Source organism: Odocoileus virginianus, chromosome 28 (assembly GCF_023699985.2).
Source record: "Odocoileus virginianus isolate 20LAN1187 ecotype Illinois chromosome 28, Ovbor_1.2, whole genome shotgun sequence".
In the NCBI taxonomy this organism is placed as follows: domain Eukaryota; kingdom Metazoa; phylum Chordata; class Mammalia; order Artiodactyla; family Cervidae; genus Odocoileus; species Odocoileus virginianus.
Window position 1 is genome coordinate 28,196,401 of NC_069701.1, and position 288,358 is coordinate 28,484,758.

General features: G+C 40.8%; 1 protein-coding gene, 1 long non-coding RNA gene and 1 other non-coding gene across 6 annotated transcripts; 2 read left to right on the forward strand and 1 right to left on the reverse strand.

Annotated features, from left to right (window-relative positions):
- Positions 1 to 24,671: 24,671 nt before the first annotated feature.
- ARHGAP32 (Rho GTPase activating protein 32) lies at positions 24,672 to 216,638 on the reverse strand. Of its 4 annotated transcripts, XM_070457388.1 has the most exons (23): positions 216,129 to 216,638; positions 139,345 to 139,453; positions 127,877 to 127,968; positions 127,305 to 127,346; positions 126,815 to 126,899; positions 107,166 to 107,252; positions 95,924 to 96,061; positions 93,684 to 93,776; positions 92,704 to 92,826; positions 91,049 to 91,126; positions 79,831 to 79,912; positions 52,101 to 52,250; positions 47,061 to 47,163; positions 45,570 to 45,714; positions 45,034 to 45,116; positions 42,220 to 42,327; positions 41,596 to 41,741; positions 40,780 to 40,975; positions 39,386 to 39,531; positions 36,609 to 36,680; positions 33,489 to 34,361; positions 31,842 to 32,815; positions 24,672 to 30,637 (listed from the first exon to the last, which is right to left on the reverse strand). In XM_070457388.1, the coding sequence occupies exons 2-23, from the start codon at positions 139,447 to 139,449 to the stop codon at positions 28,379 to 28,381; spliced, it is 6,180 nt and encodes a 2,059-aa protein (XP_070313489.1). In that variant the 5' UTR covers positions 139,450 to 139,453; positions 216,129 to 216,638; the 3' UTR covers positions 24,672 to 28,378. The 4 variants fall into 4 exon arrangements, with proteins under 4 accessions (XP_070313489.1, XP_070313490.1, XP_070313491.1 ...); XM_070457389.1 differs by lacking the exon at positions 127,305 to 127,346; XM_070457390.1 differs by lacking the exons at positions 139,345 to 139,453; positions 216,129 to 216,638 and adding an exon at positions 129,875 to 130,009.
- Positions 108,366 to 108,472, forward strand: LOC139031945 (U6 spliceosomal RNA). Its single transcript, XR_011484494.1, has one exon. It is a non-coding gene; the product is annotated as a U6 spliceosomal RNA (small nuclear RNA).
- A 37,278-nt stretch (positions 216,639 to 253,916) lies between the features above and the next one.
- LOC139031836 (uncharacterized) lies at positions 253,917 to 255,683 on the forward strand. The gene is made up of 2 exons (XR_011484356.1): positions 253,917 to 254,669; positions 255,626 to 255,683. It is a non-coding gene; the product is annotated as an uncharacterized lncRNA (long non-coding RNA).
- Positions 255,684 to 288,358: the final 32,675 nt, after the last annotated feature.

The window sequence follows — 288,358 nt, forward strand, 5'->3', positions numbered from 1 at the left end:
GGACCCTGGGGAGAGGTAGGTTAGGGAGGAGCCCCAGGCCTTTGGCTTTCAGAGTTAACTAACCTGGGTAGCGATGGAAGGGGACAGATGAGTAGGTGTTTAGTTTCAGACCAAACCACTACATTTGTGCCTTTGCCTTTTTTGAGGCATGTCTGTGTGTTATTCGCTCAGCTGCATCCAGCTCTTTGCAACCCCATGAACTATAGCCCCCCAGGCTTCTCTGTCATTGAATTCTCCAGGAAAGAATACTGGAGTGGGTTGCCATTCCCTTCTCTAGAGGATCTTCCCAACCCAGGGATCGAACCCTGGTCTCCTGCATCGTAGGCACATTTTTTACCATTTGAGGTCCAGGGAAGTTCAAGGCATGTTAGAGGACACTCAGAATTAGCCATTTGAACATATATGTTTGGAGCCCAGAGGATAGAACAGTAGATTCTGTCAGCATAAAAGTGGGAGTTGGAGCTGGGTTCACAGATGAGATTGCCCTTGAAGCAAGAAGAGGTAGAAAGAAAAGCAGGTGGAAGCCTGCTCCTTGAGGCCCCTTGCAGGACTTTGCATCCTGTCGAAAACCCCCATGAGCCATTTGGTTCATACCAGAAAGTCCTTGAAGTTCAGTCTTATCTACATGTTCATGAGCACATTGGGTCCACGCCAAATGGTTTTAGATGGGACTGAGAAATGAAATATTTCCTGCCACAGCAGTAAACAAGGATACTACAGTCATCTGTGTGAGCTGGCGAACCCTGAGGAAACTCAGAATATTGGCCCCAGATAGCTGAGGTGCGTATCAAAGGAATTATTTCAGTGAGCCCAGACTCTTATCTTGGTCCAACCCCAGGTGGCACTCAGTTCAGTCAGTTCAGTTCAGTCGCTCAGTCGTGTCCGACTCTTTGCAACCCCATGAATCGCAGCACGCCAGGCCTCCCTGTCCATCCCCAACTCCTGGAGTTTACTCAAACTCATGTCCATCGAGTCGGTGATGCCATCCAGCCATCTCATCCTCTGTCGTCCCCTTCTCCTCTTGCCCCCAATTCCTCCCAGCATCAGGGTCTTTTCCAATGAGTCAACTCTTTGCATGAGGTGGCCAAAGTACTGGAGTTTCAGCTTCAGCATCAGTCCTTCCAATGAACACCCAGGACTGATCTCCTTTAGAATGGACTGGCTGGATCTCCTTGCAGTCCAAGGGACTCTCTAGTGGTAAAGAATCTGTCTGCCAATGCAGGAGACTCAAGTGATGTGGGTTCAATCCTGGGTAGGGAAGAACCCCTGGAGGAGGAAATGGCAACCCATTCCAGTATTCTTGCCTGGAAACTCCCATGGACAGAGGAGCCTGGAGGGCTACAGTTCATGGGGTCACAAAGAGTCGGACACAACTGAGCATGCGTGCACACACACACACACACACACACTCTTACATCTTCCCATACATAGAAAAATGCTTAATTTCCTAACTTGACATATCTGGTTTCTTTGATTAACGGTAATCTTTTGATGTTCTTGACTACCTACCCTTTGTTCCAAAACTCCTATATTTTCCCTCTTTTTTTCAGAGGCGTGGATATAGATGTGACACATATATACAGTGGAATATTACTCAGCTATTAAAAAGGAACAAAATTATGCCATTTGCAGAGACATGGCTGGATCTATAGACTGTCACACAGGTGAAGTAAGTCAGAAAGAGAAAAACAAATATTGTATATTAGCACATATATGTGGAATCTAGGAAAATGGTATAGATGATGTATTTGCAAAGCTGATAACCTCTTCTTTTCCCTCTAAATCTGGCCTGTTATTCTTTCTTTCTTGTGTGTCACATGACCTAGATTACTCTGAATTTCTCTCCTAATTACTTCTTTTTCACACTATAGCTTTGCAACTTCTTTTGATTTCTACTGCCCATTTAAATGCCCTATTTTCATTTTTGAAGCATCCTTTTAAACTCCATGTCACCTCTCTGCTTTATATTGTGATGTCTGACATGTAGCGAGCTTAAAAGAGTGAATTTCCATATTCTCCTTACAAATTTGCATTTTTCACATCAACTGGAGAAAAGATTGTTGAATTCTTTGAAATAGCTGGTGGGCAGAAAGGTACATTGAATATCACCAGCCCAGGTTGGGTACATGATACAAGTGCTCAGGCCTGGTGCACTGGGAAGACCCAGAGGGATCGGGTGGAGAGGGAGGTGGGAGGGGTACTGGGATGGGGAATACATGTAAATCCATGGCTAATTCATTTCAATGTAGGACAAAAACTACTGTAATGATGTAAAGTAATTAGCCTCCAACTAATAAAAATAAATGGAAAAAAAAAAAAAGAAACAATGGGCTTCTCTTGCTGTCTGAGACCTCAGGGAAGAGAAGCTAAGAAATTAACTAGGGGTGGAGAACTTGATCAATACATCATCTAAAATTAGATTCCTATATTACTTCCCCTCATCTTAATTTATAATCACTATACATAGAATAGCCTGCTCTGGAAGGTAAACCCAAAGCACCCTTGGTTACACCTCAATGAACTGTCCCAAGGAGTTTCATTTTATTTGTTTTATTCAGTTAAAGATGGTCTTCTTGTATCACGAGTCATGCTTTTGTTTCCAGGGTGACCACCCATCATTACCCTTCCATTTCCATGGCATTTGTGCTTCAAATTTCTGTAGCAAAATCCTTCAGACATATTTTAGAAAAAATCCCAATAGATAGTGAGAAATGGAATATTTCCTGCCATATCCTGAACAAGGATGTCACAGTCACAGTGATTGTAGCCACCAGGAAGGTGAGCTGGTGAGCCCCGAGGGAACTTAGGAAGGAAAAAATACCTGCCATCTAGTGGCCATCAGACTTCAGCCACTCCCTACGGTGAGTGCTGAGGAACTCAGGATGTGAAAAGACAGGATACTGGCCCCAGATAGATCAGGTGCATATCAAGGGAACAATTTCAGTGAGCCCAGACTCTTGCATCTTCCCATACATAGAAAAGCGCTAAATTTCTTACCTTGGGTTATCCGGTTTTCTTTAATGAACAATAATCTTTTGTTGTTCATATTACCTGCCTTTTGTTGCAAAACTTCTATATAAACCGGCTCCTCTCCTCCTCTCCTCGAGCGGGTCACTTGAGATGTTCTCTCCCAGGCTTAAAGTCCTAAAAATTCCCCACCAAGTAAAACATAACTCTCAACTCTTAGGTAGTGGATATTTTTTCAAGTCCACAATGGTGACTTTTTTCACTCACCATTTACACACAGATACACAAAACATACACCCCTCCAAGATCTGCAGCCACTGTTAATTCTTAATTCTTTGACTCACTTTTTCCTTCCTGACCTCTGAGTTGATTATAATAAGCATCGTCTTATTCAGAGATTCCAGTGAGAGCTATAAATAGAAAAAAAGCCATGCACGAACATTAATATCCTGTGGTTGCATTAATACCTCACCATTATCTTTAAATGCCACACAGCCGAGGAGCAGAAGGTGCGAATGCAGGAAGCATCTCTGCCTGAACTTGGAGTGTGCACACCGTCCTGGGAAAAGAAAAGCCTTTTCAGCCAGATTAAGCCTCCACATCTCTCTCCCTGCTGGAGGACAGAGCTAACCACCTCCTGGAATGTCACAGAATTCTGTGAGATTTCCTGGGAAGGGCCTCATTCAAAGTGGCATCTCTTTAAAGACTGGCTCCCCTCCCTGGAAATCGCAGGACAGCTGCAGAGAAGGGAACCTTCTTTGTCCACCCTCCTGTCCCCTCTGGTTTGCCCTCCCTTGAGCTAGCCTCTAAAGGAGGCATCCTGGCCTCCCCCACCTTTCACTCACTCCCTTCTCTTTCCTCTTCCTTTACACTTCCCCATCCCAGTGTTTTCCACCGGATCACTGGCCTTCCAAGCACCTCCTGGCCGAGGTACCTTTGGCTTCTGCACCTGAGGGCCTTGTTTCATGGCTGGACCTCTGAGCAGGGCTGCCCCTGACTGCGAGGGCCTTCCACCTCCCCTGCCTGCTTCCTCCTCCTTGGCAACTGATCTCAGCCTTTTCTTCACTCACTCCCTAATTCTCCTTGGATGTACGGAGCACAGGCCCGGCACCGAGCAAAGTCTTTGCTCAGGGTTTGGGGTGGGGTTATGAGACACAACCCAGCCATGCTTCATACCCACGCTCTGGCGTAGGGCAGCCAGGCAGGGGCCCCTCCTGGCCGACAGGGCTCAGGTCCCCTTTGCTCCTGCACATGGGGGGACGGGTCCGAGGGAGGGCTCAGCTTCCACAGTTCAGAGTAATTCAGAGGCCCCACTGGGTCCCTCCAACCTCCTTGCTTGTTCAGCCACCACCATCAGTTGATCTTGGAGGGGAGGGGTCCCCTACCCTACCACTTGGACAGGGCAGCCAGAGGGCGACTGCACAAGACGTGTTCACACACACACACACACACACACACACACACACACACACACGGGCTTCACAGGTGGCATGAGTGGTAAAGAATCTGCCTGTTAATGCAGGAGATGCAAGAGAGCAAGAGACACAGTTTCCATCTCTGGGTCGGGAAGATCCCCTGGAGTAGGAAGTAGCATCCCATTCCAGTACTCTTGCCTGGAAAATCCCACGCGCAGAGGAGCCTGGTGTTACGGTCCATGGGGCTGCAAAGAGTCAGGACTCAGCTACTGAGCACTTGCACAGATATACACCTATATACAATATATTGTAAATATATTAATGCAACATACTTTGGGTGTTGTGTGCATATGAGGCGGGGCTGGGTTGCAGGAAGAGGATCATATTGTCTTGCAAGACAAATGCCTCAGGGGAGCCATCATGCGTCCTTCAAGCAATGCAGGGTGACTCCCCTCAGAAGGAGGTGGAAAGACTGACATCCTCAGGATGAGGATGCCACTGCCGCTGGGGGTGGGGAGTCCTCTTTCACTGGTAAAGATGACCTTGAGTCCTGGCTTCATCATGACCTCCTCCACTCCAACTCCGGATCCTATTCTTCCCCGACCAAGGCCCTCACCTTAACAACAGACACTCCCAGGAGGCTGGGAGTTCAGCTTAGGAAGTAAGTCAGCAGAATGAGATCCGAATTGGACTTCCAGCTGTCTCTGCCCTGCAGCGCCAGGAGCTGAGGGTCTCATCAGGGCACACCCACACACTCTCAGGTTTACCTGTGGCACTGGAGCTGGGAATTCAAACCCCAGAGCTCATCTTTTCTTTTTCCTCTTTGTCCAGTGATGTTAGGAGCAGCCAGATGAGGTTATTATATTCATCTCCAGAAATGTCTTCCAAAAATGTTCAAAGGTGTCACAGACACACTCACCCAGGATCTTGTATCTTACTCGACTGTGCTTATTCGCTCAGTCATGTGTGACTCTTTGCGACCCCATGGACTGTAGTCCGCCAGGCTGCCCTCTCCATGGGGATTCTCCAGGCAAGAATACTGGGGTGGGTTGTCATGCCCTCCTCCAGGGAATCTTCCCAACCCAGGTCTCCCGCACTGCAAGTGGATCCATTACAGTCTGAGCCACTGACTAGGAGTCTCCAATGCAGATGCTTTGCACATCTTTGTAAACAGTTCATGTCATGAACTATCAGTGCTCTCTCTACTTCTGGAAATAGAGTGATTAGCATTTTAAATTCCAATCAAATTAGAGAACCAATTCCAGAAACCCACAACCAATTCAGAAAATTCATCCTTCAAACTCTGTTTCTTTACCACCACTGTCAGTACCCACATCTGCATTAGTCAGGGTTCTCCAGAGGAATAGAATCAGCAGGGGACGTGTGTGTGTGTGTGTGTGTGTGTGTGTGTGTAAGTAATTGGCTCATGTGATTATGAAGGCTGAGCAGCCCCATGAGCTGCCATCTGCTGGTGATATTAGTATGATTCAGTCTGAGTCCACCGTTTGGGAAGCCAAGGGAGCCAGTAGCATCAACCCCAGTCCCAGAGCAGGAGAGGATGGTGTGGGAGGTCCCAGGTCATCAATGAGGCAGGAAAAATGGGTAGATTCCTCCTGCCTCTGCTTTTGCTCTATTCAAGCCCTTGCTGGACTGGAGGATGTCCGTTCACACTGGGGAGGGCAGTCTACTTTATGGAGTCTGGTAGTTCACATGCCAACTTCATACCCAGAAACAATGCTTAATCTAGACTTTCTGTAGCTAGTCAAGTGGACGCACAAAATTAACCATCACTATAAAAAGTGGACAGCTTCAGGTGATATTTAAGAGTTAAACTGGCAGGACCTGGTAAGGAATGAGACAAGTGGACAGACTAGTGAGGGATGTAAAGACTGAGTCCCTCTTTCGGGGCTTGAGCTACTGGATGAAAGTGGTAACTAGCAGTGGCTGTCTGGAGAAAAAAGGAGTTGGGGGAGACAGTTTAAGAGTTGTGATTTGTGTGCAGCTGTTTTAAAGATAATAGAGACTCAGCATGCTTAAATGCTCATGAGAAACATCAACCAAGGAAGAGAAAGCAGAGGACGCCCACCACTGAAGGGATCCTCAGAGGACCCCAGAAAAAAAGGGGAGGGTAGGATGCTTGGTACAGTGGAGAAACCCTCTTCACGGGACATTTCACTCTTCCCAGATTTTTCCCACTGCCTTCTTCTCCCTTCCCTTCACCCCTGTAAAATCTTGTTCATCCTTCATTGCCCAGATGAAAGGCAATTGCCTTCTTTTTCCCCAAACCAGACCTCCATCCTCCTCTTCCCACTTAATGGCTAGGGGCTTTGTGGCACTCATCACTCACACCAAATGATGACTTTGTTCTCTGGATGTGCTGAATATCTACCAGCTGGCCTGTCCATCAAGGCAGCATTTTCCTCTCCTTCACTGTGATTCCCTCAACACAGAACTCTGGTCTGATGTGAAAGATAAAGAGGTTTTATGGCAGAAATGAACCTATACTGGAGTCAAGGTAAGGAGAACACCTCACAGCTCCCCTATGCACAACAGACTCCAGCCCTTAAGTGATGCTCAGAGATGTAGGTCCTGCAAACAAGGTCCTCATTTCTTAGGAGGATGGTAGGGCTGAGCTACTGGCAATTAAGAAGTGCAGAAATTCCCTGGTGGTCTAGTGGTTAGGACTCCATGCTTTCACTGCCAAGGGCATGGGTTCAATCCCTGGTTGGGGAACTTAGATCCCACAAGCCACACAACACAGCCAAAAAAAAAAAAAGTGCAAAACTAGAGAGCAGGATGGTGGACCTTGGAGAGCCAGGGCTGTTGACAGCATCCCTGGTTCCTGTCAATGTCCCCACTCCTCATTAAAGGTGGCAAACTAAGATAGGAGTTAATCTCAGAAGCCATTAGAGGGTGCAAAGAAGTGACGAGGTGAGAACACCATGGAGTGGGCATGTCTGCCCTGCACAGGCATTAATCAGTTGCTCAGTGAAAATAGCAGGAAAGCAGCTTGGCAGGAGGGAGAGAGATAACTAGCCCCAGGAAGCAAAGAGCCCTCCCCTGGCCATGCCCAGGCAATGCTGACCGCAGGCATTTCTCACCTCCAGATGACTTGTTTGTCACATCCATCTTCGGAATTCTAGGAGCAGATTAGGAAATTGAGTTAATTTAGAAAGTTAATATATGTAAAGTGCTTAGAACAGCGCCTGAAACAAAGTAAGCACTGGTGTTTAATATCATAATGTAATAGCAGCAGTAAACACTACTAGTACCCTTGACAAGCAAGAGCTAGAGTCAGAGAAACCTGGCTTGAATGAGGCAATCTCATTCTTCTTGAATGAGATCCCAGAGGTATCTACTAATAAGACACTTAGCCTCAGATTCTTTTTCTTCATTTGAAAAATGAAGTTATTCCTGCCTACTGTGCAGGATTGTTGTGGAGATTACAGAAGAGACTATTGTGAAATCTCACTGAGCCCATCAGGAACTCACAAGGGAGGAGGCGTGATCTCTCCATGGAAAGGATGGTCCTTAACAAATGCAGGCCCTTCACTCAAGAAATCTCCCCTCTAAGTCTCTGCAATGGTGAAGTCATATATCAACTTGGTTGGGCTAAGGCATCCAGATATTGGGTCAAACATTATTCTGGATGTTTCTGTGAGGCTGTTTTTGATGAAATTAACATTTAAATCAGCAGACTTTGGTGTTTGGTTGTTGCTGTGTTTTTGCAGCTGAACTGTGCTGTATGTGGGATCTTAGTTTCCTAACCAGGGATCGAACTCATGCCCCTTGCAGTGGCAGTGCAGAGTCTTAACCACTGGACCACCGGGGAAGTTCCACAAATTAGTGGCTTTTGAGCAAAGCAGACTGACCTTTGTAACATGGATGGGCCTCTCCAGTCAGCTGAAGCACTGCACTGACCTTTCCCAAGCAAGGAATTCTGCAGCAAACTTGATCTGGAATATTGTCTTCTTCCTGGGGCTCCAGCCTGCTAACCTACTCTGCAGATTTTGGATTTGTCAGCCAGGTAATCCCATGAGCAATTCTTTAAAATAAACCTAAGCACACATCCTATTGGTTCTGTTTATCCGAAGAGCTCTAACACAGACACAGAACTCCCTCTGGTTGTCAGATGGTACAGACACTGAGATTCCTTATCTCCCCAGTGTTGCAGAACCAGCTGGAATGTCTGTCCTGAGGGCCAAGGAGAAGGAAAGGGGATGACTGCACCTCTACTATCAGCGCTATCTGTCTGCCTGACAGTTGGGCCCACACTGATGGTCACAATGGCAAACCTTTCATTACTAGGACTCCAGGAAGAAAAGACCTAGAGAGAATTTATTTAGTCTTTGCAAAAGTATATGGTGTCCTCATTATTGACCAGACACTGTGCTAGAGATGAGATCTTAAAAATGATTATAATAAATTTAATTGAATCTGAAACACAATCCATTATAGGTACATAATATTTTATGTTCACAGGAAACAGAAAAAAAAAACCACACACACACCTTCAGATTTCAGAGATATCAAAATGGGAAAAAATGCATCTCAGAATGAATAAAGTAGGATAATTATGATAATAATAAGATGGCTAAGACTTGCCATGTACAAGTACTGTTCTGAGCATTTTGTGTGTATTAATTCTTTTAATACAGTCACTTATTAGATAGAAACCATCATCATCCTATTTTATGGATGAAGACACTGAGAATCAGACAGGCTAGGTGCCCTGCCCAGGTTCACCCAGCTCCTAAATGGCAGAGCCAAGATTTGAACTCAGGCAGACAGGCTCCAGAGTCCGCGCTCTCAACTACTCTGCAAGAACCATGATTAGGAGATGGCTTATTCTGAATCTGTCCCATTGTCTAGGGACCTGCTGAGCAGCCCATGGCTCATTCCAGAAAGTCCAGTGCCTGTCAATCAATTTGATTGTAAGTGACCACTCTTAAACATATCACTAGGTTTTTTTGAGAAGTTCAAATAAAATATATCTACAGCCATTCATGACTGTCTCAAAGTCACTTGGTCAGGGGACAAATTTGGGGAGAGGACAGGCCTCAAGGCACCACACTTAGTTGTCTGAATTTTTTGTGGTTCTCAGTCGCTCAGTTGTGTCCCACTCTTTGTGACCCCGTGGGCTATAGCCCACTAGGCTCCTCTGTCCATGGGGGTTTTGCAGGCAAGGATACTGGAGTGGGTTGCCATGTCCTTCTCCGGGAGATCTTCCTGACCCAGGGGTCAAACCCACACCTCCTGCATTGGCAGGCAGATTCTTTAACACTGTGCCACCTGGGATTTATTGAGAGGATATCAAATGACTTCATCTTCTCGTGATCCTCACCCAGGAATTCACAGAGTAAGTGATTATCACACCCACCAGGAGCAGAACAGATACTCAGGACCAAAGATCCAGATCAAATGCCCATTCCCAGGGGGCTCCCTTAGCTTGAGGACAACAAACGGAAGACCTAACCCAGGAGATGTCGGAAGCAGAATATGAGGAAGCGCCCTGCAGGGTAATTTCTGAGATGGTATATTCTTCTCTGATCATTTTCTCCTGGGTATTCACAGCATCCTGGGGGCATCTCACCTCAGCAGAATGATGATGCTGCCACTCAGGTTCCCATGGAAACCGAACTGGGACAGAAGGAACAGAAGGCTCTTCAAGGTCATCAGAGCAAGGAGAGTGGAGACAAGGACAGCAAAGAACGGGGGTTCTTCCTCCCTCTCATCCCTGAAACAGGAGGCTCTGTCTGCAACATGACCTTGGGGCCCCAGGCGGCAGTGTGCAGTGGCCTGGGATAGGGCTACGGGTGGGGGCTGGTCCTCCTGCCTCCTGGTCCAGCCCTGCATCTGGTTTCCGGGAGACAGAAGATGTGTGCTGCAAGTTTTGAAGATGAATGATTGTCTTCATGTGCCCCCGCCCCCTCTAACCTGACTCAGAGCCACTCAGCTTCCAGCTCCATATTCATTATCAGCTTCAGGAAGAGGTCCTGGAGTCCGGGACTGCCACTCTGAGGATCCCCTGATCAGGAAACTCAGGGACCACAAGGATGCTGAACCGTCTTCCTCCTGCCTGCCTTCTCCCCAAGCTTCCCCACGTGTCTGTCTGCTCAGAACGCCCTCAGCCCTTCCTTGCTTAACACCCCAGCCCCAAACTTCTCCTTCCTTCTAAAAGCCTTAACAAAAGACCTTTCTGTCTCCCAGTTGTCCAGGCTTCAGAGCAAGGCTGGCCATTCCCCTGGAGCTGTTTATCAGGTCTGGACACCCCCAGATCTGTCCAGGCCCAGAGTTGGGGAATGGGGGAACAGGTCACCAAATGTGAGTACCCTGTCCTCGAGTCACATGAGGCTGGGCGTCCAGGTACAGAACTCAGAGACCCAATGACTTAATGGTTCTGAGTTTTCTGGCAGTGACTGGCAAAGACAAGTCCATGCAGTCACTGCTCGTTTACATCGGGCTCCAAATTGTGTCAGGTGCCTGCGGCATCACCATGGGGCTCTGGGTCTCCCATCAGCCCAGGCCCTACCTCCAGACCCCATTATCTGAAGCCTGAGCATCTCTGAGTTTCCCTGGGAGATCCTTTCTGCTGAAATTGGCTTCTCCTCATTTGCCAGTTCTTAAGAGGTTAGAAAAAGTGCAGGATACAAAAGAAGCAGTGGTGGAAGCACTAGGGCAATAATGATTATTACTGTTAGGGTTGGTTTTCCTTAGCTCACCGAGGGAGAGGTCTATCCACCCAGGGTAAAATTGCAGGGCTGGGCTATTCTCACCTGTCTAGGAGATGCATTCACAAACTCAAAAGCTTAAAAAGGGTTTAGGAGAAGGGCTTGGGATGGTGGGACTAGCACAGTCAGCAACTGGCCGACCAGCCCTGACTTTAGGCATGGCAAGAGCCCGCTGTTTCCACAATTGTAACTTGTGCGTTATCACGATTCTCTAAGGCTACTTCCAGCTGTAAAATCTTATGCTTCTCTGGAAAGAAATTATATTAATGATTAACATTCACTTCTTCATCAGGGCCCAGGCTTAGAGCTGAAAGCTGCCAGCCTGAACCTAAACTCCCTGCACATCTACCCAGAGACCACTCGTCAGCTGCCCAGATGGAGAGCTGTGAAGGGAGACTCCTGGGGGCGAAAGCCGGGGAAATTCAGGAGGAGGAGGGGAAGGTGGGGAAGGATATGTGGAAGGACGGGGAGAGGGAGGGAGAGGAGGGGGAGGAGGTAAAGAAGGAGGAAGAAGAGCAGGGGGAGGGGAGAGGAGATGGGGGGGTGGTAACAGTTTTGTGCCCATTTCACAGATGAGGAAAGTGAGGCCTAGAGAAGTGATGGGGGACCTAGAATCATAGCTAGGAGGATGGAGACATGATTTTGATGTCAACAGTTTGGATTCTGAGTCCACCCTAAGAGGGCCTGCCTGGCCCTGTGGAGTCCCAGCAGGAAACAGACCGCACCTTCCAACAGGGTGATTAGGGGATTTGAGTGACAGGGGAGCCCCCAGAATAGCACAGTCTCTGGAGCTGGGTGCGAGTTGGGGGGTCAGGGTGAGGGCAGGATTGCCTGACCTGGGTGTGGGATGCAGCCGCCTGACCCGTGTGCAGGGAGGGTGCCCTCTTCCCACCACCAGGCACCCAAATAAATAAAGAAATAAAAATGTTTTTAAAAATTAAAAATAAACAAAAATAAAAACTGGAGGCAAGACAAGTGATTGCTGTAATACTCCAGGTGAGGAATGATGAGACTCTCAACTGAGCCACCAGCAGTGGATCTACAGTTGTATAAGCAGGTGAACTCTGGAGTTTCCCACTTGAGTGATTCAGTCAGTAAAGGATAATCAGGGTATTTCAAGGGAAATGCAATTTGGAGAGGAAGAGTCTTAGTCACTTTAGACATGCTGAATTTGAGGAGCTTGTGTGATACGCCGTGGGGAATAGTCCAGCAGGAGGCTGGATGGAAGTTTGGACTCGGGAGGAAATTCTAGACAAAAGATGCAGAGAAGTGGGGAAGGAAACCCTTGGCATGGATGTGATTTCTTAGGAAGAAAGTGAGGGCAAATAAAACACCTGAGGACAAAATGTTTAGAAATATCAACATCAAAGTTGAGGCAGAAGAAAAGCTGCCTGATGAATGGTAGTTAAAATTAGGGAAAGTTAAAAAAAAATTTTTTAATGAAAGAATAAAATTAGGAAAAGTAATTTTTTAATGTCCATTTTAGATCAATTTAAGGAGACCCTGGCTTGATTCCTGCGTTGGGAAGTTCCCCTAGAGAAGGGATGGGCTACCCACTCCAGTATTCTTGGGCTCCCCTGGTGGCTCAGATAGTAAAGAATCTGCCTACAGTGTGCGAGACCTGGGTTCGATCCCTGGGCTGGGGAGATTCCCTGGAGGAGGGCATGGCAACCCACTCCAGTATTCTTGCCTGGAGAATCCCATGGACAGAGGAGCCTGGCGGGCTACAGTCCATGGGGGCACAGAGTCGGACATGACTGAGCGACTAAGCACGACACACAGATTTTAACGAGATGGAATGCTGGGGCACACAGTACTCAGTCGCTCAGCAGTGTCAGCCTCTTTGCGACCCCACAGACTGCAGTCCGCCAGGCTCCTCCATTCATGGGATTTTCTGGGAGAGAAACCCGGAGTGGGTTGCTAGTTCCTTCTCCAGTGATTGATAAATATCAATACAATTCCATTCAAGTACTATCCTAGGCTATTTAATAAATGTAGTGAGATGAATGCAATAAGCAGAGTTAAATGTTGCAGTTAGGTGCAGGAGGAGAGGCCTGAGGACTGAGCTGGTGGGGGGACAGCGTATGACCAAGAAGAGTTCAGGTGATGCGGACACAACTGAACCCTCTCTACTAAAGGCTGGACACAAAGTAAAAAGGCTTTCAGTAAAACTGCCTTCAGTAAGAAATGCCACCAGCCAATTCTTTCAGCCTGGAGTGTAAGAAAAATCAAGAAGATATTTTGTAAGGAGAAAATGGAAACTGCTTTTCTATACCTCACATGTGAGTGAGGGCTGGAAGGATATTGGTTCAAGTGTCTCTTGGCTGGGAGCAAAATGAATTTTCCCCTTTCCTTTTTTATGTGTATGTGTTAGTCACTCAGTCGTGTCCGACTCTTTGTGACCCCCACGGACTATAGACCACCAGGCTCCTCTGTCCATGAAATTCTCCAGGCAAGCATAGTGGAGTGGGTTGTCATTTCCTTCCCCATTTATGTGTATGTTGTTGCTAATAATTCACAAAGTATTTTCCTGTTTATACCTCAGTTCCCCCAAGTAAATGATTAACCATGATTACACATTAAGAAAAATAAGAACTTAAGCTTGAGAGCTTTACCTTGTCCCAGAACTGGTTCTTAGTGCATTAAAAAAAAATGTTTTTGTGTTTATTGATTTGGCTGCCTTGGGTCTTAGTTGCAGCTGCTGGATGTTTGTTGTGGTGCACGGACTCCCAGTTGCGATATGAAGGTTTAGTTGCTCCGAGGCATGTGGGATCTTTGTTTTCTGACCAGGAATTAAACCCACGATTCCTGCATTGCAAGGTGGATTCTTACCCACTGGACCACCAGGGAAGTCCCCTCAGTGCTTTATTGACCTCAACTCATTTGTTCTGCACAAGCATGTTATAAACTAGGTACATTCATCCTTATTTTATAGAAGGATGAACAGAGGGCTAGGGAGGTCCAGTGACTTAACAAGAGTCATCCAATGAAGACACCCACATAAGAATTCATGCCCAGGCAGTCTATGTCCCGTGTCTGTCCCCTTGTCTAGGATTTCATACCACTTTTAGTTCATAGGCCTAGTGACTGTTAATAAATAGAAGCCACTTAGATTACACAGTTACTTTTGATTTTCTCAGAGTGAATCCAAGGTAATCAACAACTAGGAATTGCCATGAGGGTTTCTGATAAATAATCAGTGAAACGGAATAACTCATAAATGTTCTCTCTTGCTGTTAGGCTCTATAATATATGTACATTTCATTACATGACCCTATGCATATTTATCACTTTAGATGGTTTTCACCTCTCTGGTTTTAGCTAGATTATAAATTCTCTGAGGCTAAGAAGTACAAACTCCTCATATTCAGAGCCTATCCCAGGAAAGCAATGAAAATCTATTGATGCATTTTTAATGAATGATTCAGGTAATGAAGGGGAGCTTGAAAGAGCTTCTTGCAGTCACATAAATATTTTTCAGTTATTTTCCAAATAGCCCGAGTTGGGAAGTCAAAATTTAAAATATGTTTTAGGGCTTGGTATTTTTTAGAAGATATTTTAAATACATTTTTATGACTTCAAGAGAAATGTATCCATAAAGACATAATTCATTTTGAAAGGATTCCATGGAATCCAGAGTATTAAGAGCTTTTTTTTTAAAAAAAGAAAAGAATAAACTTTCTTACTTGAGCCAGTCTGTAAACCAAAGGGCTACAAGTGAAGGTTGCCTGTGGTCCAAAGTTACCCCAAACTCTTGAACCAGCATACTGAATGCTCTTCTCTCTTTCCATCAAGGATACACTCAAGTACAACCTCTACCTACTGGAAATATCTGATGTAAAATGTTAAAGAATAAACACTGGTGACTGGAGCCACTCTGCTGAAAGTGCTAAGAGGGCTTCTGCTCTTGGTGAAGGAGATTCAGTAATTTAGAAGGACAATCCAGCTGAGAACAAATATGAAAGATAGACAAAAATCTTAAAATAGCAAACTTCTCTCATATCAAAAACCTGATGCACTGCTGGCAAGAATGTAACGTGGTACAGCTACTTTGGAAAAGCACGACAGTTCCTCAAAAAGTTAAACATCAGGTCATCATGTGACCCAGTGATTTGCACTCCCCAAAGAAGTGAAAAGGTATGTCCACACAAAATCTCCAACATGAAGTGAAAGTGAAGTCGCTCAGTCGTGTCCGACTCTTTACGACCCCGTGGACTGTAGCCTACCAGGCTCCTCCCTCAATGGGATTCTCCAGGCATGAATACTGGAGTGGGTTGCCATTTCCTTCTCCAGCAACATGAATGTTCTTAGTAACATTATTCATAAGAGCCATAAGGTGAATATGACCCAAATGTCCATCAAGAACATATATAAACAAGATGTAGTATTTCCACACAATGCAATCTCATTTGGCCACAACAAGGAATCAAAAACTGATAGATGCTCCAACATGGATGAACTTTATAAGCATGCTATGAAGTTAGAGACAAAAGATCCTGTATTAAGTGATTCCACTTATACGAAATGTCATGAATAAGCATTTCATAGAGACAGAAAGTAGATTAATGGATGCTTAGCACAGATCAAGGGAATTGGTAGGTGATAAAGGGTACAGGGTTTCTTTCTGAGGTGGTGAAAATGTTCTAAAATTGATTGTGGTAATTGTTGCATAATTCTATGAATATACTAAAAACCACTGAATTGTATACTTTAAATGGGTGAATTGTATTACATGTGAGTTGTATCAATAAAGGTATTAACAGAAAAAAACAAACAAAAAAAGTGCTCTCAAAGGCACTGTTAGCTGTTAGCAGTAAGTTAACAAGATCACGATGAGCTATGGGGCGAAGACCCAGGACAGAGAGCAGAAGCCCAGAGACGTAAGGGTGGCATTTGGGGCCACTTCCCCTTTCAGAGTATTTGTTGGTTCTACAGGAACTGGCTGAAGGGCACATCGCATATTGCAGGTGGCACATTGCTGGGCTTATTGCCCCTGAATGGGAGTGTGAGCTTATCAGGGTAGGGATGAACTGGATATAGGAGAGTGACCTGATGAAGCCAGTTCTCCTTGGGTTGGGAAAGTCTGCCCTAGGAGCAAACTGAACATACCAGATTGTTCTCAGGGGGACTGCAGTTCAGCTTCAAGCTCTCTCCATGTCTGGAGCTGGATTTGGAAACTTCAATTGTTGGCATCCCTAGATAGATAGCAGAAATGAGCATAAATCCCTTCTGGAGGAAGGTGATATCATTCTAGTCCTCAAGTTATTTTAGCAAACAGTTTTTCAAAAAGAATCAGTTCAGTTCAGTTGCTCAGTTGTGTCTGACTCTTTGCAACCCCATGGACTGCAGCTCACCAGGCTTCCCTGTTCATCACCAACTCCTGGAGCTTACTCAAACTCGTATCTATCAAGTCTGTGATAACAAGAAATAACTAGTACACAAGAAGAAAACAAGCTAAGAGAAAAAAAATAGGTTATAGAAACAGACCTAGAGGGACTACAGAAATAGGAGTTATTGAACACAGACTTTAAAATATCTATGCCTGTGACCCAGCAATCCCATGACGGGGCACATACACAGAGAAAACCATGATTCAAAAAGACACATGCATTGCAATGTTCATTGCAGCACTATTTACAATAGTGAGGATATAGAAGCAACCTAAATGTCCATTGACAGATGAATGGATAAAGAAGATGTGGTACATATATACAATGGAATATTACGCAGCCATAAAAATGAACAAAACTGGGTCATTTGTAGAGACAGGGATAGACCTAGAGACCATCATACAGAGTGAAGTAAGTCAGAAAGAGAAAAACAAGTTTCATATATTAACACATATATGTGAAATCTAGAAAAATGGTACAGACCATCTTGTTCGCAAAGCAAAAGTAGAGACACAGACATAGAGAACAAATGTGTGGATACTAGGGGGAAAGGGGGTAGGTAGTGGTGAAAGGAATCGAGAGATTGGAACTGATACATATTCACTATTGATACCATCTGTAAAATATTTAAGGGCTTCTCTGGTGTATCAGATAGTAAAGAATATGCCTGCAATGCAGGAGCCCCAGGTTGGATCCCTGGGTCAGGAAGGTCCCCTGGAGAAGGGAATAGAGGGCTGTCTACTCCAGTATTCTTGCCTGGAGAATTCCACAGATGAAGGACCTACAGTCCATGGGGTCACAGAGTTGGACACAACTGAGCATGCACACAGGGTACATAGCTGATTGCTTACAGTAGAAATTAACACAACATTGTAAAGCAACTATGAAAGTGAAAGTCGCTCAGTCTTGTCAGACTCTTTGTACCTCATGGACTATACAGTCCATGGAATTCTCCAGGCCAGGATACTGGAGTGGACAGCTGTTCCCTTCTCTAGGGGATCTTCCCAACCCAGGAATTGAACCCAGGTCTCCCAAACTGCAGGTGGATTCTTTACCAGCTAAGCCTCTAGAGAAGACCAAGAAAACTGGAGTGGGTAGCCTATCCCTTCTCCAGCTGATCTTCCTGACCCAGGAATTGAACTGGGCTCTCCTGCATTGCAGGAAAATTCTTTAACAGCTGACTTACCAGGGAAGCAGAAAAAGTAACTATACTCCAATAAACATTAAGAAAATAAATTTTTAAAAGATCCCACATAGAAGTTCAAAGATATAGTAATGAATGAGCAATGGAAATGATAAATGAGTGAATCTAAATGACTATCCAAACATTTGATTTATAATAAATACAGAATTGATTAACTTTGGGGACAGGAAATTTTTCTCAATAATTGGTGTTAGACAATTATATCCATATTGAAAAAAAGCTAAACTGACCCCATATCGTATTATATGGAAAAATCAATTCAGCTATATTGTGAGTTACAGTATAAAAGGTAAAACAATAAAATTTCTAAATATGTGGCCTCATGGTATGGAAGGACTTTTTAAATAGGACATAAAATTCACCAACCATAAATGAAAAATTGATAAACCTGACTACATAAAATTAAGCCTTTATTCCTCAAAACACATCATTAAGAGAGTGAAACAAGCTGCAGACATGGCTCTTGGCCCCATGGAACTGTTGGGCTTGGGAAAGCCAGAACCAGCTGTTCTAGATTATGTTCCCAGCCCTTTGTAAATCTAAAAGCTCAATTCAGGATAGGAAAGTCTGCAAACTTTGTTCCCTAATCCAAAACCTAAGAAGCCTGGGACTATATGGTGGGTTAAGTTGGGGGCTGTTCAGTATCTCAGTTTGGAGGCTGGCTTTCCACTTAGGCTAAGGGAAACAGTGAAGGATGCTGCACACACGTGGATTATAAAGTACCCTTGCTTTTTCCTTCCGTGTGAGGCTGGTGAGCCCCCGACAGGCCAGGGAGTGTTGGGCAGAGAGGGCTGGTTCTAGAATGAGCCTGGAGGATGACCAAGATGATTTCCAAGAACGATGGCATCTAAATCATGGATGAAATTGATTCTTCTGGGGAGTTCCTTTTATTTATTTATTTATTTTGGGGGGTGGGGAGTTCCTTTAAAAAATACAGGTTCTTACGGTTGCCGGCAGAGGTGACGGGAAGGATGAGGGAAGGGATAGGTAGGGATTTGGGGATGGACATGTACACACTGCTATATTTAAAACGGATAACAAACAAGATCCTACTATATAGCGCTGGGAACTCTGCTCAATGTTTTGTGGTAACCCGGATGGAAGAGGGGTTTGGAAAGAGTGGATCCATGTCTACATATGGCTGAGTCCCTTCACTGTTCACCTGAAACCATAACAACATTGTTAATCAGCTACTGTTGTTGTTCAGTCACTAAGTCGTGTCCAACTCTGTGACCCCATGGACCGCAACACACCAGGCTCCTCTGTCCTCCACTATCTCCTGGAGTTTAATAAAACTCATGTCCATTAAGTCGGTGATGCCACCCAACCATCTCATCCTCTGTCACCCTTCTCCTCCTGCCCTCTATCTTTCCCAGCCTCAGGGGCTTTCCCACTATACCCCAATAAAAAGTAAAAAGTTTTTTAAAAAAGTTCTCTGGCCATCAAAAAGAAAATTCATTTAGTGGTGCATAGAAATCTATATTTTTTTAAAAAACTCAGCAGGGAATTCTGATGTTGTGTCCAGGTTTGGAAATTCTGCTGAAGCTCAGAAACCCTTCCAGGACTCAGCCTATGAAAATGGAGATGTCTGTCTCCATACGTTTATGCCATTTCCTAAAAATAGCAATAAACAATATCTGAGGATTGAAAACCACGAAATCATCCTTAGAAGTTATCAAGTCTCCTAATGAAAGCAACCTCTCCCTAGCGTTCTTGGGACAGAGGGCATTTTCATCCAGGTGCTGTGTGTCACAGCTCCAGTCTTACCCTCCTGTTCTAATGGCTGGCTCTTCACATCAGCTCCCCAGTCTCTGAGGCCGGGCCCATGCCCTTGAAGTGCCCTTGTGGAAGTGGGTGAGAAGAGAAGAGCGAGAAAGCAGCCCAGGGAGCATCCAGAGGTCCCTGGTCCACACACAGGACACTTTCGAGGAATCAGCGCGTCACCAGCGCCATCTGGTGGCTTCTTTGAAATCCTGCTCTCCAGGCCACGGGAAGATCAGGTCTCCGCGTCTAGAGATGTCTACTGGTTACCAAGGCAGCTCTTCCCTGCAGGACTGTGCGTGGGCAAAACAGGAGTTTTCTAGAGTTATTGTTTCTATGACCCCTTTCTTTCTTTCTTTTTTAAAATTTTATTTTAATTGTAGGATAATTTCTTTAGAAGGTTGTGTAGGTTTCTGCTGTACAATAATGTGAATTAGTTTTAAGTATGCATATGTCCCCTCCCTCTTGAATCTCCCTCCCTGCCCCCACCCCATCCCTCTAAGTCATCACAGAGCATTGAGCTTAGCTCCCTGTGTTATATAGCAGTGTCTCATGAGCTATTTTACACATGGTAGTGTGTATGTTTCAATGCTACTCTCGCAATTCATCCCACCCTCTCCTTCCCCTGCTGTGTCCATAAGTCTGTTCTCTATGTCTGTGTCTCTATTCCTGCCCTGTAAATAAGTTGATCAGTATTCTTTTTCTAGATCCTATATATATATATATATATATATGCGTTCATATACAATATTTATTTTTCTCTGACTTACTTCACTCTGTATAGCAGACTCTAGTTTCATCCACATCAGTTCAACTGACTCAAATTCATTCCTTTTAAAGGCTGAATAATATTCCACCATGGCTTCCCTGATAGCTCAGTTGGTAAAGAATCCGCCTGCAATGCAGGAGACCCCAATTTGATTCCTGGGTCGGAAAATCCCCAGGAGAAGGAATAGGCTACCCACTCCAGTATTCTTGGGCTTCCCTTGTGGCTCAGCTGGTAAAGAATCCACTCGCAATGCGGAAGACCTGGGTTCAATCCCTGGGTTGGGATGATCCCCTGGAGAACGGAAAGGCTATCCACTCCAGTATTTTGGCCTGGAGAATTCCACGGACTGTATAGTCCGTGGTGTCGCAAAGAGTTGGACATGACTGAGTGACTTTCACCTTTCCACCATATATATGTACCACAACCTCTTTATCCATTCATCTGTGGATGGACATGTAGGTTGCTGCCATGTCCTGGCTATTGTACATAGTGCTGCAATGAACACTGGGGGTACATGTGCCTTTTTGAATTGTGGTTTTCTTAGGATATATGCCCAATAGTGGGATTGCTGGGTCATATGGTAGTCTGTTTCTTTAACATTTTTCATTCATTCATTAAGCCTATTTGCATACATATTGTGTGTCAAGGAATCGTAGGGCTTAGAAACCAGTGAAAGGATGCAGACAATTAGTAGGCAAAAAATACAGACCATTTCTGAATAAGTGCTATTTAGAGAATTAAGAGGGTGAGAGGATCAAGTGATCTTGAACTGGGTCTCAAGGAAGGCTCTCTGATGGAGTGAGAACCCAGTGAAGAGAAATGGCCTCCCGTGAGAAGGGCATCCTCGGCTGAGTGTACGGCTTGGGCAGGGAACCTGGGCTCGGGACAGAAAGCAAGGACTTTCTGCACTACCAGTCTCCCTCTGAAGTTTCCTTTTAACCACCAAATTATGTCTTGCATTTATTCTACCAGTCAAGATTTTCTTCCTGCAAGATACATGTCAACTATGTGAAACCCTCCAGTTTTACAGAAAGGTTGACCCAACTGATTGAATTCTTAATGATATAATTATATAAATATATCCTTAATTCTGCACAATCTTGCACCAGCCCATAATACAAAGCCTGGACAACTTTTACTGGGGACTTGCTCTCCTGCTCTGCCCTTTAGGGACACTATCTACTTTAGTGCTCACAGCGACCCCAAGTGGTAGGTACTATTATTATTATTCCCATTTTAGAGATGAGAAAGGCGTGGCTTAGTATGAATTTTAGAAAGGCTTAGTAGTTAAGGGTTTTAGAGTTTGTAGCAGTTAGGATTCAATTACTCAACTCTAAAGTCTGCTTTTATTAGAGCATAAGCTTGTCAGGAGCACCTGGGTCTGACTCAGCTCCCTCAGTCTTCACTAGCTGTATACGACAGTGGTGATGGGGTTTAACCTCTGTGCGCCTCGGCTTCATGTGTAAACTAATGGGGAACAGATGAGTTCATGATGTACAAGGCTTACAGCAGCGGCTGGTACTGTAGTGTGTAGTAAGCACAGTGTCACCATGGGCGTTCAGAACACTTCTATACTATTGCCCACAGTTGCTAAAATACACAAAACTGAAGAGTCAAGTATGTGAATTATGTGCTGGTAGTTCTTGTAAATGTTTTGATGAGAAAGGCAGGCAGATCACTTGGTTCTAAGGGTTATTTCTGTTATCCCTTAATACAGTATTTGAGTTGACTGTGTGAATAGCAATATGCATGAACTACACTTCCTAACAGCTTGAATATTTCACGAATGAGACTTGACTATGTAACTCTATGACAGGAGACAATGGTATAGACCTTGCCTGTGTAAGTGTATAATGGGAGACAATGGTACAGACCTTGACTATGTAAGTGTATTTGTCAGGGCAAGTGTTTAATAGGAGACAATGATACAGACCTTGACTATGTAGGTGTATAATAGGAGACAATGTTACAAATGGTCATGAGCATCTTACCAGTTTTAGAGAATGTCTTTTTTCTGTATTGCTTGTCAGGTCAATTAGACCTAATTTTTCTATCTTTCATTGCTATAAGTAATTGAATCTGGGCTTAATATTTATTCACAGGGATAGAGAAATTAACGATTAACTTCTGGAATCACTAAAGAGATGGGGAACCATGGTGTGAATGAGAAAAAGTGGCAAAGCTCTGGAAACCAGAATCGGTTTCCCTCCGACAGGGGCCCATTCCATCTGCTGTCGAGTACTTCTCAACCACCTATACTAGAATCACCCAATGGTGGCTGAAACTCTAGATTCCTGGGTCCAACACCAGACTGTCTAGTGGTTGCCCAAGGAGTCTTATGTTTAACTGCCCTCCAGCTGCTTTATATGGAGTCTAAAGTTTGAGAAGTATCTGCCCAGTTTAAAGCATGAACATGTGGCTGAGAAATCTCAGAATGTTCTGCAAAATGTTTTTAGGAAATGGAAAAAAGGGCACTAACTGAATGGCTGTGTGACAGCTTAAACTATGTGTCTGGCACTCCTTTCTCTCTTCCCCCTGGAGTTCATGGAGGAGCTGGATGTCTTCTGTGGGTCAGCATTCCTCTCTGCAGAGCTGTTAGCATGGAAAATGCCATTGTGTCTAATCATATTGCTTTCTTACAAAAGGTCAAATGTAGGGAGAACTATAAGAGTCTATTTTATTCTCCCTTCTAAGCATTTTACACAATAATCTCACCTTCTGAAACTTGGCTACCCAAGTATCTTATTAAGAGAAAAGAATCAGAGGCTCTAAGTAATGAAATATAGATGATGCAAAGCCCCAATCTTTCAGAATTTTGCTCACCATTTTGACAAGCTTATTTATTTTGAAAGGTTATTTAGAGGAAGTCTGACAGGTAGCATGTAGACAGTGGCAGGAAGTGACTTCAAAAGGAGGATTTAGGAAATTAAAAAAAAAACCACAAGACCATGATAGGATTCTTTTATGTATAGACTGACATGATAGAGCATTTGGTATGTGTAGAAGCAAACACTTTTTATCTCAATGTGTCCTGACCACATCACTATCTTATGGGACAGTGATCCATAGGTGTAAATGATGAGTCCTTAGGTATACTAACAGCAAAAGAAGTTTTTGGCTTGAAATATATTCTGGAAATACTATAATTAACTAAAATAATTAAAATAACAATTAAATCTCAATTTTCTTTTTAAGACATACATTCTCAATTATGCAATTATGTGAGAAACATGGCGAATAAAACGTCTTTTTTCAGGTGGTTGCAGGTATTCGAAGCTTTAATGTAACAGGGAGTCAATATTACTATAGTGTGCCCTTTTCCCGTAGAACCACAAAAGAAAATTTCAACCACCACCAAGGTATTTACCACTGATTCCTCAGTGATAAGTAAATACACATTTTAAGAGGAAGGGACTCTATATTCACGAGCATGAAGGAAATTTGGTAGTAGCTGGTATGGAAATGACAACTTCAGGAAATTAAGGACAGTAGAAGACCCAGTGGAGCTATCATGTATGTCTGTTGTCCCCTCTGAGCAGCAGTCTCCATGGGAACGTGTGTTCAGGCTGGGAGTGTTTACTGGAAGCAGATGTCACACCTTGCTTCCACTCTGCAGTGTGGTAGCAAGTACACAGAATGTGGTGGGCACGCCAGGGTCACCTGTACTGAACAGGGGACTTTCCTTCCATATGACTGGCAAAAAAGTGAGAGGCCCTAATATTTTAGGACGAAGAATGATTTGTAATTTATCCTTCCTAGTAGGAAAACTAGAATTTCAATAACTTGATACTGGGTTTGTTTTTTCCTTCAAAAATTTCTGGTTGATATAGAAGCACTGGAGAAGAACTTTGGCACAGGAATGCGTCTGGACCCCCATCTGGCAGCTGGGTGACTGACAGCATTTGACCCATTAGAATGCTCCATCTTTATCCACACACCAGCTGAAAACAGGTGACCAAGTGTAGGAGATTCTTTTCTGGTCATTTCACTCCACAAAGTACACAGGCTGCCTAAGATGCTTTGTGGGAATCTTGAGAAGTGGCTGTATACAGAGCCCCGATCTGGAGAACCCTAAGGAGGCAGGTCAGTCTCCTGGGCACTGTAAGCTTGGGAGCCAGGAGGCGGCCCAATGCACAGATGCCTGCAGGCAGCCCGACCAGCAGCAGGTCTGCACAGACCCTGCAGAGCGGGCCAAGGTCTGCTCTGACCTCATACTGTCTGACCTGGGAAAAAATTCAGCCGGGCAGCCTACTGTGAAAGATGAAAACAGGAGATATTAAACCCCTTCCCTCAAATAAAGTAGCTTTTTGGTATAACAATTTATGTCATGCAAACACTCATCTTTTGGCCAGAATAGCCCCGATTAACCCTGATTACCCATCTACTTTGTTATAACTCACATTAGGTTTAGAAAGCAAACACGTACACAGGAAGTGTGTTTTAACCTGAAATAATTTTCTTGATATTTGAATTGCTTTCAGTGGGACATTTGCTTTAAACCACAAGATATCTCCGTCTGGATTATCAGAATACAAAATCCCTTCTCTCCCCGCCCCCCACCCCAACCAAAACAAACAAAGGAACAAACGAACAAAACCCCAAACCCACAACTCAGCTTCAAATAAGCTTTGAAGAAATGAGACTCTAAATATTTACATATGGGTCAAGAAATAAATCACAAACTATTTACAAAAATACACAAGCTTATATGCATTAACAATTTACACCAGTTCACAAAAATATTAAAACATAAAAAAAAACACTATATAAATTAAAGTTAAGAACTCAGAAGTATGAGCTAAGACTTCCTAGGATGCTTCTCTCATGCAGGTCATGGTTGAAAAATCAGATTTTGCTATCTTGGAATCTAAACTGTAAAACAACCATTTTTATTCTTTGAACACTAACAGCACTAATCAAAAAAGGAAAAAAAGACCCTCTGTGCACACTGACATTATCTTGCACACAGTTAAAATATACCATTCCTGACATTCCATTAACACACAGTACTAAAAGTCACATGCCTCTAACCATTTGGAAGTAACTTTCTGACATACTTTTGCTTTCATTATTACTCCTCACACACACTGCTCAGACGATACTCTGCCAACACATTGGATGGGTGACTGATGGGGCTGGGAACAGATAAATGGACTTCGCAGGCTCCTTTTTTTTTTAAACTAAAGGGTGGATTTCAAATTTACACTGTATACGTCTATTGCTACTTCAGGTGTGGTAATGACCTAGTCTGTCTCTGCTCACTTTAATGGTCCCTCTTCTTTACAGGATTATTCCTAGATATTTCAACCTGACCTTTTTAAAAAGATGCCTTGCCATTATAAAAATGTGCAGGCCCTGTCTTTGGGACCATCCCAGGGACTTTCATGTTTTTAGAAGGAAACTGAAGACAGTGAGCTGTCGATAAGGCTCAGATGAAATCTACTGGAAGGAGGTGGCATTTCTGGGGCTGTCAGCAGAGTCCCTGACGAGACATCCAGGGAATATTTATTTCAATCAAACCAAGCTGTGGCATCAGAATTTTGCCAAACAAAAGGATAAAATCTGGAGACATGGCTGTGAAAATACCAACAGAATTAAAATTCTGGGTTTCACGAGTAAGGCAGCTCCGTTTCCTTGATCGTAGGCTCCATGTCAACGTGTGAAAGTGCTGACACTTGGTTACTCAATCTGCGACGTCATACACCAACAAGGTGAACTGTGCTGAGGTAAGCTGGCTCACAGTGACCTGCCATCTACCTGCGATAACTAGGAAGGGAAGGATGCAGGCAAAGTCCTTCAGTAACTGCACCCAAAGTTAAGGCTGGATCTAGACTCGGTGAAATAATGCTAAATTGTGTTTCACACTTTTACCAGGAATTTGAGCCATTTTTCTGTATTCAAAATATGTGCCTGATATTTCCAAACCCATAGGACATTAATAAAGTAACTGCTTTAAAGAATTAACCTTAGTGTTTATAAAACAGACTTTAGTTTCAGGAATAAACAGTGTGTGTGACCAATCCACAGATATGAACACTGGACAGACTTCAGCCACATCTTTCTAGGCTCTCAGCTCCTAAAGCCATCTGTGTCTCGGGGCCACACCAGCTCCTTTCTCTAATCTCCGGGCTGCCTGTGAGAGCTCAGATGGCTTGTCTTCCCTAAAAGCGGCCATCGGTCGCCTACTGACAAAAAGATGGTAACGGTTGGAAAAAAAATTAGTGCTGCATGTTCACCAAAGAGCAAATTCCTGCACGGAGCTCCTGATGTGTGTGCTAAACGGAAGTATCCTATCAGGTTCCCTAGCACTGGGACTACAGACCAGGAGGGTCTGTACTGAGGCCTGAATTTCACAGACCTTTTCTATAATTTCAGGATTTCCTCCATGATCTTTATTGAATCTCTCTGATCAGTTCTGGGGGAACAAAAGAACACCTAACAGAGTATTTCCACATATATTAATAAGTAGATGTGTTGCTCTTAAAACTTTATTTTCTTTTTCTAAATATAAACCCTTAAAATGCAATCACATGGTTTTTTAGATTTAAAAAAACTGGCATGAATCCTAATCTTTATACAATTTCACAGCAATAATAGCAGCATCAATTTAGCCTCTTAAAAGATTTTTCTTTGCTCTAAATAAACGTTAGTTCCAAGTTTTAAAAAGCCAGAGCAGCAACCATCCAGTAAATGGAATGGAATTCTCCTAGTGTCTTCTACAAACTTGAGCATTTAAAATATGTGAATGTATAAAAATCAAGTATTATTAAGAGCTATGGAATGACATGATTATCTCAACTCGTTTTATAAATACAGGACTGCCTTCTGGTCTGGCGTTCGTGGTGGGGTGGGTTGAGAAAATGGAATGCAAACTTTCAAAAGAAAGTCCTGGGTATGGAACATGTTTGACATGTCTGCAGCGTTGCGAGGACTAAACCTGAAATGCTGGTGTGGATGGCAAATACAGTTAAGACTGCAATCGCCCAGGGACAGAGGGAAGACACAACACGGTAATTCCTCGGGACCTAAAGGGTCACTGCCCAGAATTCCAGCAGGTCTAATGGGCTGTGCTAAGTGTTATTGCAGGAATGCTCAGTTTACTAACAGATAATAATAACCTGTACCTACTGTAAGAATTCCCAGGACACCTGGTTTAGAAACAAATTAACATGTGAATTTACAATCATGTGACAGTATGTGTGTTTATCCAGGCAAACCATGCTGGTTTTTCATTGTTTTTTAAATGAGGGGGGAAAAAATAAACTGCTTTAGGAAAACAAATGGTGTGAAATACTTCACTAGGATCACAATTTATCAAATACTATTGAGGAAAAAAAAAACTGAAGACAGGCAGCAGCTTAGAAACACTGATGTCATTTTCTGGTGCTAACGAAGGTCACCGACTTCCACCTAAGAAGTTTCTTTAGTGGGATGAGCCTGTTCATTGAAGTGTGTGGAGCAACCAGGAGAAGAGCATGGTTCAGCCTGAATCAAATGGGTCTGATATTTTGTAATGACTATTAAATGCATAAAGTCCTAATTCCTTTTTTCTTTTTTGGCTATAATTTGTTAAATGTCCAATAATAGTCTTATGTGAAGGCTCAGGGAGTTTCTCTCCACTCTAATTTAACACACAGCCCCTTCTAAGACAGGGGGTATGACTTGACAAGGAAAATAGGTGACCCTCTGGGCAAGGCCGTGGCTACTGGGAAAGCAGTGGGAACAGGACAGGACAGGGCACACAAAACCTTCAGGAAGTGGGCGCCAGCTGCTCTGAAGGATGCAGCAAATGCTAGAAAGGACAAGGTCAAACTCAAATTCCATTAAAGGCAGTCCTCAGGCTCTTACAAACCAGCCCTATGTGGCAAGTACGGTGTGTAACAAATTTCTTTACTAGGTTTTCAACACAGTGCTTCACAATCGTTCAGATCTTTAAATGACAAAAATGACACAGTCTGTAGGTGGAAGAGGTGGTGATGAAGCTGGGAAGGCGGGAAAAAGATGGTGATTTGTTTTTCTTCCTATTTTTTTAATGTGGTGGGGAGGCGGTTTGTAGCTTTTTTTTTTTTGGTTACTGAAAAAAAAAAATAGAACAGTCCACTGTCCAGCAGAGGCTGCGTCAACTCTATTGCTCCCGGGGCTCATTCTGCATGGACCTGCGTTTCAGGAGGCTGCAAGGCCAGCTCTGTGGGCAGGAAGGCGCCCTGCCCCAGAGCTGTGGCGTATGTCCTGCTCTGGGGGTGGGGGAAGCCGGCGGGCATGTATGGGCCCATTGCTGCTGCTCCGAAGGCCCCTCGCTGGTGCTGGGGCGGGGAGTGGTAGCCCTCCAGGTTATCGTACTGGGGCCCGGCAGTCCCCCGGCCCGGGCGCTTGCCGTGGGTGTGGTAGTGGTGCACCACGCCGGGGTCCCTGTCCGTGCTCTGAGGGTGGTGCAGTTTGAGGCTGTGGCTCCTCTCTGGCTTAGGCGGCGGGAGCACGGACTGCGACACGTGCTCCTCCTCCTTGTAGCAGTCTCTGGGGTGCTTCTCTGCGGCCGGGGGCTGCCGGGCCCGGGGCCGCTCCAGCTCCTTGGGGAGCCGCACCTCTTTGTGGCTCGGTCTTAAAGACTCCGGCCCTGACGGCACGTATTTCCCTCCAGAGTTAAGGTAGCTGACCGGCTCGACAGGGTCTGGAAGCCCTTTGGGCCCGTAGTCTAGCGGGCCGGCTCCCTGGGGGAAAGGGGGTCCATTCTTCGGGTCGCACAGCTGCCTATGGCTTGCTTCCTGATGCGGCCTGTGCTCGGGGAAGCTGCAGCCCGCGTCGTGCAGCTTTCGGTTCCTGACGCTGCTCTGCTTCTGGGGAAGGCACGGCTTCTCCGGCTGCCCGTTGCCGTACCCGCCCTGGTGGTGGGGCGCTCGCTCCAGCTCCGGCTCCACGTGCTTCCGGTAGAAGCGGTCCTCCCCCTCGGGGCTCAGGGCCTTGGCCGGGTGCCGCCCCTCCTTGCTCTCGGCCACCGTGAGGAGTCCAGTTTTCCCAGGATCCGACTTGCTGCGCAGGTGGATGACGTAGATGCCGCCCAGGTCGTCCGGCGCGCCGGCCGGGCTCATGTTGTCGTACTGGGACACCACGGGCCCCTTGGCCTTCTGCCGCGCGCGGCTCTCCCTGCGGATGGACTGCAGGCGGTACTTCTCCAGGTCCTCCAGGTCCCACGAGGTGTACGCGTGCTTCGCATCGGCCACCGGGGGCATATGGACCACGCTGTGGTCATTGGCCGGGAAGTAGCTGGCCACGCTGGGCCGGGGGCGCACGGCCGCGCCCCCGGCTAACGCGTACACACTCTTGCCCTGCAGCCGCGGGGCGAGGAAGGCCAGGTCGCGGCCGGGCAGGCGGTGCAGGGGCCGCAGCTGCACCGTGCCGTAGGCATCCACATCGCACAGGGCGCCGTCGGGGCTGTAGTAGGAACCGGCCGAGCTGGCGTAGGGGCTGTACCGGTAATGCACCCGGCCATTCTCGAAGTAAGGCTGCAGCTGAGTGACGTGGTAGTCCGAGCGGGCCTGGGACGACTGATATGGCTTATACTGGTACAGGGGTCGTGGGCAGTAGGCGGGCTCCTCATCTGGGGGCACCTCTGTCCTGGAGATGGGGACAGAGCGGATCATGGAGGACGGAGGCGCGTGCAGAGACTGCACCCGGCGGATGGTGGGGTACGGCGGCATGTCTTCGGGGTAGCAGCCGCCCCTGGCGGACGAGTTCAGCGAGGACACATACTCGGCCCGGCTGCACGGCTTCGGGTGGTGTCCAGACACGCTTCTCCCAGGGGCCACGTACGTGTTGTACCGGGGACCCGTGGAGGCTGGTGGCTCCGACCTGGACGCGTACACCGGGTGCGGTTCTGCTTTCCCGTGATGGGGTGGCACGCTCTGGGGGCGGAACTGGCAGTTTGGGGTCATACTGAAATGCAGACAGTTTTCCGGACCGAAGGGCTCCGTGGTGAGGTCGGGCCTGGCGAACGTGGGGTAAGCAGTTTTCAGAGAGGTGTGCTTGGCTTGTGGGATGGGGAGGGGCAAAGGCAAGGCCTCTTCCGCGGAGGCAGCGGCAACGAAGGAGTGGTACCCGGCGCTGCCCGCCCCGTCCGTGCTGCCCGAGTGGAGGGCCGCAGCCAGCCTGCTCTCCACGGTCCTGGCGGGGGGTGCCGGGGTGGGGAAGCCACAGGAGGCGTGCGCGGGCACAGACTCGGCGCGCAGGTGCAGCGCGGGCGCCCTGGTGCCTTCCCGCACCTTTTCAGGAAGGACGGGCTGGGGAGCTGGAGCGGAGGCTGGACACTGCGCAGCGGCCCCACCATCCCCAACCAGGACAGGTGCAGGGTCACCCAGGCCCCTGAGTTCAGGTGGCCTCTCTGGAGCCGGAACTGCTCCTTGAACCTGTTGAAAGATGATAGTACTGTGAGTGTTTTTTTTATGCTTCCGTCTACGGAATCAAACATTACTGAATTCATAACTCACAAGCTGAGGCCATGTGGGCAGCAGCTGGAAATTTCCCAAGCTGTGCAGAGGTGCTGGACAGGGCAGAGGCTTACCTGTCCCTACAGTCAGGAAAAGAAGGCAGGCCTGTGTGGCCACCTGGTGAGGCAGCCAGCCCATCTTTGGAGAGCTGTTCTCATTTAGGATGGTTTTCAAGAGATGGGGTGGACCATGACAGATCTGATTTGCTTAAAAGACCACTAGGCTTGAAAACACATACCTGGTCTATCTGTGCAGCTCAGTCTCAACACCAAGAACATTCTGTGAAACAAGCAGTGCTGGTTCTACCTGAAAAGTGTTCTGAAGTGACACCCACTACCCAGTAGGCAGTTTTCAGGCCCCGGTCCAGGGAGGGACAGGAAGGGACATGTCCGGGTGGCAGTCAACACAGCCCCCGCCTCTCCCTCCCGCTCCAGTGGGCCTGTGGCAGCAAAGGACAAACATGGTTCTCACTGCAAGGCTGCGGACACGCTGCCCTCGAGAAACAAGTGGCTGGAAACAGCGTTTTCCATAGAGGACTAGATGGTGAAGTCCTTTTAGTCCAAGGCAACGACAAAAAACCTTCACAGTCTGCATATAACAGTCTCGCATCAAAACAGGTGCTTGACTATTCAACAATGTGCTGGCTAATGCTGAAAAAACAAAAAATTCTAAGACACTGTCATCTCTGATATTTCTAGAAAGTTGGTAAGGCATATAGTCTTCCAAATGTCCTGAGACTACCGCACTTTGGTCGTTCAGACATGAAAAACTGGCCGAGATGGTTGGACAACTTGCCCAGAGTCGCACTGAGTCAGTGAGGGAGCCAGGAAAACCCCACAACTCTGACAGCCAAGGGCCAGCTGGACTCGTGCGCTCACAATCTCTCTGTAAAAGGAGAGGGTATAGTTAAACCACAGCCACGGAGAAGCTGCTCCTTTTTCAGAGAAAAGCCATCATCAAGGTAAAGGCGGATCCCAATCTCAACCAGGAAGTGTTTCATGGAAATCTGCCATACGACTTAAAAAGAGATGTCAGATCTCACTCGAGGTAACGGCACACCCTGATGGAGAGTGGCACACCTTTGGAAAAACACTGCATGCCACTGACCCGCCCCACTTCTTACCTTGTGGGGATTGGTTAGTCCTATACTGGCTGTGGTCTGCACCTGCCCCAGGACCGGGGGTTGCTCTGCGGGTCTCTGGGAAGGAGGTAGGGGTAGGGGACGGCTGGCTCGTTGGGCACGCTGAAGGGTGGCGGTTACATACTCCACGGCGCTGGGCTGCTCCGCCACCTCCCAGCTGGCTTCGCCGGCGCTCGCTATGGCCGCTGCTGGAGCATGTGCCACGTACGCCAGGGGGGCTGCGCTGGTGTTCTCTTCAGGGGGCCCGGAAGGAGGGCAGATTTTGTCCCGAGGCAAATAAGAAGGGGCGGGACTTCTGTCTGCAAGTTCTGAAGGGTGATAGGGCTTATCCACGCTTGCACCAAGGTAAGAAGGAGGCTCATCCCCACTGTAGAAATGGAGCTGATCGTGTTCCACAAAGGAGACGGTTGGCCCACTGGTCTTCACAGACTGGTCTTCAGGGAAAGTGATGAGGTCATCAGACTTTGAGTCTGTCAAGGGAACGGAAGTGACTCTGGCCTTCTCTGCGTCCCCAGATAGATAGATCCGATGTGGCTGATCGCCTGGTAGGTCTGCTGGGGGGGACTGCCCCATGGAGTCCGTGGCACTGGAATGGGTATAGTCCCTGGCAGCTGCTGTGTCTGGCACTGGCTGGTCACCATGCCCAGGGCCCTTGTTCTGGAGGTAGGGCTGCTCTGCTGGCCTGTCGGTTTGGAAATAGGCTTTCTCGAGAGTAACGCTAGAGTAGGGAGCGGGCGGTCTGTCCTCGGCTGTGGCCACCGCTACATCCCCGCAGTGTGCACAGGCAGCCGGGCCCGTGCCTGGCCTCTTCAGTGACTGGGTGGAGGCCTGCTGTGCAGACTCTGCTAATGCCAGTGCCAGCAGGCGTGCCACATTTTTCGGAGGCGGTGGTGGTGGGATAAGAGAGACTGAGCTTACAGGAACGGAATCCTGAGGGGGGTCATGTGTGTCTGCTCCTGGGGGGAAATTGGGAAAAAAGAAAGTGAAAAGGTAGCTTGTGTTATCCTACATGGAAAGCCAAACATTCCCCCATTTGATCACTAAAAAAAAAAAAGTGCCTTCCGTATTTCAAAATGGCCATTGGCAATCTTCTATCCCACATGCAAACACTGCAGAAAACACATCTGGTTCAGAAGGAAAACTAAACCAGAGAGTGTTTAAGACTGCAATCTCCTCTTGGGTTGCTACAGAGATGGGCGAGGTGGGGAGCCGGTCCCTCATCCAGCTCAGAAAAGATTGCTTAGAAAACAAGCTTCAAGTGCTTGCAGAATGTTATTAAGAATACTTTTTACATTTGATGGTGTAGGCTGGCTAGTTAACGTGTAAGGCTATAATATTGATAATTTTATCAGAAGAGAACTCAGAATCAAGAGCTATGAAGCTGTGCAAAAATCATCCAGGAATTCTGATTGGACAAGAGGACTTTATCAAGATCTGAAGTAGGACTGCTGGCCCTTTGGGGGATGTTTTGCTGACTTTAATTTAGGGCTTTGAGCCATCAGCACCACCTAGAAAAAAACATTCTCTTTGATAAAAGGCTAGCTGTGGAGTAAATTTCTCTCCTAAAAGGCACAGTTGGTGGAAGATCCCGCTTAGCTTAAAGCAAGAATGGAGGAAAACAAATGGTACCTGTCTGAGTCTGTCCAGAAGGTACAGCCTTACTCTGACTGCTTGAGGCAGGCTCCTCCTTCCCTGGTGAGTCTACGTCTGCGGCAGCCCCCTGGTCCGGGGGTTGGGCTTCACACTCACACCCTTCCTGGGCCTCTCTCTCGTTTGCTTTTTTCTTTACTACCTGGGTTGGGGATCTATTTATGACATCACTTTCTTCACCACTTTTGTTCCAGGCTACAGAAGGTGCATTTTGAGCTGCCGTGTTTGCGACGGGGCCGATGACTTCTGACACCCGGGCGGGAAGGGTCACTGAAATGGGCTCGGATATGTTCAGAGAGGGTGATTTGCTTATCTTCCGTCCAATCTTCGGAGAAAAAGCATAGACGACCTTTTCGGTGAACGAGGATGGCTTCGATGCTTTCTCTTCAGTTGGGCTCAAGTCCAGGGTGAAGAATGGACTCAGCTTCTCCTGAAGAGGAGACACAGGTTCAGAACTTGCAGTGCTTCCTGGAGTCTGTGACTGGCTACCGCCTGTTTCTGTATCCTTCTTACTGGTACTCTGTTTATCCTTGGAGTAGCCCAAGGAGTCTAAGAAGGAAGCCCCGCTCTCCAGACATTCTGATTCAGCCTTAGGAGGACTGCACTGAAATGACATTGGATCAAAATCCAGGCTGGCCACTCCGATGTCTGGTGGGCTCAAGTCAACATCCTCAGCTGAGTGCGGAGACACAAGAGCCGGAATGTGCAGCAGCCCAACTTCCTCCTCGCTTCCGTTGTGGGGCAAGTTGTCGTAGGAGTTGCAGCGGTTCCCCAGCATCTCGCCGTTAAAAGAGGCGCTCAGGGCATCACTGCTAGATCTGGGTCTTCTGGGTCGGAACAGCTTGGAGTCACCTGGCAAAAATGGGTAGCAGTGTCAGAATATGAATGTCCCAGGACACACGGTGCCCTATGAGTCAACTACTTAGTACAGCAGAGATGCACTACATACAGTAAGGAAACGCAACCGTCTCTTGGGGTGCACAGATGGAACCCCCAAAGCAAACACTCAATAACAGACTCACTCGATACCACTGGAGGCAGGATGCATTGGATGGTTTCAATAGGAAAAAGGACTCAGAACTCTTAGATTCTATTACTATTGCAACATGGACTCTTGTGACTTTGGGCAAGTTTTTATTTCTTTTTGTCTTGTTTTATCACTGACTTCACACATGACTTGTGAGGTACAACTACTCACTTTAAATGGTACTTCGGATAGGCAACAGAAAGAGGGCTTTTTTTTTTTTGCTTTATTCTTTTGTTTTTGTGGGGAAATATCCTCATACCCACATTTCTACAAAATTGAACTTCTCAAAAAAAGTATTTATATTTAGTAAAGTATAATTTTATATTTAGTAATGTATCCCTTTCAGATATTTTAAAATAATTTTATTTTTTTCTTCAACAAGAACAGGCTTTAAGCTTGTCAGGCAGAGGCCTTAAGAGTGGTAATAATATTACCTTTTTTTATGATATTGCTAAACATCCAACTGGTAAGAGAAGTCCTCTATCTCAATCTCATTATTCTGTTACAGTGATGACCCATAGTGACCAAGTACCATAAAGAGACATTGTCTTAACACAAATACATCCACTAATGTGTTGACCACTTATAAAATTAATCCCTACTCAAATTTTATTTTCACCTCACTACAAGCACTTAGCCAGTCCACTGCACTATTTTTCAGAACCACTCTCAACTGCAGTGAAATGGAAAATCCCAGAAAATCAGGACGATGGCAGACACCCCACTGACATGAAAGGCAGGGATTTGTTGAATCCCAAGTAGAGCCATGGGTCAATAGGACCTGGCAGTTAGAAGTTATAAATGAGCATGAGAAAGTTGACCGGGATGAGGACACCTCCGGGAAACTTCAGAAGAGCACAATTTGAAAACCAACGGATTAAGAAAAGTCTGCAGGAAATCAATGCAGCTCTCGATCACTTCTGCAACAAAGCCTTCTTCCCATCCTCCCACACAGTCCAGTCTTGATGTGGGGGAAGTCCTATCTGCTGCTACCTGGTTTTGTCAAAGAAATTCTGCCTCCTTCCAGGTCAGCACTGATGTAACCTTTGTTCATTCTGGAAGTTAGTACAGAACTGCAACTGTAACCCGACTTATGCTAAATGGAAGCTTAAAAAGTTATTTTCAACATTTTTAGTTTTGTCCAAGTTGCAGTCAAATCCTTTTGTACTATTAACCGTAACATGTTGGTCCCCATTTTAAGCAGATTCACTTTCAGTAGCCTTCTCCTGGTAGAAAATCCTCCTCAGATAATGAGGGCTATCTCTAACCAGTGATATATGAGGTTTAAGGTCACATTAAATTTGCAAGACAAAAGGTCACTGGTCTGAACATCAATACTGCTTAATTTTATACTCTGTGACAAGCACTGTGCTCTCATTTTGAAATTTAAAGAAATACTCTTAACACCATCTTTTACTGGGCGTTAATAAACATAAATGGTTAACTTAAACACTTTAGCTACTTTTATGTAAACTGAATCACAATCATGTCAAAAGTGAAGAAATTAAAAACTAGTACCCAGTCGTGTCCGACTCTTTGCAACCCCGTGGACTGTCGCCTACCAGGCTCCTCCGTCCATGGGATTCTCCAGGCAAGAGTACTGGAGTGGGATGCCATTTCCTTCTCTAGGGGATCTTCCCAACCCAGGGATCGAACCCAGGTCTCCCGCATTGGAGGCAGATGCTTTAACCTCTGAGTCACCACGGAAGCCCACCATATTAAAGCATCAATGGACAATACTAAGTAGATACTAGTATTTTGAGGCTTCTCTGGTGACTCAGTGGTTAAGAACCTGTCTGCTAATACAGGACACATGAGTTCGATCCTTGGGTCAGGAAGATCCCCTGGAGAAGGAAATGAAAACCCACTCCAGTATTCTTGCCTGGGAAAGCCCATGAACAGAGGAGCCTGATGGGCTACAGTCCATGGGGTTGCAAAGAGTTGGACGTGACTTAGTGACTAAACAACAAGTAGTATTTTTAGGAAATTATAATCTACAGCCTATTTATTAAGCAGTGTATCTTTTTATGAAATACATTTCTAGAATAAAACAACTGATGCTTTAGTCTTACCATCGACTGCATGGAGAGAAGTAAGAGACTCTTCACTTTTAGCTGAGCGGAGGGTCCCTTCTGCCCTGCCACCTGAAGAATCAAAACCAAACAGTGTGATGTTTTATTCACTCTTACATATGTAGTCAAAGGGGACAGTGTTTTTCTGTACATGTATTTAAACTTTCAAGAATGATTAATTTTTACAACTGTATTCAATTTTTCATTTTATATAATGTGTTGTACTCTTCTCAAGTGGTTTCCTATGTGAAAAATCTCTTTTCTAAAAGAATAACAAACTTCAGAATAGAGATGAATTTTTAAACTTGCTTTTATATTTCCTAAAGACTGGTATATCTTGAGATGATCTCATACTGAATTTAGAGTGAGCCCTAAATCCAATGACTGGTGTCCTTTTAACAAGAAAAGCTGCAGAGAGACAGAGGGGAAGCCACGTGAAGACACAGGCAGAGACTGGAGTGGTACCACCACAGCCAGGGACACAGGTGTCCCCAAAGCTGCGAGAGGCCAGGGAGGATTCTCTGGATCCTTCAGAGGGATCATGGCCCTGCTGACACCTGGATTTCAGTTTTTAGCCTCCAGAACTGTGAGGAAATAAATTCCTGTTGTTTTTAGCCAATCTGTCTCAGATGGTGATAATTTGCTATGGTAGCCCTAGGAAACTAACAGAGGTTGTTTAATTGATTACAAGTGTTGGATTTATTTGTGAAATATCCTCATCCTCTTTCAATCTCTGAGCAGAGCTCAACGCTGCTGACATTTCCCTATAAAGCCCTTCCTGTGTGATACTCACTGGAAGGACTGATGATAAAGCTGAAGCTCCAGTACTTTGGCCACCTGACATGAAGAGCCGACTCACTGGAAAAGACCCTGATGCTGGGAAAGACTGAGAGCAGGAGGAGAAGGGGATCACAGAGGATGGGATGGTCGGATGGTATTACCGACTCAACGGACATGAGTTTGAGCCAGCTCTGGGAGATGAGGAAGGACAGGGAAGCCTGGCGTGCTGCAGTCCCCGCCAGCATGCAGTCCATGGGTTCGCCAAGAGTCAAATATGACTTAGCAACTGCGCAACCACCACCGTGTCTTCTGTCCCTGCCAAGGGGCCATTTCTTCTCACTCTCCTTCGTGACAGCTCTGCCTCCGCCACCCTCTAAACACTGTTCTCCAGGATTCAGCCTCCAACCTGCTCCTCTCACTCAGCAGGCTTTCCCTTGGCCATAAAAAAAATACCCCTAGGGTTCTCACGCTTGGTTTGCTGATGAGTTTCAAATCTGTATTTCTAGTCAGATTAAACCCCTTTATTGAATTCCCGTTCCCCACTACTAATCACCTTTTGGGCAGCTCCAATTCACTGCATCCAAAATTAACATATCATTTTTCTTCCTAAACCTACTCCCTTCGGGAATTATAGCAACTCCCTGACTATTTAATCAACACCTGACAATTACCTTTCTCATTCTTCACAACCATTTTTCTGCCCACCCGTCGATTCTGCCTCATAAATACCTCTCAAATCTATCTCCCACTCCGACAGCCACTGCTTATTGCAGATGCTCTTCGTTTCCTGTCTGCACAGCTGTAACTGTCTCCTGACTTACCGTCCAGACTCCAGGCTTATCCTCTTCCTGCACATTCCCCACACTGCTGCCAAAGTCATCTTTCTTAAACCCAAACTTGATCATGTTACATACTGCAGCCACTGAGTGACACCTAAGGAATGCAGAACAAAACCACACCCCCAACAAGCACCCTGGGCCCGAGACCTGGACCTCTGTGTGTACCATCCCACCCGTGTGTTCTTCACGCTCCCTGCTCCACACACCAACACACACTCTGCTTACCACTTCCCGAAACACCTTTCTCAGTCCCTTGCTGGTCAGGTGAATCCCTACTTATCCTTCAAAACCCAAGTCTCAGGTTCTATTTCCTGACCACCCACCTCTCTCCCCATAGGAATTGACCACTCCTGCCATAAATGCCTCACATAAGCCTCAATTTCAATAGCTATGATTCTGCACAAATTTTCTTACACATATGTCCCAAGTAAGACATGAAGGTTGGGAGCACTGTCTTAATTTTCTTTCTTTCTGCAGAGGCTGCTATCAAAATATCTAGCACATGCTTAGTACATGATTGCAAATTGAAAGAATGATGAATTAAATGAATCGAACACTGTATTTCTAGCGTTGCCTGAGAATTAAACACTAACAGATTCAGAACCTGTTAACAACAGTAAATTTAAATGATTTTTAAAAGAGCAGTACTTTGAACAACATAGAAATAGATTTATCTATCCCATAAGATACTCTCATTTCAACGTATCATCTAGGAAAAAGACACCTTCTTTGGTTATAAGATTTAAAACTCTTACACGCATGTTGAAACCTGATTTCGTCATTTCTTAAAAATCTATAAATATATAAGATTAACAAGTTTAAATACCATAGCAGTTACTTTTTATTACCAACCATATACAAACTATATTACAAATAGCTGTGAATATTTAAACACACTGACACTATATATAATCTGTATAGTTTCCAAAGAAACGGAACTTCTACGCACTTATATATACTATGTATTTGGGGATAAAGCATTGGTAGGGGACGGTTCGCCCGCAACAGCACAATGAGGACACATCCTGTTGGCACCTGTGACAACAACGTGCTGAGCGTGTGTCCTGGTGAGAGAAGAGCCGTGTGACAGGACGGGAGCTGCAGCCCCACGCAGGCCGCTCCTGGGGGCCAGAGGGAAGGGAAGGCGTGAACACTCACCTTTCAGAGCCATGGCTTTCATCTCGGAGGGCTCACTCTCATTACGCTGCAACTTCCGTTTAGAAACAGACGAGGATTTCCCCAAGTTGAAAAAGGAACGCCAGCTGCCCACAGGAGACTTTTTCATTTTATTTTGAGGCCTCCTCCTAGGAGAGGGAAAACGGTCTACATTAAGACATCCAAGAGGCTATCTTTCCTCACTGAAGGTGAATACAGGATGGAAAGAGCAAGCAGCCTGCAGAGGCACGGCGGACAGAGTCGACATCCGCCTTCCACAGAGCGCGCGCCGCCCGGCACAGCTGAGCTGTGCCGCTGAAGCAGGACATGAGGATTAAACGCGTGGACGTGAACGGTTGTCACTAGTTCCACAAAGATAACTTCACCAGATTTTCATACTGAGAGCTAACCTCACAGTCTGTGAAATAAGTGAGAATAACATATTTAGGAAGAGGAAATATTAAATCTCCAAAAATAAAACAGAGTTGAAGAAAATGATTCTAGGTGTGGGTAAAGAGAATTAAGCCAAAAAAGAAGCAAAGCACTAAGAAAAGTAACTAATATAAACTGAATGCCAGGCACTATGCTAACTGGTTTACATGGTATCTCGTTTAAGTTATATAAAACCATTTGAGGTAGGTACTATTATTGTCATTTTAAGTACTATTCTCATTGTACAGCTGAGGGAGTAAGAAGCAGAAGTTTAATGTTGTAAAACTAGTAAATGATGGAGTCAAGATTGGAACCCAGGTCCACCCAGCGTCGACACTCTTGATTACTATTCTATAAAAAGGTTTTTGAGGAAATTATAGAGTAAAAAATTCAAGAAGCTGAAGACAAACTCAGAATGATAAAGTAAAAGAGTATGTTCTAACTTTCTGTTGTCAGGACATTTCGGTCGAGGGAAGTGAAAAGAATTTAGAAAGGTATACTAACATATGGAAATGAACTTCTATGAGTGCGACCCAACCCAGGGAGCTGAAATCCTGACATTCTTATGGAGCAGCCAGAGCAGCGACCTGAGATCAAAATTAACTCATGGACACTAGTCTGCTCACAACCAGAAAAGAAGTGACAGAAACCACGTGCTCATCGTTTCTTTAGAGAGAAACAGAATCAGAGCTGAAGAGGACGCTGAGAAAGTGAACAGCAGTGGTTCTCAGATTCCGTCTGTGTCCTCCCCAGTTCTGATTCTCTGTTTCTCTTAAGATCTGATGTGATGCTTTTTGATAACCCTTCGCTTCAGTTCCCATGAAGTAACATCCACAGTCGAATGAACAGGTTTTTCTGGGACTGACAGAATCAGTATAGTAATACTAAAATACCAAAGTAAAAGAAAAAAAAACAACAAATAGTCATGAAACGCACAGTTCTGAGGTGGACTAAATGAATTTTACCTTTCGAGTGGGAACTCGATGATGGTATGAAATTTCCCCTGGAGTGCAGCAGGTCCTTCTCCTACTTCAATGTATTTATTTTCGGTCACAATTGGAGAATTGACCTGAGCCTGTGTTCGCGCCTGGGCTTCCTCCAGGGTCAGCAGCTTGGTAGATGGAGACGAGACCAGCAGGGACTTGGGTCTTGATAGAGAAGCTTTGAAAAGGGAAAAAAAGAAAAAAGCAATGACGAGACTCAAACTTTCTGACATGAGGGAAAAATATAAATATCCGTGAGTGTGTGCATAACAATCTGGTTACCTGTCTATCTATCTACCTTTCTGTGTTGTTTTAAATTTTCTTTATTAAATTTTTTAAATGGCAAAAGTAACCAAGCCTTATACTGAGGAATAGAAAATGACATACTATGTTATTAACAGTGATAGATACAAGTATAAAATTCCTTAAGTATTTAACTAATAATTTAACTATCCTTTCTTAAAGGTTTGCAGACAAGGCCTAGAGTCAGTCATGCATTTTTAATTTTGGGAGGAGTTTTTCTTCTGCTGCTCTATATTACACTTTTACACACATCAGTAATAGGTGACTTGATACACTTTTTATATTCCCTGAACTTAGATCATGGTAGGTCTAATATTTAGTATTCACTAAAAACACATAACGCAACTGCTAAATTGTGAGTGTTGGGAAGCAGAATAAATTAGCTGCTCTCTCTGGAGACAGAGTTATTAAACTGCGATAAGAGACGCTGTTCCCTGAAGCGGTGGAGGTTTAAAGACGTGTTCCCAGCGGGGAAGAGCGTCCATGTGGGCCTACCTGCCCCTTCCTGAACGACTGCGTTGATCTTCCCGCTGAAGAGCACGTCGACGTGGTTGAGGATGAACTCTACAACCACAGACTGAATCCTCACTTCCATGAAAGCTGCGGTCCCGCTGAAGCAGGCAGATTCTATCTGCTTTGATCTGTGGCGTAAACGACACTACTATCAGAGGGTCCCCAGAACAGTAATCCTGAAGAGCATTATCTTTCAGTTTGTGTGTAAATTACAAGTGAACCACAGGAAGAAAGCACACTTTGACAGTGCCTTGGCTAAACCTCGACCGCCTGTTTTAAAGAAGACGCTCATGAAAACAACAGATCAGCTTTACTTTTAAAAATTATCCTGGGGACTTCCCTGGTGGTCCAGTGGCTCAGACTCTGCACTTCCAAGGCAGAGGGCCTGGGTTCAATCCCTGGTCAAGAAACTAGATCCCACTTGCTGCAACTAAGAGTCTGCATGCCACAGCTAAAGATCCCGCGTGCTGTAGGTAAGACCCAGCACAATCAAATAAATAAATACTTTTAAAATAAATAAATGAAAATTCTCCTTAAGAGAACACTGAAGAATTAGACTGTTACTTGATTGTTTCTACTTTAGGTCATGAGTCAAATGCAACTTACCTTAGCAGGTTTGGAGCCCAAACGATTGCTAGGTTTTTTGCATGCATATTTGTGATGGAGCAATAGTCAGCTAAAAGAGACAAGTGTCTCATTAGGAACTCCAGTGTTCTGGAAAATGAAATGCAACATATTAACACAAAGAAACATCATCAGGTAGTAGTATAGAGCAGAAAAGCTCCACTAATTAATCTGTAAGTTTTCAATGGAAAAATGGAAAAAGAAACCCTATAGATCCCATCTAAGTTTTCTGTTGCCTATAAGGTTTAAATATTATTATTTCTACAGAACTGTCAGAGTAACATGGATTTTATATATAGCAATTACATTCACAGAATATCAAGAAAAAATTGTCTAAGGCAGATGCAGTAAGAAATGAAAGTTTTTGATAGGATTTGCTCAGAAAATGAAACAGCCTTAGTTTTAAAGAAATCTTTAGGAATATTTGTTCCTGCCTGTTACACATCTGGTTTCAGAGACATCAGTGAAGTGAATCCTCCAAAACTCAGTTTCCAGACAAACGCTATCATGAAGTCATGGTATTCTATTTGCAGCAGATATGCTAATGAGGGAATTTAAATTTTTCTTCTATAAAAGAAAATGACAAGATTTCACAAGCCTAAAAAGAGTTAAAAGAAAAATTCCAGCAGGTACCAATGAGGAGACTATTTGAGCAAATAACAAGCTCTTGGAACAGAAAGCTTACTCTAAATCCTAATTCCTGGTTTATCTTATATATTCTCAAGTGTGATTCATGTAAACAATTTTTTTATAGAGAGATTTAACAATAGGGCAGAGTATCTTGGAAAATAAACAGTTATCAGCTTAAATGTAAGTTAAGTTAGATAAACACAAGGTATTACCGATACATCTCTCAAAATGTCCTTACCTTATAGGGATTAAAACTATTAAAGACAATAAATGGAAGATAGAAGTTTAAGAGTATTATTTGAAACAGCAATGAAAGTTAAATTGTGGTCAATGTATGAGTCTTCAGGATTCAGATGAGCCTGACAGTGACTCAAGAAGGAAAGGAAGATAAGCTGCCACATGAGGAAGAAACAAATACTGTGACAAGGAGAGAACAATTTAAAACAAAACCAAATCTATGATTACCGGTAATATTTTCACAGAGAGAAGAGATTATACACATAAAGTAGAAACATTCAGAGAAATGAGAAAGAGAGGGAGGGGAGGCAGTTAGTTCTTAGAATTCAGTGTTCTTAATCATGAGATGGTTTGGAGAAAATCCATACGTGGAAACTGACAAAGAAAAGGTAAGAAACTCAAAAGAGTTTAGTTCAGCAGATAAAAACAATTCTAGAAAGAGAATAAAGAAAAGGGATGAGGCGTAAGCTGCCGTGAGAACCAGCGAGGAAATAACACAAGAAAATTTCTCAGAAGTTTCCAGAGGACGAAAGCCCAATGAGTGCCCAGAGCAAAGAGTGAAAAAGAGCCTGCTCCAAGATGAGTCACCGTAGAAACGAGCCACTAGGTAGGTTCCAAATTTAAAAGCATCCGAAAGGATTTAAACAACGCAAAATAGGTCATAGTAAAAAAGTGGCACTCTAACTGGTATCAGACTTTGCTGCAGCGTTTTTGCTTAGATGCCAGTGGTGCAATACCATCAAAATTATGGGAAAATACTATTTACAGACTAAAATTCTATAGCCAACTGTCAGTCAAAAGTATGAGGAGAATAAGAGCATTTTCATAACAAAGTCTCCTCATATACACCTCCCACACACCTTTTCTCAGGCAGTTGCCAAAGATGGACACTAGGAAAGCAGGGAGTGGACCCTAGTGACGGGCAAGTGACGGGCAGGTGGTCCAGAGGAGAAGGGGTCTAAGTCAGGAAGGAAGTGATGAAGGGAGGTTCCAGGAGGAGGGAAAGAGCCGGCGCTCCGTGGAGGAGACCTAGCGAGAGGCACTCTGGATGAGTGGCGGGACTGAAGCCACCACAAGGGGTGTTTTCACAGGGAAACATTTCTTTTAAAAGGTAACTTGATATGTTTAAACACAACTGAGAGAATACCCATCATTCTGTGACAGAGTCAGGAGACAAGCTAGCGATAACAAGAAACTCAGCAAACCCCAAACAGGCCATCACTCCATGAAAAAAACAAGGTTACCCCAGAAGGGGGAAAAACATTCTGGTATACTATTAGATTGGGCTTCCCTGGTGGTGCAACAGTAAAGAATCTACATGCCAGTGCAGGAGACATGAGTTCAATCCCTCAGTCGGGAAGATCCTCTGGAGGAGGAAATGACAACTCACTCCAATATTCTTGCCTGGGGAACCCCATGGACAGAGGATAAAGGAGCCTGGCAGGCTACAGCCCATGGGGTCTCAAAAAAGTTGGACCTGATTGAGCATGCATGCACACATGCATACTATTAGATGTAGTTTTAAATAACAGTTACACAGATACAGCAATGTAGAAAATCAACACCAAGCACTCATAAAACCATTCTAGGAAGATGAGAAAAGGGGCTGTGTGTGGTTGTGTGCCAGTAGGGGAGAGGAAAGTTACAACTAAATCCTCCAAACTACTTCCAAGAGTCCAAGTTAACATACAAATTAAACTGGGCTGTGAGAGTAGAAACAGAAGAGAGGGCTCCAGAGTGCCTGCTGGATGCCAAGCATGGTGCCCAGACCCTGGGAACATAATGACAAATATAAATACAAATGTATGGAAAAATGGAAGTTTAGACAGTCAGAACTCCAAGGAAATTTAAACAGTTAGAAACCCCAGGAGCCCATGTTCACACAACTGACTTCTACTTTTGGCTGGCATTTCACAGCATGTGGTTTACCTGTAGTGTGGTGGAGGGAGTTGCTGGATAACATCATGAATTTTTATCAGCCTTTCTTCATCTGTTGCTGCTGAAACAGCGTCCTGGAACAACCATAATGCAAAATAAACTAGTAGGCTGTGTTGGTAACCATGAAAGTTCTTCACTTACAATTCAGTTTCACTTTGAAATTCATTGACCTTGCTCTTTGGCACCGAACGATGAGGAAAAACAATGTAGTACCAAGGAAGTAAACTTTGTTCACATGCTATGTGGATGCTGAAATCTAATACAAGACAATATTTTTAAAACTTTATGATAACCAACATATAACCAAGGGTTATAGTAAGATTAGTGGCTCAAAGTCAGAGACTGAATGGATGAAAAGGTGCAAACAGTGAAGACTGTGGACCAACTAGCAGTTAAGTGTTCTTTATCAATATTTTCTCTTTAAAGGAGCTCTTTTATTCATATAACTATTTCTTTCATGGAGAAATCAACTTAAAACCACAGCAAAATTGCAAACAGAACTTGATTTAAATGTGACTGGTACTCACAGAAAATTTTTCATACAGCTGGTAGGTGAGCAGAGGGTTGGGGAGCTCTCGGAAGTACAGCTTACATAGGGAGCCCACGGAATGGATGTCTTGGACGTAGGGTTCTTTTGTCAGGTCGGGAACATGTTCAGAGTCAAATTCATGGCTAAAAAGATAGAAGAGAGACAACAAAACTAATTTTTTTTCAAAGAAAAGCAAATATGACTTTAAAACAGAAAGAAAAGGTCCAAAGTATTAACCTCCAGCTCAGTGAGCAAATATTTACTTCAAATGACTGTATTTTGCAGAAGTTATTCAGCAGTAATTGAATGTCTGACTATGAGACAAGTGTTTTTCTAAGTAGAAATTCAGGGCATAGTTTTAATATTAAAATGGACAGATATCTCTGAAACCTGTGTGAAAGAGCAGCTCTTACCACACAGATCAAAACATAGGACTTCTAATTCCTAACTGTTTAGATGCCCAATATTTTGGCAGTTCTGAAAATTAGAGTTGAATGGCAGCTGGTCTATGAAAAACTATGTGCAGAAATTCCTCAGCTGCAAGAAGCACAGTTCAGGAATGTGATATGATAGAGGGGTAAGGAAGACAGAAACAATATAAAACAATTCTCTGCCAACACGGAAAGTAAAACCCACAGCATGAAAGTGAATGAAATAAAAACTGTGCTCAGAACACTGAGGCAGATTAAGCTTATTCTCCAGGAGGTTGACTAATATTAATCTACAGACAAGAGGCCACTTGTCAACTTAGAGGATTAATCTGAATACAAGATTTGATGTGTTTGAAGTCAAAGACTATACTGTCTTCAGTACCAGAATCAATTTAAGTATTTTCCAAACATGTATTCTGAAAGTAGAAATCAACTCTGTGGTCAATTTAGAATATTAAAATCCTTACAGAATAATGGCAATGACCATGTACCACAGCGAAAAATAAAAGATAATAACATGTTAAGAACAGACAAGAATCTAAGAGATTGAGAAAAAGTTAAAATTTCTATTGGTATAAAAGATACCACTAATTTTGTCTCTGGGGGTCTTAATGGGAAAGGATGTGGAATATGTGACACATAAACACACTTGAGCACATGCTACAGAACTTGGGTGAAGGAAGATTAGAAAAAGCTTCATTCTTATTAAAAATAATAATAAATAAGCAGGTTCACTCTTGTCAATTTAATTAAAGAATAATTCTATTACAATGTAAATTTTCAACTATCATAGTTGTCACAGGTTCAAATTCAATTTTTAAAAATCTTCAAATATTGCAGAGAAAATACAAGTATTGAGATTGGCCATGGTTTCTGACACTACAAATGAAGAAATGTCGAAAACATACACAGAGAACAATATAGATACTGTTTTTTACTTTATCTAAACTATCTTACAGAAAATAATGATTATCGATGTAAGTGACTTAATTTTGAAACTGTTTCATTTTAATGAATTACAGTAGGAATAAAAAAGAAAAAGCCATGTTGGGTTTTACCGTAGTCTCTGGATATTGGAGGCAACGCCAGAGAGACGATATATTCCATCCACGATGCCATATCTCTCAATGAACGCTGTGCAGCTTTGAAGAACCTGGGGCACTAGAGAGAATTTTGGAAGACATGGATTAAATTGAGAGTATTCAATGGAAACAAAGTCACAAAAAGTAAGAATGTCTTAGCAAAATGAAAGTTGCAAACTAAAACTATATGGCATGGAGATTAATCTACCACAAAAAATGATAAGGGCATATTTATGTTAATTTCACATCTAAACTAGATAACTGGTTCCTGAATAATCAAGATTGGCTCTATGCTGTTACACTGAGGTAAGTGGAAGAGTTCATTAATTTTTGGGATACATTCTCTAAGATCTTCTGCAATAGACTCATTTAAATTATATTAAAATAGCAAGGTGAACTGTTTAGTTCTAACATCATTCTAGATTCAGCTACTCAGCTGAATTTCATACTCAGCAAATGGATACGCAAACTTAAATGTTTATCCCAACATGATAATTACCTACTTTAAGTGCTTCAATTTTTCACCTTTAAAAGTTTCTTTTATCTTTTTCATAGTTAATGGTAATTCTAATTATATCCAATAAACATCAAGGTAATGCAAAGGTCAAAGCAATTTCAAGTAAATGGAATCTTTTAATTTCCTGCCTATCTTTATATTAAAATTACTGACTTCTGACTCAATAGTATCAGCAGGTCATGAAACACACTTCAACAAAAAGCAGGAAGAAAAGAAAGGCTCCCTGGTTACCTCTGAACAACTGACACAAACAGCCAGCTACTCCGGGCCTACGCTCTAGAACAGAACACTCAAAGCTTATGAGAAAATGTTTTTTTAAACCAAAAATCTACAGTAATTGAAATTTGAACTTCATTTATATTGCATTGCAGATTGATGAATTCACAGGCTTCAGTAACTATGTTCGTTTCATCATTTTTATTTACAATCCATGAAAAGAATAGCTTGAAAGAACATTATTTGGTCTGCAAGAAACTACTCTATTAAGGATGAAAGAGAGGTGAATGAAACAACTAAGATACTTTAATAAGATAGTCTTATCTACTCTAAATGTGTATATCATTCCTTTATTATTATAAAAGGTTTTTCCTCGGTTTTCCTGCCTTGTGTTGTACTTCCTGCATCCTGTCTTTTAAATTCTGTCAGATCCTGTAACTTCTATTTAAAACATAAACTCCTTAGCTTTGAATAGTTTTATTAGAAAGCAGGTATATTACTGAGCAAGCAAAAGGTGCCAGACTAAGTATTTTACAGTGGATACTCTCATTTACTTTTCAGAGAAATTATATCATTACCTCCCTTTTCAGAGAGGAAACTGAATCTTAGAGCGGTGAAATTTTACACCTAAGGAAAAGCAGTAAACAAATGGCACAAATAAGGATCAAACTCAAGCTGTCCAAGCACAGAGTCACACTTTAACTATGGTAATACACTGCCTGGATTTTAAGGTCCTTCACCATTTGCACTTATTTTAGTATTACAACTCTAGGCCAAGTTAAGTCTCATCTTTTACCAAACAAACCAGCCATGCTCTAAGTCCATCAATTTCCAGAAGTCAGCTTCCTCTGCCTGGATTCTCCTTCTGCTACCATCTTCTTATAGAAAACTCTTGGTTGCTGTTCAAAACCCAACTGAACTCTCACTCCTAGGCAAGCTTTCTTTGAATATACCCCTAAGCAAAGGTAGCGGGTTCTAGATGCCAACAGAACTATGTCATTTTGAATTAATATTTATTTGTTTACACCATGATTATTCCTTCTTGAGTGCATGCCTGCTCGGTCACCTCTGACTCTTTGTGACCTCATGGACCATAGCCCACCAGGCTCCTCTCCCATAGGATTTCCCAGGCAAGAATACTGGAGTGGGCTGCCATTTCCCTCTCCAGGGCATCTTCATGACCCAAGGAGACATGGGTTCAATGCCTGGGAAATCCCATGGACAAAGGAGCCTGGCAGGCTACAGTCCAAGGGGTTGCCAAGTGTCAGCTATGACTTAGTGACTAAATAGCAACAGCAAACCACAAGAAAGCATACCTACTCTTTATACACAGACAGACCTCAGAAATACTACAGTTTCAGTTCCAGACCACCAGAATACAGCAAACATCACAATAAAGGAAATCACACAAAGTTTTGGTTTCCCAATGCATATAAATTATGTTCATACTATACTATAGTCTATTAAGCGTGCCACAGCATCATGTCTGAAAACAATGTACATACATTTAATTAGAAAAATACTTTATTGCTAAAAAAAAAATGCTAACTATGATCTGAGCCTGCAGTGAGTTGTAATCTTTCTGCTGGTGGAGAGTTTGAAATACTATGTGAACTACCGTGTGTCACAGGGACCTGAAGTGAGCAAACACTTGGAAAAATGGTACCAATAGACTTGCTAAATACAGGGCGGCCACATACCTTCAGTTCATTAAAAAAGCACAGTATCTGCAAAGAGCAATAAAGCAAGAAAAATACAGCATCTTTGAAATTTCTATACTGTATTCAAATTTACAGTTTGAATAGCTTCTTAATTTATATAGCAATTTCCCTAAAAAGTTGAATATTCATTTTTTTGGCTTTCATACATAATACTATAACGAACATTTTTATTTTTGTTGGATTATAGCCTTAGGATAATCCTGAGGGAGAATTGCTACAAGAAAGGAATACTGTAAGGTCTCTTGCTCTCGAGTGCCAAAATGTTTTTCAAAAAGGCAGTAATTCCCAGAGCTACCTGAAACCAACATTTTTCACCTGCTGGTAAAAATCTCTGCTGTTTTTAATGGCACTGGATATCATAATTTAGAAAAATAGCTTTGTTATATCAGCAGTATTTACTTATATAAAATGGTGTCTCAAAATTGCTTAGATACATTTCCATGATTGCAAATAAGCAGAGACACTTTTTTTTTCCACTTGTTTACAGTGGAAAATTTGCATTTTTTTGCATTTGCTTACTATTTAGTTCCCTGTCAAAATTATACATTTATATCTTTTTTTCTATTCTTCTACCCAGGGGCTTAATTTTCTCACAAGCCTGAATGATATTTTCGTTTACTATATTAGGAGCATTTCACCATACCCAAGAAAAGAGGACTTTCCCAGTTTGTGGCACCTGTCCTTTCTATTTGGAGTAAGTGCCCTACATTTGAACCTTCAAGTTGTGAACTTTCAAAGATGTGAACATGCACTCACATGTCCAAACACACATTAGTTCGTGTGTCTGGCATATTGTCAGGCGCCTGCATCCTCCACAAGTGGCTGTGCTTCCACATACTGTACTGTACAGTACTATATAGAGTATAGTAGAACAGTAATATAGTAGCATCTTTATTTCAAGCCCAGGCTATCTGGAAGCAGCGTCAAAGCAGCGATGATGCAGCTGGTACCACTAGGAAGCTCCAGCTGTTGTACTGCAGTATTGTACTGTTCAAGGTACTGTAAGATTAAAAATGTTTTATTTTTTGTTTTTTAAATGTATTACTTGTGTGAAAAGTACTATAAGCCTATTACAGGACAGTACTACATAGCCGACTGTGTTAGTTGGATACCTACATAACTTTGTTGGGACTAACAAACTCGATTTAGGAATGTGCTCTCAGAATAGAACTTCTTCGTATGTAGGGGACTTATTCTATATGGAAACTGCTTGTTTGGATCACCTCTTCATTTATGGTTTTTTTCCTCTTTGATCTCAAAACAAAATCATTTCGTATTAACACTTATGAGTTAAAAATAGTTAACCCTTTCATACATTTGAAACTGTTAGGGTCATAAAGCGAGAATTAAGTTTTTCAAAATTGCTCTTTCATGTTTCTGTATGTATTTATAATGAACTCCTCCCCATGAGCTGGTTTTTAAAAAACACTTTATCAGCATGGATTCATATCTAGAACGGCTACTTCTGAACATTCCAGGCTATTTCATTCATCAGTCATATCTCATCCTCTACATCAGTAACATTCTAGTTTTGAATATTGTTTTAATAGTGGCAAAGTTAGACGTCTCCTATCCCTGATTTCCCTCTCCATAATGTTCTGTGATCTTCTCATTGGCTTATTATTCCATGTGCATTTTGACTAGTTGCAAAAATAATCCTCAGGCTTTTGGTTTGTCTGTCTGTTTTCTGTTTAATTTTCAGTAATTGCCGTAAGTTGATATTAGTTTGGGACTAACACTTATTTAAAGTAATATTGTGTCTTCTCCCGCAAGAAACATGGTATAGTTTGTATTAAATCCATATTATAAGTATATTGGTATTCTTTAGGCAATGAGTAAGGCCTTAATTTTAACTTGATATTTATTGATATTTACACTAACTTTCACTAGTGGTCTTCATTAAAAGTATATAATGGGTGTTGCCCATCAAGATTCAGAATTTCACAAATCACCTATTTCTGGTACTTATCAAAATTATAGTTAAGTACTTCCTTAATATTCTAGCATCTAAAAGAGATGGCAAAGTGCTATTTTTTAAAAAAATCAAAGAAAAACTCAATTTTTCCTTTCTTTCTATCCATTCAGCCCCTCCATCCATTCTTCCTAGCACTGAATTCTTGAATAAGAATTTAATTTATAGAGAAAGGAATTTAAATTTTTAGCTATAAAAGTTGGGAAGCTGGTCTTGGTAATACACGATCTCAAAACGATGACTTTTTTCCAAAAGAGAAATTAACATTTCAGAACAAACTGTGAGAAGGAAAAGTGAGGAAGTTATCTGGAAAGACATGAAAATAATGCAAACCAGCAGAGCTACTGTACCCTTGGTGAGAATGTCTTCACCTTTCTGAACAGATGACAAGCATCTCTAATGCCAAAGTGCATCCCTAGACCCCTCGTGATTCTCAGTTACCCCGAAGTCAGGCGAGTACCTGAGAACATTCAGTACGTGCTGCTGAACTCAAATGGAACAGGTGCTGCTTGCCGTATCTAACTGATTATAGGAGATCAACAGGGAGAGGTCAGAAACTGAAATTATGAGATTTTAAATTTCATGTTTACCTTCAAAACCAGAATTCAGAAGGTGCTCCCCCAGGTCACAGCCAAACACTCTTTCTTTCAAGATTCCACGCTGCTTCAATTTCTGTTTTGTTGGACGAGACTTCATGAATGTGCGTAAAAAAGTAATGAGCTTGCCGTGCTTTTTAGATACTAAAAAATAATAAGAGAAAATATCTTAGTTGTAGCACGAGGAAATGAAGTGCAGATCTCAACACAATAACTACAAAATAATCTATTACAAGCAGACCATATATTCTGTAGGAAATTTTCAGCAGAAGTTGAAGAAACAATTGCTTTATAAATAAAAGCATGGTTTTGCAGGTTCTTCTCACCAGCTTGTGGTCTTATTTGATGGAACGGTGTGCAAACTGAAGTATTATAATTTATGACTTTTAAGTTAAGCATGGTAAACCAGCCAACTTCCCAATGCTACCTAAGCATGCTACAGGATTATAACTAGGACTTGAGTTTTACTTTAATATATTGCTTTTTTTTAAGAGATCTTCATGATAAGTAAGACTTAACATGGTAGAAATTTAAGAAACTGCATTTCTTGTTAATTTCTAAAGTATTTTATTTAGTGTTAGAAATTTTCATGGCATTTATAATCTGGAAAATAAAACTTAAAAAAGAAACAATTCCCTCTTCCTCATTTTATAAAGAGGACAATCCCATTATGAAATAGCACACAATTATCAAACTAACAGCTATGTTAAGTACAAGACACACACACCCATAAAAAAGCATTAGATCTTTATTGACATTCATCTATCACATAATACATCACCTTAAAGACCTTTGTTGATAAAAGTTAAGAGATAAGCAAATTATATACAGGAAGATATTTCCACTGATTTACATAAGTTAGAAAGACAACAGTGAAAGATCTGAAAGCAAACAAATCCTTAGAAAAATGATTTTTGCTGAGAAGTGCATCCTGCAGGGGAAATTACTCTGGAAGTCAACATAAAACAAATTACCGTAAGCTCAGAGATTAACTGCAGGATAGAAGACTAAGCCACATGGCCCCAATCCTCCTGCTCAGTCCGCAGATGATTACAGGTCTTACTGAACCCCCTCTAGTTTCTTGAGTGAACCCAAATCCTAAAGCCCATGAACTGATGAATCCTTCTGTGGGAATTCTGTGCACTGAGATTAACTTGTGGCCCAAATGGACCACTAGATGGGTTACTTGGACCAGATTAAACATTTTCTTTACATTTTATGGGAAACACTACTTCCAGACTTAAGCATCTTTTGTATAAACTGTACAAAGGTCATCAACTGTAACCGGCCTGCCTATAACTGAGAGGTTCCCTGGGACATGAGATTTTCAGTGCTAAAATCAGGAAAGTCCTGAGTGAACTGGGACAAGGTTGTCATCCTTGTACACAGATTAAAGAGGAAATTTATTTTTTCTATACCAACCACTTACAGTTTACCTAGAATCATCAGTATAATTTTGATGCCATCACTAACATGCTGTGTGACACTCTGGGCAAATTACAGCCTCACTTATATCTGAGATTTTTGCTATAAAATTAAATGATATGATCTCTTATCTGCTAATGAGACATTTGTACCCACTGGGGTAACTGAGACGATGTCACACATATCATATTAGTATACTAAAAGTTTCTGAACTTGTATGAGTTTTATTCTCCCCAGTTTCTAGTAGATTGTTATGAATCTTTGTTCTTAAAGTGTGGCCATCAAACCATCTCTGAACATTTTGTAACAAATTTTAGGATAATTTTTATAAGATGAACACATAAAAACAAGCAAATTTGCATTAATGTAACATTATATATTTGGAAGAATTTTAATTTCTATTATATTCAGTATTTCTACCTGGAAATAGGGCATGTCATAATGTTTCTAAAGTTTTAAATCTTGCAACAAAGTTTTCTAATTTTCTTTATGAAAAGACACATTCCACATATTTGTTAGGGATATTGTCAGTTATTTTACTTTTTTTGCTGCTTCTGTAGAAAGCAGTCTTCTTCATTTATGGTAGGTACATTAGAAAATGATCTCTTTATGTATGGCTCAAATCTGATCATTTTGTAAAATCTCAACAATTTAAGAAGGATTTTAGTTGATCCTTTCAGATTTCATGGATATATAATTGTATCAGAGCAAATACAGTTAATTCCATTCTGTTTCTGAAGGAATAATTTCTGATTTCTTTTCTAGATTTTAATAATTGGCCAGAACATCCAAGATACATGTTAAAAAGCAGGCATTTGTATTTTGACGGTGAATTTGGTGAAAATATCTGTTGACTCTAACAACTGCCTATGACGTATATGAGAAGAATTCTTTTAGTCTCAGATTTCCAGGAATGTTTCAAAGGGATGGGAACTGAATTTTAACTTGTATTCATTTAGCAACAAGCACGTGAGTGCCTACCACATTTCAGGAACTGTTCTCAGCCCTGAGAGTATGGCAGGGAGCAGGTGAGGCCAGCTCCTTGCTGTCGGAGCTCACAGAGCAGAGGAGCACAAATAAATAATAATACCAGTATTATTATTTGATTATATTATCATCAATATACTGAACAAATAATAACACAGATACAGCTGGCATTTATTTTATGCTTAGTTACATGCCAGCAACTGTGTAAGCATTTATATTTATTAACCATTCATTTCTCACAGGACCCTATAAGGAAAAGACTACTATTACCCCCTTTTCAGAGGAAGAAACTCAGGCACAGAGTGCTTAGTAACACGTCTAAGTCATGGAACCAGGATTCAAAATCAGACGGTCTGTGTAAAATCTAACAAACACTTCCAAATATACATGTCTCTTCACACTAATTTTTTCTTCACTTTATATTTCCTCCCCATTTCTTAGACAATAAAATGGCTAAAAGAAGTTTTCTTTTGGACACTGCACTGCCTCCAACCATTCTCTTAAACTAGTAAGTGAAAGTGAAAGTGTTAGTCACTCAGTTGTGTCCAATCTTGGCAACCCCATGGACTGTAGCCCACCAGACTCCTCTGTCCATGGGATTCTCCAGGCAAGAATACTGGAGTGGGTAGCTGCTCCCTTCTCCAGGGGATCTTCCTGACCCAAGGCTGCTCAGTAAAACTCCCTTTATAGGAATAAGAGTTTGGACTACTGTCAGAGAAACCAGGAGACTTCTGAGGAAGGAGCAGTCGGGACTGGCTTTAGACAGGTAAGTGCTTATAAACCCACTTCAGCAGAGGAACCTGAAATGCAGTGGGGAGTGTGTTAGGGTTAAAGTCCACCAAATATGCTGGGTTCGAGAAATGAAAATGATAACAGTGACATTTTCACAGAAAAAAAATGCATAAAAAATAAAACACAACACAAAAGCAAATCACACCACCGTCTGTTCAAATTCCCTATAAATGGCAAAGTGTGAGTTGCTCAGTCATGTCTGACTCTTTGTGACCCCACAGACTATAGCCTGCCAGGCTCCCTGTCCATAGTATTCTCCAGGCAAGAATACTGGAGTGGGTTGCCATCCCCTTCTCCAAGGATGGAACCTGGGTCTCCTGCACTGCAGGCGGATTCTTTACCAATCTGAGCCACCATTCCCTAGCCAAGAGTTAAAATGCAGCATGTGCCACAAGGCTATCTTCTTCCATATCATTTAGACATGATTTCACACTTGCAGTCTTCTTTCAAGGCTTGACACAAACCCAACCCAACCAGTCCTTCCAGTAGTTAAAAGTTTTAGCAGTATTTACTTTAGTATCTCCAAGGTAAAGCTTTATGATACCGACAATCAGCTCATAGGGGCTCAGGAAACCTTGACACAGAGAGGCGGGCACCAGGTGTTTCTAACCACATAAGTACAGTATTTCTCCAGCAAATCCTAAGAAATCTTCTTTTCTTATAATATTTCACTTAAATCAGAGTTCTCTGAATTGGGTCTTAGGAATCTTCTAGAGTGATGTGAGAGAAGTCTGAGCTTGAAGGAATTTCTCAGGAAATTAAAAGAAGATGATTTGTGCCAGATAAGGGGCTCTGCATTAGGTTTCTTTGCTTATATGCCTCGAGTTCTGAGATTTCTAATGAGTTCAGATGGCCAAGCAGACAAAGTTAGAGGTGGGATGCATAATTCTGAGAGAATGTCTCTGGCACTCACGCTGAGGAGGATAACTGGACCGTACAGCATGTTACTTATCAACCATATTTCAGCTTTGCTAAAATAGTCTCTAGAACAATTTGCCAACATAATATTCCCATAGGACATACTTACATTTTTCACTCTTCATTTCTTTGTTCTATCTAGTTCTATCAGACATTTTCGTTTTTGTTAATCTCATCAGTATGACATATTATATTCCACTTTAAAGTGCATTTCTATGCTTACTAATGCTTAGGCACTGTTCCATGTTCACTGGTCATTCTGTCTTCCTCATCAGTGAAATAACGGTTTACATTCTTGGCCCATTTTACTATCTGGCTGTCTTTTTCTTACTGATGGGCAAGAGACCTTTATATAATCTGGAAATGAGTCCCCTGTCAGTTACTTTTGTCACAAACATGTTTCCCAGTCTTTGGCTTGTCCTGTATACAGTTTTAATCATGTCTTTGTATATGGTTCTATGTTTTAAGATATCTTTCCTTATCCGAGGTCATAAACATACTGTCCTATTTCTTTTAAAGTTTTTATTTCCTAAACTTTTTCACTTTTTAAAGGTTTTTAAGCTGATTTTAAGCTTTTTTGTATGTTTAGGACAATGTATAAGCACACTACCTTTTTCTTTACACAATCATTTCATCACTTTTATTGGACAGTCCTTTCTTCACTGATTTGTAAGGTTAATTCTTACATGACAAATGTGTATAGTGTGAGGGGTCTGTTCTGAGTTTTCTCAATTCTATCAGTCTCTCATTTCATCAATTCCCCACTTGCTTGATTTTTAGCATTTTACAGGTCTTGATACCTGGAAAAATGAGCCCCTCCACTTTTCTTATTCTTCAAAATTGGCTTTATATTTTTAGCCCTTTACTCTTTCATATAAATTGTAGCATCTGCTTCTCTAATTATAGGTGGAAAAAAACACTTTGGGGAATTTGATTGAAGCTGCATTGCGTTACAGATTATTTTTGAGGAAAATGACTTATTTTCAATATTGAGTCTTCTTGTCCATGAACTCAGTATATCTCTACATTTAAGATATTTTTATGCCCTTCAGTAAATTATTCTAATCTTTCTCCATAAAGGTCTTACTTATTTTTGTTATAGCCATTCTTCAGAGATTTTCATTGTTATTGTAAATGATTTGTACACTACTTGTAAATGATGTGTATGTGTGTGCATGCTAAGTCGCTTCAGTCATGTCAAACTCTTTGCAACCCCATGGACTGGAGCCTGCCAGGCTCCTTCTGTCCATGGGATTCTCCAGGCAAGAATACTGGAGTGGGTTGCCATGCCCTTCTCCAAGTGATCTTTCTGACATGTCCTTCTCCAGGGAATGAACAGGCATCTCTTAAGTCTCCTGCATTGGTAGGTGGGTTCTTTACCACTGGGAAATGCAAAAAAGAAAAAAAAAAATCTAATAACTGACTACTGGATGAGATAGTTGGATGGCATCACCGACTCAATAGACATGAGTTTGAGCACACTCCGGGAGATGGTGAAGGACAGGGAAGCCTGGTATACTGCAGTCCATGGAGTCACAAAGAGGCAGACACAACTGAGTGACTGAACAACAACAATGACAATACAGAAACACAGGTATCATGGTATGTCAGATTACTAGGATCCCAATCACACCTCTGCAGCTTCCAGCTGTGTGATCGTGGACAAGGTACCCAATTCTCAGACCTTCATTTTCTTCTTCTACCTAACAGGATTGTTGTGACAATTAAATATAAAGTTTTTTTTTTCTCCTGCTGAACAGAAAAAAACTTAATAAATTTAGGTGCTGCTGTTGTCATTGTATTAATTTATATTTCATTCAGCAACCGTGCTCAACTCTGTTATTACTTCTAATGATCTGATAGGAGATCCTTCTGGATTTATAGACAATTATCTGCAAGTAACACAGATTTATTTCTTCCTTTCCATTTCTTTTTGTCTAATTTTACTGAACCTTGAATAAATGATGATCTTGTTCTTGATCTAAATAGACTGCTTATATCTCACTATTAAGAATACAATTTTCTTGGGTTTTTGGATAGAAACCGTAAACAGATTTTTTAAAAACTCCCTATTCTTAATTGTCAAAATACATAAAACGAACAAATGTTGACTTTGATCAAATGATTTCTCTGTATCTATGAAGATAATCATTTAGTTTGCCTTGTTTAATTTTTAAGTTTTGAATGTGACAACCATCCTGCTTGTGTTAAGTCACTTCAGTCACATCAGACTCTTTGTGACCCCTATGGGCTATAGCCCACCAGGTTCCTCTGTCCATAGGATTCTTTGGGCAAGAATACTGGAGTAGGTTGCCATGCCCTTCTCCAGTGGATCTTTCCGACCCAGGGATTGAACCTGAGGCTCCTGCCACATCTCCTGCATTTAAGGCAGACTCTTTATCAATGAGCCACTGGGGACAACCATAGGTACGTTTAAAGTTTTGCTTTTATACTCAGGTGATAAACCTCCTGTGTTCCCGCTTGCCCCGTATCTGCTGCAGGGATGTAAATGAGTACACCAGACTGGAGAGGCAAGTGGCAACATAAAACACTAAAGCCTTAAGCCAAGGCAAAATTCTCCCTTAGAAATGGTAATAAACACAAGAATCCTGTAAACATATCAGCAGTGCCTTTCAATAAAAAACTCAAACATAAAAGAATTCTACACGGTACAAGTGTACATAAAGAATTTTAAACATAGAAAAATTATAATAGGTTCATGATCTTAAATAGAAGCAAAGAAACATGCCATATCTTTCCAGTGACAGTCTTAAATAGCTGAGGTGAACTATGCTGCTTAATATTTTCAAATTTATTAAAAGGAATATTGGGAAGAGTTGTCAAAATCAACTTATTTTTTAGCATGCACTGTCCTATGTCCTGAAAGGATCTGTGGGCAACTCAGAAACATAACTTTTGAATCAGTTAAGTTAGCACTCATGCTGGAAAAAATATGACATAATTCTTACTTAGTTTATAGCTTTGAGTTTATCAATTAATTTTACACTAAACCAAAAAAGTTTTTATTTGAAAATAAATGGACTTGGAAATTAAACTGATTCACTAGAGTAATAATTTGACAAACTTTTAGAGAAAAAATTCTGGATGAGCTAGATTATATGTGACTCAAATATTAAATAAACAGAACTAAAAAAAAAAACCCACTTTTTCCAGTAACTGAGGCATAGAACCTCTTCTAACTTTTCTTTTCTCATAATATAGAAGAGCTTTAATATAAATAAAGAGATATAATGATATAAAAGAACTTCTTTAATCCAATGACTGAAAATACGCATGAATAATTCTGTTGTTGTATCTTTTTTAGTCTTACAAAAAACACCCTCTGATAGTTTCTTGCAAACCAAACTCAAAGTAGGTTTTCATTTGATGGAATAAGGACGCATCTAAGAAATTCTGTCACTGACTCTATTTTTATTTCTATACATCTTCTGGTCTTGTTAGACCTGCCGTCTCACTGGCCTGTTCCCAGTCCTACAAAGCCAAGAAAAAGACAAACTGAACCCTAAACCTAATCTCCAATGAAACCTGAAGGAAAACTTAGAAATTAGAGTAATATCATAACATTATAGAATAGTTAACATGTATTGAGGGTCTACTATGCTTCAGTGCTTTATATGAGCTAATTTAAATTCAGTTAGCCTCACACTCTAAATGATTTAAATTCAAATACAAACCAGTATCTGATCATTCAAATTTTCTGTCAGATGAGGTATACTAAATAAAATCTAATTCATCTCCCATTACATTCAAAATAATAACAAATATAATAAGGTTATCAGAATAATGATACTTCATACCTTTTCTTTCTATACCTTTCCTGTATCCAGCTCGACCTAATCTCATAATTCAATTCCTTTTCTTTAGTTTATTTGGTGCTATTCTATAATATCTACATATATAGCTTTTGTACGTGGTAAAAATATTCAGCAAGGATAAAATGTTAGCAATCCTATTTGAAGATTGAGAAACCATACTAAACCAGCAGCTCAGAAACTGAAAGCTCTCAGGTCTTTCTAATAATAAAACAAGGACTTCCCCAGTGGCTCAGACAGTAAAGCGTCTGCCTACAATGTGGGAGACCCAGGTTCGATCCCTGGATCGGGAAGATCCTCTGGAGAAGGAAATGGCAACCCACTCCAGTACTCTTGCCTGGAAAATCCCATGGATAGAGGAGCCTGGTAGGCTACAGTCCATGGGGTTGCAAAGAGTCGGACATGACTAAGCAACTAAACTTTCAACTGTCAATAATAAAACGGTCCAATGAAGGCTGCCCATCCAAACATGCCTATTATTGGGCAGGCAAGAGCAAGTGGAAGCATACTGGACCAGGAACGCAGAGATGTAGTTTAAGTCCTGATTTGCCAAAAAGTTGCTGCAAACTTTCAGACAAGGTAATTAGCTAGTTTAGATCTCAGTTTAATAATATCAAGCATGAGAAGGTCAACTAGGCAGTATATAAATTCTAGATTTCAATGGGAATACTTGAGGAATCAAGAAACACTCTGAGAAAGTATACAGTTAAAAAAGCAGAGAAAGCGCTAGAGTCTGTGGGAAATGTCTTTGCTTTAGAAAAATTTATCAGGAGGGGAAAAAGGACATAATTTAAAATTCCACTGGACAGCTAAATAACAAAATACATTCAGCTTTCTAAATTATCCTGGAAAAGGCTGCTATAAAAACTTAAAATAGACCATTGTTAAATGTTACTATTTCAAGCACAGTATATCAAGTTTAGTTTTTTTAAGTTAAATTGCTTTATTTTTCTCCATGAAAATTTAGAAATAAGGAGTCCTTACGTACATCATTTATACAGCATGCTTGTAACTATATCCAGAACCTGAAGCACAGGCATACTATCTTTAATTGTTAAAAACTAACAGTTGTTGCTCATGTCATACGATGCACTGTTTCTCTGATCTGTTAGCAAGTCCCTGGTGAGCACTACAGTGGCCATTTATAATACTGTTTTTACTAGAAAAAGTGCCATGTATTTTATAAAGATTAATTTTTTAACTAGGTTTCAGGAGTTCACTATACTAAGAGAAAAAAATGTGAATATTTTCTATACATCCTGCATTTCTGAAAACTTATATTCTATCAGCTTGATATATTCAAAATGTAAAATATTTACTGTCTCTCTAGGAACTACTGAGTTTCCTGCTAGTTTTTAAAGCAAGAATAAAGCAATTTCAGCCTTGGGATTCACTGGCCCCTACCCATCCCAAAGTAGATGTCCAAGAAAATATGTAGATAAATTTGAGTATTAAATCATAACATACTGTTGAAGTTATTATGGAATAAGAAAGTACAGAATCATTTTTGCTCAATCTATCATAAACAATTTTGGAAGTAACAGAAAAAACACAGTTCTCAGTCTGATGTGTGTGACAGCTGCTGGAGTAACACCGGGGACCAGCCCAGGGCAAGGATGAGGTTCTGGGATGTGGCCGCTGGAAGAGTTCTGGCATCTGTACATTCCAACCTCAAAGGAGGAAACCAGGTATTTGAGAAATGTCCTGTACATGCAATGCTGAATATAAAATAGCTCTGACAGTAATGGCTCTTGTTTGAAAACCTGGAAAGCTATTGATGGGGCTTCCCAGGTGGCGCCATGGTAAAGAACCTGTCTGCCAATGCAGGAGATACAAGAGATCCCTAGGTCAGGAAGATCCCCTGGAGGAGGAAATGGCAGCCCACTCCAGTATCCTGGCCCGGAGAATTCCATGGACAGAGGAGACTTGCAGGCTACAGTCCCCAAGGTCGCAAAGAGTCGGACACAGCTGGGCAACTGAGCTTGCGTGCACACAGAGTGAGTGGAAGCTACTAACAGTTACGTAAGTCAGACAGGTCTCCATTTACTCAGAGCAAAGAGAAGGAGGCATTTCAAAAGGCATAACAGACAGGAATGCAAGTGGATGAAACTAATAGATCTAGAAAATAAATCTGTAGTAAATTTTAGAGAAGAGCTGTTCAGACACAGAGGAGATAAGAACAGTTCATTAGGAAAAAGAGAAGCAGAAAATTGGCAACAAACTGCTTCTTCAGAATATCCAACACAATTCTTAGGTGGAACAGCATGTCTGTGTTCCACTAAAATCCTTAGAGGTGTTTGAATAAAAATATCTCTTTCTCAGGGTTAACAGTGAAACTAAAGCAACTTCATACTGCTGCTCTTCCCAGGGCAGGACATAAACAGTGACAGATAAACCATGAAGGGTACGCTATGATAAGACCTTCAAAAATCACTGTTTCCTTGGGAAAATGGGCATCAGGGTATGATTAGGACAGTCTTATTATTTACATCATACATTTACTTTTAGAAATTTTAGTAACAAACATGATAGAAGGCTCAAATTTAGCTTATGTGATTTTTAGGGTAATATAAATAAATTTTACATTTTTCTTGCTAAAACTGGTACTAACTTTTATTTTTAAATTTTAAATTACAAATTAAAACAATAAATGTGATTGGTTTTGTTCCTCAACTCTGTACAAAAACAAAGTAAAAAATTTTTTTATTTCAGTAGCTTTACCACCTTAGTTATTATATAAAAGACTCTTGACTAATTTCATTTCTAAATACAGAACAAAAAGATTTGCATTTTAGCAGAGGAGAGTGGGAGGAAACATGAGGTGGATATAAATTCCTGACACTAAAGAATTCTAATACTAGAATGGGTTATAATAAAAGACTGTAGAAGCATCTCTGCTGAGGATTTTTAAATAATCTGGGCTCTCATTTTTCCAAGGTGAACTAGTACTATTTGACATGTAGCTTAAAAACTAGTACTATTTTAAGAGAACACTGATTTATATATCTGTCTTATAAATTAGATTGGAATAAGCACAGATTCTTAGGAATTCAGTAACATCAAAAGTAAGAGAACTATAAAAAAAATTAAATGGGAAGGAAATCCAAGAAAGGGGGGACATACGTATAGCTGATTTACTTTGCTATACAGTAGAAACTAACATAACACTGTAAAGCAACTATACTCCAATAAAAATTAAATTATGTTGCTGAAGTTCTAGGAATATGCACATGTTGAACCTTAATCTTAACAGTGTGAAAATTCTTTTCTTGAAATTTTTATTTTTTATTAGATTACCATGTAATCTAATTCACTTTGATGTCAAAAAACCCTGTGCACTTTATTAAGTTATGAAGTTTGATGTGAAGGCAGATGCCTTAGAAGCCTGCCCAGGAAGATCTGACCTTTGAAATAAGAACTTGGACCTTGGAGTCAGAGAGACCTGAGGGCTGGAATCCACTCTCTAATCACTTCCCACATGCAAGGTCTTGAGCAAATGACCTATTTAAGTCCAGTTCCCTCAAACACACAGTGAGAATGGCAATAACAATATCTATCACCCAGGGTTACTACAATGCTGATATGCAATTACAGATGCCAACCATTTAACTCTGCATGTGTCAATAAACAGGAGTTGTTTCACCACTGCAATCTCTCTGAACACTTGCAGAATCCTCCGAGGTACAGGGCCAACCAGAACCTGAGTCGGCTTTACAAACCAGGTTTGATCATATCTGGTTTTACCTCCTAAATTCAGGGCTGAGGTCACTAAGGAAAGGTGCAAATAAACACAGGACCACTTTCTAGTTTCTGTGTTAACTGTCTTATGTGCAAACTTAACCTAAGAAACTTTAGATTTCTGCTCTCTCATCTTGAATATCATATACTACTACATAATATGCTAAAAAAGAAGTTACAGTCGCAAACCATTTTCATATGAGCAACTGGTGCTTCTTTAAAAGTTGACCATGAAAAGGAGCTCTGAATTCTGAGCTTTCTCCATTTGTGGTTTTGAAAATCAAAACATCAATATTATTTAAACAGTAGTAGAAAAGAAAAATGGTCAACTTCTTAACAGGGCTAGTCTGTGATTCAGAGAAAACTGTGGTCTCCATGTTAGCTTAATGAAAAGTATTTATAACCAAGATCTGAAGAAATGCCATATAAATATGGAGTACTACCCTGATGGTAAGAAAGTCTGTGCGAAGAGGGAAAAAAAAATTAATGCAAATATATCATGGATACAGAGACCTATCTTTACTAATGCCAACGAGGAAAAAAAAAAAATGCCTGAAGATAAAAGGGCAAAAGGATTACTTCCTTGTGCTAATTTGAACAGTCTATACAGACTACCACATTCTTTACAGTAAATCAGTGTTACCTATTTTCTATTTGTCAATAACTGAGATGTTATTTACCCAGCAGGGAAAAAAAATTTAAATATAATATATATTTGCTGCTTATGAAACAGATATGTTCTTTTAACATGCAAACTTTTGTACATTAACCTGAGGTCTGGAAAGCATTAAGAAATAAGCTGATCTGAAATTTTAAAATAAGTATTTCCTGAACCTAGGAAAGTAAGAGATAATTACCTACATAGTTAAATCTACTTCAGAAAATGATCACCTCTCTACAACCATGCCAAAGGTTAAAGCTCAGTTATTCCATTTGTGGAGAGTTAAATAATTAGCCAGTCACCTAAGAGCAGTCAAGGAAATATGTGCCCAAATGCAATATAAAAAATAGTCTCTGAAATATTTGTCAAACACTTGAATAATTGACTGAGATGTCCTTACCTCTTGCTGTGGTACAGGTTTTAGGGTCAATAATTAAAATTATTCCAAATGGCTGCACTTGGCAGGAGGCTCATCAGGACACCGTGGCTCTGCATTCCGTGCAGAGTGAATGACAATCACACCGGCTCAGACTTATCCACCACCACGGGGTGACTCCCACTCAGACCTTCCCAGCACGCTGAGGTTCCAGCTCTGCTCCCAGCAGTTTCCTCAGCGCCGGTTTCTGGTCTTCAGTCAAGCAGAGTGGTTTGTGTGCACGGGAGAGCTCTGCCTGCAGGAGCTTAATCCTCTCTTTGCATGTCCTGCTTTCTAACACAGCAGAGACGCCCAGCCCAACTACACTTGCAGAACAGGCTTCGCCAGGATAACTCCACCCACCCACTTCACACAGGTGCATATCTTCTGCTCAGAAAACACTAGGACTAAACTGATACTTGATTAAGACTTTAACCTTTTAAAAAGTCACTGACTATTCAGTTGTTTATATTTGCTATCCATATGGGAGACAGTGTATCCTATAAAAATGATGGTATTTACACCCAATTAAAATAAAAAAAAAAACTGATCTAGCAGGAAGTACTGTCTACAAAAGGCTGAATCATTAAACTGGCAGCGACAGGCTGGGAGAACATAACTCTGAATATCTTTGCTGATAATGAGTGGTGAATGTTTTCTACTCAAGACAAAAAAATCATCAATGTATACTGCCTTTGCATGAAAAATTCTGAGACTGGAATGCACAATTTTTTAATATGCATATGAAAAGTTTTAAAACCTGAAAAGTTTTTTTCAGAATTAAAAAATAAGAATTGCATATGATCAACCATACTTCAATACAAAAAAAATCCAGAATTAAATGTTTCTGATTATGACCTCCTCCTTTATGCACTGCCAGAAAAGATTCAATATTTATACTAAATAGCAGTACTGCACTGTTAACCCGACTAGATTTGAAAAATTAAATGAATTGGGAGATATTAAAATATTAATATTAAATTAATATCTTCCAATCATATTAAATTAATATAACAATTTAATATTAATTTATTAATATTAAATATCTTCCATATTAAATTAATATTTTCTGTTCTAAATGACTTTTCATCAATACCAATATAAATCCATGTTCAGACACTTGTTTCTAGTAAAGGAAATGATGTTTCATTTGTCAGAAAGATTCTAAATAATGTATAGACAGTCTTCATTACAACACTATGAAGTTGATTAGAACACTATTCCCATCTTAGAGATGAGGAAGCCAAGGTCACACAAGTAGGAATTGTTGAATTTAAGATGCCTGGGGAGTATTTATCATTCCTCTCTGGTTGCAGTTCTGAACAAAGGAGTGTTGATAAATGGTAGGCCACAATAAGAAAAACAATGAATTGATGTGATCTCACAATATGAGAGACTACAGAGAAATCCAGAGCATGGCAGGAACAAAACATGTGGATTTTTTTTACCATTGGAACAGCTGTGGACTTATGGATTTTGATGAGTAGGAAATGAGGCTCCCAAGAGTTTATTCATGGTGGAAAAGGCACAGCCACCCCTCCTCCCCGCTCCCTTCCTCAGCACTGAAGACACAAGGGCAGGGGCCCAACAGAAAGAGGCAGGGGAGAGGGAAGAAAGGGGAAGGGGAGTCCCTGCTGTGGAAAAGCCAGCTGGGGGACACTCCATGCAACTCAAGAGCCCCTCATGCTCCCCAACATACGAGCACAGATGGGATGAGTAAATACGACGGTAGCTCGCCTGAGTGCAGCAGAATGACAAAATAAGCCTCACCTGAAACTCAGAGGCTGCACTTTCTGCCATGTAAAAATACAGGTAAGAACATGAGTGTGTGCAAAACTTGGTGAAAGTGGACTCAAGTCTAAGCTGGTTCACTGCATGGTGACAGTGTCATTTCCTGGTTTTGAGGATGTGCAGTGTAGTTTTGTGAGATGTGACAACTGGGAGAAGTTGGGCTTTGAAGATATGGGGCCTCTCTGAACTATTTTGGTTAACTTCGTCTGAGACTATAGTTGTTCCAAAATACAAAGTTTAAAATGGGCTCACAAACAAGCGTCATGCTCTGTCTTTCAATGACTGCTGATGGCACAGGAGAGGTCACCTGTTATGTTCCTCTTGCATTTTACAAAATGGAGGTTCTCCTGTGAAGAACTATGGTGGGTCTGTGTGGCTAGTGGGGAAAGCAAGAGAATTCTGGGAAGGCAAAGGCTACTTTCTAGTCATTCTACCAGGAGGGTTACTGTTGAAGGAGCAAGATGTGATCTGATTCTGGATGTTTCTGACCATGAAACTGGTAGAATTTACAGACAAACTGTCAAGGGTTTTAATAATTTGGGTAATTTTTATGATTGAATTTTCTCTGCTCAAAACTTTCTCACGTTTTCCCATCTAGCTTTAAACGAAAGTCCAAATCCACACAGTGGCACCCAAGCCCCGAGGAGAATCTGATGCCCTTCCGCCCTCCAGACGTCACCCACATCTTCACTCACTGCTCCTGTCAAACCGGCCTTCCTGCTGAGTCTTTAACAAGCCCGGACACATGCTGCTCAGTGTCCTTACACTTGCAGTTTCCTCTCCAGGAAGCTCTTCCCATCTCTACTCCTCATCTCCTTTAGGTCTTTGCTCCCAAAGTTACCTTCTAATGGGGCTTCCCTGGTAGCTCAATTGGTAAAGAATCCACCTGCAATGCAGGAGACCCCAGTTCAATTCCTTGGTCAAGAAGATCCCCTGGAGAAGGGATAGGCTACCCACTCCACTATTCTTGGGCTTCCCCTTGTGGCTCAGCTGGTAAAGAATCCGCCTGCAATGTGGGAGACCTGGGTTTGATCCCTGGGTTGGGAAGATCCCCTGGAGAAGGGAAAGGCTCCAGTATTCTGGCCTGGAGAATTCCAGGGACTATCCATGGGGTCACAGAGAACAACTGAGCGACTTTCACATTACTTTCTAATGAACCCCTCCCTGACCACTCCACCCTCCTCCTCTGAAATTACAGCCCCACAGGAACCACATCCCAGTACTTTCTAACCTCACTTCTAGGCTTCGTTTTTCTCCACAGCACTTACCTACCTTAGTGTATGTTTAATGTGTTTGCCTTTTTTCCTTCCCTCTCATCAACTTGAATACAAACAGCAAAATGACACTATTTTTGTTTGTTGTGTCCACTATTTTAGCCCTAATACTCGGCATGCACTCAGTAAATGTTTGATCACTGAATGAATGAACAGTGGAAATAACCAGAAATGGAAAAGTTGCTTTATATATGGCAAGGATTAGATTGCACCTACCCCAAACACTGGCTAAGGCCTAAATGGGAGTTTAGGAAACATCTTCGATACTAGTAGTAGAAATTATTCTTATTCATAATTATTGATCAACTGTTTTAAAACAAATGCTGTGTATAAAAGGTGAAAATTAACATACAATAGAATATCTATCCAGAAGCAAATCTAAGTGAAGAAAAAAGACACACAAAAAGTGACGTATAAAATTCAAAATAAGCTAACTTATTACTATACTCTGTTTCCAAATAAGTGACACAAGGAACAGCTACTGTAGGCTGTAGTCCTTTGTTATTCAAAACATAGTCTTAGGACCAGTATTAAGGAGTTACCTGGGAGCTTCTTAGACATACAGAAATCAGGCCCCACCCTAGTGAATCAAGAGCTACAGTTTTTAACTCTCTCTCTCAGGTGGACTGAATGTACATTCAAGTTTGTGAAGCAGAGGCCCAAGGAGCCTCTGTGAAGAACAGAGAAAGTCATCTCATGCAGAAGACAGACCACAGGCAGAGAAGCAGGGGAAATCAAAGTACAACCAAGCAGAGAATAAGGAAACATATTATTGATGCCGAGTAGAGATGAGAAAGGGGAAAAACAGGTTACAAACATAAATGTTCCAGTATTTTATGGAGCATCTTAAAATTCCATACTAAAGGTTTAGTATATAATTCTGGCACAAAGGGTAATCACTGAGGTTTTCTGAAGTCAGGGATTACACGTTATAAAGGTTGTATTCTAAAGTTTTATTTTAGTAGTAAATATTAAGAAAGACTAAATCCACAGACATTAATTGTGCATCCACTGTGCACATACCCTGTGGGGGAAATAAGGATGAATGAGTCACATTTGTCACCAGTGAGGAGATGGCAACTTAGTGAGCAAGGAAAACAGCTGCTATTAGATCTGACATGGGGGCAAACAGGACGCAGGCCTGGGGATAATGGTCAGGGAGAGATGGGCCAGGGAGAGCCGGTCAGTGGAGCTTTCATGCACAAGAAGATTGTGGCCTGAGTCTAAATACAAGGAAAATGTCAACTCGGGGGGAGTGGGAAGGAGGGCATTTCGACTGTAGGGGCAGCAGGAGCAGAGGGAAAGCTGCATGACCACATGGTCTGTTCTGAGGACACCAGGGCAGAGCCCTGCAAGCACAAGGAGAAAGAGCAGAACCAGAGGACAGAGGAGGAGCAGGGCTGGAAATGACGCAGCAGAGTCGAGTCTGGAGGTCCGTTTTATGTGCAGTGAGGAGATATTTATACGCAGTGAAAGATTTTTTTTTAATTAATTAGAGGCTTAGAATGATGGCTGAAACAAAACTAGCAAATGAACTAGGTTCTGATAAGCACTCATCTTTATTTCCCCTTTAACACCTCTTTTGCCCTACTTACTGTTCTGTTCATTTACAGAATTACATTTTTATTTTCTCTTGTTGTAATAAAACCAGAAGATATTAAATAAATGTTTGGGGAGACAAAACAATAAACTTTACCTCTATTCAGTGTTCTGCGGTGGGAAAATTCTGGTTTTTGAGTTTAACAATCACAAATGAGTTTAATCCACCTGGTACAAGGCCAGTGTGGGCAGTGATTACCAGGAGAGGTCAGAAGACTTCCCAAGGCCAGCTGTGAAACCTCAGGCACATCGTGGAAGTCTTCTGAGTTGCTCTACTAGTTAAAAAGGGGTGTGTGGGGAACAGAAATACACTCTGCATACTTAGTATCCTGCAAGGCTGTATCGAGATTCAAGGTCCAATTTAATAAAAATTCAGTATTTGAAAAGTCTAAGGCAACTACAAACATGTGGTGTTTTGAATTCTCTGTTTTTCCCTGAGAGTGAGAAAAGTATTATCTTGATGTATCGATGTATTTGGAGAGAAAAACACCTGGGCATTCTAGCATTTTGGAACTCCTTTAAATCTTACAGCAATGCCTCCTAGGGCACTGATTTTAATATCTGATTTCTAAGACATTTGCCTCCAGAGCAATAAAGCAAGCATGTGTTCAATGGGAAGAATATTCAATACAATGTTCCACGTGGGGTGAAGTAAAAACCCGGAACCTTTTCACTTGCTATAGAGTGGTTGCCTCATGCTAAAGTGACATGCGAGGAAGCAGGGTTACAGAAGAGCAAAGTGCTGCACACTCAAAAGAAGAAAACAAACAATCCAGAAACAAACAAGTGAACATAAAGGAAAAAAACTATAATTAGGCAAAATTGCAAATAAAATAACAGCAACAACAAAAACAAGATTCTGAAGCGCCAGTTTTCTAAAAGAATAGAAGGGCTTTTTAATTTCAAAATTACTCTAAAAAATCCAGGCTGTTGCTTTAGAAACTACTTCTTAAATGAATGTAAGGATTTCATTAGCATTACATTTGATCACTGTCTTATCCCAAAATGAAAACCTCAGCTCCTTCTATGTCTGCTAACAAAAAAATTTATGATGCAAACTCTATTCAAGTGACCATCCAAAGAAGCTGCCTTCCATACCATGGGCCCATGAAAGCAACTGCAATTTGTTTGTTACAGGTATATTGTGAAATATTTACATGTAAATTTATACCAATGAATAACACATTAAATAAGTTATCTACATAAACTATGTAGACCTAATTTTAGACACTCCTGAATTTAAATGATATAACATAGTAGATAACCATAAATTGATAAAATAATAATAGCTGATAGTAATTAAGTATCCGGGGAGCTTTAAATGCTTTATATCTAATTTTCAAATGAATCTTGGCTCACTTCCTAGATGAGGAAATTAAAAATCAGAGAAGTCAAATGACGTGCATAGGGACAGTAAAACATGGCGCAAGGATTAAAACCCAAGGCTGAAGCCTGTGCTCTCGCCTGTCTGTCCTGCTTTTACATAGGTATATAAACTAAATAAAATCTCTGCGTTAAATCTGCTTTCACAAAATATCTATTTATGGGGTGGCTGCATTAAGACCTTAAAAATTACCTATTTGGACATGGTGGAGCGAAGGGGAGATTATAGTCTATAAAGAGTAACATATGATCAGTGTAAAGGAGTTAAATAGTACAGAAGCAAATGAAAAAAAAAAAAAAGAAATGTCTGTTGCTATATTTGCAATCTCACACGCCTTTCCAGTGAGGGATGCATCCTCCTGACCCTCTATGAGTTTACAACAGGACTGTACTGCTCTGTGATTTGCTCTTTCATTTAATAACACATCACAGGAAAAAAAAAACCCTGGGTGAGCACATATGCTTCTACTTCATTCTTTTGAGGGCTGCAGAGTACTTCACAGTCCGGAAGTAAAACATCTATTTTGAGAATGTGATTTTCAACCTTTGTGTATTAAAGCAATACCGTAAGGACGATTTACCTGGATGGGAGGTATATTTAAAAAACATGAAGTGACCAATTAAAAATCGACAAAGGACTTGAATAGACATTTCTCCAATAAGCACAGGAAAAGATGCTCCATGTCATCACGCCTCTGTATAATCACCACCTGGACCGACAGAGCATTACCAGCACTTCCAGATCCTCCCTCCTACCCACCTGCTCACTCCCCTCTTCAGAAGTACCACTGCCTAAACTTTATCACCACACAGCATTGCCGAACTCCATGACTTTGAACTCTCTCCTTACATATACGGGATTATACAGTGTAAGTACGTAGGTAAATCAGGCTTCTTTCCCTCAATATTTTTGTGTGGGACTCATCCATGTTGTTGCACATAGCCATGACTCATTTTCACTGGAGGAATCCACTGAATGAACACACCGTTATTTATCTATCCCACTGTGGATATACCTTTGAAACTCTTTAGTTTTTTGACAATTAGGAATAAGGTTGCTATGAACATACTACATATACACCCAAGACTGGAGCTGCTAGGTCACAAGGTATATACGTGTACAACCTAGCAGGCAGTGCCAAACACTGCTTGTCCCATCACACTACCCTGCAGTGTATGGGAATTCCCATTGATTTACACCCTTGCCAACTTTGGGTATTGCTACTCTTAAATTTTAAGCATTCTGGTGAGTGTGTTTTCATGAGTTAATAAAGTTCTGATTTGCATTTCCCTAAAGACTAATGATGTGGAACAACTTGTGGTGTGTTTATTCAGCATCATGATATCTGTTGTTCAAGTTTTCATGCAACTAAAAAAAAAAAATCAGTTTATCTCTCCTTTTCTGATTCTTTACATACTTTGGTTATGTGACCTTGGTCAGATAAGTGTGCTGCAAATATCTTTATCACTTAGTGATTTGCCCTTTTCACTATCTTAATAGTATATTACAATTTACTTTCTGAACTTTAAGTTTAATAATTAAGCTTTTCAGTTAGGATTACTGCTTTATGTATAACCCAAGATCACAATGGAGAAGGAAATGGCAAGCCACTCCAGTATTCTTGCCTGGAAAATCCCATGGATGGAGGAGCATGGCAGGCTACAGTCCATGGGGTCGAAAAGCGTTGGACACGACTGAGCGACTTCACTCCACTTCACTTCTTCACTTCAAGATCATGAAAATATGAAGATATTCGACTGTATTCTCTTCTAGAAGTTTTGCTGTTTCACCTTTCACATACAGATCTATAATTTTCAAGATCTAGCACCATTTCGGAGAAGGCAATGGCAACCCACTCCAGTACTCTTGCCTGGGAAATCCCATGGACGGAGGAGCCTGGTAGGCTACAGTCCATGGGGTCGAGAAGAGTCGGGTACGACTGAACGACTTCACTTTCACTTTTCACTTTCATGCACTGGAGAAGGAAATGGCAACCTACTCCAGTATTCTTGCCTGGAGAGTCCCAGGGATGGGAGCCTAGTGGGCTACCATCTATGGGGTCACACAGAGTTGGACACGACTGACGTGACTTAGCAGCAGCAGCAGCAGCACCATTTACTGAAATGACTGTCATTTTCACAATGCTCTGCAGTGCATAAATCAAGTATCTATTAACACATGTACACAGGTTTGTTCCTGGACTTTCTTCTTTATCACTATTCGTCTATCCTTGTATCAACCTCAGTATCTTAATGAGTGAAGCTTTAATAATATGTCTTGATATCTATAATATTAAGTTTCCACTATTTTGTTCTTCAACATTGTCTTAGGTATTTTGGGCTCTGCATTTCCATACAAATTTTAGAATCGATTTAGAATCAGTTGTCAATTTCAACATAACTCCTAACTTAGAGCTTGGGGCATCATCAACAACTCGGCCCTATTGGGCTCTTAACTTCATGTGTTGTTCTGAGAGCACCAGGACGTTCTCTGCTCCATCAACTGACACCCTGAGGGCTCAGGCCCCCACACACTGGGGTCACTTCTCTGGATCTCCTTCTTCTGCTTCATCTTAGCTCAGTAACTGTTCAGTACCTTATTAACTCTCCAATGCTTCAAAGAGACTATATTATATTTTTATATTTCTGTCCAGATTTTCTATTTTCAGAGGGGAGGTTTGTTTAAATTCTCTAGTCCTCCATTTTTAGAAGCTCATGCCCATAAAGTAAGCTTTGCTTTTCTTTTCTCTTCACTCTTTCTTCACCTTCTGCCCACTCCTTCCCTCCCCAAACTCCCTCTTTCTTTTTTTCCTAGAAGAAAAAAGGTGGATAAGGTGGGAAGATGGGGGATTCAACCATGGAAATTAATGAAGACCACATGTTGACCCTAGAAAGAAAACACCTGCTACGAGAACTGGAGAATTCATGGGCTTAAGAGAGGCTGCACAGAGAAAAGAGGTCAGCAGAAAGCACAGGAGCTGGAGAGGGGATGGTAAGCCAACATCAGAGAGGTGAGTGACGTGGAAGGGGTGGAGGAGGAGAGACGTATGCAAAAGAAACATCTGCGGAGGCAACAGCTGAGAAGGCTGAAAACTTGAAGAAAGACATCAGTAAATAACGGCTCAGTAAATGCCAAGCAGGGGACACACACAGAAGTCCTCATGCGCTTCCTTCCTCTTCCTCCCACTCACCTCAGCCTCATCAGCTGTCAAAGCAGGACCTGCGGGGACGGAACAAACGCCAGTTTCTCTGGAACAAGCGTTTACCTTGCTTCCTCTCAACTCTCCTCCCCACCTCCCAACCCCACACACGCCCTTTTCCTTAAGGTACCATGGATACGTGCTATCTTGGTCAGGACATGGTGATTCATTAACTTTATTTTTACAGACACAAATAATTGGTCATGCTGAGAACATTAAGAAGAGTTCCAAAGGGAAAATGTTCCTTATTGCCCTTGTTGTGCAATAATATAGGGAGCTTTAAGTTGCAGTCTCAAACTACAGCTCCATCTTTCAGACCTGGTATCTCACAGTGACAGATGGCAATGTTAAAAATAAACAGAACATTCAAGTTATTTGTACTGAAGGCAAAGACAGTTTTAAAGTGTGAAACAAGCCTGAGGCTGATAGAACTCACATTATCCTTTTCAAAATGTATTAAGAATGCACATTTCCCTATGCCGGCCCTGCAATGTTGCTCACCAAAGATAAAATATTAGCTTTTGAAGGTGTGCTATCATTACACATCACTAGTAATTTAGAATTAACAACGCCATACAGGTCTATTCACAGAAACCCATTTTCCAGGACTGTCAATAACTGATTAACTTTCTCAAGTTTTAAAAGTGCTGGAGGTTATCACTACTAGAAATTCACTTTCATATTCAGAACATGGAGAAAGCATTTGATACAATACCAATATTAAGCTAATTTTTAAAAATTCATTTATTTTAATTGGAGGTTAATTACTTTACAGTATTGTAGTGGGTTCTGCCATACATTGACATGAATCAGCCATGGGTGTACGTGTGTTCCCCATCCTGAACCACCCTCCCACCTCCCTCCCCAATATTAAGCTAATTTTTAAAAACAGTTTACAGTATATCTGAGGTAACATAATCAAAGCTAAGACTTTATAATTAATAAAAGTTAAGTTTATTATAGCAGAAATACATGAAAATAATATACAAGAAATAACAGTAAATTTTTGATATAGAATTTTGGTAACTTTAAAGCAGCGACCACAAAAACTCATGATCATCTCAGATGGATAAAAAGTATCAGACAGGGCTTCTCTGATGGCTCAGTGGTGAAGAGTCCACCGGCCAATGCCAGAGACATGGGTTCGATCCCTAGTCTGGGAAGATCCCACAGGCCATGGAGCAACTAAGCCCATGCGCCACAGCTATTGAGCCTGTGCACTAGAGCCTGAGATAGGCAACTACTGAAGCCCGCACGCCCCAGAGCCCATGCTGCTAAAACTAGAGAAGCCACAGCAACAAGAAGCCCACACACCACAATAGAGTCGTCCCGCTCTCCACAGCTAGAGGAGAGTGCACGCTGCAACCAAGACCCAGCACAGCCAAAAACAAAATAACACTGAAAAAGGTAGCTGACAAAATCCAACATCCTTTTGTAATAAAATCATTGAACAGACTAGGAACTGAAGGGTACTTTGTCAACTTGACTAAGAGCGTCTAGGAAAAACACACAGTTAAAAATTTTTGCATAACAATAAACAATTAGATGACTTCTCCTAAAAGGTCAAAAGTAAGACAAGGATGCCTGTTCTCAAAACTTCAACACTGTAACACATCCAGGGCAACTGGGCAAGAGTAAGACATAAAAAACATCCATATTGGAAAGGAAGAAGTAAACATGTCTATTCACAAATGACATGATCTTACATATAGAATACACCAAGAAATCTACTAACAACCTATCAGAACTCATAAACATTTCAACAAAGTTTCAGGATATTCGACAAAGGAGGCAAGGATATAGGAAAAAAGACAACCTCTTTAACAAGTGATGCTGGGAAAACTGTAAAAGAATGAAACTAGAACACTTTCTAACACCATACACAAAAATAAACTCAAAATGGATTAAAGATCTAAATGTAAGACCAGAAACTATAAAACTCCTAGAGGAGAACATAGGCAAAACACTCTCCGACATAAATCACAGCAGGATCCTCTATGACCCACATCCCAGAATTTTAGAAATAAAAGCAAAAAATAAACAAATGGGACCTAATGAAACTTAAAAGCGTTTGCACAACAAAGGAAACTATAAGCAAGGTGAAAAGACAGCCCTCAGATTGGGAGAAAATAATAGCAAATGAAGCAACAAAGGATTAATCTCAAAAATATACAAGCAACTCCTCCAGCTCAACTCCAGAAAAATAAATGACCCAATCAAAAAATGGGCCAAAGAACTAAACAGACATTTCTCCAAGGAAGACATACAGATGGCAAAAAAACACATGAAAAGATGCTCAACATCACTCATTATCAGAGAAATGCAAATCAAAACCACAATGAGGTACCATTACACGCCACTCAGGATGGCTGCTATCCAAAAGTCTATAAGCAGTAAATGCTGGAGAGGGTGTGGAGAAAAGGGAACCCTCTTACACTGTTGGTGGGAATGCAAATTAGTACAGCCACTATGGAAAACAGTGTGGAGATTTCTTAAAAAGCTGGAAATAGAACTGCCATATGACCCAGCAATTCCACTTCTGGGCATACACACCGACGAAACCAGATCTGAAAGAGACACGTGCACCCCAATGTTCATAACAGCACTGTTTATAATAGCCAGGACATGGAAGTAACCTAGATGCCCATCAGCAGACGAATGGATGAGGAAGCTGTGGTACATATACACCACGGAATATTACTCAGTCATTAAAAAGAATTCATTTGAATCAGTTCTAATGAGATGGATGAAACTGGAGCCCATTATACAGAGCGAAGTAAGCCAGAAAGATAAAGACCATTACAGTATACTAACACATATATATGGACTTTAGAAAGATGGTAACGATAACCCTATATGCAAAACAGAAAAAGAGACTCAGATGTATAGAACAGACTTATGGACTCTGTGGGAGAAGGCGAGGGTGGGATGTTTCAAGAGAACAGCATTGAAACATGTATATTATCTAGGGTGGAACAGATCACCAGCCCAGGTTGGATGCTCAGGTCTGGTGCACTGGGAAGACCCAGAGGGATCGGGTGGAGAGGGAGGTGGGAGGGGGGACCGGGATGGGGAATACATGTAAATCCATGGCTAATTCATTTCAATGTATGACAAAAACCACTGCAATGTTGTAAAGTAATTAGCCTCCAACTAATAAAAATAAATGGAAAAAAAAAAGTTTCAGGATACAAGATTAAGATACAAAATTAATTGTATTTCTATGCACTTACAATGAATGATAAGAAAATGAAGCTAAGAAAACAACTCCATTTACAAAAGCATCAAAAGAATAAAAATAAATTTAACAACAGATATGCAGAACTTTAAAAAAAAAAAAACTACAAGAAGTTGAATGACGTGAAGGATCTAATCAAATGGAAAAAAAAATCCCACGTTCAAGGACTGAAAGACTTAAATACTGGCCGGAAGGTAATACTTTCCAAATTGATATGTGGATTCAATAAATACCTATCAGAATCCCAACCATCTCCTTTAGAACTAACAAGATGATTCTAAAATTCATGTGGAATTGCAAGGCACCTGGAAAAACCAAATCAATCCTGAAAAAATATAAAGTAGGAGGACCTCCCAACTGCAAAATTTACTACTAAGCAATGGTAATCAAAACAGGATGGTATTGGAATAAGAACAGACATATAGATCAATGGAACAGAACTGAAAATCTAGAAATAACTTCATGTGTCTAAGGTCAACTGAGTTTCTACAAGGGAGTCAAGTCAATTAAATAGGGAAGAAATAACCTTTTCAACAAATCATGCTCGGATAACTGGATATCCAATGGACGTGAACCTTAAAACCATACACAAAAATTAACTCAAAATGGGTAGTAGGCTAAAAAGGAAGATCTAAAACTATAAACTTCTTAAAAGAAAATACAGAAGTAAATATTGACCTTGGGCTAAACAACACCTTCTTAGATAAGACATCAAAAGCATAAGTGAGAAAAGAAAAAAATAAATTGAACTTCATCAAAATAAAAAATATTTATGCTTCAACAGATATCATCAAGAAAATGAAAGACAAAACACAGAATTTGAGGAAATGTATGTCTGCAAATCACATTATCTGATAAAGGACTTGTATGTGGAATGTATAACATGACCCAATGGTAAAAAGACAACCAAATTAAAAAACAGACAAAAGTCTGAACATTTCTCCAAAGACACACAAATGGGTAATAAGTAAACACATAAAAAGATGTTCAACATTATTAGCCATCAGGGAAATGCATTTCAAAACCATAAAGATGCATCACTTAATACCCACTAAGACAACAATAACCAAAAATATAGTAACAAGGAAATGGAACAATTTGAATTCTCATATATACTGCTGGTGGAAGTGTAAAACAGTGCAGCTGGTTTACAAAGGTAAACTAGTTTGGGGGTTCCACCAAAGGTTGAACACAGAGTTATCATATGACCCTGCAATGCTACTGCTACACACATAGTCAAGAAATGAAAACATATATATATGTACCAAAACTTGTATACTAATTATTGCATTATTCAAAATAACCCAAAATGGAAATCCAAAGTGAATGGATAAAATAAATACTGTATAACCATACAATGCACTACTATTTAGCCAGAAGAGAGAATAAAGCACTGATATATGGATGAACCTTGAAAACATTATGCTAAGTGAAGGAAGCCAGTTACAACAAGACTACATTTTGTATGATTCATTTCATTTGTGTGAAAGGTCTAGCTCAGAGAACTCTAGAGACAGAAAGTAGATCAGCAGTTGCTTAGAGCTGGGGTGAGGGAGAGGAGAAGCATTGTCTGCTGGTGGGCACAGGAGTTTTTTTTTTCAAGTTACTGATGCGACGTGTCAGAAAGAAAAGAAAACTACAGCCATCACAACCACTAATGAATAAGTAAGTTCTCTCTGACAGTGTTGTTTGATGCTTAACAAGCTTGGTCAAAGAAGGGGGATTTAATAGAGGATAAAAATGCCTTGAAAAGAGACTGAGAATCTCAGGGTGAGGGGAGAGTAAGGCGGAAGGAGAAATTCATTTGATCATTTTCTCCTCCTTCTAAATTCTTTATTCTTTGTTTTTATTTTCTTTCCAAAAATTTACATCAGATTAAAAAGTTCCTGATGAAGTATTCTGTAAAATTCGTCCAGATTAAGTCACCCCAATAAAAACAAAAGTTTCCACTGTTTTTTATTTTTACTCCCTGCAACACACTGCTTTACATATCTGTACAATATTCCACACACTTATGCAGCACTGTAAATACATTATATAAGTAATAAGAAATGCTGTTTAAAATAGTTTGGATGTTCATAGGCACTGATGATATATTTTCCCTTCATTTATTAATTTTCAGCTAATCATATTATCTCCATGTCAGGTCCTTACACCTGGCATTTTCTTTTATCATTTTGCTCATTAATTAGCCACATTCCTACTATATAATTGCAAAAGCAAATAATGACAAAGCTTAATGGAGCAAACAGTTCTTAAAATCGCCTAAAATTCTCAATGCATGTAAACCTTTGTGAAATGATCAACAGAGAAAAAAGAATACACTAAAAATCAAAACCACATTAAAATTAAGAATGCATATTATGACAATGAACACAACAGCTAAACAAGCTGCGTGCCTGACTGGAAGAGAAAATCTGGATCTTTAAGCAGTGGGTAAATAACCACACTAATGAGAAAGAGTACTCACCTGGTTTTGGCACTGAGTTGGTCACTGACTGGGGAACTTTCTGATTAATTAACTCAACACAGTGTCCAGGGAAGAGTCCCACCTAAAGAAGAAAGGCAGCAGAGAGAGGATTCTAAACCAGGGAACAGACCAGTGTGTGAGCATTGCCAATTCAATTCCAGTAATGTGCTCCATAGCCCCTCCCAGCGATTCTGCTATCCCAAGACTCTAAATCACTGATGATGCCAATTATACAAACAAATAAAACAAGCTGTTGCTATGAGTATATAGAGTCATGTGTTTTATTTGCCTAAAAAAGTCTTCTTTTCTAGTTTTAGCTTTTAATTTCCCAAACTTCTTTTACTCTAATTAAAATATTTAGTCTGATATTAAGCTATGCATGGCAAGAGGTATAATTTATACCTGTTAATAATTTACTTTGCTGAAATTTCAATCCAGTTGTGTGAACACTTCTACTGCCCACTTTCATATTTACTGACTTCTCTATGATTTTTTTTCAAAGCAACACTAAACCACATTCAACTTTTTTGTGTATTTTTCCTTCATTCTCTCATAGGTTCAGTGAAAAATGACAAGACTAAATTAAAGTAACCTGACGAAACGATTGCTCACTTAAAATCCTGGTATTCATTCTTGGTAAAGGGTCAGAAGTGTGTGGATAAGTGGGGAAGCAAGAGAAGAAAACAACCAATCTCGGCTTTGAAAAAGCACACCAAACTGACCTGGTAGCAAATTGCTTGTGGTGTTAGGAAGACCCCCCAAGGAGCTGTGATAGGAAAATACTGAGCTCCAGATCACCCAGAGATACTACATAGCCAGCAGAATGAATACAGATATGAAGATCCGGGAAACAAAAGTAAAAAGGAAATTTTTACCAATATTTATAGATGTTTTCTTAGATAGGAATATGATTGGGCTGCCAAGCAGCAGATGTTAAAGCTGAAACAAGAAAACTACATCACTTTGTACATCCCTCTGTTGACAGACTCTGGGGAAGAAAGGAACAGCTTTCCAAGAGTCTGACTCATCGTGAAGGTCTGCGCTGTATAATTTTCATCTGCGTGGGAGTATTTCACATACTAATTTGTTGCATTCTTACTTCAATTTCTTGATCGATATTCTACGTTAGCTCTTGAAATTATGAAGATGAAACCAGTTATCATGAGTTGAAAAGGCTTATTAATAAACTATCAGCTTGTTTAAAAGATTTGATTAAGGATCTTAAAGTTCCTATATGCACTGCCTTCTAAAATGATGTTGTAAGTATCTGCTTTATTGGTGAAATTCTATACCATATTTTACTCAACTTCCTATTTAACTAACCAACAAGTAGAAATTCTTCCAAGATTGGTTAGAACCAGATGAGAATCAATTTGAAAAATCCTTCTCATTCTCTCTTACACAAACCACTTCTAAGGGAATTACTTATGGTTAAGTGTAACCCGGGGATTGGGGCTTCCCAGGTGGGTCAGTGGGTAAAGAATCCACCTGCAATGCAGGAGATATGGGTTCAATCCCTGGGTCAGGAAGATCCCCTGGAGGAGGGCATGGCAACCCACTCCAGTATTCTTGCCTGGAGAATTTCATGGACAGAGAAGCCTGGTGGGTTACAGTCCATGGGGTCACAAGGAGTTGGACACGACTTAAGCAACTGAGCATGCACCTAGCCCCAGGATTAAGAGGGCCTCAGTTCTATTCTAGGCCTGCCACTTACTAGGCTGGGTTTATAACTTAGGCTCCATTTGAGTTTCTTCCGCTAAACATAATGATCTTGTGCCTAACTCATAAGGTTTGTTATGAGGATTAAACAGATGACTATAAGCAAAACGAATGTAGTAAGCACTTGTGCAACATTATCTGTTCTTTATTATTCCAGTATGTTGGCCACTAGAAGACCTAGAGGGTTTTGGCTCCTCCAATGTATAGATGTGACATGTAATACCTACTACCTTTTGCCTGCATGTACTTAAGTTTCCTCACTATCAAATATCACTCTTTCCATAAAATTCTAATTCATTTCCATTTATAAACATCTTCTGCAATTCGCTATAGAGAAAAGACCACTCATTTCCTAGGCTCTGTGATCTGCAGTAAACTGCTTAATATCTGTTTCTTAATTCATAAAAATGGGACATCATTAGCTACCTGAATAATCTGTGTAAAAGCACCTAGTCTAGTTTCTAAACTCAAATATCTGTCAGCAAATAAAAATAGCTTGCTATTATTTCTTCACAAGATTCAACAAAGCTTAATGATCTTCTTTAAAGAACTATATCAAATTGGTACATACTTGTTGCACTTTCACCTTTTAAATGTCTCAAGGTCCAGGTATACGGGGGGAAAGCTGCTGTGTATTATGCAGAGGTAGGTCCATGGGAGGTTCACCCAACGTCTAATTCCCATCCCTGCTCGCCTATCTCCCTTTAGTATAAAGTGCAATATTACTAAAGGCTGCTGCTGCTGCTAAGTCACATCAGTCGTGTCCAACTCTGTGTGACCCCATAGACGGCAGCCCACCAGGCTCCCCCGCCCCTGGGATTCTCTAGGCAAGAGTCTGGAGAAGGTTGCCATTTCCTTCTCCAATGCATGAAAGTGAAAAGTGAAAGTGAAGTCGCTCAGTCCTGTCCGACTCTTCGCGACCCTGTGGACTGTATGTAGCCTACCAGGCTCCCCCATCCATGGGATTCTCCAGGCAAGAGTACTGGAGAGGGTTGCCATTGCCTTCTCTGATTACTAAACGCTAGCTGAACTAAACACTCAGTTTTCCAGACTCCTTGCGTTCAGGCTGTAGCCAGGGCACATGTGAAAAGCTCTGCTACTACTATCCTGTCTCTTCTTTCTGCTGTGTACCCAGGTGCTGGGAGTGGATCAGCAGCAGCAATCATCTAATCTTAAAGAGAGGCCAAGAGAATCTTGGGTAATTCTGCCTAGCTTCATTCAGCTGCTGACTCAACTGCAGCAATGGTACCTTTTTGTTTGCTTTTGTTTCTTGAAGCCAAAAGCACTTCTAACTGTAACTCTTTTAAGTAGACAGTTAAGATAACTCTTACTTAAAAGAGCTAATTCTGTGTACTTGTGAAAAGCAATAGATTGTATTTTCTTACTATAAAATTTCAACCATAAAAAAATGAAACTGTGTTCCATTGAAAATATACACATAACTAACCCTAAAATTACAGTTAATGAACATTTAAAATTTTCTGCCACTTCATGGATCACAGCCTTATGGCGAAGGGGCTTATGTAACTCAATGAAGCTATTAACCATGCCGTACAGGGCCATCCAAGAAGGATGGGTCACAGTGAAGAGGTCTGACAAAACATAGTGCATACTTAAGCCAATATTTTACCAAATATAAATTAATTCTAATAAACTCAAAATGCTCAATGTTAAAAGTGACTGGAATTCCAACAGTGTGAGCTATGAATTACATTTTCCTGTTTCCTGCATTGTGTTCTCTGCAGAATTGGCATTTTGTAAAGCTCTAATTTAAATGACTGAGAAAGGTGAGAGGAATTCAGTATATTTGGCAGGAGTCAAAATGAATTTCTACTCTAGGAAGAGGAGGGAAAGAAAAGAAAAGATGAGCATCCAGCGTCCACAAGGGTAGAGGAGTAGCTAATAAAAATAACAGAAAAAAAAAAAAAAAGACAAGGCTGAGAGATGGGCTTAAAGGAGGGAGAGAGAACCTTCAATCTTGATAGTTTTCCCCTGAGTCAGTTTGGCATGAAGAAGAAAGAAGAGTATATGGATGTAAGAGACACAGAGGCAGAAGACATGGAAACTGTCATAGGGTTAGACACATGAAAAGTTAAGTCAGATGCTTCTGCAGTTCTTTCCCACTTTTACTGAGGTATTGCTGACAAACAAGCTGTGCACATTTAAAATGTACATTCTGATAAGTTGACACCCATAAAACTGTATCCACATTCAAAATTATGAATATACTTATCAACCCCCAGAGTTTCCTTGTAACTCTCTGTAATTTCTCCCTCTCCCTAGCAGCCCTCGCCCCTGCTCAACAGGGAACCAGGTTTCTACCACTACACATCATTGTGCAGTTCCTACACTTTGATATGAATAGAGCCATGCAGAATGTACTTTGCTGTTTTTTTCTTTCATTCAGCGTAATTATTTTGAGGATCGTCATGTTGCTGTATTTATCACTAATTCTTCCTTTCATTCCTTAGTAATATTCTATTGTGTAAATGCCACCGTTCGTTTATTCATTGATCTCTTGCTGATGAGATAACTGGGTTGCTTCCAGCTTAGGGCCATTACGCATATGGTTGCTATGAACTGTCCACATGTGAGTTTCTGTATGAAGGCACATCTTCTTTTCTCTTGGATAAACACCTAGGAGCAGAATGGCTTGATCCTGCCATCGGTATATGTTTAAAACACTGACAAACTGTTTTCCAATTGGTTGGAGCATCTTACATTGCCCCAACTATGGCAGTGTTCCAATTCCTCCACATCCTTGCTGTTCTAGTAAGTATATAGCAAGGTCTCACTGTTACTTTAATTGCATTTCTCTAATCACTGCTGAAGCTGAAACTCTAATACTCTGGCCACCTCATGCAAAGAGTTGACTCATTGGAAAAGACCCTGATGCTGGGAGGGGTTGGGGGCATGAGGAGAAGGGGACGACAGAAGATGGGATGGCTGGAAGGCACCATCAACTCGATGAACATGAGTTTGAGTAAACTCCAGGAGTTGGTGATGGACAGGGAGGTCTGGCGTGCTACAATTCATGGGGTCGCAGAGTCGGACACACCTGAGCGACTGAACTGAACTGAATCACTGTAGTTAAGAGTCTCTTGACAGGTTTGTCATGTATCTTTTTGGTTAACTGTTCCCATATTTGCTTTTTTTTTTAAATTGAGTTCTGTCTTCATGTTGAATTTTGAGAGTTCTTTATATGTTGGAGATACAAGTACTTGATCAGATATAATCACTGCAAATATTTTTTCCCAGTCTGTAGTGCATCTTTTTATTGTCTTATAAATAACGCCTTTCAAAAAGCAGCAGTGTTAAATTTTGATGAAATTTATTATTTTATGAATTGTTCTGATAACATATCTAAGAAATCTTTGCCTAATCCAAAGTCACAAAAGTTTCTCCTATGTTTTCTTTTAGAAGCTTTTTAGTTTAAGATAAACATTTTGGGTACATGACCTATTTTGTATTAATACATGCAGATGGCACAAGAAAGAAAGAAAAGGATTTATGAAGGCATATGGATATCCAACTGTCCCAACATCATTTGTGAAACAGATCATGTTTTCACTGAACGGATATTGAACCTCTGTTGAAAACAAGCGTCCACGTATGGATGGGTCTACTTCTAACTGCTCTGTCCTGTTGAGTTACTTGTCCATCTCTCCCCTAATGCCATACTCTATTGTTACTGCAGTTTTACAGTTAAGTCTTCAAATCAATTAGTGCTAGTTCTCCAACTCTGCTCTTCTTTTTCAAATTTGTTTTGGCTGCTTTTTTCTAGGTCCTTTGTATTTCCATATGAATTGTTAAATCTGTGTGTTGATTTCTACAAAAAAACCTGCTGGGATTTTGACTGGGATTAATTTGAGAAGAGATGATATTTTAACAACATAAAGACTTCCAACCCATACAAAGGGTATATATCTCTCATTTTTAAAATATTCTTTATCTCAGAAATGCTTTGTAGTTTTCAGTACAGAGATCTTTTGTATCTTTCTTCTGATATATCCCTAAGTCGTTCATAGTTTTGATACTATTACAAGTAAGTTTTATTCTGTTTTGTGATTGAGGTTAATGCTACTGGTCAGCGCACTACATTTGAAGTAACAAGACTTCCACGAAGTTGTCCCTAATATACACAACTATGTATTTCAAGTATGCAGCTCACTTTTATTTCTCTTTTATATTATATGTGAAAAATTATATTGACTTTTTTGAAATTGTGTTTGTATCTTATTATGTCATTTGTAAATTTCATTTCTGAATTCTAAGGAAGGATTTTAGAAATTATTTATCATAACAAATGGGTGTAGGGTTTGATGATGCTAAGAACTACTTCTGTAAGCCATTTTTTTCAATAATTTCCAAGAAACTGAATGTTTAAGAATCATTTGGTAGGACTTATTTTGAAGTTATAAATTAACAAAAGGCTATCTAGAAACTAGTTTCTCTCTAAATGTCAATGGCAGCTACTAATGGCACTAGAAAGAAAAATAAAGACAGCAATAAGAAGAAAATAATTTCAGAAAATTTATATATGTTATGTGATCCAAGGGGGAGAAATACAAAACCAGAACTCACCGAGTTCATGTCTGGCTGTATCACTGACTTACTGTCTTTATGAATCAAAACCATCTTTCCAAATTCCTTTGATTTCTTCAATTGTAAGGTGACAGTTTAGGACCAGGTGATCCTCTGCCATTTTTTTTACCTTAGAAATCGATGATTCACACATGTAGACAAGTAGAAGCCACTACTGGTTCACTGCACTACTACTAATGATCTGTTCTTTGCCCAGAATACCTAAGTTTCTACCTAAGCCCTGACGCTAAGCAGCGAAATAATAACAGGCCAGTAGCTTAGTCTTCTTTTGCTTTAGTTTCTTTGTCAGTAAGAGAGGTAATAAAAGTATCTTTGACTAGTGTGAGAATTAAACATTAACAGGAAGCACACAGAAGAGAACCAAGAAGTGTTACACATGCCTTGTATTTGTAGCACCACACTCTGACTCCCCCTTCCCCTGAAATCCTTAAACACTACAGATGAAAAATTATGTAATTTTCCTATGACTCAACTGGAGAGGAAATATTCTGCTCTACTTATTTGAGTAATGAAAAGGTGCAGCTTTGAATTCCGCACATAAAATGATGGTCTTCATATAAACAAGTGGGTGAACTGTCTTCCTCTATTAAACTACTTACTGCAAGAGCCAAGGTTTCCAAACAGCTTCCCCGTGGGATAAAGAAGGCTTTTCTGAAAGGAAGCTTTCTGGAACCACGTTAAACTCCTGAGGTAAGGGAATGCTTATTGCTGAAGAGCTGCTTGTCTGCCGTTCGTGCATGGAAACCCTCACAGGACAGGCTGGGGTAACTATGAAAATAAATCCAGTGACCCTTGACCATCTTGCGGAGAACCGAGAGAATATGACTGAATAGGATTCTGTCACCCTCTAAGTGGTATTTTATCCATTAGGCTGACTGCATCCCAAATATGTCTTGGGAGCTTTTCTGGGGGAAAAGGAGAACACTCACTAAGCAGAGCTTTAATTCTTTCTCTACCTGCACAGGATAAACACAGGGAGGCTGAGTCAGTGGTTCTCACGTTTTGTACTTAATAATCATCTGAGGAACCTGATAAAATTCAGATTTCTGTCCCCCATCTCCAGAGATCAGTTGTATCTGGTTTTAATATGTTTCTCAGGTCATTCTGATACTTACGGCTCCCAGATAAAATTCTGAGAAACACGGCATAAACAAATAATCCTCAGACATTAACACTTTACATTTGTAATATGCCTGTTATATAAGGAAAAAAAAGACCTTCCAGACACCTCACCTCACATTTCCAACCACAGTCCACCAGCAGAGACAAAAAGGCCATGTATTTTTAACAAGAAAAAAGGTTTTTTTTTTCTTTCTGAAATATACATTATATGATGAAACTCCTCAGAAAACAAAGGTAGAAGGCTCAATATACTCTTTAGAAGACAAGTAAAAAAAAGATTTCAGCATTTCAAATTACTATAGTTAATATAATTTCACACTTCCTACTGCTAGAAGTTTAAGAAAAGAAACACAGTCACAGTATAATTTAGAAACATGGATGAACTAATCCTTCTGTCCCCACAGCTAAATTATGGTCTAGGCTAAAACAACATACAGATGAGAACTTGGCAGAATGTTGACCTTTATCAACCACCAGCTGATTGACTGATTTACCTACAGATCAGAGTAAGCACTGCTTCCAGCAGAGTGGTCTAAGGAACACCGGGGCTAGAATCACATGGATAAGAATGTATCTTAACCCTATTCCACAACCACTGAGACAGAACCTGAGGGTTTATGTCACAGGATTTTATGTTTTGACATGTTCCCTATGCAACACATCATAAGCTCACTAAGCAAAGTTTGAGAATCAGAAGTGAAGAGAGAAGGAGTTATTAGTAATAGAGAAATGAAGACAGCAGTACAACACCCTTATCTGTATTAGTAAATGCCATTCCTTGGACTGACTTTATTTGCAAATTCTGACAACAATGTAATAAATGCCATCACACGCCTATTAGAATGATTGAAAACAAACAAACCAACTGAGAACCATCAAATGTAGATGGGAATGCAGAGCAGCATCACCACAGTTGCTGGTGGGAAGGCAAAATGGCACAACCACTTTAAAAGACAGTTTGGTGGTTTCTTACAAACCTAAGCATGATCTTACCATACAACAGAGCAAGTGTACTCTGTGGTATTTACCTGAAGGAGCTGAAAACATATCCACACAAAAATCTGCATGTGGATATATAGAACAATATTATTCATAAATGCCTCAAACTAGAAGCAACCAAGATGCATTTTAATAAGTGGATGGAAAAACAAAATTATGGCACATTCGTAACCATGAATGATAAATGAATGATAACAAAGGAACTATCAAATCATGGAAAGATCTGGAGGAACCTTAAGTGCAGCTTGAAAGCCAGTTTGAAAAGGCTCCATATTATACCATAAGATTCCAATTATACAATGCTTTGGAAAAGGCAAATCTATGGAGATAGTAATCAGTGCTTGTCAGAGATCAGGAGGAGAGAAGATGGACAGGTGAGAGCACAAGACATTTCAAGGACTGGGAAATCACTTTGTATGAATGATCCATGTCATTATGCATTTTGTGAAAACCCACAGAACTACAAACATCACAAAGAGTGAGTCTTAATGAAAATATGGATTATAGTTAATAATCATGTGCAAATGTTGGTTCATTAACTGTAACAAAAAGCAAACCCCAACACTGTTTCCATCACTGTGGTGGAGGATGTGACACTAACACTTTGTACTCTTATCCATGTGATTCTGGCCCTGGTGTTCCTCGGACCACTCCCAGAAACAGTGGTTACAACTGCGCTGTAGGTAAACTCTGTTCATCAGCTTGTGGTTAATAAAGATCAGCATTTTGCCAATTCCATTCAGTGAATTATAAAACATAAAGCAATATGTTAATAGAAGAAACTATGTGTGTGGGATAGATAGCATATGAAAGTTGGTGTATTATCTGGTCAATTATTCTGTAAGTTTGTACTAAACGATAAGAATCTATTAATTATTTTGAAAATAATAATAAAAAATAAAACAAAGTCACAAGCTAGCAACTGCACAGCATCAGCTCGCTGGACTTAAGGGAAAGGTTCCGCATGCCACCTGCACTCTGTCGTGTCCCGACAGCTGGCCAGAGACAATCCCTGTGACTGAGGGGCAAACAGGGGAGCCCACAAAACACACCAGAAACACATCGAGCAGAGCAGACCTGCGGTGGAGACGCGGGGCCCACATGCTGACAACGCATCTCCAGAACACTCTCCTCCAGGGCCAGAGCAGCACACTGCAAGGCCGGCCCACAGCCTGGGAAGCAACAGCCCACATCTCTGATCCCCTCCACCCTCTCTCCTGAGAGAGGGCAGTTCAAAACGGCCTTGATCCCCAGGCAGACCACTGTTCAAGCTACCCCAGGGCCAAGCCCAGCCCCTCGTCTCCTGCTACTGTAGTCCAAAGAAAGCAAGTGACCGGTCTAAGACTGTTAAGAGAGGAAGTAATAGCAAGACTGAAACACAACTGTCATTTAAAAGCCAAATTTACTTTTTTATCCTGTTGGGCCCCTACCATTTATAGCTCATTTCCATGAATGTGAAGAATTGATCCCTTGATAAGATAAGGGATCCCTTATCCCTTAATAAGATCCCTAAATAAAGAGCTGGTTAAGACCAGCTTTCCATTTAGCTTTATATTTAATCAGAAGCACCAATTATTAATAGCAATTAAGAAATCAGCACAGCTAAAGTAGAACTACAATTAATACATGTGAGAAAATTTGTGGGTAACAAAGATACAAGGTTAATCAATTTGGTGTTAACAAATTAAATTGTTATGAATGCTTTATAACAAATTGAGGTGTAAATCAAATCAAGTTTTATTTGAATTATGTACATTTAAAAATCAACATTTATTGAGTGAGAAATATGCATCAAGTCTGCTCTAGGTACTTTACATATTTTATCCTCACACATTTAATCTTCTCGATAATCTTAAGAGATTAACAACAATCCTACAATTCCCATTTTACAAATGGAGAAACTGAAGTACAGAAAAGTAAAGCAACTTGCTGAAAATAACACAAGATTAAAACCCAAGAGATATAGCACCAGAACCCATGTTCTTAGCCACCATGCTGTCCTGTTTTAAACTGTATGATTTTTTTTCATAAAATATATTTTATAGAAACTTAATAGTTTTTATATTCATATAAAGCTGTATTTATATAACAGCCATTAACATTTCCAACTGTACAGCATGAGCATTTAATCTACCCAGCATTTTAGGAACATTGTTATAAATAGGCAACTAAAACCCACGAGTTATATACTAAGGATACAATTTTAAGGCATTTTTAGATGTTCTTCTAGTGATAGTTTTAAAAGATAAAAGGAAACTTTTCTATTCTGTGGAAATTAGTGACAGTCAATCTAAGAGATGCTGTTGTCAGGTCCCAAATTACTTAGGCATATAAGGAAAAAGAAAGAGACAGCCTTAGATGCTGCTGTTATTCAGCTATTAACACACTGTTTACATTAACAGTTATAATGCATTAAAAGACACTGATCAAACTGACTTAACTAGAGGGAAAACATATGTGATTCATGATTTTAAACCACTATGAAAAGTGAGCCAGAGTTACAGGCCCGATAATCTAAAAGAGGTCAGCAGGCAGGTGGCTCTGCTCACACTTCAGCTATTCCACCATGTGGGACAGAAGAGGAGACCTTCTTCCACAGCAGTAACTAGAAAAGGAAACCCAAGTCTAACGTCATCTACATTTTTTTTTTTTTACCACTGCAGACAAAATTTCTGATAACAAAGTCCACTGCCAGCACACCGCTGTAAACAGAACTATTACCAAAAGAGAACATGTTCTTTGAATTTTTCACACCGAATTCTTTGTTGCCTACCTGAAATCCATGCTTGCCTCTCCACCATGTACTTAACACTTTGGGGGGCATGTCAATAACAGAAACAATGTCTCCCACCTAGGAGAAAACATTTTAAGTGAAATGTTTTTAATCAAATTGTAAAGCAATCATCTGCCTAGAATTTAAATCTAAACTGTTAAACTTTAAATCTGAACTGTATCTTATTCTCTGGCTCATTATTTCTGGAAAAACATTATATTTCTTTCTGTAAAGAATTTAATAATCTTAACCATTTGTTAAGAAGAGGTTTATAAAAAGTTAAGCAGCACAAAGACTGTGGTCCAAGTAACGAGCAGTAACTTCAGAAAGCCTGATTGACAGTGTGAGATTTTTTAACACTAGGCATCATCACAGAGTTAAAAAACTATTACTGCTGCTACTAAAGGTAATCAGATTCACTTATAAAAGGAAATTTTAAATTACCATATTTAGAACAACAACAGCTTCTATTAATACACTCAGTGAGCTGCTTGCCATGTGCCAGGCATTGGGCTGAGCAATTCATGTATCTTATTTCATTATATAGGAACGCTCTAAGATGTCTACAATTACTGGGTTATTCTTAGTACATGTAAAATTGAATGACAGCTACATTTCTTTCAAAAGGCAGTTCAATATAACATTCCCACTGAACAGCTGACTTTGTTCACCCTAAAAGACAAACTAATGAGTTTATACAAACTTTTACTAAATCCTAAGTATAAAAATAGCAAGAATAGTTTTTAATAATATACTTAAAGGAAGTTGTATTCTTCAATCAAAATAAGTGATGATCTCTGTGATAAACCAGTTAGGCACTGCAGAACAATGTTGCTAGTGTACACAATATTGCTTCACGAATTTTTGTGGTATATTCATGACTAATTTTTCCAGTCATGAACATCCTCTTCACAAAACCATATTTGCTAACAGACACGGTATCTTTCAAGATCAAGGATTCTTTGTGTATAGAGCTAAAAATTTAGTTGAGAACTATTTGAATTCTGTACAGTAAAAATGTACACTTTTTTCTCTTAAATTGAATAACTGCCAGCATTTTCTTTTGATCTCTCATCAGCCAGTATTAACAGAAGAAACTTAAATCCCCATTTTTTGTATCTGATAGCAAGAAATGTTCATTTCACTTTTCATCTGGTCTTTACCTCAATCTATGAACAAAGAGAAAAAGTATCACTGGGTATTGTTTTTAGGTGCCAAAAAAAAAAAAGACAAAAGACAAGAAGATCTGGCTTTCAAGAAGCTCATAGAGACAAACAGGAGAACAACTTTGATTGAATGTAATAAGTGACTCTCAGAGATAAGCCTTGAGAACAGCTCAGAATGACATTCAGTGCAGGCTCTGGGCGGGAGTTAGGGGGGCAGAGGGGGTGGGGGTGGGGGGAGAAGTGGGGTATGTATTTCTTGGAGTAGAAGGAAGAAAATCAGGGAGACTTCCTAGAAGAAATGGGGGACATTTAAGCTGAATTTTTAAGAATAAGTATAGTCATTAGAATAAAAATAGATGGCATGCCAGGCTGAAAGACAATAATGGGCAGAAACACCTGGTGCTTTTTGTTAAGTAAATGATTGACACAAAGATGAGACTAGAAAGGCAGCACGGAATGAGCTAACACAGAGTATCTTTGGTCACTTACCTCTAAGGTCAATTCATCTGGGGCCCGAGCAGTGTACCTCTTGATAACATGGGCAGCACCAACAGCAGGAGTGTTAATAGAGGATTCTTCATGAACTAGAAGGTGATTTCCCTTATTATCAATCTAGAACAAAGAAAATATACTATGAGATGGTTAAAGACAGGGGACTTGCAAGTTTCTTGGTGTATCTATATAACTCAACTCGATTTAGAAAAACTATAACCCAAAGAATCGTAAAAGGAAAAAAAGACCCCACTTACTGACTACTTACTATATACCAGTCATTGTATTGTACATATATTATATATATATAATTGAATCTTCACAACTTTAAAAGATACTTATCATCATTATCAGTACCTAACAATGAAGATGCTAAAGCCAAAGAGATTATGTAAATTACAGAAGATTAAATAATTTGTCCCAGATCACACAGTCAATAATGAAGAAACAAGATCTCAATGCAAGTTGTACTGGCTCTAAGTTCTATATTCTTTCTACTTTTCATCATCTTCCCAATTTTCACTTAGAAAATAAAGTAACTTTACCTATGCAAATTAAAGAAAAAAATCTAACATACTGACTGGATACTCTATCACTCAAGAGATTCTTAAATCAGATCCTTTAAAAGGATTTAATTGTCTCTTGTTTCTAAATGACTAAAAACTATTTTCATTACTAAGTCAATTAAATACACACACACACACACACACACATACCCCTTGCTAAATGTATAAACATTAATATATTGAACACCAAAACAACAGGTGTCATTCTGATACATAAAATAATATTAAAAATAGCTTCCTGGATTATCAAAAAAGATTTGAGATAAAAATATTTAATGTACCATCTCTATCTTCCAGAAGACATGAATAAGCCCCACTTATTCGATTCCTGAAACTCAATAGCTATCAAAATTCACATGGGATTTCTTTCGTAGGTAATTAACTCTAATAAAGAGTGAACTAGATTAATACCTCCATCCAAGTAAGGGCAGGTCCACAGTTGATCTTGTTCCCAGCAATAGCTGAAAGGCGGGACAGGTAAGCCATAAGCATCTGAGTGACCGACTAAAGAAAAAGAGAAGATTCAGTGGTAACAGCTTCTCACTGCTAAAGAAACTGGTGTAAACTGGTTGTTTCTGGGAGAAAAAAATCTGCAGATTTTCGGGCATTTTCATAGTCACAGAGGATCTTCACAGAGGCTTCACAGCTCCATGAACTGACCTACGGGCACTTAACATAATTTCCTATCTGTTGCATAATTCCCTTTCACTCTGGCCCCTCATCATCAGGGGTCATATAGCTTCTAATTTGGTTGCCTTCTCTTTCTATTTTTATACTGAAAATGTAAAATGATAGCACAGACATAATTACTTTCCTTCCCAGCTTCTCCCCACTACTCTGAAACTTTCTCCAAGGCCCGCTGCAGTCTTCGCCCACCCAGCCATGGCAGGACAGTTCATGCGTGGTCCTCCACCTCAAGTCAGCTGATGGTCCAGGCACGGGACCCAGCCGTAGCCTACCTAACAGGAGCTGCTGCAGGAAGCAGGAAGTCCTAATTTCAGCTCCGTTTGGCTGCTATTTTACAAAGAGACAAGAACCCGGTACCTGTTGGGAGCGGTCATGTTCTGAGACAGTCTGAGAAAGAAAAACCAACAGAGAAGGGAAATGGAGGCAGAGAGACATCCAGGTTTTCTATCATACGACAGAAACTGTGGTTTCAGGACATTCCGGAGGCTTTGCCACAGTGGCAGTTCTCGCATGACTGGAGCCTCTACTTTGCCTCCACTATGTAATTGCCCAGGAATTAATTACAGATTTGGAAGGGTTTTCCCCTCAGGACTTGCACTATTCTCAAGCATCCATTGTGGCTGCTAAGCAGTCTAATGCCAATACATTCCTTGTTCCTTTGAGAAAAATCTCCTTTTTGCTCTCTGGAGGCTTTTTGGGTTTCCTCTCTGCTTCTGGCATTTTGAAATTTTACAATGTTTCTAGCTGTTATTATATTTAACACTTAATGGACTGATTTAATCTGAAAACAGGCTCTTTTTTAATTTAGGGAAACATTATGTTTTTGGAGAATGAAATGGCAACCCACTCCACTATTATTGCCTGGAAAATCCCATGGACAGAGGAGCCTGGCAGGCTACAGTCCATGGGGTCGCAAGAGTCGAACATGACTTAGTGACTAAATCACCACCACCATTATGTTTTTAGCCACTTCCATCCACTCTCTCCTCCTATAACAACTTCTATAAAGCAGCAGGAACTTGCAGGAGCTTCTAGATCTGCTCTCTGGGACTCTTGACTGTTCTCTCACAACTTTTTATCCCCTTGGGGCTGAGTTCTTACAGAGTTTGCCCTTCCTGCTCACTAATTCTCTCTTCATCTAAGTCCATTTTGCATGTCGTCCGGCTATTAATGCTTGTTATTATTAAAATTAACTTAAATGACCATATGTTCATTTCTAAGAGCTCTGATTATTTTATTTTTATAAACTCTATCCTTATTCCATGAATGTGACTGACTTGCTTTCTCTCAGGATGGTAATCACGCTTCGGAAAGCCCTCTGTCGGCTCTTCCGTTACTTCATTTATTCCAGTTTTTACACTGAAGATTTCTAGTTTACCTGTCCCTCTGCAGTCCTCCTGCAGAAGTTGCTCCAACTGTATTATCTTACCCCCATAAATCTTATCCTGCCCACTCTCCAAGATTCCTCACAATTTTGGACTCCCTGATGGTTATATTCATTTTCTAATGTTATAAAACAATCTCCTTCCTCCTAAATTAAAAAAAAAAAAAAAACTCTCTTATACTTTAACTAGAAAATTTTGACAGGCGAGCAAATAAGTGCATGGACACAGCCTGCCATCATAAACTGAATAAACAGCATTGTTTGAATATGCATGTCTTTGATTACTAGTGAGGTCAACATTTTTCCATATTTTTGCTTCTATAGTTTATATTCTCTCTGAAAAATGATCTGCTCACATATATCACCTACTTGTATATTAAGACATGAGTTTTTCTAAAATTATACAACAAACCTATTTTAAATATCCTAAAATATTACTAATTTTTCTACTATTTTAAGAAATAAATAATCCCACAAATCTTCCTGAGTCCTCAAAATAAGCTTTTACTTAGTATACTAGCAAAACTTTTCTGCTGATTTACATAATAGTGATTACTTCTGCAAAGTACTAAATGCTCACCTCTGGACTGTCCTTCAGAGCATCAGAACGGGGAAGCTCTGAGAGCTGGGAGAATCGTCGGTCATAAATACAAAGATGAAGATGTTTATCAAGTACCCGAAAATCTTCGTAACTTCTTTTAACAATCCAACTTTTGCCCTACGAGTAAGAAAAAAAAGACCACTATAATTTGTCTCTATTGGGAGTGGTCATGTACCAGGCTTTATTCCATAATGATAGGTTATTCATAAGATTTTATATTTACTAATTAATTTGACAGTAAACAGTTAAACTCTGAAACCCTCTAGTGAGTTGTACAACATGAAAGCATTAATAATGGAAAATAAGCTAGAACTGTCCACTAAGCCTCTTCTTAATGACTGGTCAAGCCCACTGGTTCTCCCTGGGAATAATAACTGGTAGAAGGAAGATAGCATGTGATCTTAAACCCACAGAAAGAACCATTAAATGATTTTGTGTGGAAGACTACCACCAAAAATTAAAGAAAAATAAAATTGGGTTACTGATCAGTTACCATGAACATTTTCTGTGACCGACACTAGCAATGCACTGACAATCAACACTGCTAAAATCTCATCTGCAAGCCTTCAGGGTGCTTATCGTATCTAGAACCCCCTGTATCTCCCCAGTTTTCAGTCTTTCTTCCTTTCCTTGCCTAAGCTCTAAAGCTCATTAGATATGAAAATTTAGTCACAGAACATATTTATCACATACTGTCTTCTCATTTTCTCTCAAATCCATCACTTCATAGCCTGAGCTTTAGTGAGGACCCACAACACTTCTGACCTCCTTGCCTCTGGTCTCCTCCTCCACTCCCCTCCCCTAATAAGAACTACAAAGCTTGTCAGGTCACACTGACAGAAGGCCTTCAAAAGCTCCTGTGGGCGGTAGTGATGAATCGGTCTCCACTACACACCATTTGGCTTGACAATTTAATTTTTATGTGGGGGCTTTAGTCTCATAAGAATTTGGAGGAACTGGGAGAAAAAGCAACCATCTCAGAAATGAAGAAAAATCTCTAGTGTAGTTCTTTTCCATTTGCCTCCGTCAGATGGGGCAGAAGCAGAAGGTACCACTTCACAGGCGAGAGGCTGAATTCTAAACACAGGTATTGCCCATAACTAACAGGATAAATATGCCTAATCCTACTTTGGACTGCAATCCTCCATTACACAGAGAGCAATACCACCTCCCTCTTTCAGAGGGGGTTGTTAGAATGAAATAAGAGAACAGATGTGGCAGAAAATTTAAAAACAGTCCCTGGGTCCCAATTCTAAGAAATGCTAGTTCAGTAACTCTGGAATGGGATCATTAATCTGATGATCAGCCTGATTTGGGAACCACTGATCAATCAAATCCAAACATACTTGCACATATGAGGACTTGCATCATCTGGGCCTGTCTAAATCTACAGTGTGATCCCACTCACTACTCCTCCATGTGCATCTTTCTTTGCTTTCAGTTATGCTCAAGTACTTGCATTTATTCCATTTGTAAAATGTTCCTTTTCTTGCCTACACGATTTTTAAGTGCTGTTCTTCTACTATGCAAAGTCCTTCTTTTACTCTTTGCTCAAGTAAGCTCCTTTGTTTTCTCACTTCTATAGCTGCCATCTACTCAAAGCACTTCTGAGTCACAACAGTGGGTTAAATACTTGTTCCTTTGGGATGGCAAAAATAAGAAATAAATAAAAATGAACAATAAGGCACAGAAAAAGAAAAACAACTTATTGCATAGTTACAAATATTTTTTCTTTCACACATACATTTCAAGAATTATGCAACCCTTCAAATATCAGAAAATTATCAAAATTATTTTAACATATGTATATTTCTATCAAAGAGATTAAACAGATGGTGAGTTTTTATTTCAAAGCTCTGGATTTTTAAAAATTGAAATATAGTTGATTTACAGTATTGTGTGAGTTTCAGTTGTACAGCAAAGTGATTCAGTTATACTATATATATTATTTTTTCAGACTATTTTTCACTATAGGTTATTACAAAACAATAGATCTTTTACCTCCTAGGTTAAATTTATTCCTAGGTATTTTATTATTTTTGATGCAATTGTGGAATTGCTTTCTTAATTTCTCTTTCTAGTAATCTGTTATTATAGTTCATAGACATGGAACTGATTTTTGGTGAGAAGTTTGAAGCTTTCCAACTAAGATTAGGAACAAGGCAAGGAGATCCTCTCTCATCACTGTTTTTAAAAACTGTATGGAATTCCTAGCGAGTGCAATAAGACAAGGAAAGGAAATAAAAGATATACAGATTGGGAAGCAAGAAATAAAACTGCCTTTATACACACATAACATGATCGTCTAGGTAGAAAACACAAAACAACAACAAAAAAACTTCTAGAACTAGTAATTGATTATAGCAAAATAGCACGACACAAGGTTAATAAACAAAAATCAACTGCTTTCCTATATATCAGGCAATAAACGGGTGGAATCTGAAATTAAAAACACAGTACCATTTACGTAACTGCCCCCAAAATGAAATAGTTAGGTATAAATCTAACAAAATATATAGAAGATCTACATGAGGAAACCTACAAAACTCTGGTGAAAGAAGTCAAAGGGCTAAACGTGGAGAGATGTACCATGTTCATGGACAGGAAGACTCAGTATTGCCACGATGTTAATTCTCCCCAGCTTGATCTATAGATTCATAATGCTTCCCCAGACAAAATCCCCACAAGTTATTTTTCTGTATATTGACCAATTGATCCTAAAGTGTTTGCGGAGTGGCAAAAGACCCAGAATAGCTAACACAATACTGAAGAAAGTTGGAGGACTTATGTATGTAACTTCAAGACTAACCATAAAGTTACAATAATCAAAACAATATGGTACTGGCAAAGGAATAGAAATATACATAAATGAAATAGAATAGAAAGCCCAGACACAGACTCACTTAAATACAGTCAACTAATGTTTGATTAAAAAAAAAAAAAAGCAAAGGTAAAACAATGGAGAAAAGATAGTTTTGTTTTGTTTTAAATTTTCAACAAGTGACACTGAAACAACTGAACACCCACAGACAAAAAAATAAATCTAGACACAGACCTTACACCTTTCACAAAAACTAATTCAAAAAGACCTCAATAAGACACAAAACCATAAAACTCTTAGAATAGAGCATAGGAGAAAATATAGACGACCTTGGGTTTGGTGATGCCTTTCTTTAGCTATAAGAGCAAATGTAAAATCCATGAAAAAAAGAATTGATAAGCTTGACTTCACTGAAATTAAAATTTTCTGCCCTGTCAAGAGAATGAAAAGAAAAGCCACAGATGTGGGAGAAAATATTGGCAAAAAACATACTATTGATAAGGGATTATTAAGCAAAATACACAAAGAACTCTTAAAAATCAACAATAAGAAAACAAAAAAACTGATTTAAAAATGGACACCTTACCAGAAAGATATATAGATGGCAAATAAGCATATGAAAAGACACTCCACATCATATGTCATCAGGGCAAGGCAAATATAAAGAAGAAGATAACACTACACACCTAATGCTGCTGCTGCTGCTAAGTCGCTTCAGTCGTGTCCGACTCTGTGCGACCCCATAGATGGCAGCCCACCAGGCTCCCCCATCCCTGGGATTCTCCAGGCAAGAACACTGGACACACCTAATAGAGTAGCAAAAATCCAGAATACTGATAACACCAAATGATGTTATATAAATTCCTGTTATATAACAGGAATTTCCTTTCTTGCTGGTAGGAATGCAAAATGGTATGGCTTCTTTCATAGACTTTACACTTTCTTACAAAATTACTCATACTCTGTTTTACCATAGGATCCAGCAATTGCACTCCGTGGTGTTTACCCAAATGAGTTGAAAAGTTATGTCCACACACAAACCTGCACACAAAGGTTTACAGCAGCTTTACTAAAAATTGCCAAAGCCTGGATGCAACTGACACGTCCATTAGCTGGTGAATTGATATATAAACTTTGGTACATCCAGACAATGGACTATGACTCAGCACTAAGATGAGGTAAGTATCAAGCCACGAACAGACATCGAACTCTGTGAAAGTCACCATCCTGAAAAGGCTATATATTATACGATTCCAACCATAGGACACCATAGAGAATACAAAACTATAGAGACAATTTAAAAAAAAATTGGCGGTTGCCAGGGGCTAGGGAGCAATGAGAGATGAATAGGTAGAGCACAGAGAACTCAAAGGCTAGTGAAACTATTCTGCATACTATAATGGTGGACACACATTTCAAATTTATCCAAACCCAGAGAATGAACACCACCATGCCATGAGTGAACCCCTATGACAATGGTATGTCAGTGGAGGCTCATCTGTTGTAATAATGTACCACATTAGTGGGAGGATGTCCATAGTGGAGAAGGAGGTGCATGTATGAGGACAAGGGATACATGGGTACCTTGTATTTTCCACTCAATTTTGCTGTGAACCTAAAATTAGTCTTTAAAAAAATCAAGTTTATTAAATTTATAAAAAGTAATCATGTTCTCTTCTCTCTAGAGACTCTTGCTCAAAGAAATAAATACCAAGCAACCACATAAAGGCAATAGCTCAGAGACTCAGAGACTCAAAAGGTAAAGACTGAGGACTGGATTTAAAAATTGCTTTCCTCATACATCAATAAACTGATTTCTTTCAACTTTTAAGAACTGTTCCGTGCAATTAAAATGTCTGCTCTTTAATACAGATTTACACACAGGAAATTAAAAGCTTAAACATAATTTTCAAATCCTCTAAAGTTGCTTTAAAGTCACTGAGTAAAATTCTAAAAACAGCAAAATACCTATCTTTTTAGTGAATATGGGAGAAGAACTTTAAATTTTATATGTACAAACAACCTTAATCATGCAATTTCCAAATAAGCTGAATAAAGTAAATGATCAGAATAGTCCAGAAATTCAATTATTTATTATAAAGAACAAAACAAAAAATTCATTATACATGTCTAAATTTTAATTTGCAGCTAATTTCTAACCTGAATAATGTATCAGTAAGTATTGTTCTCCAAGGATAACAAAAATCAATAATTCTTAACAAAGATAATAAAGAATAATAATTCTTAACAAGGATGAGAAAAAAGAAAAATCCCAGTGTGTACAAGATCAAATTCCTAAGACAAAATTTTTCTTTCTCTCATTCATTCACCAGATATTTACTGAACATCTACATAGTATCAAGCCCTGGAGTAAGTATTAAATGCAACAGAGAAAGGACCATCAAACCTCTGACTTCTTAGAATGTATTTCAAATGAGAAGGAAAAAAAAAAATCCTAGTTTTAAGTTAATAAACTGTTATGTTGTTTAGTTGCTAAGTTATGTCCAACTCTTTGCTATCTCATGAACTATAGTCCTCCAGGCTACTCTGTCCACAGGATTTTCCAGGCAAGAATACTGGAGTGGGTAGCCATTTCCTTTACCAGGAGATCTTCCCAACGCAGGGATCCAACCTGCATCTCCTGCTTGGCAGACAGATTCTTTACCAAAGAGCCACCTGGGAAGCCCTTAAGTTAATAAATACAAAAATAAAATAATGATAATTCTGTGCTATGAAGAAATAAGCAAGACCCTACTCGGGTCAAGGTGGTGAGGGAAAGCCCTTCTGTGAAGGGGACGTCTAAACGGCCTCCTGAGAACTGCGCAGGCACCAGACACAGCACGTGCATGTGTGAATGGACTTGCGGGCTGACCAAAGGTAATGCCTTGTTGAGGAAAAATCTCAGGGTCTTAAACTGACTGAAAACTAGTGAGACCGAAGCCCAGGAGTGAGAAGACTGTCCCACGATGTAGAAAGCAGGCGAGGTCCAGATCCTGCAGGGCCCTCGCAGGCCTTGGTGAGTAGTTTGGGTTTAGTTTTAAACTCAGTGGAAATCTATGGCAGAGTTTTAACCAAGAGAGTGACATGTTTAAATCTGCATTTGACCTCATTCTGGCAGTTGCTATCACAATGGCCCAACAAGGGACAGCAGCTTGACTACAGCTTGGTAATAACAGAGGTGCATGAGCTGTTGCTGCGGTATGGTCCCCATGTCACGTCCGACCCTCTGTGACCCCGTGAACTGCAGCTCACCAGGCTTCCCTGTCCTCCATGATGTCCGGGAGTTTGCTAAACTCATGTCCATTGGGTCAGTGATGTCATCCAACCATCTCATCCTCTGTTGTTCCCTTCTCTTGCCCTCAGTCTTTCCCAGCATCAGGATTTTTCCCAATGAGTTGGCTCTTCACATCAGGTAGCCAAAGTATTAGAGCTTCAGCTTCAGCATCAGTCATTTCAATGAATACTCAGGGTTAATTTCCTTTAGGATTGATTGGTTTGATCTCCTTGCTACCCAAGAGACTCTCAGGAGTCTTCTCCAGCACCACAGTTCAAAAGCATCAATTCTTCAGCGCTCAGCCTTCTTTAAGGTCCAACTCTCACATTTGTACATGGCTAATGGAAAAGTCATAGCTTTAATTATATGGACCTTTAAACAAATCTATAATATATATTTGCAGTTCTTTCTGAGAAGAACAGTATTCACCCATGTCCTTTGAAGATCCTTAATCATGAGAACGTTTATCATGCAACAGAATTAATACTATGAATTAATTGTATGCATGATGAAGTTCAGTAAAAAGAAAGACCTGATTTAAATCTCAGGTTGACCTTATCCTGAACAGGGGACTTTACACAAGTTACTTGACACCTACGAGTGACAGTTTATTCTTCTATACAATGGGAATGGGCTTCCCTGGTGGCTCAGATGGTAAAGAATCCACCTGCAATGCAGGAAACCTGGGTTTGATCCCTGGGTTGGGAAGATTCCCTGGAGGAGGACATGGCAACCCACTCCAGTATTCTTGCCTAGAGAATCCCTGTGGACAGAGGAGCCTGGCAGGCTACAGTACATGGGGTTGCAAAGAGTTGGAAATGACTGAGTGATCAAGCACATAATGGGAATAGTTAACACCTAAATTTAATAAAAAAGTTTTCACACTTAAATAAGAAGTTTGCCATCTGCTTATACACTGTGCCCATATACAGGTGCTCTTCAAACATTAATAATCAACTCCATCCCCTTAGTAACAGCATATGCTAAATGGACCAAGTGGAGGAGATATTTAATACTGAGGAATGCACTGCTGATGGTGGAATTTCAAGCATCAGAGTACAGTAGATATTTTGAGGCAGAAAGGCATTCCCCTAAAAGCAACTGTTTATTCCATCAACTGGGACATTAAAAAAGGCTTCATGGTATTGTAAATATTTACAAAACACTTCAGGAAAAATGAGTTATTATACATTGATGAATTTTGGTAAAAATAAAAAGGTAGTTCATAAAATCCAACTTCAATAAGAACCATTCATTTCAACTACTCTAAAGCTTACTATGGGACAATAAAATATTAAGAAACAATTTTTCTTAAACTAATAAAACTACACTTAGAGGGGGAAAGATCAGACACAATTTTCATCAGGGCACATATCAGATTAAATTCTTACAATAGCTAGGTTTAAATGAGTTATTTTAAAGTTAACACTTAAAAACTGATATCTGCTTATCTGCTAGTGAATAAATAATAGACTACAAAACGCTTTTAAGATTCGCTACCACTGACAATACACTGCTTTATTCTATGTAATGGGGCTCAAGGTAATTAGTGTCAAGGTTTATCTAATTTTGTTTTTTTCTAATTATTGAAGTTTCAATAGTAGAGACATTAAAAGTTTTTCCATATCTACCTTGACCTGTTCTTGAATATCCTAGGATTTTTATTAATTTTCATCGATTTCAAACTAAATACATATTTCCTGAAAAGCAAGGAATACACAGAGGAAAAATTAGTATGCTTTGCAGAAAAGAAAGTGTTCCCACTCAGATCAATATCATGATACAAACTCAGAAGAGTGTTTCTTCATTCACACTTGTTTCTTCATCTGTTTGTTCCATGTAACACTTCCCTACCCCCACCCTCAAGTCTATTTCCTTGGAGAAAAGAATTAAAACATGAAGGAAGGAACACGTAAGGCACATGGCTATATTGGTCAAGACAACTTATTCTAAATAATGATCAGTAGGAGAGGGAGAGCTTTGAGAGCTCAGTCAGGGCATTATGCAGACCTGTCTCCAAGGCATTTGAGAAAGTTGCTTTGTCCATGATTAACGTTCAGCTGAGATACACAGATATGGCTGAATGAGATCTGAGTGACAGGTATCTGCTCCAGCTGCTTTTGGCCCAGTATACCAGCTAGGAAATATTTTTATCCGTTCAGTTCAGTAGCTCAGTTGTGTCTGACTCTTTGCGACCCCATGGACTACTGCACGCCACGCTTCCCTGTCCATCACCAACTCCCAGAGCTTGCTCAAATTCATGTCCATCGAGTCAGTGATATCATCCAACCATCTCATCTTATGTTGTCCCCTTTTTATTGCCCAGATTATACAGTCTATTGGGCTTCCCTGTGCCTCAGATGGTAAAGAATCTGCCTGTAATGCAGGAGACCAGGGTTCGATCCCTAGATTGGGAAGATGCCTTGGAGGAGGAAATGGCAACCCACTCCAGTATTCTTTCCTGGAGAATCCCCATGGACAGAGGAGCCTAGTGGGCTATAGTCCATAGGATCACAAAGAATTGGACACAACTGAGTGACTAACACATACAGCCTATTGGCCTAGGGTTGCAGCCAGTTAACCTAGACTTTCAGAGGCTTCCACTTAAAGTTTTGTAAAGGAAGGTAGACAGAAGATACATCTTCACATATATGAATGCTATCCAGGTCCTGTCCACTGAAGTCATGCAAAGAAACTAGATTATTAGCATCGATGTATTTCTCTAATTCTTTAATAACATCAGACTATGCCTGCAGACTTCAGAGTGGCCAACTAAGCATAAATAAAACTAGAATTATGATGGAAAAACAGAACAAAACCACAAGACTGAGGTTCAAATCCTGGTCTTTAATTTCATGACCGTGGGGAAGTTACTGACATTCTTTAGTCTTACATTCATCATCTGTAAGATGGAAACCAGACCATTTGCCTCACAGAGATGTTTTAAGATTAAATGATACTCTGTATGCCACAGTATTTGTGTACCAGACATACAAGAGATCAAAAAATGCCTACTGAATTTGGATCTATGCAGTATGGGACACACGGTTTACATTTCTGGGTTCACAATTTAAAAAGAAATTAAAGCTTTAAGAGGCAGAGGCAAAGACACCTTACAAGATTCAAATGTAACCTTAATACCCCACAGCCTACAGAAAGGGAAATGATCTCAGTTGTTTAACTGGACACTTTCTAAGAAAAAAGAATTGGGGAAGAAAGTGTGTTAAAAAGGCAGAACCAAGAATTTTGGTTAAATAAAAATAAATTTCAAGTGCACATTATTAAAAATTAGAAATTAGCAAAGATATGAAATATGCAATTAGCTTCTATAATGAATAGATTACAAGGAATAGAGGTGATCACATCTCATTTGAAGATAATACAATTTCTAAAATCTGTTGTATATTGCAAATTCCCAGGAGATGTAAGAAAAGCTAGTAATCAGGAAACTGAAGTCCTTAGGAGCTCCAGCTAAGATTTCATATAGCTTAGGAAAGCAACTTTCATAATTTGGGCCTCAATTTCCTCATTTGCAAAATTAGAATGTTTGGTTTTGAGTCTATCTTGGCTATAAAAAATGACTTTGGTCTATTATGGTTTATGGATGACATATATGGCAAGAATACAGAAGGCAAGCAATGAGAAAGTATCAACAATTACTTCCAGTGAGGAGGCAGAGGAGAAACACGACAGCATTATTACAATGCAGTAAATTACTACCTTGATGTAATAAAAACATAACAAGCAATCTGAAATTTTTTAAGCAGCTTGACAAGATACTTACAACCATGAAAAAGCCTAACTATCTAGGTCACTACTTCACGGAGGCATAATCAAGTAACGATTACACATTCTAATGTATGGTAGCAAAATGCCACGCTTACCTTTTGAAGGTCATGTTTTACAGACAGCATGGGTATTTTTGACATGTTTTGCTTATGAGAAAGAATAAAAATATTTGCACTGTCGGAACAAATGGAAATCACCGCTAAGAAGAGAAGGCACTAAAAGATTTAGATTTTTGATGGGATAAGAAGTTCATGACTGACATGTCAATCATGTACTCTAGATAATGAAGAAATGCTTTCTAATCACCTGTTAATGGTTCATCATAAAAGCACTGGATATTTTCATGTAAAGATCAAGTAAAAGCATTTTTATGAAATATGACATGAAACACGGACTCAGAGCTGCCCACTTCTTCAGAGGAACCAAAATGACATATAATAAAACATGTATAAACAGTATAAAACTTAGAAGATATATATATAAGCTAAGTTCAATTTCTAACCTCATATTTTCTCACCTACAAATAAAAGCACTTAATTCTGAAAGGTTTGCCCTTAAAAGTCACTTCAAGACTAGGAACTTAGTATTTCCCATATGAAATAGCCATTTTCCAGATTATTTAATTTTTAACTTCAGGTACATGAATAATACTTTTTTGGAAAAAAACATGTAAATTCCTTACCTTACTCTCTGTCAAAGGAAACTGAAAAGTTTGTACATAAGAAAGGTTTCCTCGAAAACACTTACTTTACAATGACTAATTCAAAGACAGGCAAGATGGCTCAATGAACAAAGAATAAATCAAGGAACTGCTTACTTGATGGAGGAAATACTCGATGCCACAAGTGACATACTTGAAATCTCATTAAGAGCGAGTCACACTAATAAGCCTCAAAAAAGTTCTAACACTGAGAGTTAAGAAAGAGCACACTTCTAAAACATATACACATCCTACTGTTATACCACAGTGGAACTTAAAGTCTTGGTTAGAAAAATGTGCCTCTGAGGCAGGCACTATTTGGTCTGTTCTCTTAATTGTAAATCGCAAGCAGTAGCTGAACCATTTAATCTCGTCAATAGAGGATATGTTTCCTTTACAAGAAAATTTATAAGAATTTTCAAGTTTGTAAAATAAATATCTATTTAATGGACTCTATTGATTGTTTCAACTCTGAGTACATGCAGAAATGCCAATATGACTGGAAGAAAGAATAAAATAAAATCCCTGTGTTACCATAGTCCATGTTATTTGTTCATATTTATTCATTCAATACTATTGATTTGTATGTAATTCCTATTACATTTTATGTGACATGGAGAACTACCCGCAACATTACCTGACAAGCAACGTGCACGAGGTAGACCAGCTCTGTAGGCTCGCAGCCATTTTTTGTTACTTCATTCTGTTCTTCTGAAAGTGAAAGCTGTGTTGAGCAGAAAGGGTAAAAGAGAGGGAAAGAAAGTCATGATTAATGAACCAGAATATAATCAGCATTCAGTGATACTTGGGCCCTCACATCAATTTATTGTAACATATGCCTTATGTTAGAACTTTATTGCTTAAAGCAGATAGATAAAACGAAGAAGTCAGGATTTTTAAAGAATGTTTCTACTTGAAAAAGAATAGCTACATGAATATGCATAACAGAATCATTTTGCTGTACGCCTGAAGCTAACGTAAGATGTAAATCAACTATACTCCAATATAAAATACAACCTAAAAAAAATAAATAAATAAAAATGATCCTAAAAATTGTCTTTGTGGCATGCATCTACACAAGCACAATTGCAGAACGGCAGTAAAAAATAAAATAGTACATTCGTTCTATAGCAGGCTTTCATGTCCTTGATGTATAGCACAAATATGGAAAGAAGTTCAAGTGGGCCCCAAAAGACAGTATGACCAGTGGTCTCAGAGAGCAAAGGGTCCATTACAGGGACTGCATACTGGCTGCCCAGGGAACAGGCTGGGCCTGCAGACATGTTTTATTTCAGACTCATCATGTAGGTCTGCACACTGGATTTTATTTTATTTTTATTTGAACCACAGCTAGCATTTAGAAACTGAACGATTTCATATGAAAAAATACAAATTTCTGGCTCCTATTGAAAAATCTGAACCTCTGAACTATTGGACCCATATTCTCACATGGGCAACAACTGGCTGGAGCTGAGAAGTGACCATCCCTTTGAATGAGGCCTGTATTCTCCCAGAGACTTTGTCGCAGAAGCAATTACTGATTTATTTTTTGATATCTAGGTGGAATGTTAATTACCACTCATCATGCTACTTGCTTTGTTATTTTTTTACACTGTACTCACTTCACTCATTCACTCACACATCTGTTCCATCTAGGGATGTGAATTTGCAAACTCAGCTCCAGATACAGACAACCGTGAGTTCAAAAGTACCACTAACTGGTTATATAATGTTAACCTACCTACCTAATCTCACATCTGGAAAATGGGAATGATACAATAACACCCATTTTCAAGTCTGTGCAAATGAGATAATGCATTTAAAGTGTTCACCAAGGGTGCTCGCTTCGGCAGCACATATACTAAAATTGGAACGATACAGAGAAGATTAGCATGGCCCCTGCGCAATGATGACATGCAAATTCGTGAAGCGTTCCATGTTTTTTTCATAGCCAGGACATGGAAGCAACCTAGATGCCCATCAGCAGACGAATGGATAAAGAAGCTGTGGTACATATACACCATGGAATATTAGTCAGCCATTAAAAAGAATTCATCTGAATCAGTTATAATGAGATGGATGAAACTGGAGCCCATTTTCCAGAGTGAAGTAAGCCAGAAAGATAAAGACCATTACAGTATACTAACACATAACATATATATGGAATTTAGAAAGATGGTAATGATAACCCTATATGCAAAACAGAAAAAGAGACACAGATGTATAGAACAGACTTTTGGACTCTGTGGGAGAAGGCAAGGGTGGGATGTTTCAAGAGAACAGCATTGAAACATGTATATTATCTAGGGTGAAACAGGTCACCAGCCCAGGTTGGATGCATGAGACAAGTGCTCGGACCTGGTGCATGGGGAAGACCCAGAGGGATCGGGTGGAGAGGGAGGTGAGAGGGGGGATCGGGATGGGGAATACATGTATATCCATGGCTGATTCATGTCAATGTATGACAAAAACCACTACAATATTGTAAAGTAATTAGCCTCCAACTAATAAAAAATAAATAAATAAAATAAAATTGTCAGAAATATAAATACAATTCTCTAATGGCAATAAAATATTTTTAGTTGTATACACTAAAAAAATAAAAATAAAAAAAATAAAGTGTTCACCAAGGTGCATGGCACTCAGTAAGCACTTAACAATCATTACCTATCATTATAGTTAATATTATAAGAAAATAAAGTTGACGAGAATATATTTTCTACTTTGAAAGGAATATCACTGAAAGTATTAAAAAAAAAAAAACAAAAAACCAAACTCCTGGTATTAAGTAGAAGAAATCTGGAAGATAACAATCATTCTCACACTAGCCAAAACTAGCCAGATTAAATCCAAAATGAGTTCCTTAAAAATTGAAAAGAAACCTACACAAGCTAAGTTGCAAACAGTGACGACAAGACTTTCCTGAGATAGAAGAGATTCCTATGGATGTGCTTGGATGCCTGGCAAGGATGCTGGAGGATGAGGAACCCGCCTTAGACAGGGCAGGGAGAAACCAGCCAAACCTCAGATGACTGCCTGTGGACTGGAGTGAGGCACTAGAATTCCAAAGACCCCTGTGCGGCAGACAGTCAGACCTGGGCACCCAGCAAGTGACTCCCACAGGTGTTCAGGTATCAACAAGTAGATCAACACACCAAAGCTGGGCCAGGGGGAGCGCGGGAGAACTGAGAGAGATGAACCTGTGTGTGACGAGTGTAGAGCCTCCCCAAGCACAAGACAGCTGAGCACTGGAGATGGAGAGGGCAAGAAAGCTGAGGCCCCGGGAACATGTAGTAAGGAGAGACCGGAGGGGCATAGAAAAGCTGAGAGAAACCCCACTGGGGCAACGCTGCATGAAGAGCATAGGCAGCTCCACACTAGAATGAGGGCAAGGGGAGCCCGGAAGAGCTGGAGGGCAAAGGGAACTAGAACCAGAGGGGCTGCTCTCCCTCAGTTCAGAAAACGGCTGGCTTCACAGCGGAGCACAAACAGACCTCAACAATTTTCAATCTTCCCTGCTTACACAAACAAACAAAAACCTCCTGAACTTATACTCAGAATACCTAGAAGTAACGATGAACAAAAGCAAAGTAAAGCTGCCAAAGGCCAGGTCTATATCAGGCTTCCCAGGTGGCTCAGTGGTAAAGAACGCGCCTGCCAATGCAGGAGATGCAGGAGACTCAGGTTCGATACCTGCCTTGGGAAGATCCCCTGGAGGAGGAAATGCCAACCCACTCCAGTATTATTGCCTGGGAAATCCCATGGACACAGAAGCATGGCGGGCTACAATCCATGGGGTCACAAAGAGTTGGACACAACAGAATGACTGAACACCACATCACCACCACAAGGTCTTTATCAACCACAGATCAGCCTGACTCTGCCCACTTCAAACATGACTAACACAATCTAATACAAGAATCTAACAGAATGGAAGAAGAAGGGATAAGCCCATTTCTGGAGGCAAAAATTATTGATTTTAGTCTCTACTATCTCTTAAATAACATATTTGGCATAAAAAAATTACAAAATATACATGGAAGCAGGAAATTGTGATCCATGGTCAACAGAGGACATAACCTAAGGGACAGACACAGAAATGCCCCAGATATTGAAATAAAAAGAATTTAAATTAATTATGGTAGAAATTCTAAAATTTAGTTTGAAAAGATACTATGTAAGAAAATAAGAATACACAGAATTCTAGCAGAGACTAATCTACAAATATATTTAAAATAAAATGCTTCAAATAAAAACTATGATGTCAGATATTAATAGTAAACTGAACATAGTAGATGAAAGAATTACTGAACTTGAAAACAGATCAACAGAATGTATCCAAGCTGAGAGAGAGAGGAAAAAAAGAATGATCAACCCATCAATAACAGTATACATGAGATCTCTGAGACAAGCAACATGTACAACTGGCGTACCAGAAGGAAATGGGATTTGAATGGGGCGGAGAAGTATCTACTGAGACAAAAGCTGAGAACTTTCTAAAGCTGGTAAATGATATCAACTAACAAATTCAAGAAACAGTGAACCTCAAGTAGAATCAATTTCAAAAGTCACAACAAGGCATATCATAATCACACGTTTGAACAATGAAATAAAGACAAGAATCTTGAAAGCAGACAAAAAAAGCATGTAACTTAAAGGGGAAAATAAATAAATGACAGGTGAATTCTCACCAGAAGTAAGAGATCCCAGAAAACAAACAGAAACAACTTTAAAGTGCTGGAAGAAAAAGACTGCCAATTCTGTATCCCATGAAAATAAGCTTTAGCAATTTTAGGAATATAAACACACTTACAAATGACAACAGCTGAGAGAAGCTGCCTCTAACAGACTAGTGCAACAATAAAAGCTAATACAACTTCCTCAGATTGAAGGGAAATAGTATCACACAAAAATCCAGAACTTCAGAAAGGGATAAGCAACATCAGAAAGGGTAAATATGTAAGTAAACATACAACACCTAAATTCTCAACAGTAACAGACAGCAGAAGTTTGATACTAACTTAACAGTTCTGAGAAAAGAAAATAAATAAACCTAAGTTTTATTCAAACCTAAACATACAAGAAAAAGAGGGGGAAAAAAAGCATTTTCTGATGAATAGAAACAAATAATTCCCATCAATACATCTTCAACAGACTTCTAAAATGTGTCCTTAAAGATGAAAAAGAATTCCAGGATAAAGAAATATGGTAAAAAGCAGAAATACTGAGCAAAGAATTCAGCAAATAAGTACTGTATCAAAACAAATCTTAATGTGTAACAAAAATGGTAATTATAAGAGATAAAGAGATGAAACTATAAATCCTAAACAACACAACCATGAAAGACAAGAAAGAGTAATTCTGCTTAAATCATTCTATCTGGTGCTGCTTGACAGGAGAGTAAAGAGACTGATAAACTTTAGACTAAAAATTAGGTGTTCAAGTTAAATTTTTAATGATAACCACTAAAAGGACAGAAAAACCCTCTTCAGCTTTGAAACAATAAAGAGGTAAAAAAAATTTTTAATGTCAATACCTGTAACAGAACTATGAATAGAAGCAAAATCAACCTTCCTAAGCAAAACAGAAGCAGGAGGAAGGAAGAAGACAGAAGGAGAGAGCAGATTTCCAAATTAAGGCAAGGAGATGCGGGAAAAGCAAAACAGCATAGTCAAATGGCAGCAACAAGAGGGTGCAGTGGGCAGCTCCAAACTCCACGGAAACATGAAAAAAACAAGCAAAAACTCTCTTGTGAGAGTGAGACCCAGCTTTCTCACTGCTCTAGAAACAGCAGAAACTCATGAATCTGCTCAGGGTGAGACACACGCACACCAAAGACACGAAGATCCTGAGCTTTAACCTCTACTTCATCTTTAGCTAAGGCAGAGACAGGAGCAGCTTGGTTAAGTGTTGAATGGACACTCAACACAAAGGAAGTGTGCAAAGGCTGGAGAAGTAGATTTCTGTTTGTTTTACTTTTTATTTTTAGCTCCTGGCATTCAAGGAATTCCCTAACAAAACCCTTCTGGAGCCTGTGCTCCTTGCAGTGGAAGTGCAAAGTCCTAACCACTGGACTTCCAAGGAAGTCCCAAGTTTGTAGATTTTAAATAAATGATATAAGACACATTCAAAGAGCTTAAAGAAACTACAAAGAACTAAAGGAAAGCAGGAAAACAATGTATGAAAAAAATGAGCATGTCAATGAAAAGAAAGAAAAAAAAGGGAACCAAACACAGATTTGGGGGATGACAAAATCACCACCTAAAATGAAAACTTCACCAAAAGAGAACAGCAGCAGATTTGGGCAGGAAGAAGAATCAGGTTACCTAAAGAAAAGGTAAATAAAAATATACAGCCCAGGGAATTCCCTTGTGGCTCCAGTGGTTAGGACTCCACACTCTCATTGTCAAGGGCCCAGCTGCAATCCCTGGTTAGGGAACGAAGATTCTGCCAGTCACTCAGCGTGGTGCCTGCCACCACCCTCCCCACAAACACAGATATACAGTCCAAAGAAGAGAAAGAAACAAAGGGTTAAGGAAAATGAAAAGTACCTAAGGGACTTGGAGGACATCATAAAGAGGACCAAAACAATACATTATCGGAATTTCAGAAGGAGAAAGACATAAGGAGATTATCCGAGGAGTGATATTAGGAAGACAGAAGAATAGGAGAACACCGACTTTAGACCCCTTCACGAAAATAGGTACTAGCAACTATCTATCCAAGTTTTTAGAGTTATCACAATGGGGTACAACAAACCAAGTGAAAGATGAGTCAAAATGGGAGTAAAGTATTTACAATATACACGGACAGATTTTTTAAAATAGAATATATAATGAAAAAAATGAGATGGGTGTTTACCTACCCTAGTATCTTAAAATTTAAGTGGGGATCAGTAATTATCTGATGAATGGTTGAATAAGCAGACACAGTCTCACCGGAATACAACACTTATTTTCAAAACTGAATACATTCTCTTTGCCTGTCTAGTCTCTTCTTCCTCTTGAATTCCCAAAGTAACATAACTACTCCCCCAGCTGACCAACATAATTACCCTAGATTCCTCTATCACCTCCTCCTCTGCACACATCCTTTCTTTTAATATTCCCAGGGTCAAGATCTAACCTACACTTTTAATTCATTATTCTCTCCTATCTCCCAAAACTTGCCTCTCAACCCTGCTCCTTCTTCCCCACTCTCCACTGCTGTTTCCCTAGTTCTGGGCTTCCCTGCATCTGATCCAGACACACAGACTAGATGAATAAGTAGAGCGGTCTTCTAACTGATTTCTTTCCACTTCCTACTACACACTGCTCACGGTACCTTCTTCTCAAAATTCCTCAATACTCTGTCAGTCCCTACCAAGAAACTAATTTAAAGCCAAAGTCCAAACACCTTAGATGAGCCTTGAAGGATGGCATTTCTCCAGATTATTTTCTAAACCCTGTTTTTCCACCATCATTCTAACCCGTCCATCCCCTTTCCTTCCAGGGACCTTGGTCTGTGGTATTTTTCCTGGTCTAAATGCTCTTCACGTCTATCTGTGCATATCCAAAACCTGTTCAGTCTTCAACAAAGCCTTCCTTGAATACCACAGGAAATAACCTCTCCTACCTCTGAATCCCTATAAGAACTCCAACAATCTTACTACTTTTATTGGTATATTGCTTATTTCCCCTGAGGAAAGACTCTCTTATCTACTTCGTCAATGGCACTCACAGAGTACCTGCCACAGACAAGGCATTCAGTAAAAACCATTCTGAATGAATTGTCTGTAGTTATTAAGACTACCTCTACACAAGTCTGAACACCAGGATGTTTTATACAGTACACGAAGCACATATACCTAGAGTATACACACCATGAAAGATGAGACTACCTATAGAAACTTATGACAGGAACATGATGATTTATTTTTACTTCCTTTGACTTAATCTCAATCCTTTGCCTATAAGAAAAAGAAAACAGAACTTTCAAGTCCTGGATTTCTTACAAATCTATTTTTGGAGTTATTTTTCCTATATTCACTTTTCTATCACCATGGAAACCAAGCTGAAATTAGTGTTGTTAGGATCTTTAAAAATACAACTCTATTCAGCAGGCCTTCAACCGTTCAAAAAGTCCTTTCTCTGCATAGAGAACGGAAATCAGCGTAAAGCTGTATAAAAATATATCACCCCACCCACATAAAAACCATTCATCAAAGTTTAATCAACAGATTGCAAATCGAGCAAAGAGAGTTCTTTTCTTTTTATTCATCTTTTATAATGCTATTATGACTGCAGTTTCACTATGACATACCTGTGGAGTTTGTAAACAGTTTTCCTCACCTCTGTAGACTGTAGTAGACATGTAAACATGAAAAATAATTTCTGTTGCATGTGGTCTGCTCACACCTACAATCAACATCCTAATAGTCAACACTGAAAATGCGCCTTCAAAACTACTGAGTTGAGAACATCAAGTGGAAGAATAACTCTATATTTGACATGTAACCTATATTACTTCTTAGGTAGGTAATAAGTGAAGCAATTTCTAATTTCAGAACATAAGGCTAAAATCAATGAGACAAAATTGTAATTCAAATTTCTTAGGAGAAAGCTAGAGAACTACATGCATCTTAATAAACTTAATAGTCAATTTTTCCTTCCAGAATGGGAAAAAAACATTGTTTCCTCAGGGGAATATCAGAAGAAGGAACTGGTTTGTTAATCCTTAAACACCAGAACCATCCTCAGCTCAACAAGAGGTCTCCAGCATGAAGAATAAATGGAAGTAAGATTAAACGACAGAACAGCAGAATCACAGTCTCATCTTGTAGGTGCTCACTCCAGAATATACACTTGTAGGGAAACAAAGCTTCGTGAGTATTTTCACATTTCTATATGGTCAGAACACGTTGAACAGACAGACTTCAGCACTGAGGTTAAAGAAAGACTGAATGGGAATCCCGAATCCCAGAGCCTCTGGAGAAAGTCTTCTCTCTTCTCAAGGCCAGCTGTTCATAAAACAGACATCTTTGCTTCTTCTCCCAGAGAGGACGCATTTATTTTCCAGAGCGGAGTCCCTCCCTCCACTTCCAGAAAGGCAAATGGACAGAAGTATCAGCTATTCAATGGAAACTCCAAGTTTCAAAATTTCAGAGTCTGTCTCTTGTGATAAAAAAAACCCACTGTCTACATGTGGTATACATCTGGCTCCCGTTGCATCACATCATGGAGAACTGAGGCAAAAAGAACCAACACGAGTTAAACTATGAGGTTATAAAAGGTCTGATTACTGATGCAGAGACCTCACTTTTCTGTTACACAGAGAGAGAGAGATTAACCCTGACAAGCTGGCTTGTTAGCCTCTAAGTAGAGAAACATCTCAGACCCTTCACAGTTTCAGAGTTAATATTACTTTTGTAAGCATATTCAGTCCAACTCCTGGAAGTGAACTGCATGTGTAATGTGACTCCAACATATCTATATATCAACCAGTTTTACACACCTAACTTCTAAACTGGACAATCTCAAATGAGATACAGTCGAAATCCAGGACTTGGTTGATGGCAGCACTAATAACTCACTATGTCAACTCTTCGTTTCAAATCCTCCCCTTAAATGACAAAGATTTCCAGGCATAACAGGAGGTATTACTACAGAATATGCAGAAAAGTAGGGTTGAAATTTATGTTTTGGGTTGAGGGAGAAGACTTTCTGGTAGGGATAGAAATAGTAAAATTATCACGTCCTTTGTTTCAAACGGTTACATACAAATAATATAAACTTCTAAATATGATAATTTTTAACTGGAAACATCTACAAGCTAATCTTGAAATTGAAAGTAGTATTAAGAAGATGGGGAAATGAGCATTTCATTGATTTACTTCATTTTTATTGATGTCTGAAAGTCTCACAGATAGGCACCGAAATTTGTTGCTGGTACACGTTTCTATAAACTTCAATGGCTAATTTAGAGGAATTCTTATCAGGAAGAAAACTCAATCTGTTTCCAAAATAGTCTACTGAAACTGTTTAATATTAGACCAGTGTAGCTGAGCACTGAAGAACTGATGCTTTTGAACTGTCGTGTTGGAGAAGACTCTGCAGAGTCCCTTGGGACTGCAAGGAGATCCAACCAGTCCATCCTAAAGGAAATCAGCCTTGAATATTCATTGGAAGGACTGATGCTGAATCTGAAGCTCCAATCTTTTGGCCACCTAATGCAAAGAACCGATTCTTTAGAAAAGACCCTGACGCTGGGAAAGACTGAAGGCAGGAGGAGAAAGGGCCGACAGAGGATGAGACGGTTGGATGGCATCACCAACTCAAATGGACATGAGTTTGAGCAAGTTCTGGGAGATGGTGATGGACAGTGAAGCTCGGCATGCTACACTCCATGGGGTCACAAAGAGTCAGACACAACTGAGTGACTGAGCTGATACTGACATACTGAAACTGAAAATGTGGAATCCATATATATGATCCTCAGTGTTACTATTCTATAGCGTAAAATACAATGATGTGTTTTCTCTGGTTTCCTTTATTTTTAAACCCTAAACCTTAGAAATACATTACAATTTCAATATTCTAAGCTATAGATTTAATTCTATCTGAAAATGGAGCTAAATTTTAAGAATGACACCACAGTAGCATTTCTGAGTCCCATGCATAGCAGCTTTAGCAGAGAACCCTCAGGAGACAGGTATTAAATTCATACTTTTTCTGTGCTGTATTTGAGTTAAAATCTGAGCTCCTGCATTTGGGTTAATTTAATGTAATGCTTCATGTGAAATTGAATAAAAAGAAATATTAACTCACAGGTTCATCATTTCATGGGTAGAGGTGCCTGGCAGGTTGCAGTCTACAGGGTCACAAAGAATCAAGACAGTGACTAACACTTTCAGATACGTGAATGAGAAAAGAACGTAAACCACACACTAGATGGCGCTGTCACACCAAGCCCAGCAGAGACTAACGCCTCAACAGCGTAAAGCTGAATAAACTATCTACACGTGGCAAGAGATGCTTTTCCTGCTTACTGAAAAACAGCTTGTGAATGCGAATAAATCTTTCTTTTTTGGACAAAGGACTTGATCCACAAAGGGAAGTGCAATAAAGATAATAAATTTACAGAATTTAAAATGACATGCGGTTTTAGTTAATAAATAATCAGCTCTTTCTAGTAAGTATTGTTTATCTTGTTTTCTCAGGTTTCAATTTCTCTAAACAAAATTTGAAACTTAAATGTCAAATTCTGTAGTTTACTTAGGGAGAAAAATGTCCAAACTCAAATGCACTTATTAAAAAACAATGGCCAAAAACAAATGAAGTATCAAGAGTTATCTATAAAATTTTATTTATCTAAGGAAAAAAGTTTGCTTAGGATTTAAGTTAATCAATAATAGGGAGAGAGAAACGAAGGGAGGGAGAAGACAAAAAGTCTCAAGTTGATGAGTAAAATTCCAAGTAGGTTTCCTGATAAGATCAAGTGTTAAGAATATCTGTACACAACAACTTATACCCGCAAACATGAAGATCTACATTAAATGGACACTTTTCTAAGAAAATATAGAAGATAAAAACTGAACTAAGGAGACACTGACTAGACCTAAAAAGAAACCAATAAGCAAAACCAGACCAATAATCTAGACTAGACCGATAATCAAATTATATCGACAAACTGACATGGTACAGATTAAGCCTCCTGGGAACCAAACAGGAAAATTCTAAATTTTCAAAGAACAGGTAATTTCCATTTCTACAAATTATCTCAAGACATTTATTTTTAAAAGGTCATGGGGCAGGGAAGTTCTCTAACTCAGGTTAGTGAACAAGTACAATATACAGACCAACATCCTTAATGAACACAGATATAAAAATCATAAAACCCTGACTGAGTAAAAAAGGGAACTTATTCTTAAAATATACAGCCTGGAAGTAGGGTGTGTTCCAGGAATACAGATGTTTCAGCAACCTATTTCTATGACTAGAGTAATGATTCTAATTTTTAAAGACAGCTTCCTCCTGCTCCATATGAAAGTGGACTAAACTAAGAGCATGACATGGTACAGCCTCTTCTGCCGATGTCACTACAGGCTTTTACTTCTTCACTTGGTCACATCCCAGCTCATTTAAGTCAGAGCTCACAGTTCACCTTAGCCAGAAGGAACATCAGCTGTCATCCAGTTATTCTAGAGTATCCAGGACCCGTACTTCCTTTCCAGAATTAAGGTAAACAGGACCAAGCATAACTAATAGTCTCCACTGAGGTCAAGACTGTACAGCACCGTGAGTGCCGCACCCATTCCACCCCACACCAGTATCCTTGTACTCCTCAACAGGACGATGCCATCTTCTACCACACATTACGACTGAAGACAGTGAACTGATTCTTGAACTGGAAAGTCAGAGATAGGCTAAAGTGAAAGTCGCTCAGTCGTGTCAGACTCCTTGCGATGCCAAGGACTATACAGTCCATGGAATTCTCCAGGCCAGAATACTGGAGTGGGTAGTCCTTTCCCTTCTCCAGGGGATCTTCCCAGCCCAAGGATAGAACCCAAGTCTCCCATATTGCAGGCAGATTCTTTACCAGCTGAGCCACAAGGGAAGCCCAAGAATACTGGAGTGGGTAGCCTATTCCTTCTCCTGGGGATTTTCCCACCCAGGAATCAAATTGGGGTCTCCTGCATTGCAGGCAGATTCTTTACCAACTGAGCTGTGAAGTAAGCGCTAAGGTCTGCTAGAATTGAGCTGAAGTAGGATTTGAGCATAGCCGTGCAATCTAAAGCATTTGCTTTTGCTGTTCAGTCACTCAGTCATGTCCAACTCTCTGCAACCCCATGGACTGCAGCACGCCAGGCTTCCCTGTCCTTCACCATCTCCCGGAGTTTGTTCAAACTCATGTCCATTGAGTCGATGATGCCATCCAAGCATCTCATCCTCTGTCATCCCTTTCTCCTCCTGCCCTCAATCTTTCCCAGCATCAGGGTCTTTTCCAATGAGTCAGCTCCTCGCATCTGGTGGCCAAAGTATTGGAGCTTCAGCTTTAGCATCAGTCCTTCCAATGAATATTCAGGGCTGATTTCCTTTAGGACTGACTGGTTTGATCTCCTTGCTGTCCAAGGGACTCTCGAGAGTCTTCTCCAACAGCATAGTTTGAAAGCATCAATTCTTCAGTGCTCAGCCTTATTTATGATCCAATGACACTACTGGTCCAAATTAATCTTTACATCTTAATTATTTTATAAGCAATTGTGTCTTTCCATATAAATAAAATTGAGAATCAGAACTTATAACATATGGGATTAAGAATAATTATGTTCATTTTATAAATCAAAGCCTTAAAGTTAAATATAATACTATCAGATTTTAAATATTTAGGGGACACTGATATTTTCTAGGATACAATGGCCTATTGCAACTACAAATTCTCACTATCTGAGGAAGAGAAAGAGCTATTAATATGAAAACAAGAAATCTGTAAGTCTAACAGAAATTCAACAAATCAGAATTTAAAAAAAAAAAAAAAAAAAAAGAAGAAGGTATGCTACTACAGAATGTCCCAACACTGGGACACATTAATAGACAACAACTGAGTCAGTCATGATGAATACCTGTTAGGATAAACCAGAGGTGCCAAGTCTGAGGTTAATCACCTCTTCCAGACACATTTTACTAAGTTTACCCACTTACTTTCTCCTCAGAACATACTGTCAATCCCATGTTAAAAGTAAATAAGGACTCTGAGAAGGAGGATTCTGGGAAGATGGTGGAGTAGGAAGCACCAGGAATTTCCCAGATTCTGGCAGAATCTGATACAATTCTTCTGTAACTCTGGAGTCCACTGGAGGCTTGGGACTCCCAGGGGAGGCTTAGAGATAAACTGTGGTGAATCATGGTCCATCTAGCTCTTAGCAGAGAAGCAGCTGCCCAGCACTCCACAGCACATGACACATACACTAAAGGAACAGCCTGCAGGCAGCTTGTGAGAACCACGGTGGGCAGAAGGGCCCCATCCCACAAATGAGAAGGATCCACGCTCTGAAAACTGCTGCTCCAAAGAGCAGAGGTGCCAACAGGCAGACAGTCATTGTTGTTACACCCCCATATTGTTGTAAACCGCCCCCCCACAGGTAGAAGCCACTTCCACAGAATTTTAAAGGCCAGTGCCCCTTCCTCTTCTTAATTTTTCTTTTTCCATTTTGGGAAGCCAGACGTAGACTAGGACATTCTAAAGCAATTGCATATATAGGGGAAATTAGGAAGTGACCACATACAGGTCGATAGGGAAGTGAAGACTCAGGAAATACCTGAGGAGACCTTAAGTTTAACCATCAGGCTAGTCCTTGGCACACAGTGAGCCAACAAGTTTTAAAAAATAATAATAAACAAAAACAGAGAACCTTAGGGAAAAAGGAAAATCAGATTTCCAGAGCTGCCACGTTACTACTCGCATGTGACTCAGTTCAGTTCACTTAGTCACTTTGCAACCACATGGACTGCAGCATGCCAGGCCTCCCTGTCTATCACCAACTCCCGGAGTTTACACAAACTCATGTCCATTGAGTCGGTGATGCCATTCAACCATCTTATCTTCTGTCATCCCCTTCTCCTGCCCTCAATCTTTTCCAGCATCAGGATCTTTTCAAAGGAGTCAGTTCTTCGCATCAGGGGGCCAAAGTACTGGGGTTTCAGCTTCAGCATCAGTCCTTCCAATGAATATTCAGGACTGACTTCCTTTAGGATGGACTGGTTGGTATGTGACTAGCTGCTTCTTTCTTGCTATTTTTAAGATTCAAATGTCCAAATCAACAAAAACCACAAGGTACACAAAGAAACAGAAACTATGGCTAGTTCAAAGCAAAAAAATAAATCAACAGAAACAATCTGCAAAAAAAAGATCTACTAGGAAAACACTTTATGCCAACCACCTTAAAAACGCTCTCCAAAACCAAAGGACAATGTGGAAAAAGTAAAGAAAATGACATATGAACAAAATGGAAATACCAACAAAGAGAAGTTTCAAAAAATAAATTCTGCACCTGAAAGCACAGTAACTACAGTGAATATTTCACAATAGAGACTTAAGTGCAAATGTGAGTAATTAGAAAATGAATCAGTAAACCTGAAGATAAGGTTTGCTCAATGGAAATTACTGATTTTGAGGCATAGGGGGAAAAAAGAGTGAAGCAAAGTGAATAGAGTCTAAGGGACTTGTGGGAGTCTCAGAATGAGACAGACAAAGGGTAGAGAGAGTATCTGAATACTCGCTGAAAACTTACAAAACTTGATTGATGATATAAATATAAACAGCCAAGAATCCCAACAAACTCCAAGTAAGATGAACTTCGAGAAACCCACACAAGACATATTATAACCAAACTTCCAAAAGCCAAATACAGTGAGAGAATCTTAAAAGTCACAAGTGAGAAGCAACTAGTCACATATGAGGAATCTTCAATGAGATTATTAGATTTCTTATCAGAAACTCTGGAGGCCAAAAGGCAGTGGGCCAACAAATTCAAATTTCTAAAAGAATAAAATTGTCAACCAAAAATACTATATCTGGCAAATCACCCATCAAAAGTGAGATATAAAATAAGACATTCCCAAATAAACAAAAGCTGAAGAAGTTCACTAACATCAGGCATATTCTGCAAGAAATTCTCAAGGGAGTTCTGCAGGTTGCAACGAAAGGACACTTGAGAAGAATTACAAAACATACAAAGACAAACCTCAGTAAAGGTAAACACATGGGCAACCATAAAAGCTGGGATTGTGTAACACTCTATAATCAGTTTTTGTTTTCTACATGACTTAAGAAACTAATACTTTTCAAAATTATGTCTAAAAGTGAGTACTGGAAATTTAGTCTGTAACCCTACATTTTGTTTTCTACATAACTTAAGAGACTAATGTATTCAAAAGAATTATTAGTTTATGTTTTAGAGCACACAATGTAAAAAGATGTAATTATATATCAACAACTGAAAGGTGTGAGGATCAGGCTGTAAAGGAGCAGAACTTGTGTATGTCATTCAAGTTAAGCTGGTAAAATTAGTGTCATAGCTTTTGGATGTTAAATGTAATCCCCATGGTAACCACAAAGAAAATATCTATAGATAGATACAAAAGGAAATGAGAAAGGAATTTAAATATTTCACTACCAAAATATTAACTAAAAGCAAGACAGGACTAATACAGAAATAAAGGTCAAGAAATCTATAATTATATAGAAAACAAATAGCAGAATGACAAATAATTCTTTCTAATCAGTAATTACTATGGATGAAATAAGATTAAACTTGACTATCAAACGACAAAGATGGACACAATGATTAAAAAAATACATGATTCAACTATAATGCTGCCTATAAGAAGACTCACTTTAAATTAAAAGCACAACAGGCTGTTATATAAAGAATTTCTAAAACTCAACCACCAAAAAAACTAAACAACTCAATTTAAAAATGCAGAAAGGATTTCTAAACATTTCTCCAAAGATGATTTCAAATTACCAAATGACTGTAAGTATATGAAATGATGATGAACATTACTAATCATTAGGGAAATGAAAATTTTACTATATTCATTGGTTTGACAAAAATGTTCAAAGATATCGTATGTGCGTTAGTCCAGAAACCTTGTCTCTCATGAGTGTTTGACTCCAAGTACCCAAGGGCACTATAATGGGTGTCTCCATAGACCCCTCAAGCCATGGATGGCCCATGCTCTCTTTGTTATTAGATACAGAGTCATTCATGTCTTTAGTCAGACTGAAGAACCAGGAATCAAGGGGGTGGAAAATGGGAGTGGCACCACTCAAGTGTTACTCTTAGTGACTCACTAGCAAAATTGGTGCTTCCTGTCATCACAACTATATACTCTGCTGGCCTAGAGGTCTTAGTTCCAAAGGGATGAATGTTTCCGCTAGAAGACACAGAACTGGAAGTTAAGACTGTTGTTGAGCTCCTCTGGGTTCCTTACACCTTTAAATCAAGAAGCAGAGAAGGGAATTATGCTGTTGGCTGGTATGACTGATACTCACTATGGGGGAAACTGGTCAACTGTACTGTGATGGAAATAATGCAGAGTAGTCTGAATATATGGGACCCCCCAGGGTGTCTCTTAGTATCACCATGCCCGATCATAAACTCAATGGAAAATAACAAGAACCCAATTCATGCAGGACTATTAATGGCCAAACCCAGAATGAAGATGTGGGTCACCTTACCAGGTAAAGAACACAATCAGCTGAAGTTCTTGCTGAGGAAAATATAGAATGAGTAGTGGATAAAGGCAACTGTAACACCACCTACAACCTGACCATTTACAGAACCAAGAACTATACTCGCCACGAGTACTTACTACTTATTTTATTATGAATATGTTTTTGTGTATGTCTGTTCACGCATGCAGGCATGCATGCACAAAAAGCAAATACTTTTGTTTTCTCCCCCCTCTTATTGCCTTATATGATGTAAAATGTATATCATGGTATTTAAGTATTTTTAACTTTACATCATAGTATTTTAGTTATGGGTTATCAAGAAGAGCAAACATTACCCACGGACTTTGCATCCTTCTCTAGGAAAAAGGTTAGTGGTTTCAGTTGTATAAAAAATAGCTAATCACGCTAGACAGAAATATGACCTTATTATTGTTTCTTTGGTGATAAGTGTGGTTTAAGGAGTGCCAAGCTGAAAAGGGGTAGACTGTGATACTTAATTTTGTGTACAACTTTTCGTCAAACATTATTCCAAATGTTACTGCTATTTTTGAGATGACATTAACATTTAATTCAGTAGACTTTGAGTAAAGTAGATTACCCTTCATAATGGAAGGGGAGAAGGGGAGGGAGCAAAGGTTACCCTCCAGTCAGTTGCAGGTCTGAACAGAAGTGAAGACTGGCCTCCCATGAAGTAGGGGGAACTCACAGCAGAGTACCTACCCTAGGACTCAAAGTGCAATGCCAGCTCTTCCTTTGGTCTTTAGCCTGCTCTGGGGAGTCTGGACCCATGAAATCTCTACAACCACATGAGCCAACTCCCTAAAGCCTCTCTCTGTACACATATTCACACACACACACAATCCTTACACACATTCACACACACACACAATCCTTACACACATTCACACACACACAATCCTTACACACACACACACAATCCTTACACACACTCACACACACACACAATTTTGTTCTGTTTCACTACAGAACTCTGACTAATATAGCTGGTCACACTTTAAAATAAGGTAGGACTCTTTTCTAGAAGGCTGGTCGGTACCACAGTTTTAAAATATTGAAATACTGTTTCACCAATGACCCATACTACTGTAGGGACAGTTCTCTGCACAGGAGAAGGGCATCAGGGCTCAGTTCCAGTGCTTATAGTTTATGTCCACTGACTGGTTGTCACACTAGGGGTTCTAAACTATCAACATTGCTCCTTTTACACTATACATATATAACAAGTAACTTGCTCATATATAACAAAGTTCATATATAACCAATACAAGTAACTTGTTCATATATAAACAAAGTTCATATATAACCATTACAAGTAACTTGAATGTTAAAGTCAAAACTATGAAACCTTTAGGGAAAAAAATTTGGACATTATCTTCATAACTTCAGAGTAGGGAAGATATGTGAAATATGATAGGGAAACCACAAGTTGGAAGATTTATACAATTACATAAAATAAAGAATAGAATAATTTGCATATTAAAAGCAAAATAAAGTTAAAAAAAAAACAGGCCACAGTGTGAGAGAAAGTATTTTCAGTTCACACACAAAAACAACAAAGGACTAGATGCAACATGAAAAGACTAACATCCAAAATATGTAAAGCATTTCCATGACTGAATAAGAAAAATATAAGCAAATCTATAAAACAGAACAAGCAAAAGGCTGATCTAGAGTTTAAAAAACTAGGACTCTCAAATGTCCAATAAACATTTGAAAAGATGAGCAACTGGATCAGAAATTAGGAGACTGCTAATTAAAATGCTGCAAGAGAGAACTACGTCCCCATCAGATTGGTAAAAATTAACAAGTATCAAACAACCAAGAATGTGGGAAGAATGTGGGACAACTACTGTTTACTGTTTATGGAAGTATACATTTGTAAACCACTTTAAAAAGTAGTTTGGCATTTGTACATCAGGTTTCATGTAAAATAAAGTTCACTGAGATGCTGTTTAAACTTAAAGCCAAAAACTGACAATGACCCAAATTTCAGACAAATGAAAGAATTGGTAAATTACCTGTGACATATGCACACTATGAATTAATACACAGCTCTGAACAAACTGAACAAACTATATCTATATACATCCACAGGAATAAATTTCACAATGTTAAATGAAAGAAGCAAGAAAGAATACATTCAGTAAGTAAGCCCACCCTGGTTTGATGGGTGGGCTACCCACCCAACCCCAGTGACCCCTGACCCTTCTTACCCTGCTCTACTCTTTTTACAATAGCTGTTATGTTCCTGGACATCTTCTATGCTGTTTAAGAATGGGCCTTTGATTTTGGTTGCTGTTGTTCACTAGCACAGCCAAAGCACCTAAAACAGTGCCTCATACATAGTACTTGCTCAGTAAATATTTGCTGAGAAAATTAGAATAATTCCAATTATATAAAAGCTCAAGAACAAGTAAAGCTAAATACCATATTGATTAGGAATGCATATAGACAGTAAAACTATTTAAAAGATATAAGATAATAAATACTACAAAAGTAATGGTATAAGTAACCTCTGGGGTAGGGAAGGCAAATGCAATAATAAGAGGGACACAAGAAATTTCTCTCTTAACCTGGACTTTAAAATGTACATAAATATGTATATACTATATATGTATAAATGTATGTGTTTTATATACATGGCTACACATAATATGCTTCACAATAAGAAAAACATTGAAAACAAATTCCATTAGCACTTCTCTCCCTAATCCTACTCTACCTTCATCCTGACTCTGATTAATCCATCACCACTATGACCCAACACAGGAGTCAGGTAACAACTAAAGCAGTTCATGCTGCAGAACAGTCTAGGAATCTGATAGAAATTCTGAAATTTATACTGATTGGATTATACTGTTTCTTGAAATATTACTTGAAATAGCAGTCATCACATGTCAAATACGGGTCAATAGAAAAGAACAGAAATTTTCACATCAACCAACAAGACATCAATAGGAAAAACTACTTCCAGGTGTCACCTATGAGATATACAGATAAGACATAAATACGCCTCACTTTAGTATGTAGAAAGTATCTCAAATATACCTGTATGCTGCCAAACTCAACATTCTCATAATGGAAATGTGCACATTCAGCCATCTTCGGAAAGTGACCTTTAGTGAAGGGTAACCTGAAGTACAAGAAATACGTAAAGAATAAAAATTTAAAAAAAAGAAATACATGAGATACAAGATCCTGGAACAGTCAAAATTACTAAGTCTGAGGAGGAAATAAAACAGGTTTAAGAGCTCATGCAACAAGCAAAACGATTTAATAAGCACATGCGCATGAGCACATATATCCACTCAAACCTTTTCAGAAACACAGAGCATCAAATGGAAATTACATTCAGTGCACAGGTCAAAACCAAAACAAAATAATAAAATAAAAAGCATTGCTACAGTATTCTCCTGATCTTGACCCATGTCAATGGCCCTAGAAAAACTATGCTTTTAATAAATGTCATGGAGATTGTGAACAGCCTGCTCTAAGCAGAAGCAGCATTCCCACCACAAAACACAAAACCAGCGTTTACCTGTGAATGTTGTCACAGCCCATCAGTCCTGGATTGGTGGGTCTGGATGCAGAATGAAAATTTTATCCTTGTCTTTCCTCCACTTTAGGATAAAAACATAGCTACCTAACCCTTTACCAGGTGAAAAGATGCTTTTTCTATCTAAAACTGAAATGGATACCCTCAGATACTTCACTTCAGAGTCAAACACTGGCATCCACGTCAGGCTTTCTCAAATGCAGAGCTGAGAAACAGCGATATCCTAACTCAAAATACCAAAACTGACTTTTCGAAATGACTGAGAGCATGTATTAAAGGTACCAAAAAAGATATACTTGGATTGTTACTATTGAACAAATGCAACCTAACGGAAAATGACATGAAAGTTATTCCAAGAACAAAATTAAAGTATATTTTTAGACATGTAATCTTCAGACTTGTTCTGCTAACAGTTGAGTCACAACAGTATTATCCAACGTATGGACAGTAACAGCTCATTTAGTAAGAAATCTGGATAAAAGTTTTAGGAGAACTAAAGAACTGATTTTCATTTATTGGAACTCACTTAAAACTCACTGTAATATTATACTTACTTTTTCACATGTTTAACCTTCATACTGGCTGTACTGCCACATGTCTTAAGACTAAGGTCTCCAGTAATTTCTGGAACATCTGCTCCTCTGGCCTTAAAAAAACAAAGACAAAAGATTTATGACCTTCCCTTTATTATGAATACATTTTAAAAAGCAGATTATAGCTCATTTTAATGGTCCTGCTAACTCCATACCAAAAGAAATACATACTTATTTAATAATCTCTTAAAATTAAAACTTACTTGACTTTTAATTGCTAAGAACAAGGAAAAATAGTCACCTAAAAATACTTAACCTTACTGTAAGAGGAAAAATTTTCTGTCAAACTAAGAATTTTCATTCTCTTATAATCACATTTTGAAATCAATGATTGTATTATGTGCCTCAGCACAAACTAAATTCTCCCCCCAAAGCTGTTGGAACAAAATAACCCTGGTTATGATGATTAACAAAAATTTAAGTGATAATATGAACAATTAGGAGATCACAACATACATTTTTCACACTAATATTTGGAAGTTCCATCTGTTAGGTAGTTAGAATAGGGAAAAGGAGTCCAAAATGGTGGTGGCTAAAAGACCTGGAAGGGAAAGCCCGGGAAAATAGAACAAAGGAAGGTCCGAGGACCGGAGTGAGAACCTCAGGTAAAACTAACAGCACTCCGTCCTAAGCCCAATTTGCAAAGGACAGGCCCAGGGGGAACAAAAAAAACATATAAAAAGAGGAGCCATAGCCCTCTTCGCGCTCTCTCTCCCCCACACGATGGGGCGCTCTTCTCTTCCCCTCTTTGGATGGAAGTGCCCTCACACCTCGAAGATGGATTTCCCTGCTATCATCTATATAAATAGAGCTGTAACACTGAGCTGTAACAGTGATTTATTTAAGAGCTGTAACACGGTCTGTCCTCCAAGAGCTATAACCCGCCAAGGGGCTTTAATGTCCACCACTCCAAATCTTTGTTGTGATGAAACGAAGAACCGGGGAGCATACACTCACCTGACACATCTATGTAATACCTCCAAACTACCCTTAGTCTGCCAGTTTTCTTAGTGATTTTTTAATTTTAGTGATACATTCAGCTGCATCACTTTAACAACAGAAACTGGAAAACCAAAAGATTCTTCACACTCCAGAGAAAGCAAACAGCAAATCCAAATATCTATCTTAAAAAAACAAACTTATGCTATACAAACTATACTTGTTAACAACAACAACAAAAAAAAACTGCTATAGCCAGTGTCAAATAATGCAGTAGGGGAGAATAAAGTGGATTGAGCATTTAAAATGAGTTAAGAGGAGATTCCCAAAGAAGATAAATACACACAACAGACTACTACTTAACCTTTAAAAAGAACAAAATCTTGCCATTTGCAACAACATAGATGGACCTTGAGGGCATTATGCTAAGTCAAGTTAAGTCAGAAAAAGATAAATACTGTATGGGCTCATCTACCTGTGGAATCTAAAATCAAATCAATACAAAACAAAACCAAGCTCATAGATACAGAGAATAGACTGGTGGCTGCCAGAGGTGGGAATGGGGACAGAGTAGGTGAAAAAGGTGAAGAAGTCAAAAGACACAAACTTCCAGCAATAAAACAAATTTGTCATGGGAACTTAATGTACAGCACAGTAACTATAATTAATAACACTGTCTTGGACATCTGAAAATTGCTAAGAGAGTAGATCTTAAAAGTACTCATCACAAGGAAAAAAAAAGAAAAAAAGATTTGTTAACTATGTATGGTTACAGATGTGAATCAGACTTATTGTTGTGATCTTTCGGTGTATACAAATATCAAATCACACTATTGTGCACCTGAAACTAATATAGTGTTATACTTCAATTTTATATCTCAATAAAATAAAAAAGGGAGGAGATTCATAATATCTCAACTTTTTAAAATGTTTCTTATTAAAAAAAAAACTAGTCAAGACAGATTAAATGTTAAAATCCATGACTTTTGAAAAATATGAGGTAACGATGTATGAACTTACAAGAATTAACACTGGATATATAAACACCATCAGGAACAACTGGACCCATTTTGTCTGAGGTTTTTGTCCTTAGTATGGATAAACTTGCTATAGTTAACAACAGTTAAACTTCCTTAGTTTATTTATAAGGGTTGATGTTTCATCATCAATTGTTCAGAGTCTTCTTATTCTGTCCTACAGGTCTTCCAAAGGGAAAAAATGTTATTATACGCTTTAGTAATGAAATAGAACTCATTCCATCTTGCAATTACATTATGGATTTATTGAACCTTTTCATAAATCTAATATAGGATCTCAGTATTATTTTTCCTCTATCTTGAGACAGAGTTCCTTCAAACTCCTAGGTATTACTTCATCAGTGTCTCTCATCATTCTTAATCCTACCACACTAGAAAAGTCTAAAATTTTAAAAATACAGCTTTAAAAAAAAAATGAAAATAAAAGAAACACCAACCGAGAAAAGGAGTTGGCACACTTTCTCTTAAAGGGTCAGATGGTAAATATTTTAAGTTTATGGACCACACTGTCTTTCCCATAGCTCAACTATTTTACAACACAGAAGCAGCCATGTGTAAATGATTTAATATAGATTCGTGCTAAAAAAAAATTTACTTGCAAAAACAGGCAGCCACTAAGTGGAATTTGTCAACCACTGACCTATGATGTTGACACAGTAGTGAAATAAATCATTATCTAGTTTTTATGTTATGTTGCCCAGATTGTTGCATCATCTTTAAAGAAGGTACTTTATGTGGTATACCTGAAATTCATATAACATTTTAAATCAATTATACCTCAGTAGAAAAAAAAAATACTTTAAAAGTTTGCTGATTTTGGCATTTTGTTTTCATTGAATATATGTAAGAATTCCCTATTTTCCACTTTTCATCCATAACAGAAAAGAGAAAACTGACAAAGATTTTTTACTATGATTAGACGCATCAAATGTTGGATGTAAACAAACAGCATGCAGCACGTGAGATTCTAGTAACTCGGGTGAAATTGCTGCGTTGATTCAATCACTGAATCAACAGTTCAAACATACCTATAACCATGTATGTTTTGTCCAGCAATATTTTCCCATAGTCCAGAAATGTACCAGGCATAAAAAGTGGTATCATTAACTCTTTTAAGAATCAGTAAACAAAATTAAAAGGAAAATATAGCACTATTCCTCAATTGTCTGATAAACTAACATTTTCACCTACATATTATTTTTTTATATAAAAGATTTTCTTATATTTCTATTGAAAGTACCTAGATTGAACCATTCTATTCTGTCACTCTCAATCAAAAGTTAAGAAATTTCTCCTTTAGGAAATATTCATTAAGTAACATTCATTCTTGGAAAATACAATTTTCCCAGTTTATCCATGTTATAATCATCACTTATTTATGCTTCCAAAACAGAATTTATATCAATGTCACACAAATAGTGCCATTCATCAACAGAAAATTAAAGAGACAACAGAGGCTATGGAACATACCACTTAATGAACATACCATTTTCAGAAAAGCACCCACCATTTACAATTAAATTCCCTATGCATCTATCTCTAGCAATAAACTGACTTCCTATAAGGTTGGAAAGGACTTCCCTGGTGGCTCAGAGGTTTAAGCGTCTGCCTCCAATGCAGGAGACCCGGATTCGATCCCTGGGTCAGGAAGATCCCCTGGAGAAGGAAATGGTAACCCACTCCAGTATTCTTGCCTGGAGAATCCCATGGACAGAGGAGCCTGGTAGGCTACAGTCCATGGGGTCGCAAAGAGTCGGGTACAACTGAGCGACTTCACACACACAAATTAAATATAAGTCATAAAAGAAATCCTCACTGGTTAAAAAGAAAATACAGTCTGGGGAAAAAAACAAAAAAAAATGCCATCTGTAATAAGGAAGGTATTTGTTTCTCCACAGTCTGAACCAGTTAAACCACACAGATTAAAGTGCATCCATTTCAGGAAAACATAATTTGATACTGAAAACTTGAAAAAAATAAGAATTGGCAATGTTTTATCCTGTCTATGTTCCCTAACCCAGAACACACACGAACAAACACCCACCCACATACAATCACACACATACAAAGAGGAGTATTACTCATCCATAAATTTAAGAATGAAATCCTGCCATTTCAACAACATGAAGGAACTTTGCCCTCAAAGTGCTAAGTGAAATAAGTCAAAGACAACTGCTCTCCTATATATGGAATCAAAAAAACAAAACAAATGAACACAACAAGGCAGAGGCAGATTCATAGAGAGCACATGCTGGCAGTCACCAGAGGAGAGGAGGGTGCAGCATGCATGACACAAGTGAAGTGGATGAAGGGGTACCAACTTCCAGCTATAAAATTAAGTTAGTCATGAGGATGTAACAGACAGCATGGCTGACTACAGTTAGTGACTGCATGGTGACAGGTGTTAACGAGATTTATCTTGGGGTCCATTTTATAATGTATAAAGATATCAAATCACTCTGTTGAACACCTGAAACCAACAGAATACTGTAAGTCAATGATACATCAATTAAGACAAAGTAGGTAGTAGAAAGGGGAAAAGCCAAAAATTGAAAAGTCTAAGAAAAATGTACCAATGGCCTCACTTTTGTTTAAAAAAAAGAAAGAAAGAGAAATGGGAAAAAAAGAAAAAGGAGAAAAGAAAAGTGACAAGAATTCATTTCAATATCTGAGAAAGGATATAAAGAAGTAGGAAAATTCAGGATATTTTTCAAGGAGAAACAAATAGCTCAATCTGTCCAGAGAATGACAATTTCATTCATTCAAAAATTATTTACTTATAATTTACTATGCCGGTCACAGACGCTAAAACAGTAAACAACAGTGATAAAGTCCTCATACTCAACGGGCTTACACCCTAATGAAAAAGAAAGGTAATAATCATAAATACTCAGTATTTGCAAGTACCACAGAGAAAATTCAAACAGTGCAAGAGAGAGAGAGGAGGACAGGGCTGGGACTTCACTGGAGGTGCAAGAAAAGCAGCCTGAAGCGTGACACGCGAAGGGCTTCTGAAGGCAGAGCACGGGCAGGCTGCGCAGACCCTGCAGGAAGAGCACCTCCCAGGTGCAGCAAACACAAATGCAAGGCCCAGAAGGAGGGGCATGCTCGGGGTATTTGAGAAAAAGCAAGGAGGCCAGTGTGCCTGGAGCAAAATGATCAAGGTCCTGCTTTTAAGAAAAATGAAATGAAATCATGTATAACAAATGCAAGATTCTGAACTTGGGGGGACTAGAACAGTCAGCGTTACTAATGTAACCTGTTAAAGTTAAAAAGAAGTAACTCACTTCAGGGAGAGGAAAGACGGGATTTCGTGAAGATCTGTAGTTTGTGGTTCCTACAGGACCTTCTAGTGGGAAATGAATTCTTACCAGGTTAGAGTTATGGATGTGGCAGTCATCTGTACAAAGATGACAGTGAACCTGCAGGAACAGTAAAGATCTGGCAAGAAATTAACACAGAGATAAAGTATAGGCACTGTCAACGCCAACAATCAGCAGGTAGGAAGGAGAGAGACCGGAAAAGGGTCAACCCTTCAGGAGTGAATGCGACTGCAGTATGCAAGAGTGAATTTCTGCGTGTGTGTATGTGTGTGTGTTAGAGAGAGAGAGAGATGGCTGGGGGGGAGAATCCGGGAGAGGGCTGAGAGGGGGAGAAAACGCAGAGGAAGGAGACAGAATGTGGCTGAGCACAAGCAAAGCGGACAGCACTGAGCATCCTTTTGTCTTCCTTTTTAATTTTTTTGTATTTTGGAAGTTCAGAATTTATAACTGGTTTTAATTTTCTTGACTCTGGCTGTTAGCATGTGTGTGAGCATTTTCAACTAAGACCATTGAAACTAAGACCATTGATTTTATTTTATCAATAATAAGTTCATTTGCTACAACATGACCTGCTTTTAGCCCTGAGCCTTGAACACATTAACTTTAAAGTAGAAAAGGAAACTGAAGTGAGAAATTGTTCCTAACAAAAAATTTCAAGAATTAACAGGATCCATTTTGAGAATTTTGCAATGATCAATACTAAAAATAAAGTGAATGGAAAAACACTAAGAATTTAAATTAAATGAATTTAACTTAAATGACAATTTAAGTTAAAATATTCAAAACTGGTGAAAGTCTCTCTTTTCAAGTTTTTGATCTCATTTTTTTAAGATCCTAATGTTTATTTACTAAATGATTTCACTGTTAAATAACTGCAAATAAGTATTTCAATCAGTAATTTAGAAAAATTATATAGTTTTTAAGAGATTTCTTTAAAAATTTATGAAGAATAATAAATAAATCATAAGCCATAAATCACAAAAGGACAGAGGCCTCTCTTAGGGTTTATTACTACTCCTCTTTTGACTTAAAAATGACTTATGTACTACAGATCAATCACCACTAAGGTGATTAAATCAGTAACTAAAGGCTCCCAATTAACAAAAGTCCAGAACCAGGTGGCTTAACCAGTGAATTCTACCAAAAAATAAAAGAGGAGGAAACTCTTCCAAACTCATTTTAAAAGTACAGTTACACTGATACCAAAGTGAAACAAGGATGCAACAAGAAAAGAAAATCACAGGCCAATATCTCTGGTGAACACTGATACAAAAAGCCTCAACAAATTTAGCAATTTTAAAATTGCTAAAGTAAATTTAGCAAACAAAATTAGCAAAGCAAATTTAACAATACATCAAAAGGATCACACACCCTTGATCAAGTGGGATTTAATCCAGGAATACAAGCCTGGTCCAACATCTGCAAATCAATCAGCATGATACATGATATTAACAAAATGAAGAATTAAAAAATCATATGATATCTCAATAGATGGACAAAAAACATGTGACAAAATTCAACATCCATTTATGATATTAAAAAAAAACCTCTCAACAAAGCCAAGTACAGAGGAACTATATCTCAACATAATAAAGGCCGTATCTGACACAGCCACAGATAACATCATACTCAACAATGAAAAGTTAAAAACTTTTCCCATAAGATCAGGAATATGATAACAATGCTCATCTTGCCACATCTATTCAACACAGTACTGGAAGTACTAGCCAGAGCAATTAGGCAAGGAAAAGAAATAAAAGGCAACCAAACTGGAAAGTGATAGTTTTGCAATCACTATTTACAGATGACATGATATTATTATATAAAGAAAATCCTAAAGACTACATACACACACACACACACACACACACACACACACACACACCTGTTAGAACTAATAAATCTGGTAAAGCTTCATGATGCAAAAATCACTATACAAAAATCAGTTCCATTTCTATAAACTAATGGTGAACTAACAGAGAAATTAAAACAATTTCATTTACAACTGAGATTCAATAAATTGAATAAAAAGAATACCCAGGAATTTACTTAACCAAGGAGGTAAAAGACATGAACACTAAAAACTGTAAGACATGGGTGAAAAAAAAGTAAAAAAGATACAAACAAAAGCAAGATGCTCATGGATCAGGAGAATTAATACTGCTAAAAGGCTTACTGTATTCAAAACAATCTTTAGATCCACTGCAATCCTTACCAACATTCCAAAGGCATTTTTCACAAAAATAAAAGTTTTAAAATTTGTATGGAACCACAAAAGACATGGAAGAATCAAAGTAACCTTGAGAAAGTAGGACAAAGCTGGAAGCATCATGCTTCCTGATTTCAAACTATATTATAAAGCTACAGTAGTCAAAACAGTATGACAATGACATAAAAACAGACACATAGATGAATGGAAAAATATAAAAAGCCAGAAATCAATCCACTTGTATACTGCCAATAAAATATAACAAAGAAATGAAGAGTATACAATGGGAAAAGGACAGTGTCTTCACAAATGGTGTCAGGAAAACTGAACAGTCACATGCAAAAGAACAAAACTGAACCACTATCTTATGACACACATAAAAACTAACCCAAAAGGATTAAAGACGTGAACATAAAATGTGAAGCCATTAAACTCCTCGGAAAAGACATAGTAGCATGCTCCTTGAAATCAGTCCTGGAGACAATTTTTTGCATTTGACAAAAGCAAAAGCAAGAGAAACAAAAATAAACAAGTGAGACTACATCAAACCAAAAAGCTTCTGCACAGTAAAGGAAACCATCAACCAAATGAAAAAGTAACCTATAAAATAGGAGAAAATTTTTATAAATCATTTATCTGTTAAGAGATTAATATTCAAAATATAAAAGAACTCACTTAATAGCAAAAAAAAAAAAAAAAAAAAAAATCCAATTAAAAAAATGGGCACAGGCTCTGAATAGACATTTTTCCAGAGAAGACTTACAAACAGCTAACACATACATGGAAGGGCACTCAACATCACTAACCATCAAGGAAATGCAAATCAAAATGACATACCCGTTAGAACAGTTACTATCAAAAAGATAAAAAACAGGCATCAGCAAGAATGTGGAGAAAAGAGAAAACAGTACCTTTGTGCACTTGTAGTATAAATGCAAACTGGTGCAGCCACTTCAGAAAACATTATGGAGGTTCCACAAAAAATGAAAACTGGAACTACCATATAATTTGGCAATTCCATTTCTGGGTATTTATCTTAAGAAAACAAACACCCGAATTTGAAAAAGTATCTGTACCTCTTTGTTCACTGCAGAATTATTCACATCAGCCAAAAAATGGAAGCAACCTAAGTATTCACTGATTGATGAATGGATAAAGAAAATGTGGTATATATACAACAAAGGAATATTATTCAGCCATAAAAAAGAAAGAAATCTTACCATTTACGACAACGTAAATGGACCTTGAGGGCATTATGCTAAGTGAAATAAGTGAAAAAGAGAAAGACTAATACCATATGATCTTACTTATATGTGGAAGCTTTAAAAATATGATTAATTTAATTGAACCAAAGATACAGAGAACAGACTGGTGGCTATAAAGGTAGGTAAGCAAAATGGATTCAGGTAGTCAAAGAGTCCAAACTTCAGCCATTTAAATAAGTAAGTCCTGGTATATAAAGTACAGTGTGGTTACTATAGTAAATACACAAAATTTACAGTATTGTGTATTTGAAAGTTGCTAAATGAGTAAATCTTAAAAGTTCTCATCACAAGAAAAAAATCTGCAGCTATGTATTGGTAATGGATGTTAACTAGACTTATGGTGAACATTTCACAATATACACATATACAGAAACATTATATTGTATACCTGAAACTAATTCATAACATAACAATTATATCTCAATTTAAAAATGATTATTTACAAAATTTTTAAAATTCTTAATTCAGTAATCTCTGATTTTCTTTTAGATATGTATTAAAAAACTAATATTCAGGCCACACAACACAAATCAATAAAAGTTCTACACTTACACATGTTTATTTCTAAAGCTACTAAAACATTAAATACATGAAATTGTTTTGGAGAAACATTTATATGGGTTTCTCTTAATAATAAACTTTATCCTCAACATAATATTTAGTACAGACTATTATTGAAAGAGAAAAAGGTTCCCAACTTTCTTTACTCTTACTTCCTCATTAAAATTAATATAACTTTCTAGAGAAAGTGTAGTAAAACAGCAGTTCAAATCTCATTTATATCCTTTCATCATTCACTGTATACTTTTTGCAACCCTGCAATGTACTATTTATTGAGCATAATCATTTTTAAAGAAAACATAGAATTATAGCACTTGCCTTCAAGAAGTTTACACATAAAAAAATTAGAGTACCAATGTAAAAATAAAAGATGCTAAAAACATATGATACAAATGGTAATTTCCATACACAAACCAATGGGAACTCCAGGAAACAGAATTCAGTCACTTTCCATGTATACAGCATATGACATTTTAATATAGAGTAAATGAACTACCACACAACAAATATCATCTTTCTTCCCATTCAATAAACTCAATGTAGTTTATCAAAATACAGAAGAAAACTGTGAAAGATTTTTACATGGACAAAAGAATTTATTGAATAGCCTTTCAATGGCATGCTGGGACCTCCAGGGATTACTTGATTCAATAGGGAGCTGTGTGGGGCCTGTTTGTTTTGACTAGACTATTTCACACCTATTAGAGTAGAAATTTGCAATGGAACATTATGCTAAAAGGAAAATATCAAGAGAAGAAACTAACAGAATTCTATGAATGCCTTATAAACAATGAATATGCTCAAGTAAAATCATATGCTAATAAACTGAAGTAAGTATTCGGCAATCACTGAGTGAAAAGGCATTTTCAAAAATAAAATATGTAAAATCTTTTCACAAACCTACAATGACAAATGAACATTTGCCTTCAATTTGGATAAGAATCACTAACTTTTAACTTTAATTAAGTAAAATGTTATTCTCCACAAAACAAATTTCATTGTTCTTATTGATGGATATGAACTACAAAAAGTTATAAAAGATTAAATGGATAACTCAAACTTATGGGGAAAAACTACACTGCAAAGGATTTTTCCACCTAACTATTAACAAACAAAAACTGCTTTTCCAGTATCTCAGTGAATGTAAACTCCATTCTTCAGGTTGATCAGTCAAAAAACTTGAAGTCATCCTTGACATCTCTATCTCATTCTCTATATTCATTCATTAGCTTAAAAAAAAAAAAAGTTGGCTTTATCTATGAAACTATTGGTACATCCAGAGTTTAACCATTTTTTTACATCTACCATCCTGGTTCAAGCTACCATCATTGTCCATCTATTATAACAATCTTCCAACTGATCTCCTATCTCCTTCTCTTGTGCCTCCTTCTTTAGCTTACTCACAGCAATGAGAGATTTCCTATAAAATTTTAAGCCAGATCATGTCACTTCTTGGCTAAAAATCATTCAACGTTTTCCCAGCTTACTCAGCATAAAAAACCAAAGTCCTCATATAATGGAAGACAAGAAACCGCTTCTCTGATCTCATCTTTTCCCAGTTCAGTTTCGGCCACATCCTACTCATGTTTCTTCCAACTTGCTTTTTAATTCTATGCCACAGCCTTTAACTTGTTCTTCCACTGCCTAAAATTAGCTATTCCCAGGTAAACACACTCCCTCACACCCCTCAGGTGTCTGCTCCAATCTTAACTTTCCCTAGAGGCCATCTTGCCATACTATATAGCGAGCAACCCTTCTTCAAACTGCGTTCCACCACTCTGCGACCCCACCACTCTGCATCATTTCTACAATGGCATGTACCACCACATGACATACTAAACATGTAATTACTTGCTACTTCTCCTACCTCATTAAAATATAAGCTCCATAAAGGCAGGAAATGTGTGTTTTACTCACAGCTCTGCCTGAGAGTCTAGAATAGTGCCTTGAATAGATTATTTGCTCAACAGGTATTTCCTGAATAAATGAGTAAAGCAACAGCAAAAAACTTTATTTTTGTGAGTAATGCTTCCTCTTTTCCTTTTCTTTATGTAAGTAAAATATACACACACACACATGCATAGAACTGATTTACCATTGCACTAAGTGTTTCCTCCCAGTCAGGCCGCTCTCGAGGGTGAACGTTTCTGTGTAGTTCTGGAACAAAATCATCCTCTTCAGAATGTACTGAGGACTTCATCTTCCTAGAGACCAAAACATGAAAGACTGTGATAAGAATTCCCATTTCTAAGAAAGCCTTCCAATGACTACAATCCAAAGGATACGTCCAGACCTGGATATTTCCAATCCAAAGGAAAAAGAGAGAACACCACTTTCTTTAAATTGTGGGAACAAGCTTTACCAACTTGCTTTTTCCCTCATTAAAAAATTATTTGATTCTGACACAGACTCATTTTCTATTTTTTGAGATTCTTGTTCATAACATAAAAAACTATACTTGATAGTGTAAAAGTTCCAAGAGAAGTCTAAGAAACACATTGCTTGAGAAGTGACCTTAGGGGCTGCTTACTCACAAGCATATCTTTTCTTGATCTCTGGAGTAAATTCCAAGCAGCAATACAATTCTGCTTTTCTCTTTCATTCCCCACAGCCTTTGTTTCTGTTTATTTCTGGTTTTAGTCTATTTATGTCTGTTTGTGAAAGAACATATTTAAATTCTACTGAAGAGAAGAACATCTCTGAGACGCACGTGAAGTGGTCAGTTTGGTGTTCTGTTTAAGTTGTAAAACTGAAGCTACAAGGTGGCTATGTGTCTGTAAGTGATAAAAGTTAGTATCTGTCATCATAGGGAGTTATACTTCCCTATCTTCTGAGCATATTAATATATTAGATTGTAAAGCCCCTTAAAATATTAAAGCTCTGTTTCATCTGATTTATATGGTCTATTAAGTGCTTACATAAATCTAATATTCCCAGAATTCCCAGAAAATAAAGAAACTGAACTTCTGACACTAACAGGGTTAGCTATGTTGGTGGTGAAAACGGAACAGAGGTTTACTGAAGGTAGAGTTTTGGTGATTTCCAAATGAAAATGCCTGATAAAATTCTTAGTACGTACAATTTTATCATGCAAAAATCTAAAAAAGTATCAATAGGTATATAGCAAAAAATCTTCCTCCCTTCCCTGTCTCCAGTCTGCCCATTAAATTCCCCACTTTATATGTTCTTTCAGACTTTATGAATATATATATATTCATACACATAATTTTTCATAAATATATATTCATAAAGAATATATATTTTTCTTAAAGACTATATCCACAAAAAGCAAAGTATAAAAGCAATGTATAAATATGCTACTCTTTGTGTAAAAAATAGGAGAATAACTTTATTCCTTCATCTCCACCCTACTCTTTACACCTGTGTCTCGCGCATTGCAGGGTTCTCCCACATTGCAGGCAGATTCTTTACCATGAGAGCCCCCAGGGAAGCCCCCAGAATACTGGAATGGGTAGCCATTCCCTTCTCCAGGGAATCTTCCTGACCCAGGGATCAAACCATGGTCTCCCACATTGCAGGGAGATTATTTACTGAGTCACCAGGGAAGCCCATGTTGTTTAGCAGCCAAGTTGTGCTCAACTCTTCACAACCCCATGAACTGCAATACTTTTTACATAAAAAGTATCATGTTTCACACTGTTGTGTAGTTTTCTAATATTTTCTGAAGCACTTCCCATATCAGAATATAAAGAGCTTCTTTGCTATTTTTACAACTGTGCAATATTCCACTGTGGAATATCATAGATATTCCATAATTTAACTCATCTATTACTAGTGAATTCTTCAATTATTTCCACTAGTGAATTCTTCAATTATTTCCAATCTTTCACTATTACAAACTATACTACAAGTTTGTAAGATGTCATTTCAAGATATGTTCAAGTATATATGAAAGGCAAACACTCAATGATGAAAAAAATTCCTTTTATAAAGTAGCCCATTTTTCTGTTGGATTTTTTGGTCTTTTTCTTCTCTCTTTTTAAGTTCTTTAAAGACATCAGTTCTTCATTTGTAATATGAATTCCAAGTATTTTTAACAGGCTGTCATTTGTCCTTGCTTATTTTGTTCTCTATAATGCAGATGTTTTATATTTTATGTAGCTAAATTCCACAACCCTGAGTTTTACATTTTAAGTCATTTCAAAATGCCATCCCTGATCCAAAACCTATTTTTTTAAAGCTTTCCCATGTTTTCTTTTGAATTTTTCGTGGTTTCATTTAATACATTGTACCTTCTTCAATTATTTGGAAATTATCCTTGGTATGAGGCAGGTCTCCAATTTTCCTTATTTTTCACAGATGCATATTCAGTTCTCCCCCCCAAAGAATTCAATGATTAGTACATAATGTTCCCGTTGGCTTTGGAGAGGCCATCTTTACCATATCTTCCCATATATTAAGGTAAATTTCTAGGCTTCCCATTTCACCCCCTTATGCCCTCTATTCATACCAGTACCACAAGGTTTTAATCACTGAGATTTCATACCATAATATCTGGTTGCACTAATCCTCTTCCTAGCCTTGCTTTGTTCTTCTCCCCAAAGTTTCTTGACTCAATTATTTAGTCAAGGTCAATTTATTTCAAAACCAATTTACCTAGGTTTTTAAAAAAGCACTGTTATTATCACATTAACTTTATAATAAACTAACATCTTTATGATATTGCCTATTTTGTTATGAATAAGGTATATATCTTTTCTTTTGTTCCAAACTTCTATGTCCTTCAGCAATATTTTAAATTTTCTTCACATAGATCTTAAGAACTCTTTAGTAAGTTTATTTCCGAGCATTTCATCTTTGTTGTTGCTCTTAAAAATGGCACCTTTTCTTCCGATATGTCTTCTAACTGGTTACTGTTGGATATACTGTTAGTAGCCCTGTTTTGCAAATGGGAAAACTGAAATGTATTAACACATCGCAGGCATTCCAGATGTGATGGGCCACTTTCTACTAGAAGATCCCCCTCCCTGAAGAGGACCCTGAAACAAGCAGTTCTCACCTCTGGAGACCCACTGGACTGGGTGGCGGACACCAAGATCCTGCCTCACTGAATGCGCCCCTCAGAAGCTTTCCCTCGAAAGCCGTGAAGAAAACTACCAGTGAACTTCCCATTCAAGACTGCATATACGTTGAGAAATAGAGCTTTCCTTCCCTAAGTCTCTGAAAAGGCAGTAAGCCAAATAAAAGGAAAATAAATCCTTAAAAGATTAACACTGGGTGGGATCAGCAGGCCAGAAATCTTCAACTTCTGGAAGACAAAGAAGCAAATGGGATCACGCTGACTGGTAAACCAGTGGAGAATAAAGAGGTTCAAGGAGGCTATACTCCCACTTCTCCCCACAACAAAAGAGGTGCCTGCCCCCAAGGAATTAATAAAAACTGGAAAATTACTCTGTAAATAAATTTAACAATCAATTAGAGGGACTAGGGCTATTAACAAGGGTGTGTTCACCTAAGAAAAGAAAGGCAGAAGCTATATAGCATCATGGGACCACTGGACAAAATCCGAAGTGGGGGTGGGGAGACAGAGAAGGGCGATATTGACCTGAGCAGTAAAAAGCTACGATTCTTTCAGCCAGAACAAAGAGAACATGCATACTTAGTGCACAGGCTGCAAAGTTAAAGCAGAAAGACAATAACCTAAATTGATTATTATATAAATAATAAGTCAGTGATACATAAGAACAAGAACACTTAAAAATTACTTCTCCACTCAAACTGAATCTGAAAGATTAAAGAAAAAGATGAAACTAATGGCCTAAAGAAGAAGTATAAGAAATACCTCAAATCATAAAATCAAAATGTGAAGATAAATTGGTCACCTGATGCAAAGAGCTGACTCACTGGAAAAGACCCTGATGCTGGGAAAGATTGAAGGGCAGGAGGAGAAGGGGGCAACAGAGGATGAGATGGTTGGACGGCATCATCGACTCAATGGACATGAATTTGAGCAAACTCAGGGAGATAGTGAAGGACAGGGAAGCCTGGCGTGCTTCAGTCCATGGGGTCACAGACAGACATGACTTAGCGACTGAAAAACAACAATGACAGATACATCATGAAAGAAACACTAAGGAGATAAAATACACAATAAACAGATTCCATGAGGAGAAAATTATTACTGATAAAAGAGGTAATAATTAAATTAATAATAAAATTCTAAAAATCTTTCCTAATATGAAGACTTAAGTCTACAGACTGAAAGTCACTGAGGTCCAATTGAAGATTTAATAACAAAATACACATAACTAAGAATAAAAAGAAAATTTTACAAGCATTCAGAAAGAATAAGTTACCTACCAAGGAAAAGAAAAAATAAAATAAAATAGCAGTGAGTATATGCAAGAAATCAGAGTACATCACTCATAGAACTTATCTGAACAAAAGATTCAAGAAAATATCAACTAAGTAACAAATGGACCAGAACAGACACATTAAGATGGAATATGATTAAAAAGGAGAGGAAACAATGACACATATAACTAAATCTGACTGAATGGCAAAACAGTAAAATCATTTCAGTGAAACACTGGGCTTGGGGACAGAATTTGTTGTATCATCGCTAAGTCATGTCTGACTCTTTGCGACCCTGTGGACTATAGCCCAACAGGCTGCTCTGTCCATGGGATTTTCCAGCCAAGAATACTGGAGTGGGTTGCCATATCCTTCTTCAGCGGATCTTCCCGACCCAGGGATTGAACCTGCTTTGCCTGCATTGCAGGAGGAAGGATTACCTGAGCCACCAGGTAAGCAGGGGCAAAATGGCGATAAAAAGACTCATCCGGGATTAGGGGACTAAGAGAAGTACTCTAAAGACCTTATCTTAAAAGGAAGGGAAACAGGGAAGAAAAGAGAGAGCTAAGATGGGGGAAACAGCACATGGGAGTGAAAGAAACTGATTTGAAAATATGAGCGTGTGGAAAGGAAGCTAATCACTAATGGAAAGTAAAAGTGTAACAGGAAACTTCTAAAATTAACTATCTAGAAAGGCTTTCCTTGTTCTGATTGCAGTCTTCCCAGGTTTGTCACTTTATATATATTTTTAAAGGATACTGACTGTACTACATTTATAAACAGAGCTTTAAGTGTTTCAAGGAATTTTAATTACTAAGTTTGAACGTGCAATTGACTATTTGCAGGGGCTTAATGCTTAAGCTGAATCCAAAACTTAAGGAGAAATAAGATTAAAAATTTTTAACTTTAAGTACACAACTTAATAATCAGAAACTCTGATATAGTTTTATAATTTTCTGTGCTTTCAGGCCCTTCTTGTATATTTAAAAAAAAAACAAAAACTCATACAGACAGATGTAAGAAAGGTTCACCCTGGATTCCATCCCAAAGAGTTTAATTAGTGAAATACCAAGAAAGTCTTGTACTAGCATGCTTCACGGTTAAGACAGACTCATTTCACCCATTAAAAAGGACAGCCTAATGACTAGACTCCAAGACTGAACAAAATTTTCCGAGATTAAGCGATGTTCATATCAGATTCCGATTACCATTAAATTTACTCTTTATGTGACACTGATGAGATGACTGGGTGAAAGTTATAGTTCATATTGAAAGAATATTTCAGGGAGTAAATTATACTCCAGATCACAAATCCAAAGTTACAGAGTAATAGAAATATCTCTTTTGGTTTTTTTGCAAAATGCACATTTTGGGGGGTGGGTATTGTACATAACAGATTATTAAGGGTGTGATGACTATGAAAAGTCACAGAGTTTAAAATAGGTCTGGGTGTGATACTGATATATATGTCAATGATAAGCTGTTATTGCTACCTCTCTATCCTGGGATTCCTAAAATGAGAAATTTCTACAGAAGACAAAAGAACAGTAAGCATATTAAAAGCAAAGAATTGTGAGTTTCCAGAGGAATTTAGCCATTAAAATAGCCACCCTAAAAAATAAAATAAAATAGCCATCCTAGATCTGAAAGAAGATCTAGATCTGAAAGATCTAAAAGAACTAACATATTCCTTGTTACCTATTTGGACTGCTGCAAAATCTTTTAATTCAAAATCTTCTAACTTTTACCTCATTTCAAATAAGGCAGAGAATGAATAAAGCAACCAACTAACCAACCAATCAAATGCATGAACCATTTATTATTAGCTTTATGATGCTATAAACCAACAAACACATTTCAAAAAAATTAAAGTATCGCCAAATTATCTAGCTTAACTAGAATCAGAAGCTTCTCTTCTTAAAAACAACTGTCTTATAATGGAGATAAAAGTGAAGATCTGATTGAGATCTGGGCATCTGTAGACTCTGATTTTTAAAGGTATAGAAGTTCTAAAAATGTGGTTTAATTATACACACATATCATCTCAGTAAATGTTTCAAACTCTATGTCACTGTTTGTCATACATACTAGGCTATGTATCTACAATAATGTGATACTAGAGAACACTAATCAAGGTCATATGATAAACCTTTCTGCCCTCAAATGCCAAAAAACTAGACCCTCTCATGATCATGAGTCAGTAACAATTCCCAGGTGTCCTCCAGGTCATATCTTTAAAAGGTCACATTGTTGCATGCACTATTTCACTTTTATGTTGGCTACATAACTGATATATCATTAGTGCTCAAAAATTCCTCAAAGAAGGAATTTCAGAACTGAGAAATAAGCTGTAGCTTCTTAAAGGTTGTTATTTACTAGAAAATAACATTTAGCAGCAGATATAAAAATTTTTTTAATCAAACTGAAGTCTTTTACTTTCAAAATTAGTTACACTTATCTACACATACTGACAATATGGTTTATGTGGCTGTCTGAGCTACAATTTCCTCATCTGGAAAATGAGAAATAACAATACCTACTTGTTAATTGGCTATACCCTAAAACAAAATTTTAAAAGTTTTTAAAAAATGTAAAAAAAAAAAAAAGAATGAATTTTAAATCTAATTCCTAAGTTATTCGGAGAAAAAGAATAGTACACAATCTTCTGCCTTTTTTCTGAGTGTGTGCATGCATGGAAATTAGACTGTAATCATAACAACATTTTAGTTAATGTATATCAGCACAGATTTTAAAGAAACAGGTAAAACATTTTTGTATTTTTTAACTATTAAACTGATTTTACAAAAACAACTGTCACACACAACACTGAGTTTACCATTGCTTTTCTCAAGGTTACAGCTACAACTTCCACTATCGAACCCTCACCTTCAACACCCACACACATTTTTTCTGCAAGGCATCTCAGCTGGAACATCAGGGTGAACACTATGCAAGCACTCTGCTGCACATTTCCTCATGTCTGACTGCTGAATAGGTGAGAAACACTACATGAGACATGGCCTTGCCTTGATCTCTGTCACCCTTATAAATAAAATAAGATCAAATCTCAAAGACATACTTGGTTTGGGAGAGTCATGATGACAATCAGATATGAAATAATATTGTCAACAGGACAAATGCCCTATGGTGTCAGGGTTTCCTAAAACAATGCACCACCTAACTCAGTTTCTTGGGAATGAAAATGTGGTCCCATGGTCCTAAGGAGAAGAAAAACTCAGGCCTACACAGATAAACTGTCAAAAGAAAACCTCAGACTGCCTCCTGTTGCCTCGCAAGTAAATGGAGGATCCTGGAACCCAGTCCATCACAACAAGGACCAGGCTGTCTCCTCCTTTGACAAATAGGCCGAAATAACTTCCACGACTTTAACACTAGGCCAAACAGTTCTCATACAATAAATAGCTTATTCCCACTGACTGTTCATGACACACAGATCACATTTAAAACTATGGAATATGTGATGCGAAACATCAGCACACCTTGGGAGAGAAGTAGCTGAGGCCAGTAAGAAAGGCTAAAATAAAAACTACAGAGAGAATGAGAAAGTTGACACAAAAAAAGAATTTCACATGCTAATGAAATGTTCATTTTCATACTTTCATAGTTTGAACACTGTGAATTATTCTTTAAAATTTAAAACATACTTCCTATTCATTTTAACCCACACTAAATTTGCTAATCAGTGGTTATCAAGAGTTCCTAACATTCAATGTGATATATGTGAAGTGTCAGGCATTGTTCAGGCATGTCCGACTCTTGGCAACCTCATGGACTGTAGCCCCCCAGGCTCCTCTGTCCATGGAATTCTCCAGGCTAGAATACTTTCTCCAGAGGATTTACCCAGGGTCAGAACCCAGGTCTCCCGCATTACAGGCAAATTCTTTACAGAATGAGCCACCAGGAAGCCCCAATAGTCAATCTCGCCTGTCATTTGACCTAGACTTTAAAAGTAAAATCTGTGAATAAAGAAATCCACTGAGAAAGGAAAGACTCTTTTTAGAACACTAAAGACAAGATCTGATGAAAATAATGATCCGGTCTCCTACCCAACTACCCATAGATAAAATTGTAAAAGGTGTTTTAATTGCCCATGTGGGTGGCAGTGATAATATGTAGTACAAACTTCCTCGAGGTTTTTTTTTTTTTAGTATCTCCAAAAGAATTAATTTGTTACACCTGTTGAAAAAGAAAAGCCAGAATAAGGCCTCCTAAAATTTATAACAGCACACACACAAAAAATTAATACACAAATGGTACTGTAAGTACAAGGAGGGTGAGACCTCTTTCTTCACTAATGCACTGAACTTGGAGAGCTGCTTAATCAGGTGGCCTTCCCAAACACTTCATTTATGAAGATACAATTAGAGATCATACCAGGGGCAGGTGGGACACGGAGAGCTATAAGGTAAGTGAAATAAAAGGTCAGAGACTTTGATCCATGAAATAACTAATCTGGACATAATCAAAATATTTCATACCCAAGAATAAGGGAACAAAAACAGCCCCAGTGACACACACACACACACACACACACACACACACAAACATATTCCCAGGAAAAAGAGGAAGAAAAATCTCTTAGATTCAGATCCAAGTCACTTCTGTCAGGTGCAAATCAGATACAGGAAGGGGTAATAGTTCATTATGAGTCTCTACCTGAAATTCCTGAAATGCTACTACAAAACCTGTCTAACACCTTCTCCTCCTGGTGTTCTAACAAGTCATTTAAAATGCCTTTTACAAGCTCAGGGCAAGTTGTGGAATGAAGAATGCTATATACACAACTAGAAACCCGTCCTCTTCAGCTCCAAATCTTCCCCCAGAGAAAAGAAACCTTACTGAAAGGAGGTTAAAGCAAAAAGGATGGGAGGGTTGGGGAGCACAGGTGAGGGAGGTGAAGAGAGGGACAAAGGTGAGACAGAGAGAAAGAACGGACTGTGAATTCCGTATTTACCTGAAATGCTCTTCCCCTTCTCCCTCTTCACTGCCAGTCTCCTGGGTTATAACTTCCGAATCCAGCCAAAACACACTGTCATCTCCCGATGTACTACCCTCACTTTCGGTCTCCATCGTGCGTCTTAGAAGTTTAAACCTCAAGGCATGGGCAAAAAACAAAGCAGGGTCCAGGTCGTTCAGCTCTGCTGATGTACACAGAGGTGTGCGGCCGGGGCGCCAGTAATGATGTGATCAGGCCGGGCCACAGGCTATTACGCGCAAGGTTAATTACAGCTGAGGCAAAGACAGGAAGTCCCACGAAGCGCCTTCAATGTGTCAGACTGCTACACCTGGGACACTGGACCCCTCCCACTGGGGAGGCTGCATGACCTACATAGCCAAACACTCAACCCAAACGCAGGGGAGTCTGCACCAGTTCCTAGTCATTTAATCATTGTTTCTCTCTTCTCAAGGTTTCTAGCTATTAAGTTCAAATTAGAAATTTTCAAGATTCAGACTTTTCTTATCTATATCCTTTTTCTACCTCAGACTTTATTAATTTTTATTAGATAGAGTAGACCTGAAAAGCACTGTGAACCAATTCAACATAATTAAAATTTATACAATTTTCACACAACAGTAGGATACAAAGTCTATTCACATTCCCCTTAAATTGAAATACAGCTGATTTACAATGTCCTGTTAGTTTCAGGTGTATAGCACAGTGATTCAGTTATACAAATGTGTGTGTGTGTGTCTGCGTGTTCTTTTTCAAACTCTTTTCCCTTATAGGCTATTACAAAATTATTGAGAATAGTTCCCTCTGCTATACAGTAGGTGTTGGTTATCTATTTTATATAGTAGGGTGTATACGTTAATCTCAACCTCCTAATTTATCCCTCCCCCCCTGTTTTTCTCCTTTGGTAACTATAAAGTTTTTTTCTAAGTCTGTGGGTCTATTTCAATTTTGTAAATAAGCCCACTTGTATTTCTTTTTTTAGATATAAGCAATACCATATGACATTTGTCTCTGTCTGACTTCCGTCATTCTGTATGATCATCTCTAGGTCCATCCACGTTGCTGCAAATGGCATTACTTCTTTTAACTTAAGCTGAGTAATATTCCATTATATATATGTACCACATCTTCTTTATCCATTCATCAATCAATGGACATTCTGATTGCTTCCATGTCTTGGCTATTGTAAATAGTGCTATGAACAATGCGGTGCATTTATCTTTTTTAATTATAGTTTTCTCCAGATATATGCCCAGGAGTGGCACTACAGGATCATACAGAAACTCTACTTGAAGTCTTTTAAGGAACTTCCAGACTGTTCTCCATAGTAGCTGTACCAATTTACAATCCCACCAACCAGGCAGGATGATTCCTTTTTCTCCACACCCTCTCCAACATTTATTATTTGTAGACTTTTTGATGATGGCCATTCTGACCAGAGTAAAGTGATACCTACCTCATTATAGTTTGGATTTGCATTTCTCTAATAATTAATTAGTGATGTCAGGCATTTTTTCACGTGCCTGTTGGCCATCTACATGTCTTCTTTGCAGAAATATCTAGTTAGGTCTTCTGCCCATTTTTTGATTGGGTTGTTTTTTTTTTTAATATTGAGCTGTATGAGCTACTTGTGTATTTTATAAATTAATCCCTTGTCAGTTGCATTATTTGCAAATATTTTCTCCCATCCTGTAAGTTGTCTTTTCATATGTTTATGATTTCCTCCATAAGAGGAGTAAACAAGAATATCAGAGACATATAGGTTTTCTCCATAAAGGAGATAAGTACATACAATGGAGAAAAGACAGTCTCTTCAATAAGTGGTGCTGGTAAAACATTCTCTAACACAGTATACAAAAATAAGCTCAAAATGGATTAAGGACCTAAATGTAAGACTGGACACTATAAAACCTTTAGAGGAAAACACAAAACACTTTCTGATATCTTTTTAAATTCACCTTCTAGAGTAATGGAAACAAAAAAAACAGATGTGACCTAATTAAACTTAGAAGTTCTATCTCTGACTTAAGAAAGGTAAACATAAAATTAGAAAGGGCTCTGGACCCAGCACACTGAGAGGCACAGTTATATATCTCAGAGTTAAGGAGGACCACAACATACAGAGAAGATAAGCAAGGTCTAGGGACTTGCCCATCTTCATGCCTTCTAATATAACACCCATTTTTCCTTCCCTTCAATAATAACTTCCATATACACCTTTGCTCAGGTATCCAAAGTGGGACACAACAGCTGGGCCTGTCCATGGCTTTTTAAAGGAAAAAAAAAAAGTAAGTGTCATAAATAGAAAGGTGCTGACAATTACAGAGACAGAAGCATGCAACATTTTTACACATAACTTAAAGACGCTTAGAGGAGCAGTAAAATGACTCGCTGGGAAATGAGTGAAAAGTACAGCATCTCCAAAACCAGCAATAGCACAACTGTTACTTAAAAAACAGCCATGCTCGTACCAACCTGGTACGGGTATCTGCCTTTTACTAACAAGCCTCGTTTTGCACTAAATCTGACCAGATAAAAGTTTAAAAGGCATCTACTGGGATACCCTTGAATTTTCATATTTGAAAATAAAGGAAATGAACCATGCAGCTGACTTTATTTATAAGGTACCTTTCCTTTCCACGAAACTATAACTTATACTACATGTTACTATTTTAATTTTGTTGCTCCAAAAACTATATAGTTTTAATCTACTGACCACCTTAGTCATTCCAAAGAAATAGGGAGAAGATGGAATTAAATTTAACCCCTTTCTCATTTCATCCACTGAAATTAATTCCCAATGGATCAAAGATTTAAATGTAAAGATAAAACCAAAAGAGAAAATCTGAGAAATCTTTAGATCACTTCACTGTAAGGAAGTCCTTTCAAAATATAACTTTAAGAAGCCTTAAAACCACAAAAGACTGATACATTTTACTACATACAAATTTAAAAATCTTTCCTAACCAAAAAAAGTCTTTAATTATGAATAAAGTCAAATGTAATTAATTAAGTAAAAATATTTGGAACCTATCACAATGGGTTAATTTCTTTAATATGTATATAAAAGGTGCCTATAAATCTTTAAAATCCAACAACCCAAAAGATAAACAGGCAAAAAGCATAAGCAGAATAATAACAGAAGGACATGAAAGAATCATAAAAACATAATAAAACTTATTTACTTCACTCAATAAAAATGAAAAAGAAAAACACAATAAGATCCCTTTTTAATCTATCAGGCAAAGATGTTTTAAAGTTTTAACAAGCTGTTAGGAAGAAGATGTGGGAAAATGAATATACACTGTTGGTAGGAATATACACTGGTATAACCTCTGTGCAGGGCAATTTGGCAAAAAATCATGTGCTTTCACAGATCCTAATTATCTTTCCTTCTAATCATTTATTTTACTCTTTCACGGTTCATTTACCTCCCTTCCTCAAGCACTTTCAAACATGAAAAAGGACACTGTAAGCGGCATTTGCACACCGAACACCACGGGCAGTCTGGCTAACGTGAGAGCATCAGGAAGGCCCCTCTTCCAGTCCTGCTGTCACATCAGCCGCCCACCTCTCCACCCCGCACCCCTGCTGCAGGGGGAGCCCCCTGTCCTCCCAAGCTGACTTATGCACCAAGAGTCATTCAAGACTTGTTCTCACAGTTCTGACTATGCTATCAGAAGCTTTAAAAAAGGGGGGCTTAAATTCAGATCAACATGTGGTGGTTCTTCTCTGTTGTCTTCTTTGGTAGCTTAGGAATATCTAGCAAAAATCAAAGATTGAGGCAGGAAAGAAAGCAAGCAGAGTGGGACCCGTGGCCACCACAGGTTCAGAGGGCCATTCTTACAGACCATAGCGGGGATTTAACCCTTTTTACCTGATTGGTTTAAAATCTGACCAGACTCCACTCCCACTGCAAGCTTTTCAGAGCACAAGTCCCTGACCTAAAACCCAAAAGTCACCATCAGTAGTTTAGAACCAGCTGATTCTTCATCTTCTACTGACCAACAGGCAAAGAAGTTGAGGGAAAGAGAAGTTCCCATTCCTACAGGAAGGGGAAAAGCATTCTTAGCAACAGTTTAAGAATCCCAAAGTTTAATGCATTTTTTTTTTCAAGAGAAAAACAATTTAAAGTTATAAATCCATTAAAATGTAGAATGAATACATAGTAGAAGAATGGTTGATAATGGATGACATTTGAACTTTACATATGGCACTTTTTACATTACAGGAAAATCTTCAGTCACTGAAAATATCTTAGAAGGATTCTTGTTCAATTTTTCTAATACAATTATTTGATACATATGTATACACTACAGTCAGACACTTCACGTTTAGAATACATAAATTTCTGAAGAGCCATGTGGTATATCTATTGTAGAGTCATATCTGTGAAGCATTCTGTAGACAAGCTTTGTCTACATGGCTAGAAAATGGAACATTTCATGTTAGAGAAAATTTTGCTTATTAGAAACACATATTTAGAGAGTGCGCTAACTCTGAGCTGTTCAAAAGAACTAAATGAAATTTCCCCCCAAAATGGCTACCTGAATATGTCATCACAAAAATATATTCATGAAAAAAAAAGTTTTATTTCAAAAAGTTGACTATAAAACCTAGAAGGAAAAAACAGTTTTCAATAGAACTGGAAGTAAAAAAAAAAAAAAAATAGAACTGGAAGTATCAATATTTTGAAGTCAGACATAGACTCAAATCTCAACCATGTTGTTCACAAATCCTGTGGTTTGGGGAGAGTAACTTAAATTGAGTCTCAGTTTGGTGATCTCTAAAAGAGTAATGACAACCCTGTAAGGTTAATGTATGGATTAAAAATAATGTATGTAATAAAATTATCATATTGCACAGTATAGATAAGACCCCGCCCCCCAGAAATGACAGCCATCATTTTCGTCATAATCGCTGAAGCCATAAAAATGTTTTCATCACTGTGACTATACAAACACTGAAGAGTAAGATAGCTCAATCTTCAAACATTTGGCTTAACTCTGTAATTTTTACCATTATTTAAAAGAGAGTAGTAATTTAGTAAGTAAAAGGAAACCAAACTCAACTAAATTAAGAGGTTGTTTTCTAATTACCTGAATCCCTTTTCTGAATGTGAAGAATGCAAAATCAAAAATCAGAACTAAAAGCTCATATCCCTCATGCATTACAAAGTAAGTGCATATAAAATTAGATCTTAAGTCAATTCAGCATGATACTTTCAATCTTCTTAATAAGTGATATTAGGTGGAAATTTCACAAGTATATGAAAAGCTCTCTCAAAACTCAAGTTAAATGGTCTATCATTTTAAATTAAGTTCTACATCTTTATCCAAATAAGCAAAGATTAAAGGCATACTTTCTCGTATTCAAATTTTAAATATATACATATATAAAATGTTCATTATAAATGTAGAAAATTACTTTCAATAAATATAATCTCAGGCTATGCTTTCACTGAATCATTCAGTTTAGTTCAGTTCAGTCACTCAGTCGTGTCTGATTCTTTGCGACCCCATGAATCGCAGCACGCCAGGCCTCCCTGTCCATCACCAACTCCTGGAGTCCACCCAAACCCATGTCCATCGAGTCGATGATGCCATCCAGCCATCTCACCCTCTGTCGTCCCCTTCTCCTCCTGCCCCCAATCCCTCCTAGCATCAGGGTCTTTTCCAAGGAGTCAACTCTTCCCCTGAGGTGGCCAAAGTGCTGGAGTTTCAGCTTCAGCATCAGTCCTTCCAATGAACACCCAAGACTGATCTCCTTTAGGATAGACTGGTTGGATCTCCTTGCAGTCCCAGGGACTCTCAAGAGTCTTCTCCAACACCACAATTCAAAAGCATCAATTTTTCGGCTCTCAGCTTTCTTCACAGTCCAACTCTCACATCCATATATGACCACTGGAAAAACCATAGCCTTGACTAGATGGACCTTTGTTGGCAAAGTAATGTCTCTGTTTTTTAATATGCTATCTAGGTTGGTCATAACTTTCCATCCAAGGAATGAGTGTCTTTTAATTTCATGGCTGCAATCACCATGTGCGGTGATTTTGGAGCCCAAAAAATAAAATCTGAATCACTACCTACCATCAGTTATTACACATTCTAGAATCATCTCATATAAACAATACTGGTTGAAGAAAAATACTTCAACATGACAGGCTATCTAACTAGACTCCTCCAATGCAATTTTTAACCACTATATTTGTTTGGAATCAGTAACTATAAAAAAATTTTTTTAATGTGATTCCATTGTAAGAAAAATGATATTTTCAATACACACACATATAGAAAAAGAGCTTGGTAATCTACACAACAAAAGACTGTGGGCAATTCTTACTTTCATCTTTAAATTTATCCACAGTGTTTAATTTTTAATATAAAAATGTATTAGCTATTTCAGTTTTTAGTTTTAAATAAATTAACTTCATGAATTAAAAGATCTACTCTAGTTTCTTCTCTTGAATAGTTGAAGGCTAAGTTTCCATCTCAACATATCATAGATATCAATGAATATAATGAAAAGATATAATGATAAAAACTACATTTTATGCTGTCTCAAGCAGTATTTGCAAAATAATAAAGCTGTCTTTAAGTGTCAATTCACAACCTTCAAGTTATATCATTATGCCTTTGCTGTGATAAGCAGAAACCGAACTAACTTGATGTTTACTGGGTGAATCGATACACAATTCATTAAGCAACCATTTCACTATTACAAGTAGCACTGAGGTGAAACACAAAAAGCAACTGAAAACAACAGTACTGACTTCGAGTTTATGGTTTCCATTTTAGAAATAATGTTGGATTTTTTTTAATTTAATGAAGACCAGATAACTCAAATTCCTTCGGTGCCACTTATTACCTGTATGAATATGGGCAATTTACTTAAGATCTCTGAAGCTCAATTTCCTCATATGAACAGAATAAACATGCCCAATCATACTGCAATCAAAGTGATTAGATGAAACAGTATACATAAAGTACCCACGGAACACAACATCTGTAAATTTAAAGATGCTTAAAAAATGGAAGGTATAATTAAAAATGTTTCATGAATCGAGGTTTAGGATCTAGTAAAAAATGCTAAACTCTTTAGAACAGGAAACAAAATTTTCATAAGGGCTCCTTTAAAATTACTAAAATATCATTATCTCACTTGAAGAAATATCACAAATACCCAGTCAGTGCACAAACCTTTGTTTTTTTAACATGGTTTGTTTCAATCAGGAAGTCCACACATGATATTTTAGCTAATACTTTAGTTAATAATATTGACATTTAAGGGTTTCCTCTCCTCCTTTGTTGTTACATATCTGTTGAAGAAATCAGGTCCTGTATGATCTCTAGCATTCCAGGCCTTGCCGATTCTCTCTCTCCCAGTAGTGTTGTTCTACCGGTTCCCTGAGCTCTTATTTCCTTTACAGACATTAATTCCTAAAGGCTATATTGACTGCTTTAGTCTCATGTTTTCTGCCTTATCTCCAGCCTTCTAAAATAAACAGTAATCAAATAAACATCAAAGTGGTAAAATGATAGAAAATGCTAAGACAAAAGTAAGCAAAGTGCCATAGATAATATATTCTTGCATGACTTCACCAGGCATAGTAGGGTAGCTCTCCAAGGTACAGCACATTAAAAGGCTGCATGTGTTGTTTAACTTCTAACCTAGAAGGGCTCTCGCAATCTCTGCTATCAACTATGACATTCCACGTCCCTCCTACACAACCTGCTAAGGACAATGGCGATACCTGCACACATCTGAACAGTTTATGACTAATACCAAGATGTCTGCCACTAATTAGTTCCTACTATTTTAGAAGGCAGCATAAAAGCTGTGTGAACTATAAAATATTCTTAAAAGGACAGAAACATTAAAATCACTCCTATCTGAGCATGAAAAAGGAACAACTGATATTCTGGAATAAATTACCAATTACGTTAAAATAGGTGAAATGCAGGACTATCACATTCTAGTATATCAAGCCTAGTTCACCAGCTCTTAAACAATTGACATTAATTGATTAGCAGGAATCAAGAGATCAAAGAAATATCTATAAGGCTGCACATCTGAAAAAATATGGACTCATGATAATACAGAGGAATAAACATTAATAAACCTTCATGAGGTTGGAAAGCCAACATGTTAGTATCAAGTAACATAGATTTGCCAAGGAGAACTAGATGATCTCCTCTCGACCCCCTTCCCGCACAAGAAAACACTTAACGATTTGGCCAGTGTTTCAGAATCTCCAAGTCAAAGAACTATCACAACAGTGAAAGATTCTACAAATAGCAAGCATATCCACAAACTAAAAAGGCACCCTTAAGTGAACAAATGGAAAAGACAATTCAGGATGCACTGATTTTTCTGCCAACATCCAATAACACGCCAGTGATTATCACCCGTTCTGTCATGTTCAAACATAAAATACAAAGACGATACCTACCAACAAAACAAAAACATCATCTTATATCACTAAAGTGATTTACTATTTTCAAAGCACTCTGACATATTTCAAAGTGAATAACACTTTAGTAAAAGAAACTAAGTGAAGGGTAGGAATTTTACATTTGAAATAACAGATTTTAGAAAACTATAAACTTCTAAGAAAAAGCACTGAGAATTGAATTCATTATAATCTCAATAACTGCATAGTCTAACATAAAATAGCTTAATAATAAACACAGGTGCAACACTGGGAATAAACAAACAAGACGCTATGGTCATTTACAGCATTGTTTTCCAAGGAAAAAACTGAGGCTATTTTTGCAAGTGCAGCTTTAAAACAGAGATCCTCAGTCCTTTTCTCTGCCCCAAAACAGTTCAAGGATCTGCACACACTCATTAGGAACAATGACTCATAACCTACTTAGAGATTTATTTTGACAAACAACCATCTGAAAAGCAAATTATCTTTGAGAGTGTCAAGCTTATTGAGCATTCAAACCTTAAGGTGAAAATTATTTTAATTAGAACTTAATTTACTTGAAATGAGCAGTGCAAAAAAAAAATATTTTATAGGAGGAATGGGGAGGGAGGAAGAGCTGGATGAAATGAAGTCTCTGATCAGCTAGGGCAATATGAGGGCAAAAAGGAGGGCAAAAAGTAAATGTCTTAACTTCTTAAAGATTAACCTGAAATAGATGAAAATCATCAACTAGAAAAACTGGGGCTATCAGTCAGGGTACTAAGACCCTTCCTCGAATCATTCAGCAAATGACGCCAAAGTGTCAGAAGGCTCAACTGCGTAGACACAGGTTGTAAACTGATACGGGGGTAATTCTTATGCTGTTGTTGATGTTTTTTCTTAGGCTATTTTCTCGAAATTAAGAACATTCACCTGAATGAGTATCTGCTGCAAATGTCTATAACATGATAGTAAAGAAAAATTTGGCCAGTGGCTACCTACAGCTGAAAAGAGTGAAGGGTCAGAGAAACATTTGTGACAGGAACTGAAAATAAATACTAGCAACTTACACAAACTTCAGAGATCCCAGTACTTTTGAAGTTAGAAGTAATCTGAATGTCGTCTACTCTGAAGTTACCTAGGAAACTTAACTTCAGAAATCCATGTTTCCTTCTTCTAATTTACAACTGGATGGTAAATTTTCACATAGCATCTCGTACTAATTCTAGTCACATGCTGTGATCAAAACATTGTCCCTGAATTACACATGAGGAAACAGGCTTTCCCAAAAGTCACACAATTTGTAAGTGGTACTAACCTCTTAGGTTCATTGTGAAGGAAATTTTCAAATTATTTCCCAGTCCAAGCATTCTTCTTTCTGTTTTCCCATAGCACTTACAGAAACACTTTCAAAATACTTTTAAAAATACAAAAGAAACAGGCATAAAGAGGGAGAGTGATCTACCTAAGGAACACGAGGGCAGGAGGAGCCTAAACTCACACACTTAACCACGAGGTCTGCCCCAAAACGGGCACCAAGTATGATCTTCCTGCTCCAACAGGTTTCTGTAACGTGAATTAGTTCACATGAGGTTGGTAAGTAGGGCAATGTGTCACTATGACTCAGACTGTATGTAACAATTTTTCCCACGTATTATGTCTTCAGCCAGGTATGTCCAGTTTAACACCATTCACTACCTGGGGGAGTGTGGTGGCAAAATTCGGGGGTTGGCGAACTGTACGTGATGCCCACTCTGGCCACTGTGCTGCGGGCTCAGTTTGGCCCCATCCTGAGTCCCGGGCCTTTTGCACAGTGCTTCCTCCATTTGATGCACATTTCCTCTGCGTCCATGATTCAGCACTCTCAGCCCCGTCATTCTGCCACTCGCGCTATCAAGCATCCATTACCCTTCTTTAAAGGGAAAATGCTACATTTACCGCATTACTTCTCCACTGACTCACGATTTGATGTATCTTTTAAACTGACCTGTTACTAGAATCATTATTGCTTTTATTAGTGCTCTAGGTAGAAAGTGGTATAGATTTTGAGTGATTTGTGCAACCCTATTTTTTACCAGACCTTTTATTTTCAGTACAAGGTTTGTAACATCACAAGATTTTTTCAAAAATGCATATATCACATTACTGCAAAAACAAGTGAATAAAAAATAATGTTTTAAAACCAGTATCAATATTTACTACATACTCCATTTCAGCCATTCTGAGTTTTACTATGAAATAAAGATGATACCATCAGAACTACTGGACACCCAACACAACAGAACAGTTCTTCATTCCCTACACATCTCAGGGTCCTCTACAGAAGCCAAAAGCAGTACTCCTCAGAGAGTATGTAAGAGAACTACACGAACATACACCACTGGGCATCAGAACAAGATGAGTAGCTTAAAAAAGACAGGTCTCCCCACCCCCCATAAGACCTACTGGATTTCTAGAGCCCTGATTCTAGAATCTGCACTTGAAGTTCTTCAGCTGATTCTATTTATCTGACTGCCCAGCTGTGTAATAATCAGGTGGTCACATAGGAAAGCAAGAAGAACAAAAATTAAGCCCCCAAAATGATTTGCTTTTACTATCTGAAATGATCAATAATCCAAATGAACGAATCAGCATTCTTAAATGAAGAGTATAAAAATCACTTTTTAATCCTATAACTCAGAATTTATCAATTTAAATATGGAAGGGCTGTTCACAAGATATAAGTGGTTAATAAGAGGCTTGAATGAATGAGATACTAATATAACTATCAACTATACCCTCTAACTAGTTACCATCTCTCAATGTGGGGAAATGGAAGGAAAAGCGTGGTGTCTGTAATGTATGACAAGGAGGAAGTTGTCACTTCTTGGCTCAGAATTCTGACAACCTGAAAGAAGAAAGCACATCATCTTCTTTGGCCTTATTAATTTTGGAGTTCTTTGATTTATTTGAGACAATCACTTCATGGCAAATAGGTGGGGAAACAATGGAAACACTGACAGACTTTATTGTGGGGGGGCTCCAAAATCACTGCAGATGGTGACTGCAGTCATGAAATTAAAAGACACCTGCTCCTTGGAAGAAAAGATATGACCAACCTTGACAGCATATTAAAAAGCAGAGACATTACTTTGTCAACAAAGGTCCGTCAAGTCAAAGCTATGGTTTTTCCAGTAGTCATGTATGGATGTGAGAGTTGGACTGTAAAGAAAGCTGAGTGCCAAAGAACTGATGCTTTGAACTGTGGTGTTAGACAAGAGTCTTGAGAGTCCGTTGGACTGTAAGGAGATCAAACTAGTCAATCCTAAAGGAAATCAGTCCAGAATATTCATTGGAAGGACTGATGCTGAAACTCCAATACTTTGGTCACCTGATGCAGAGTTCACTCATTGGAAAAGACCCTGATGCTGGGAAAGACTGAAAGCAGGAGGAGAAGGGGATGACAGAGGATGAGATGGTTGGATGGCCTCATCGACTCGATGGATGTGAGTCTGAGCAAGCTCTGGGATTTGGTGATGGACAGGGAAGCCTGGTGTGCTGCAGTCCATGGGGTCGCAAAGAATCAGACTGAACAAGTGAACTGAACTCAGATGATTCTCATTAAGGCTATACCAATACTAATCATTACTAACCATGCTGCTTAATAAGCCTCAACAGAATTCACACCATTTCTGGTATGTTAAATAATATTTCTTATTTAAATGCTTTATGAATCTACCACAGTGGGTGGCACCTAATAGCTACTACTGGGCATAAGGCAGTACAACCGGAAACATTCCAGATGGCAATTAAAGCAAAGTATCTTACACCCAACGTTCGAGGAAACTTCAAGGCAGGTTATGTACTTAAGCAACTGTACTTGAATATTCGTGACCCAGGGCTTCCCATGCGGCTCAGCGGTAAAGGATCCGCCCACCAGTGCAGGAGATGAAGGTTCGATCCCTGGACAGGGAAGATCTGGAAAAGGAAATGGCAACCCACTCCAGTATTCTTGCTTGGGAAATCCCACGGACAGAGGAGACTGGCAGGCTACAGTCCATGGGGTCACCAAAGAGTTGGTCATGACTTAGCAACTGAACAAAAACATTTGTGATCAAGGATACTCACAGGAAAGCAACAAAGTTTTAGTGTGGGGGGCTAAAATACTGCTCACTTTACACAGAAAGAAACCTTATTTGGGCTACCAAGCATGATTGATTTGAATCGCAAATTATACTTTAATTTGGCCTTTACTGAGCTGTCCCCAAAATACGTGTGTGTGTGTGTGTGTGTATCTTATTTATTCTCCAAACCACATCAAAGGCTTATATTTCATAACAGTACATTTCAAATAAAATATAGTATAGGGAATCAATGAGTTTTCATTGGTCTAAGCCGCAAATGTTCTGACTCACTTTGGAAGTGCTGCTATTTGAAATTTAAATGATGTAAATTGAGATAAGGGGTAATCAAGAGATGTCCCCAAGGCACACCACGCTGTGAAGCTCAATGAAACTCCCATTTCATTGAAAATGGACAAAATGACTGCTTCAGTTAAACCAAGAAAATACGCCAGGAGGTATTTTTATCTAACACAAAGGATGTGGTTTAAACCTATAGCAGCTAAATTTTAATCTTCCATTTGTCAGAACTACTTGCCAAAGGCAAATGACAGAATGTAATAATGTACTGAAATTTCCTGCAATTGGCAGCAGGGAACAGTAATGGAGAAAAGTGATGGATGTGAGAGTCTGAGACATCACAGCACTCAGTAATCCACATTAAGTAACGTACTGCAGGACATGCCAAAAACAGCACGCCTGGCTCAGGTGCATGAAGAATTCTGCATTATGGAAATACAGATATTAGAGCAAAACTCCTGAAAGTGGGACAGGTTTCTTTATCTTGAATTAAACTTTCATGTTTCAGATAACAATTTAATAGTGCAACATTTTTATAAGCCTAGATAAGCCATTTAAAAACAGATTTATTTCAAATATTGTAATAGCCCAACATGACAAACCTTACATGAAGATGCTATAGGAAAGATAAATGAGGCATTAAATGAGGGCAGGACAAGACAAGGAAAGAGACTACACTCTAGTTTTGCAGGTAGAAGGTAAGTAAGTTTTAAATAATTTTTTAAAAATAAAAAGTGTAAAAATCTCGCAGGGAAGAACAATAATTCATATTTATCTTCTCATGTCCATGATTGTTGCCTGAAAAGCCAGTTTTAAACAAGAACTGCAGTAGTACTCCCCCCAAAGAACCCAGAACCCTGGTATAAGCATGAGGAAAAAGTCAGACAAACTCAAACTGAGGACATTCTACAAAATAACCTACAGGCACTGAAAATAAGCTAAGTCTAAGAACTGTCCCAAGCAAGAAGAGCCCAAGGAGAAATGATGACTAAAGGTTTTTGGTATCCTGGAATAGAAAAAAAAAAAAAAACATTAAATAGAAACAAAAATTCAAATAAAATATGAACCTTAGATAATAACTGTGTGTAAGTTTTGGTTGACTACATGTGACAAAAGTGCCATTTTAATGTAAGATGTTAACAAAAGGGGAAATTGGATATGAGATAAATAGGAACTCTATACTATCTGCAACATTTTGGTAAATCTAAAACTAGTCTAAAAAGATTTTTTTCCTAAAGAATTCTATTAAAAGGAATAGAAAATGCAACTCAAACCAGATTAAACATAAAAGATCATATGGATCATAATGACTGAAAATACCCAAAGAGTGCTCTCACTTAAGGTATGAAGGCATTCAAGGGTTCTAACTGCTTCAGGAAGATGTCTCCCCAGATGTTGGCTACAGTCTCAGGTTTCACGTACAAACATTTCAACCATTAACACTTGCTTCGAAAAGGCAAATGTGTTCCACAGTGATTGATATATTAAGGAACAATTTACACCTAGCATGAATTTTGCATCTGCTTATGCAAAATTTCATGTCAGAAGCACTAGGTTAAGAGTCACCAAATTCTATCTGTAAAGGGTCAGATAATAAATATTTTAGCTTTGTAAACCATATGGTCTCTGTCACAACTATACAACTCTGCCTCTATCAAAGGAAAGGGGCCACAGACAAGAGTAAATGAATGGGCATGGCCATTTTCCAACACAACTTCACTGAAACAAGCAAGGCCTTAGACTGTCAGCCAGGCACCACGTGAACATAGAAGGCTGCACCCAGCTGAACCACGCCCCTGGGAATACAGGGCCCGCACCCCACTCCCTAGGACACATGTGCTGCTACCACGTCCATCTGACCTCTGACCAGCCTCTTCCCACCACGTCACGTCACGTAACGCACAAGCTACAGGCCTGACCCAAAGGGGGCCACAGTCCCCCACCACCTGCTCCTCTGGTAGCCACCACACAGTCCATTTAATTGGGTCATCTTAGATTCCCTACCACTTCTAAACAAATCACTGTGTCCAAAAGAGGGTACACTCGGCTGACTGGCCTGGGTCTGAGTCATGGGCTTCAGGTTCACTGTTGCAACAGAAAGGTGGAATCCTGCCTGGTCCCGAAGGAACCAAGATTAGGGGAAGAAAGGATTGCCAAAGCAAAATCAAGGGCTACTGCAAAAAGAGGATGAGGGAGAGGAAGGGGAGGTGGAGGAAGAGGGAGACAGAGAAAAGAAAACAAGCATCTACCACAACCTCCAAGTACAACAGCTAGAGAGTGGCACAGTTTCACGTGATTCATTTATGCTAACTCAACAATATCTATTCAACTGGGTTTGATTCCAAGTAAAGACATGCATTTTTATTGTAAAAGAGCTGCTAAAAAATCTGATTTCAATATAGTTCACTATATATTTTTTTAAAAAAGCAAACCTGCTTCATTGCTGGGAAAAAACTACAATGAATTTAGTGGAAACAATCTGCTTTCATTTCATTCTTCATAGTAAATTTAAAGGGTTTTCAAGGATACTTTCACCTAGGCCTTCATTTCACCTTATCCACTGACTTCAGAACTAACCCATGGATTAAGTGAAGCTCACAGATAATGAAGCAAGCAATCAAAGTTTCCAAACAATCTATTCTTAAAGCTCCTAAGAACAATGGAAACTTGCATTAAGTCCAATTAGTTCCTCTTATCAACACTATATGGAGAAGGAAACGGCAACCCACTCCAGTGTTCTTGCCTGGAGAATCCCATGGACAGAGGAGCCTGGCAGGCTACAGTTCATGGGGTGGCAAAGAATCAGACACGACTGAGCAACTGAGCACAACAACACTATATACTGATTTTAAAAGCCACAATGAAAGGATTTTTAAAAATTTGGTAATCCCTCTGTATCCCTGAGGGACTGGTTCCAGGACCTCCCCTGGATACCAAACTCTGAGGATGCTCAAGACCCTTGACAAAATGGAGTAGAGTCTGCATGTAACAAGTATAACCCATTTACTTTAAATCATCTCTAGATTACTTACAATACCGAATACAACAAAATGCTATGTAAATAGTTGTAAATACAATGTAAATGCTATGTAAATAGCTGCAGCAAATCCAACTTTGGCTTTTTGCAACTCCTGGAATTTTTTTTCTTGAATATTTTCCACCTGTATTTGGTTGTATCCTTAGGTGCTGAGCCTGAGGACACAGAGGGATGACTACCTCCCTTCACTAGCTCCACTCAAGTCATCTCTTCTTTTTTTCTGAAAATTCCTCCCCTGAACTCACCATTTTTTTTTTAACACTGCCATGACTGTGTACTATTTAGCCCCTCTCCTTTGAACAGACTTTCACTCATCTGCTAGGAAAACAATGACTCATCCTTCAAGACTCGACTTGAGCAACTTGTCCTCTCGAAGTCCTCTTATCACTGATTATCGCCGTTTTATTCTGGTTAATGATAACGTTTCCAGTGGTGGCCCAGTAATCATGATGGAGCTTTAGAAACAGACACACACATTACACACACACAGACACACACATAGATGATATCGTTTTAAAGCAAATAGCCATCAATGCCTTTTGTTGTTGTTGTTCAGTTGCTAAGTCATATTCCACTTTTCATGAGATAGCTTTTCAAAATCTACAGAAGTGATTAAATCAGACTTTTCATTTATTTATGTGGTGATTTACAAAAGGAACTGTCTTTGCATTCATGAGGTCAGTAAATAATCACATCTGACCATGGTGTATTATTCTTTAATGAGCTTTGATTCTGCTAATATTTATTTATGGCAATTTTTTTTAATTTTATGGCAATTTTATACTGATATTCATTTGTGAGACTGATCAAGCTTCCAATGTACAATCTCTGTCAAGTTTTGCTAGCATTATGTAAAACTTTTGCAACCCTATTTTCTATTCTACCTGTTTACACTGCATTGGTATTACCCATTTCATAAAAGTATGGCAGACTTCCCCTCCAGTATCATCTAAATCTGTTAGATTAGAATATGAGAAGGGAGGGTTTCTCTTTAACAAGTTTTTCTATTTCTTCTATGGTAATTACTCCGCTTCCATCTTCTCTCTCTTCTAAGTAAAGATTGGTTGTTACAACTTTCCTAAAAAAATCAATTCATTAAGTTTCTCATATTTGTTTCATCAGAGAACTGAGCAAACTCAATGCTTTTTTAAATTTTTCTGTACCTATGTTCATTTCCAAATGAGACATAACAGATGGGTTATTCCATTGCTTTCTAAAACAAAACATTTCTTTAACCTCTCTAATTAGATCTATCATGTCCTGAAAATGTTACATAACTTTTCAGTGCCTTAGTTTAGCAACAGTGGTTCCTGTTTCATAAGGTTATGATGTAAACTAAATGAGCTCGTGTATGCAAACTGCTTAGAACACATCCTAGGACACAATGCTTTCTGTATGTATTCCTTTTTGCTTTGATCTTTGAATTCATTTCCAAATGCTGTTGAAATAAATCACCCCAAACGAAGCAGCATAACACAACACAAATGTATTATCTTAAATTTCAGGAGAAAATCAGTCTCACTGGGCTAAAGTCAAAGTGTCAGCAGGACTGGTCCCCTGGGAGGAGAAGAGAATCTATTTCTCACCTTTTAAAGCTTCGAGAGACCACTTGTATGTATGCACACAGCCCCTTTCACACACCACTCCAACCTTTTGCTCCTGTCTTCACTTCTGCTACTCACAATGATTCTCTACTTCTCTCTTTTAAGGACCCCTGTGATTACCGCGGGCCCATCCAGGTAGCCAAGATAATGTCTTCTTAATTGAATCATATCTCAGAGTCCCTTCGCCAATTTATGGTAATCTGATGTTGTTGTTCAGTGGCTCAGTTGTGACCAGCTCTTTGCAACCCCTGGACTGCAGCACACCGGGCTTCCCTGTCCCTCACCATCTCCTGGAGTTTGTCCAAACTTTAGACGCACAAAAGAGGAAAAAACGATGTGCTCTGAATTCAACCCTGTCTAATATCAAAACCTATATTTGCTCCAAGTTATATCTGTTCATTTCTACAACTATTTAACAAATAAAATTGAGCCAAATGGTACAATAGTTCTCAAACCTAACAATATGTTAGCATTATCTGAGGAGCTTTTTCATACATACCAAAGCCTGAGACCCATCAACTAAATCAAACTCTCAAAGGATAAGGTGAGGCATCAGTACTTATTAAAAGCCTCCTAGGTGATTCCCATGTAAGGTCATGTTTAAAATTCACTGACACAGATGATGTTGTACATTCTATTCAGGTGGAAAGTGTAATACAGAAAATAAAAATGAAAAAGTAACTTCTAGAAACTGACTACACTGATGTTTCAGACACATCCATTGGCAAGAGTCTAGTGCAATGATGACTTCCCCTATAAAAACAATGCAAGCGACATATATATATATATATATATATATATATATATACACACATATATATGTATATATATATAAAATCTCTTACTAGCCTGATAATAAAACTTTTTAAAACAAGTGAAATCAATTTTTCATAATATATTTTATTTACTCTAATACATCCAAGTCATTATCAGTTCAACATGTATTCAATATTTTAAAATTAGTTATCTATTTTACATTTCTTTTTCATACTAAGTCCTTGAAATCCCATGTAAATCTTTCACTAAAGCACATGTATCAATTCAGAACAATCATAGCCCAAGGGCTCAATAATCACAAATGGCTAGCGGCTACTTTTTGAACAGAACAGACCTAACGTATTATTGAATTCTAGCTACTCTACCTCTATCAGGGCTTCCCTGATAGCTCAGTTGGTAAAGAATCCACCTGCAATTCAGGAGACCCCAGTTCGATCCCTGGGTCCAGAAGATCCGCTGGAGAAAGGGATAGGCTACCCACTCCAGTATTCTTGGGCTTCCCTTGTGGCTCAGCTGGTAAAGAATCCACCTGCAATATGGGAGACTTGGGTTCAATCCTGGGTTGGGAAGATTCCTTAGAGAAGGGAAAGGCTACCCTCTCCAGTATTCTGGCCTGGAGAATTCCATGGACTGTATAGTCCAGGGGGCCTCGAAGAATCAGACATGACTGAGCGACTTTCACTTTTCACCTCTAACTCACTTAGAAATGTTTAAAATGCTAGAAAATTTCTCATAAGCCAACTCTTTAAGTTTAGCTATTAGTCTGTGGTATCAGTAGAATAGAAGAGTGTTTATTTTCAGTTTTTTTTTCACGTCTTTCTTCGGCCCAAGCTGACAGACGACCCATGATTGAATGCCACACATAGGAAGGACATGATAATTAGTAGATATTCACATTACAGGGAGAGAAAAGGTGGAAGGCTGAGTAACACCAGTAACAGGTAACACAAAAATCAGAAGTGATGGTACTTTTAAATGTAATCTTGGCACAGTTTAGGAAACAAAAAAGAAAAAGATACCTGCTTACTTTTATGAATTCAGGCTTTTTATTGACTTTTTAAAAATCTGAAGTAAAGATTTCATTTAAATATAAACTTAAATATCAAACATTTATTTAAAAAACAGTTAAGGAAGCAAAAGCTGACAAAATGAAAGGTAAATTCAACTCTAAAAGCAGGTTTCCATATGCCAGGATTCCACAAAGAAAGTTAAACAACTAAGTCTAATAATGTCAACCACGTTCACCAGAAACAAAGTTTCAGGCAAAGAAAGAATCAGTTGGAAATGTGCCCACATATGCCACTTAAACCAAATCACATTTTGGCACTGTCTCAAAGTATAAAAAGGGCCAACACCAGAAATTTCTGTGTAGAAATAAAAAGACGCCAACTCCACTTGTTCTTTAGTCACAAAGTCGTGTCTGATTCTTTTGCGACCCCACAGACTATAGCCCATCTGGCTCCTCTGTCTGTGGGATTCACCAGGCAAGAATACTGGAGTGGGTTGCCACTTCCTTCTCCAGGGCATCTTCCCAACCCAAGGATCGAACCCCAATCTCCTGCATTGGCAGGCAGATTCTTTACCACTGTACCACCAGGGAAGCCCCAACTCCGTTTACTGGCCTTCATTTTGAATATGAAGAGCTCAAAGGCATGGTGACAGTGAAGCAATAAAATGCAAACCAAGAAAACAGATGAACTGACTGCATTATTATATACTAACTGAAATTTTACATCTGGGGGAAAAAAAAAAGATGTAAAGACAACAGATGTCAATGCCAGTGTACCAGGGACCACACCATCCTTACCCTATCATCACTGTAGGATTCTCAGAAGTATACTAGAAGATGTGCCAAGAGATTCAAATTGTAAAAAGCTCTAGTCCCTGCACTCAGATTGCAAAAGCTCTACAAAAAATGATTACGTATTAAAACCTCAGTAATTCAAACCAATGTGAGTCAAAGAAAGGAAGCCACATTTATTGAGGTTTAAGTACCAGCCAAGAGAGTTGTATCAGTGAAAAATGGTGAAGAAAGAACCTCTGAAAATCCTCTTCTCAATTTTTAAAAAGTTCTGAATATTAACCAAAGGCTTGCAGCAATCCAGAGCACATGATTTCTTTTTTCAATAAAGGCTGAATCTCAGTAGGAAGAGTGAGTTTTGTGGTGTTTTAACTTGACCTTATTCCACCCCTGCCCCGCAGTTTCCATGGTAGCCTTGAAAACCAGCAACCTACAACCCATGAAAACAAGCAGCCGGGCAGACACCAGAAGTTTGGAGATGTTTCAAAGCTTCATTCCCAAGGAATTCTCAATATAGGGACCTATCTGGTGACCCCATGGAACACCCCTCTTGCACAGCTGTCTTTATTTGATTTGACTCAGAGACCAAACTGAGGACTAGAAGTTTGCAGAGATTGCTAGAGCACAAAAGGTAAGATACAGAAAGGTTTAGCAAGATTTGGGGACACAGGAAAAGAATTGTATAAAATAAGTGAATCGCTTAAAATCAGTCAATTTTTAAAAGTGAGTTACTTAAGGATTTTACTTATCACCTTAAATAGTACCAAAAATTATCACCTTAAATGCATAATGAGATGCACGTATATGCACTCATGTGCATATACATGGCCACTAATGTGGCCAGATAGACAGTAAGCAATAAACTGATGTCTAAGCTGCTAAATGAACATACAGTTAGCTGCTACTAAAGAACTGGAACGTCAGGTGGCACTCTTGTAAAAGAAATGATTATGGTAACACAGGCTGAGAACATGAACCTTGAGTTTAACAAATGTTACACTGCCTGGCCAATCTAGATTATTTTTCAAAACATACTTAAAAAGAAACTACTTAATTTTTTCCCCCAAATATACAATATCTTTGAGGAAATGCTGCAGATGCTACTGAAAAAAGTAATTCTTTTAGAGCCTGGACAACAGTCAAGCAGCTTTCATCTTTGCTCTCCCTAATGTCTATCATTTAAGTTTACGGCAAGGACACAAGTAAAGCAAATGATGAATGATGCAAATGTATATATTCCACAATATATTTACTAGTCTGTTCAATTTGCTTCATTTCTTTTTTTAATTTGGTACCAAACATCTTAAGGTAAAGGATTTTTGTTGGGAAATGACAGAAAAGCAAAAAACTGCTTAGGCATTTTTGTTTTCTCCAGGTTAAATCAAAATTAAAGTAGAATATGCTTTTTAAATGAAATTTCTCATTAGTAATATTTCTCAAGTTAGAGAACTGACTGTAAAACTTTTTTTAAAATAAGAAATATCTTTGGACTAATTGATTTCAACAGAAATGGTATCATAAACTATGTATCAACTCAATTCAATGATTGGCTAACATTTAAAATATAAAAATCTAAAATATATATATATATATGAAAATCTATCAAACAAGAGTCTAAAACTTCATATAGTATTCAATATATAAAATAATTTTTCATGGTTATATAGCACATATTTTATGGCTCCTGTACAAATATTTACTGTTGTGTTGATGTCCTTGTTTTGTGTTAAGGAATCCTGGCTTATTTTAGAGAGCTATTACACATGTAGCAAACAACTGTATTTTCTGATTACAGATGAAAGCTCAGTCGAGAAGCATTCTTTTTGTTGTTAAATTAAACACACTAACAACGAAGTCTTTCAGATTAAATGCAAATCACCTGGAGTGTCTTCACTGTCAAACATAAGCACGATTCACTACCAGAAAATCAAAGATACATAATTTTCCATTTTAAAACCTAGGGAAATCCTGGTTTTGCTTACATTTTTCCACCAAGTTGTCTATCTCCAACAGTTAAAAACTGTTTGTGAACAAAATATAAGACAAGTACTTGAAAAGACAGAAGAACATCTAATGAACAGATATAAGCCGTGAAGGACCAACGCATTTCAGAGCCCCCTTCAGCGTCAGCTGTGGCCCTTCTAGAAATGCATCATAGTTCACCTTCTCTCCCCACCCACCTCTCTCTTCCTTCCCTTCTTCCTCAAATGTCAATACCAGTCATACACTAATCAACTTCCTTCACACCACTCCCTGCTTGCTTCCCTTGCTAACCCAATCTGCGACTGCAACCGAACACCGGCAAAACTATCCGAGACTCAACCACTTAAACAACCACACTCGTGGGTGAGCTCCACGTCGCTAAGCTTTTCCTCTGGGGAGCACATCCCAGTTCTCATGGTGTGGGAGTGACCAGAATTCTAATAGAAATGCGCAGTCTTATTTGCTGGAGGTGTCAAATGACAGAGCGTGGGGTCACCAAAGGGATAGTACCTTTGAAGGTGGAAATTCCAGGAAAAAGAGGGCTATGGGAGACCTGAAGTCTAAAAACAAGGTCACTTCAAATTCATGGCTGACTCGTTAACTCACACATGCAAGAAAAACTCTATGGAGCCCACCGGAAAGCAAAAGCTGGCAGGCTGAAGGAGGCTGTGAAGGCATCTCGGCTGCTGCCACGCCAGGGGAAACAGAATCTGAACTAAGCCTAAAAGCTGCCGGGCAAAAACCTCAGGCTTCACACTGAGGCACTTTCCTTAAGAATAAAGGCTATATGCCCCAGGATTGAAAGGGTCCTCTTGGACTAAGGCAAAACCAACCCACCCTGGCACAGCAAAGAACCAAGATACCAAACGTTCAATGAGATCACCCAGTAATTTCTACTGCCTTCTAGAACCAAATCAATACCCAAAGAAAGACAGCAGAAGAGCTAAAGGATCCAACAACCTTTGGAGGGAGTGGGGCCCTGCGGCCACCTCAATTTCAGACTACTGCCCTCTAGAACCCTGAGAGAATAGATTTCTGCAGCTTTAAGACACTGGGTTTGTGGTCATTTGTGACAGCAGCCTCCAGACACCATTACAACTCACTTTTCCAAACATCTCCCCACCAATTCAACCAGCTATCTAACATAGCTCCTGCCAGAGCTTTACTTTCTCTAGAATCTCAGGCCACATTTCCTGTGCTCCTTCCCAAGTTCCTGCTTGAGCCCCTATCCTTAGATGCTATATGTGTAGATATGAAACTTCCATTATCTGTGGTGAAACTTCATGTGTATGATGAAACTTCCATCATCTGTGGTGAAACTAGGTCTGAATCATTTTTGCTGTTATCTGCTAGAACTAAAGGACTGGTAGGACACCACACACACAAATGCAGATATGTGAGTAAAAAGTATCATTGAACATGGTCTTCAGATAGGAGAAAACCACCCCTGGGCGGTGGCAATATAAAGAGAACCAGGAATAAGTGATATTATTGGAGTACAGAGTCTCCAGTCACAAGCAACTATAGACCTTCTGAACATAAGTAAAACACAATGTGATTTACAAAAACTAACCGAGTTAAAATGTGAAGGCTACATTAAAAAATGTGTTTAAACCTAACATCAGTTTTATCAATCTGCTGCATCTTATTGATTCTGATTTCACAGAAGCAAAAGTAACTGGATTCTGCAGAAATTCTGACAGGTACTATCCCTTTGGTGACCCCACGCTCTGTCATTTGACACCTCCAGCAAATAAGACTGTGGCTTTCTGCTGGAATTCTGGTCACATTAACAACATTTATTGTTTAGTCATTAAGTCATGTCTGACTCTCTGTGATCCCATGGACTGCAATCTGCCAGGCTCCTGCGTCTGTGGGATTTCCCAAGCAAGAATACTGGAGTGGGTTGCCATTTCCTTCTCCAGGGGATCTTCCCAATCCAGGGATTGAATCCACTTCTCCTGCCTTGAAGACAGATTCTTTACTGTTGAGCCACCAGGAAAGACCCACATTAACAACACACTGGGTTTTTTCTTTTCTTTTTTTCCACCATTAAACAGCATGCTTTAGAAATTAAAAGCTTGTATCTCCCTAAAAATCCAAAACAAACTTATCAGCAAATACTTCCCCTGTAGCTCTTTACCTTGGTAAAGAATCCACTGCAATGCGGGAGACCTGAGTTCGATTCCTGGGCTGGGAAGATCCCCTGGAAAAGGGAAAGGCTGCCGACTCCAGTATTCTGGCCTGGAGAATTCCATGGACTGCATAGTCCATGGGGTCTCAAAGAGTCAGACACGATTGAGCAACTTTCAGTTTTTACCTACCAGACATATCCTGAATTTCACTCTCTCTCTCCTCTGCACTGCTACCTTAGTCTAAGCCATCATCATCTTTCAACTGGACTAGCCATTGCTTCTAATCCATCTCCTGTTTTCTATTTCTACACATCATAATCTGGTGCGTACATGCTAAGTCACTTCAGTCATGTCCAACTCTTTGCGACCCTATGGACTGTGGCCACCAGGCTCTTCTGTCTATGGAATTCTCCAGCCAAGAGGACTGGAGTGAGTGGGTTGCCATGCCCTCCTTCAGGGGATCTTCCCAACCCAGGAATCACACCCACATCCCCTGCGGCTCCTGAAGTGCAGGCAGCCTCTTGACCACTGAGCCGCTGGGGAAGCACCGTGGTCCTGTGTTCATGGCCAAGCTGGTAGTGAGAGTACTATTTTCAAAATCTAAAGAAGCTCGAATCACTCACCTATGTAAATTTCTAATGGCTCATCACTGCCATGTCATGCTCAGGTACTCCTCTCACTTCCCTCCTGGTCCACTGCCGTCCAAAGAGAACGGTGTTTTTGCACCTGCTACAGACCCTGTTCATTTCTTCCCAAGCACCTCTGCCCTCTCTACTCATGAAGTCCCTGATTTTTGACTGAACTGTCCCTTCATCCAAGTCTCACCTCAAACAACCGCCTCCCCAGGCCTTCCATAACTAAGACAAACCCTCCTCATCACCAGCCATCACTCTTTGCTCCTAACAATTAGAAACTGGCTAAAGACCATCCAGCACCCAGCTCCCAACACTATCCTTCGCATAACACTGCACTAATTCTGAAATTATCTTGTATTTTCTTAACTAGAACCCGACTGGTATGCACAACAGAGAAGAAATTCAGTTGTTGAAAGAAGTACAAGCACTTTGGTAAACAGTCTGGCATTATTTCCTGAAGAAGAATATTCACATATGCCTAGCAACTAATTTTCTAGATACACACCTAAGAATTTCCTAATTTCCTAGGTACATACCTACCTACTTTCTATACCTAAGAGAAACTCCTGTACAAGTACAAATAAAAAACAAGTACAAAAATACTCTTAGAAGCTCTGTTTATAATAACAAAATCTGGGAAACAACCCAATGTCCACAAACAGAAAACTGGATCAATAAATTGTAGTCATAATCATAATATGAAATATATACATATTATAAAGTAAATAAATCTTAGTGAAAATAATAATATAGATGAATTTTAGCAAGGCAATATTAAGTGGAAGAAATTATAGAAATTAGACAAAGCATAATTTTTTATAAAATTTAAAACTAGCTTTTAAAAAATATTTTTAGGAATATGTAGATGCAGTAAGACTATATTAAAAAGAAACAAGAAAATGAACATAGGAACCACTGCCTAGACTGTTGACGACTTTGTTGTTGTTGTTCAGTCCCTTAGTCACGTCTGACACTTTTCGACCCCAAGGACTGCAGAACGCCAGACTTCCCTGTCCTTCAGTATCTCCCGGAGCTTCCTCAAATTCATATTCATTGAGTTGATGATTCTATCTAACCATCTCATCCTCTGTTCCACTTTCTCCTCCAGCCTTCAATCTTTCCCTGCATCAGGGTCTCTTCCAAAGAGTCAGCTCTTCACATCATGTGGTCAGAATACTGGAACTTCAGCTTTAGCATCAGTCCTTCCAATGAATATTCAGGGATAATTTCCTTTTGGACTGATTGGTTTGATCTCCTTACAGTCCAAGAAACTCTCAAGAGACTTCTACAGAACTACAATTCAAAAACATCAATTCTTTGGCGTCCAGCCTTCTTCATGGTCCACGTCTCACATCCGTAAATAACTACTAGAAAAATCATAGCTTTGACTATAAGGGCCTTGGTTGCAAAGTGATGTCTCTATTTTTTAATACACTGTCTAGCTTTGTCACAGCTTTTCTTCCAAAGGGCAAGCATCTTTTAATTTCATGGCTGCATTAACCATTGTCAGCGATTTTGGAGCCCAAGAAAATAAAATCTGTCACTGCTTCCAATTTTTCCCCTTCTATTTGCCATGAAGTGATGGAACTTGATGCCATGATTTCAGTTTTTTGAATGCTGAGTTTCAAGCCAGCTTTTTCACTCTCCTCTTTCTCCTTCATCAAGAAGCTCTTTAGTTCCTCTTCACTTTCTGCCACTAGAGTAGTATCATCTGCAAATCTGAGGGTTTTGATATTTCACCCAGTAATCTTGATTCCAGCTTGTAATTCATCCAGCCTGGCATTTTGCATGATGTACTCTGCCTATAAGTTAAATAAACGGGGTGGCAAAATACAGCCTTGTTGTACTCCTTTCCCAATTTGAAACCAGTCCCTTGTTCCATTTAAGGTTCTAATTGTTGCTTCTTGACCTGCATACAGGTTTCTCAAGAGACAGGTAAGGTGGTCTGGTATTCCTATCTCTTTAAGAACTTTCCAGTTTGTTGTGATCCACACAGTCAAAGCAGCTTCCCTTGTAGCTCAGTTGGTAAAGAATCTGCCTGCAATGCAGGAGACCTGGGTTCAGTTCCAAGGTCAAGAAGATCCCCTGGAGAAGGAAATGACAACCCACTCCAGTATTCTTGCCTGTAGAATCCCAGGCAAGAGAAAGGGGAGCCTGGCGGGCTATAGCCCATGGGATCACAAGAGTCAGGCATGACTTAGTGACTAAACCACCAACCACCACACAGTCAAAGGCTTTAGCATAGTCAATGAAACAAAAGATGTTTTCCTGGAATTCCCTTGCCTTCTCCATGATCCAACAAATGTTGGCAATTCGATTTCTGGTTCCTGTGCCTTTTCTAAATCCAGCTTGTACTTCTGGAATTTCACAGTTCACATACTACTGGAGCCTGGCTTGAAGGATTTTGAGCATAACCTTACTAGCATGTGAAATAAGTGCAACTGTATGATAATCTGAATATTCTTTGGCACTCCCCTTCTTTGGGATAGGAATGAAAACTGACCTTTTCCAGTCCTGTGGCCACTGCTGAGTTTTCCAAATTTGCAGGCACATTGAATGCAGCACTTTCACAGCATCATCTTTTAGGATTTGAAATAGCTCAGCTGGAATTCCATCACCTCCACTAGCTTTATTCACAGTAATGCTTCCTAAGGCCCACTTAACTTCACATACCAGGATGTCTGGCTCCAGGTGAGTGACCACACCATCATGTTTATCCAGGTCATTAAGACTTTTTTTGCATAGTTCTTCTGTGTATTCTTGCCACTTCTTCTTAATCTCTTCTGCTTCTGTTAGGTCCTTACCATTTGTGTCCTTTATCATACCCATCCTTGCATGAAATGTTCCCTTGATATCGCCAATTTTCTTGAAGAGATCTCTAGTTTTTCCCATTCTATTGTTTCCCTCTACTTCTTTGCATTGTTCATTGAAGAAGGCCTCCATGTCTCTCCTTTCTATTCCCTGGAACTCTGCATTCAGTTGAGCATGCCTTTCGCTTTCTCCTTTGCTTTTTGCTTCTCTTCTTTCCTCAGCTATCTGTAAAATCTCCTCAGACAACTAGTTTGCCTTCTTATATTTCTTTTCCTTTGGGATGGTTTTAGTCACTGCTTCCATACAGTGTTATGAACTTCTGTCCATAGTTCTTCAGGCACTCTGTCTACTAGATCTAATGCCTTGAATTCTATTCATCACCTCCAATGTATAACCATAAGAGATTTGATTTAGGTCACACCTGAATGGCCTAGTGGTTTTCCCTACTTTCTTCAATTTAAGTCTGAACTTTGCAATAAGGAGCTGGTGATCTGAGCCACAGTCAGCTCCAGGTCTTGTTTTTGCTGACTGTATAGCGCTTCTCCATCTTTGGCAGCAACGAATATAATCAACCTGACTTGGGTATTATTTGGTGATGTCCAAGTGTACAGTCATCTCTTGTGTTGTCGACAACTAGGGGTTTATTATTATTATTATTATTATTATTATTACAAAACAATATAAAGGAAGTAAAGTTTAAAAGGTATAGTCAGTTCAGAATTCCGGGCTTGCCCACATTCCCAATTCAATGGGAATAAAAACCCAGATCTCAGGACCTCCCTGGTGGTCCAGTGACTAAGTCTCACACTCCCAATGCAGGAGGCCTGGGTTCAATCCCTGGTCGAGGAACTAGATCCCACATGCTGCAACATGCCACAAGGAAGATGGAAGATCTCCCCTGCAGCAACTAAGACCTGGTACAGCCAAGTAAATAACTACGTAAAAAATAAACCAAATCTCTGGCTCTATGACACATGGTTCTCCCAGTGCATGCCTAAATATTGCCCAGGACTGTTCAAGGTTTTATTTTTTTTTTAAGCCCTTTCCATAAAATGCTATCACTTATGTGCAGATATGTATGAAAGCATATTAAGAAATTGATTTTAAATAGAAAAAACAAAAGTCCTTACAAGAACTCTTTACCTCTAACAATCAAACACTGGCTAAAGACTATCCTTCCTCACCCAGTTCCTAACATTTTTTATTCTTTTCATAACTCTGCAATGTTTCTGCCTGAAAGTGTGAAACAAATAATTTTCAACACTAAAATATTTCTGGAATCAAGACAGTAAAGCAACAATCTGAAAGAAAAACAAAAGGCACTGGTTACAAAAATGGGATACAGCCATTCAAGAAATTACCAGACAGTCCTGAAAAAAGAACCAGGAGGGAGACACAACATAACGATACAGAATTGTTTTACAAAATGGTACAGGACAATATATATAGTGGGCTACAATCTCAGCTTAAATGCAGGAGAAGAAAAATATATACATACTCATACTTGGAAACGCTTAAAATATCTCTAGGAGACACAAGGCGTGAATATTATAAACTCTTCTATTTTGAACACTGAACATCTGAATGTATTTATTATTCAAAAAGTAAATTCCAAATTTTAAAATAATAAAAGAAGACTACAATAAAAAACAAATACATTCCAAAGAGCACTGAAACTTTTTCTAAGAGAAAGTACTCCAGGGAGCTATTCTTCTCATCATAATTGTGCATACTCACAGTCTAGAAGACAGGGATATCGCTGACAAAGAGTGCACTGTTCACTGGTTCTGACAGATCTTATTTGAAGCTTTTTTAACAACACTTTTCATGTTTTGAATGCTAAATGTTACCTACATAAAAATAAGATTGGCTTATTTTTCCTTTTATTTACATTTTCTTCTGCTTGAAAAAGATTCATATTATTGATACTACCAAAACTGTACCAACAACCAGCATCAATCCATATCCATCTTTTGAATTACTAGTAAGACAGTTTACCTTTTTAACTAGAAACTTAAAAAATTGGCCCTATTTACTTTTAGATAAGAATTGTGGCGGAGGGGAGAAGAATTGTGGGGTTTTAGCATTAGACAGTATTTTTAGCTTAAATGTAACCTGCAACTGGCTTTGTATACCCCACCACAGACGCCAGAAGTGAAATGTTGACTATACTTCCTTGTGTGGGACATTTCAAACTAGTAAATTTCAAACCAGATAATTATATCAAAAACCTATCATCTTCACATTACTTTTCAAAATGGAAGTACTATAACAAAGTCAAGGAATACAAAAAGTTAAAATGGCACATCTTTTTGGAGGAGGTTAATTTCAAATATTATTATATTTATGTAAATTTAAATGTATTATGATGTGGACATTGTAAAAGTCATGTGAATTTTTAAGAGAAATGTGAAATTTCAAAGACATTTAGAGCTACTTAACTCATATGTGACATCAGCTGTACCTTGACAGAGTGTAGTTCACTAACCTACCATCAGCTGGTGTTTTTCCAGTTTAGTAAAACTGTAAACAAATAATAAAATAGGGTGTTACTTACAAGATCCCTATTTTCCCCCCAGAAATTTGCATTTAATTTGAAAGCAGTTAAGATAACAGATAAACTAAAATGTCTAGTGTATTCCGGAATATTCCTGATTTTGGACATCAGTTCTCACTAAGTTGGAATTACCACTAAATGATGATGACATATTTATTTACTTGACAGTTTTGCCTGTTGAATCAGATGGTAAAGAATATGGCTGCAATGCAGAAGACCCGGGTTCGATCCCTGGGTCAGGAAGATCCCCTGAAGAAGGGAATGGCAACCCACTCCAGTATTCTTGCTTGGAGAACTCCACTGACAGAGGAACCTGGCGGACTCCAGTCCATGGGGTCACAAAGAGTCAGACACGGCTGAGTAACTACCACACGTGTCTGTAATATTTAGCAGGTATTAAGGCAAACACTGAAAAAATAAAGTAACCTTTTGCTGACTTGCTACACTGGACAAGGGTTCCGTGTTTACTACCTGAGCTTCCTTTAAAGATGACACATTTGGGTCTGACCTTTTCATGCCACTGTCTGGTGAATAACCGCTGACATTCACATACAACGTGTAAGTTGCTTCGTAGCATAGGTGACCACTGGTGACTGACCTCCTTTATGTTTGTCTATGTAGACATCAAATACAGGAATGATAAATCATTTCACAGAGAGAAAGCAAGTAGCTTGAAATCGGGGTTTCTTTTAGCCCCATTTCGTCAAATGACTTCCTCTAAGTAAACACTGGCTACTCCCTGCTGGACTTTCCACCCTGCTCTGCTCTCCAGTTCTCCGTGTTTCTGCACAAGACTACATTTCAAACAGTACTTCTGGTGCAGCAGCCCCCTGCAGTGTACCCCGCTGTATAGTATCTGAAAGAGCCAACTATCAGAGGGACCCAGTATTTGCATTTACATCTGTACAAATCTTAATGACAATTTGCAAAATTTCTGCACAGCACATTCAGCTTATTCTAAGGCAACTTTCAAGTTAACTGCCCTACTTGCTGAATGTCTATTGCATTTTCTCACCCACTGACTCTACTTAACCATGTATTTTTACACTTCTCCACACAGCTAGAAAGGAGACAGGAGTAGGGTATGAAGCGTAGGAGGACGTTTCTAAGTAAAGTATATTCTATAGGCAATGACCAGAAGAGTGCCATACGAAATACCACAAATAAATTGTATACAACTGGATTTTTTAATCAGTCATTATTGCAGCACTGTTTTTATGAGCCTATTATGTGCATCTTATTGCCTTCTTAATTCATATTCAGAGGACTCAGGAGAAATAATGTTTTTCTTATTGTTGCCTATTGGTTCATTAAAATCTGTATTTAATAGAATGAAGCCAGTTATCTCATCTGAGAGCTGGAAACATCTAAGGAATAAAACTATACCATAAAAAGCCTACAGAAGCATAAAAAGATTAACAAAGTTAGAATCTGCTACTTGAAATATGTAATTTTTAATCTGCTACCTCCACATGCAATTTTATTTTACTGAGCCACACCATGAGCTGGTCCTACACTAATGTCAACGAGATGATCAAGCACATCCACAGTATAATTTTAAAATGCAGTAACAGAGCTTCAAAAATATAGATCCTAAAACTGTTTTAACCTCTAAAAGCAGAAATTATTTCACTTTCTCATATTAATAACTTCTAATACTATTTTAAATAACCCATTAATTCAAAATACATCTTCCTTTTATAACAAAAAAGGTAAAACAAATTGACTGGATTTCAAGATAACTGGATGGATTTAAAATATGCTGGTTAATACTGTCAGATACCTTTGGAAAATTAAAAATAATATATCACAACTATCATGATACAAAAATATATGCACTCACAGCCATCCATGTGTATACTATTAATTTGATATACAATATTATCTACCATTTGTTATATACGAACTATATGATACAAATATATTCTTACTTAATTCATACATCAACCCTGTACAGTAGCTAGGTAATTTTATACTCATTTTACCCATCAGATAAACAGACTCAAGAAAGGTTAAAAAAAAAAAAGGTGCAAAATCATAATACTGGTAAGAAAGAATTCAGATTTAAGTATGACTTACAATAGTTTTATGCACTACAGCATGCTGGTTTTCCCAATGATTCCAAAGAGCATTCTGGTGTTTGCAACATTTGTTTTTCACTTAGCCATTTATACTCAGTATCATTCTCTGACATTTGGAACTGAGAGTTTGAATCTTTGTCAAAACTTGGTCTAGAGCTGAAATTCACTTTAAGATTGAAAACTTCTAGATACTGTAAGCCCTAAAAAATTACATTTTTAAAAAGAACCATACAAGATTGAGAGCATGCTATTAACCAGAGTTACAAAATCAGTAAACTCCTAAATAACTTGTAAGAATCAAATAATTTTTGTCAGCCCTCAAGTTTAGCACAGACGATGTTATAAGAAAGATAATTCACAGCTAGAGGGAAAGAAACTTCTAAAGAATATATCCTTTATACCACCAAGTGTGACCTTAAGCAAAAGCTTCTTGGATATCATAATATAATCCTGTGGTTTCCTAGTTGTTCCTCTTAAATATTTCATATTTTCATTTTGCCTGCTCCAGTACATAGCTGTCAATAAATACTGATGAAAACAGTAAATTTCAGATTTAAAGAAATATAAATCCCCTTTGCTTATAAATCATTCATCCATTAAACAAATATTTACTGGCCATTTATTAAGTCTTAGCTGGCGGGAATACTCCAGAAAACAAAATCCCTGCTCTCTTAGAGTCTACGTCCTAGTGGGGAAGACTTAAGCCTGTTAAAGGGAACAGAGAATGCCTGTTTCACAAGCGGTAACCAGAAAAGCCTCTGTGAGGAGGTGGCCTGTGAACAGACACCTGAAAAAAATAGATTGAATTATGCGGGTACCTGTGGAAAGACCATCTGGGCAGGGGGACCCACAAGTGCAAAGACCCTGGGGCAAGAGCAGCTTGGTGGCTATGTGAGCGGAATGACAGAGAAAAGCCTCCAGAAATAGGGCTAGACCTTGCAGGGCTTCCAAGATGTAGTGATACTGAGAACCCTTGAAATAGAAATCTACTAGGAGATTTTGTGAAAGAGGAATATGGCCTTGCTTATACTTAAGAGGACTAATCCAGTTGTTATACAAAGACTAGTCCCGAGCAGGACAGAAGTCAAACAAGGAGACCAGTTTATGGCTGTTGCCTTGATCTTGTTAAGGAGGTAAGGGTGATTTTGTGCTAGAGTCAGAGCAACAGAGGGAGTGAGAAATGCCCCAAGTCAAGACAGATCTATGCTGTGGGTAGGGACAACTCAACTCTGTTGAGTTTGCTGACATAGCAGGCATGAGATGGAGAAAAAGCGGAGTCACATCTGATCCCAAGGATTTTAATGATGCAGGGTAATTTTCAATTTTTTCAATCACCATTCTGACTACTCCTAACTTTTCCCATCAGCTTGGGTAAAGTCAATTCGCCCTGAATCTCCATCTTAAAGCCAAACAATCATGGAATTATTCATAGTCCCTTAGAGGACACAGTGCACTTATGTTAAAGGAGTCTTCCTTCTAACTTTCGTACCCTCCCAGGGAATAACTCCTAACAACTAACCCAAGTAAATGGTGCCTTTGTCCTTTCATGTCCTTTCTTTTCTACCCTCTTCTTTCTCATGACCAGGAGGGAAAAAAAGCTGCACAGTGAAGAAGCACTAAGTGAAAAATCCAGAGATGGTCATTCTTCAATCAATGACTTGCCAGGCAGCCAGGCTTGCTTCTCCTGTTCCACCACTGCCACATATCTACAAGTCACTAACAGGTGTGTACATGCAGGCTTAAGGTCACTGTGATACAAAAGACAGATAAGATTTAATATAACCAACTGCCCTTTCAGAGAACTTGTTAAACACATGCACACATGTATCTTTACCACTGCGCCACCAGGGTTGGAGAAGATCTACTAGACTAGCAAACAGCAACCCACTCTAATATTCTTCCCTCTAAAATTCTGTGGACAGAGGAGGCTGGCGGGCTGCAGTCCATGGGGTCTCAAAAGAGGAGGACATGACTAAGCAACTGAGCACACACACACCTAACGAAGCACAATTAAGGCTTTTCAGTAGTGCAACAAAATGTTATCTCCACAATTTTAAAAAGCCCCAGCATACAGCACATCTTGTTAGTACAGACTGGTTTTCCTATTTCCGGTGTGCTCTTTCTACCTCTAGTTTCTGTCCTTTTCCAAAATTGTCATTTTCTTCTGTAGCAAACATTTGCGGGTGAGCATTTACTCTGTGTTAAGACCTGTAACAAGTACTCCACTGTATAATGTCATTTATTCATCACAACAGTTCTCTCTCTATCATTACCACTACTTTGCAGATGAGTAAACCTGAGATTGATCAGATTACCACAAGTGACAGAGCTAGGAGGTGTCCCATACTAAGGGCGCCAGAGTTCACTCTCAAAACTACCAGTAACTATCACTTAGTCCACCTAGGAGACCTTCCTAAAACACAAACTGGATATCAGTTCCTGCTCAAATAAAATACCTTCAAATGTTTTTAAAGACCTACAAGACAAGAGTCCGAACTCCTTAGCATATTAGCCTTAACGTCATCTCCAATTAACCCTCTTCATCCTCCACATTACTGCCAACACTGACTACTGGTCATTTTCCAAATATGCTACTATTCCACCTATGTCTGTTCTCACATTAATCCATCAAACCAGCCTCAATCTGTTCAAACCAAGCCATCACTCTAAAATCCGACTCAAAAGCCACTCCCTCTTCAGGAACACTTTCCCCCCAAACTTGCAAGACACACATACAATTTTCTTTAAAATCGATTTTTTTCCTTCTTAGAGACCCCACAGCATTTTGTAGTTTTTCAGGCAACTATAATTCTGCACTATTCATACAAATTTCTTCTCCCGTCTTTCAGTACTCTTTAGGGTTAAGACCTGTGTTTTGGGGTAGTTATTGCTATTATTGTGGTTCAGTCACTCAGTCATGTCCTACTCTTTGCAACCTCATGGACTGTAGCACGCCAGGTTTCCCTGTCTTTCACCATCTCCCACAGCATGCTCAAATTCATGCCCATTGAGTCACTAATGCCATCCAACCATCTCGTCCTCTATCGTCCCCTTCTCCTCCTGCCGTCAATCCTTCCCAGCATGAGAGTCTTTCCTAATGAGTCAGTTCTTCGCATCAGATGACCAAAGTATTGGAGCTTCACCATCAGTCCTTCCAATGAATATTCAGGGTTGATTTCCTTTAGGATTGACTGGTTTGATCTCCTTGCAAGTCCAAGGGACTCTCAAGAGTCTTCTCCAATACCACAGTTCAAAAGCATCAATTCTCTGGTACTCAGACTTCTTTATGGTCCAACTCTCAAATCAATACACGACTACTGGAAAAAACATAGCTTTGATTAGACAGACCTTTGTTGGCAAAGTAATGTCTCTGCTTTTTAATATGCTAAGTTGGTCATAGCTTTTCTTCTAAGGAGCAGGCATCTTTAATTTCATGGCTGTAGTCACCATCTGCAGTGATTTTGGAGCCTAAGAAAATAAAGTCTGTCGCTGTTTCCACTGTTTCCCCATCTATTTGCCATGAAGTGATGGGACCAGATGCCATAATCTTCATTTTTTGAATGTTGAGTTTTAAGCCAGCTTTTTCACTCTCCTCTTTCACCTTCATCAAGAACTCTTCAGTTCCTCTGCTTTTTTGCCATAAGGGTGGTGTCATCTGCATACGTAAGGTTGTTGATATTTCTCCTGGGAATCTTGATTCCAGCTTGTGCTTCATCCAGTTCAGCATTTCACATGATGCACTCTGCATATTAAGTTAAATAAGCAGTGTGACAATATACAGCCTTGATGTACTCCTTTCCCAATTATGAACCAGTCTGTTGTTTCAAGTCTGGGTCTAACTGTTGTTCCATGTCCGGTTCTAACTATTGCTATTATTGTTGTTGTCATAAATGATTTAACCCACTTAAATAGTCATTAAACCTTTGACAATACTCCATTCATTCATTTATTCAACACCCCTTTATTGACAGCCCAGAGCAGGTATGATAGTAGTCCCTGGTCATAAATCAATAAAATACAATCTCTGCCTTTGAAAGGATCACAGTTCTTTAAACATCAAAGTCAACTCGAGTTTGGATGAGTTGGTTCAGGAATCAGAAACTGATTTAAAGAGGGGTCGCTATCAAGTCAGTTTGAGTACTGTTTCCAGCTTGAAGTGTTTAAATTTCACACAGAGAAACACTCAAACATGACAGAGCTAATGAAAGGTCAAAGAAGCTCAACTAAGGTATAATCAAATAAAGGAAATCCATAAATAATTCTTCAGTTAGAAAAGGGAATGGTTACAATAAAACAATCTATGAAGGCATGACTAGTACAAATGTGAGATCATCAAATCCAAAACCATTAAACTGGTAGGATTCTTTGATGATGACTAGGATAAATAAGAAAAAGGCAGAAGTTTTATTTCCTACAGTATGAAAGAAAGTTATGAAAACCAATGCCTCAAAGTGCAATTAACAGAGGTATAAAATAAACCCAAAAGGTTCTGGGAAAAACTGAGACAAAGCTGTAAGTCACTGCACAAAGAAACGGGCAATACATAACCCTTCGGGTCCTATCAGAGATGGAAATCACACTGTTCCTCAGCAGCAGAACTATTTTTAACTGGAGGTCACTAGTAGCAATCAAATGCTGATATTAAACCCTTGGCCTGATCCAGTCTAGCAATTTCTAATTCAAACCCCTGGCTCTGAAGGCATTTCAAACTAATTCCCAGGGTGATCAATCATACACTGGGATGAGACTTAAAGGATCTTCAGCTTGCTCTCCTCCCAAACTCATCTCTACTATCTACCGTGCTATTAAAACAGGTCTTTTAAAGAAGATATGTGTCACAACATCAGTGTTCCATTTGAAACTTGTGGTGGCTGACTTTGTTTTCAGTTCAAAGGGAACATCTTCCCCTCTTGTGGCCCCCTTTCTCCCTTCACTCAGGTCTACCACACTCTACTGCAAATATTTGAGGGTTAATTCTTTGTGTGTGTATGTTAAGTCCTCACCCATTTTTTCTCCTTTTTAAATTTTGTTTGTTTTTGGCTGTGCTGGGTCTTCGTTGCTGCAGGGACCTTCTCTAGCTGTGGTGCATGAGCTTCTCATTGGGGTGACTTCGTTGTAGAGCATGGACTCTAGGGTGCTTGGGCTTCAGCAGTTGTGGCACGTGGGCTCGGAAGTTGCAGCTCCCAAACTCTAGAGCACAGTTTCAGTAACTGCGGCGCACGGGCTTAGTCACCCTGCAGCATGTAGTATCTTCCCGGTACAGCAATCAAACCCGTGTTTCCAGCACTGGCAAGCGGATTCTTAACCACTGGACCACCAGAGAAGCCTAAAATCTTATCGGTCATTCCCTACAGGCCCAGCAGCACTCTGAATACAACAAATGGTTAATGTACATTATAGATTAAAAATAGCAATAAAGTGCTTTTTCCACAATTCTCAGAATAGAAAATTTATCACACTCCCACGTAAACAACCCATGGTTAAAGACCAAGGGTGTTTGTACACTGACAGTAGAAATGATGTGCAGACCTAGTTCTTCTATTCATCATTCAAAGCTGGATATGAGTCAAGTTGCCAGCAGTCATTTTAAACTGATTAATTAAATTCATTCATAGTTTTATCTTCTCATGCATTCACCCTTCCTGTTTGATGACTTCAAAGTAACCTCTAAGACTTTTTTCCAGGATTTTTTAAAGAGTCCTCAGAAACAGTATATATCAAAAGAGGAGAAAAATACAAATATTTTGACATTTACTCCACAAGAAAAGTGTACCAAATTTTATTAATATGCCTTCAAAGAAGTGGATCTTAAAAATCAGTTAATTTCATCTTCTAATTCTACACTAAAGAAAAAGACTTTGTTTCACAATATATAAACAGCATGATTCAGCAATTTTTCATCCTTCTTTAGAAGACCATTATCAAAAGATGGCAACTTTTCTTGTCCACAGTACTCTCTACAGATTAAATAAGATACTACTTATATAAATGACAGCAGAGTGCTTGGAATGTAAGTCTTCAGAAATACTGTTATCGCTAACACTCATTTCTACACTTATAAAAACCTGGCTGATTCTTCCCTTTCCACCTTTTCTTGCGCTCCACACCCTCAACGATATGCTGATGACTCAGCCTGTAGTTACCTTTGACCCTAAGGTTTCTTCTGCTCTGTCTGAGCTTAGATACACCCTCATGATGTCCTGTGTGGCTAATGTCCCCGCTGCTGTGCAAGACACAGCACACAGTGGGAGAGGGGTCTCTGCCCCCCTGGAGCCTGGGGGTACTGCCTCTCACAGTCATTCAGCAAACCTAGACAAGAGGGTAACACAGTGCCTCTCAGATTCGCTCTTCCAGCAAATGCTGCAGGGCCAGGACACCACACTAAATTAGGTAAGGAAAGTAACAGGATTCCATTAAACTAAGGGACAGAGTCAAAAGAGAACCATTCTAAAATTCATTTAAAACAGCACAAAGTGTCCTAGGAAACCTATGAGTTAAAACAACTACAAGGTTAAAAACATAAAGACACTATTGAGACACAAAAGAACACTACCACTGATGACATCTACAAAGTAAAGCGGATATAGGTACGAAAGGAGAGTAAATTTCAAGATTTTTTTTTTAGCTTTTTGAAAAAAGTTTGTACAGAATAAAGGAAAATATGTGTATCAGAGTGGAAACGAACTCAGAGGACTCGATTCTAAAGGATTTCACACACTGAATTGGCGTTGATACTGACATTTTTATTACTAGTAGACATTCAAGAACAGAGGTGCTCACGCCAAGCCATGAGTGCGGGCCCTCGGCCGAGGCCCCGTGCTGACTCAGAGTCACAGAGCAGAGTGGTTTCCCAAAGTATACCCACTCTCTACCACACGAAAACCTATCCCAAGCTGTTTCTCAGTCTGCGGCATTCCCGAAGGGTTGCAATGCAAGAGAAAGCCTGTAAGCAGGAACACAGCCAGCTATACATGATATCAAATTTCATCCTTTAGAGAAAAACGGTTAAATAAGGAAACAAATGAAATAAAAGAAACACCTGATACCTATGCAAACCTCTTAGACCTAAAAAAAAAGTTTCTTTTTGTATTGAAGTGTGTGTGTGTGTGTGTGTGTGTGTGTGTTCAGTCTCAGTCATGTCTGACCCTCTGCAACCCCACGGACTGTAGCCCGCCAGGCTCCTCTCCATCCATGGGATTTTCCAGGCAAGAATACTGGAGTGGGTTGCCATTTCCTCCTCTAGGGGATCTTCCTTTGCCAACGCGTCCCCTGAGTCAGCAGGCAGAAGCCCATTTGAAGTATAGTTGATTTAAAATATTATATTAGTTTCAGGTGTACAGCATCTTGAGTCAATATTTTTATAGATTATACTCCATCTGAAATTATTATAAAATAATGGCTATATAACCCTGCACTGTACAACACAGCCTTGTTACTCATCTATTTTATACACAGTAGTCTGAACCTCTTAATCCCATATCCCTATCTTGCCTCTCCTCTTTTCCCTCTCCCCACTGGTAACCACTATAGTTTGATTCCTATACCTGGGAGTCTGTTTTATTATATACATTTGACTGTTTCATGTTTTAGATTCCAAACATGAGTGAGAGCATATAGTATTTGTCTTTCTCGCCTGATTTATAAATATTTCACTAAGTATAATACTCTCTAGGTCCATCCCGGTTGTTGCAAATGGCAATAGTTTCATTCTTCTTTATGGCTGAGTATATACATACCAGGCTTCTTTATCCATTCATCTGCTGATGGACACTTGGGTTGTTTCCATATCTTGGCTAATATACATAATGCTGTTAAAAACATTAGGGTGCATATCTTTTTGAATTAGTGTTTTTTTAAATTGTTTCCGTGTATGAAAACATCAGACAAAGCAATACCAGAGACAGCAATGCTGGTGCTTCTTAAGTTCTATGCGCCTAGTATGACATCCTACTTTGCCCTCACTTGCTAACATCAATCTTCCTCTTTAAACTGTGATGTGCGTGCTCAGTCACTTCAGTCAACTCTATGCACTGTAGCCCGCCAGGCTCCTTCCTCTGTCCATGGGATTCTCCAGGCATGAATACTAGAGTGGGCCACCATGCCCTCCTCCAGGGAATCTTCCCCACCCAGGGACTGAACCTGTGTCTCCAGCAGTGCAGACAGATTCTTTACTGCTGAGCTACTGGGGAAGCCCTAAGTTTGTGATACCTCCTCTGCAAAACAGGGAAAAGCAAATGCCTATATTTTCTATTGTTCGTCTAACAAACGTGCAGAAAGAATAGAGTTGTTAACTGCTTTGAGAATTTCATGTTGATATCTATTTCCCCTAATTGTCTTATGTCCCTGAAATTAAGGTATCTCATTTTACATATTGATTTACTAATACAAGACTGTTTATTTCTTAATATTGATAGCTATGCTGAATAAAAACAGCAATGTATCTATAACATAGCTATTAAACACTCTTCAAGTTGAACCTGTGCAGAATTTTTTAAATCATACTTAGAAAACAAATTAGTGCTGACTAACAGTTGATTCGTACAGAAAAATGAGGACTCATACCCGCCTCTCCCTGTCATCAGAAGTGAAATACCACAGCTCTGTTTTCCTCTAATGAATATTCTCACTTTCTATCCTGTAGCAGGATTATTTCTGAAACTATCACACCATAAGCTCTTCAACTGTCTAATTATTGAATACAGTCGTGTTTTGGTTAATACTTTTACAGTAGTTTCCATCTGTTTTGAAGAGTTTATTATGTCATGAATGAGAAAAACAAGAAGGAAGTTAACATTTATCGAGCACCAAATGCGTGGCAGACACATAAAAACTAACCTACATATGTCACACCTAATTTAATCTTCAAAAAAAATCCTGTGAGAAAAGTAAAGCGGCTCCCCCAAGCCCCAGCCCCAAGGTCACGAGGCTCTAGAATAGTAGCACAGCTGCGATCTGAATCACAGCAATCCTTAGTCCAGACCACGCTACTACCTGTAATCTCAGCTTTTTAAAACACTTCACTGCTTTTTCAGATTATAAAAATAATTCCTGTTTATTGCCAAAATTCTGGGAAACAGAGAAAAATACAAAGAAAGTTAAGAACTATATGAGCTCCCACGTTCCAGAGACAACCACTGCTCAGATTTCAGAGAACTTTTCTCTTCATAAAACAGAAAATTTGGATTTCTTTTTAACATTAATTACAAATTAACATATGGATACACTCTTATTATTAAAATTCAAGTAGGAGTCAAAGTAAAAGCCTTTTCTTGCCTCTAGTTCTAGTCATTATTAATAGTTTTAACAAAGAGACTTTTTTCCGTATCTGTATATGCTTATATACAAATATAAACATGATCAATTTGCTGTATTTTCCTAAGTACCTCACTTTTCTGTATATGTATATTATTCTACACCTTGCTTTTCTGCATTTTATGTGAGTTGATGATCCTTCCAGGTCTGTAATATACAGGCCTGACTCATACTTTTAACTGCTAGCTTTTGTTAGATTGAGCTCAATTTCTTATAGAGTTCTTCATACCTTTTTCACTTTTATATCATGACTTTCTGTTAGTCTTAAGTAAATAATCTTTATAATGGCTAAGTAAGATTCTTCTATACAAATATATAACTATTTTTTGTTGGACATAATGATTTACCAAATTTTCACCATTAGATATAATACTCCAATGAGTATCTTTGGTTAAATCTTTAAGATCCTCAAAGTGGAATTACTAGGTCAAGGGTAACATTTCAAGGCTCTTAATACATATTCCTAAAATGCCCCACGGGGGGAGGGGAAATTGCCCCACAGAAAAATCACACCATTTAACACACCCATAGCAGTATATGAATTCTATTCCATTACTTTTGCCTTTTAAAGAATTGTTTATTCAAGGAATGGATGTTTAAAAATTATACTGAATGCTAAAATCCATCTTCGAATTTGTCTTAGATGCAGAAAATACCTTATAATCTAAACCAGCAAGTTGTGATTTCTTAGATATTGGTTAAGAGGATTCTAAAACAGCAGATAAGAAAGTAAATGGATCCTATCTTGATGAGGCATCACTAAGTAACAGGTGATGGTGATAAGATAATGAAGTTAACAGACACTGTTCCTTTTATCTAGTTTATAGAGTCTCCTCTTCTCAGGCATCCCTCCTGTAATAAAATATGATATGCTCCAATAACCCTGACTGTAGAATACAATGCTGCTGAATGAATCATTTTTCCACCAGCCTACATCACAAAATATCCAAACAGTTTCACTAAGAATAATATGTGCCTCTGGAAGTTAAAAAAAAAAATGTGGCAGAAAAGAATAAACTTTTAAAACTAAGTAGACCTATGAATACCTATAAATTCATTCATGAAAACACAGGAAACATCTAACATCTAATTTGCTTAAGCTCAATGGTTAAATACAACTATACTTTAAAATTATATTTGACAGAAACTTACTAAATGAAATATATCAACAATATGTGAATTCCATGTGAACTAAAATATGATCGAAGAAATAGAGCAAAAATTACAGAAGGTTAAAGACAAGAACAAAGGACATTTATCTCAAACATACCAGTGTATTTACATGCTTTACCCCTGTATTATCACCACCACAGAAAAGGGAGATAATTTATAGTTTAGAACCAATTCCAAACCAACATTAACTTTACAACTACAGTCTACTTTTATCTCCTCTAACTCCTTCACCATCACTGACACTAATTGGTCTACTTCCGGTTTAACAGCTTTTCTCCCAACTGTAGTCATGTCTCACGCTCATGCTCCTGGTCAGCTGCTAAGTCATGTCCAACTCTTTGCGACCCCACAGACTGAAGACTGCCAGGCTCCTCTGTCCATGAGATTTTCCAGGCAATAATACTGGAGTGGGTTGCCATTTCCTCCTCCAGGGTATCTTGCAAACCTGGGATCGAACTGTGTCTCCCGCATTAGCAGGCGGATTCTTAACACAGAGCCATCTGGGAAGTTAATCTCTGATTATCAATGGAGGAAAACAACAAACTCCACCAGCCTATATCTGTCACCAAACTGCTTAAGAGGCAACAGTGGTCAGCTATTTAGTAGATGGTACCTGTGCATTTTCAGGATGCTGTCAAACTTCAGTTTTAAGGTGAGTTCTGGCCTATTCAGCATGGCGACTCCAGACAACAGTACTGTACTGTATAGCTGCTCCTCAGAAGAAAAGCTATGACAAACCTAGACTGCGTATGAAAAAGCAGACACATCACTTTGCCGACATAGCTGCATATAGTCAAAACTATGATTTTGCCAGTAGTCATGCATGGATGTGAGAGTTGAGCACTGAAGAATTGACGCTTCAGAATGGTGGTACTAGAGAAGACTCTTGAGAGTCCCTTGGACAGCAAGGAGATCAAACCAGTCAATCCTAAAGGAAATCAGTCCTGGTCATTGGAAGGATTGATGCTGAAGCTGAAGTTCCAATACTTTGGCCACCTGACGCAACAAATCAACTCAGTGGAAAAGACCTGACACGGGGAAAGAGTGAGGCCGGGAGGAAAAGTGGGCGACAGAGGATGAGATGCTTGGATGGCATCACCGCCTCAATGGACAAGAGTTTGAGCAAGCTCCAGGAGTTGGTGATGGACAGGGAAGCCTGGCGTGCTGCAGTCGATGGGGTCACAAAGAGTTGGACACAACTTAGCAACTAAACAACAACAACAACAATAGCTAAACATTGTTAAGACAGCAGATCTTAGATACTGTCACCATAACAAAAAAAAATGTAATTTTGAGAGGTGAAGGATATGTTAACTAACCTTATGTGGTAAAGATATCTTGCAATATATATGTGCATCAAATCATCACATAAAACTTATACAATACTATTTGTCAATTATATCTCAATAAAGTTGGAGAAAAATAATTTCTTGTTACCAGTAGGCAAAGATACCAAGTTACAACCCTGAGGCATACAACTCTAGTTGGAAAGTTCTGCAATGGCAGGAAAGGAACCCATTCTGCTCACCTTTTACTGCCAGAACTTACAAAGTATGTGAAAATCAATATGCACCCAGTAAATACCTGCTCAAAAAATGCTGCCACTGAGATCTCTAGGCAGAAATCTGTACCAGACCTGTTAACACAGGAGAACTGCCTACTACATGGCTGTACGCATGGGCTGCTACCAGGGATCAGAGCAAATCTGGGTTGGTTATTCTAACTCACAGGGCATATAATTATGCGACATTTTACTCTTAAGCTTAATTATATTATCAATGAAATGGTATGTTCCTTATTTGTAATTAAAAGCCAACAGGCGGGGTTGGACCCTTATGTACCTAATTCACAGTCAGTTCCAATTTCTGAATCAAACACGAACCCTTGCAACTCACTATCAACTGAGGTAAAAATTAAAAGTTCATGCAGCACACAGGTATACAGATCTCTGATCACTTGGTCCCATTTTAAAAACGAGAAAAAAATTCCCCCAAGGTATTATAATAATTCATATATTTTCAATTTCCCAAGATAGTCTCAAATTTAAATATAGCTGATGCTTGAACAATGCAAGGGTTAATCAGCATATAATTTATATGTACCCCCTACATCCATACATTCAACCAATATACAGACCATGCAGTACTGCAGTATTTACTACTAAAAAATATCCACATGTAAGTGAATCCACAACTTACGCCTGCACTGTTCAAGGATCAACTGTAACATATCACATATGACGACATGTCCTACTGGAGTCTGGAGTGCACTCACTTTCACCGGAAGGCCTCCTACTTCCCTGACTCCTTCCTACTCCCCAGCCCCCAAAGGAAATAAGTTAGGAATGACTGATTTTGAAGAAAAATAACTATTACTTTACTTTAAAAATTTGGGATTTCCCCCAACTGATACAGCATGAAATGGAAGGGGAAAGAATGCAAGATTCTGAGAAATTTTTCCCAACTGACAATATCACACTGTGACTTACAAAGATCACTGCCTTTAAATGTCACGCACAGATGATTGAGTCTTCCAGACGGAATTGTCTTATTTTTATTTTACTGTTCCTGTTTCATCTTTTTGCTTCAAAAAATCCCAAACACAGCATTTACAGTGCTGGTCATAATAAACAAAACAGCTGATTACTTACAAATGAGGAAATTAAGCATCAGTGCAATTAAATATACACATTTGAATTAAATATTTGATTACTGCACACAGCAGTGATTTCTGCTAAAAGTGAGCACTGAGTTTAAATTTATATGTGTACCAAGAAATTATTTTCTGTTTACTCAATAGACCTGAAAATCCAGGAAGAGGTTAGAGGTCCGAGCTGGATTCACTTGACAGCTAAATGGATTAAGCCAGCACACTCAGCAGGTTGAGGCATGTGTTCAGTGGAGGTCAGAAGGCACACAGAATGAGTATTAACTCCACATACTCAGTTGACAGTCACCAGTTAGCTAAGGTCATCTCAAGGAAGAACAAAGATGGTAAAAAACTTGACACCAACAGTTAACAAAACCTATTATAAAGCTATAATAATTAAAACAGCATGCTGTTTGTACAAGAGGAGAAAAACTGACTAATGGAACAGAACAGAATCGTGTCCAGAAACAAGCCACAGATATTTGGTTAACTGATTTATGAGAAACCTAACACTGCAGTATAGTGGGGAATGGATAACATTTTTAATAAATGGTGCTGAATCCACTACATAACTATTCAGAAAAAATGTTTTGTTACCCCCTCCCTCACATCTAGATAAAAAGCAATCCTATTAATAGGTGGAGGTAAGATCTATATATGAGAGGTAACACAATAAAGCTTTTATAGAACAAAATACAGATCATCATCTTTGTGATGTTGGAGCAGGCAGATATTTTTTAACATTACCCAAAAAGCACTAAACACAAAGGGAAATCTGATCAATTGGATTATATAAAGACCCATTTCTCAAAAAACAGGTAAAGAGGGAAAGAGCAAATCAAAGAATAGAAAAAGATATTCACAATATAAATATCTGGCAAAGGACTAGTACCCAGAATATAAAAGGGTATCCCACAAACAATAAGAAAAGACATACAACTCAGTAGAAAAATGGGCAAACGAAAAAAAAAATGGGCAAAAAACAACCAGGCTCTTCACAAAATACACACACCCACCAGAATGACCAGGCTAAAAACAAAGACAAATCAAGTATTGGTAGAACGCAGAGGAGCTAACGCTCTCAAGCACTGACACTCTACAATCCAGCAATTTCATTTAAAGTACATACCCAACAGAACACCTCCATTAAGTTTAACAAAAGAATATTCTTAGCAGCAGTATTCATAAATGGAGTCAAAACTGGGAACACTCCAAATGCCCACCAACAGTTGATGAGATAAATAAGTTGGGATGCAGTCACACAATGGAATGCTGCACTGCAATGAGAATGACCTATAATTATACACAACAGTATAGACTAATCTCACAGAAACGCTGAGTAAAAAGAAGCCAAACACAAAAGAGTACATCCTGTACCCGTCCATGTGTAAATAACACAAATACGGGCAAAAACTACTCGACGCTGTTAGAAGGATGCTGATAACCCATAAGGGCCACAGCAGGACTTCTTTCTTTCTTGATCAGGATGCCGGTTACACAGACAGGTTCGGTTTGTGAAAAATACATAAAGCTGTATGTGAAAAGTCATAAAGCTGTACAGGTATGATCTGAGCACTTCTTCCGTAAGTACATTACACCTGAATAAGTTTTTTTAAAAACCAGAAAAAATCCTCCATAGTTAACCCTGGCAAGGAGGGAGATGAGGTCATCAGTCAGATTCCTAACCGTGCTATAACTACCTGAAACCCCCTCCATTCAGAGGGAGCACCAGTAGTTTCAACACAGATTATGTGGTCAGATGAAGCCAGGACTTAAATGCAAGAGAGGATGAAGTGATAATGGGAGATGATAGACTATTTTTGAATATTTCCATGCATTTCCTCAAACCTCCTTGGTAACCAATATCTATCCAGCTGGATATCCAGCTCATCCAATCAAGTCTAAAGACAGAAAGAATTCCAAAACTCTCAGGGTCTTCTGGATTTGAAGTCAGATAAAATCTCTTGTTGAATTATAATCAGAAGACTCCACATCTCCAGAAAGGAGATCATAACGGGCATACAAATAATTGTTATCAGCCAGGAATAATGTTCTGATGCATTTAACAGGAAGCCCAAATTACAGTGGTTTAAGGAAGACAGGGGTTTACTCTTCTCATCAAATGGAAGTTCAGAGGGGCATGTGCTGACGTTGGTTTGGCAACTCAGGGATATATAGGGGAAGATATCTGTAAATCTCCTGGCTTTCCTCTGAAGGCCTCCAGAATACTGGTCTAGCCCTAGGCATCATGTCTAATTTCTACACAGGAGGGAAAAAAAAAAAAACAGGTAAAAGGTCTTTAAAAAGATCTTCATCCAGAAATTTCTGCCTGCACCTTACTGACCAGGACTATGTTACATGGCTGCTCTGGCTGGAAAGGAGGTTAAGAAATGTATGGGGTTTTTCAGCTAGGCACACTTCTGCTTCTAGGAAAACTTTAAGTTCTGTTAGAAATAAGATATGGGGAAATGGGTATCTGACAAATTAGGAACTTCTGCCATAGCTATGATGAGTACTTGATGCTCTTACTAATGCTGAATATATTTTTTTAATCTAGCAATTTACAAGTTTGTGGCTCATGGCACTAGAGACAATTTTCTGTGGTAGAACTCTGGCAGCTATTTTTCCAAAGCATTTTTCATACTAATCCTCTCAGGAAGAAATGTACAAGCTCCAGCTCTATAATATTAAAAGGTCAGGCACAGCCACCATTTCTTCAGCTAGCAGCTAAAGATCAATGCCTAGACTGCTTTCCTTTCATACTTCAACTTTAATCTTTTAAACAGGAAGTTACCAAAAAGCTGAATAAAGTTTCTAAAATACTCAGTTCTTAGATGTACTAAGTTAATAATGAATGCCCCCTCAAAAAAAAAAAAAAAAAAAAAGAACTTAAATTCTAAAGAGAATATTTCCCGACAAATTTTTTCAGAATGAACAATGAATTCTCAGCCTGACCTAAAGCACTATTTATCATTCTTCCAAATTAACTTAGCATCTGCCATCTCAGAAAGTCAAGTAACATGGCACTTTTCTGCTGAAATATAGTTATCAGAATACAAACTTTTCCTCACAATACAATAAGTGTCTTGGACTGCAAGGAGATCAAACCAGTTAATACAAAAGGAAATCAACCCTGAATATTCACTGGAAGGACTGATGCTGAAGCTGAAGCTCCAATACGTTGGCCATCTGATGCCAACAGCCGAATCAGTGGAAAAAGTCCTGATGCTGGGAAAGATTGAAGGCAAAAGGAGAAAGGGGCAAAAGAGGATGATGGTTAGACAGCATCACTGACCATGGACATGAATCTGAGGACGGTGAGACAGGGGAATCCGGCTTGCTGCAGTCCATGGGATCACAAAGAGTTGGATACAAATTAACGAATGAACAACCACAAGAACTATGCAACAGCATAAGCCAGAGCCAGCTTTTCACCAAAATGGTAATACTAGTCTTGATCCCTCAGTCTTTCCAAGGACAACAGATCTGAAGAAAAACCTTATAATCAGAGTCCAGTCTGAACACTGGCTAGTGCAACCAAGACAGGTAACTCAAAGGCTGAGCTACTCTATATCTGCAAAAGAGACACTGCATTTATGGTATGCTCATATTCAGAGATATTACAAAAATTTTATTGACCACCATGGGAGAAAGGAAAAAAAAAAAAACACTACTGCAAATGCCATCATTCCTACCTTCTCACACAAAAAACACAAAATTTTTCCTGTGGATGTATTAACCCACTCATTCATTTGACAAATATTTATGAGTTTCGGTGCCTGAATAATGCCCAGCATTTAAACACTGTGAAAAGAAAGCTAAGGTATTAGTGTGATCCAGATGCAGAAGGACTGCTCAACCATGAGAGCTAGAGGATCGCTTTTACAAAGAAGATAACAAGAACTGCAGAGCAGGAGACCAGCCCGGTCAGCACAGAACAGCAGCAATTCACACGGCAGTCTCTGTGAGTGGGGACAACATCCTTATAGAGACTATCACTTTGGGAAAGGAATATCTAATTAGATTTGGCTGTGTGGACATGAGATTCCTCTGAGACTAATAAGAAGTTCTTCCAATTAAGCTTTTTGTTTGGGGGGTTTTGCTTTTTTGTTTTTCTGGAGTCGGGTCATTCAACAATTCCACAGAAAGCAGGGAAAAGCACACCCCAAGTCTACGGGCAGCTTTTCCCATCCTCAAACAATTCCTTGTTCAGATGCACAGTCTCAGAGGGTCAGAGGTCACTGGCGTCTTTGTGCTCAGTTCCATGGTCGTTACAAACAAACTTTTGTCCCCGTTCCTTCAATGACACAGGCTGCAACAACGAAACTGACTGAACTTTTACATCTGCGGGCTGCATATGCATCACTCAACTGCAGGGCCATAGTATTTCATTTACACTTCAGCCGTATATTATTAAATCTCTTTTGTGAAATAAAATAATTTATTTACCTGGGGGCAAATAAATGTTGATTCTAGCCAAACACAAAGAACATCACTGACACTAATGGGCTTATGATTTCTTGTCATAATTATCATACTTCCTGTAACAGGACTTAGTAAAGCTTTTGTTAAAGACCTTCGTTTTTCAGGATTTTGCTCATCCCTGTTGCCTTTCTCTACTTTAAACCATACCCGCATGGTAAAAAGTACAGAAATTTATTATGGGCTTTTATACAGAGTTACAAGTCCACAAGTTCTTTCTTACAATGTGATAACAAATATATCTAAATAAGAAGTCTCAAAGTTAAAAAAATATTATTTTACAACAGAAGAGTCTAAACAATACATGTTAGGAAAAATAATATAAATATAATACTACAGGTAATTTTACCTTTATGCATATACCTGCACAACTTTTTAAGCATTAAACATTTAATTGTTAAAACTGTCCTTTTAAAACAATGTTTAAATAAATTCCTACTACTTTTATGTGGTAACAGCAACCTCCAAAATCTATTCTTATACTATTATAGCTGAATAATCAAAAAAATTACCAAAAAAATTAACCAGTAAGTAATTAAAAAGGGAATTACATGAACAACGTTAAAGAAAAAAAATTTTTTTTTTCCATTTATTTTTATTAGTTGGAGGCTAATTACTTTACATCATTACAGTAGTTTTTGTCATAAATTGAAATGAATTAGCCATGGATTTACATGTATTCCCCATCCCGGTCCCCCCTCCCACCTCCCTCTCCACCCGATCCCTCTGGGTCTTCACAGCCGAGCACTTGTCTCATGCACCCAACCTGGGCTGGTGATCTGTTTCACCCTAGATAATATACATGTTTCAGTGCTGTTCTCTTGAAACATCCCACCCTCGCCTTTCTTTTTAAGAAAAATTTTTTAGCAGCAGAGCTGAGAACTAAATGAACACATCAACTGAAGCATGATGCAGGAAGGACTTTGCCAGTACCAAGATAAGAGACAGTTTCCTCCACCAAGAAAACTTTCTGTAACTGTTTCTACTGAAGGCAAATAATCTAGAAGGCTGAACATACTTCTGAAATTTTACTGAGCCCCCAAGAGTATGCTAAACACCACAGTCCTCAAAGCAAATGGGTCCTATCTCACTTTTTTTAAAAAAGTTTAATGAGCATACAGTGGAAAGGAATACAGCTGAAAGAAGGAAAAAGGACAAATGCATATAACAGAGATCACAGGAATACAGAAATACTGTTGAAATGGAGGAAGGGGTGGCTCTGAACAGGCCTACACAAAGGAAGAGGGTCTAAAGTAACAGGAAAGTTATTCCAGATCCTGTTGCATGAACTTCAGTAACTCAGAAATATTTCTAAACCACTAGGGCCTTTATCAGCTCATTTAACCAACGTTTCTTTTTTTCCACTTCTGCTAAAGTCCCTAATCCTAAACACTAAGAATACCATAATATTTTTCATATCACTAATCTAGCTAAGACTAAGCTAAAGGATTTTCTAAACCCTTTCTCCTGTTTCAGGCCTCTCCTCTCTAACTTCCAAGAGGTTAGCCTATAAACAGATCAGCTACAGTTACATGAACTCAGTTCTCCATATGCTGAAGCTTAGGCCTCTATTTTGGTTAGACAGTAATGCTAAAAGACAGAAAGCCAGTTAAAACCAAGCATTTTTTTGTTTCCATCTCTTCATCAAAATTAAACACTGTTGTGCATCAAAGGATACTATGGACAGACTGAAAAGGCCACCCACAAAATGGAAGAAAATATCTGAAACCACCAGATATTTCAGAAAATATCTGAAATATATAATGCCAAGTCATCTACAAAAAACTTTATTTTTAAAAATGGGCAGTAACTTCCCTGGCAGTCCCATGGTTAAGACACTGCACTTCCACTGCAGGGAACATGGGTTCGATCCCCGGTTGAGGAACTAAGATCCCACATGCCATGTAACATGGCCAAAAAACTAAAAATAAAAAATGGACAAAGGACTTGGATATATTTCTCCAAGATGATACAAAAACTGACAACAGATTTCTGAAAATAATGCTCAGCATCACTACCACTAAGCAAATGCAAATCAAAACCACAATAAGATACCACTGCACATACAGAAGATCCCCTGGAGAAGGAAATGGCAACTCACTCCAGTATTCTTGCCTGGAAAATTCCATGAACAGAGGAGCCTGGTGGGCTACAGTCCATGAGGTCCTAAAGAGTCAGACATGACTTAACAACTAAATAACAACATGATCCAGAAATCCTACTCCTGGGTATATAAACAAAACAAGTGAAAACAAGATCTCAAAGAAGTACTTGCATATCCATGTTCACAGCAGCATTTACAACAGCCAAGAGACAGAAGCAACCCAAGTGCCCCTCAAAGGATGAAGGAATCAACAAAATGTGACATATACATACAATGGAATATTATTCAGCCTTAAAAAGAAAGGAGATCTTGTCACATGCTACAGCATGGTTGAACCTTGAGGACATTATGCTAAGTGAAAGAGGTCAGTCACTAAAAGACAAATAGTGCATGATTCCACTGATATGAGGGATCTAAAGGAGTCAAATTCATAAAAACAGAAAGGATGCTTAAAATAGTAGGGACCAGGGGCTGCAGGAGGCAGAAATGGGGTGTTCTTTAATAGGCAGGGACTTTTAGTTTTGCAGGATGAAAATGTTCTGGAGATGTTTCACAACAACGTGAGTATACGTAAATTGTATATCCAGCGAATATACTGGACAGTTAAAAACAGTTAAAATGGTAAATGTTTACATAAATTTTACCATAATTTAAAAAAAAGTATGAGTAACTACTTCATGAGGCAACTGTGATGATAAACCAGATAATACATGTAAGGAGCTTATCACAGCCTAGCATATCAATAATAAATAAATGTTAGTAGTAACAGTAGCTACTGATAATATTAATAAGACAGACATGTATCATTCAGTGACAATGAGTTGTGAATTGAGGATTATTTAAAAAGAAAAAAAGACTTTCCTTGAAAATGAAGCAAGAGAGTTCAGTAAACATAGGAACAAGAGCATTTAATTAGTAGGAATACAGAACCTCTGATGGCTCTTGATCAGTTAGAGTAAACACAATGAAACATTAGTTTAAGGACATAGTTTTGGCAATCTAGAATAAAGGAACACAAAATCAAATCTGTAAAATTAATGTAAAGAAACTAAGGAAGGTGCTGCAATGATGTTCCAGTCACGCCTTGGAATGCAAAAATAAAGGAAAAGAAACCTGGTTTTAGAATGCTAAGCAACCATCCCTTCAAATCTATATTTTAATCAATAAACACAACTCCTCATAGAAGTTATGTTGGTTAGCAGGTCAATACCTAACTGCCAAGTTGGTATCATATATTTCACGTTTGGTGGCTCAGCTGGTAAAGAATCTGTCTGCAATGAGGGAGACCTGGGTTCGATGCCTGGGTTGGGAAGATCCCCTGGAGAAGGGAACGGCTACCCACTCCAGTATTCTGGCCTGGAGAATTCCATGGACTGTATTAGTACACGGAGTTACAAAGAGTTGGACACAACTGAGCAACTTTCATTTTCTTACACCCATCAACAGTTCTAATAAAGATAAGCATTAAATATAAAAAGCCTAACCTTTCGTCACTCAGGAAGCCTTTGGCATTAAATCCCAGATCCTCCAGAAGCAGCACAAGTGAATAAACATCATGCCCTAATATCACTGACAACCTGTTCCCCAGTGGGGAGTACAAGTTCTCTCTCACACATTCGAGGACCCATCACCATGATGGGGTTGGCTAAATATACAAGCACACATATTCAAAGTAAAACCCTGACTACTTAGAACTTTTGGGGCAGGGTTTCTCAACTTGGCCCTATTGACATTTATACCAGATAAGGTATGGGGAGGGGGGCTGGTGAGGAAGCCTGTTCTGTGCATGAGTAGAGTCCCTTGGACTGCAAGGAGATCCAACCAGTCCATCCTAAAGGAGATCAATCCTGAGTGTTCATTGGAAGGACTGATGTTGAAGCTGAAACTCCAATACTTTGGCCATCTGATGCGAAGAGCTGACTCATTTGAAAAGACCCTGATGCTGGGAAAGATTGAGGGCAGGAGGAGAAGGGGACGACAGAGGATGAGATGGTTGGATGGCATCACTGACTCAGTTGACATGAGTTTGAGTAAACTCCAGCAGTTGGTGATGGACAGGGAGGCCATGGCATCCTGTGGTCCATGGGGTCACGAAGAGTCAGACACAACTGAGCGACTGAACTGAACTGAACTGACCAGAGAATTACTTATTCCAAATGTAAGAATATGAATCTGGCAAACATCCCTTTCTCAGGTTCAAATTAAATGTTTAGAAATTATTTCTCATTATTCATAGACTAATGCTAAGAAAACACACAGGTACTTTGAGGTTAAACAGACCTAGATTTTAATTCTAAATCAATCCAGCATTTGAGTAAGTGACCACAAATTTCTGAGGTTTAAATAAAATAACATTTGTAAAGATCAGTGAAAAATGGGCACTAAATGAAAAGAGAAGTGAATTTACACTTACATCCCAGAACTTTTTTTTATAATAACTAGTTTAGAAAAGAAATATTTCTAAAATGTACTACACATTTTCCTGCTTTAACATAATCTAACCTTTTATAAACAACTCGGGTGACCATTTCAGACAAGCATCACTGTAACAACTAAATATGATACAAATCCAGAGCAGAGAGCCATCAAAATGGATAATATGCAATTACATTGCAAGACACTGGATGAACTGTTTGAACCTGATAAAAATGATACCACTTAATAGGGATTGTCAAGTGGAATCTTTAGGTTAAGAAGTAACAATAAAGGGAAACAACATAACAGAAGTCGGGACAGAAAAACTCTAAAAAATGCAACTGCCTGCATGCCCTACATGAATCAGAAGTGATAGGCTGTCCAAAATAAAATCGTACAAGAAAAGGAATTTGGGTTAGTAGAGAGAATATACCAGAATAAGAGTCAGAAGAATAGAGTTCTAGTTTCAACTGTCCTACTTGAGTGAGAATGTGTAGCTACACTAAGCCACTTAACCTGGATCCATATCCTCATTAATAAGAAGGGCACAAACCTACTTTGACACTTCCAACAGTCAGGCGGACCAGATACTGATGATGATAGAAATGCTCTCGAAGCCGTATGTAAATGCTTTATGCCACGAGCCCTGCAGTCACCCGACAGCAGTCCAGAGCAGGGTTTCTCTCTCTTCTGCACTCAGGACACACAAGAAGATGACAGTACTGATATGGGCACACCATGGCAAGTAAACCAGGCTGCAGGCAGTCACTAGAGGTCAGGAGAAGCGTTTGCCTCTCTGTCACTGACAATCCTCTCCAAGGAATGAGGAAATGTTTCTGCTCTATCTGTAACACATTTAGAGTCTTATCTGGCACACCACTTAGGAAGCTCTAACTAAAATGCAATGTCTAGTTTGGAACACTGTAAGAGGGGATTTAACTTTTTCCACAATAACCAGCTCTGGGAAATAGAATCAAGACCAGAATCTGACAAGGACAGAACAGTACTACATTGCTCCTGGGGTACCCGCTGACCACCCCGCTTGACCACGGGGCCAACTGTTCGCAGGACCTAAAAGGTATGCTCAACTGCAGTCCACACACCCCAGCCCTCTTCTTACCAGGACCCTAGAATTCCCTGACTACTTCTAGAGTTTGCTCAGGCTTCTTCCCTGAGTGGACCCTCCCAACAGCAGACAACCACACCATCAGTATTTATATCCCCTGGACCCAGGGATGATCAAAGAGCTGCTATCTGAAAGCGGTATGGGCATGCACAGTTTCAAGAGCCCATACATAAGCACATGCAAAAAGTCCCTCATGCAAGGAGCCTGGAGGGAGAAGGGTACCTGCCCTTTACCATGGTGTTGAATAGAACCCCCAGGAGTCAGAGAATTCCCTCTGTGACACAGATTTAGGTCATTACGAAGTTGTCTTTATTAAGGTACGCGATGGAACATCTGTATCAGTTCACCTGATTAATAATGTGCAAATGTTTAGACATACAGCATATGGACTTCCATTTGTATTCTTGCCCGAGCTCCAGAAATGTTGGGGATGGGCCTGCAAAAGGAGCTCAGTCACATGAGGAGCAGTTGAAGAAAATAAGTACATTTAGCCTGGGAAGAAAAAAAGTTAGTGGGAAGATCAAAGAACCAGCCACTTTTCACGTGACAGATGAAGGCCGTCATGTGAAAAACAGAAGAGATCTGTGTGGTGCTGGAAATGAAGGCAGGTACATTCCACTCTAATACAATGAGGAATGTTAAACAGTAAGAATTCCTTTTAAAAAGGATCGGGGGACTTCCCGAGTAGTCAAGTGGCTAAGACTCCGTATTCCCAATGCAGACGGCCTGGGGTTTGATCCCTGATCAGGGAATTAGATCCCACATGCTGCAACTAACACCTGGCACAGCCAAAAAAAAAAAATTTAATTAAAAAAAAATAATAAAAAGAATTGGGCAACAACAAGGTCATACTGTATAGTACAGGGAACTATGTTCAGTATCCTGTGATAAACCGTAATGGAAAAGAATAGGAAAAAGGATGCACACATATATGTATAACTGAGTCACTCTGCTGTAAGCAACACTGTAAATCAACTATACATCAGTAAAAATACATAATTTTTTTTTTTAAAGAACTGGGCTGTCAGCTGAGTAACAAGTCAGACACTGAAAATACAGAAGCAGAGGGTATGTGCTGCCCTTCCAAGGATAATGTGGAAGGAACTCTGATACCGGGAAAAGGTAAAGACCACATATGACCAGGAGACCTATGTAACTTCAACGTGAACGTGTAGCTCTATATGCAGAGACAAGTATTTTGAGACACGAGGCAAATGGAAGCTAAACTCTGAAGCACCCTTTCTCTATTAAAAAGTCCCTGCTGTTTGATTATAAACATTTTGCAGTCAAATGTCATATGATTTCAGTCTTCTAACCCATATTCAATTAAAAAAAAAAAATCAAGACACCAAGGGCACTGGCGCAGCTCGAGGGCATGCACTTCTCTGAAGCAGGAGAAAAGATCCTCAATAGCCCTTCCTCCTTGCTTCCTTCTCCACCAATCAAATAGCTTAGCCTTCTTAACATTTTGGTATAAAGCTGTGAACTTCCTAACTTTGTAAAGCAACATATAAAGCAAATATAAGAGGAAAATAAAGTACTTTTACTACTAAAAAAAAAAAAAAAGTCCCTGCTGTCAGCTCACTCTTGTCATTTGCCTCCTCACAAAAACTGAAGTAAATTCCTCCATTCTACCATATTAACTACTTAAAGACTAGAGCAGCTTTGTCTCCAGAGACTTTTTCATCCTCCAAGAAGTCAGAACCTTCCCTGCTGCTCCCAGGGTCCCGCAATTTATCATTATCACTGAAAACCTTGTCATCGGTCCCCACAATGGATGACACCTCTCTGTAGAATTAGGTATTCTACAGAAATTCTGGGGTTACAGGACATATCTAAAAAGAGCCCAGGCCTCTCAAACAGCCTTCAGAAAATGGGATTATAAATGTAAGATAAAAGCAAATAAAGGCAAACTGAAATGAAGAAAATAAAGTGAGGTAGGTAATAAAGAAGACAAAGCCCGTGAGACTGCCTGTATACAGGTAAGCACAAAGGCCTCTCTGGGGCAGCAGAAGACGAAAAGATGTGAAGGCAGTACATTCCAGGCAAAAGGAACAGTGACTGTAAATCCCTGAAGAGGTACATGCTTAACTCGGTCAAGGGATGAAAAGGAGCATCATCCACTATACAGCTGTTAGTATGGCCAAAATCCACAATGCTCATACCACCAAGTGCCGACAAGGATGTGGGGCAATAGGAGCTCTCATTCAAAATTATGCTTATCATACTATCCTGGAATCACCCTCTTTGGTACTTACCCAAAAGAGCTGAAAACTCCTGTTTACAAATAACATAGATGTTTACAGCAGTTTCATTCATTACTGCCAAAACGTGGAAGCAACCAAGATGTCCTTCAGCAGATGAGTGGATAAACTATAGTACACCCAGACAATGGAATATACTCAGTGCTAAAAAGAAACAGCACTCTGGAAAATTCTTAAAGAGATGGGAACACCAGACCACCTGACCCGCCTCTTTAGAAATCTATATGCAGGTCAGGAAGCAATGGTTAGAGCTGGACATGGAACAAGAGACTGGTTCTAAATAGGGAAAGGAGTACGTCAAGGCTGTATATTGTCACCCTGCTTATTTAACTTACATGCAGAGTGCATCATGAGAAATGCTGGGCTGGATGAAGCACAAGCTGGAATCAAGACTGCCGGGAGAAATATCAATAACCTCAGATATGAAGATGACACCACCCTTATGGCAGAAAGTGAAAAAGAACTCAAGAGCCTCTTGATGAAAGTGAAAGAGGAGAATGAAAAAGTTGGCTTAAAACTCAACATTCAGAAAACTAAGATCATGGCTTCCGGTCCCATCACTTCATGGCAAATAGATGGGGAAACAGTGGAAACAGTGGCTGACTTTATTTTGGGGGGCTCCAAAATCACTGTGGATGGTGACTGCAGCCATGAAATTAAAAGACGCGTGCTCCTTAGAAGAAAAGTTATGACCAACCTAGACAGCATGTTAAAAAGCAGAGACATTCCTTTGCCAACAAAGGTCCATCTCATCGAAGCTATGGTTTTTCCAGTGGTCATGTATGGATGTGAGAGTTGGACTATAAAGAAAACTGAGCACCGAAGAACTGATGTTTTTGAACTGTGGTGTTGGAGAAGACTCTTGAGAGTCCCTTGGACTGCAAGGAGATCCAATCACTCCATCCTAAACGAAATCAGTCCTGAATATTCATTGGAAGGACTGATGCTGAAGCTGAAACTCCCAATACTTTGGCCACCTGATGCAAAGAGCTGACTCACTGGAAAAGACCCTGATGCTGGGAAAGACTGAAGGTGGGAGGAGAAGGGAACAACAGAGGATGAGATGGTTGGATGGCATCACCAACCCAATAGGCATGAGTCTGAGTAAACTCTGGGAGTTGGTGATAGACAGGGAGGCCTGGCGTGCTACAGTCCATGGGGACGGAAAGAGTCGGATACAACTGAGCAACTGAACTGAATCGAAAAAGAAATAAGCTATCAACCCACGAAAAGACATGGAAGACACTTAAATATTTATTACAAAGTGAAAGAAGCTAATCGAAAAAGTATATACTGTAAGATTTCAACTATAAGACATGGGGAAATGGTAAAACTATGGAATCATTGAAAAGATCCTGAGTAGCCAAGGGATGGGAGGGGGAGGAAGGTGGGGGACACACAGGCGGAGCACAGGGGATAAAGGCAAGGAGAGAGGCAGGGAAGTCTGCAGATAATTTTCCAGAGGACAAAGGCAGCTAGCCTAGGAGTTAACCATGAAAAAACTGAGACACATTCAAGTCCAGGTGGTATACCGAAGGTGGAGTTGATGGGACTTATTAACACGGGATGAGAAGGAAAAAATGGAGGATGACCTCGGAGCCTGCACAACTGGGTAGACAGTGGGGCCGCTTCACGTGAAACAGTAAAGACGTGGGAGAAGTGGAGGGAGGAGTAAATGAAAGAAAGTAATTCACAGTTCTGCTTTCTTCATGACATATCCAGGTAGAGGAATGACATTAGATGATGAGTCTAGAGCTCCAGAAATCAGTACCAGAGACAGGAATCTGAGCCCCCTCAGCATATAAACGGTACCTGAAACCATGAAAATGGATGAAATCAGGAGCGCCCAGGGACACTCCAAATTTTAGAGGGGGAGGTGGGCAGAGATAAGCGGCAAAAAAAAGACAAAGAGGATGAGTAGCTATGAGATCAGAGAAGATAGCTGGCCAATGGGAAATGCGGATGAAAGGTAACATACAGATGTTGCATGACCTCTGGCTTTGAAAGATACAGATCACTGCAGCCTTGATTAAAAGCAATGTCAGTGAGTGGAGAAACAAGAGCTCAAATAGATCAGGCTAAAGAGAGAATCAGTGGTAAGGAAGTAGACACAGCAAACACAAATATCTCCTGCTGCAAAAGGGAACAAAGAAACTGGGCAACAGCTGAAGGGAATCATAAGGTGGAGGAGAAAGGATGGTTTAACAGAGGTGATTTATTCTAATACCTGTTAAGGTATTAGTGGCTCCAACAAGACAACACTGTATTCCTTTCTCACTTAACCATCCAGAGAAAAATGAACAGTAGTAGGTGGTTCTGCTCTATAAGATCATCCAAGGACCCATCTTACTGATCTACCTCCCCCTAAAGTGTTGCTCTCAACTGCAAGGTTGAATATGTACCAGCACTATATTCTCCTGGCAGAAAGGGAGCAAGAGGAAAGCAGAAAGCAAGAGCAAGCAGAAAGCAAGAGCAAGCAGAAAGCAAGAGCAAGCAGAAAGCAACTCACTTTCCCTTTCTAAGGCCCTGACACAGAAATCACTCACAGTACTTCTGGTCATATCCATTTACCTAAACTTCATCATGCGGTCACATCCACGTGTAAGAGGGAGGCTAGGAAATGCAGTCCAGCTGGGCATCCATGTGCCAGATAAAACCTGAGGGCCCTATTACTGAAATGAAGCTGAAGAGAGTGGCATCTGGTGAACAATTAATCATCACTGCTCCAAGTAATATAGGGCATGTCTGCATACTAAAAGAGATGATCCAGTAAGCAGAGAATGATAATTTAAGGGAAAAAAGAATGGCAGGAGTGAAATCCTTAAGAAGGGGAAAATGAATGAGATCCAGGGCTCAGAGTTATTGCCAAGAAGCAGAGATACGTTGAGTCTCCTATCACTTCTCACATGCCTGACTTTTCAGAAGAATTGTTGCCCCTTGAATGCATTTCCAGAAAATTAAAGTAATCCCTTCCTTCTATCTAGTAAATCAAGCAATCACATAGAATGAGTATAAAAATCTGGCCTGGATTGAACAGTTCTCACTTGATTTGTCACCTACCTAACAGGCTGACTCTGTCTCCTAACAGGCTGATTCAAAGATGCTGCTGCTCTTTCAAGGAGAATGTGACCAAATTTCTAGAGCTAAAGGGAGTCTATAAAGCTCATTTAACAAATGTCCAAGGCCACAAAGCATCCACTCCAACAGTAAACCCAAGTCCTTCAATGGCCACTGCCGGATCAGGGATGATTATCCCACTGTCCCTTGTCCACTCTTTCATAATATTCCTCTTCATTATACAGTTTATCCTCCCAATGGAATGGAACACTTCCTAAGGGAAGAGACTCGATGCCAACTTCTTTCGCATCTAGGCTCCACTGCATTTAGCGTGGTACCAAAAAACCTCACTTGCACTCAATGGATACCTTTTAGTTCACTGAGAAAGACATTTGGTTTCCTGCACCCTACCAGAGCAGGACTGTCACTAAGTCCTGAAGACCACTGTTTGTCAGGTTCTCCTCAGGTAGAAGGTCAACAGAAACTGGAGAAGTATAAGAGGATAGTCCCTACTTTAAAAAAAAAAAAATCGCAGGATCATAGAATTTTGGAGCAAGAAAGAATTTTAAAGACCTCTAGTTTGACCCCTCATTTCATCAACAGATATAAAGAAAATGAGGTTTTTAGCAAGATGACTTACTAGTCCGAAGACACAGATTTATTTACAGGAGAGCCAAGATGAGAACCCAGGTCCTCTGACTTCAAGTTCAAATCTCCTTTCTCTGTTAAAGTTTCCTTACCTTTTTTGCCTGCCCTTAATAAACCGGGTAATTACTAAAGTTCACATAATATGTTCTTCAAAGTCACTGGAAATCCTACTCATCTTGAGAGTCCTTCTCTCATATAACTCTCCAATAAAAAGAGAACAAGAATTACTACTCCCATCCTACACACAACGGGATAAAAACAGGGCAATCACATGGCCTGCTCAGGACAAGGCTGAACCCCACAAAATAAAAATTTTATTAATACTTTTTCAAGGGCAAAGGAACGGAATGTCTATTTCAGAATTCCTCCCCAGAGCGCAGTGCCTATCTTTGGTAACAGAGACAACATACACCTATCACACCGTGTCCAGGGTGCATGGGCCACGCGTGCCTTTTCTCAGTGCTTTCCATCTCCACAGCCTCAGATGATCCAGGGCATAAAATAAAGTAGTAAATGGATGCACTCTCCCTGAAGATCAGAATTCTACTTCCACTCTGAACATTCTGGCTCATAAATTGCATATGAGAAATTAAACCAAACACCTCATATCTCACTTCATTTTACCTACCTAAAACGCCTCCTGTAAATACCAGGGAAGCCCCCTTCTTCAGGTTATACTATGAACCTGTAAACATCTATTTTACCAAATCTTTACATTTTGCTACCATGGGGAATATTCCCACTCGGTCTTCACCTCTTCAAACAGGAATTCTCTGGTTGGTTTTGTCGTTTATATGCTTTAACCTCGAAAGAAAATCCTGTCTCCTCGAGATGGAGGGTCTTGTTTAGGCCTCTGCTGTTTCTATGGGGCCGCAAACATCGTTTTCCAGGGGCTGCAGCTCTGCAGTTTGATGAAAGGTCCCCTGCACACACCCCAAGGACAGCATGGGGACATCAGCACCCTCCAAAGGTGTCCCTGGGATTATCCCTCAGCCTGTAAAGAACACCCAAGGCGTGAAATTGCACTATTTGTAGGATGGCAAGAGCCACACCGGCCCCAGCCCTGTTCTGTTTGACTCAGTCAGAACAATGGCCTTTGTTTATTTGCTCACTCTGACTTTGGGATTAATGTTAAATAAACCAGCATTTGAAGCAGGGAAGTACAACCAATTTATCCATGGTAAGATAACTTAAACCAAATATTTCAGAAAGCAGCTTAACAACGAAGCTTCCAGAAAGTACACTAGGCCTATCTTTATGGAAAAAATATAAGTTTTATTATTCCGCCTCTGAAGAGGCTATTATAGAGATGCTAACACAAATCCTAAGTTGGACTTAAAGGGTGTCACACACATTTTAAAAAGTCACCTAACCCTGGCCTAATTTAATGTTCTTTTCCTAAATATCTTTTTGAAAAAACAAAAAACAGGAAATATCAAAACCGAAATAGAACCAGTATTTAAATTCAGCTTGCAAATATACATTAGTACCAAGAAATTATCAAGAACCAGGATCTTTGAAAAACAGAGCAGAATTATCTTTCCACCCATCCTTAATCATCGAAATAAGCAAGGGATTAATAAAAATACAACATATGAGAGATTTATCAAGTTATTCCATTTATCAGCTCTTAACTAAACTAATGGTTTCAGTAAAGGAAAAAATTCAGTAACAAGTAACATACCACTAAGGAGAACAACTCTGTAATATTGGGGCAAGGTGATGTACAACATTTTAGGTGTACTGTTTACACTAGAATTCATGATCACCATCATCTATAACTTACTATGTATTTATATGCCTATATTGTATATGGCATCACAATTCAATGGACATGAGTTTGAGCAAGCTCCAGGAGATGGTGAAGGACAGGGAAGCCTGGCATGCTGCCATCCGTGAGGTTGCAAAGAGTCGGACACAACTGAGCAACTGAACAACAATATCGTATTAAGCCATCACATGTAACATTTCATTTAACCATCACTACAATCTTCTAAGACGGATTCTATATTCTCTGATTACAAAGGAGGTACCTGAAACACCAAGATGTTAATTTGTTTGTCCAGGATCAAAGTTTATACCACAGCTGACATTCAAACACAAGTCTGTCTGATTCCAAAGCAAAAATCAGTACCTTTCTAGGGGTCCTAATCCCTATAATGCTATGACAAGAAACCACACTTGTGCTAAGCAGAGAAAAAATTTTACATCCTAAAGCAAAGACAGGGCTTTCTGGTGACTCCGTGGTAAAGAATCCACTTGCCAATGCAGGAGACACAGGTTTGATCCCTGGGTCGGGAAGATACCCTGATGAAAGAAATGACAACCCATATCAGTATTCTTGCCTGGGAAATCCCATGGACAGAGGAGTCTGGGGGGCTACAGTCCATGGGTCGCCAACAAGTAGGACATAACTTAGCAACTGAACAACAACAACAAAGACTGGCAAACTTTTTCTATAAAGGGTCAGGTAATAAAACTGCTAAGCTATGCAGGTCATACTATCACCATTGCAAGGAATCAACTCTGCTGTTATACAGCCAATACAGCCATAGACACTACATAAACAAGGTGACTGTAATCCCAATACAATTTTATTTATGAGCACTAGTATCTGAATTTCATGTAACCTGCACACTATGAAATACTTTTTATTTTTTCTACCATTTGAAAATGAATCATTCTTAGTTCATAAACCATACAAAATATAAGCTGCAGGCCAGATTTGGCCTACATACTGAATTTTGTCAATATCTATACTAAATAATGCAGACAAATATATTTTAGTAAACAGCTCTTTTCATACTCCTAACTTGTAATCTCCTTTAATATTCTGAACTGATTGATACTTTTCAGAAGCTCAAAGTCTCAATAAACTAAACATCTGTCACCAGATAATCAAAAACTCTGAGTCCAAAACTGTAGACACTATATATGGATTCAGAGAAGGCAATGGCAACCCACTCCAGTACTCTTGCCTGGAAAATCCATGGACAGAGGAGCCTGGTAGGCTGCAGTCCATGGGGTCGCTGGGAGTCAGACAAGACTGAGCAACTTCACTTTCACTTTTCACTTTCATGCACTGGAGAAGGAAATGGCAACCCACTCCAGTGTTCCTGTCTGGAGAATCCAAGGGACAGAGGAGCCTGGTGGGCTGCCGTCTATGGGGTCGCACAGAGTTGGACACAACTGAAGTGACTTAGCAGCAGCAGCTGCATATGGATTTCCTAAGAATCAGACAGAATCACAAAATTCTGGAACTCAAAAAGATCTAACACAGTCTCATTCCTTATGTGCATTTTTAAAAACTGGTATTAAGACATTTAAAATAGCTAAACACTAAGTTTATAGGTAATGACAGTAATGGATTATGAATAAAAGAAGCAATACAAAGTATGTTCATATCCTTTCTTTCATCTAACCTCTCTGCAAGGAAGACAATGCAAGCTTCCTTGCAATGTCCCATTTTGTTGTTGTTGTTGCTTAGTCTCTAAGTCGTGTCCAACTCTTTTGCGACCCCATGGACTGTAGCCCGCCAGGCTCCTCTGTCCATGGGATTTCCAGGCAAGAATACTGGAGTGGGTTGCCATTTCCTTCTCCAGGGGATCTTCCCGATCCAGGGATCAAACCTATGTCTCCTGCATTACAGGCAGATCCTTTACCAATGAGCTACCTGGAAAATCCCATCTCAATTTTACACCTAAGAAAAACAGGCTCAGAAATGTACATAACTTGCCCAAAGCAGGGACCAAGCCACACAGCTACTAAGTGGCAGAACTGCAACCACAACCTGATTTCAAGTTCCTGCTGCCTCTTAACTACCTCCACAGACATCAAATTTCACATTAATGGGTTAAACCCTAAAGATTTTCAAGAATTATTAGTCATAGTCTTTAAAAGCAATGAAAATGTTTAGTTCATTTCATTCAATTTTCCTTATGCTATCAAAGTCTTCTGAAGAAAACAGCTACTAATCCTGACATTCGTCAAGATGCATTTACAGTCAATAGTGAATCTATGTATGCTGTGCAGACAACACACTAAGGCCAGCACAGAAAGGGAAAACACTGCTGAACAAGCCCCTCTAAAGACAGACTAAGACAAGACTTCCCTGGTGGTCCAGTGGTTAAGACTTTGCCTTTCAATGCAGGGGGTGTTGGTTCAACTCCTGGTCAGGGAGCCAAGATCCGACATGCCTGGTGGCCAAAAAACCAAAACACAAAACAGAAGCAGTACTGTCACAGATTCAATAAAGACTTTAAAAATGGAAAAGAAAAAGAAAAATGGCCCACATTCACAAAATCATCTTTTAAAAAATAAAATAAAGAGAGACTACGAGAAAGAGAAAGAGAGATGAATGAATTCCCATTAAAGTCTGAGCCCAACTGTAGCATAGCTTCTGGTGACTGAAAAATGATGTGGGGGTTAGGAAAAGAAAATAAAAGGAACATAACTACTGGAACTCAAGCCAACATCAAAGACTCTAATGACAGTTGAGCCTGCCTGGCTGCTTCTTGGTCTCTCCCCAGAAAACAAAAAGTTACATAACCAAAGAAGATTCTTCCAACTAACACTTCCTCTGTGGCCCACTTACACCCTATCGCCCATCTCAGTGTGCATCACCATACAGTAAACTGGGCTTCTACCCCAGCTAGGTCTGGACAGGTCTCTGTCCAAAGTGCTGCTTTATTCTACGGACTGCTATAGGGACAATGGTATGAACACAACCGGCTAGAGCACAGTTCCAACCTCACGCCATTCTAGAGACTTATTCTATGAAGAATCACCACACACTAAATTTTAGGAATGAAGCCAACTCCAGACAATCCTGAAAACGGACATCACAGCCTCATAATATCCCATCTTCACAAAGAGCAGCATTAAGAAGGAATTCACATCAATGAGTGCTTGAAAAACTTAGAGGTCATGTTGTAGCAGCAATTAAAGCTTCTATTTCTCAAATACAAGGATCAAATGTCAATATTCCGAGTTGAGTCCAATTTACCCAATAAAGAAAAATATATTAATGAATCACGATCATCACTACCCAAAAATATTACAACAAATTCAATTACTGATTCAAACTAGCATATTTTCTGGATGCTAAGACCCACAATACTCTAGCACCATATGCTTTTGCTTCTTCCAATAGAAATACAAATATAGACAACGTTTACAAAAGCAACCAATGCATCAGAAGTTACTCCCATTCAGATTGACTTAAAAGGTCTAAATCTGTGCCAAGTAAAACTCTGAAAGAATGGAAAATAAAAGAGATGCTGACAACAATGCAATGTGGCCCAGCTGCCAGCTATCCATGTAACATCATGCAGTGCCCCAAGCAGTTTAAAAGCAGACTGCAATTCTACATGCAGATCAAAATTATAATTATCCAAATTTTATTTCCTAAAAGATAACTATCAAACTGCAACCCAAGCATCCTCCTGGGGTCTCCTCCTCCCGTCCACCTTCTTAAAGCTTCAGCCACAGAAGGTGGAGTTATAAAGGGTCCAGAAGTAGACTATAACTAAGCAATCTGGTTTGACTTTCTCGCTCTACCGTTTCTGTTCATCTGTTTGCGAAATTTTTTTAACGTGAATATTTAATCAAGTCACCAAAATGAGACAGGCAAGACGGGGATGGGGTGGCGGGGGAGACCAAGGGAGGAAAAAGGCACTAGAGTCACCAGCACCGTCCAATGTGCAGAGGCAACTTCAGCCAATTAGAAAGATGAGAGGGAAAACTCCACGGGCGCGACAGCAAGCACGGCGGGGAGCGGGCACGGCCAGGGCGCCCAGGAGCCCCGGCGCCTCGGGCCCGGAGCGCCGCAGCAGGCCGGGAACCGCCCGGCCCGGTCCGCCGAGGCCGCGGGGAAGTGGTGGGCGCGGGCGGCTGCGGCCCGATCGCGGTCCGCCCCGGGAGGCCGAGGAGGGAACCCTCAGCTTGGGGGGGTGGAGGGGGGAGGAAGGGGGAAACCCGAGATGGCCTTCCAAGAACATTCGATCCCGAACCTTTACTTTAAAAAGAATTTCTCCCGAAAAGGAAAGCCAGGCCCCCGCAGCCCTTCCCTGCGGCGCCTGCCCACGTCACCGGCGCCCCCGGCCCTCCCGCGGCCCCCGCCTTACCGAGACCCGCGGCCCCGCCGCGCCGCCGCGGCGTCGCTGCGCCCCGCTCGCCGCTCCGTGTCTGCCCTGCGGGGCGCCGGGCCCGACGCCCTCCCCTTCCTCCTCCTCCTCGTCCTCGTCCTGGTCCCGATCCTCGCCGCCGCCGAGCGCCGCCCGCGCGCCGAGCCTAGAGCCTGGCCGCCCGGGGCAGCCGCGGGGGCTCGGCCGGGCGCCCCCAGCGCCAGCGCCTCATCCCGCCGCGCCGCCCCGTCAGGCTCGGGGGCGGGGACGCCGGGCTCCCGGCCGCGGCCTCGGAGTCGTCCTCCCCTTCGACCCGCACCGCGATCGCCCTCCCCCGGCCGAGCCGGCCCCGGGGATGCGGTCCTGGGCTCCGAGCCCCTAGCCCGCCGCCTCCGGGCCGCCCCCGCAGCGCCCCCGCCCCGCTCGCGGCGCGCGCCCGCTGGAGCCCGCCGCCGAGCCCGGCCTCCGCCTCCCGCGCTCCGCCTCCTCCTGTGCCCGCGACGCCCGCAGCGGGGAGAAGAGGCGCGCGGCCGCGGCCCCCGGGCACGAGCACGCGCGAGGAGGGCGGGCGGAGCGCGCGCGTGGCCGAGGGCGGCGGGGGCGCGCCCGGGCCTCGCCTGCTGTTGTCCCGGGAGCGCACGTGCGCGGCGGGGGGGCGGCGAGGGGTGGGCTGCTCGCGCTCCCCCGGGAGTTCCGGGGGTCCGCAGGGTGAGGGAAGGATGCCGGGATGCACCCTAGGGGGTTCGGGCGAGGTCTGCCGCCTTGGCTTCTGCACCGTGCTGCGGTGCAAAAACACAAACCCTGCCGCAGCAGCAGCGACGCCGGGAAGAGCCATCCTCCAAGACTACGGCAGTGGCTCCTCTCCACTCACAGCTGACCCCGGGGTGCTGTCAGCGCGCCGCGGAGCAGAGGGGGGCGTTGCCGCAAGTCGGGAAGCTCCCTATCTCTCCATCCCTTGCGCGTTTTGGTCTAAAATCAACTCGCATCGGTTATTATTTGGAATCTGGGCCTTAAAGTTCCATTGGTTGTCTTCTTCATTCAGAGTTGTGGACTAGAAGATTGGAAGTGACCTGGCAATGGAGCGGAAGGACAAGAAAGGGTAAAAGAGCAGCAACCCCGGAAAGTCCGTGGCCAGGAGACACGTGAACCCCTGCGTGTGTATGGCACTGCCCTTGGTTCTCCCTCCTACTCCTTTTGTTCAACCTCGAAAGGCTGCGCATTACTTCGACCTGCAACAAGCTGTCTGTGTAACAGAACAGATCTTGACATGCTACCCTTTTCTGTTTTGATCTTTTTCTTTCTTATATGTAACATTCACTCCTTCTGACTTCTTTGGGATCTGAATGTGTTGGGGAGGGGGTTAGCCTACATAATGTAACTCAGTACTCAAATCCACCCATGCCAAATACTGCATCGTCTAATGTCACTGCAGTGATTCGGGTCCACTCAGCATATACTCCTGTCAGTGGGAGTCACTGAATATAAAACGTGGCCTTGATCACAGTTAGCACGATTTCAAGGGCACAGATGTGAAGCAGGATTTCAGCACATCCTGGAGAGAAATTATGGAGTGAACATGTACAATAATCTCACTCCTGCCAGCTTCAGTATAACCAAGGTTTCTCTTAAGGACCAAGATTCAGAATGTTTTCTAGCAGAGGAGGGAAAGGGTGGAATGAGATTCGCATAGAGGCACAGACTTGGATGGGGAAATTTAAAGACACGTACATTTAAAAAATGTATCCTGGTAGGCACAGCGTTAAAGAATCTGCCTGCCAATGCAGAAGACTGGATTTCTATCCCTGGGTGGGGAAGATCCCCTGGAGGAGGGCTTGGCAACACACTCCAGTATTCTTGCCTGGGAAATCCCATGGACAGAAGAGCCTGGCAGGGTGCAGTCTGTGGAGTCAGACACATCTTAGCAACTAAACAACAACTCAGCATCCTGGTTTGGTAGCCATCTACTTGAAACAGGTAGACTTAGGATCTCTAATGGTCTTAAGGGGTACTTCCTAAGTGCTGGAGAAACAGCCAGGTGAGTGAAGAAAACTAGAGACCTGCAGCTTCACCCAAGCTCGTTGTTTATTATTATTATTTTTTCCAAGCTCGTAGTTTAAAAATTACTTTCTCCAAACTGCAGGAGTTCATGGGTTCACCTTTTGACCACAGAGACCTATCTCTGCTAGAGAGGGATGAGTATGCAGAGAGGGTTTAATGGCGTGTGTTGTTTCTAGGGGATTGGTGAGCATGAAAGAGAAATCTCCTTTGATGTCAAGAGGTCAGGATGGTGGCTTGGTTTAAGCCACCATGAGAGACGAGTTTTGCACAAGGCTCTCATCCCTTTGTTGTTGTTGTTCAGTCGCTTAGTCATGTCTGACTCTTTGACCTCATGGACTGCAGCATGCCAGGCTTCCCTGTCCTTCGCTGTCTCCCAGAGTTTGCTCAAACTCATGTCCATTGAGTTGGTGATACCATCCAACCATTTCATCCTCTGTCACCCCCTTCTCCTGCTCTCAATCTTTCCAGTGAGTGAACTCTTCGCATCAGGTGGCCAAAGTGTTGGAGCTTCAGCTTCAGCATCATTTCTTCCAAAGAATATTCAGGGTTGATTTCCTTTAGGATTGAATGATTTGATCTCCTTATGGTCCGAAGGATATCCCTGACTACTCTCAACTAAGATCATGACATTCTAAATTCTTTTGGAAAGCCCTCACATCCCAGAATTTGGCCATAATACCCCGGGATTCAGCTCTACTGGCCAAATATTGAATGGTATATGTTCAGCTGGTAGAGAGGGTGAGTAATACCTACAGGAACTGGGATCTATGCACATGTTGGATGACACAGATATTCCATTTTAGAGTCTCTAAACATCTTGGTAGCTTTACTTCAGAGAAAGAATAAATGGATTCCCCCTGTGTGTTCCAGATGTCAGGGGTGTTTGAGCAAGCTCAAGGGTGCTGATGCTCCTTACTCTGGTTCTAAGCCAGCACTCCCCCTCCTTGGAAAGAAGCATCCAGAGAGCCTATGAATAAGTAGTTGCTCTTGCTATGCCTGCAGAGAAACTGAACGCTGTGATTTCTGGGCAACTCTGCAGCCATCTGAACTTCGTGTTTCAGAGTTTGTAACCGATTACCTTTGTCCTAAGAACACCTTTAGTGATTCAAGACATATATTCCAATAATTGCAACATTCCCTAAAGAAGAATAAGCCTATCTGAATGTAAAATGCTTAATAACTGCATCATTTTGGTTTGATTCAGTATTCTGAAGGTGAGAGGCGGGGGTTGGGGTGGGGGGAAATGGCAAATTCTTTCTGTCTTTGGAGCTGTGGGAGGCCTCCGCCTGGCCTCCTTTCTCAGCCTTGGCACTGTCGTCTTCCGGACAGTAGCATCTGGGCTCACTCCTGGCATCTAGGATCTGTTGCATTGCGGTCCCCTCCAGGCACTGAAGCAGCGTCATGGTGCAGACAAGTTGAGCCAGCGCGGAGGGCGGCCACAGAGACAACTGCATTACTTGCCTAACCTTGAGTTTTAGAAAGAGCCTGGGAATTTGAACAAGAGGGGGAGAAGGAGCTTATTCTCATCCCCAAATTGAAGGCTCAGCAGCTGGCTTGAGAAAAATAAGCCAACCAGGCTTAGGAGAGAATTTTCCCAAAGTGACCCTTAGCATTGCTTTTTTATTTATTTATTTATTTTTTGTTTTGTTTTTTGGCACTTCCATTGACATTGCCGTTTTAATGTATTTTCTTCCTGGCCAAAGGGACCAGCTCCATATTGTGTCCCCGTTAAACAGGACAGCAAAATGCTGCTGCTGCTGCTAAGTCGCTTCAGTCATGTTCGACTCTGTGCGACCCCATAGATGGCAGCCCACCAGGCTCCTCTGTCCGTGGGATTCTCCAGGCAAGAAGACTGGAGTGGGTTGCCATTTCCTTGTCCAGGACAACAAAATAGATATTTGAAAAAAGGTATGTTGTCTGCCTGTAGCATCCTCCCAGCTAATCTGGATGCCCATGAAGTAAACTCTGTCAACACTGAACCCTTTACAAGAATAAACTACTCTTAGGCAACATTTTAGGAAGTGGTCAGTAGTGCTAAATCTTCAGGGCAATCCTTAAAATGATACACTTGCCATCTTCTGTCCTCTCCTGGTCATATTTTGTTTCATTAGCCTCTGTTACAATAATTTAGAACTTAAGGCTGCACTCCCACAAAGAGTTTTTCAGACTCTGAACTTTAACACCAGCTGTACCTATCTACATATCTACTTTTGAATGTTTAGCCAGATAGTAGCTCTTTTTCTGTCTTAAAAGGTTCCTTCTCCCTTTGTAGAATTCTAAATGTCGACTTGCCCCAGGGCTCTGACCTTGTGCCTTTCCTCTTCTTTCTGCCCCCTCCCAGGGCAGTTTCCTACAGCCCTGTCCTTTAAATAACCTCCATTCACTGTTGGACATCTTTAACCCTGACCTCTCACCAGCTCTCCAGGCTCCTACGTCCAGCTGCCTCAGTGACACCCCTGTTTGAATATCTCAAACTTGATACGTCCAAAGCAGAACTCATTAACTTTCAGCATTAAAACCGAAGCCCAAAATTGCTTCCTTCAAGTTTTCCCTGTCTCAGGACAAAAACAATTCTTTCTCTCAAACACCACATTGATTTTAGCAGGACCTTCCACTTCTACCTTCAAAACATACACTGAATCCAATCTCATCCCTCCTTCCGAACTGCCAACACCCACCTCTGCCTCCTTCAATCTCTCTCCTGGCTGACTAACTGGACTCCTTATTTTAGGTAGCCATGAGTGTGAGCATGTGTGCTCAGCCATGGCCGATTCTGCGACCCCATGGACCGAAGCCCCTAAGAATCCTCTGTGGGCTTCCCCAGGCAAGCATACTGGAGTAGGTTGTCATTTCCTCCTCCAGGGGATCTTCCCGATTCAGGGATTGAAGCCACATGTGTCCAGTCTCCTGCATTGGCTCCTTCTATCCTTACTCCAACATGGTACAGTCTCAACTCAGCAACCAGATAATTCCTTTTAAAACATGAGTGAGATGTGATTATTTTTGCTCAAACTCTCTGTGCTCTGTGCTTCTAATCACAGCACACACTTTAGCCACTACTCACCTCTCCACTCACTCTGCTCCAGCTATGTGATCAGCCTCCAGCTAGTCCCTAAACCAGGGAGGGCCACCCTCTCCTGACTTTTAAATTAACCTTTTCAATTGCTGTCTAAAATAGTTCTGGGGACTTCCCTGGCAGTCCAGTGGCTAAGACTCCATGCACCCAATGTAGGGGTCTGGGTTCGATCCCTGGTCAGGGAACTAGATCCCACATGCAGCAACTAAGGGTTCACATGCTGCAGCTAAAGATCCTGAATGCTGCAACTAAATCTGGCACAGCCAAATGAATAAATTTTTAAAAATTAATAAATAAAATAAATAGTTCTATCTTCTCTGTCCCCTTCACTCCATGATTAGTGTTTTGTAATTGATTATTTTTTATCTCTTTCACCAAAATGAACATTCCATTAGGGCAGGAATTTTTTTATTCACCTTTGTGTCCATGTTGCCAAATAAATGCATAAATGATATTGTCAGAGTAAAGAATCTATATCTTGACTTATTTTCTGCTGTTCTTTATTACTATAGATATGTCTTTATTACAAGTGGGAAAATTGCAAATTAAAAAATTATATTATTTGCAATTCACTGCAAATCTAATCAAAACAAATTATGCCAAAAATCTGTTTATATCAAGAATCAGCAGAGAAGGGTATGTATTAATGAATAATTTAATGACTTTAAGGGAAAATCATAGTCTAACCTTGCAATTAGATTTTTAATACATAAACGTTAAAGACACGGAAAATCAAAGGCAAATTATATGAAGTGCCTTTCCATTTCCAACTGAAATAACATGTTGGAAAGAAATGTAGTAAACTTAAGGAACTAGTTGTCCCTTTCCTTTTTCATCTTGTACCACAATGCAACCTTAAATAAGTCAATTAACATCTGTTTTTTCCATCTGCAAAATGGCCCTGCTTGATTTCTTCTTTAGTGTGGTATCATAAAAGTAGGAAAATTAAATTATTATGAAAAAGCTTTGGAAGAAAGGAAATTTGGAAGTTACCTAGGAGTATTATGTTTTCCAAACTCCTTTTGTCTAATGTTTTGAAATGAAGATGAAATGAGTGGCATGTGAGATCTTAGTTCCCTGACCAGGGATGGAACCCATAAGACCCATGAAAATCACTCAACATTTCTAAAATGATCAGAAAAGATGTCCTAAGATAGCAAAGCAAGATAGTCATATGAATGTATCACCCACTGTCTGAGCTCTACAGTGTCCATGTCTAAGATGTGAACTTAGACCAGGAAGTGAAAGGAACCACACTGAAATGTAAGCTTTTGTAGAAGCATTAATTCCACTTCTTTGCAAGCAAAATTTCCGTAGCGGCTCATGAAAGAATGAACAAAGAGACAACTCTAACATTTCTCTATATGAGATCCTGAAGGGACAGTGAAATGTTTAGACGAGGAATCAGGTCTCAAGGAGCTTTTGAAGCCGTATCTCTCAAGCATGCTGCTTTATTTAAAATGTATGTTTAATTGAGGTGACTTGGAGAAAGCTAAATCTCCCACTGGCAGCGGTGGCAGTGGTGAGATGTCACTACTCCTTATGAGAAAACACACACACAGAAGCACGCACACACAGTCACACACACACACACACACACACACACACACACACGCATGCATGCTCACTCACGCTCACACAGTATTTCACTGTAAACACTGCGTCTCCAGCCCTCCCTCCCAGCCCTGCCTGAATCAGCACTCCAGTCAGCTGTGTGGTGATGCTCCCCAGCCCCAAGCCTTTCATGAGATCTAAAGAACTGAAACCAGTGTTGAGGAAGCGCATGGGAAAGTGACTTGGGAAAGCTTGGGTTCAAAGGAAGGTCATTCAACTCCAGGGCTGCTGCTTTCCCAGGATGCTGCTCCCTGCCATTCCCCTACCACGATTTTGTCCTTTCTGGCTTCCAGTTTCCAGAATTCAATGCATTTCAGAAGGTCTAAACCATCTGTTTCTCTGCTATATTCAAAATACACGTTGGCTGAGAATGCACCTATGTTTCTGAAACTTACCGCAGTCAACACTAAGTTTCCTGGGCAACTCGAGAAGCATAATCCAATATGCCATTTTATTGTTAAAAAAAAAAATCCATTTGCACTTGGCTTTGGAAGTTATTTTGTGTTTAAGTATGAATGATCCTTAAATATGTTGGAGGTTAGAGGTCATAATGCATCAGACAAAACAATAAAACAACCCTAGCAAAATATTATCCCCCTGTTCCCCACTCAATTTTTTCTCTTATGGGTTTCATGCTGAAAACAAACAGTAGTACTCCTCAGAGTGATATAAAAGGCCAGTCTCAAACAAAGTTGATAACAGACTCAAATTTACCAGTTCACTCCTTCCTTCCTGGGTCATGATCTAATTTTAAAAGTATTTCTCTTTATTTCTTGGTGAATTTTTAACAAAACAGCAGTGGCAATCATCTTACCCATGGCAACAAAATAGTTTGTTGCAAAATTCTACAACAGTGAAAGAGAGGGTCAAGCCACTGAGAAAGTTATACTTTAGGTAATTCAGTTTTCTGTTCTTTGTGGTTCACCTTTCAATAGACAGTCTAAGGCTTTATCAACAGGTGTGAAGCACTAATTACATTGAGAGACTGAGGCAAAGAGAGATTCAAATTCTGCCTAAAATTCAACCTGTACTTGATCTTTATTATCTCTCTTTTAATTTTTTTAATATTTATTTTTTATTTTATTTATTTGGCTGCACTGGGCCTGAGTTGCGACATGCGGAATCTATTTCCCTGACCAGGGTCCCTGGCATTGGAAGCGCTGAGTCTTAGTCACTGGACCACCAGGGAGGTCCGTTATCTTTAAAAAAAAAAAAAAAAATGGGTGTTAATGGTCAGGTCACATAAAACTGGACAAAAATTTTACTAAAGGATAATGATACCTGTACATTATAGGAGAGAGCCCATCCAAACAGAAGTCCCTGTCCACTGTTTTTTCTTCCCACTCTCCTACTGGAGGGGAAAAGACGGGCTGGGGAGGAGTAGGGTGGGTGGTCCTTGCCCTTGCATTCCCACCCCTGCCTCCAGTAACCATACCTGGTGCAGCTGACCTCAACTCTTTCCACAAGACAACATCGAAAGCTAGTCCACATTCAGGTAAGGGCATGCAAACTAAGTTCCAAGTGTATGGGTTAACCAAACCATTGTCATTACACTACCCAGTCCTTTCTTGGTTTTTTGATGGGCAAGTAAACCTCAGGAAGAGCAATTTTCTTTCCCAACCCATCCCATAATTACTAGCCCTGCATCCAGGCTGAATCTCATATCCTACACTTCCCCAAATAATTTGGTACAGTTTTGGGGAGAGAAAAAGCCTCCACAAGAGTCACCTTGGTACAACAGTCACGTTTTGTCTGAGCAGATCAGGTAAAATTGGTCTTTCTTCTTATCAAGGGAGAAAGATGCCTTCAAGGAGATGTCTCAACCTCCGGGATTCTTAATTAAGTTTTCATCTGTATGGTATCATGCTGGAGGCTGGGTAAAGTGCACTGAGAGCCCCCTCTGTTTCTCAGCACTTAGAGTTTAAGCTGGATCAAATCAGCAAAGGCTAATCTATGGGCACACAGACATCAAACAGCTGTGCAAACACTGGACAGATGCATAAATTAAATACAAAAGTAAATAAAGTATTTACATTAAGCAAAAGTCATGCAGCTGCTGTTATTATTCTCCGCGAAGGCTCAGGAGAGAAGGCGGTACATTAGGCTAAACAGATTGTATTTTTCTGTTGGGGATGGTGTCAGCAGGAAGGAGAGGAGAGGTCACAGATGGCCAGAGGAACAAAGACAAACCGTTACGTAACCGCTGTCGACTGATGCACAGCCTCAAAACCTGGTCTTCAGGCTAAAGTGACTTTGTTTCTCAAAAATTTATACTGTTATAGAGCAGACCATGCTTCTAGGAATCTGTGTCAGGGAATCAATTGAAAGGGTCAGAGGCCACAGTAGTAGGGGCCAAGGAGGAACCCAAGGAGGTGACCTGAAAAGTCCCACCTCAAAAAGTATCTTCTGGATGTGCCTGGGGTGAAATGAAAGGAACTACAGTAGCTGACTGCCCTCGGAGATTCTGCCTGCTAGCCCGGCACCATGGAAATTTCCTGCCTTCTCTATGCAGGAACCTGGGATGTAGAACAGCTTTATTTAGCCTGAATTCCTATACCCGACACCTGGATTGTGAATGAAGACCTGAACGATTGATGAATTATAAAGCTGCCCCTGAATCTCTCCTTACTTGAGGAGATGAAAGGAAGTATGGGCCTTAGTGCTTATTTTAAATAAAAATGGACTTTTTATTCAGGAACATTTTGAATAGTGTCTTATATTTGAAAATAAATAAAAGATTTTTTAAAAGATGAAACAATACAAGCTCATTGTTTAAAAATTAGGAATGGCAGACACATAGGAAAATCTGTAATTCTACACTTCAGAGATATTCCCTACTAAGATTATGGTATATTTCTCCTATGTATCTTTATAAACATGTCTCTCTATAAAAATTTTAACAGATCATATTGAAAATAATGTATGCAATCTGCTTTTCTCTTTAACAAGTTTTTTTTTTCACTTTCCATGTCGATAAATATTTATCTACCACGTTTTTGTATGATCATCTGTCCCAATCATCCTTCCTCTAATGTTCTCTTACTATTGGACCTGTGAGTTCTTCCCTCACCTGCTAGCTGATGCCTAGAATTCCATGCTCAGCGCCCCTGCTGGTGGCTTAAGAATTTTGTCTGGTTAAAAAGTGAGACTATCAGGAGAGATGCCCCCTAAATGCTGTCCAACTTAAACATTTGTTTGGGAAACCCTGAGACTGTGCTTATTCTCAGCCACTCAGTTGTGTACAATTCTATGTGGCCCCATGGACTGTGGCCCACCAGGTTCCTCTCCCCATGGAACTTTTCAAGCAAGAGCCCTGGAGGGGTTGCCATTTTCTCCTCCAGAGGATCCTCCCAACCCAGGGATTCAACCTGCATCACTTGCATCTCCTGCATTGGCAGGCAGATTCTTTACTACTAGCGCCACCTGGGAAGCCCAGGAAGTCCTGAGAAGGGTCTCGAAGTTGGGTTCCAGGCTCACGCCTTAGCCCCAAGTTTTGGCTTATCAAACAAGAAAAGTTCCAGAGTCCACTCAGGTTGTAGAACTGAAACACTTTTTAATTGACTAAAATCCTTGAGCAGTTGGAAACACATTTAGTGCTATCCGGTACTAATTATTACCTGAATTTAGTTTATTATAGGAAACATACTTATTCCCTCAATACTTGATCCAGATACTCATTCATTTTATTCTCATGTTTCTTATATTGTACATTTTTTGTTGTTGTTGTTTTCTGTAAATATAAATCTATTTACCTTACAGTCTGTCTTCATTACTGCATCTCCACTGAGTTGACCTGAGACCTCACTTTTTATTTCACTTCTAAGCAGTATAACTGGTTGGTGGTCTCCAGAATTCTGGTCTGGTGCACTCTGATCCGCGTGCAGATGGTATGTGTGTGCATGCGTGCTCAGTCCTGTCTGGCTTTTTGGGACCCCCATGGACTGCAGCCTGCCAGGCTCCTCTGTCCATGGGATTTCCCAGGCAAGAATACTGCAGTGGGTTGCCATTTCCTCCACCCAGGGATTGAACCTTGTCTCCTGGGTCTCCTGCACTGCAGGCAGAATCTTGACCACGGAGCCGTCAGTGAAGCCTAAGAGATGGTATAATTCTGTTTATTCACGTGTCCCAATCAGTGCGTCTCTGAGGCATGTGATCAGCATGTACCGGTTAGTCTGTAAAAGGCAGAACCTAAGGAGAAGTGAAGTTTCCTGTTTCTGTGCAACTGTGTGGGTGTGTATGTGTGTGTGTGTGTGTGAGAGAGAGAGAGACACAGAGAAAAAGTTATTTCTCGTGAGAAGTGGCGTCTTTCTCCAGAGACTGAAGGTCAGCGATGTCAAAGGCTGACTGGTATTTAAGTGCTAATTGCTGCTGTTACGTAAGTTCTGCTTCCACCAGAGGTTCACACAGAGCAACCTTGGGGAAATGACTGAATGCATCCATTTGTTCCATCTCACACCTGGACACCAAGGACACTAATATTTTACAACTCCTTCCGTTACAGAGACATAAAAGAATGAATCCATTTACACTTGGTGTTTTGAGATTCAATGAAGACGTTCTTACTTCAGGTTCCTTTTATATAGCTTGCATTTTCACTCAGCCATTAAGGAAGAACAACTTTGCAGGAGATGTTTCTTTTCTAGACTGCTCTCTTGGGAAGAGTACCCAGTCACTGAAGCTTTACAATTATAAGAAAAAAGAGAAAGAAATCATAACCACCCACTCACAAGTAGTTGGCATTTCAAGCTCTGAGCAGTTAAAAGCCGTCTCCTTTGGTTGGAAGCTGTCTTGCTCACAGTGCTGTTTTAATTGTTCTCACACACCCTACTGAGCACACCTTCCTTCCTGAAAAGGCACAGCACAAACCTACGTTTCAGCTGTGAAAGGCAAAAGAGTGGTGATGATTTAGCCACTCGGTCATGTCCGACTCTTACAACCCCATGGACTGCAGCCCACCAGCCTCCTCTATCCATGGGATTCTTCAGGCCAGAGTACTGGAGTGGGTTGCCATGTTCTCTTCCGGGGGATCTTCCCGACCCAGGGATCGAACTCCAGGTCTCCTGCATTGCAGGCCGTTTCTTTACCAACTGAGCCACCAGGAAAGCCCAAAAGGGTGGGATGTAGTTTAAAAGAACATACAAAGACTTCCATAAAATGGAGTAAGGACCAAAGGCTGTAACTCCAGGAGGCCAGTATTTTTAAACAAATACTCCAGTTGTTTTCTATTGTTGGTCTGTGTCTATTCACAGAGAATTGGAACTTAAGGTGTGGTTTGTCCAGATTCTCTTCCTCTGATAGAGAACATAGTCACACCACTGGGAGATCCACAGGAAAGAGAATGGATGAGGGAGTCTTCCTCAGAGAATTGTGAGTAATGCCAAACAGAGACAGTGTGCAGATACAGAGAGATGAGAATCCTGAGCCATCCAAGGCAGCCTGAGGAGGCCACCACATTGAGCAATGCAGCAGATGCGGAAGCCAGAGACCAGAGCCGGCACAGAGAAACAAGAAGACCAAGGCAGGGGGAGCAGTTTCAAGAGCAAAGAAGAATTCTGTCCTGACCTTGGGACCAGGGCTTCTATCTGCTGGCTCTTCTTGGCTCATGAAGGCAGAGTGTTTGGGGGGACTGGGTAATGAAGGGTGAAGGGGGATAGACATGGCAGGTTTAAAACCAGTTGACCTGCAGCCACTTGGGAGGCTCTGACCTTCAAGGTTTATCCAGATGAGAGCAAATACAATCTCTGATGTAGAATGAACACTAACTCTGCCCCATGCTATCCTATGTACATTGACTTAAAATATAGTCATTAATATTTACAATAACAATATCATGTAGGTATAGTGAGTTCTGTTTTGCAGCCCAGAGAACTGAGACAGGTTAAATAATTTGCCTAAGACCGTGTAATACTCCGTAACACTGTGGTTTAGAGTCATGTCTCTGAGTCCTCAGAGGTCCAGTTCTTCTCAAACTTGAGATCATGAAAGATGCACCTTCCTCCCTCCCATATATTCTGATTCAATAGTTCTGGGGTAGGGCCTAGGAGTCTGCATTTTAACACACTCCCTGGGTAGTGGTAGCACAGTAATTCCCACACTTGACATACAAAAATACTACCCCACACAACAGCAAGGACTTCCCAGGTGGCTCAGTGGTAAAGAAACTGCCTGCCAAGCAGGAGACTTGGGTTCAATCCCTGGGTTGGAAAGATCCCCTGGAGGAGGAAATGGCAACACCAATATTCTTGCCTGAGGAATCCCATGGACAGAGGAGCCTGGCAGGCTACAGTCCATGGAGTGGCAAAGAGTCACACAACTAAGTAGCAATGACAACAACAACGACAACAACACAGTAGCCAAGGCCAGGAACAAGCATATAGGCAGCAAGGGCAGAAATAAATTGGAGGAGAAAAACATGGAAGAGTTCTCACCTGATGGTCTCTGATAGTCCTGATCATCTACATATTTTTATCCCCAAACACGTAGTGTTTCCCGTCATGTGGAAATAGTCAAGAGTAACCATTCTCATAGCTGGAAGGATGGAGCTTCCTCATGAGCCTAGGCCTTGCAGACCCCACTTCCTTTTGCATCCCAGGTCTGGGCTACAGACAGAGCCTCTAGATTACACCTGGGACTGTATTCTACCAAGCCCTCCAGGCAGAAACGTCAGGCACAGTCATTGCTCCCATGTAAAAAAAACCCATCTCATTTGTTCTAAGCAAAATAGGAAGAGAGTAAGGACTTGCTTTCCCAGCTATTCCAAAGACAGTTCTTTTTAAACAAAGGGACTGGTTCTCATAATTACCCACCAAACAAAGCACATTGATAAAAATCACTGCCAGTTTTCCCAAGCTCTTTATCATGCATGGACCAGCATTTCTCTAATTTTGGTTAAACTTTTGCATTCCTGGATCAAGCTTGGGGGGAGAAATCCTTCTTGTTCACGATGTTTCTCATCTCTCAGGGTCCCACCTTTAGGCCTGTAACCTTTCTCTTAAAAAAAAAAAAAAAATTATTTATTTGGTTGTGTCAGGTATTAGTTGTGGCATATGGGATCTAGCTCCCTGACCAGGGATCAGACTAGGGCCCCCTGCACTGGGAGTGCAGAGTGTTAGCCACTAGACCACCAGGGAACTCCCCCGTAGCTTTCTTCTTACCTAGACTTTCTTTAAAAGATTGCGAGACTGGATTCTGGTGAACCCACAAGAGGCTGTAACTAGTATCTTTGCAGTTTTCATTTCTCCAAATGAGAGCAAAGGGGCCATTTGAATAACTCATAATCTACATCAGCCGGAAAGGTTCTTGAGGGATTGTTTATTTCTTCTCAAAATCCCCTAAGTTTCCTCTCTCCAATTTCTTAGCTGCCCTTCCACTCCTGTGTGTCTGTGCTAGCCTTTGTGGTCTCGACTGCAGGCCCCAGGCCAAGGCGAAAACAGATTCTTTTCATCTATTCAAGTGCAATCTGGGCCAGACAAGCCTGCTCCACGGGCCAGAGGCACAGAAAAGGAATCTGTATTCAGCTCTCAACTCCACACAGTCTATAGCAGAGCCCTACCCTTGGCAAGGCCGCAGCGGTGGCCAGGGCCATTTGGCAGACGCTGGAAAGCTGTTTGTTTGGCCCTGTCCCTTCACCTGGATGAGGCACCCTGGTAGAAACAGCAGCAGGCATGGTGCGTTCTGTTCCTTCCATTTCCTCTAAGTGCAGGTCCACCTTTTTCTTGAAAAAACCTTTTTCCTCCCAAAGCAGCAATTTTTTTTTTTTTTTTGAGACGCCAGGTAAATTGAGACAGCATCACAGTTGCTTATGGGATTTTTTGGTGGCTCAGAGGGTAAGGAGTCTACCTGCAGTGTGGGAAACCTGAGTTCGATCCCTGGGTCAGGAAGATCCCCTGGAGAAGAAAATGGCAACCCACTCCAGTATTCTTGCCTAGAGAATCCCATGGACAGAAGAGCCTGGTGGGCTACAGTCCATAGGGTCGCAAAGAGTCAGACACAACTAAAGTGACTTCACTCACTCACTCACTCACAGTTGCTCATATGGAGTTTATTAATCTAACAGTATTAAATCTAGTATGTTAGCTTTCATTAGCATAGCTCCTAAAGTGTGTTAGTTGCTCAGTCATATCTGACTCTTTGCGACCCCATGGACTGTAGCCTGCCAGGCTCCTCTGTCCATGGGATTCTCCAGGCAAGAATACTGGAGTGGTTGCCATTTCCTCCTCCAGGGGATCTTCCTGACCCAGAGATTGAACCCAGGTCTCCTGCATTGCAGGCAGATTCTTTACCATCTGAGCCACCAGGAAAGCCAGACCTATCTTCAATAGAGAGGAGCAGTCAACGTTTGAGATATGATTAAACAGGAAATGAGGACTAAGTGAAAATAAAGATTGCACTATCAAAGGAGATCTTTTCTTTGTGCCAATTTACTAAAAATAGGCTCTTTCTTCAGTGCCTTTGTAAACTGCACCTCCAACTATGATAATGTTAAGCAAAACAGGAGTCCCCACTCTTCCACTTATTATTCAATAGTGTTCTAAACATGCTTTATGGAAAAAGGAATTATAAATACTGGCAAGGGGACAGCACAAAATTATCACGATTTGATTATATATCATTGTGTATCTGGAAAAACTCCAAAAAAAAAAAAAAAAACCTATTTGTAATAATATAGGAATTCAGGGATTTTCCTGGGAATCCAGTGGTTAAGACTCTGAGCCTCCACTGCAGGAGTTATGGGTTCTATCCCTGGTCAGGGAACTTAAGACCACCACCCCCCCCCCCCAACTCCTGCATGCCAAGCTGTGTGACTAAAAGAAAAAAAAGAAATACTATAAGTGTTCAGTAAGATGGGAGGTAATGGATAAACACACACACTTTCTATTTTTCTGTTCTAAAAATTGTTAGGAAATAAAAATGGAAAAAAAAAAAACTCCCTTTAACAACAGAAAATGAATTACCCTAGAATAAACTGGAAAAAAAAAAAGTGTAGTATCTAAATGAAAAAAACTAAGGAAAGTAAAAAATACCAGCTGTTGGGTAGTAAATCTCAGGATTGTAAGTGTGTAAAATTCTCCCCAAAAGAATCTATAAATGACATAAGTTCCAATCAAAATCTCAAGACATTTTAGGAAGAATACTAGAGAAAAAATTATATTAAAGAATAATTTTCAAAAACATAATATCAACTACCCAGCAAATACAAAATGAATACATGTAAAAGATCATTAATGTGGCAGCCAGTAAGTAGTTATGATTGATTCAGAGAGTATCTGAAAAATGTAGTAGACATAATCAATTTAACAAAAGTGTTAAGATAAGGTTGCTAAGTTCAATTTAAAAAAAAACTGATTAATTCTCAACAGGCTGTAAATCTTAAAGATGATATGTTTCATAGGACAGAAATTATTTGCATCTTTACCAGATAAAAATCTAGAATTTAGCAAGTAATTCACTAAGTCTGGGGCCTTTCATCAACAGTAAACAATGAACTAAGCAGTTCCCTATAGTCCTAAAGTGAGATGACCTTAAAAAGACATCCTGCTCATCTTTGTCTTACTTCCAGGATTTGAATGATTTTTCTGAAAATTCTAAATGTCATTGGAAGAGTAACCCTAAGAGTTACTAGGTAATTTTTTTTAAAAGATTTCGCATATGTATTTTTTAAATTTTATTGAAGTATAGTTGATTTACAATGTTGTGTTATTTTCAGATGTACAGCAAAGTGATTTAGTTATACATATGTGTGTGTGTATGTGTGTGAGCGCTTGTGTATGGGTTTCCCTGGTGGCTCACATGGTAAAGAGTCTGTCTGCAGTGCAGGAGATGCAGGTTCTATCCCTGGGTGGGGAATATCCCCTGGAGAAGGGAATGGCAACCCACTCCAGTATTCTTGGCTGCAGAATCCCATGGATAGAGGATCCTGGCTGGCTACAGTCCATGGGATCACACAACTGAGCAACTAACCCACACACATACATATATTTTCATTCTTTTTCAGATTCTTTACCCATATAAGTTATTACAGAATATTGAGTTAAGTTCCTTGTGCTGCAGTAGATCCTTGTTGGTTGTCTATAAGAGTTTAAGTAATTTTTAAAAAACAGCAAAAACAAAGGAAAGGCAAATTATTATACCTATTAAAATAGTAAGTAATAATATTAATACCTATAATGAACAGGAGGAGTGCCTTACCTTGGTGCAACTAGAGAGACTCTGACATCCATCTTCACCAACTGTCCCAGCTTTGAAACTTGGGCAATACATATTGGATTGGCCAACAAGTTCGTTCAGGTTTTTCCGTAAGATCTTATGGAAAAACCCAAATGAACTTCATTACCAACCCAATGGAGAAGGAAATGGCAACCCACTCCAGTATTCTTGCCTGGGGAATCTCACAGACAGAGGGGCCTGGTGGGCTACAGTTGATGGGGTCACAAAGAGTCAGACACGACTGAGTGACTCACACACACACACCAGCCCAATACGTGTTTGCTCTTAGCTGTCTCTGTCTCTTTTAGACCTGCTGCCGTCAAGCAAACCCCTCCCCCTATATCCAGCCCCACCGTTTCCAATCTAGCCATCCCCAAAGTCCTAATAATGATAGGCTTTGACCCCCATGCTGCCCGGTCCTTGGTTTTTATATACTATGGGCCAGAACCCTGAAGATGGGGAGGTATGAACAACTTCCTTACAGTTCATCACACCCAAGTTGAGACTATTTGGGGAATCCTCTGGCATTTTTGGTGAAGTCTTCCTAGATTTTGAGACCTGTAGCAAATTCCTTTCTATTTTCCAGTGTTCTTCAGAGTAAATTCATATACATCATTGATATCCAAACCTGGAGCATCTCATTTTTTCTGCATTACTTACTCTCTTAATAGCCTTTTGGTCCAATAATGTACTGGAAGAATGTGGAAGTACATGAATCAAGCGATCTGAGGTTTCATGTAGAAGCTGCCTGGATAACACTCCTGGATGTACTTTCTCATTTGTGGAAATGAAGGTGATTGGACTCTTCTGAATCCTTTCTGCTCTGATTCTATAGCTGTAGTGCTTCAGTCATGTGCTCTCCCAAGGCCTGAGTATTGCCAAGGAAAGCACAGTACACTCAAGTCACAAAATCTCTCCTTTCTCCAGCACCTCTTGAACAGAGATTAATATTGGTAGAGTCGCTGTTGGGGGTTGGGTTAGAGTCACCTGTCATCTACCACCTCCCTGGGATTCTTGCCAGTAGAATAAAAATCAAAGAGTGGTCAAAGTCCTCTAGTAATAACTACACATAGAATTCTAAATCTTATTTAGATCAGGGTTGGTTTCTGACTGACCCAGAATCCTAGGCTAACCCACTATTTCCTTACTAAATTAGCTGTTATTATTTGGTCTCTAAGCTGTGTCCAACTCTTTGAGATCCCATGGACTGCAGCACGCCAGACTTCCCTATCCCCACTATCTCCCGGAGTTTGCCCAACTAAATTCGTTACTCACATCTAAAAGAGAATTCCCAATCTCTATCCAGCAGTCTTCCCTCTTGGAATACCACTTTGCCATTCAGGAAACTGAACATTCTTTGTAACGATGTATGGTTGTAGCCCACAGAGATACTGGATTATTTTTCCTAATTATAACAGGTCAGAGCACTCTTCTTGGTCATATGGTATCTTCTTCAGGAAGAAAACAAAGACTGCAACACCGACTTGCCCAAATCTCTGTGAGAAGTTTTATTATCATTCCAGTGCTTTGTCTTTGAGTCTGAGACTATTCAGATGATTGACTGAAATGCTCACTTTTCACTCAAGTGTTCTTTGCAGGTGAATAGACCTGCCCTAACTTGGTTTAGCACTGACCATCTAGACAGCCCTTCTGCCACTGTGGGAAAGCAGAGCAAAGAACCAGTTAAGATTTATATGTATCTTAAGGATTTGGATGGAAATATTAAATATTCAGCCTATCTTTCCTGCAGACCCTACCTGATTTTTTTAAAAAATGTATTTATTTATTTGGCTATTCCTGGTCTTAGTTGCAGCGTGTGGGATCTTTGGTTGTGGTGTGCAAACCCTTAGTTGTGGCATGTGGGATCTAGTTCCCTGACCAGGTATTGAACCCAGGGCCCCCTGCATTGGGAGCATGGAGTCTTCACCACTGGACCACCAGGGAAGCCTCAGTCCCTACCTGATTTAAAACATAAATTAATACCACCAGATTAACTAGGAGCAAATATCTCATCTGCAAATATTAGTATATTAGGATGTACCCATAGAAATAAGACAATACTTATTCATAGCAAATAAAATATTTACTCTTTGGTATCTTGCTTGAAGGCTATTCATTGTTGATATAAAAAAAACCCTGCAGAATATTTTCAAACATGTCAATTAGGTAATAAAAGTTTGACTCCACATATTTTAATTCCTATTTGTGGATTTTTTATATATAATTCTGATATTTACTAGCAATCCTGTTTCCCTTGTAAGGACTTTTTATCAAGCATTCAAATTCTTTTACTGTTTTTAAAGTAACATACCACAAGGTGGTGATTCTATTAAAACCTATAATACGAAAAAAGTCAAAAATTAGAATAGGAATTACATTGTAGAGTCCAAGCATAATGCCTGAACTACACTCCTTGCAGATTCAGACCTGCTTGGACTTGTTTGATGACCAGCAACACAGACTGTTCAGGTATCTACATGGCAAAGGAAACGAGGAACTTAAAGAAACAGATCTAGCGCTCAGGGGAGAATGGATACGTGTATATGTATGGCTGAATCTCTTTGCTGTCTACCGGAAACTATCACAACATTTTAATTGGCTATACTCCCATATAAAATAAAAAGTTTTTTAAAAAAATAAACAGACCTAGAAATTCTGAAGATGGCAGCCAGTCCTATTCTGACACTGCTATATCATTTAGAGTTCTCTCAAGTACCAGTAACAGAATATACTCAAAAGTGGAATAAACAAAAGACAGATGTTCAAAGGCAGCTTATGCCCAGAATCGGTGTCCCAGACATTGGAGGCATGTCTGGGACCCAAGCCTTCCCACCCAGGACTTTTGTTCTCCTCACGTGTTGCTGAACACAAGATGACTCAGCATTTCTCAGCAATGCTTCCAGTGAAGAGGAAGGGATATTTGTTCTTCACCGGTCCCTCTTTATTACAGAAGTGTCCCAGTGACTTTCCCTTCTGAACCTCCCTGGACAGAAGCAGGCCGCACATTCATACCCTCATAGCAAGAAACTTAGCAAAGCAAGAATTGCATTTTCAGCCTTTATCCTTGGAGGAGTTCTCGACCAGCAAGGAAGAGTTACCAATATGTCTGAGCCACTGAGTGATTTCTCATATCAGCTACAGAAGGTTCATAAGGTGAGAGAGAGGCAGAGCGCACATCGTGATAAGTGGGCACTAGAAGGACCTGGAGAACCTTTGGGCTCTCTGTAAGAAAAATCAGATTTGTTTTCCTACCAAGCTGCCTTGGATCCAGTGCAAGATTGTTCAAGAGAAGAGGTTTGTCAGAGACAAATGACAATTAGGATTTGAGTCTGACAGCATGTAATTGATAACACCCGCAAACCAGTGGTTGAGCAAATTAGATAATGTTTTATTTCTTACATTACAAAGCACCTAGAGGAACTGAGTCCAAGGTGGGTATGGTAACTGCATGACATCATCAGAGACCCAGTTTTCTTTCTGTTCAGTCATCTTCATGTTACCCAAGTGGCACTCTCTTTGCCAGGCATCATGATCACAGTCTAGGAGGAATACAAAGAAAGGACAGGGGCCTTGGTGAGTACCTGCTGAGTTATTTCTGTTTAAAGAACATCATGGGAAGTCTTAGGCAGTAACTTGGGCTTTTATTTGAATGGCAATAACTGTCACTTGGGTTTCCCTGGTGGCTCAAATGGTAAAGAAGCTCCTGCAATGCAGGAGACCCCGGTTTGATACTTTGAACACCGGATGAAAAAGCCAACTCACCGGAAAAGCCCCTGATGCTGGGAAAGATTGAAGACAGGAGGAGAAGGGGGCAACAGAGGATGAGATAGTTGGATGGCATCCCCGACTCAATGGACTTGAGTTTGAACAAGCTCTGGGAGACAGTGAAGGACAGGGAAGTCTGGTGTGCTGCAGTCCGTGGAGTCACAAAGAGTTGGACAGGACTGAACAACAACAACCGTCATATAAAACTCCAGCTGCCAAACAGTTTGAAAAATGTACTTTTATAAGCTAGATTCATGCCATCCTGAATAATGTCAAAATTTTGACTGTAAGAAAGAAGATAGTCAATTTTAGTTTAGGAACTGGCAATTTTTGTTGCAAACTGTTTTATGGGAAAACTAAGAATGGAAAACAGGATCATGTATCAGTGGTGGGAAAGGGTGTGTTTCCCAATTCGTTTGATTTCGGTGGGTGGATGATGGGAAAGAGATAGAGATCATTTTCTGCAGGAACCGTGTTTGCTCAGGAAATGAGCAGGTGGTTGTTGAAAGATCAGTGATGACAGCACCACAGGGGTCAGGCCGAAGCTCAGCAGAGAGTTCCACAGATGCATCTGGAACTTACCTCACATTTTTAACTCCACAAACTCTGAGTCAATAAAGACACGTGTAACCAGTGAGAGGAATTTTGCAAGACGCCTGCATGCATGCTTTGCAGGTGTAATGCTTGTTCTAGGTGTTTTCTGTTAGTGAAATCTTTCTATAATCCTATGAGGACTGACTTGAGGGGGTAGGTGAGACTGCCCCGGAATATCTGATTTTCCCATAGGTGCTGGGAGAGTGCAAGTCAAATGAAGTAAAGAAACCAGTGATGGGCTTGCCTTGTGTCCTAGTGGTTAAGACTGCATTGTTACTGCAAAGGGCATGGGTTTGATCCCTGGTTGGGAAAGTTTCATGTGCTGTGCGGGGTGGCCAAGTAAATAAATAAAAATTTAAAAAAGAAAGAAAGAAACCAGTGACGAGGCTGACCAGATATGACATATTTCATTTGCCTGATCTTTCTTTTTGGAACATAAGACAGTTACATTAAATATTTAAAAACTCCTCAAATGAGAGAGAGAGATAATCAAAATGAGAGGAGACACATGTAGATGAGAATCACTAGACAGGCTTCATGGTAGAACTAGGTCTTAGATTGGACCTTGTCAAAGTGGGAAGAATTTGGATTCTGAGAGCAGAAAACAGGAAAGACACTCGGTCGAGGCGTGGTAAAAACTCTGAGAAAAAAGGGAAAAGCTGTTTGGGGGGAAGATTCAGAGGGAGGGCTTCCCTTGTGGCTCAGCTGGTAAAGAATCCGCCTGCAGTGTGGAAGACCTGGATTCGACCCCTGGGTTGGGAAGATCCCCTGAAAAGGCAAAGGCTACCCACTCCAGTATTCTGGCCTGGAGAACTGTACGAACTGTATAGTCCATGGAGTTGCCAAGAGCCAGACATGACTGAGTGACTTTCACTTTCAGAGAGGGAATTTCTTCCAGTAGGTTCTAGGTATTTGAGGAAGACAGGATGATGGGAGAGGTAAATCACTGGGGGAGAGGCCCAAGTGGGGGCCCTAACTCATCCAGCTCCCCTACCTTTCTTTTGCTAATACTTCTAAGTAAGTGTCCAATCACACAAAAACTTAAGAAATCAAAAAACCAATTCAAATAATACTTTGATGGATAATGCCATGGTCTACCTTGGTGGTGGTGGGAGGAAAAACAGGTATAGTCACTTGGAAAGCCATCTGTAGGTACTTAGTGAAGTTGGAGTTTACATATGTGCTGTGACACATCACTTCTACACATATAGATATGATATAAATATATATATATGGTTTATATATATAATCCCCCTAGTGTCCATAACAAGGGGACTGGATAACTAAAATACTGAGAATGTATCCTATGGAATAGCATGCTGCAGATTGAAGCATTGAACTAGATATACAGTTAGTGCTGTGGATGGATATTAAAAACATAGTGTTGATTTAAAAAGATTAAGGAGGGACTTCCCTGGGGACTCAGGGGTAAAGAATCCGCTTGCCAATAAAGGGGTCACAGGTTTGATCCCTGGTCTGAAAAGAGGGATCATGCCACAGGGCAGGCAGCTAAGCGCATGCTCCACAACTACTGAGCCTGTGCTCTGGAGCCTGGCAGCTGCAACGACTGAGCCCACATGCCCTAGAGCTCATGCTCCACAACAAGAGAGAAGGCACCGCAGTGAGATGCCTGAGCACACCGGAGCAAAGAGTGGCCCCTGCGCCTGGTAACTAGAGAAAGCCTGTGTAGAGCACTGAAGACCCACTACAGACAAAAACTAAAATGAATAAATAAATATTAAAAAATAGATATCTTTCCATTTATACATTTTTTTAAAATTCAAAAGATTAAGGAGGAAAATGAGATGTCCGCACAATAAGCCATATAAGTAAATAGAAAACACATACATACAGAACACTGTGTTACTTATAAGAATTCAAGGAGGAAAGGAGTGAAAGTTGAGATTGGAGATGAAGGGATGAAATCCATACATGAGTCAAGAGCAGAGCCTTCCTACAATGGTGTGTGCTAGGACTCACCTCTATACCCACAGGTCGCCCCTTTCCCCCCTCCCCACAAAAGAAACCTCAGGGGGAAGGACTCATTCTTAGACATTCAACTATTTTTATATGGATGACTAGTACTAGAACATAGAATTCTCTCCTGCATAAAATCGGGATAATAGTCAAAAGAATCTCACTGGGTTGTCAGGAAAATTAATGGAGACCAAATCGTAGATGCCCAAGGACTTTCCTGGTGGTCCAGTGGCTAAGACTCCGTGCTCCCAATGCAGGGGGCCGGGTACGATCCGTGCTCAGGGAACTAGATCCCACATGCTGCATCTAACACCCAATGTGGCCAAATAAGTGAATAAAAAAATTTTTCTAAAAATCTTAGATGCCCAAAGGGAGCCATGACAAGATGTTAGGCATTTGACTAAACTTACTAACTGGCAAAAGGACTTAACTGTGAACTTTATATCCACTCTGAACTTTTTTTTTAACTCATGGGGCATGTGTTCAATTCTTGCCTCAGCAAAATGATAAGTCATTACATCAGAAGCTTTCAGAATGAAACGAATAATGAAAATACATTAGATCCTCAAGTGCAAGGGCACATAGCCCTGTTCCACAGAGAAATAATACAACTGTTGATGGAGTTTTAGGGAAGTTCATGACCACTAATGTTCTCCCTTACAGTCACATTTAGCCCAGTGCACTGCCCCTGTCTGACAATTACTCACCAGAGATGGCAGTCCTGCCAATTCAGGGATTACCGGGCAGCAGGAGCTGGGTGGGGAAGGCTAACGTGAAGGCCAGCTGACTGCGGGGGGAAGAAGACGGGCCAAATTGTAGTGACCGAAGCTGGCATTTGGTCAGAAGATGGGGATCTTGCTGGCTTTGGTCAAAGGTCTGGCAGTGTATCCTGAGGTCTTAGGGGCCCAATGTGAAATCTGAAAAAAGGTCATTTAGGGCAGTCTACTGGGGATAATGCGTTGCTTGTAGCCACATTGACAAAGACTGGAGGTCTTAGAAGCATTGTTCCATCTGTTACGAGTCCACAGCGGTTCAGAACATAATCCAATGCTGCTTAAAACTGAAGTGAAATGTGACCAAAATACTCTGTTACAAAACTGTCCATGCAAGAAAAAAGCGCTTTACCTTTGCACCCACGGAAGGAACTTTTTAGATATCTTATTTATCCTGGAATGTGTGTGCCTGTTCAGTCATGTCTGACTCTTTGCGACCCCATGGTCTGTAGACCACTAGGCTCCTCTGTCCATGGGATTTTCTAGGCAAGCATACTGGAGTGGGTTGCCATTTCCTACTCCAAGGGATCTTCCCAACCCAGGGATCGAGCCTGCATATCTTGTGTCTCCTGCATTGGAAGGCAAATTCTTTACCACTAGCGTCACCTGGGAAACCGCATTTATCCTGGTACAGTACATCATTTATAGAATCTATGAATCATCTACTCCTTAGATGCAAGACATCCTAAAAACGTGATCAATATAGGAATTCCCACCTAACCTGCTATAGATGAAATTAGGCTGAACTCTAGGACTCCATTCGATGATCCCTTAAGAGTTCTTTCAGATCTGTTATTTACTACATGAATGGGGAACAAATACAGAGTTTTTGTTCTGGAATTCCAGAATATCTCCAAGTCCAGTTTCTTCTCTGTAGAAATTCTACTTCACAAAGGATAACTTGCCTAAAGTCAAGCAGCTGGCTCATTTCTATTCAGCATATGTTTACTGAATATCTACTATGTTCCAGGCATTTATTAAATACTAGGAATTCAGGTAGCATGAATCATAATAAAACATGGTATATTAGCGAAGCATGCACACTGGAGCCAAATTCACAGTAAAGCACTCAATGTGTGTTTATTTAGCTTCACTGCTTGCTAGTTCTGTGACCTTGTGAAAAGTCACTTAACCTCTCTATGCTGTGGTTTCATTATCTATTAAATAAGGTAACAGTGGCTTCCCAAGTGGCTCAGTGGTAAGGAATCCACCTGCCAATGCAGGAAAAGCAGGAGATGCTTTGACCCCTGGGTTGGGTAGATCCTCTGGAGTAGGAAATAGAACCCACTCCAGTATTCTTGCCTGGGAAATCCTATGGACAGAGGAGCCTGATGGACTATAGTCTATGGGGTAGCAGAAGAGTTGGACACAACTGAGCAATTAAGTATACACACACTCAAAGTAACAATGAGACTATAACTCATGGGATTGTTACAAGACTTGAAAGAATCAATATACTTAATATGCATAAAACAGAATAGTAACTGGCACATAGTACGCACTCTGTGTTTGTTCATTAAAACTCCAGGTTTCCTCTCTCCAGAAACTCTCTATCCTTTGTTTAGACAGATAACCCAGCACACTGGGGGTAATGCTATGCTAGCCATCCTAATTACTATTGATTTGAGGGCACAGACTTGTCTAGTTCACTGGCGAGTCTCCCGACCCTATACCAAGTACCAATCCTGGTTTGTGATAGACTTCTCAGTGTTTGCCGAATGGATGAATGAATAGACCCCAAAATTAAAGTCAGAGAAAAAGCATCATGAAAAGCAAAGATTTGAACGGCACCTTAAATGATGAGAAAGAAGAGTAATATTTCTCTCTTTTTTAATATTTACTTATTTGGCTGTGTCTGGTCTTAGTCGTTGCACGTGGAATCTAGTTCCCAGACCAGAGATTGAACCCGGGCCCCCTGCATTGGGAGTGCAGAGTCTTGGCCACTGGACCACCAGGGAATTCCTGCAGCTCTTTTTCATGTAGAGAAGGGACAAGAGAGTTTAGATAGTCAAAGCAGCAGGAGCAAAGGCTCTGGCTTTCTTCATCTCTCTACATCACCAACTCCTCTCCTTTCTCTATCTGAGGGATTTGAGAATTGGACCTGGATGTGCCTCAGAATCTTCAGCTCATTATGGATTGTATAGCTCCGTCTGGATGGAACCAGGTGCCAATGAAGATGCCCAGGGCTATCAGTTCTTTCTGTTAATACTTGTTCATTCAGAGGAAGCTGGCTGATTTCAGAAATCCTGCAGGGAGTAAAGTGCTGAATGTGTATTTACTTAGCCCAGCCATTCAAAGCGAGAGTTTGATTACATTTGACTGTTAGTGTAATCTATATTTTCCTTGAGTTTGATCCTCCTCCATGAGGGACTAAAATAGTTTCATAGTTACATTCAGTTAAATTAAATTATTTACTTTAGAAAAACGTGGATATTTATTAATCATCTGGTGGTTCAAATGGCAGAGATATCTGATTGTCTACCAATATCCAACATCCACTCTCTTCTTCTTCTATGGCAATAACATTTTTTTTTTTGGCCAGCACCATGGGGCTTGTGGGATCTTAGTTCCCCACTGTACCTCCTTCAGTGGAAGCACTGTCTTAACCTCTGGACCACCAGGGAAGTCCACAGCATTCTTTTTTACTTTTTGGCCCTAACATTCTTGAATTTTAGCTGGGCACATGAATACTGAGGATGAAGACTATTGTATTTCCCAGCTTCTCATGCATCCACAGGTGACCCAATGACTGCTGCTGCTAAGTTGCTTCAGTCGTGTCTGACTCTGTGCGAGCCCATAGATGGCAGCCCACCAGGCTCCCCTGTCCCTGGGATTCTCCAGGCAAGAACACTGGAGTGGGTTGCCATTTCCTTCTCCAGTGCATGAAAGTGAAAAGTGAAAGTGAAGTCGCTCAGTTGTGTCTGACTCTTAGCGACCCCATGGACTGCAGCCTACCAGGCTCCTCCGTCCATGGGATTTTCCAGGCAAGAGTACTGGAGTGGGGTGCCATTGCCTTCTCTGACCAAATGACTAAAGAGACATAATATGTTCAATTTCCCAAAAAAGTGACATTTTCTTCTCCTTTTTAAAAATATCCTCTCCTCATGGTGGAATGTATATGTAATGGTTGGAGCTAAAGCAATCATATGAACTTTGTGAGGTGACTAGGAGTGGAAGAAAATGTTTAGGAAAGGAAGTAGAACAAGTCTGGCTTTGATACTCCATAGAGTACGGTATCAGAGTGCCTACCTCTAAACTCTTCTATGAGAGTGAAATAGAGTTCTGCTTGTTTAAGCTACTGTTAGTTTGAGTTTGATGTGGTTTTGTTTCTTGCAGCCACACCTAATCCTAACTTAAATAGCTTCCTCCTGCTACCCATCCTGACATATCCTTTGCCATCTCCATGTCATTTATTACTACTCAGAGAATAAAAACTAGAATTTCCCAAGCAAATAAGATTAATAATAACAATAATAATTAGAAGGATAAGTACATTGGAAAAACTTTACTTCTTCCTTCCCCATCCAAAAATATCACCTTGTGAATTTCATGGCCATTTTAATTATTTTTGGAATGTCTCATTTGCATTCTAGGAATGTAGATGATTAAGAGTCAGTCTGTGAGTGGGAGGGGAAGTAAAGGATAAAATATGTGGAAAAGGAGCAGAGACATTACTGAAAAAATTTAGGCAGAGGAATACAGACACCAACAGTGTATAAATTATGATACAGCCATAATGCAAGACTATGCAATGATTAAAGATTGTGTCATAGAGTAATATTTACTGCTTTGGGGAAATGTACTGGATATTTTGTCAAGTAAGGAAATAGATTCCAGAATAATAAATAAATATATATTTATATAGACTTAGAAAAAAATACATGAAGTATAGACACCAAAATGTTAACAGTATTTATCTCTGGCTAATAAGATTATAGATGATTTTAATTTTCTTTCATTTTGCTTATTTGTATTCTATAATTTTCCATGATCAGCACTGATAATTTATATACATTTTAAGTTATCTAAAAAGCAGTTCTTGGGTGTTGGTAGGAATAAACCTCCACACTTGCATGAGTCAGAGTGATGTCAAGCTATGCTGTGAAGACAGAAAAGCCCCTAAAATTTCAGTGCCCTAACACACCAATGGTGTATTTCTTATTCATGTAAAAGCCGGTGTGGGTCAGTGGGGACCCACTGTCATCAGCTGTGGCTCAGGCAGCCATCTCAGCACGCAGCTCTCAAGGTCAATGCAGGGGAACAGAGAGGTCGAAATGACATTTCCTTGTCTAGTCTCTAGTTTACTGGCCAGAGTGTGCTCATAACCCTCAGCTACCTGCAAGGGAGGCTGGGAAACAGGGGGAGCATATGGAGTTTCTCATGAGCACTGTCTCTGCCACATACACATACGGTGATTACATTTCCTCATCCCAAACCCCCAGTTTACAGAATGACAAGTGGACAATAGACTTTAAACCTGATTTTTAAAAATACACACACAGGAATATCCCTGGCAGTCCAGTGGTTAAGAATCCACACTTCCACTATGCAGAGAAAGGGTGGGTGGATGGGAGAGGGTGGGAAGGCAGGGCCGGAGGGGGGAGGCGGGGTGGCTTTGACTCCACTTGCTTCACTGTGTGGCCAAAATAAATAAATAAATAAAAATGTAAAAACAGACACACAACAGAATATATGGTTGCAGGCTTGCTACAGAGTTTTAAATGATCAACAATGGCCTTGGCTGTGAGGAAGAGGAGGAAACTGGGAAAAGATGAGGCCAAGATTACAGGGGTCCTCCTCCCTCTCCTATGTTCTTTAGTGCACCAAGTTAAGTCTCAGCTGTGGCCTGAGTGGAGGGAGGAAAGACAGGACTGAGACAGGACACGGCTGCCGGGAAAAAGAATGAGGATTTCTGAGGGAGTAGGAGGTAGAACGTGGACCTGTCCCCCCAAATCAGGGAAATACCAGGCAGAAGCGTGAGCTGGCTAGAAATCGGGGAGGAGAGCTGGTCCAAATAGGATGGAAAAAGTTAGGAAGACTGCCAGGGCTAGACAGTGCCAAAGGTGGGAATTCATGTTAGAATAAAAAGCCAAGAATGTGGAGTGCGGATGGAAGTGAGACTGGAACAACTCGCTTCAAATGTGCACCATCATTTGGGTCTTGCTCTCAAGAAAGAGCAGACTGTGGCTTGTCATCAGTTTTATTTAGAGGGTAAGACATGGGAAGGTCCCCCAGAGGAGGGCATGGTAACCCACTCCAGTATTCTTGCCTGGAGAGTCCCATGGACAGAGGAGCCTGGCGGGCTACAGTCTATGGGCTTGCACAGAGTTAGACACAACTGGAGCAACTTAGCAGGGGTAAGACAGACAACAGAAACCAACTCAGCAGCACCATGGCCCACAAAAAGAGCCTACAGTATAAACAAGGGGCCAGGGCTTCGTGGAAAACTGAAGGCTGGATCAGGCATCACTCCAGACATACACTGTGAAGGGAGTGGGGATACATGGCTGACCTCAGGAAGGCAGCAGTGACTGCCGGTGATCTCAATGGCTGGATCAGGACCCCGGCAAGTAGCTGGGGATGGTAAGAATTTGCACCCCCATGGATTGTAGCCCACAAGTCTCCTCTGTCCATGGGACTTCCCAGGCAGGAATACTGGGGTGGGTTGCTGGTTCCTTCTTCAGGGGATCTTCCTGACCCAGGGATCAACCCCATGTCTCTTTTGTCTGCTGCGTTGGTAGGTGGGTTCTTTACCACTAGTTCCACCTGGGAAGCCCTCGTCTACGACTCAAGTAAAATGTTTCCTTTGAGACTGTAAAGAAACACATTGACATTTTAGAAGCCACTTTGCAGATATGATAGGATGTCTACCAAAGCAAGTCAGGCTGGGTCCTCAAACCTTTATCAGCAAATGTTTTATCAGTCATGTCTTATCTGTTAACACCTCTGTAGGAATTAATTAGCTGAGTGTCAGCTGAAAGTAAGAACTGTCAGAAGTATGGAGGAAGTAGTTGGACAAAGGTCTTTTGTAGTGACAAGTGTGTCACCATGTGCTTATTACGATCTTGCTTGCCTTGGTCCTGAATATGCCACTGAAAGTAATTGACTCCCCGCCTCCCAGACTAGGGGGAACCATCGGATGAAGATTAAATATCAAATGGTATTAACTCATTCTCATTGTAATTCCTTGGTGCCCCAAATTACCCATTTGCTGAATATGTCTGATCTAGAAAGGCATCCTAAAAATCAAAGTATGAGAATTCCTTGGTGGTCCAGTGGTTAGGACTCACTGCCAAGAGCTGGGATTTGACCCCCGGTTGGGGAATGGGGATCCCAGAGGCCATGAGGCTTGACCATAAATAAATAAAAATCAAGGTATGCCAGTTGACATTTATTAAATGTCTCTATCCTCAAAAACTAGGCATTGGGGGATGACTGGTGGCTCAGTCAGTAAAGAATCCACCTGCAATGCAAGAGACCCAGGTTCAATCCCTGGGTCAGGAAGATCCCCTAGAGAAGGGCATGGCAACCCACTCCAGTATTCTTGTCTGGGGAATCCCATGGACAGATGAGCCTGGTGGGCTGCAATCCATGGGGTCACAAGAGTCGGACATGACTTAGTGACTAAATAACCATCATATATAATTCCTAAAGAGTTTATATGCTAGGATTCAGATTCAGCTATTATTTACCAAGCTCCAATGATATGTCAAGCATCCATCATCTCATTTAATCTTATAAAATACCTATACAATAACAACACAAGTGTTATTATCCCAGTTTATTTATTTATTTGGCTGCACCAGGTTTTAGTTGCAGCATGAGGCATCGTCAATCTTCATTGTGGTATTCGAATTCTTAGTTGAAGCATCTAATTCCCTGACCAGGGATCAAACCCAGGCCCCCTGCATTGGGAGCACATAGTCCTAGCCACTGGACCACAGGGAAGTCCCTATTTCAGTATTTATTCCCAGGGCATTCAAGTCCATGCTTAGCACTGTCTTCTAATATGTGACAAGGGGGAAAGTAAATATAGTTAGTACATAGAAGCTTGAAGAGCTAAAATATGTAAGCATGCTCATGAGTCACTAACACAGTTTGAGACAGTGTAATTAGGTGTCATGTATTTGGGAAGAGGGGTGACAAGGATAAAAGCTGGAAGAGAGGACCGGACTGAAGATGGTGAGGGCTGAGGCAAGGTGGGGCTCCTCTGAGGTTTCCCGGATGAGGTGAGGGTGGAGTCGATTATCCTGAGGGAGAGGTGGTGGGGGCGGGAATGGCCTGCTGTTTGAAATAACAGAGACTGTGAGTCAGTCCGCGACATCCTTTTAATGTGTGGTTATGGGTGGGTGCTCCCAGCCGCGTGGATGCAGGTAACCAAGGAACTCCCCCACAGCTCGAGGTAAACTGTACCAGCACTAGCCTTCAGTACAGACGCTGGTGTGCTAACTCCAGCCTAGACAGGCAGACAGCAGGGGCTTCACTTGGGGAAGCTGGGGACACATGGAAAGGAGGGGAAAAAAAACTCTGAGCTATTTTCAGTTCTGCATCTCTGTGCAGAGCAAACTTAAGGCACGTGCATGCCTGGGAATCCATCAGATGGAAATATATGCATGCATACAGCCTGCTCGCTAACGTCCTCACCGGAAGATGCCTTTCTACAAGCTAACCTGCGGTGATGTCATTCCCTACCCACCGTCATGGACTGATTCTCTGCTGAGCATCGTCCCAAGGCCTCTGCTAAAGGTATGTACAGGAAAATAGTCAACCACTGAGGAATCAGCAACTTTTGACAACAGGGAAAAAGGAAAGTTTCTCAATTTCCCAAATTTTAAACAAGTGCCAAGTATAAACTCAGCTTGGTTGGAAATATAAGCACCATGGAATTCTGTAGAACCTTAAACGAAGCCACAGACAATTTTCCCCTGAGCTTGCAGTGGAAATTCTACACCCTCACAACACCTCAGAGCCTTCCCACCAATAAAATTTGTTGGCAGAGTATGACATCATCAGAGAAAGCTCTGATTGGCTGAGTACTATCCTTAAGGAAAGAGCCAATTCTGGCAGCGAAAACTTTTCCAAAAGCCTTTGGGGGCATCAGACACCATATTTAGTTTCCTCCTTTTAGTGCAAAACTTTAGTACAATAACCAGCACGTAGGTCCGTTGGGAAGCTGCTTCTGCCAGAACTTATGGTAAAAATCCTGAAGGTGCTTCTCCCGGAGTGTCTTGGTGCTGGCCTCTGGGCTGGTGGTACCTCCCCGGGTAGGTGGGAAACTGCAAAAAGGTTTAATGAGGACCCTCGCTACCCCTTCTGTCAGGAGCTTCCTGATTAGACATGGCAAGGAGGCTAAGAGCCTTTGCCAAGGAATGTCATAACAGAGGCTACTATGAAACCAAATAAGAGGAGCCCAGGGAGCCGGGAAAAGTCAAGTCAGAAATGTTCATTAATGCCTTGTATGCAATGCACTAGGTTAGGCAGGCGGGCCTTTGCCTTCAAGGAAGCCAGGAACTTGTATTCAGGCTGCCTTTGCCCTGAAGAGATGTAAAGATGAAGCTGACAGAGAACAAGCGCTACACATTTCCTGAAAGAAATCAGTAAGTGTGTTTCTGAATGGCCTTTGGCTGGGAAATAAGTCAAAGGAGGTACAAAGTGAAAGTGTTAGTCGCTCAGTTGAGTCCAACTCTTTGTGACCCCATGGATGGCAGCCCACCAAGCCCTCTGTCCATGGGATTCTCCAGGCAAGAACACTGAAGTGGGTTGCCATGCCCTCCTCCAGGGCATCTTCCCGACCCAGGGATCGAACCCAGATCTTCTGCATTGCTGGCCATTTCCACCATCTGAGCCACCAGGGAAACCCCCAAAGGGAGATATACCACCACTGTTTTGACCACACGTACACCCCAGCTAGTCTTGCCCCCACAGTTTCATTCTGCCCTGTTTAGTTCCCTCCCAGGTGAAAGTTGCACCTTAAGAAAAGGCAGACCAGTTAGAAGCCTGCAGCACCCCAACTACTCCTGCTCGTTTGCTTGTTTTCTTTCTCACTCCCTCCCTTCCTTCCTTCCTTCCTTCCTCTCTGCCTCACTCTTCTTACGAAACGAATAGATCTTGGTTCTCCCTTAGAGAACACCTCTTTTTCCTCTAGATGAACTTCCACCTGACTGACTGGGGTCCTGAAAGCTTTTGCTCCAGGACATCCTTGTGACCGGTCCTGAATTCAAATACCTTCAGGGTGGAGCAGAGGCGGAGGGGGCAGAGAGGTAGAACCAGTTTCCCAGAAGACCAAACAGTCCCTACTCAGATCAGGAGGCGTATTTACTGCAGATCAGTTTCCAGGTAACCACAGCTCCCTCGTCCAGGTGGCCTTGAATCCAGGTAGTAGTTTCCTGATATACAGGGAGATGAAGAAGGAGGCCATGCACCCTCCCCCAGGAAGTAGGAGATGGATTACATCACTGCTGGTAAAATGAGGGTAAAGTGTGGATTTTAATATGGTTAAATCTTTCGTTTTCACAGTTTGGGTTTCAGAGGAGTGAAGATGAGAATAGAAAGATGCAAGTTTCCTGTGATAGAAAAGGATAGCACTTAGGTGGATAGAAACTGGGAGGGACCACAGGGGGAAATGGAACAGCACGTGAATTCCTGGGCGTGAGAGAGCAGTGGGTGAAAGGCAGACTCAGCCCGAAACATCGAGAGAGGCTGCTCTGTTTCTGGTTCGGTCTCATTTTTTTCTCCTGAACAATCCCAGATGACAGCAGGCAGCCAGACTTGGGTCAGAACGGTCTGTCACCGAGCCTGACTCCCAGCCTTCCTTGGGGGGCAGGATGCTCTGCCTTCGGACTTACTTCCCATCCCCTGACTCCTGCTCCCATGAGCTCATGCCCTTAGGTTCACCATCAGCTCCCCCAGGACAGATCTCAGCTTGCTTCTGTTAGCTCGGCAACTGGCCCTTTAAGCACGGTCAGCTCAGCGGGCCCCGGCTGGCACAGAAAAGCTTGTGGCAGACAACAGTGTTTATTCTAGGCAATTGTCCCAGACTGGTTACTCCCTGCTAACTCCCCACCTGCTGCTGCAGGCCGCCTCTTTTCCCATGTCTCAATTCATCCTCCCCAAGCCTTGGCTAAGAGGCTCTCCTGGTTCCAGCCCCACCCAGAAGGACCCAAGCCCCTGAGCTGGGGGGAAGGGAATGTCAACCGCAGGTGAGATGTGATTGATGGTTGCGCTCAGGCTGTTCCGGGTAACAGTTGCCCTGGGTCAGGGCAGTCTCAGGGCTCCACCCAGCTCCAACCTGCTGGGCCAGGTGTGCCTCAGCCCTCCGGAATGGACAAAAGGTGAGGCTTCCAAGCAGCACCAGCCCAACACTGGACCTCTAGTTATGGCCCAGAGGGGAGGAGAGATGGAGATGTACCCCTGTCTCATCGGAGACCCTAGCCATCTGCTCATCCTTCCTGCCCCAAGACTGCGGAGCGTCTTGCCCTGGAGAAGGCACCTGTCAATGCGGGTCGCCAACTTCAGCTCTAGAAGCCGGGCTGCGGTCTCACCCTGCATGGGCTGGCTGTTGCTCTGGGAACATGCCTCTGAGTCCCACCTCTGGGTCCCTGGTCCTCATCCTTCTCCCGCTCCCCAGTCACGTCTCCCCTCCCATCTCTCTCACCTCATTCAGAGCCCTTCCTTCCCAGAGGTGGTTGTTTTTTCATCTTTGAGATAAAGGCAGAGTAAAGGCAGACACAGCCTGGGGTGGGGAGTGAGAGGCTGGGGTCACAAGGGTGATGGCAACAGAGTGGGATGTCTGTCATTAAATGTCTAGAACTGGGGGAGTTTGAGGAGGAGGAGAGAGAATCTCACTTCAGGTTTTTCTCTAAGTCTGGTTATCTCCAAACCACCCAGCAAAGCAGGGCTTCAGTCCCACAATGGAGTGGTGATGGGCAAGGGAGGGAAGGCTAGAGCTTAGGATATTTTTGCTTTACTTTGATGTCACTTGTGTCTATGTTAGATGGAGCCTTATCTCTGGTCTCACCTCACCACCTGAGAGAAGAGATGTGTCCTGGAGGTCCAGGGGGTGTCTGGAGCAGTGAAATCAGACCATTTAGTGTCTGTGTGACCACGAGCAAGTCACTGAAAATGTTAGTCTCTCAGTCATGTCCAACTCTTTGTAACCCCATGGACTGGGACCTGCCAGGCTCCTTTGTCTATGGAATTCTCCAGGCAAGAATTCTGGAGTGGTAGCCATTCCCTTCTCCAGGCGATCTTCCCAACCCAGGGATCAAACCTGGGTCTTCTGCATTGCAGGCAGGTCACTGAGCCTCCATGAACTTCACTCTTCATCTGCAAAAGACAAGAATTAATAAATAACAAAAACCACTGCAATGATGTAAAGTAATTAGCCTCCAACTAATAAAAATAAATGGAAAAAAAAAATTAAAAAAAAAAAGAAAAAAAAAGAAAATGATGACACAAAAGGTGAACTAGCCAGAGGATGGGCAAAATAAATTGTCTATGTTGGGGAAAACTGCAAAACGGAAAAAAAAAAAAAGAATTAATAAATAGAGTAATAGAGAATTCTCAGGGGGAATGAGTTCGATCCCTGGTATGGGAAGATCCCACATGCCACATGGAAAACCCCCAAAAATAAATTTAAGTAATAAAAAAAATAAATGGAGTAATAATAATAACTTCATTTTATAGGGTTATGAGGACTATATTGAAGACACGTTAAAACCCGGACACATCATAGATACTTAATCAGTCAGTTCAGTCACTCAATCGTGTCCGACTCTTTTCGACCCCCTGGACTTCAGCATGCCAGGCTTCCGTGTCCATCACCAACTCCCGGAGCCTACTTAAACTCATGTCCATCTCGTCAGTGATACCATCCAACCATCTCATCCTCTGTCGTCCCATTCTCCCACTTTCAATCTTTCCCAGCATCAGGGTCTTTTCCAATGAGTGGGTTTTTCACATCAGGTGGCCAAAGTATTGGAGTTTCAGCTTCAGCTTCAGTCCTTCCAATGAATATTCAGGACTGATTTCCTTTAGGGTTGACAGGTTGGATCTCCTTGCAGTCCAAGGGACTCTCAAGAGTCTTCTCCAACACCACAGTTCAAAAGCATCATTTCTTTGGCACTCAGCTTTCTTTATGGTCCAACTCTCACATCCATACATGACTACTGGAAAAACCATAGCTTTGACTAGACAGACCTTTGTTGGCAAAGTAATGTCTCTGCTTTTTAATATGCTGTCTAAGTTGGTCATAGCTTTTCTTCCAAGGAGCAAGCATCTTTTAATTTCATGGCTGCAGTCACCATCTGCAGTGATTTTGGAGCACAAAAAAATAAAGTCTCTCACTGTTTCCATTGTTTCTCCATCTATTTGCCATGAAGTGATAGGACTGGATGCCATGATCTTAGTTTTCTGAATGTTGAGTTCTAAGCCAACTTTTTCACTTTCCTCTTTCACTTTTATCAAGAGGCTCTTTAGTTCTTTACTTTCTGCCATTAGAGTGGTGTCATCTGTGTATCCGAGGTTATTAATATTTCTCCCGGCAATCTTGATTCCAACTTGTGCTTCATCCAGGCCAACATTTCACATGATGTACTCTGCATATGAGTTAAATAAGCAGGGTGATGATAGCTATGTTTATTATTATTATATGAGATACTTAATAAACATAGCTATTACAGTCAGGCTTCTGTTTCCCCAACTGTAAAATAGGGACCATAAAATATCCATGTTGGTGAGTTGTTTTGAAGATTAACCAACTTCATATTTATAAAGTTCTTAGAGAGGTGCCACACACATGATTAAACTCTGTCCAGGTGTTAGTAAGTAAAGTTTATCCTTCTGTCACTTTCTGCAACACCTGGACATCACCTTGTCCAGGCGAGGACTGTGCTAAGTGTTGGCAGACACAAGTCCGCTGCAGCCCCAGGGCTCAGGAAAGATGATGGAGGAGGCGTTGATTTCACTGGGGAACACACTTCTCTTTTTCCGTTCTGTTGGTTTATTCTAATGTTGCTGATTCCTTAGTCTGCATCCTCCTATCAGCCTTCTCTCCTGTTCCCCACTTCATCTCTCATGAAAGGAACAGCAGCTGACTACAGGCTTCCCCTATCAACTGAGAAAGCATGTGAGTGTCCAGATCTCTATCTGAATTTCCTTTTGTGACCTCAAATGGAAAGACCCAGAGCGCCACTGAATGCTGCATCTAATCCTCATTAAGCACATGTTTATTAAATTCGTGTGAGGAATTCAAATGCATATTCCAGGGCATGAAGTCCAGAAAGGAAAAAAATCCACCAGTAACAATGTTAGAACAGTCCACATAGTCACTTGATTGACTTTCTTTCTCCCTGATTCATGGATTGCCCTGTTCGTGTTTAACTTCCCTGGTGACTCAGTGGTAAAGCGTCCGCCTACCAATGCGGGAGATAGGGGTTTGATCCCTGGGTCAGAAAGATCCCCTGGAGAAGGAAATGGCAACCCACTCCAGTATTCTTGCTTGGGAAATCCCATGGACAGAGGAGCCTGGCGGGCTACAGTCCATGGGATCGTAAAAGCATCAGACACAACTTAGCAACAAAAACAACACCAACAAAATTCATGTTTAAGATAACATTTATGGTGCCTTTACTATGTAAGCTGTTCTCATCTCATCCTCAAATCACATAGCTATTATGATATTTATTTCACAGGTGAGGAAACAGAAGGTTTACAGAAGTTAAATTGTAGGAAGAGAAAATAACATTGCCATGATAGGGGGCAAAAGCAGGAAGACCAGGCCCCCACTCTGGCAACTGAGGCGACTATCAGGTCACCAGGAGACAACCAGTCAGAGACTATCAGGCCACCCAGCTCCAGCCAACCAGAAATTGTTTACGGAAAGATCCCGCGCGCGCGAATGTCTGACCAATGAAAAGACCCCCGCGAACATGTAACCAATCCGCTTCACTAAATGACCCCTGCTTATGTTTGAAATTGGATGTTCTATAAATATGGGTAGAAAACCGGGCTCGGGGCTCTCAGCCTGTGTGCCACTGCGTTGGACACAGCGGGGGCCCTAGCTCGAGCTAGCAATAAACTTCCTTCTTGCGTTTTGCATTGTCTGTTGGTGGCTTTCTCTCTTCCCGCTCGGGGATTCGGACATCGGGCATAACATTTGGGGGCTCGTCCGGGATCCCTTGGCGAGGAGAGAAACCTCCCGAGACAGAAGGAAGAATCCGAACGGTACCGGTACCCAGTCAGGTCAGGGAAATCCAGTGTAAAACCGGGGCCTGCTAGGAGAGCAGGGAGGTAACTGGTGCAGGGAAATCCAGTGTAAAACCGGGGCCTGCTAGGAGAGCAGGGAGGTAACTGGTGCAGGGAACGTTCCGGCCGGTGTGAGACCGAGGCCAGCGAAAACGCTGGAGGGCGACCGGTTTTGCGGAGAAAGGGGTCTTTCGTCCCCTGATCCCGCGACCGTTGACCAGTGGACACTGTTTGGTAAGTTGAGTCTGATACGGGGGAGTGCACCCCCCCAGAGACCTAGCACTTGGTTGTCGGCCGACAATTGTCTGTCCGTGTGTTTGTCTACGCCGTTCCGTGTTTGTGTGAGTGCCGGCATTGTCTCGCTTCTTGTCTTCTTTTGGTGTGTCATTTGCTATTTCGTTTTGTCTGATCTGATCTCAATTTCCTAATCTCTTTGGGAGCTTCAGTGAACGGGCGAACGATTGTGGGGGCAATTGATGAGTCCTGGCCAGGGCTACACTCTGGTGGACTCTGAAGGCCCAACAAAAGTGAGCCTAAGTAACTAGGGCCCGACCGGGTGAAGCTCCCCCTTAATACCTCAAACTGAGAACGTGGCCTGAAATTCTTGGTGTGGGCACGGGTCAGGCACTTAAGAGCCGCTAGGGCGCCTGCCACTTGAAGACTCCCGTGAAAGGATAAGGGGGTCACGGAACGGGCCAGAAACCCCTAGGGTGCCCGCCCCCAGCAAGAAAACTTCCGTGCAACGACACAGGCACATAAACAGTTCCAAAAGCATACCATAAGCCCAACCTCTTGGCCGCCACCACTCCTGATAGGATTTTTTGGTGGTTGTTCTCATTGACTTCTCTCTCCCTCTTCTTCCATACCTCTTGTTCCTTAACTATGGGTCAGGGAGAATCTACTCCACTCTCTCTCATGACTGATCATTTTCCGGATGTGAGAGCCAGGGCTCATAACTTGTCTCTGTCAGTCAAGAAAAGTAAATTAATTACTTTGTGTTCTGTAGAATGGCCTACCTTCCAGGTCGGATGGACCCCGGAGGGTACGTTTCAGCCCTCCATAATACAGGCGGTGAAAGAAAAGATAATGGCGCCAGACCCCAGGGGCCATCCAGGCCAGGTCCCTTATATCGTGGTCTGGCAAGATCTGGTAGAAAACCCACCTAACTGGTTAAAACCTTTCGTCCACAGAACTTCTGATCCACAGGTCCTGGTGATGGAACTCACTTCGGAAGAAACTAAGAAGAAAGAGAGCTCAAAACCGGTTTTTCAGGATGCCTCTTGCCCAAACCTAATAGACTTGGAAACAGAAGCAAGGCCCCCCCCTTACGTACCCCCCTTAGAACCCCCGGGTGGAGGGGAGGGATCAGGAAGGGCGGCAAGGGGCGACCACGAGGGAGGACCGGCACTGGGGACCCGGGGAAGGACTAGGGGAGATAGGAGTATGCAAGACCCTGGGGACCCAGAGTTACCGTAAACTACTTTTTCAGGCATTTCCCCGGGCCGGGGGGACCACCCGGAACCCGAGCGGAGGAAGGGACATATCAGTATTTGGCCCCTTTTTCCCACGAGTGACCTATACAATTGGAAAAAACACAAAACCCCCCCTTTTCTCGGAGAACCCCCGGGGCCCCCATTAAATTTTTAGACTCAAATTCGGGTTTCACTCTTTAAACCCACCGGGGTGATTCCCCCAAAAACCCGGCCCCCCCCAAACGGTTGAAAAAAAAAGGTACCTTCCCAAAAAGGTTGAAACGGAAGGGGGCAAATCCTGGCAGGGGCCGAAAACCCCCCCGGGGGTCGGGGGAGCCCTACTGCTCACCCATCTCGTGGTTTGGGGGTTTCCCCCTTGCTGGGGGCCTAAGGGGGTTTTCGAGGGGGTGGGGGTAGGAGGTCCCCGATGTCCCCCAAAACCCTTTTTTTTTGTGGCCTGGGGGTTTGCAGCAAGGAACCCAAAACCAAATTTGGAAAAAGGTAAATCTGGTGGGGGCAAGAGCCCCACAAAAAAGCCCGGGCCCCTTTCTTAGAAAAGGCAAATGGAACCCTTTTAGAAATACCCCCCTAACTCCCCAAACCCCTGGGACAATCGCCCCGCCCCCTTTAATAAGAAATTTGAAAAACCATCAGCCCAGACATCAAAAGGGAAATTGCAGAAAATAGGGGCCTGGGAGAGCAGACAGTAAAAGATTTATAAAAGTAGCTGAAAAGTTTTTAAAATAAAGGGGAGAACTACAGGGGAAAGGGAAAAAAGGGAATTGAGGGGGAAAGAAAAAAAGGAAAACTAGCGGAAAAAATCGGGGAAAAAAGATGGGGGAAGTAAAAATAAAAGAACAAAGGAAACCGTAAAGGGAACCCAAGGGGAAAAATAGCCAAGAATTTGTTTGGGGAAAGGGGGAGTAACCCCCCCCTTGATTAAAGGAACCCCCAAAGGGACCCCGTGGGGCCCCCCCCCGGAAAAACCCGGGGGCAAGAAAGAGGGCTAAAAAGCCCGATTTTAAAAAAAGAGATAAAATGTGCTTACTGAAAGGAACTGGGAAAATTGGGAAAAAAAAGAATGCTCAAAAGAAGACTAAAGGGAAAGGGAAAAGGCCCCAAAAGGGGAAAGAAAGTCCCCCCCCAAAAAAAAAAAAAAAAAATCGGCCTTTTTTACAGGGGAGAAGCCCCTGTGACTGGGAAATGGGGCCGGGGCACCCCCCCCCGAGCCCGGGGGAACCAAAAATGTGGAGGGGAAACCCTTGGGCTTAGGGTAGATCCCTGGCCCCCCCAACACTCTTTTTTTAAAAAAAGGTGGGCCCAAATGTCTAAAAAAAACCAGCATAGTAAAAAGGACCAAGGGACAAAAGATATTTTTGGACCACAAAACGAAAAGTGAATCTGGGGCCCCAATCGGGGTGTCCATTCTTTTTTTTGGTGATCCCGGAATGCCCAGCCCCTTTATAAAAAGGGGACTTGTTGACTAAAATTAATGCTCCCGATCCATTTTTAACCTGGGGGGAAACTCAGTCACAATGGACTTGGGGAGGGCCCATACTGTCTTATCCCTACCTTAAGGGATGAAACCGGGCTTTTTGTGCCTAAGGGGCCCCCAGAGGTCCCTAGGGACCGGGAATACAAACCTGGGTCCCTAAATTTCCCCTTGGGCCCGGGGAGAGACCCGCAGGAATGGATTGGCCCCAAAAGAGAATTCCCGACGGTCCCTCGGTTAAAATCAAGGCTTTTCCCGTTTTGGGGTTTTAAAAAGTACCCCATGGCCCCGGAGGCTGGCGGGGGTCACTCCCCACATAGGGCGGCCCGGGGTGCCGGAATTCTCAGGGGGAAGTCAACCCCTTGGGAAAACCCCCGTACGCCGGTGAAGGCCCGGGGGAAAAGATTACAAAAACCGTCCAGGGCCTAAAAGAATCAAAAAGCGGGGGGAGTGGGCATTCCCCCCCCACCGTTTCCCCAACCCATTACCCCCCTGACAGTTCCCGGGGCCCCGAGTACACTTGGTACCATGCGGGGCTTTAAAAATGGGCCCTTTTTCAGCCTGCCCCCCGGGCCCCGGCCAGGGGAAAATTTGCCCTTTTATGGCCGAGGGGGAGGGCCAACCCGGGAGTACGTTAACTTGGACTCGCCCCCCACCCGGGGGGCAAGGGAACTCCCTACCCCTTTTTTAAAAGAGGCCCCAGTGAAAAACCCCCTGAATATGGGCTCGCCCTCCCGAAAAGGGCATTTGCTTTCAAAAAGTTTGATGGGCCCTTTATGTTGGGGGAACCACGGGAAGCATGCAGCCCGGCCACCCGGGGACCTTTTACAACCCCACACTTTGGGGTATCGCGCCCAGCGCAAAGAAGGCACGATAGCCCGGGGAAGAGGTACCTATCTGGGGGTATAAATTCAGGCGGGGGGGAAAGATGGTAAACCCCGGGCCCTGAAGGAAACCAAAAAACTAGGGTCCAAGGGGCCCCAAGGGCCCCCCGCCAGGGTTTAGGGAGTTTTGGGGGCGTTTTGGTATTGTAGACTGTGGATCATGGGGTTTTTTCAGGAAAGGGGGCCGGGGCCCTTATTGGGGAAGGGGGCAAAGAGACTCCAAAATTTGGGCTGGAAATGAAACCCTTTAAAAAGGGTTTCCACACACCCCAACCCAGCCTTACTAAAGCCCCCGTCTTGCCCCACCTAAACCCCGACCCCCCCAAAACCATTCCAACTGTTTTTTAGATGAGAAGCAAGGAATGGAAAGGGGGGGCTTGCGCAGGGAAATGGGGAAAAAAAGGGAAGCCCCCCGGGGGGTACATAACCGGGCGAAACGATTAGTCCATGGCCCCTGGGTCCCCCCTTTCCTTGTATCATTGCAGCCACTGCCCCCCTTTGTCCGCGACGCCCGAAAAAAGCGACGTATGGGGCACAACTCTCGGGCTTTACCCCCCACCCACGAAAAGGGGTTTTGGGAAACAGCCCCCGGGTAAGTGGGATCTCCAACGCCCGTTGACACATTACCCGGGTTTTTCGGGTCGATGCCCCCGATGCCTTTTAAACCCCCGTTTCCCGAAATCCCCACGCTCCCAACCCAACCCCCAGAAAAGGGCCCCCTCCATGGTGCGTGAGATACGGCCCAGGCCCTTTGGGGGGCAAAGAAAAGACTTAACTGATGGGGCCACTAAACAACAGTGAGTGGTATGGTTCACCGATGGGGCATTATTTTAAAGGAAAGGGGGAAAGAAAATCGGGGGGGGGCCCTATTTTATGGTCTGGGCAACGTATGGGGTGAAAAACTCCCCCCAAATACTTTTTGCACAGAAAACCGAATTGGGTTGCCCCAATACAAGCTCTTTGAGCGAGGGGAAAAAGGGGAAAAGGTCACCATTTTACGGACCCAAGTCGAAACGCCTTCAGCATGTCCAAAATCCAAAGGGCCCCAAAATATCAAAGAAAGGGGGTTTCGGACTGGGTGGGGGGTGGGAAAAAAAGTTTAAGAATTTGCCTGGGGATTCCCCAGGGGGCCCAGAAGCTGTCCCAAATTTCCCCCCCCATAAACTATAGTTTCAGTTTCCCGGGGGACCAAAAAGGGGGAAAACCCAAAGGCAAAGGTAAAACCCGGGGGGTGATGCGGGCCCCTCGAAGGGCAGCCAGCCCAAAACCAAAGCTGCCCCCCTATTTTACCCGTTAACTTCCCCCCCCCGGTTGGGCCCTTTCCGGCCCAAATTTTTGAGTATCCCCCCTTATCTTGACTGGATCACTGGCCCAAAAACCCCCCTTCAGAAGGGGGAGAAAGATGGATGGTACCGGGACCAAGACAGCAACCTGATATTGCCTACCACCCGGGGTCGTCTTTTTGTGTGAACACCTACACGCAACCACACATTTGGGAGAGAAAAAGACTTTGACTCTTCTCCAGACGGCCCGCTTGAGGTTCCCCCGACAAAAGGCAACTGTACGGGAGATAATTCATGCCTGTAAAGCGTGCCAGTTAATGAGAACAGAGAAGAAGCAACACTCAGGAGTGAGGTACCGGGGGGAGGGGCCCGGGCAACACTGGGAGATAGACTTTACTGAGGTAAGGCCAGGGAAGTATGGGTATCGCTATCTGTTGGTTCTGGTAGATACCTTCTCGGGGTGGGTGGAAGCTTTCCCCACTAAGGGGGAGACAGCCATAGTGGTTGCTAAAAAGATCTTAGAGGAAATAGTGCCTAGGTACGGGCTGCCAGTGACTATGGGCTCTGATAACGGACCTGCCTTTGTGAGCCAGATTGTACAAGGGCTGGCCCGAGCTCTGGGGACGAAATGGAAGTTACATTGCGAATATAATCCCCAGAGCTCAGGACAAGTTGAGAGAATGAATCGGACCCTAAAAGAAACACTGACAAAATTGGCAATAGAGACTGGCGGGGACTGGGTGACCCTCCTTCCCTTCGCACTCTTCCGGGCGCGTAACACCCCATACAAGCTGAACCTTACCCCCTTTGAAATTTTGTATGGAAGACCCCCTCCTGTGTATCCTATTTTTGAAGGAAAGTGCCTGCCACCCCCTGCTCTGGGACAATTCCGACAAACAATAATGGCATTAAGCAAGGTGCATAACCGTGTTTGGAAGTTGATCCGGGAGGTATACGAGGACCAAAATGAGAAGGCCCTCCACACACACAATATTAGCCCGGGTGATTGGGTTTGGGTAAAACGACACCAATCTAGAGTATTAGAACCTAGATGGAAAGGTCCTTATGTTGTTCTCCTAACCACCCCTACCGCTGTTAAGGTTGACGGGATTGGACCCTGGGTTCACTGCAACCACGTGCGACAGGCCACGCCGGAAGAACGAAATAAGGCACAGACAGAATGGAAGGCAAATGCTCATCCGTCGGATCCCTTGAAATTGAAGCTCACCCGCCGGGAGGTCTCCTAGTCCTCTTGCTGATGGCAGTCATCGTCCATCCTGGAACGACCTACATGGACAATCCCCATTATCCAATCAACATGACTTGGACAGTCTACAGCCCGGAGACTGGGGAATTGATTAACGCGAGCTCGAGTGTGGCCCCTCGGGGAACATGGTGGCCTGTCTTGACCTTTGACTTATGCATCCTGGCAGCCGATAGATACGGGTTCCATGGCCCAAGTCAACTGAGCGATTTTATTGCGAGTCCTCAGTTTGGGACTCTCGGCCTTTTTGACTGGGCCTTTCAGGGAGACACGCCATGCACAAAGCCGAAGCCTGTATATGTCTGTCCAGGGGGGACTCGCGATCGGGCCAGATGCGGGGGAACAGATTCTTTTTACTGCGCCGCTTGGGGATGTGAAACTACCGGAACGGTCCATTGGCTCGCCGATCCCGTCAAGGACCTAATCAAGGTAAAGACACCCCCGGGTTTCCCCCCTTGTAAAACGCTGTCCTCCAAACCTGGGCAATGCTTCCCATTACAAATTGAGTTCACAGATGAGGGAAAGAGATACACCCGATGGGATTTTGGCCGTGCCTGGGGCCTCCGTCTTTACAAAACCGGGTTCGATGATGGGTTCCGGTTTGAACTCAAATTGAGGTCGGGACCATTCTATTCGGCCCCCAAGGTAGCTATGGGACCAAATCAGGTGATAGCCCCAAAACCCCCGGCCACGCGTACGCCACCTGACCCCCATACCAGAAGAACCCCGAAACGTGGCCCTTCTACAGCTAGTTCCCAGGGAACATCCACAGTTAGTCCCGACCCTTCCCCCGGCTGGCCCCAATCTCAAAAGGTGCCTATGACAGATAGTCGGCCTTCCTATGATCCTCTATGGGCTTTAGTAAGTGCTGCTTTTATAACTTTAAACAATACCGACCCTAATGCGACCCAGTCCTGCTGGCTATGCTACGACCTTCGTCCCCCTTACTATGAGGCCATAGGCCTCAACACCTCCTATAACTCGTCCACAGAACAGAGCCCACCCCAATGCCGATGGGAAGAACGTAAAGTTGGTCTTACGATGAAGGAGGTATGGGGACAAGGACTTTGCCTAGGCACAGTACCACGGGACAAGACCTCCCTTTGTGCCCAAACCGAAAGTAATTTGAGCCTTCAAGGAAGGGACTGGATTTTGCCAGGGATCGGAGGATGGTGGATGTGTTCGCACACAGGGTTAACCCCATGTCTGAATGTGAAGGTCTTTAACCAGAGCCAAGAATTTTGTGTCCTAGTTGCTATAATGCCAAAGATTTTATATCATTCAGAAGAAGCTATGTATTCCCATTGGGACCGAGGAATACGTAAAGAAAAAAGAGAGCCACTTAGCGCAATTACCGTGGCAGCCCTGTTCAGTCTAGGGTTAGCAGGGGCAGGGACAGGAATAGCTTCATTGTCCCTACAAACCAAGGAACTGTCCTCCCTCCGAGCAGCCATAGACGAGGATTTGACCCGCATAGAGGAATCAATTAGCCACCTAGAAAAGTCTTTAACCTCCTTGTCTGAAGTGGTATTACAGAACAGGAGGGGATTAGACTTAATTTTTCTTCAACAAGGAGGGATTTGTGCAGCCCTCGGGGAAGAATGCTGCTTCTATGCGGACCATACAGGTGTAGTAAGGGATTCGATGGCAAAAGTGAGGGAGGGACTAGCCCAACGCAAGAGGGAACGAGAAGCACAGCGGGGATGGTGGGAATGGTTCGGATCCTGGTCGCCCTGGCTAACTACTCTGGTCTCAACCCTCCTGGGCCCACTTCTACTGTTAATACTAATACTTACAATTGGGCCCTGTATTTTAAATAAACTGATCACCTTTATCAGGACACAGCTAAATACTATCCAGATTATGGTGCTAAGACAACAATACCGGCCGATAGGTCAAAACAAAGAAGAGGAAGATTCCTCCCCGTAATCAAAAGACAGGGGGGAATGTAGGAAGAGAAAATAACATTGCCATGATAGGGGGCAAAAGCAGGAAGACCAGGCCCCCACTCTGGCAACTGAGGCGACTATCAGGTCACCAGGAGACAACCAGTCAGAGACTATCAGGCCACCCAGCTCCAGCCAACCAGAAATTGTTTACGGAAAGATCCCGCGCGCGCGAATGTCTGACCAATGAAAAGACCCCCGCGAACATGTAACCAATCCGCTTCGCTAAATGACCCCTGCTTATGTTTGAAATTGGATGTTCTATAAATATGGGTAGAAAACCGGGCTCGGGGCTCTCAGCCTGTGTGCCACTGCGTTGGACACAGCGGGGGCCCTAGCTCGAGCTAGCAATAAACTTCCTTCTTGCGTTTTGCATTGTCTGTTGGTGGCTTTCTCTCTTCCCGCTCGGGGATTCGGACATCGGGCATAACAAAATAACCCATCCCACATCACATTTGGAGAAGGAAATGGCAACCCACTCCAGTATTCTTGCTTGGGCAAGAATCCCACAATCAGAGGAGCCTGGTGGGCTACAGTCCATGGGTTTGCAAAGAGTCGGACATGACTGAGTGACTAACACACACACATAACACACACATCACACACACATCTCACACACACACACACACACACACACACATCACACAACTAGACAGTGGCAGAGCTGGTCCTCAAAGCTGCTTCCAGAGATCTTGCTTCCTCTGTTACATCCACAGGCACCAACAAATTTCCATGGAAGTTAGACTTGGCTGTCCTCTTGACTTTCTCTAATCTGCTCTTTTAAATATACAAGGTGAGACTTCCCTGGAGATCCAATGGCTAAGATGCTGCACTCCAATGCAGGGGGCCCAGGTCAGGGAACTAGATCCCATATACCACAACTAAGAGTCTGCATGTGGCAACTAAAGTTCCTGTGTGCCCAAACTAAGACTCGGTGCAGCCAAATAAATAAATACATATTTTTAAAAAGCAAAATACAATCCATAAGCTGTGTTTGCTGGAATTTTTGGCAGAGAAACCGTGTGCATAACTGTCTTGTAAACAGAGGGTCTTTTGCCTCATCCTTCCTTTGCATTCAGAAAGCATCTTTCCTGCCGGACTCCCTCCCCAGGACCAGCCCCTTCCTAGTCTCAGCTGCACAACCTGTCACTGACTCTAAGAGGGTTTAACAAAAGAACTGGAACAGGACGGGTTTTTAAACTGACTGTCCCTTTCTCTAAATAATTAAAGAAGATGCTATCTGGGAGATCAGGTTGTTATTAGCTCTTCTCGAGTTCGCTGTCACTTGCTTTCACCCGAGGCAGGATTGAAGCCTGGGCTGAACGGAGGACATGGAAACGTGCTCTCATTTGGACAGAGCTGGGGAGCCCATTGTGCAGGCTGGCCATTCACCTCCTGTCTTGATTCTTTGCCAGTGAAATAGAGGGTGGGCTTGAATGGCAGGTTACGGTCCTTCGGAAACAAATTCAGAGGAAATGAATGAAGGAAGGAATGAATGAAACGCCTGTTGAACCCTGACAATAGCGGGTGGATTGTGGGTGGCAAGGCTTTGAGAATGCTAGCTCCAGGGCCCCGAGGGTGCAAAGCAACTAGAACACTGGAAAATAAGCCTCAGGAAAACAGTTTCTAAACTGGGGAGTGGGAACACAGCTCCCATTCAAACATGTCTGAAATCTCAGTCTGGGCAGGCCGTTCTCAGCAATTCCTCTTTCTTTGGGCGGGCGGGGGCAGGGGGGGGAGGTGGTGTGGTAACAGCCCACCCTACACAGCAGGGTGTATCCCAGAAGCCTGTAGGACGATAAGGAGGAAATTGGTTTTCCGGGAGCAATTTCTCCATCAGCAGAGTATCAGCATTTGCATAGAGGAGAGGTTAGGCAGACTCTTGGAAGGGTTCCATCTGCTGCTCAGAGTCCTCATTTGGATGGCCACGGTGTTAAAAGGACACGACAAAATGCACTTTTTAATGTGGGAAGGAATGTTGATCTAGAGATTGAGGGCCTCCAGGCCAAAGGAACTAGCTGGGAATGGACTCACCCTGAGCGCTCGAGCTGGTTCTTTGGTTTCCTTTTCTGCTACTAAATATAAAATGAGGTCATGCAGTGCACGAGGCAAGGGTTAGGGGCAAATTGAAGATTTAATAATACGTATTTATAGTGCCTTGCTCATGACAGGGCTTATGCAGATCCTTATTAAATATGTGTCAACTTGACTTGTTTCTTTGATTTACACTAGAATTTAGAAAGCTGGAGGAGTGATTAGCTTATATCTTGTCATTTTAACATCTTATTTCTGGGAGGAAATTAAAAAGAAAACCCCAGAAAGTAGCATCTTCTTTCTGTCGAATGTTACTGCCTGAAGGAAAAGGGCTTTTAGTTCTCTAGATTCCTTTCGGCCTCGCTGCCCAGGTCTGGAAGAACTCAAGACCCCAAGTTTTACCTGACTTTGAATGTTACTCCTCTGGTGTGTAGGGGACAGCCGCACCCACTCTGAATTAAGGCAGGCACTGTGGGGTCAAGTCAGTCCACTGGAGGGCAAGCTGCCTGGAACAATGGACCCTTCTTTACTCCCCCACCCACGCCCTGTTGACTCAACCTTCAGAGTTGAGAAAACAGAAAACGTTTCTGCCTACGACCTCCGGCAAGTCACTGAGCCTCTTTGGGCTCTGGTCGCCTCCACTGTGAAATGAGGGGCACTGGATTGGATGGTGTCTAAGAACCACAGCCATACATCCCCCCTTTTCTGGGCCATCACCAATTCTAATAATGTGTTCTCTGCACCCATAAGGGCACTTGGGTTTGCCAAACTAAATGTCCTAGTTTTGGGTTCTGAAAATATGGTCCCTGTTCTCGTAGGATCACTTTCAGCACTGACATTCTATGCCACTAGGAGTCTAAGTAGGTAATAACCTTAAGTGACTGTTCTAATTACTGGAGGTGTGACCGTGGGCAAGTCGGTTAACCTCTTTGGGATTCAGGCCCTTGTTTGAAAAATTAGGGACAATAAAATCTTATCTCCAGACAGGGAGCTGGGCTAGACAGAATCCCTCCCTGCTAAGGATTTATGATTTGAGGACTGGGGCCCATCTGCTTCGGCCAAGACAGAGTTGGACTCCTGGATATTTAAATGAGGCCTGTTGTTGTTGTTCAGTTGCTAAGTTGTGTCTGACTCTTTGTGACCCCATGGACTGCAGCAAACCAGGCTTCTCTGTCCTTCACTATATCCCAGAATTTGCTCAAATGGACATTGAGTCCGTGATGCTGTCTAACCATCTCACCCTCTGTAGACTGCTCCCTAAAGGATTGAGCAGAGAGAGTAATGGCGACTCTGAGGACAATGTCCCTTTGCAACCTGGAGAAGGACCGGGAGCACCATCCTTGCTGCTCGATGCAGAAAAAGGAATTCTTTTGATGAAATACTGGCGGCCTCTTCCAGTGGTCCCCAACTTTTTTGGCACCAGGGACTTGTTTTGTGGAAGACAATTTTTCCATGGATGGGAGTTGTGCCGGTGGATGGTTTCAGGATGATTCAAAAGCATTACATTTATTTTATTTGTGTTTTATTTCTAATCTAATGCTACCACTGATCTGACAGGAGGTACCTGTTCACGGCCCAGAGGTTGAGGACCCCTGTCTTAAGCAGTTTCCTGTGCAACCTTTTTTTTTGGAAACAGAGGAAAGCCGCTCAAGAACTCACGCCAAAGTCCTGGGAATGTCAAAGTATTGCCTCACCTTCCCTTATCCAAGAAGATTCTAGAGAGAAAATGTTGGGACTTCCCTGGTAGTCCAGTGGTTAAGACTCCATGCCTCCAATGCATGGGGCCTGGGTTCTATCCCTGGTCAGGGAACTAGATCCCTTCAAGTAAGACCCAGCATAGCCAAATAAATAAATTTAGAGAGAGAATGTTGAGGGAATTCAAGTACTCTAAATCCTGGTTCATTGTGAGTTTGGGTGAGCTGAACCTATCACATCATCTCTCTGGGCCCAGTGTCCTCATATGAATAATTAGAATATCAGATTCCATGTGCTCCAAGATCTCCTGTTTGGAGGGTCTAGGGACTCATCTGGAGGATTTCAGGCATCAACAAGGGGACACTTGGAGGCAGAGAAAACTTCCCATTCAAATCGTAAGTAGGCCACCATGTCTCTCATGGACCTTCTGGGCTATCAATAGAGCAGTTTTTTTGTTTTTTTTTTAAGTACTTTTATCCATGTCTTCTCCCATCGTCTCTAATTCCTAGCACTGTGTGTGACATACAGTATATGCCTCCTGGTAATTTCTATTTCTGTTAGAAAGAAAAATAATAAAGGGGTGAATTATAAGTACTCATAGTTGACTCACCATTTGGTAAAGAAAAGGATGCCAGCTGTGTTCAGAATAGAATTTCAGTTGAAGAAATGGGAGCTAGACACACTCAGTCGTGTCTGACTCTTTGTGACAGCATGGACTGTAGCCCGCCAGACTCCTCTATCCATGGAATTCTCCAGGCAAGAATACTGGAGTGGGTTGCCATTTGCTCCTTCAGGGGATCTTCCTAACAGGGATAGAACCCAGGTCTCCTACACTGCAGGCAGAGTCTTTACCATCTGAACCATCCAGAAAGTCCAATAAGCACTGAAGAGCCCCCAGTTTTCCAGCCTGACCACTGGGGGTGAGTCTTCCTTCTCCTTCCCCGTTCCTCACCCCAATTTCAACCTCAGTCCCTGTCGGGTCTCCCTCCTGGCTGGTACTCAAATCTGCCCACTTGTCTGCCTCTTCCCCACCTCTGCCTGAAATTAGGACCATGTGAGGACATCCCTAGGAGGGGTCACCTGCAGCAGCTTCGCACAGGTTCGCTGCAGCCAACCTGTCCCCTTTCAGTCTGCCAAAAATCAGTCACAGAATATCTTGAGCACAGAGAAGAGTTTAAAGAACAGTATGAAAACTCTCAGGAGAGGCACAATAAGGCTCACTTGGAAAATACAATGAGAGGATCACTCTAGAAACAGTTTCAGCTCTAATCCTGGTTCTAGCACTTTCCAGCTAGGTCACATAGGGCAAACTCCTTGACTGCTCTGTACCTTAGAGTCTTCACTTGTGAAATGGGGCTTGGGGGGGGTGGGCGGGTAATGAGAGTGGGCACAGGTGGGGCTGTGAGAATGCAATCAATTCATTCATTTACGGTCTGTGTGTGTTAGCCTGAGCCTCTAACCTCTGAGTTTGTCAAACAGCCCAGTTTATTTGGTACTCTTTCTCTGGAGCTGACCATCATCAGCACACATTGAATGCTGGCACACACCTTCCTGTATCCTCCGATTGCTCTCCGTGGCCTGCCCAGCAAAGTCCAAACTCCTCAACGCGGCTAACTAGAGCCTTCAGGGTTGGACCCAGTCTCATCCGTTTTCTGCAGTGGAACAAGGCCAGGGAGAGAGGGCCCCCCAGCTGGGAAAGCTCCCTGAGAAGCAGAGACAAGCAGGTGGGTGTAGAGGCAGGCAGCTGTGGCTGCAAGAGAGCTTTGGTTTGGCAGCTGGGCTTGCGAGGTTCATACTGTGGCTCAGCCGCTCTTAGCCTGGTGGCCTGGGGTGTGTAACTGAGTTTCTCTCTATCTGGGCTTCCCATTTGTCAAGTTTTAAAAGAGGCTGTAGGAGGGATGGTATTAATGAACTAGTAGAAGTAAAGTGAGGTACTGATGAACCTATCTATCTGCAGGGCAACAATAGAGACACAGACATAGAGAACAGACCTGTGGGCACAGGGGGGCAAGCAGGGGCTGGGTAACACATGGTTGCACACGGTAACATTGAAACATACACATTACCATGTGCAAAATAGATAGCCAGTGGAATTTGCTATATGACTCAGGGAGGTCAAATCCAATGCTCTGTCACAACCTAGAGGGGTGGGAACAGGTGTGAGGTGGGACGGAGGTTCAGGAGGGAGGGGTCATATGTATACCTATGGCTGATTCATGTTGATGTGTGGCAGAAACCAACACAATATTGTAAAGCAGTTAAAAACAAATACATTTTTTAAAAAAGAAGTAAAGTGAAAACAGTTCTGTGCATATACTACTGCTACTGCTAAGTCACTTCAGTCGTGTCCGACTCTGTGTGACCCCATCCCTGGGATTCTCCAGCTGTGCACATAGCCCTCCAGAAATATTCATTCTCATTTTGGAATAAGACTAAAGGAAAGCTGATGGTTTTGCAGGATCTCAAAGGCAGATGGAGGAGTCAGACTGGGCTTGGTCAGACAAAGCCTGGGGAACGTGTAGAATAGAATTTGGGATGAAGATTCAGACCCAGGCAGCCTAGCCAGGTGGCTGCTGCTGGGATCAGGGTGTGGGGATGGGGTGACCTCGAGGCAGATCTCAAGACTGAATGGGAGGTCAGATATGGGGATAAAGGATTGCTTCTGTAATGTTTCAAGGCAGCATTTTCTAGAACTCTAGTTCCAGAAAGCACCCCAAGAGAAGGACCCATTCATCTAAATTGGAGAAATACCACATATTTCTCTGTTTGGAAAGTCATAATGTACATTAACAGAGTAAATTGCTCTAAGAACTCTGCAGTAAACAAACAGTTAACATTTTGATGAATCCAGTACTTCTGAAATAGTTTGATCACAGGACATCCCTCCCCTTCTTCCCCCAGATGAGTAATTCAAAGAAGAGCCTCTGTTCAGCAGGACCCCTCTGGAATCCACTGCCCTGGTAACACGTGTGAACCGTATAAACAGTTCACAGAGGGGAGAACACACACACACACACACACACACACACACGCACGCACAAAGCCCAGAATGTTACTGTTTTCCCTTCTGCTGTTCGCTGGTGGGCTCACACAGTGGGGAGCCCAGGAAGACAGCTTAAAATTAAATGCATATTTCCCTTTCTGCTCTTGGTGTGAAGCTGCCTTTCTCACCCTGCCTCCTACCCACTTCCTTCTCCAGCAGAGTTTGCGTGCCCTAGAGAGAGCCGTCTGGGTATTAATGTTGCAATACTGACTCTTTCAAGACACCTCCTTTTGGCATCCATTCTAGTCCGTGGTGTTTTACTTCAGCCTCTCTGCGTTAGAAAGTCATCTGACTTCTCTAAGTGGTTTCTTTGGGGGTAGTATTATTAGTACAATTTTTCTTTTTTCTCCAGAATCAAGGCTATTTCCTCCCCCTCCAGGACTTCTTGGCATTTCCGTGAGGTGTATTATTCTGTTGTGCTTGAAATAGGTGGCATCCTGTTTGCACAGCAAACAGTGAAGTAAAATCCCCGCTCAAGATCACTAAGGAGGCTTAGGGTCACTTCTGCAGAAGGAATTCCATCTGTCCTTGGTTGGCATCTTGACCCGGGAGACGTGTCTGGACTGGAAAGGGAAATGGGACTGGCAGAGGTGATGTTGACTTTGCAGGTTCAGGTTTGCATTGTGATGTGAGTAAATGCAGGTAAGGAGGGCCAGAGGCCACAAGATTGTGTTAACCACTGACATTCAGAAACTGAGAATGAACTGCTGAGGCTGGTCCTAAATCTGGGCAAGAAACTCTCATGCAAAGAGAGACTCCTCCTGAAAACCTTCCTCATCCTTCAGACCTGTCTATTCTCTTTTCTCTCCTTAGGAGCATGGTGTCATCAACATATTTCTGTGTGTTGAATTACGCAGTCATGTCCGACTCCTTTGTGACCCTATGGACTGTAGCCTTCCAGGTTCCTCTGTCCATGGAATTTTCCAGACAAGAATACTAGAGAGGGTTGCCATTCCCTTTTCCAGGGGATCTTCCTGACCCTGGAATCGAACCTGTGTTTCTCACTTGGCAGGCCCATTCTTTACCACTGAGCCACCTGGGAAGCCCTCTGTTCTCATCTCCCTCCTTAGCAGGACAGTGTCATCAGCATATTTCTGGTTGGTTGGCTATAAGAAATGCACAAAAAAGGGAGAGTTAAACAGACAGATCCATGGCTATCCTTGGCTTGGAAACCGTCTTCTAAACAAAACTCACCACTTCGGGTGCCCTTCTTGGGTACACACTTCTCCCCTGTGAATCCAACTTTTCTTGGCCGCGTTTTCTGGGCAAACCAGGTCCTTTGGGGGTTGGGGTTCAGATACCAGATCAATTCCAGGTCAAACTGCATCTATTCAGCCACTGAATTCTGAAGCTTTTTTTCCACCCTGCAAGGCTCCTGATCAGCCTCAAGCAGGAGCCTCCACTCCCACTCGAGTGCCCAAGCAAGCTCCCCCCTGCAGCTGTGACTGTCACTCTGGAGCTTGCTCTGCGAGGATTGCCATGCTTTTCCACTGTTAAGGCTCCTTTTCCTTGTTGGCCAGATAAGAAAGCTTTATCCTAGGAGACTGAGAATAATTGGAGAGACATTTCAAGGAGGCTTATTTCTGGAATTTAGGCAGGTGGGGCTTGGTACTGAAATAAGTGTAGTATATAAAAAGTAAGCGTGATCTCGTTCTGTTATAGGCTGGTGAGGCCAGTGATGTGAGCATTGGTACTTGTTGATATCTCTTTTCTTACCTGATTGAAACCATACCTTACTCAGTTTTACAACCTCAGAAGCTAGCCCAGTGCTTGACCATAGAGATCATTCAATGAATGGTTATGGAACACATTTCCCTCTTCAAAAATAACTCCTCAGTGTGACTGGTTAACTCTATGTGATTATCTGGAGCAGAGACAAATTTCTGATCTCACAGAGTAGACCTTGCTGAAACCACACTACCCAGATGGGACTTGAACCAATGGGCCAGACTTGAACCCAGCCTGAACCCAGATCAGGATTTGAACCCACAATCTGTTTTTTTTTTGAACCCACAATCTTTTAACTGAAATCACACACCTGGGGTCAGGACTTAACGAAGCTCAGATTCTTAGTGTCGAACTTCCCTGGCAGTTAGTGATTAAGACTCTGTGCTTTCCAAGCAGGGGGCACAGGTACCATCCCTGTTCAGTGAACTAAGAGCCCATGTACTGTTTTGCATAGTCAAAAAATAAATAAATAAAATTAAAAATTAAAAAAAAAAGATTCTTTAAGTCTCATGTAGAAAGAATTCAATAAAAGACAAAACAATAGGTAAGAAGAGGGTTTATTGAGAGATGTCCATTCCACAAACAGAATGCATGGAGATGTCTATCTAGTAAAACCTATGGTTTTTCCAGTAGTCATGTACGGATATGAGACTTGGACCATAAAGAAGGCTGAGCACCAAAAAATTGATGCTTTCAAATTGTGGTGCTAGAGAAGACTCTTAAGAGTCCCTTGGTCAGCAAGGAGATCAAACCAGTCAGTCCTAAAGGAAATAAACTCTAAATATTCATTGGAAGGACTGATGCTGAATCTGAAGCTCTAATACTTTGGCCACCTGATGCAAAGAGCTGACTCTTTGGAAAAGACCTTGATGCTGGGAAAGATTAAGGGTAGGAGAATGAGGTGACAGAGGATGAGATGGTGGGATGGCATCGTTGACTTAATGGACATAAGTTTGAGCAAACTCTGGGAGATAGTGAAGGATAGGGAAGCCTGGCATGCTGTAGTCCATGGGGTTACCAAGGGTTGGAAATGACTTAGCTACTGAACAATAAGAGACAGAATGTGGTCTTTCTCAAAAAGGGAGAGCAGCCTTGGGAGAAATGCACTCCACAGACAGTGTGGGCTATGTCGGAAGGCCAAGGGGCTGAAATGTGAGGTGGTTAGGTTTTATGGGCTGTGTAATTTCACAGGCTAATAAGTGGAAGGATTAGTTCAACTATTTTGGGGAAGGGACAGAGATTTCCAGGAATTGGGCTTTTAGGGTTGCCCGGTTTTTTTGCCTTTTAGGGTTGGCCTAAGAACTGTTGTGAAACCTGTGGGTGTGTCATTTAGCTAATGCATTACCTTGCGTGTATAACGAGTCTCAAGGTCCACAGGAAGTTAAATCTCCCACCATCTTGGACCTGGTTGGATCCAACCCGTCTTTGTCAGGTCCTGTGGCCATGTCATTCTTTCAAAGGTTGTGCCCTACCCCCTCTTCCCTCCTGTTTCAATCCCACTAACTGGTACTTCTTAACGTTTTCAGAGATTTTTCTTAAATGGAATTGAAATCTGCCATTATTCTTTCTACTTTGCTCTTTGGAGTCAAAATTACAAATCAGATACCTCTTCCTGGGTGATATTTGGTTTTCTAAGAAACTTCTTTTCCATGTTAAACATTTCTAAATCCTTGAATTTTCTCTTGTATGACAAGCTTTCTTAGTGCTCATTGCCTGGGTGACTCTCTTCAAATAATTGTTCGTATTTATGAGCATACATTAGAGTATTTGCCCCTGAAAGCACTCCTGTTTATTAAGAACCCTTTTAAGATGAGCACCAGGAATTGCCCTCCAGGCTTTGGGGCAGAGGGCAAAGTCATCCTGGACAGTCACCTCCTCCTTTGCCCCCTGCTTTCCTTTTCTATTAATGCACCTGCAGGGCATTCAGGCCTTTAGAAGGCCACCGCAATCGACTGCGAATTCTCAGGAATGCAGCCCTAAGGAAATGGAGGACAAGGCAGCTGAGTTTTGATGCAAATAGGGTGGAGAGCTACCTGGGGAGCTGGAGTTTTGGGAGAAAGACAGAGTCGAGCTGGGAGTTATCACAGGTGGCAAAATGCAGGGAGGGAAAGTACCCCTTCCCTTCCCTCAAAAATCAAATATAAAATAGGAGTGGGGGTGACTGGGGAGGTCATTCCAACCTGGAGGCTAAGTGGAGAGGCCTGTGGTATGGCGGGGAAAGAAGGGGGTGCTGAGACAAACTCCCCCCACCCAGACCCCTAATCCAACCCCCACCTATAGTCCAGTGCTTAAAAATAACATCTTATGGAAAAACCTAAATGATCTTTTCGGCCAACCCAATAAATCTGAGACTAAAGTTATTGAATTTAGCTGTCAAAGAGAAAGGATTCCATTTTAATTTCATTTTAATAGACTTCTGCTCTATGAATTTTGCATCAAAATGTTTTACATTTGCACTTATACAAAATGTATGATTGAATTCATAATGAAAAACGATAAATTACAGAGATACATGTTAGATCTTCTATTCTAATGCCAGCCTATTAAACGAACTCAGTAGTTAAGCAAATTCAATCTTCAATTAAAATAGACAAGTATTTTCACTAGTGAAAAGCTGAAATATAAATGAGTGGCTTATATCTAGAGCTCTTTTCCTGGTCAGTAGATAGGATAATTTGTTGTGAATTGGTCTCTTCTCATCAAGAGAAAGCAGTGAGGCTGTAATTTCCTATCTATCACTCTTCTCCTTTGTCTTGAAGATGTTATTTTTCTTCAGAAAAATCTCCTTGGGATGGACTAGCAGAACTTGGCTTCCATAGCTAGATGACTGTCTTGGTGATCTTAGAGTTCAACATCTTATTTTGTTGCAGATAAAAGCATCAGAGAGGTTGCTGATTAACATATCTGCAGTCACACAGCTAGTTGCTGACTGACTGTTAGTCCCTTAAAGAGTGTTATATTCTGCCTTTTCTTGGACTTCTGGCATTTATTTGGGCAGTTTGTCTTCTGGCCAGGACTCCCAGGCCTCCTCTCTCCCCTTGATCTCCAGTGTTGCCTCTCTTAATTCCAAGTGTACACACTTGGAATGAACACAAGCTTTCCCTCCTCCATGAGAATTGTGAAGACGCGTGTTAATGCAAGTTTGTGTTCCCAATGCACAGTGAGGCCAAACAAACAGAAATGTTGGGACTTTGAAGCAGAGAAAGATTTACTGCAAGGCCATGCAAGGAGATGGGTGGCTCATGCTCTATAAAAGGTTTCCCTGGAGGGTTTCCGCAAAGCATTTTTAAAAGTCAGGCGAGGGAGATAGGGGTCGAAGGGTGCTAAATGGATCTTATCAAACCCAATTCTCTGATCTGCTGATGGTGAGGGAGCAGGGTGGTGTTACAGGGGTGAACATGATCAGTCCTCCTGCTTCAGGAGGCCTGGGGCTGTGTGCTGAGGCTCATCAAATAGTTCTTTCATTTGGTGGTTTTTTTTTTTTTTTACAGCTGCAAAATAACTAAGGAAATGTGCATCCAATACTATTATCTATTCAGTAGGCACTTCAGAAAGGACCTAAAGCAGATGATGTTGGGGTGGAGGGAAGGCCCCATAGGGTCCTGCTCGGTTACATACACAGAGAAACATAGGGACTATTTCTAACACATTGTCCAAATCAGGTGGGGAATATTGGTGGGGAGGACGCCCGAGAGAAAAATACAAGATGGGCATAGAATAGGCTAGTTTGCATCTGATTAAGCTTAATGTCTGGCCTTTCTGTGTGGCGAGATGGTAAATAATCTGCCCATGGGAGATGCAAGAGACACGGGTTTGATCGCTGGGTCAGGAGGAGGAGGAGGAAATGGCAACCCACTCCAGTATTTTTGCCTAGGAAATCTCAAGGACAGAGGGGCCTGGTGGGCTACAGTTGTGGGGTTGCAAAGAGTCTGATGAGACTGAGCACACATGCACACACATTTACTACATTTACTGATTTAACCCTGCAGGGCTAAACAGAAGATTACATAAATTAATCCTAATTTTGCTAACTAAATGAGTCAATTTTACACTTCCATGCATTCACATTAAGAGAAAGAGAGAAAAAAATGGAAAGGAAGAACAACTACATCAACTTTGCTGGTCAGCGCCTCTGGTTCTCTGCATCTGGGTCTTCTTCCTGCCCACAGGCCATATCTCTGCATGGACAGCCTTGGCTCATATGGGACACAGCCTTACCATGTCCCACCGAGGTGCATTTACTGAATTTTGTTATTTAAAACAAATGGAGGGACTTTCCTGGTGGTCCAGTGGTAAGGACCCCACACTTCCTGTGCAGAGGGCACAGGTTCAATCCTTGGTCTGGGAACTAAGATCCCACATGCCGTGGGGCAACTAAGCTGATGTGCCGCAACTGCTGAAGTCTGTGCACTGTCCATCCCCTCCTCTGCAACAAAAGAAGCCATCGCAAAGAGAAGCCCAAGCACCACAACTAGAGCAGCCCCCACTCACTGCAGCTAGAGAAAGTACGCACACAGCAACGAAGACCCAGTGCAGCTGAAAATATAATAAATAACATGTTTTTAAAAAATTAAAAAATAAAACAAGCGGAAAAAGACTTACTCAGCAGTTTCATACCTGACATTGAACTTAACTACAAGTCGGGTAGCCAGTAGCCACGCTCTGTCTCCTCTTTTTCTTCCCATGTCTTCCCCCTTGTTCTCTCCTTTCCATCTTAATCTGCTTCTCCTTCTTCGATTCCTATCCTTCTTGTTTTTTCCTCTTTTCTCTTCCCCCATGTTTTTCTCCTGTGCAGATGAGAGATAGAGAAATTAGGAGTCAATTGAGGGTGACCCAAGAGGCCACAGGGAGAAGTGTGGAGCACTTCAGCTCCGGACTTGAGTCTGGAGTCCTGATTTTGACCTTTGCTAGCTGTGGAAGCCCCAGCTAATTATTTAAACTCTCTGAGCTTGTGGTTACTCACTGGTAAAATGAAGATGAAAAGGACAGCTTCCCTCATTGGTTTTTGTGAAAATTAGAAAAGATAATGCATATAAAGGGCTTAGTACAGTGGTTGGATGTTAATGGTAGCCACTTATTGTATTGAGACAAAGAGAATGTATATTGTGAAAGCCATGTCTATATTTTCTGTGTATAAAGCTTAGGGGTATGATTCTTTAACAAAACTACATGTTTCAAACATGTATTTGAGGGCTATGGGACAAGACTTTTCATTCGTGTCAGATTCTTTTTGAATGAATAGACCCACGGATAAGCATCCCATTTACCTGTCTGTTCCCCTCCTCTATTCCAGTGATTCTGAGCAGACAGCTTGTGGTAATGGTGGAAATGAGCAGATGAGGGACCAAAGAGAATGGGAGAAAGAGGGGTCACATCTAAACCTGAAGCTGAGATATGCACGTTAGGTGCTGTGTTTATTAGAAGTCATTTGGGCCTATCTCTATCCCACTGACAGCCCCAGTGGTAGACAGATACACCTCAGAGTTTATCTGGACTTGAGGAACACAGGCTGGAAAAGAAATGCTCTAGTAGATGTTAAGAGAAGGATGGGAGCTGTGGAGATCCAGGGAGAAGGGAGGTGCCAGGCACCACGTGCTCAGTAAACAGCAGAGAGATCAAGTAACAAATACACTTATTCACTATTAAACTATCTATCATGGGCCAGGTCTGTATCAGGCTGTAAGAAAAAAGATGACTAAGAAATGGTCCTTGTCTGCAATAACATGGATGGACATAGAGATGATCATACTAAGTGAAGTAAGTCAGACAGAGAAAGACAAATATCAAGTGATATCACTTATATATGGAATCTAAAAAACTGATACCAATGAACATTTTTACAAAACAGAAATAAACTCACAGACATAGAGAACAAATTTATGGTTACCAAAGGGGAAAAGAGGGTGAGGGGATAAATTAGGATTTTGGGTTGAACAGATACGCACCACTACACACAAAATAGGTAAACAAAAAGGACCTATTGTATGGCACAGGGGACTATATGCAATAAAGTATTGTAATAACCTATAATGGAAAAGAATCTGAAGAAGTTTCATATATATATAACTGGATCACTCTGCTGTCTACTTGAAACTAACACATTACAAATCAATGATCCTTCAAAAAAAGTTATTTGTTTTGGAAAAACGAGTCAGTCCTTGTCACCAAGAAGCATATTATCTACTGAGAGACAGAAATCTAAATAGATACTAATTACAAAACAATGTGGTATAGAATCTAATACTGAATGGAGTGCTCCGCCTCTGGAGTTGGAGTGTGTGACTTTGAATCATACTCTATCACTTTGTGAGTATATTTGGACATGTCAGTTAACCTCATCGTGTCTCAGTTTTCTCATCTATCAAATGGGGATAATAACAGTGTCTTTCTTCCTCATCTGGTAGGTGTGAGAATTGAATGAGTTAGACATAAAGCATATAGACTTCTGCCTGGCACAAAGTAAGTGCTATGTATGTGTGGGCAACGATAACTATTTTTACAGCTGAGCACACCATGTTCTGGGGCTTCCCAGGTGGCGCTAGTGGTAAAGAATCCATCTGCCAATGCAGGAGACATAAGAGACTCAGGTTCTATCCCCTGGGCTGGGAAGATCCCCTCGAGAAGGGCATGGCAACCCACTCCAGTGTTCTTACCTGGAGAATCCCAAGGACAGAGGAGCCTGGCGGGTTACAGTTCACAGGGTCATAAACGGTCAGACACAGCTGAAGCGACTTAGCAGGCATGCATACCATGTGCTAGATGAGCAAGGTGGAAAGAGGAGATGATGGTGGAAGGTTTTATGAAGGAGGCAACATTTGACTTGAGCCTTGGTATAGTTTGGTCTTCCTTGGGGGCTCAGACAGTAGAGTCTGCCCGCAATGTGGAAGACCCGGTTTTGATCCCTGAGTCGGGAAGATCCCCCAGAGAAGGAAATGGCAACCCACTCCAGTATTCTTGCCTGGAAAATCCCATGGATGGAGGAGCCTGGTGGTCTACAGTCCATGGGGTGGCAAAGAGTCGGGCAGGACTGAGTGACTAACCCTTTCACTTGATATAGCTGTTTGCTGGCAGAAATAGCGCAGGATTAGGTACAAGAGAGGGTGATTCATGCCGGGAGAAGATCACTCGCATGAACACACACTCATGAAAGAGGATGGGGTGACTGGAAAACACAGTCCACGGATTACTTGTAGGTCCTTAACTACATTTCCTTTCTTTCAAAGATGCAGTAAAGGGAAAATGACCAACTTACTTGGAGAAAATACATGTTTCTGTGTTTTGTGCTGCTGTGGTCTTGAAAGCACTGAATGCCCGTGTACATGGGGAAGATAACTCCCATAAGTTGATGAAAGCTGTCTTTATACCTACAAGAGTAGAGAGGACATCTGTATGCACACACACTCCAATGTCTACACACAGAGACAATTGTCCTTTGTGGCTGGTTTGGAAATCATTGTGTTCCCGGTCTTGCAAACTTCAGACTTGTATTGATTGTCATGATCACAGACTTCTAGACCACAGAGATGACATCATCCAATGACCTCATTTTATAGCCAAAGCCTGAGGCCCAGAGAGTGACTTGCTCAGCATGACTACATCGCCCAGTTACTTAGTGGGAGAACCAGGATGAGAACTGGCATGCTGTTATTGGAGGAGCTGTGTCAAACAAGTCCATATGCAGAAGTTCTGACTCCCAGGACCTTGGAATGTGTCTGTATTTGGAGATATCGCCTTTAAAGAGGTGATCAAATTAAAATAAGGTCATTAGGGTGGGCCCTAATCCAAAATGAGTGGAGTCTCTTTACAAAGAGGATATATACATTTTAAATTTTATTAATCTTTTGAAGTAGAGTTGATTTGCAGTGTTGTGTTAATCTCTGCTCTATAGCAAAGTGACTTAGTTATGCATAAATAGACATTCTTTTTTTAAAATATGCTTTTCCATTGTAGTTTATCACAGGGAATCAAATATAGTTCCCTGTGCTACAGTATGTATAAGCTGTCTTTCAGTTGTGTCCACCTCTTTGTGACCCTATGGACTGTAGCCCACCAGGCTCCTCTGTCCATGGAATTTTCCAGGCAAGAATACTGGAGTTGTTTGCCATTTCCTCCTCCAGGGAATCTTCCTGACCCAGGGATCGATCCCGTGTCTCCTGTATTGGCAGGTGGATTCTTTCCTGGGAAGAATTCTTTACTTGGGAAGCCTTGTGCTATACTGTCAAAACTTGTTGTTTATCCTCTCTCTATATAAGAACAAGATCCCACATGCCACAATGAAGAGTCTGCCCTAAGACCTGGTGCAGCCACATTAAAGAAAAAAAATAATGGTGATTTAATTTTTGTACAGTGACTATTCATAAATATTGCTGGTGTATTTGCATGTCTTCATCTTTTTAAAAAATATTTCTTTTTATTTGTTTATTTATTTGGCCACTCTGGGTCTTAGTTGGGGCATGTGGGAATGAATTCCCTGGCCAGGGATTGAACCCAGTTCTCCTGCATTGGGAGCATGGAGTCTTAGCCACTGGGCCATCAGGGAAGTCCCCAGTGATTTAACTTTTGTACAGTGACTATCCATAAATATTACTGATGTATTTGCATGTCTTTATCTTGATTGCATGTCTTATCCTTGGCAAGGACTATAATAATGTACACCTTTGTGTGTTCTTTATGTCAATAAAAAATCCTCATTAGATAATAAAAAGAAAATCTATCAGCAATAATTCAAACAAACAGTGCCTCTGCTTTGGCATCAGCACAAGTTCCTGTAGTTGGTACCTCTTGGACAGGCTGTCCGACTCCCTGTTGACATACTGCCATCTGGTGGAGCGAGGCCTGTGGACCGTCTTTCACAGTCTGTGTTGCCTGTGTCTTGACATATGTTTGTTTCCCTTTCCTGCTGGTTTTTCTGACAGCTGTCCAAATCCAGGGCTGAGACCCATGCAGGCCAAGGCCTTTGTAAAATACTGCAGGAGGTAAAAACGGTCTTCAATTTTCTCCTGTTTTGCCTTTCAATGATGCTAACAGCCTGGTGTTCCCTGGTTTGGAGATGAAAACTTGAATTCCATTCACCAAGTTAACTCTCTCCCTTCCTCAAATCCCCTTTATTTGCATAAAGCTCACAGTTTAGAAATTTCTTCTGAAACTACTCTCTCATTCGCTTCAATTTTTTCTGAAGTAGCCATGTCTAGAATATTGCCTTCACGCAACAAAAATTTACTGAGTATTGACTTGCTCAATATTAGAACTAGGGGTACAGAGATGGTGGAAAGACCAGGGCCAACTTAATTCATGGATGCAGAAGGCCCAGTGCTTGGAGTCTTTCATATTTTTAGGGACCTATGAAAATGTTTCAATTTCTTTTAAAATCAGAACAAAAAATAAACTTTTAAGTGGAATAAATATAATTTGATTAGCTAGTATTTTGTTGAGATTTTTTGCGTTCATGTTCATCAGTATGGGGCTTCCCTGGTGTCTCAGATTGTTAGGAATCTGCCTACAATGTGGGAGACCTGGGTTCAATTCCTGGGTCAAGAAAGTGCCCCTGGAGAAGGGAATGGCTACCCACTCCAGTATTCTTGTCTGGAGAACTCCATGGACAGAGGAACCTGGTGGGCTACAGTCCATGGGGTCACAAAAAGTTGTACACAACTGAGTGACTAATGCTTTTTCACTTCATCAGTATATGGGCCTATGATTTTCTTGTACTGTCCTTGTCTAATTTTGGTACTGGGGAAATACTGGCTTTATAAAATGAGTTAGAAGTAGTCTCTCCTCTTGTATTTTATGGAAGTTTGAGAAGATTGGTATTAATTCTTCTTTAAAAGTTTGCTAAAATTCAACAGTGAGGCCATCTGGTCATGGTCCTTGTTGGGATGTTTTTGATTACTAATTCATTCTTCTTATCACCGATTAGTCTGTCTAGATTTTCTACTTTTTCAAAATTCAGTCTTGATAGATTGCATATTTCTAGGATTTTATGCACTTCTGCATGGTTCAATTTGTTCATAGTAGTCTCTTATGATCATTTCTATTTGTGTGGTATCAGTCGTGATGACTCTTCTTTCATTTTTAAAATGGCATTGGACAGTCACCCCTCTGCAGATCCATAGATTTGGAGATCCAGGGAGCTAGTTGTTCTCATCGATAACTCACTGATTTTTTAAAATATAATTTCGAATTCATAGATTTAAACCTGTTTGAGGAGCTCCGAAGACTTGCAATTATTTTCATTTTGAAGCTCCAGTTGGATTTTCTTTGGCCAGTGAGAGTCCCTTTATCTTGGTTCTTGATTTTTTCTGGCAAGATCCTAGGAATATTTGATACCTTCCTTGTTATCTAGAAAGACAGGATGTTCTAGTCTTACAGCATTTCCTTCCCTAGACCTGAAAGTCAGCCATTTTTTCAAGAAGTACTAGTTTCTTTTATTTTTTTAAAAAACTTATTTTATTTTTTGGCCACATGGCATGTAAGATCTGTTTCCCAACCAGGGATTGAACCTGTGCCCCCTGCAGGGGAAGCACAGAACCCTAAGCACTGGACCACCAGGGAAGTCCAAGAAGTACTAATTTCTTCAATTAATAGTGCAAATGGTATCAGGTTTCAATTGACAGGTATCATGGGTTTCCTTGGAGGCATGAGTTTGATCCCTGGGTTGAGAAGATCCTCTGGCGGAAGAAATGGCAACTGACTCTAGTAGGAGAAGGGGACGACAGAAGATGAGATGGTTGGATGGCATCACCGACTCGATGGACATGAATTTGAGCAAGCTCCAGGCGTTGGTGATGCCTGGCGTGTTGCAGGCCACGGGGTTGCAAAGAGTTAAATATGACTGAGTGACTGAACTGAACTGAACTAGTATTCTTGCCTGAAACTCCCATAGACAGAGGAGCCTGGCGGGCTACAATCCATAGGGTCACAAAGAGTCGGATACCACTGAAGCTACTGAGCTTGAGCACTAGGTACTATGGTCTGAATTGTGTCCACTTACTTCCCCAAGTTCATGTGTCAAAGCCCTAGCCCTCTAATGTGACTGCATTTGGAGCTAGGACCTTTCAAAGGTAACCAACGTTAAATGAGGTTAAAGGAGTGGGCCCTACTCTGATGACCAGACAGTTCTTTCTCTCTTGTGAGGACACAGCAGGAAGGTGGCCATGTATAAGCTGGGAAGGGGAGTGAACCAGCCAGCACCTGGATCTGGGACTTAAAGCTTCCAGAACTGGGAGAAATAAAAGTCTGTTGTTTAAGCCATACAACCAGTGCTTTTTTTTTTTAATGGCAACCTGAGCAGACTAATATGCTTGGGATGCTCATTGTTACTGGATTGGTGATCACTTTTAGCTTCTTTAGTGGACAAGACCAAGTAAAGTTTATCCCTCATTATATAGTTTACAGTACCAGAATAACAACACTGAAACTACCAACGATGTTACATAATGGAATATTTTCATCATATAATCACTAAAAAGGCTGAAAGCTCTTCCTTATACTTTCCTCATATAGCTCTACTATATTTGTATAGAGCATATTACCATTACACAATGTTCTCTCCCTTTTAATTTTCATTTAGCCTTAAATTTACAAGTAGGCTTAATGTTCATCATCAGTTTTGGGGTTACTTTTCTGTGTTCATGGTGCTGAGGACCTCTATTTTTTCCCAGCTTTACTGAGGTATAATTGACAAATGAAACATATTTATTTATTTTTAATTGGAGGATAACTGATTTACAATGCTGTATTGGTTTCTGTCATACAACAAGAACAAGCCATAGGTGTACACACGTCCCCTCCCGGTGAACTATTTATTTTTAATTAATTTATTTTTTGGCTGCTCCATGCAGCATGTGAGATCTGAGTTCTGTGACCAAGGATAGAACCTGTGACCCCTGCAGTGAAAGCGTGGAGTTTTAACCACTGAACCTCTAGAGACATCCCCAATACGTGTATTTATTTAAAGTGTATAATAGGATGATTTGATACATATTTATATATAATATCTATATATATACTGTGAAATGATGATGACCACAGTCAAGCTAATTCACACATCCATCACCTCACGTAGTCACCTTTTGCATATGTATGTTGTGGGAACACTTAAGATTTCCTCTCAAAGGTGGTTGTCTGAAAGCCAGGAAGAGGGTCTCACCAGGAAGTGAATCGGCCAGCACCTTGGTCTTGAACTTCCAAGCTCCAGAGTGGTGAGAAATAAATGTCTGTTGTTTAAGCCTGTGGTTAATCTATGGTATTTTGTTACAGCAGCACAAGCAGACTAACATGTGTCTGTGTGACTGTGTGTGCACACGGGTGCACAAGGTCACGCACACACACACATACCTATATTTACATATTCTGTTTATATAGAAACCTGTGAGTGCACATCAACACCCCCAATTCCAACCCAACAACAGAGTATTCCTTTTGCCTTTCCCTCATTTCAAATCTCAGACAATGAAAACTATGACTCCTGCTGTCCTCATGATTTTTGTCCTCAAAATTACTTTATTTGCTCAGTCACCCAAGGCAATCAATCTTTTCACCCCCGACCCCTGGGTCTCACTTGGCCATTTTCCTCACTCTGTCCTAACCCCCTGCTGAGCCACCTCTCCGCCCTATCTCCTTTGCTTGGGTAACCCAATTGTTCTTCCCAGGTGCGGCTAGTGGTAAAGAATATGCGTATAATGCAGGAGACATGGGCTCAATCCCTGGGTTGGGAAGATTCCCTGGAGTATGATGGCAACCCACTCCAGTATTCTTGCCTGGGAAATCCCAAGGGTAGCGACCCTGGCGGGCTACAGTCTATGGGGTCGCAGAGTCAGTCATGACTGAGCACCAGTGGCTCTTCTCTTCAATTCTTTAAGAAGGAAATAAACTTGTATTATTTAAAAAATGGATTTAAATTTATCTTGAAATAGAGATTCTCTGTTCTCTGTTGTAAGATTATGCCATGTTCTTATCTGTAAGGATGTTATTTTGCTCCTTATTCTTTTTTTTTTCCTTGTAAGAATTTCCAAAAGGTTTGATTTTGATACTTTTCTATTGCTATTTTTTATTGCTATTTTTTATGTGAGGTTAGTTTCTCTGAATTTTTAGAAATAGGCAGAGTTGAGAGAGGCCCATCTTACTTCCAAAAGCATTAACAAACATGGTAGCTTGCTTTCTGAGATTTCCCATCTCATTTCATCCACCCCAACTTTGTCTGGGCCTTTTCTTCCATTGTCTTTTTTATCCCTGTCCTGTGAAATCTGATTTCACTCTTAGGACTTTCTCCTCAGTACAGGTTCTGTTCTGGAGGTCAGTCTTTTTTTTTTTTAATGGTACAGTCACTTAAAAAGTGCTTCTGCATTGGGAACTCAGAGTCTTAACCATTGGACCACCAGGGAAGTCCCTGGGAGGGAGTCTTGGAGGTCAGTTTTGAGAATTTCAGAGGCTAGGCTCTCTAGACCTTTCCGTGTTCGCCTTGGACTCCTTGCACTCACCTGTTACCCATGTAAATGGTATTACCATGCAGTTAAAACTGTTCAGTGTCAGGTGCTGCTCTCAAGTTAGACCATCACAGATTTTAGGGAATATTAGCTATTTTGGGGTTCACCTTTTGTCAACTTCTCAGATACCCCATTGTTTCCATCTGCACAGGTGGCAATGCCCTACTCGTCTGTGCTGTGGGTGGGTTGCCCTCACTGCTTGCATTTTGTAGTTCATGGGGACACTTTATCATTTAGTTTCCCTGTAAAGTCGTGGCCAACTTACACAATCCCATGGACCGTAGCCAGCCAGGCTCCTCTGACCATGGGATTTTCTAGGCAAGGACACTGGAGTGGTTTGTTATTTCCTTATCCAGGGATTTTGGCCCTTGGTTGACAATTACCGATCACACCTCCAGGCCCCCCTCCACCTCCACTCCTATCAGAAAAGATAAGCAGAAGCAGTCTGCCCTCACCTGGGTGGAACGAAGGAAGACCTATACAGTCCTGTCTCAGAGCCTCGCCACACCTCCAGCTCTCTGACAGATAAAATCCAGAAGGATTTGACCATCCTGCTCTCCCATGGGACATCATGCTGGCCCCTGACATTGATGATATTTTGTCTAGTTGAATCTGGAAGAAAGAATTAGGGAGCACTCTGACAAGATGGATGCACGCTAGAGGGGAGCTCAGAAGTGCTTGCTCCATCAGTGACAGTTCCAGGGCTCCTAGGGTCTGGGGCTCAACAGCCACTGCTAAGTGAGGCACAGGCTCCTGCACCTTGCATGCTCACTGCAAAGGAAAAGTACCCCATTTGCAGGACTGTTTGGGTTGTGGGGCTTCGCATCTGACATTTGGCTGTGCTACTTTGACTCACGTACTGGGTCCCCCATTAGGCCGCTGATTTTGAGTGGAGCCTGATATAAGAACCCTTGGCAGAGCTACAGGCTTCATTTCAAACTATCCTACCAGTTTCACTGTAAAATCCACTGTAAAAGACCTAAAATTATGGCATCTCTGGCATACAGAGATGCAACCTCCACCCAGCTCCCACGGGAGACCCCAGGGGCAAAGCCATGCCTGTTCTGTGAACAACTACACTGTATTTGCAAATACAGCCACCTCACAGCTGGGTCCTGGCAGAGACGAGATGTCTGATGATGGGATACAAGATGAGTTTGTAACCTGAACTGTTTGACTAAACTACATTTGTCATACAACTAAATACAACCACAGAGCAGCATGTCAGCATAGGATGGAACCAATATCTATGAGGTCAGGCCTGAACATGTCCAGGAGGCACGTTTTCTGTTGCCGCACAAGAAACTAAGTGGTTCGAAACAATGACTTGTTATTCCTCCTGATTCCGTGGGCTGGGAATTCAGGCAGGAGTTGGCAGGGGAGTGCATGAGCTCCCTGCCGTGTCTCCATGCTGTGAGGTCATGGTGGGGCGAGATCATCCAAAAGCATTTCACTCACATGCCTGGCTCCTTGAGACCCATCTGCACGGCCACTCTCCTCCCAGGAGTTTGGGATTCCTCACAGGTCTGTGGTCTGTCAGGGGAGCTGGATTTCTTGCACACTACGTGCTTTCCAAGGGACAAAAAGTGGTATCGCCGGTTCTCCGAAGAGCCAGGTCCAAAACCATCACTTCCGCTGTATGTAGTCGTGTCCAACGCTTTTTGACCCTATGAACTGTAGCCCCTCCAGGCCCCTCTGTCCGTGGAATTCTCCCGGCAAGAATAGTGGAGCGGGTTGCCATTTCCGTCTTCCAGAAAGGAGGCCTGATCTTCCCTATTTCAGAGTGTGATAGCGATTTGTGGTACTTCTGAGACAGCCCTGAGGTCTGGGAGCCCCTGGAGTGGAGGATTGGGGAACTAGTTAGCCAGGGAGGGCTTCCTTAAACGTCTGCATTGAAATCCAATAGAATGTTACCTCCTGAGGACCTCGGGCGCTGTTCTGGGCCCAGGCGATGCTCTGAGCCCACCGGCGCCTGCTCCGAAGCCAGTCTTGGCCGATGGAGATTTTTCTGCCAATAGAGGGAGACGTGGCACCACAGCACAGACGCAGTTCTGCCTTTCATCCGGGAGGGGGCAGTGCCGGCCACACCGCGGGCTCCGGGACAATCCGCGGCTGACTCCCGGCAGGGTCCCTCCGAAAGCCAAGGCGTTTGGGCCCTACGGCCCCGCTAGGGGCGTCGGGAAGGACTGCTGGGAGGTGAAAAACTTGTGAGAACTCCGAGAAAGCTCGTTGACAGTCTACCTTCTACATGATTATCAACTCATTTTCCTTGCTCATGAAATTTCTGTTAACTTTCAACAGGTGATTGGGACTGTCTATATTTAGAGTAACCGAAGCTGCGGGACACATGAGATGCTTCGGCTTACCATCCGAGACCAACTTTGCTATTTCCTGACTTTAATATGTTTTCACATCAGCCTCCTTAGTATTCAGTACATCTCAGTTTTATAAAGTGCTGAGCATTATTCTTAATGTGGAAGATGAAAAACAGATATTTGTATAACTGTAATTATAACTCTTCCCACCCCCTTCCCTCCTGTTTGGAAAAATAAACTGGGATTCTTGAAGAATCATTGTCCAGTGGAAGGTATAGTGAACTTGAACTCAGAAGACCTGGGTCTGGGTTGCTTCACTCTTTTGTGACCCCATGGATTGTAGCCTGCCAGGCTCCTCTGACCATGAGATTTCCCAGGCCAGAATACTGGAGTGGGTTGCCATTTCCTTCTCCAGGGATCTGCCGAGCCAAGGGATTGAACCCCTGTCTCCTGAACTGGCAGGCGGATTCTTTACCACGGAGCCCCCTGGGGAGCCTGAGGCTCTGAGGTTAGGGTCTGCAACATTCTTAGCTGTGGGTGGGGTCCTCAGGTAAAACACGGATTGCTCATACCTGAAATACAAATGATGAGATACATCTCTTTTCATTCATAGGACTTTGTAAGCCTCTAATGAAATAAGCTACTTGGAAATTTTCTGTAAATGTTAAGTGTGCTGCACATGTAAGATGTTTTAAAAGTGCACAGCATTTTTGAACTTAAATGAAATGCTTTTGAGGAAAAATGAGAAATGTTAATTGAAAAATAATTCAAACAATATGCAAAACTACAGAAAGGAAAGTAAGTCCCTCAAAATTTCACTATCAAGAAATTATCACTGTTAATATTTGAACATGTTTTCAGACAACTCTGCATGTCCATATTTACGTATGTATGTAAGCAGTGTTTCAAAAATTAAATTGTATTCCACATTCTCTTATTTAAATGCCTTTTCCTCCACTCTATTGCATGATATCTAATATTTATTGATCTTTAATAATGTGTCAGCCTTTATCTAAGCCTTTTAAGTGAATCCTTATTTAATCTCAGAGCAGTGGCATTGAGTATCTACTTTTATTGTAAAGATGGGGAACTGAGATTCAGAGAAGTGAAATAACATATTTTCCAATTTCCTGCCACTTTAAGGAGTCTTACAACTAACATATTTGCTTCTGCTTATGGCTTTTTCTACTTTTATTACTATGTCTTCAGCACCCTGTTTATTGGTAGTCAAATCAAGAGAGCTACTTATTTAACACGTCGATCTCATACCTGCAAATCTCTGG

Excerpts from the sequence above, each read along its gene's own strand:
- ARHGAP32 (XM_070457388.1), bottom strand. The coding sequence starts at position 139,449 with ATGAAGTCCTCAGTACATTCTGAAGAGGATGATTTTGTTCCAGAACTA. Across the intron at positions 45,117-45,569 it reads AGCTGTATGAAAAATTTTCT|GACGCTGTTTCAGCAGCAAC; the intron begins GTGAGTACCAGT and ends TGGTTGTTCCAG. Across the intron at positions 42,328-45,033 it reads CTCCCTCCACCACACTACAG|AACACTGGAGTTCCTAATGA; the intron begins GTAAACCACATG and ends TTCATTTTCCAG.